This window comes from Stenella coeruleoalba (assembly GCF_951394435.1).
Source record: "Stenella coeruleoalba genome assembly, chromosome: 2".
NCBI classification, from domain to species: Eukaryota; Metazoa; Chordata; class Mammalia; order Artiodactyla; family Delphinidae; genus Stenella; species Stenella coeruleoalba.
This window is the reverse complement of record NC_137147.1, coordinates 49,845,944-50,134,301: the sequence shown is the minus strand read 5'-3', so window position 1 is coordinate 50,134,301 and position 288,358 is coordinate 49,845,944. Positions and strand designations below refer to the sequence as shown.

At 39.6% G+C, this 288,358-nt stretch overlaps 11 protein-coding genes and 1 pseudogene across 18 annotated transcripts; 6 read left to right on the top strand and 6 right to left on the bottom strand.

Annotated features, from left to right (window-relative positions):
- Positions 1-49,838: 49,838 nt before the first annotated feature.
- RPS29 (ribosomal protein S29) lies at positions 49,839-51,692 on the bottom strand. The gene is made up of 3 exons (XM_079913235.1): positions 51,536-51,692; positions 51,198-51,297; positions 49,839-49,940 (listed from the first exon to the last, which is right to left on the bottom strand). The coding sequence occupies exons 1-3, from the start codon at positions 51,595-51,597 to the stop codon at positions 49,932-49,934; spliced, it is 171 nt and encodes a 56-aa protein (XP_079769361.1). The 5' UTR covers positions 51,598-51,692; the 3' UTR covers positions 49,839-49,931.
- Positions 51,693-56,442: 4,750 nt separating this feature from the next.
- On the top strand, positions 56,443-57,029 carry LOC307182323 (PRELI domain containing protein 3B-like; annotated as a pseudogene). Its single transcript has one exon. The product of its transcript is annotated as a PRELI domain containing protein 3B-like (transcript).
- Positions 57,030-60,677: 3,648 nt separating this feature from the next.
- On the bottom strand, positions 60,678-61,345 carry LOC307182647 (small ubiquitin-related modifier 2-like). The gene has a single exon (XM_079914078.1). The coding sequence runs from the start codon at positions 61,163-61,165 to the stop codon at positions 60,878-60,880; it is 288 nt and encodes a 95-aa protein (XP_079770204.1). The 5' UTR covers positions 61,166-61,345; the 3' UTR covers positions 60,678-60,877.
- Positions 61,346-65,598: 4,253 nt separating this feature from the next.
- LRR1 (leucine rich repeat protein 1) lies at positions 65,599-78,365 on the top strand. Of its 2 annotated transcripts, none has more exons than XM_079913384.1 (4): positions 65,599-65,853; positions 69,218-69,319; positions 71,425-72,146; positions 77,830-78,365. In XM_079913384.1, the coding sequence occupies exons 1-4, from the start codon at positions 65,641-65,643 to the stop codon at positions 78,068-78,070; spliced, it is 1,278 nt and encodes a 425-aa protein (XP_079769510.1). In that variant the 5' UTR covers positions 65,599-65,640; the 3' UTR covers positions 78,071-78,365. The 2 variants fall into 2 exon arrangements, with proteins under 2 accessions (XP_079769510.1, XP_079769511.1); XM_079913385.1 differs by having other exon boundaries at positions 69,221-69,319; positions 77,830-78,363.
- Positions 78,366-80,272: 1,907 nt separating this feature from the next.
- On the bottom strand, positions 80,273-81,559 carry RPL36AL (ribosomal protein L36a like). The gene is made up of 2 exons (XM_079913834.1): positions 81,499-81,559; positions 80,273-80,731 (listed from the first exon to the last, which is right to left on the bottom strand). The coding sequence occupies exon 2, from the start codon at positions 80,698-80,700 to the stop codon at positions 80,380-80,382; it is 321 nt and encodes a 106-aa protein (XP_079769960.1). The 5' UTR covers positions 80,701-80,731; positions 81,499-81,559; the 3' UTR covers positions 80,273-80,379.
- A 104-nt stretch (positions 81,560-81,663) lies between these two features.
- Positions 81,664-84,398, top strand: MGAT2 (alpha-1,6-mannosyl-glycoprotein 2-beta-N-acetylglucosaminyltransferase). The gene has a single exon (XM_079913432.1). The coding sequence runs from the start codon at positions 82,185-82,187 to the stop codon at positions 83,523-83,525; it is 1,341 nt and encodes a 446-aa protein (XP_079769558.1). The 5' UTR covers positions 81,664-82,184; the 3' UTR covers positions 83,526-84,398.
- Positions 84,399-86,030: 1,632 nt separating this feature from the next.
- Positions 86,031-93,077, bottom strand: DNAAF2 (dynein axonemal assembly factor 2). The gene is made up of 3 exons (XM_079914285.1): positions 89,281-93,077; positions 87,345-87,488; positions 86,031-86,552 (listed from the first exon to the last, which is right to left on the bottom strand). The coding sequence occupies exons 1-3, from the start codon at positions 91,366-91,368 to the stop codon at positions 86,049-86,051; spliced, it is 2,736 nt and encodes a 911-aa protein (XP_079770411.1). The 5' UTR covers positions 91,369-93,077; the 3' UTR covers positions 86,031-86,048.
- A 4-nt stretch (positions 93,078-93,081) lies between these two features.
- Positions 93,082-119,611, bottom strand: POLE2 (DNA polymerase epsilon 2, accessory subunit; the record flags this gene model as incomplete). The annotated part of the gene is made up of 19 exons (XM_079913575.1): positions 93,082-93,310; positions 96,546-96,613; positions 98,627-98,803; positions 99,650-99,758; positions 101,450-101,527; positions 101,615-101,674; positions 102,391-102,445; positions 102,619-102,708; positions 103,257-103,429; positions 104,868-104,940; positions 105,696-105,880; positions 106,139-106,224; positions 106,826-106,909; positions 109,211-109,285; positions 113,244-113,337; positions 113,474-113,551; positions 115,363-115,438; positions 116,663-116,763; positions 119,544-119,611. 19 exons carry the CDS (start codon positions 119,609-119,611, stop codon positions 93,292-93,294), a joined length of 1,749 nt encoding a protein of 582 aa, XP_079769701.1. The 3' UTR covers positions 93,082-93,291.
- A 12,992-nt stretch (positions 119,612-132,603) lies between these two features.
- On the top strand, positions 132,604-180,356 carry KLHDC1 (kelch domain containing 1). 2 transcript variants are annotated; one of them, XM_079914976.1, is made up of 13 exons: positions 132,604-133,697; positions 144,904-144,974; positions 145,456-145,573; positions 146,013-146,131; positions 155,518-155,596; positions 157,236-157,319; positions 161,170-161,253; positions 161,729-161,787; positions 164,714-164,826; positions 166,565-166,637; positions 171,147-171,231; positions 172,908-172,960; positions 176,971-180,356. In XM_079914976.1, the coding sequence occupies exons 1-13, from the start codon at positions 133,602-133,604 to the stop codon at positions 177,155-177,157; spliced, it is 1,221 nt and encodes a 406-aa protein (XP_079771102.1). In that variant the 5' UTR covers positions 132,604-133,601; the 3' UTR covers positions 177,158-180,356. The 2 variants fall into 2 exon arrangements, with proteins under 2 accessions (XP_079771102.1, XP_079771103.1); XM_079914977.1 differs by having other exon boundaries at positions 133,611-136,222.
- A 3,295-nt stretch (positions 180,357-183,651) lies between these two features.
- On the top strand, positions 183,652-197,259 carry KLHDC2 (kelch domain containing 2). 2 transcript variants are annotated; one of them, XM_079913675.1, is made up of 13 exons: positions 183,656-184,286; positions 187,589-187,668; positions 189,380-189,497; positions 192,659-192,774; positions 193,074-193,155; positions 193,320-193,403; positions 193,924-194,004; positions 194,081-194,139; positions 194,558-194,667; positions 195,258-195,330; positions 196,437-196,524; positions 196,620-196,672; positions 196,912-197,259. In XM_079913675.1, the coding sequence occupies exons 1-13, from the start codon at positions 184,134-184,136 to the stop codon at positions 197,033-197,035; spliced, it is 1,221 nt and encodes a 406-aa protein (XP_079769801.1). In that variant the 5' UTR covers positions 183,656-184,133; the 3' UTR covers positions 197,036-197,259. The 2 variants fall into 2 exon arrangements, with proteins under 2 accessions (XP_079769802.1, XP_079769801.1); XM_079913676.1 differs by lacking the exons at positions 196,437-196,524; positions 196,620-196,672; positions 196,912-197,259 and adding an exon at positions 196,022-196,427 and having other exon boundaries at positions 183,652-184,286.
- Positions 197,260-197,374: 115 nt separating this feature from the next.
- On the bottom strand, positions 197,375-251,081 carry NEMF (nuclear export mediator factor). 4 transcript variants are annotated; one of them, XM_079913673.1, is made up of 33 exons: positions 250,511-251,081; positions 249,598-249,666; positions 249,379-249,481; positions 246,287-246,412; positions 236,465-236,613; positions 235,140-235,207; positions 234,085-234,171; positions 232,790-232,863; positions 231,846-231,916; positions 231,322-231,397; positions 230,872-230,934; positions 229,151-229,228; positions 228,859-229,067; positions 228,419-228,610; positions 227,982-228,045; positions 226,126-226,214; positions 220,905-221,008; positions 219,219-219,281; positions 213,970-214,082; positions 212,593-212,650; positions 212,069-212,127; positions 211,861-211,981; positions 210,444-210,720; positions 209,660-209,702; positions 209,467-209,516; positions 207,175-207,328; positions 201,984-202,061; positions 201,652-201,849; positions 200,034-200,066; positions 199,115-199,215; positions 198,973-199,016; positions 198,813-198,892; positions 197,375-198,559 (listed from the first exon to the last, which is right to left on the bottom strand). In XM_079913673.1, exons 1-33 carry the CDS (start codon positions 250,567-250,569, stop codon positions 198,482-198,484), a joined length of 3,231 nt encoding a protein of 1,076 aa, XP_079769799.1. In that variant the 5' UTR covers positions 250,570-251,081; the 3' UTR covers positions 197,375-198,481. The 4 variants fall into 4 exon arrangements, with proteins under 4 accessions (XP_079769799.1, XP_079769797.1, XP_079769798.1 ...); XM_079913671.1 differs by having other exon boundaries at positions 197,375-198,892; XM_079913672.1 differs by having other exon boundaries at positions 197,375-198,892; positions 234,091-234,171.
- A 27,157-nt stretch (positions 251,082-278,238) lies between these two features.
- Positions 278,239-283,177, top strand: ARF6 (ARF GTPase 6). The gene is made up of 2 exons (XM_079913486.1): positions 278,239-279,310; positions 279,409-283,177. Exon 2 carries the CDS (start codon positions 279,898-279,900, stop codon positions 280,423-280,425), a length of 528 nt encoding a protein of 175 aa, XP_079769612.1. The 5' UTR covers positions 278,239-279,310; positions 279,409-279,897; the 3' UTR covers positions 280,426-283,177.
- Positions 283,178-288,358: the final 5,181 nt, after the last annotated feature.

Genomic DNA, 288,358 nt, shown 5'->3' with positions numbered 1-288,358 from the left:
CCAGGCTGGAAATAAGCAAGAATTTGACAAAAGAAAACTAAGAAACACTAACTCAATCAGCAATGAAGACTCCTAGGTGGGATAAGAACCATATCCTACAGAAATTCTTGTACATGTACACGAGGATGCATATACAATGATATTAAATTCAGTACCGTTTGTAAAGGTTCGAAGTTTCAAAGTTCAAACAACTTTAGATAACCATCAATAAGAGAGTCATTTTTTTTAAATATGGTACACCCACATGCTGGGAAAACTAAGCAGCTGTTTAAAAACAAGGTGGAGTTGGGAATTCCCTGGCAGTCCAGTGGTTACGGCTCTGAGCTTCCACTGCAGGACTGCAGGGGGCACAGTTTGATCCCTGGTTCCTGGTTGAGGAACTAAGATCCCACATGCCGAGAAGTGCAGGGGTGGGATTAAAAAAATGAGGTGGAGTTAAGTGTCTGACATGGATGAAGTTCCAAAATTGACTGTGAAGTGATAAAACAAACCAGATTCCATTTAGATGAACAAATGTTGGTTAAAGTTTCCTCTTAAGAGAGTTAGTCAAACCCGTCTTCTGAACTTCACCTAGTCACTCCCAGAAGTCAGTCCCAGAAACGGGAGCCAGGGATGAGCAAAGCAGGGCCCTAAGCAGAGTGAGCTACAAAGGAGTCGGCTTGACCTTTGCCATGAACACATGAATACATATGCCATTGCATAAAAGGGGGAATATAAAATACATACCACATTGTTGAGGCTAGTTGAATAGTGGGGAGAACTAGGAATGGTGTTTGCAGAACAAGAGAACTTACATTTTGCTCTTTTTACTCCTGTATTACTCAATATTTTAAAATGAAAGTTCATTTATCTATTACTTGTATAACTCTTTAATAAAAAACAGAAAATCCGGGGCTTCCCTGGTGGTGCAGTGGTTGAGAGTCTGCCTGCCGATGCAGGGGACACGGGTTCGAGCCCCGGTCCGGGAAGATCTCACATGCCGCAGAGCGGCTAGGCCCGTGAGCCATGGCCGCTGAGCCTGCGTGTCCGGAGCCTGTGCTCAGAGGCCACAACAGTGAGAGGGCAGCGTACCGCAAAAAAAAAAAAAAAAAAAAAACAGAAAAGACTACATTTATGATGTTTTGTGCAACATGAAACCTCAGTGTTCCAGACTAGGAGAACTAGTCTCACTTCTGTCACAATTTTTGAATATCAAGTCCTTCATCAGAAACAGGAACAGGAGAGATTCTGTACCCAATTTATAGTACTGTTCTGAGGAAAAAATGAGATGAAGAAAATAAAAGTTCTTTGAGGACGTCCCTAGTGGTCCAGTGGTTAAGAATCTGCCTGCCAATGCAGGGGAAACGGGTTCAAGCCCTGGTCTGGGAAGATCCCACATGCCGCGGAGTAACCAAGGCTGTGCGCTACAACTACTGAAGCCCGCGCGCCTACAGCCCGTGCTCCACAACAAGAGAAGCCACCACAATGACAAGCCCGCGCACCACAACAAAGAGTAGGCCCCGCTCACCGCAACTAGAGAAAGCCCACGTGCAGCTACGAAGGCCCAGCGCAGCCAAAATAAATAAATAAATAAATAAGTTCTTTGGGGAAAAAAAAGGAACACCCTTGATAGATGTAAGATATCATTATTATACCCTAAAACTTTCCAGAATTCCTTTATTCATTCAATAAATCTTTTCTTTTTTAGGGAATGCCACTGTTCTATGCACTGGGGTAAGATTTCATCACTGCTCTCAAGGAGGAACTCAGAGGCCACAACCACAGGGCATGATGACAGGAAAACAATCAAAAGACGTGCACTCTTCCCTGAAAATTTTGTGATGGAAATCAACTATATTAAGGATTTTTACCTAGTCTAACCAGAGAGAGCGTCAACAAGACCACAAAAGGCTACCATGTTTATTGAGCCAAATTAAAAAATGGAAATTTTGGTAAGAACAGGCATAGCATCAAATATCAGCCTTTCTTAAGACAAAATTAAGTAAAGCTTGTCTGATTGCCATAAAATGGTTACAGAAGGATAGCTCTCTGATAAATGACACTTGGGACAGAATAAGTTATCATCTTGAGCTACCATCAAATTCACACTCTGTGGGTGAGTGGTAGTGGATTGGACACCTTCATTTTCTTAAAATTATTTGTTAAGTAACTGACATGATAATGAGGCAAAGTATGATCCAAAAACTACAGAACAAGATATCAAACTATGGAGAGATGATGGAGGAGGGGGGAACCTTTATTTTTTTACTAGACATACTTTCGTATATTAATGTTTATGAGCATTTAATTAAATAAAACTACAACAAAGAAAAACATGAGTTAAAATCAAGAAGATAGATAGATCTCCAATAGGTGACTTTTCCTAATTAACCTAAATCCCTAAACCTCAACCCAAGGACAAAACATTTTCTCTCTGGGCTTACAATCAACAACTCACCCGTAGCCAAGCAAAACAAATGTCTAAGACAGTATTGGTTAGTTTCCTCTTCAGAGAGCTAGTCAACCTGTCTTCTGAACTTCACCTAGTCCCAAAAATGGGAGTCAGGGATGAGCAAAGCAGGACCCCCAGACAGAAGGAGCCACAGAGGAGTCAGCTTGACCTCTGCCATCAGCAACCTTAACTTGCCACGGCCAGGCAGGTCAGGGGAGGGCTTAGAGTCCTTGAGTCCACAACAATCACAGACTGTGGGCAGGAGCAGTTTTAGAAAAGCCAAGCAGAGGAGAGTGAGGGCGGACCCCCCCTCCCCCGCATTCACTCCCGCCACCGCAAACATCACCAAAGAATGAAGGGGTGTATGATGATTTGTTTGTCCTTGCAACTGCCTCACATTTTCCCCCTGAAAGAGATGCATAATGGTTAAAAGCAAAGTGGGAAAGAATGGGAACAATCTGATAGAACACATACTTCTCTCCCTACTTTGTTTCATCTCTAGCCCCCAACTACTAGATGAGTGCTGGGACTGGGGAGTGAGGGGCAGCCCCATCTGCAGCTATTCTCAGCTGCCTAACCCACTGGCAATCCCAGCTGGGTATAATCCAAGTCACCTAGTTTATTTCTTCTCCCTCTTTGTCTATTCCACATTCTCCTGATTCATTACCCTAGTTTTTCTCCCATAATGTCCTTGCACTTAGAAGAAGTGTTGACGAATTTATGGTTGCCAAAGGGGATACTGTGGTGGGAGGGATAAATTAGGAGTTTGGGACTAATGTATACACACTGCTATTTGTAAAATAGATAAACAAAAGGGACCTACTTTATAGCACAGGGAACTATATTCCATATATTGTAATGACCTATAATGGAAAAGAATCTGAAAAAGTCTGAATCACTTTGCTATACACCTGAAACACAACATTGTAAATTAACCATACTTCAATTTTTTTAATGGTTTTAAAAAAAAGAAAAAGTGTTGGAGAAAGAAGACTTTGAGGAAAGAATGGTGGAGAGAAGAAGAGTCATGAGATTCACAGGGTTGAGGTTGGCCTCTTCCTATTTTCTGGTTTATTTCCCCACTTCAACAGACCTTACCTTGGGGTAAGTATCCCCTTACTCCCAATGTGAGGCTCACAGAATGCAGTGGGGAGGCGTGGGGGGCTGGTTAGGACATCTAGAATCAACCTTCTAAGCCACCTTCCTGGCAAGTGTGTGCCTTTTTGCTCCAGACTGGCTCACTATCTTCCCAACAAGTTCACTGCTTCAACAGTGGGACCAAGACAGGGCACTTTCTGACTGGATGGGGGCATGTGTTTGGGGAGAGAGGGTGTTGAGTGTAACCCTGGAACACTGAGGTCCTCACCTGTTTCAAAAACAATAAAATAGTGCTCCTTGAGACCACAACAACAAAGTAATTGGCACACCCAGAAAGAGAGGAAGCATTAAAATCCCTCTCAGCCTTGGGACTCAGCGATCAGAATCATAGAACCATAGATGAGAGAGCCAAAGAGGATCTCGAGGTCATTATTCAGTGCCCACCCTGCCCTGGGCACCCCCTTCACAGGTGAGGACACCAAGGCTTCCCACTGAGACCTTCAGAGTCCTGAAAACACTCATCTGCGCCAAAGCCAAACAAGCGAGTAGTTGCGTCCATCCATCGACGAGTCAATGATCCTTTACAGGCATCGGTGAAGTTTCCAGATCTAGTCCCTTGGAACCTTCAATACAGTGAATAAAACCGCGAGGCACTACATCACTTTGTTTATTGCTTTTTTCACAGCTCATACTGGCATTTGTTCCGCCCACGATTATTTAAGGCCTAACGTTCATGGAGCTGGAGTGTACAGTGAAAGAAATGGGGTTTCAGCTAATTAAGTGCTGGCGCAAAGCTGAGGTGTTCGAAAAATCTCAAAATCCATCTATTACCAGCCAGTCCCAGAGCCAAGAGCTGCTGCTGTTATATGACACAATAAAAGAGATGCTGTATGAATTTTAAATATTATATTGAACATAAGTAATTAGAATATCTAGCTATTTTCTAAGGCAGAAATATCTAGCAGCTACTGTGCAGAAAGCTTTGCAGATGTTCGCAAACTGCAGAAATGTCAATTTGCTTTTAAGTTCCTTTCAAGCAATATTTTACTCTAAAGAAGTAAACGTTTATAACTGTGAATAAATCGTTTGTGGTTTGGGCAAATGTTTAGGAATATTCAACAAACCATCCATATAAATATTCAGTTATGGAGATAATTTGATTTAAATAGATGGTATTTTCAATAAATAAACATTGTTCAACATGAATAAACATTTTAAACAACCAGCAAGCATCAAAACCCAGCTGATGTTTCATGCAAATCTTTGGAAAACATTTTATTTAGCAGTTCTTCTTAGATACACCACACATTGTCGATGATTCTTTCAGACTCATTATCTGGACCATTTGCATGAAAGCAGAACCTTCTCTTTTACAGCACCATCATTTTATTATGATCTTTTCTTCTTTGCAAAATCACCGTGTCACACAGCTGGTGTGTTGTGTGGTGTGGTGATGTCCAAGGTTATGAGCACGACCACAGGAACCAGAGTGAATTCAAACTCTCTCCTCCATTTACAACTCTGTGACCTTGAATGGTTTAATGTTGCTCACCCTCCGTATCATCTTTTTTTTTTTTTTTTTTTTTTGCGGTACGCGGTCCTCTCACTGTTGTGGCCTCTCCCGTTGCGGAGCACAGGCTCCGGACGCGCAGGCCCACCGGCCATGGCTCACGGGCCATGGCTCACGGGCCCAGCCGCTCCGCGGTATGTGGGATCCTCCTGAAGCGGGGCACGAACCCGTGTCCCCTGCATCGGCAGGCGGACTCCCAACCACTGCGCCACCAGGGAAGCCCCATACCATCATTTGTTAAATGGAAATAACACCCTCCTCAGAGGCATGAGGATTAAGTAAGTTCATATTAAGTAAAATGCCCAACAAACACTCTATAAATTTACATCCTATCACTTTATATGATTTTATAGAAATTGAATATTCCCTCTGGATCATTTAAAACAGACTGCGCGCCCATCATTTGAGCCTGCCACTACTTTCCTACGCTGCTGAGAATGCAGATCAGTGCAACATTCTTAGAGACCAATAGGGCAACAGCTATCGAAATTTGAAATACACATTTCCTTTGAGCCAGCAGCCCTGCTCCTGGAAATTTACGAGTCACTAGTTAATTAGCAAATGTATTACCAGGCGGATGTCCCAGGATGTTCACTGCTGCATTTTTGTAAGAACAAAATAAGGGAGCAACTGTAATGTCCATCAATAAATAAGTTACCAGGAATGCCCACTTATGTCACAATGAAAATTTTACCTTTGTACATTTGATTATTGGATTATCATTGTCTTTCCTCCTGTGAGGAGAGAACACTTGTTCTGCCTTTTAAAGTTTCCTTCCAGGGACTGCCCTGGCAGTCCAGTGGTTAAGACTCTGCACTTCCACTGCAGGGGGCATGGGTTCCATCCATGGTCAGGGAACTAAGATCCCACATGCCACCCAGTGCAGCCAAAAAACTAAAGTTTCCTTCCATAGGAGAGAGCCCCGTGAGTGATACACTGGTGACCTCTCTCTGTCCAGCTATGCACTCAACCCAAGGAGGTAGAGTAACACATGCGATTGGTAAACCTGGGGAGAATAACCAGACATGCTCTGCTCAGCATCCCCCTTTTACCACGTGGAACAGGAACTCTCTTCTGCTCCTTGCCAGTGTTGTACCAGACTGTCCTCCCAACACGGGAAGCCTACTCCAGACCAGACCTGCCTATGACTGGATGTGTACAGCTGGGTTTAGCATGGATTTTGCCAACCCCTATAATTTTTTTTTAATAAATTTATTTATTTATTTTTGGCTGCATTGGGTCTTCGTTGCTGCACGCACTTTCTCTAGTTGCAGCAAGCAGGGGCTACTCTTTGTTGCAGCACACGGACTTCTTATTGCAGTGGCCTCTCCCATTGCGGAGCATGGGTTCTAGGTGCACGGGCTCAGTAGTTGTGGCACATGGGCTTCAGTAGTTGTGGCGCACGAGCTTAGTTGCTCCGCGGCACGTGGGATCTTCCCGGGCCAGGGCTCGAACCCGTGTCCCCTGCATTGGCAGGCGGATTCTTGACCACTGCGCCACCAGGGAAGCCCCATGCTCTTCCCTCTAATCAGGAGGCCTCCCTGCCTCCCCAGTCACCAATTTTGCCATGACTCTGGACAAATCACATAACTGCTTGGAGCTTCAGTCTTCATACCTAGAAAGTGAAGATTAGATGATCCTTCAGGTCTCTTTGAGATATAAAAGTCATATCTTTCTATCTTATCCCATTCATTTGATGACTTCCAACAACGCTGCCAAAATCCATCAGCTCAGGTGAAGGCACTAACACAGGTGCCCTCGGGTTTTTACCTTACAACTGAGCCACTTAAGACGCAGCCTCTGGAAACACACTGAATCTAAAAGCGAAGCCTCCTACACTCAATAAATCCTTGTTGAACTTCAGCATGAGACCAGAGAGACAGGTATTGATGCTGGAGCTGTAAAGTACCCAAAAAAAGACAGATCTAGCCCATTATGTGCCCTCTTGTTCACATCTTCTCTTAGCTGTCACCCAGCCGGTCAGATAAATATATCTCTTTTTATCTTTCCAAATACATCAATCCCTTTCTTTCCTGAATCATTTTTGTTGCTTTTCTCAGAGCTTTCCCCATTCTGTCTCTGCCTTTCCAATACTTAATGTCAGGGCCATTCATAGGGTAGGAGGTAGGGGGACCACGGAAGCAATAGGGGGGGTGGGCCCATAGAGACAAGTAGCAGTCAGTGCGGTGGCAACACTCCCTGAGCATTCGCTGTGCCCTGAAGCCTGCAGGACACCCAGGAGTCAGATGGGCAGAGCTGGCAACTGCCGAAGAGATGGATTTGAGGGCCTGAAGTAAGGTCTCCTACTCGCAAAGAGCTAGCCCGGGTTCCAATCCCACCTTCATCACGAACTAAGTGTGTGTAACCTTGTACAAATTATTCCTTAACCATTCCACTCCTCAGTTTCCTTGTTTAAAGAGTAAGAATGATATACTAAGTGAAGTAAGTCAGACAGAGAAAGACAAATGTCATATGATATCACTTATATGCAGAATCTTAAAAATGATACAAATGAACTTATTTACGAAACAGAAACAGACTCACAGACTTAAGAGAACAAACTATGGTTACCAGCAGGGAAGGGTGGACTGGGGGGAGGGATAGACTGGGAATTTGGGATTGACATGTACACACTGCTATATTTAAAATAGATAAACAACAAAGACCTACTGTATAGCACAGGGAACTCTGCTCAATATTCTGTAATGACCTAAATGGGAAAAAAAACTGAAAAAGAATAGATATGTGTATATGTGTAACTGAATCACTTTGCTGTGCACCTGAAACTAACACAACATTGTTAATCAACTATACTCCAATACAAAATTTAAAAAAAAAATTTAAATAAGGATAATAATGTAATACACCCTACTTCACAAGGCTGTCGTGAGGCTTAAATGAAATTATACACATGAAATGCTTTGAACAGTACCTAGCATGTAGAAAGTGCTCAATAAATGTGAGCTGTTATCTATTATCTTCCATAGCGCCTGAAAGTCTACCACTAAAGACTTATTCTTTGGGATTAAGGAGGGAATCTGGCCTGGCTGCTAGTCCTATTCTTTTCATAGTCTCAGGTTAAGAAGTCCAGTTACACTCCTGCTTTATTCTGTGAGGAGTGAGACTCCTGCCTCGGGCCCCTGTCATTGTATCCCTGCCTTCGTAATCTATCCAATGTCCAATTCCTCTACCACCAACACCATATCTTTAGTCACCTTCTCATGACTAAACTCCAGCTCCTGAAATGCAGACCCACGGATAGAGCTCTGCCAGGTATGAAGTAGCCATTCAATTCATATCAGTTGATTGACTGACCAGCTACCTTCTGCTGGTCTCCTTGAAGCTGACCTGGAGTAGTGCCCTGTGTGCTCTCTCCACCTGCCCTCAGTTGTTGCTTGCTCACTCCCCACCCCAGAGCCCTCCTGCCATCCTCCATGAGCAGATTGGTCCAAAACGTCAGCCAACCACTACCCTTTTTCCATTTTCTTGGCTGATTAAACCAGATCATTACATCTCTGAGGGTTCTCCTCCAGAGCACAGTTCCACGATTGTCCTGCTCTAAAATGCCACCTCTCCCGGCTCAGACAACAAGGATCCACTGGGTCCACTTATCAACGTGTACCCAGCTTTCTCCACCCTCTGCACTACCTTCTGCAGAGCTCCGTCCCAGAGAGAGTCCCCCTCATTCCAGCCAGGACCTGGAATCCCAAACCAAGTCTCCTAGAATCACTGTCACGTGCAGGAGGAAAGTTAGGACTATGGGAAAGCAGGCCACCTAGAGCAAAAGGTTCAAGACGAGAAAGGAGGGTAAAATTAGGCTGGAAAAGTAGGATGGGGCCAAATCAAGGAGGGCCTTGAAAGGAGGCAGGCAAGTCTAAACTGGAGACTGGCACGATGCGAATGTGCTTCAGGAGGGGCCCAGGTACACTTGTGCTAGGATAAGAAAATTTGAAGGTGAGAGGACCAGGGAGGGGAACACAGATCCCTTTGAAAGGAAGCAGAAAGGTAGACCATTGTTCCAAGGGAAAGAAAACCACACACATAATTTGCATAATATTTGCATAATTTGCATAATATTTCAGAGGGTTGCAGACCTTTAAAGACCATCCACGGGGCTCTCTGGGACCTCCATGAACTCCAGGTTAAAATCTCTGGAATAGAATCTTACAGCCAATTAGATTCTGGCATACTCACTCAAACAGCAGTGTTTAAGGAAAAAAAAAAAATCTTAATTCCTGGTCAGAGAAAACAGGAACCTGGATAAGCATGGTACTAAAGGAAAGGACAACAGAGAGTGAATTCCAGCCCAGTTAAGAAGCGACAAAAATAGGGGGTTTTTTTTGTTTTTTAATTTTTAGATTTGGGAAATGAAGAAAAGGGAAGTTTGAACATTTCTAATCTATGTGATCAGGTGTATGATGGTACATCCAAACGAGAGAGGGTGTCAGTTTTTTGTTGATTTGACTTTTTCCATTGCGGGGGAGGGTAGTGACGTTTGATTTGTTCATTCAACACACGTTAATAAAGTGCCCAGGATGTGCTTGGCCCTGGGAACATCAAGAAGAAAAGGCAGAGCCCTGCTCTCATGGAGCTGACACTGCAATGGGAAGACGGGCCCAGAACAATGGCACCATGGAGGTTGCTGGAGGGCGGGGCAGCTTGCACAAAGTGAGGGGAGCATGTGGGGCCCACAGTCTGCTTGGGGAAATCAGGTGCTTGAGATGAAACTTGAAGAGAGCTTAGAGCTTTACCTAATTGAATGAGGGCTGGTATTAGCCCTAAAGTTTCAACAGGAAGAACTACACGTGACGCTTTCCCCAGACCCAACAGCCCGCATGTCCTTTCTTTTACCTTCTTGGCCAGGTGCTGCCTATAGGAGATAGGAGGAAAAGAGTCTGATTAAATATAAGATCACTTTGGCAGCTGAGGGGAGGAGGGGATAGCAGGAAAAGATCTGAGATACCAAGAGGGTGGGGGGAGGAACAGTAAGGAAGTTGTATTCCTGAACCTACATTCCAAGCTGATTCCTTCACTGATAAGATAGAGGAAAATAACAAAATCTGCAAGTCCGGACTAGCACAGCCATGCAGGCTCCAAATGGATCTACCTTTGGGGAATAGTAAAATCGCCTGCAGGGAGCTCAAGGAGCTGGAGCCTTTGAACCGGGTTTAACAGCAATGAAGCCAGATTTTCTTCTGTTCTGCGGCTGTGTTAGCCTCTGTGATCTCTGAATAAATCAAAGAATTTTTCCTCAAGAAGGAAGCCTTCCACGGCTGGTTTCTTGGGAGCCTTGAATGCTGTGCTTTGGCAGGTACGTGACAGCCCAGCAGGGAATCCTGGAGCTTTGAGCAGGCCTGACGGCCACTCACGAGGCAGGCCACAGAGCTTTAGAAATCTTCTAGATACGAATGAACTTAGTTACGAAACAGAAATGGACTCACAGACATAGAAAACAAATTTATGGTTATCAAACGGGATAGCAGAGGCCTGGGGAGGGAGGGATAAATTAGGAGTTTGGGATTAACATGTACACGCTACTATATATAAAAAAGATAAACAAAAAGGACCTACTGTATAGCAAGGGAACTATATTCAATATCTTGTAATAACCTGTCTATAATGGAAAAGAATCAGAAAAAGAATAGAAAAAAAAAATATATATATATACACACACACACACAAATCTCTTTCTAAAGGAGAAAGCAGAGGGGCCTAAACTTAGAGACGAGAGGCAATGGATCTGGACGGGAGGTGATAAGTCCCAGACATTTTTAGAAAATAGATAGACTGATTAATTGGGAGTGTAGAAGCAAAGTAAAAGAAGGAATTGAGAACGATGCCCAGATTTCTTACCCAGGGAACGCGGGCTTTGATAGTTCTCTTCACTGACATTAACGAGCGGTGGGCATTCCAGGGAGGTGAGGTGGGGATGGGGGTCGCTGGAAGGAGAGAGAATGAGCTCAGTTCTGTTTTGAAGTACTGTTGTTTGTGTACCTTGGGACGACATAACAAAAATACGCTGACTGTATAAGCCCAGAGTTCAGGAGAGTAGTTTAGTCTCGACACAGAGGGTTTGGGAATAACAGCACATAAGTGGTAAGCAAAATCATGAGCATAGATGAGACTGCCCAAAAAGAAGATATAGCATAAGGACACAGGAGGCTGAGAGGAGGCCCCTGGGGAAAACCAAAACTGAGGACTAACTGGAGGAGACTGAGTAAGAAGAAGACAGCTAGACTAACCAGGAGAATAGTGCCAAGAAAATTAAGGGAAGGATTTCAAGAATGGAGTGGTCCAAAAGGTCAAATGTCTCATAAAGGTCAAATAAAATGTCAACCAAAATGTGTCTATTGGATTTAACAACTGGGAAATCATTGGTAACCTTTTCAAGATGGGGGCGGAAAGCAGAGTACTGAGGATTGAAGAGTAATTGAAGGTGAGGCAGTGTAGACAGCCCCTTCATGAGACTTGACCGAGCAGGAAAGGAGAGAGATGGGGGTGGGGAGGGGAATATCTAGAAGTGGAGCTGGGTCATCAGCAGATGTTCTTTTGTTGTCAAAGTTCTCTAATGGGAAAGATTTGAAAGTGGTTTTATTCTGCAGGGAAGAGCAATGAAGATGAAGAGGACACAAATATGGAAAATAGAAGGTAAATTTGACAGATTGAAGTCTTGGAGGGGATCAGAGAAGTAGCACTTCAGCTCTCAGATGAGCCTTGGATAGGAGCAACTCATCAACAAAGCATGATGACGGGAGATAAACACTGTTCTCATGCAGAAAATGTGTACATGGGAGCAATTATCATCTGTCTTTTTCCTGGAACATATTAAATAAGACTGTCCACAGAAAATGAGGGAGTTGGAGTAGAGATGGGTGCCTAGGAAGAGTGGGAGAGGGTTGGAGGAAATGTTAAAGGATTGTACACTCCACTGACATTGGATGCTATAAACCTACATCTACACCAGTACCCATGTAGTGTGACCGTCTCCAGTATCTTTCAGAAACCCAAGTTCTGGAGAAGGAGCATCTCAGAAGTGAAAAAGATATGAGCTGGTGGTTTGCAGGCAAGATGTAGTAGATGGACATGGAGACAAAGGAAGCAAGGATGCCAGCAAGAGAGAGACTGAAGGATGAGACACACCATGGAATTTCATCAGGAAGGATAAAGAAATGAAACCATGAAGGGGCTAACAGCTTGGGAGAAGAGTTGGGGAGTAAGCGACTGGAGATTACACAAAGAGAGAAAGCAGGTGGGATTTCATGTCCACATTAAAGGAAACGTGAAAAGGTGGGTCTTATATTTAACGGTATGGGACATTACCAAAGTGTTGCAATTGTGATTATCCTACCTGGGGAAATGGAATAGAAGCAAAGGTCAAGGGTGTCTATGAACTGCAAATACTGCCTTTTTTTTTTTTTTTTGCAGTACGCGGGCCTCTCACTGTTGCGGCCTCTCCCGTCGCAGAGCACAGGCTCTGGACGCGCAGGCTCAGCGGCCATGGCTCACGGGCCCAGCCACTCCACAGCATGTGGGATCTTCCCGGACCGGGTCACCAGCCCGTGTCCCCTGCATCGGCAGGTGGACCCTCAACCACTGCGCCACCAGGGAAGCCCGCAAATACTGCTTTAAAAAAGTAAAAGCAACCTTGTATTCATCCAAAACTGCTAACTGCAAGAGATATGCCTGTTACTGGCACTGTTATATAAAAAGCTAGAGGCAGGAAGTGTGTCTGAAGTGACAATCTGGGGAAGACAGATCAATAAGAAGCAAAATCCTGCTTCAGACAAGAGTTGCAACCAAGACCTCTGAGAAAAATCGCAACTTTTGTCAGAGGTCTTGGTTGCAACTCTATAGCAAGACTGGTCAAGGACCATAGCTGCTGAGGTGTAGATCTAGCTTTTCTGGATAACGGGTTGAAACATTACGCAATTCATAATTTCCTCAGTAACAGGCCAAAGTCATGGCCCAAGAAGGGTGACCTCTCTTAACGCTGCGAGTGTAATCTACTTTGAGACCTCGCTCTCCTCCCTTCCTCCCCTTTCCCACCTGTGCCTCTCACTGACCAAAAGCAGCCAGAAGCCAAATAGAAAGGCCATCGAGGAAGGACACACCAGTCAGCCTCCCAGGACAGAGATAAGGAAGGAGAGGCGTGAAGAGTGGATCTGGCGAAGAAACGAAAAACATCCAGCGGATTTAACAAGGATTAGGAACAGCTGTGGTAATACCCCAGCATGTGTCTTTAGCTCAAAGACACTGGTTTAAAGAAATAGGTCTGGGGCTTCCCTGGTGGCGCAGTGGTTAAGAGTCCGCCTGCCGATGCAGGGAAAACGGGTTCGTGCCCCGGTCCCCGAAGATCCCACATGCCGCGGAGTGGCTGGGCCCGTGAGCCATGGCCACTGAGCCTGCGCATCCAGAGCCTGTGCTCCACAACCAGAGAGGCCACAACAGTGAGAGGCCAGCGTACCGCAAAATAAAAAAGAGAGAAAGAAATAGGTCTGACTTAGCACGCAGACTGGGACTAGACTGGAAGCCACAAACCAAACCCACAGGAAATTCAGCATGCAGACAGGTTTTGTTTGGCCAATAAAACATGTGTATATATGTTTTCAAATCAAAGAAAGCACATGGGGGCTTCCCTGGTGGCGCACTGGTTGAGAGCCCGCCTGCCGATGCAGGGTACGTGGGTTCGTGCCCCAGTCCGGGAAGATCCCACATGCCGCAGAGTGGCTGGGCCCATGAGCCATGGCCGATGAGCCTGCATGTCCAGAGCCTGTGCTCCGCAACAGGAGAGGCCACAACAGTGAGAGGCCTGCATACCAAAAAAAAGAAAGCACATGTTTCCAAGTGTTTTCAAATCAGGAGATAGCACATAGAAATATAATTTCTGGCTTTTCTTTAAAAATTGGAAGATCCAGCAACACCAGACCCATTTCCTAGAGGGCAACACTCAGCTGTGGAGCTAACTGCAGCCCCTTTAGACAGGGCATGCCTTGTCCAAATTTCCTCAGGCGTCACCACCTTCTCTGCCATGCCTAACACTGAGGTCAAAGGCAAGTTTTCAGCCTGGAGGTGTCAATCAGCATTAGGCTTGCAGGGGTGTCTTCTTTCTTTGTTTTAACTTTGCAATATTTTTTTCTTCCAGTTTTATTGATACAACTGACATACAAAAAGATAAAAATTAAACTTAAGAGGACTTCCCTGATAGTGCAGTGGTTAAAAATCCACCTGCCAACGCAGGGGACATAGAGCCCATGCTCAGCAACAAGAGAAGCCACCGCAATGAGCAGCCCGCGCACCACAACGAAGAGTAGCCCCCGCTCGCCGCAACTAGAGAAAGCCCGTGCGCAGAAACGAAGACCCAACGCAGCCAAAAATAAATAAATAAATTTAAACTTGAGATATAACTGACGCAGAGCACTGTGTAAGTTTAAGGTAAACAGGGGTGTTTACTTATAGTAGAAAAGCACTTTTCTGGATTTACAGGTATCCCCTGCTTTTAAAAAGTTCGCTTTTCACCAATTCACTTTATGAAAGACCTACATTAGTACCTGTTTTCACCAACCGAAAGAAATCAGAAAAGGATTTTCGCTTTTACAAAAGACAAAAAGCAAAAATAGTGTTCAGCGTTTGTTTTGCAGCAAGCTTTTACAGAGTCAGTGCGCAGCCCAAGCAGCAAGAACGGCCCCACCAAACTCCCTCCCCAGGAACTACGTTCAGTATCTCAGCACCAGGCCGCCATAGCTTTGAGCTGTGTCTGTAAGAATCTGTATTTTCTCTCCATTTATTTTGTGCATCCGTTAGCAAAATGTGTCCTAAGGTAATTGCTTCTTTACGTCTTTCAGCTTACAAAAGGTTTCATAGGAACTCTCTACTTTTGGATAGGGGGGAAAACCTGTAAAAGTAGGAAAACAAAAGATACACCAAGAGGGCAGAATTTTTCCTGAAAAATGGGAGAGAACACTTTCCTTATGGAAGGGAAGAGGGTTCCTACAGTGTCTTAATATGCATACAAAGCGTTCCTGCATCAAAAAAAACATAAATCAAGAGACCATTTTTCTTTCATCCTGCCCACTTCACTCAATTGTTACCTGCCTGGAACTCTGTAGGCAATGCAGCTTGAGATTCTGGACTAGAGCCATGCAGGTGGAAAGCAGAAAAATCATCTAAATTTCATGTCACTATCCCACAATATTCTTTATACTTATTGCTATTCCCTACCACTGATGTGCAATCTCCGAATATCTCTGAGCCAATAAGCTTCCCACCATCACCTCTGTCCGCCAAGTAACTTGGGGCATCTCGATCTCAAAGGTTTTGCAGCATTGCGAGGTGGGGACATCCTCTAGGCAGGTAGAAAAATGGTACCGGTGAGGTGAAGATAATGGTTGAAGATATGAGAGTAGATGAGTTCACTTAGTTAAAGCAGTGTGGAAAGAAAAGTGCAGAGGTCAAGATGTAAGAGGCACAAATAATTAAAAAGTGAGGAGAGGCAATTCAAGTAGAGGAAATTCAGTACAAGTAACTGGTTAACCAAGTGATGGAAGAGCTGAGAAGCTAAATGGGCAATGAGGCAACACAGAGATTAGCAATGCCACGAAGTTTTTGCCACCCCTGGGCCTGACGGAACAAAAGAAGGAGATGGTGATGCCAGAAACCTGGACTTCTGGTGGGAAGGAGAACAGTGGCGGAGGCTGCCTTCCCGAGCTGGGACTATAGGAAAAGGGCACAGTCCACCGAGCCGGAAATGACAGAGACTGAACCACTGCCCGAGAAACCACCTTAGCCTCCTGCCAGTTCCTTTCATGGACCAGATCTACTCAGAAAGGTAGGTTTGATACAGACAGAGCAGGGAAAGAGTAGAGAATGAATCTGGGAGCATCCACAAATAACTAGGTGGAAATCAGACTATGGAGGATTCAAAAGGAATTGAGGAATAAGAAACAGAAGCAGCAAATGTAGACCACACATTTGTCATTTGTGCTGTTTCAGTGTTAACTCTGTCCTGTTTGCATGCTTATATTCCTGAGATTTGGGGGAAACCAAATATTCCTAAAAGCTGACTTTAAAAGCTCCATTTCAAGTTCTTTTTCCCCAGATGGAATAGCTTTTCCTCAAGTTTCTCCTTCCTCCTTTTCTGCTGAAACTTATAACCTCTTTATTAACTTGTAATTCCTTTTCTTCAAGAACATCAATGAAGATAATAAATAATTGTATGATTCTCTCCAATAACATCCTGAGTTGCCTCCGTGTATAAGTTCTTTTTACACAATTTTTAACTCTTCTGCAATCAAGAATTCAGCAGCACCGGGACCTCCCTGGTGGTTCAGTGGTTAAGAATCCACCTTCCGAAGCAGGGAACATGGGTTCAATCCCTGGTCGGGGAACTAAGATGCCACATGCTGCAGGACAACTAAGCCCAGGTGCTGCTTTGAGAGCCGATGCGCTCTGGAGCCTGCGTGTCACAACTTAGACTCGGCGCAGCCATAAATAAATAAATAAATACTTAAAAAAAAAAAGAATTCAGCAGCAGGATGCTGTTCTCGTTATTACTTTGCAATTACAAAGCAGTAAATCCACTCGTCTGAGAGCCAGCCAGCCTGTGATTTAAAATAACATCTCAGAAGCTAGGGCCCCTCCCCTATTGGTGAGATGAGGTTTTCCATTTCAATCGTATGAATAGCTTATAGATACTCTATACCCATCAAGTTATATGTTCCTAAATCAGGTGATTACTGTTTTAATCATACGGTCAGTGAAACAAACTCTGGTTGATTTAAGAGAGCAAGACATTACAGGGAGACAGAACAAGACCAGGACCTAGAGCTTTTTAAAAAACCTAGATCTGACTTTCGATTTCCTCATCTGAAAATTTAGAATAATCATTGGCTCTCCAACTACCTCAGAGAGCTTTTGGAAAGTCAAATGAGATTAGTTGAGTATTCCTTATAAAGTGCAAAATAAAAATATATCCACAGAGCCAGAATGCCTGGGGTCCTAATACAATCCCACCACTTCCTGGTCATGTGAACTTGAGCAAATTATTCAACTTCTCTGGGCCTCAATTTTCTCATCTATAAAATGGAAAAAGTAGGAGGGCTCTCATCATGGCTTGTAACTAATGACTGGCTGAGGTGAGGGTACAGAAGCTCTGCTCCCTTCCTAACAATGAGACAAGGTACCGTTTACACTCCAGAGCCCCCAGGCATCAGTCTGAGACCACACTTCACCTGAAATCCCATTCTTGTGTAGCACTTTCTCTTTTCTTATTTCTGCTTCCCTCTCTCCCTTACCAGTTTTCCTTAGAACATGCTCTTAATAAATCTCATGCACACAAACTGCTTCTGTAGGCTCTGCTTTTATAGAACCCAGACTAAGTCAGTACTACTCACACAGCGTTGTTGATAATACAAGTAGAGCACTTGAAACAGTGCCTGGCATGTAGCAATTTCTCAATAAGACTGAGCAGAAAATGGGCCAGGAAACATGGTGATATGCTGATTGCAATAATGACGTTACAAAACCCCTGGCTTACAGTTAACATGTATGGAAATTAAAAGTCATCCCTCTTGCAACAATGCCATTTGCAGCAACATGGATGGACCTGGAGATTATCATAGTAAGTGAAGTAAGTCAGGAAGAGAAAGACAAATCATATAGGACAGACGTAGAGAACAGACTTGTGGCTGTGGGGCAGGGTGGGGAAGGGATGGATTGGGAGTTTGGAAAAGAATATATGAAAAAGAATATATATATGTACATATAATTGAATCGCTTTGCTGTACAGCTGAAATTAACACAGCATTATAAATCAACTATACTTCAATAAATTTTTTTTAAAGACACCCCTCTATCCTAACAACAAATAAAAAGCTGAACAAACTGAAAAAATCAACAATTCAACTAAGATATGTCAGGAGTGAGGTCGCAAGGTAACACCCCTAAAACTGGAGAGACAGACAGACAGATATAGAGGATTACACCCTATTGGAGCAGAAACCTCCATAGAAAGCAGTGCTGAGGTAAGAAAACCTGACCTGTAATTGACAAACTGCTGGAGGCTCAGTGTGGACAAATCTGAGAGAAAAACTCCAGGAGGACCCAGTCATGGTGGGGGTGGGTGCGAGGAGAGAGGGGAATCTTGTGAGTTTTACCTCCAGGAGCTCTACCAGGTTCTCACAGTGAAGACAGGGAAAAAAAAAAATCCCCTGGTGCGGGGGCTTCCCTGGTGGCGCAGTGGTTGGGAGGCTGCCTGCCGATGCAGAGAACACGGGTTCGTGAGCCGGTCCGGGAAGATCCCACATGCCGCGGAGCGGCTGGGCCCGTGAGCCATGGACGCTGAGCCTGCGCGTCCGGAGCCTGTGCTCCGCCACAGGAGAGGCCACAACAGTCAGAGGCCAGCGTACCGCAAAAAAAAAAAAAAAAAAAAAGTTAAAAAATCCCCTGGTGCTTCCTGCAAGGGGAGGGGAAAAGTAACCATTCTGAAATAACCAGAGCATCCTTATCTTCTTAACAGGGCCTGCCCTCAAGAGAGACTTTTACCAGATCCTAAATTACTGGGGTCTTATCAGAGCCTAACTAACCCAGCAGAAGGGAGATGCCCAACTCTAGTCCCCTCTGGCCATCCGGTCCCACCTAAGGTAGTGAGGGTGGAGGTACTTGTGAAGTTCACAGTCCTGAGGCACAGGCTCACTAAAAACTGATGCCTAGTCAGAGGACTATAGAACACTTCCTCTCTCCTCCCCTCACGCCTGACCAACACATCACTGAAGGACTACTTACTGGAGTTCCTTTTACCCAATACATCACATCCAACTTTCAACAAAAAATTACAAGGCATGGACCTAGAGATTGTCATACTGAGTGAAGTAAGTCAGAGAAAGAGAAATATCATATGATATCACATATGCGGAATTTTTAAAAAATGATACAAATGAACTTATTTACAAAACAGAAACAGACTCAGAGAACAAACTTATGGTTACCTGGGGGGAAGGGTAGGGGGAAAGGATAGTTAGGGAGCTTGGGATTGACCCAAAAAAATTGTATATCACTATATTGTACACCTGTGACATATAATATTGTACATCAACTGTACATCAATAAAAAAGAAAGAAAAAAGTTACAAGGCATACTAAAAGGCAAAAAACACAGTTTGAAGAGAGAAAGCAAGCATTAGAACCAAACTCAGATATGGCAAAGATGTTGGAATGATTAAGTGGGAACTTAAAACAGCTATGATTGGGAATTCCCTGGCGGTCCAGACTCGGCGCTTTCACTCCTGGGGCCCAGGTTCGATCCCTGGTCAGGGAAATAAGATCCTGCAAGCTGTGCGGCCCCTGGGGGAAAAAAAACCTATTAATATATCAAGGGCTCTAAAGGAGACTGAGTTTAATTTCTCTCTGATTGAGTGTGGACTGGACTTATTTGATCACATCTATTGAATAGATTAAAGCAAAAGTGATAGGATGTCTCTTCCAAGAGTAGGTTATACAAAGACTGGAGTTTCCATCTGGGGTGCTCTCACTCCCTCCCTCTTTGTCCTGGGTCCCTTACTATGGGGGAAGCCCTATGAAAAGGCTCACATGACAAGGAGCTGTAGCTCCTGCCGACAGCCCCAAGACACCTTGGAAGTGGACCCTCCAGCCCTTCGCATGGTTACAGCCCTGGCTGAACACTTAAGTGCAACCTCATGAGAGACCGCAAGCCAGTGTCTGGATTACTGACCCACAGAAACTGTGACCTAAGGAATGTTTGTTGTTTTTTTGTTTGTTTCTTTGTTTGCGGTACGCGGGCCTCTCACTGTTGTGGCCTCTCCCACTGCGGAGCACAGGCTCCGGACGCGCAGGCTCAGCGGCCATGGCTCACGGGTCCAGCCGCTCCGCGGCATGTGGGATCCTCCCAGAACGGGGCACGAACCCGTGTCCCCTGCATCGGCAGGCGGACTCCCAACCACTGCGCCACCAGGGAAGCCCATCTTTGTTGTTTTAAGCTGCCAAATGTAAGGCAATTTGTTACCCAACAATCGACAACAATGTGGAAAGATAATAAAATTCCAGATATCAATGGTTTGGTTTTAGAATAAGGGAGAAACCCCAAGACTATGAACGAAATGGGATGGACTGGAAATGGGGTTACCTGTGTGTATGCAGAGCATCAGACAACAAAACTGCGGAACTCAAATGTCACCATGCTGATATGGAAAAAGTCAAAATAAGTGTCATGAACTACAGCAAACTCAGTGGTGAAACCAGATCCCTAAGCTCACTGAGGTGGCTCTGTTCCTGAGCCAGCGTTGCCAGTAGAAACTCAGTCTCTTTAAAACAAAGTGCCATGATGAAGGAGAGAGTGAAAACAGAAAGGCCTCTCCTTGGGGAAAGAGAGCAAAGGCAAATAATCAGGCTTTTTTTTTTTTTTTTTTTAAAGAATCAAGAATGAATGCTTTACTCTTCTGCTAGAACAAGGGGTATCAGATAATTCAAACTCTTTGTATTCAGAGTTGCTTTTTCTGGTCACCTGAATATATATTAATAAGATGTTCCTGTGAATTCAGTCTTAACTGGAAGGATTTCAAAAAAACTTTCCAAAGTCATTATACATGAATAGAGTCTCCAGAAATTTTTCCACAGAGTTCAGCTTTTCCAAGGCAGCTCTGTAGCTTCTTTCCCAAAGTTTCCCTTACTTTGTGATGACCCTGCTTGTCCTCCTGACATAAGATGATGCTGAAGGCTAGCAGGGCTGATTTGAGTTCTGCTCTCAGCTCTAGCTAAGCAGTCAGAGGAGCTCAAATAAGACCTTTCTCTTTTGGGGCTTCCCTGGTAGCGCAGTGGTTAAGAATCCACCTGCCAATGCAGGGAACACGCGTTTGAGCCCTGGTCCGGGAAGTTCCCACACGACGTGGAGCAGCTAAGCCCGTCCGCCACAACTACTAAGCCTGCGCTCTAGAGCCTGCGAGCCACAACTACTGAAGCCTGCGCACCTAGAGCCCGTGCTCCACAACAAGAGAAGCCACCGCAATGAGAAGCCCGTGCACTTCAACGAAGGGTAGCCCCCGCTCACCGCAACTAGAGAAAGCCCGAGTGCAGCAACAAAGACCCAACACAGCCAAAAATAATAAACAAATAAATTTATTTTTAAAAAAACCTTTCCGTTTTGAAACTTACTTCCTTATTTGTCACTCAGTGTTGACAATGCCGTGCTTCACAGCACTAATGTCAAATAGATTACAGAGGAAAAAACACTTGGCAAACTGTAAAGTGCTGCACAAACAGAAAAGGGGAATTCCTTTCAGCAGCCACATTTCCCAAAGAAGACTATCTCTCAGCCACTGTCAACTCTTCAGTCATATCAGACCTTTTATTAGTAGAAAATGCTTCTCTCCAACATTTGCCGTCTCTGATTATAACGATAACAATATCCCCGTGCTTTCAACACACCGGCCCACCTCCTTTCCTCACCTGTGGCTTGCATTATTATTTCTGCCTTCTCTCGGGCTGCTCCCAGGGTTTCCTTTTATTCCCTCTCTGCCTCCTTTCACCTGGGAGATATTTCCCCCCAGTAAACGCTTCAAGCATGTTTTTGAGGAAACCACCATGGAGTCATTCTGTTTTCATTTTCCCGAGAATAGCTGCCTGCTGAGTGAGAACTCATCCTCCACCGGGCTGTGGCCCTACAAGTCGGCTCTGAATTGTCCGGGCCAGTGCAGTCCGGGACTACCCGTGGACCAGGGATATGGAAATTCTGAACAACACATTCTCCTTTTCCTAAGGCACCGACTTCCTCAGTTTTCTAAATCCAGGATGTTTGATCTCCTGCCAACCTGGCCTGCACCCCTTTTCCATGGAGGGACTGTTGGTGGTTCAGAACATGGACCTCAGAACCACTAGGGTCACCCGGGGTAAGTAACCCAACCTCTCTCATGAGAGCTTCATTTCTGTGTGCCTGCCAAGGTCACAGGTCAGCATGAAATGAGACCATGTTCAGAGTGTTTACAAGTGTGACAGGCACACAGCAGGGCTTCAAGAATGCAGACTGTTAAGCTACCATTGCTATTCTGCTATTCACGAGGTTTCAATGCCTCTTCCAAGCTATCCTAGCCTCTTGCCCCCAACAGCCCTTTCCTCTCCTCACCCCCACTTCCTTCCTTCCTGCTGATCCCAGTAGGACCCAGCAGGGCCTCCCTCCTCTGCAAAGTAACCCTGCTACACCGTCCTACGATGCTGTCTTCCTCATTGAGTGCCCACAGCCCTTGTCTCTGCCCCTCGTGGGGAGGTGGTCCTGTGCTTCCTTGTGCTGTTCATTACCTTTCTATGTGTGGTGTCATTTAACCCAAGCAGGCTTTATTTGCTGACACGGTGGATTGTTATAAATATTTTACCAGACCTCCAGCCAGGCCCAGTAATGGAGATGCTGAATTTTAAAACAAGGTAAGTAAATACCAATGAATAACACTGCAAAGGGAAAGGTTGGCCAAATTTAGGGTCCAACAGTGAGCCTAGTTTTCCTCACAGCCCCTTTTATACCTTCTAGAGCTGTTCTTATTAATAAAGGTATAGTTCCTACACAGATTTATCACTAAAATTATCAGTAATGGAAAAAACATAGATTTGTGTTCTGCAAAGGTGGTAAGAGGATTCTACAGTTAAAAAAAGTGATTAAAGTCATTAGATTCTAATTAAGGTAAGGTCAACTGGCTGGAAATTACAAAATGTACACCTGGGAGTCTCGATCTTTAAAAGCAGAGAAAGATTGGGGTAAAGTTAGTAAAGTTGTTGAAAAAGAGAGCTGTCTATAAACATCAAGGAGGGGTAGCCAGAAAGAGAGAGAGGCCCCACCATGTAATCTGTGCCCAAGACCCAGGAATGGATTTCCATCAGCCCTTACAATCTGGGGGCACCCTCTAGAAAGAAGACGCATCCCTCTGTCTCTCTTCCTGGTCCTGACCAAAGAGATTAATAAGGGGTGTTCTCAAAGTCAATACTAAAAGGAGACCAAGGGTGATTTCATGGGTCACCCAAGGAAATCTCTCCCCACTTGTTTGCTGATTCCCGAAAAGTCCTTTCTGCTGTAAGTAGAGATTGAGGTTGAATATGTGAACACTGTTGCACACATTGATGAATAATCCACAAATGCAAACAATGCTAAGCCATGCTTTCTGGGTTTTATTGAGAAGGAGGGAATCATAAAGGCCAGTGAGGAATGAGACCCCAAAAGTGAGTCAACTAGCTTTGAACTTCAAACAAAGCCAAAGAGAATTGGTGTACCAGCATCGTCTCCACCAGGTATACTGGTATGTTTGCAGGAAGTTTTGCTGGCTAAGATACTTTGTGACTCTAGTAAAGTTGTGGACCCATGTGGGCCAGCCCTGGAACTATGCCATCACCAAACAAGTACAGTGTTTAGCAGTAAAAATAAGTTTAAAGAGATTTCCTCCAATTCCTCAAATAGTATTGAAGAGGCGTGTTATGGACTGAATTGTATTTTGCCCACAAAATTCATCGGTTGAAGCCCTGACCCCCAATAGGACTGTATTTGGAGAAAGGGCCTTTAAGGAGGTAATTAAGGTTAAATGAGGTCGTAAGGGTGGGGCTCCAATCCAACAGGACTGGTGGCCTCATAAGAAGAAAAAGGGACCAGGAGTGCAGGCACACACAGAGAAAAGGACAGGTGAGGACACAACAGGGAGGCACTGTTTGCAAGTCAGGAGGAGACACCTCCCCGGAAAGCAACCCTGCTGGCTCCTTTCTTTAGGGATTCCAGCCTCCAGAACTGTGAAAAAATAAATTTTTCTTGTTGAAGCTTATAACCAGCACACACACACACACACACACACACACACACACACACACACACACACCTCCCCAGGGAGGTGGATAGAGAACCCAAGCTGACCCTTGCAGAATTCTTTTGATGGGCTCCAGGATGCAGGATGGAAAGTCCACAGATACGCTCACATTAGTAATTTTTATCCCATCCCAACACAGTCATTAAAATAGAAAGAAGATTTCTTCCTGGGGCATTCATACATACAGGTCAACAAACACTTATTATGCACCTACGATGACACACACTAGGACCTGGGATACAAAGATGGAAGATGTTTGCCTTCAAGGATCTCACAGCAGGCTCGCCAAGCACCGGAACTGAGGCCACTGGAACTGGCTGCTCCTTCCTGGTCACCCTCTGCCCACCCTGGCAGGGGGATGCAGACTGTGCCCCGGAACTCTGGTCTTACAGACCCCAGCTCTCTGGATGGATTGGGCCTGGGCAACCTTTCTATCTTGTCTACCCCTAAAATATTTTTACCTCTGGGAGTGTTTAGATTTGCCAATATTTCAAAGGCATCCCCTAGGCTCCTCATTTGCAGTTGTTTTTCTTTTCAGAAAACGGAATGGTGACTGGGAAGAGCCCAGTTCCAGGCCCCCCACTTCAAATCGAGGACACTGCCTGTCCCAGTCTCCACTGTAGATAAATGGAGACGACAATGCCTCAACATTCTGTGAGGATTTAAAGAAATGTGTATATTTAGTGCAAAGCTATATAAATAAAAGGCAGTGGTAATAATAACTGTCATGTATGAACTGTTTGCTATGCACCAGAGACTGAGGTCAATCCTCACAATAACCATAACAATAGCAACTCTGTGACGTGAGTTCTATTGTAATCTTCATTTTTACTAATAAGGAAAGTGAGACTTAATGAAGCTCTATATGTAGGCTAAGGTCACAGGGGTGATGACTGGAAGCTTGGTGACTGAAGAGTTCTAGGCATCCATTACCCTATTACATTCTCCCATGGTTGCAGAACTTTTAATCAATTGTCTTAGGTATTTAAGTCATTTGTAACTTAGCATCATAATTTAAAGGAGTTCATGCACACTTTCCAGGTGGGACCATGAGGAGGTGAAGCCTAAGTAACAGGATAACCATTAGAAGGGCTGGGAAGACAATCCTCACCCAGGCTTCTGCCAACTCCATGCTTCTAATACACCTCCCACCCTGCATCACTCTTTAGAGACTAATGCGTGAAGTTGGTTACAATAATTGAGTTTCTGGCATAAAGGATATTTTCCTGATTTTTTTAACCTTAAAAATTGTTCCTCTTACGAACTAGTGGTTACCAGTGGGGAGAGGGAAGAGGGGAGGGGCGATATAGGGATGGGGATTAAAAAGCACAAACTGTTACGTATAAAATAAGCTACAAGGATATACTGAACACAGGAAATATACCCAATATTTTATAATAACTATAAATGGAGTATAACCTTCAAAAATTGTGAATCACTATATTGCACACCTGTAACTTATATAATATTGTATAACAACTCTACTTCAATAAAAGAAAAAAATTGTTCCTCTTAAAAACAGAGTAGACTGGTGTTTACCAGGAAGTGGGAGTGGGAGAAATGGAGAGATATTGGCTAAAGGGTACAAACTCTCAGTTATAATATTAACAAGTTCTAGGGATGGTGATGCATGGATGGTACAGCATGGTGATCATACACTGAATGTTGCTAAGAAAGTAGACCTTAAGTGATCTCACCACCAAAAAACGGGGTAATTATGTGACCAGGTGTTTCTGACATGGAGGTGTTAGCTCATGCTATGGTGAATGGTAATCATTTTGTATTCATATCAATACAACAAACATATCAAACAAACATACACAATGTTCTATATCAATTATATCTCAATAAAGCTGGAAAAAAATTGTTCCTCTTAAACCATCACATTCAACTACCTCTTTTCTACCATTCAGAGAGGTAAACAGGAATTTCACTTTTTTAAAATTGAAGTCAGGGTTTAGCTTCTCTCTACAACTCCACATAAAGCCTTTTAACTGTGAGATTACTCTGCCATCTAGCTTCCTAAGTCTATACGGCTGTTCATGATACTCTCCTGGGGCGTATTAGGGCTAAACACTGCTTTGTTTTAAAATACATTGTTTTAGATCACTTAACAACTGTTCAGTCATCTCACACACACACACACACACACACACACACACACACACACACGGCAGTAACAGGAAGCATGTCTCCTCAACAGGAAGAAGTCCTTGTCAGAAAGATCAATCTACAATGTGGTGAGAGAGAACTGAGACACTTGAGATTTCTGCTTGGAAAAAAAAAAAATCAATGGAACAGCATTCCTTCTTTTCAAGCATCTAGAATGCAGATTTTAAGACTTAAAGTGAGTGAAGTTAACATGAAAGGCCAACATATAAAACACCAAGCATCCATCTGCTGACTAAATCTTATAAATTTAGTTGAAAAGAGAATGTGTTTTCTAATAGTCTGTGTATGTTCTATAACAGCATTTTCTATAAACTTGCTACCCATAAGCTACTATAGGGGAACAGAATTTGCCGCCCCAAAATGTGTCTCTTTGGAATATTTTAAGCTGGTTACTTTGTAAAAGACAGAAGACGTGGGAAAAACTCTGAAAACCAAGTAGGAGTTAATCTTTTGTAAGAAACATTTACATTTGCAAGGGAAATCTCCAGTTGTAAGGCTATCTCCCTCTCCGTATACCTAGTAGAGGAGTGCTGGGCTGCACCCCACAGGCCTGCAAGCCTTGTAGTTGCCCAGCCACAAGACCAAAGAAAGAGCCCAAAGGCAGCAGCAGAGACATCAGTGGTTTAGTAGATAGGGAATCTTACAAGTCTGAAGCCAAAGGTCCTGGAGCGACACTACTGCAGACAGAAGACAGGACATACCCAGCAATCTTCGCTACTGAGGGGCGAAGGAGGCTACCATTTATAGGGGATATTGACGTCAGGTTGGTTCATCAGTTACCAGGGAAACCGGTGGCTGGGGCAGGAGGCAACCACGGAGGCAGTTACTGATTAAGCTCTGTAATTAAGAGGATTGGATAGTCATGTGAATGAAGCAGGGACTGGTTGAACAGGAGCCGTACAGAGAGCAAGACAACAGCCACCTTGAGCGGCCTGACCATACACGGAGGATGGCCAAATCTCTAGAAATTCTTATCAATGGAGAACGCAGTAACTTCAATCTGCATCATAACTTACCCTTGTTTACTGTGCTTTTCCAGGGAACCTCTCGTAACTGACTGTCCCCACCCTCAACATCCTCCTTTGTCTTTAGCTGAGGAAGGTGTTTAAGGTGAGGGCTTCAGCCATTTTGATGAGTTACTCAGTTTTCCTGGGTCTCTCCCAGATATACATATTATTAAACTTTTGTTTGATTTCTCCTGTTAATCTGTCCCATGTCAATTTCAATTCTTACACCAGTCAGAAGATCCTGTAAGGGTAGAGGAAAAGTTCTTCCTCCCCAGGAAGTTGGCGACTCTGGCGTGATACAACTTTACTGGCTGGACACTACTTGCCCCAAAGCTGTCGCAGATCCAGAGACACCTGACAAAAGCCAGCAGAAGGTGAAAATTCTTACCATGTCTGTCAGCCTCCCAAATCTTTGCCTTAGGGTCTGTTGGAAATGAGAGTGGTAAGAGTTTTTCACTCTTCTAAAATTAGATTAGCAGAAGAAAATATTTGTAGGGCTAGTTCCTTGGACTCAGCAACTCTTGGTTTAAAATCTGGAAGAGTGCTCTTGGTTTGTTGTTCTTTTCGTCCCAGAGATGGTCACCGTTTTTCTTCATCTCTGTCTTTTGTGTCATTTGTCATAAGGAGGAAAACCGTTGATCTGATTAGGTTTTTCTTTTACCCCATTCTGTCTTGAGAGCTTGGCTTATTGACCAGAGAGAAAACTCTCTCTCATCTCTGCCATCCTGAAGGGGCACACAGATACCAGTATGCATTTGGCAGCCAGTTCAATGGACTGGAATTCCAACCATCTCTTCGTCTGGCGATGCCAGCTCTCAGGGAAGTTCGTTACAAGGGGATTCAGTCCATAAGCATCCTTTGTCATCTCAAACTTCATTGCTCTATTAGTGATACAACGAAAATTTTTACTTCTGTAACCAAACCAAACTTAGGTCCACTAGCCCACCACGTAGCAAAGCTAGTTAACTGACACCAGGTTGGGTGAAGTAAAGTACAGCATTTATTGCAGGGCCCAGAAAGGAGTACAAGCATCTCATGCCCAAAAGACCCAAACTCCCTGATGGGTTTCAGGGAAGGGTTTTTAAAGGCAACATTTGTAGGGAGTGCTGCAGGGTGCATGACTTTCTTCTGATTGGTTAGTGGTGAGGTAACAGGGTGATTTTCAGGAATCTTAATCATCTGGGGACTCCCTGTTTGTATGCTTTTGGTCAGCATGTTGTCACCATCCTCCATCTAGGTGGGGTCTTAGTTCCTGCAGAACAACTCAAAGATACATGTCAGATTGTTACATATATCCTTGAGCGGGAACTAGGATTCTGCTATATTGCTGAACTATTATCATTACTTTTCTTGCTTAACTGCTCTTCCTTTCTTTCTGCATTCCCTCACTTTCCTAATTAGTAACTACTTATGCCTGCTCTTTAGAACTCAGGGAAGGTCTAGAAGACTAAAGCCTTTTTCTACAAACAAAAAACATGGGACATGGAGAGGTTTTTGGATCTGGGAGGGCGCCGCAGGATCCTCCTCAGTTTCACTTTCTTAGCTAACTTTTGGGAGTGAACTATCTGGATCTTGTGAGGGCTACACCCTTTGCACTCTTCCTGTGGGGATGCCTCTTGCGTCTTACTGGTTTGAGTCCCTATTAAGATCCTACTAGTAGTCAATCTAGTAGCCAATCGTCAGACGATGGATCCTATAAATTGGAAAAACTTCTAAATTGGTAAAATTTTTAGAGAACTCTCATCATAAACAGCTGTTTTATTGGTACTTAGGGAAAGACCAAGTTAAAAGGTAAATACAAAGAAATATAACAGCTAACCCTAAGAAATCCCTTGGTTTAAAAAAAAAAAAGTTTGTGAAGGCTTATTGAATTTGCAGTCTCAGCCTCCCCTCATGGGTCTCACAGATGCTAATAAAAATATTAGGTTAATTAACAAGAGAACAGGAAGAAGCTGAGGGGAAAATCAAGCGACTCTTCCCAACAAGGTGGAAATTTTTTAAAAGGGTATTAAGATATAAGATCAGTAAAGCAAATATTAAAAGTGGTGGAATAAAGGGGAATCAGAAAGGGAAGAGGCACAGGACTCATTCAGGAGAGCAGGACTCAAGCAGGATAGCAATCTTTAGATGGTTATTAAGAAATGGAATAAATAAAATGGGCATTGATGGGATTAAAACAAAGGTTTTAATACAGCACTACCTAAGATTGGATGAGCCAAAGGTATGCCATTTTGTCCCCCAACATTAAAGGGCCCCAAACAATTCGACCCTATTTACCCTAGTTTGGAGAAATTTAAAAAGCTGAAGACAAAAATTACTCTAAGAAACCTGACCAGCAATTGCTTGGGACAACAGACCAATTAATCAGGTTAAAGATTGACAAAAGGGACTTCCCTGGTGGCGCAGTGGTTAAGAATCCTCCCGCCAATGCAGGGGACACAGGTTCGCACCCTGGCCCAGGAAGACCCCACATGCCGCGGAGCAACTAAGCCCGTGTGCCACAACTACTCAGCCTGTGCTCTAAAGCCTGTGAGCCACAACTACTGAGCCCACGTGCTGCAACTACTGAAGCCTAGGCTCCTAGAGCCCCTGCTCCCCAACAAGAGAAGCCACTGCAATGAGAAGCCCGCGCACCACAACAAAGAGGAGCCCCTGGGCTTCCCTGGTGGCGCGGTGGTTGAGAGTCTGCCTGCCGATGCAGGGGACACGGGTTTGTGCCCCGGTCCGGGAAGATCCCACATGCCGCGGAGCGGCTAGGCCTGTGAGCTATGGCCGCTGAGCCTGTGCGTCCGGAGCCTGTGCTCCACAACAGGAGAGGCCACAAACAGTGAGAGGCCCGCGTACCGCAAAAAAAAAAAAAAAAAAAAAAAGAGGAGCCCCTGCTCGCGGCAACTAGAGAAAGCCCGCGCACAGCAAAGAAGACACAACGCAGCCAATAAATATAAATAGATAAATAAATTTTAAAAGATGAAATAAAACAAAATAAAATTCACTAACACACACACAAAGATTGACAAAAGGGCCTGATCCCTTGGCTTGACCCCTCACTGGGGATCCACAGCCTTTTATACAGATATGGATAGAATGGCTTGGGGATTAAGAGGAAAAGTTTCTGGGACCCCTTGTAAGACTGAGACTTGTTGATGGGGTCCTAATGGAGGCTATGGTTAGAGGTATAAGAGTTCATGCAACTGAGGTGAAAGTTTATAAGAAAATTGGTGTGTTTGAATGGGCTTCATGTAAGGTGGTTGCATCTCTTTTGCCTGATTGTATTGCGGGAATAGACATTGTGTCTAGCTGGTATTGCCTGGTATTGTAAGACAGGGCATATAAATCCACCCTTCAGGCATTGTTAATTAAACATGCTAAAAGGAGCCAGTAGGGTCACCTGAACCCACAGAATGTGAGGTTGAAACTGGGGCCTGATATTCGGGGACTAATAGAAGCAATAATGGAAGGTTTTTGCCCCTAAGATAGATTGGTCTGGGGTTAATTTATGCATTCAGAAAGAGGCCCTTTGCCAAATTTTCATTTAGGAACTAGACTTACTATAACAATGCTTATGCTGTTTCCGAGAGTAAGTTATCTTTCATTAGAAGATGAAAGAGTGAGTGCATTTTACATTTAATTCTTTATAGCTAAAAGCACAAACTTAACTGGTCTCACTGGTCAGGTTTCCTTAGAAGGTAGTTTTGTGTGACTGACTAAGAATTGGCCAGAGTATTTTCAGGCTGGTATGATTTCTCTCTTTCTTTTAGAACTAAGTATTTTATCTTTAAATTGACACTTTTATTTATATATGCTAAAGTTGGAAAAACTAATCTATGTGTATGTAATGTTTATTTTTTACTTGAAAAAAGTTTGAAAGGATGAAGACCAAAGCCAATTTATTAGTGTTTTTGGTCACTAAAAAAAAAAAAAAAAAAAAAAGAGGGCCTTTGTTGAACACCTTGTGCAGGCTTTTGAAAGACATGATAGATTAAACCCTGAAGTTCTAGAACATAGAAATCTTTTTATTTCCATTTAACTTGGAAATCTCCCTGACATAAAGAAGCAAATTAAAGAACATGTAGTTGGACAGATCAGCCTGTTTATACCATTTAGGTGGCAACCCTAAGGAATTAAAAACAGCTGTCCTTGTTTTACTAATCTAGTCTTTATTGCACCAGAGGTATGTCTCCTAAACCAATTCAAAGCTCACCAACCCTTTCTACCACTCCCAACCTTCCCTATTTATCTTAAGATGCTTGTAAGTACCGAAAAAAAAAATCTGCCCTTACAGGAACAAAAGTCCTGGGAGGAACTTGAATTTCTTTCCCCATGCCTTTGAATGTTCTACCTAGTCTTCTCCAGGAACTCTTACCTACACAATCCCTTTAAAATGCAAATTTCAGAAAGATAACTTACCAAAAGGAAAAACACAAAAGGGGAAAAAGTCATTTGGAACTTGGCTTGTCAAGGACAAATATAAATCTCAAGTGTCTTCCCCACAAATAGTAATAAAAAGGGTGTTAGCTATCTGAACAGGTGACCTTGTTTTGTTCTATCTGCCAGAAACCCAATTTGAATCCAACCTCTTTTGTAACTGCTAGGTTTGGTGTTATTCGCAAAGTGTTAGAATGGGAGCTATGGTGTCTCTGTGTCTGTGTGTTTGTATGTGTCTATGTATTGTGTCTATATATTGCGTCCAACATATGTGTGTGTTGCGGATGTGTGGTATTGCTAAAATTAATTTGTAAAAGAGCTGTATCTAATTGGCTTAAATAAAATTAAGCACTTATATAAATTCTCAGTAATATAATAGAAACTGACCCAAATGAATTTCAGATTCACTTGATCTGAGAAAATGTATTAAACTAGTTTAAGTTTCTTGGCTTAATTAATACAGAGATGTCTTTAGAGTCATCAACATTAAGTGTAATACTTTTATTATACCTAAGTTTACTGGAAATCAAGTAAGTTCATGTTATCTCTGTTACAAAATTTTTCAGCAAGAAAAATAACTCTGTATGATGAAACTTTCATAAGTAAATAAATGTCAATGGGATAAGAGTTTTTGGGTGAACTCGTTAAGAGTAACTATGTTTTATGGTATGTCTACTTAAAATAGTTTCTCTCTTTTTGGTAACTTGAAACCTTAGACTTTTGCTAAGTTAAATGATGAAAATTTATTGAATGTTTAGATCATTTACAAATAAGATAAAATACTGAAACATTAATTGCTAAACAAGTTACCTACTTTTGACTTTTTATTAGAGAAAAGCTAACGATATTTAGGTTTATTAAATACCTGTCATGTACCACATTAAAAAAAATTATGCTATGAGGAAATGTATGTTTCTAGAAGTTATGTACCCATAAGTTTGACAACCAAAAAAAATACTGGTATAACAAAAAGTTCACAACTGGCTTCTTAGTTTTCACTAGAAATTAAGGTTTTTAAAGGTTAAGAATTCTAATTAACATATGTAACTAAAACTACTAAAATTAATAAGGAAAACATCTTTGTATGCAAGGAGATTTTTTTAAGGTACAAGAAATGGAAATGCATTTTGTTAAGGCAAAAGAAAGTAATTTTGTCCTAAAAAGAGGTTGGGGGTGAAGGGAGAGAGAGAGAGAGAACATGCATAGGACAAAATCTGAATGTAAAAGGGGAAGTTATATAAGGTTTGTAGAAAAGCAACACTGAGAAGAATTTTGTGTGTGGTCAGGACTGGCTGGGATTAGAATGAGTTTAATTGGTTGGATGAATCCTAATATTAAAAGTAAGCTGGGGCTTCCCTGGTGGCGCAGTGGTTGGGAGTCCGCCTGCCGATGCAGGGGACATGGGTTCCTGCCCCGGTCCGGGAAGATCCCACATGCCGCGGAGCGGCTGAGCCCGTGAGCCATGGCCGTTGAGCCTGCGCGTCCAGAGCCTGTGCTCCGCAACGGGAGAGGCCACAACAGTAAGAGGCCCGCGTACTGCAAAAAAAAAAAAAAAAAAAAAAAGTAAGCTGGTGCAAAATGAGAATTTAGTTAAGAGGACAGAGTTTTCTTGAAATATTGATCTGCTTTTGATAACAGATTGTAAAGTTTCTTTCCCTTTTAAATGTTTTATCTTTCTGCATTTGCCTTGGAAATCTTAGTAACACTTTGGTTAAGAGAATAAGTATTGTTTCACAGTGACCTATGATATTTGGTATGTTAAATTACATGGAAAGCATTGTCAAATGAATGATGATAAACTTTCTCAGATTATACTGTATGGGTAAATGTTATTAATAAAATGTTCTAGAAATTATATGAAATTCCTAAAATTTAGATATGTCCTGGTATAATATGTCATAATTCTAGTTATTATCTTAAAATGCTGTATGTTGCAGAAACAACCAAATTTCGTTATCAACTGCATTCTAATCAGATCTTTAACCATGCCATTTTAAGACTTCATCATTTATAAACAGTTATTGTTTTACTCTGATGCTTTTGCAAAAATGTTTCATCTTCAAGAAGATCCACAGAACTTTCTGACAAATATAGGCTTCTGATAACCTTTAGGGCATACCACCCAACTGGGTAAAATATTACAGAACTTTAATGGAAAATCTGACGGCTTCATAAAACTGCTAACAAAAGTTCAAGATCAACAAGAATTAATTATATGGGACTGAATAAACTGATGAAGATGATTATAATTTTATGACTTTTTGTTTGAAACATTGCTGATGTTTCCAGATTTAAGGAAAATTTTTTCTTCTCTCTTGCGCTAACTATAACTTAGAGCAATTTGGTAAAGTGTACCCTTGTGAACAAATATGAAACAATTATCTTTTTTCTCCCTACCTGATCCCTCCAAAATTCTTATTTTCATGGGAATATAGTTATTGGCATAAGTTCAATCAGAATCTATTCTCCTTATAAGAGCATACAATTGGAAACTATATTAGGTATTAGCTATAATACCAAGGCTTTGACTGGAATGTCATATTTGAGAGAGACATGTGTCAACTAAAAAAAGCATAACAAAAATTTGAGAATTATTTTTTATTCAAGGACATTACAGAGGACTATAGCCCAGGAAGGCAGCCCAGAGGCTTACCTCTGAGGAACAGTTCCAAAGAGGCAAGGGAGGAGCTAGGATATATAGGAGTTTACTTAACATCCCTTTGTTCTTTGTCTGCAGGGCAGTATAATTAAGACCTTAAACTTTGAGGTCAGACAGCCTAAATTCAAATCCCAACTCTACCTCTAAGCAATTGATCTAATGTCTGAGCCTCAAATTTCCTTATGTGTAAAGTGGAAAAATAAGCTATTCCCTCTCAGAGATTTTGTGAGGAGTTAAAAGTTTTTGGCAGAGACAAATGGATACTAAACCCTCAACAAATGATCATATTATTATTATCATCTAAATATATTTTATATAAAACATATAATATCTTACAATAATAAATAGGGTAAGAATTGAACCTGAAGACATTGTGCTCCAAGATACAAAAAAGAAAAAAAGCTGTCATTACATTTGAGACCCACACTGCCCCTCATTCAGAAGGTCTACTCCAAGGTCTAAGCATCACTTCTTATTGTTGCTATTCCCAAGAGCACTGAAACCTTACTGTCACCATAGAAAGAAAAAATTAAGAATACCAGAATTCCAGCTCCATTTCCCACCAAGAGACTGAATTCACAAGGACTACTGGCTCAGAGCTACTGGCTACCAGATCATCTCTGAAGGAACTATAAAGGGAAAAACATCAAAATACAGACAATATTTTGAGAAACCCTTGGGGAGATAGAGGGATGCCTTGAAATGGGGGTGGGGAGGTGGGCAGAGACAGCTTATACAAAGGGAGAAAGTAGTCCCATTCAGCTGTAAGAAGGATAAATAGAGAAAGAACTGTTGGAGTTTACAGAAGAAGGGAAAAAGAACTCTTCTACTCTCCTAGGTTCAATGGCAGGGACCTGCAATCAAACTGATAAAAGATGTATTAAGAAGAGGAAAAAAACAGGTTAATTATATACATACACCCAGGAGTTCATGAAGAAAAATGTGGCTCAAGGAAATGGCCAAAATTTGGGGGCTTATGTATTATCTTCAGCTGTTTTTGTTTTTGTTTGCTTGTTTTTTTGGCCGCACCGCATGGCTTGTGGGATTTTAGTTCCCCAACCAGGGATCGAACCCAGGCCCTTGGCAATGAGAGTGTGGAGTCTTAACCATTGGATTGCCAGGGAATTCCGAAAATGTATTTTTTGACTTGGAGGAAAGTTGGGGGGTAAATTATAGGATGGTGATCAGGAAATGTGTATTAAGTCAGGGTTTTCTCATACTCTTTGATTGGAAGAATTAATATTGTTTAAATGGGCACTCTACCAAAAGCAATCTACAGGTTTAATGTGATCCCTATCAAATTACCCATGACATTTTTCACAGAACTAGAATAAACAGTCCTAAAATTTATATGGAACAATAAAAGACCCAGAATTGCCAAATCCTGAGGAAAAAGAACAAAGCAGGAGGCATAACCCTCCCAGACTTCAGACAATACTACAAAGCTACAATAATCAAAATAGCATGGTACTGGCACAAAAACAGACACACAGCTCAATGGAACAGAATAGAGAGCCCAGAAATAAACCCACACACCTATGGTCAATTAATCTTCAACAAAGGAGGCAAGAATATACAATGGGAAAAAGACAGTCTTTTCAGCAAGTGGTGCTGGGAAAGTTGGAGAGCCACATGCAAATTAATGAAGTTAGTTAATGGCCCGGGAAGATCCCACATGCCGCAGAGCAACTAAGCCCGTGTGCCATAACCACCAAGCCTGCACTCTAGAGCCCGCGAGCCACAACTACTGAGCCCACGTGCCACATCTACTGAAGCCCATGTGCCTAGAGCCCCTGCTCCGCAACAATAGAAGCCACCGCAATGGGAAGCCCGCACACTGCATCAAAGAGCAGCCCCTGCTCGCCACAACTACAGAAAGCCGCGCACAGCAACAAAGAACCAAAGCAGCCAAAAATAAATAAATTAAATAAATAAATTTATAAAAATAAAGTAAAATATGACACAAATGAACTTATCTACAAAACAGCATGCACAAATATAAACTCAAAATGGGTTAAAGATTTAAATATAAGACATGACACCACAAAATTCCTAGAAGAGAACATAGGCAAAACATTCTCTGACATAAATTGTACCAATGTATTCTTAGGTCAGTCTCCCAAGGCAATAGAAATAAAAGCAAAAATAAACAAATCCCTAATCAAACTTGTAAGTTTTGCACAGCAAAGGAAACCATAAGCAAAATGAAAAGACAACCTATGGACTGGGAGAAAATATTTGCAAATGATACGACTGACAAGGGCTTAATTTCCAAAATATACAACAGCCCATACAACCCAATCGAAAAATGGGCAGAAGACCTAAATAGACATTTCTCCAAAAAAGACATACAGATGGCCAATAGGTACATGAAAAGATGCTCAACATCGCTAATTACCAGAGAAATGCAAATCAAAACTACAGTGAGGTACCACCTCACACCAGTCAGAATGGCCATCATTAAAATGTCTACAAATAATAAATGTTGGGGAGGGTGTGGAGAAAAGGGAACCCTCCTACACTGTTGGTGGGAATGTAAATTGGTGCAGCCACTATGAAAACACTATGGAGGTTCCTCAAAAAACTAAAAACAGAGTTGCTATATAATCCACCAATCCCACTCTTGGGCATATACCCAAAACTATAATTAAAAAAGATACATGCACCCCTATGTTCATAGCAGCACTATTTACAATAGCCAAGACATGGAAACAACCTAAATGTCCATTGACTGATGAATGGATAAAGAAGATATGGTACATATGTATATATATATATATATATATATATATATACACACACACACACACACACATATATATATACCATATATATACACACACACATATATATACCATACTTATGGTATCCATTATATCATACACACACACACACACTGGAATACTACTCAGCCATAAAAAAGAATAAAATAATGCAGTTTGCAGCAACATGGATGGACCTAGAGATTATCATCCTAAGCGAAGTCAGAAAGAGAAAGATAAATACCATATGATATCACATATATGTGGAATCTAAAATACAACACAAATGAACCTATCTACAAAACAGAAGCAGACTCACAGACATAAAGAACAGACTTGTGGTTGCCAAGGGGAGGGAGGAGGAGGGGAGGGAAGGATTGGGAGTTTGGGATTAGCAGATACAAACTAGTATATATCCGATGGATAGACAACAAGGTCCTATTGTATGGCACAGGGAACTATATTCAATATCCTGTGATGAACCATATGGAAAAGAATATGAAAAAGAATATATATATATATGGCTGAATCACTTTGCTGTACAGAAGAAATTAACACAACATTGTAAAGCAGCTATACTTCAATAAAATTTTTTAAAATATAAAGTAGATTAAATTCCTGAAAACATAAAAAAATTTAAAAGTAAAGTAAAGAGCTTCCCTGGTGGCACAGTGGTTAAGAATCCGCCTGTCAATGCAGGGGACACAGGTTCAAACCCTGGCCCGGGAAGATCCCACATGCCGCAGAGCAACTAAGCCCATGCGCCATAACTACCGAGCCCACGTGCCACATCTACTGAAGCCCGTGTGCCTAGAGCCCCTGCTCCACAACAATAGAAGCCACCACAATGGGAAGCCCGCACACTGCAACGAAGAGCAGCCCCAGCTCACCACAACTAGAGAAAGCCGCACACAGCAACAAAGAACCAAAGCAGCCAAAAATAAATAAATAAAATAAATTTATAAAAATAATAAAAATAAAGTAAAATATGACACAAATGAACTTATCTACAAAACAGAAACAGATTCACAGACATAGAGAAGAGGCTTGTGGTGGCCAAGGGGCGGTGGGGGAGAGGGGGGAAAGGATTGGGAGTTTGGGTTTAGCAGATGTAATTACATATAGAATGGATAAACAGCAAAGTACTACTGTGTAGCACAGGGAACTATATTCAATATCCTGTAATAAACCATAATGGAAAAAAAAAACCAAATCCAAGTGCTTTTCTTTTTATTTATTTATTTGACTGCATCAGGTCTTAGTTGCGGCATGCAAGATCTTTGCTGCAGTGCGCAGGCTCTTCACTGAGGCACACAGGCTTCTTTCTAGTTGTGGCGCGCGGGCTCCAGAGCGTGCACTTTCAGTTGTTGCGGCACATGGGCTTAGTTGCCCCGCTGTATGTGGGATCTTAGCTCCCTGGCCAGGGATTGAACCTGTGTCCCCTGCATTGGAAGGCAGATTCTTAACCACTGGACCACCATGGAAGTCTCAAAAAAACCAAGGGTTTTTAAGTAAGGTGTGTTATGCAGATTTAAGTCAATGCCTTGGCCATTGGTTAAGAGTTGTTAAGAGTCTTCCTCTTCCTTCCTAGTATGAGAAAGGGAGACACCTTTACAAATAGAAATTTCCTCTGTAAGTGTACATTTTCCTTACAAAAGGGAAACTTATGCTCTCTTTTCAGAGCTTCTCCTGTGTCTGCTGTTTCTCAAGGTAATCAGCTCAAAATAATCCTTATGCCAAAGAAGCATATTCTGGTCCCTTTTGAGTTCTATTCTTGCTTCCACACTCACCTCCGTGGAAACCTAGAGACCAGGATGCAGGTATCCTCAGAGTTAGAATCAGGTGGCACAGAAGTCCCACATATGGCAGGAGCTGAGAAAAATGGGTAGAGCCTCACCAGCTTTGGTGAGTCTGTATATGCATGTATATTACACCATACTACAATATGGTGGTGTGTTAGCCACTTAACTCTAGTATAAAGGTTAAATGACAAGAATATCAAAAATAACAATAGCTACAATAAGTTGCTAATGAATACGCAATAAAAATAAATTGTGAAATTAAAAACATAAAAGTGGGGAGAGTAAAAGGGTAGAGGTTTTATATGGGACTGTAGTTATCAGCTTAAGATAGACTGTTACATCTATAAGATATTTTGTGTAAGCCTCGCAGTAACCACAAAGCAAAAACCTATAATAGATGCATGAAAGATAAAGAGAAGGGAGGGACTTCCTTGGTGGCACAGTGGTTAAGAATCCGCCTGCCAATGCAGAGGACACAGGTTCGATCCCTGGTCTGGGAAGATCCTACATGCTGCAGAGCAACTAACCCCATGCACCACAACTACTGAGCCTGCGCTCTAGAGCCTGTGAGTCACAACTACTGAGCCCATGTGCCACAGTACTGAGCCTATGCTCTAGAGCCCACAAGTCACAACTACTGAGCCCACACACTGCAACTACTGAAGCCTGTGCACCTAAAGCCCATGCTCCACAACAAGAGAAGCCACCGCAATAAGAAGTCAGTGCACCGCAACGAAGAGTAGCCCCCACTCACCACAAATAGAGAAAGCCTGCACACAGCAACGAAGACCCAATGCAGCCCAAAAATATATATATAAAGAGAAGGGAATCAAAGCCTACCACTATGGAAAATCATCAATTCACAAAGGAACACAGTAAGAGAGGATGAAAGAAACAAGGGAGATACAAAACAGGCAGAAAACAATTAAGATGGCATTAGTAAGTTCTTATCTATCAATAAATAATGTAAATGAGTTAAATTCTCTTATCAAAAGGCACTGAGTGACTGGATGGAGCATAAAACAAGATGCAACTATATGTTGCCTACAGGTGACTCACTTCAGCTTTAAGGACACACAAAGGCTCAAAATGAAGAAATGGAAAAAGATATTCCATGCAAGTAGAAACTAAAATAGAACAGGGGTAGCTATACTTATATCATACAAAATTGACTTTAAGCCAAAAACAGTAACAAGAGACAGAGGTTTGGATTGTGGAGAGAGAGCTCTGTCAGCCCTCAGGTTCCCACAGGAGCTCTCCCTCCAGGCCATGAAGATGAACCAGCACTCTCTCTGCAGCTCTTCTTGTCTTTGTAAGCACCTGCCAGCAGCCAGTGGAATGAAACCAGAACCGCTTCTGAAGCCCCACTGCCTGCCTCCTGCATAAAGCCTCCCTTCTGGGACACTACAGTTCCCTGAAAATCAAGTGCATCCTCAATACCAGCTCCAGGCTCTGTGAGACCTTAGAGTATGTATGGCAGCTGCAGAGTGAAGAACTACTTCTTAGAGAAGTGCACCACCATCTGCAGTGGAAAGGAACCAGGACCTGGGGCCTGAGAGAGCCTGGCATCTGTGCTTCTCTGAGATGCTGAAGTCCAAGGAAGCCCCACCTAGGGATAGGCTATGGCTGCTTTCTGAAACAGCTCAGCCTCCTCCTCTGCTCTCTTTTCAACACTAGCCTCCTCAGAGGAACTCTGCCTCTGTCATTCTCCCCACGGGCTTACTTGTTTTAGCTCTGTCTTATCCAATAGACTCTAAGCATCATGACAGCAAGAACTGTGTACATTCATTTTTTTCATCAGTATATCCCTAGTACTTAGCACAGTTACTGGCACAAATGAGACAGTTCATAAATATTTGTGAAATGAATGAATGCATGAGCATATCTTCTCTTCACTGGACTACAGAGTTATAGATTTGAAGCCAGGACTCTCTAACCCTAGCACTCATCCTCACTGCATCCTCCACCCCACCATCACTAGGTTCTTTGGGGGAGGCAGCAGTGGAATTTTTGGCATCCAGTTCTGAGCATCAGTGGTGACAGGGGTTATTTTCACTAAAGAAGCTCTCCACCCCACAGTAATGTAAGACATTTTCTTGTCTGTAGGTTCAGACTCTCTGACCTTATATATAAATAAAATAATCTTTTAATTTAAAAAAGAGAAATACAGGGCTTCCCTGGTGGCGCAGTGGTTGAGAGTCTGCCTGCCGATGCAGGGGACACGGGTTCGTGCCCCGGTCCGGGAAGATCCCACATGAGTCCGGAGCCTGTGCTCCGCAATGGGAAAGGCCACAACAGTGAGAGGCCTGCATACCGCAAAAAAAAAAAATTAAAAAAAAAATAAAAATAAAAAAGAGAAATACAAAGGTCATTATACAATGATAAAGGAGTCAATTCATCAATTATAACAATATTAAATATATACACACCCAACACTGGAGCATCTAAATATATTAAGCAAATACTAACAGATCTGAAAGGAGAAATAGACAATACAATAATAGTAAGGGACTTCAGTACCCCACTTTCAACAATGGATAGATAATCCAGACAGAAAATCAACAAGGAAACATTAGACTTGAACCATACTGTAGACCAAATGGACCTAACGGATATATCCAGAACATTCCATTCAACAGAACATACATTCTTCTCAAACACACAGAACAATGAAAATAGGATGCTGTCTCCAGAAAAAGCATAACCTGTTCAGATGCACAAGGCACTCATTCCATAGTGCTTTGATAGTGTGCTCCCTAGAGCAGCAGTGCTCACAGAGCCAAAACACTCTTCAGGCCCCTGGAGCCATGGCCATTCCAACTCTGGGTGACTCTTCAATGGACCAACAGAAGCGAGATGTGTGTTCCTAGTGTGTCCAGCCTCCTCTTGAGTCCTCAGATGCCTAGGACTTGTATCAAGTCCCCAGTATTTAAGGCCCTGTACCATCCAAAACCATGCACAGTCAACTATCTATGCACTTTTACACGTTAAATCATTGGACACTTGCAATACTTCTTTAAAGTAAATATAATCATTATGTTTATTTTCTAGATGAAGTTATTGTCTTCTAGAATGACCCACATTTCACTGACATTTTATTATGAAAGCAACTGCCCCATTAGTGTGTTTAAATGTAAGAGTGGGAATCTTTCACTAGGACAGTAAGGATTATTTTGGGTGATTAGACAACAGTGTAAACCAGCTGTTCTCCTCATAAATATAAATCAAAGAAAGGGAAGTTGAACTTCCAAGACCAAGCAAGGAGAGATTTTGAGGTTTTTTTTCTTTTCTTTTCTTTTTTTTTTGTGGTACGCGGACCTCTCACTGTTGTGGCCTCTCCCACTGCGGAGCACAGGCTCCGGAGGCGCAGGCTCAGCGGCCATGGCTCACGGGCCCAGCCGCTCCACGGCACGTGGGATCTTCCCGGACCAGGGCACGAACCCGTGTCCCCTGCATCGGCAGGCGGACTCTCAACCACTGCGCCACCAGGGAAGCCCCTTGAGAATATTCTTGACAGGAGGTTGCCAAAGCTAGATAAGATGCTGATCTATCCTGCTTTACAGGCTCTCAAGAAATGAGCCTCACAAACTGTACCTCCCAACTCCTCTATCTCTCCACCTCTCTCCATCTCTGCCTCTCTCTCTCCCTCACCTCCTAGGAAGGCTCAGCTTCAGTTTTGCCCAAAGGCGGAAAAATTATATGACCTAGTAGTTCCAGGTAGGCCCAAGGATTCTTCTCTTGGCTCAGGCATCCAAATGGTACAATTAGGCCTCAAAACCTAGCATCCTGTTCAATTATAACAAGGCAGAGGCCACGCACTTAAGGGCCAATTTCTATCAAGAAGTTTTACAGACATTGTCTCATTTTCCCACATAGCATTGCACTAAAAAAGGTAAGAAGTATACAGTATCCTGCAGGTGGCCTGGGGACTCCCCAAGTGTGGCTAGCATCTGAAATGAGGGCAGCCTAGTTGTAGACTATGACTTTTAACTGGTGGGGTCTGTGCTAACTCCAGTAGTTAGTGCCAGAATTAAATTTCAGCACACCAGGTGGTAACAGAATACTCTCAAATTATTGTTTATTACTTTTATAAGCTTTTTTTCCACTGTTTAATTGGTATGTTTTTGTATTTGTGAAAATTACTTGAGTATCTTGTGGGGCAATGGAACACACCATAAATATTTTCTAATAAAACTAATGAAAAAATTTTTTCATTTAACAGCTTTTAACCTAGTGATAGGGTTTTCAGGAACAAATTTAAGTCATTAAAAAGGGATAAGGTTATTTAGAAAATCTATAATGAAGGACCCAAATGATTTGCTCCCTTGGTAATAAAGAAGCTAGGATACTCAGGAATCAGATAATAAAGATTCCTGTCCAAGGAGAAAACTTTAAAGGAAATTGTGTTTAAGGAGATTACCTACCCAAAAAGTTCCAAATAAGAATTCATTTTCACAAACCCTTTCCTTTCATGATTGACTGAATACATCATCTGTGCTAGATGTCCCCAGTTAATCTTTGTGAATGGTAATAGAAGTTAATTAGCATCAAAGGAAAAACAGATGCACATGTTATCAAAAATGGGATTTGTGGTTTGTGAAAAGAGAACGCAAAGTAAACCAGGCTCAGTCTATGAAATTCAACTAACTAGATTGCCAAGAAACAGGTTCCATTTCTTATTTTATGCTTTTATTGATTTGCCTGTGCTGCCATGAATGACATCACTCTGTCAACTAGTCCTTTATTATGTAATCTTTTTATTATTTAGGAAATAAAACAAAACCTCCTTTAGCATTAACATATTGGGGTATTATTCTTTATGGGCAACTGTTAACAGTTTTAGTAACCTACATATCTTTGGTTCCCTGGATAAAGGCTTATTGATTTTTCTAGCTCCTGCTATTAATTCTTGATGTTTGGCAGTGGAGGCTCAGCTAGTCTACACAGGGGAGCTGTTTACACAATCAGCATAATTATTATTGGGTTGTATAATGTGCATGAGGCTACTGGTACTTAACACCCTTTACAACTTTATTAAGCAAAGCTGTTTTTTCCTTTCATTGCTGCAACATCTAAAACTATAAACATACCTACAATGATCCTATTCTGAAACCTGGATTATACACAGCAAGAAGTTACAAAGCAGCTTCTGAACATGTACCTGTCCTAAAATGTGTTCAAAGAGACCACTGATATCCTGCATTACTGGCCTTGGAACCACTGTCATATATAAGCAGAAAGAAGGCATGATTTTTCTCTTCTCTCCCCCTCTCCAGGTACCTCTTCACTCTCCTCCCTTTCGTTAGGACCTTAGCAACTCTAGTCACAGTCCCTGTCAATAGAAATTCACTCCTCCCTTTCTTTTTGTTAACACTGTTATGTTCTAGGGTTAACTGAATTAGTAAAGGTTTTACAGTAATACAGCTGAGTGGCAGTCTGAGCAACAAAGTGAGTTGACCAAGGACATCAAAGCACTGGTCAGGAGTCACTCAGAAAAGCTCAAAAAAGGTCAACATCATCATCCCTTAGATTCCAGTCGAATCTCCTGGCTGAGCACCTAAGGGGGTATTTAAATTCTGCAAAATAGTTCAAGACAGTGCTTTAGGCTAGTCTTTACCATTGAAACAGAACTTTACAACTAATTTGTTATCTTTGCTATTGTTACTCCTCTTGCCTGCTAAGTTTGTCCTTTTGTTCTCCTAAGATCATTATTACTGAAACCTGTTCAAGGACAAGCACTGTGGCCAGGCTTAGATCACAAAAGGGTTTAAGCCAAAAATGGCTTCTCTTATGTCAAGAAAGCCATGATTGGTTCTCTTTCTCTGGGGATCCCCCTACCCTACCTGCTTACAAAATGAGTCCAGGAAAGTGACCAATGGCAGACATCCCAAGGTGAAGGGAATGTTGGTCATTTTCACCAAGAGCATAGCTTCTTGAAATGCATCCTTTGAACTCTTAGGATGGGGGTTCAGTTGAGGACCACGGCAGCCATTTCCAGAGCCAGAGATGTTTTAGTCCTTGCCCCAAGATCAGTGGTTCTGAAACAGTTCAGGCAGGTAGGGATCTCTTCGTAAACAAATAAAAAGGTGTTTAGGGGATAAGGGGACTAATAGGAACAATGTGGGGGCTTAGGGGGTGAAGGGAAATGGGGGCATTGTGGTTCTATAGGTCTTCAGTTCATCTGTCAGGGAATCCAGCATTTGTTTACAGGACTCAGAAGGTCAAGTCTGGAATCAGCTCAAGGGGGTGGTCACCATGACATACATAATAGGCTGAATTTAACTTGTTTGAATTATTTTCTCATTAACCAAATGACTTTAAATTTAAATTATATGATAATTAGCCCATCTAGAATAAACTTTTCACTTCCAATCTCAATTCTTTAAAGTTCTTATAGACAGAGGACACCTGGAACTAGCACAGCCAATAGTCTAATCTAGTCTAATCTTTGGCCCCTATATAGCTTTGATTGCTACACACATATATACTCAGCAATATCAAAAAACTGAGCCTTTAATTTTCTAGATTAACCCTTGAGAAACATCTAGCAGCTCAGCCTTATCTTCCTTTTTTTCCCTTTTTCAATTTTTGTGGATATTGAGGAAATTCAAACACCTTGTTTTACCCTTCTTAGTCACACCACTAGTAGGTGTGACTACCTCCTACCTTTTGCTCTGCCTACCCCAAAGCCCAATTCTCTAAGGCACCAATCATTAAAGATAGTTTTCAACAAGAACTATGTCTCAGACAGAGCAGGTTGATTTAAAATTGTCAGGGGCATTAGCCATGTAGATAGCTGTTGAAGGCCAGGGTCTCTGGTCTTTCTGAAATGGTAAAAGAGGGCTTATAAAAAGTGAAGAAGCACTGATGCCCAAACAAATTAAAGACACTATCAAATCTGTTCATTCATTCATTATATTTTTACCATGTGCCTGCCTTATGAAACATGCTATGCCAGGCACTGTCAGGATCTAGATGGAGTGGAATTCAGAGAACACCAGAGACGGCTCTTAAATCAGGTCCTATAAGGAACAGTTGAAATAATCAATAATGGTTAGCCTGAAATAAGAAGATTCCAGAAGAACATGAGAGTCCTCATGCCTAAATAATTAACCTTTTTTCTTGCAGTAAAGAGATTAGACTTGTTTTGTATAGGACCACATAGAATTAATATCAATGGATAGAAATCAGTGGAAGGAAATAGCAAGAACTTGCTATCAGAGCAATCTAAAAATAGAATGAGCTGTGTGGGGAAGAGCAGAAACCTAATTAGCAAAGTTGGTACCTGGGGCACTATACACTACATCACTGGATACCCCACCCCTAAACATATCTTAATCTGACTGCTTCAAAGCAAATCACCTGTAATTCTATTACCCAAAGGCAATCACTGATGACATACTGGCAGGTTTCCTTGTTTTTTCTGTGCACTTTAACATAGCGAAATTGTACCATATATACAATTTCCCATTTTTATTGAAAAGTATTTCTCTGGGCTATTTTGTAGACTACAAATATTTACCAAAGCTTTCTCTAATTGTTGTACATTTAGAATTTAATGGTAGGAGCAGGAGTTCTCAAGACGTCCTAACTGGTGGTTTGAATCTCACTTACTGTGCTTTCTTTGAAAAGTTATTCTTTGTGTCTCAGCTGCCTCATCTGTAAATGGGGATTATACCTCACAGAGTTGTCGTATTAAAGGAGCTAATTCAAGTAAAACACTGTAACAGGGAAGAGCCAAATCTGACATGTTGGATCTGTTTCTTTCACTTTAACCTTCGCTTTCCTTTGCTTTTGTTCACTAAAAGGATACTGTCTATACACAGTGGCCTGCCTTGGGGAACACTGCCCTCTGCCTGAATGTTAAAGCCAAAGTGCCTCTGTTCAGGGAAACATCCTAACCCTGTCCACCTGTGATGGCTGCAAGAAAGAAGAAATGAACACATCCTCTCCCCGGGGCTGGCCATTCTAGGGGACATTCGCAAATCTTATGGCCTTTTTACTTTACTTCCTCATCTCCTCCCCTCTATGTTCTATAAAAGAAACTGGCATCCAAACCCCAAAAAACTATAAGATGGTTTTTTGGAGACATTAGTCTGCCATCTTCTAGGTCTGCCGGCTTTCCAAAGAAAGTTATATTCCTTGCCTCAGCACTTGTCTCCCGATTTACTGGCCTGTCGTGCAGCGAGCAGAGCGAGCTTGGACTCGGTAATAGCACTAAGAAAGTGCCTGACATACAGCATTCACCCAAAAATTTTACCAATTATAGGTAAAACAAAAAGTCTGCAGAGAAAAATTGTGAACGACTTCAAAATGGACCAAAAGGTTACTGGCTACTTTTCATGAAACTTTAAAGCTCTGTCTAGTAGAATCTTGGGATGAGGAAACCTGAGCCTTTTGTTTGAGCTATTTTACAACTCTGCAAGTTATACATAAATGATACTTGTCCATGGACACGCAAATTCTGTCTGGTGGATAACTTGACCTCCCTCCCCTGTTGAAAATGCCAGTTTTACATTTATTTATAAATTCATTTCAATATCCTTGATTCACCTATTAAGTGTGATGCTTTGAATTCTCCCTTGAACTGGTAGAAAAATCTTACTGGTTTCATTAATGAGTTAAATAAAATCTCAACAGGTCTTTTAACAGGTCCCATTCAGCCCTAATTCAGTAAGTCAACCTAAGACTATATACTCTATGCTTCAAAGGTTGTTTAAACCTCTCTTATAAAATCTATCATATTTTGCCATCAACATTATTGAGCTTGGGCTTCCCTGGTGGTGCAGTGATTAAGAATCCACCTGCCAATGCAGGGGTCCAAGCCCTGGTCCTGGAAGATCCCACATGCCAATCAACTAAGCCCATGCGCCACTACTGAACCTGTGCTCTAGAGCCCGTGAGCCACAACTACTGAAGCCCGCACGCCTAGAGCCCGTGCTCTGCAACGAGAAGCCACCGCGAAGAGAAGCCCATGCACTGCAATGAAGAGCAGCCCCCGCGCGCCGCAGCTAGAGAAAGCCCATGCGCAGCAATGAAGACCCAACGCAGCCAAAACTAAAATAAATAAATTTATAAAAAACAAAACATTATTGAATTTTACTAGGGAATTTAATTCAACTCTTCAACAATTCAGGACCTACTATTAATATACAAGGTATCATGCTACATGCTGTGGTAAATATGAAAACAGTAGTGCTTGCCATCATGTAATTATCTTTGGGGACAAGAGGTACAGTATTCCAACCTTACAGTGTGTTGTGGGTATTAAGAACGTCTGGCACATACATTTTAAAATAGAATCTTTAGCAGTAAGTTATTCAACTACTAATAGGGAAGACCAGCTGTGCACACCAGCCTTCGTACCCACTACCACCACACACACACACAGAGCAGGGACTGGCTAGGGAATGTTCCCTTCCACACATTCCCTCAACCAATGCATAATTCTTACAGGTGCATTTACCCAGGACTATCCCATTAGAGCGTGTCCATTTCTTCCCCAAAACTCTCAAACACATACCAGACCTCATTTTCCTAAACCATTATGAATAAGCCTCTCTTTTTCACCTAAATACTTTTACAACTGCTCAGCTGGCACTGCTTCTCACCCACGCACTCTAACTACATCAGAAAACTCCCACATCCTCAATCTCCTCTACCAAAATTCTACCCACCTCCTCTTCCTGTTTAAAACCTAGCTGTTCCCTAAAGACACTTCCCCAGCAACACTATGTTAAAAAAACAAAAAAACAGAAACTTCATGGGAGGTCCACCATAGAATTATCATGTACTCCTGGGATTCAGGGTCAGTAGAGGTGAATTTACCATGAAGCTCTCGAGACCTAAGCTTCAATGTCCCTAGCTTTCATGAGCTCCCTTTAAGGTTCTTAAACTAGCAATGTGTTGCACTGTTTTTGAAAATTTCACAGCTAATTTAACCAGTCAAGATGCTTTTTTTTCCACTCCAGCTTCCATTGGCACACTTTCTCTCCTGTTGGATGACACTGTACCGACCAATTTTAAGAGGCAGTTACAGTTGAGCACATCCTGCTTGGCTTCTAGTATGCCACTTTTTGGTTCTCCTTCTGTCTACTTTGTTGAATCCTCATCTTCCCACCTGTCCCTGGAATAACCCAGAACAGTCTTCTCCATGTATTATTCAATCCTTAGACTTTAGGGCTTAGATCTCATCCAGTCACAAGGATGAGATCCACAAATAGCATCAATTATTCATACTGAGGACAACCAGTTGCATCTCCAGTCCCAAGCTCCTGTCAACTCCAGATAAATGCCTACTTCACAGCTCCACGTGAATGTCTAATAAGCATTTTGAATTTAATATGCTATAAGCTGAACTTTTTCTTCGCTAAAACAACTTCTCAGTCCTAGCTCAATAGTAACTCTACCCTTCCAGTTGCTCAGGCCAAAACCCTTGGAGTCATCCTTTGCTCTTCCACAACTAATCCATCAGCAAATCCAGTCTTTTTCCTCTTCAAGAGGTCACTGTGACTACTTCAACTACTCTTATCCTAGCCCAAACCAAGATCATTTGCCTAAAATATTCCAATAGACTCGTTTCCCTGTCTCTAACCCCTGCCCCACTAAAGATGTACTTTTGCTCACAAGACCCATTTTAATCACTCCCCACCCCACCCCTTCCACATACAAATAATTGAGAAATTTACAAGTTTTGCTAATTATACCAAAAGCTAGGACTGCCACCACCAGGTAAATGCTCAGAGCAGGTTTTAGTGCTAGCCTTCTTTCTCAAAATCAATTTTCTGTAGTTTTACTTTCACTGCCCAGCTCACTGTAGCCAGTCAACTACTCAAAAGACAATTTGTCTCAGGTTATATGCTGGATGCTCCTATATATAGTGGGCACTTCATGGAACAAAAGATGTTAAGTATAAAAATAAAACTGGGATTTACCAGAGTCCAGCAAGAATACTTTTATATAACTGAAGGAAAATAAGACACATATTTTGAAGACGAATCCACTGAAGATAATTTTTAAAAGATTTCTATGAACAATTGGCTATTACATTCACATGAAAAACATTCATAACTGAAGTTTTAAATTTTTTATTTTATATACAAAGAGTTAGTATTGTTTCTGAGGAAGGTAGATATGCGTGATGACCCATTCAAGAAGTTCACACTTAGTCCAACTGCAAAAAAAAAAAAGGCAGATAGGAAATGAATTAATGCATAACACTTTAAATACCCATTTCATTTCAGGAAAAAAAATGGCTCATTATAGAATGAGGTTTAAACTGGAAATCTGACCACCCCAACTAGTTATGGCTATCTAAAGAACTTAAATATTTACTGAACACCTACTACAAACTGCTCCAAAAATCTCAACAATTATATTTTAGACAGTGAGTTTTAATACTGGTATACCCACTTCTACCATCAAAGACATTTCCCGCTAGAAAAACACTACTACATAAAATGTCTACCAAAAGCTCAGGATGGTCATTAAGTAGGCAGCAAATTCTACCACTATTCTAAGGAGCCGTTCATAAATTAACTCACTTAATCTTAACCTCTGAAAAATGGGACACAAAATTACCGGGTTTGGGGCCATTCTCTGATCTACTACCTCCAACTAAGTTATCTGAACTTCCACAAAGTAATACTAAACATACTCTTAAGTATTTGGTCAAAGCCAAAAGTTTAAGATACTTTGTTCCTGTCACAGAAATCTCACATTAAACAACTTATATCCACTGTAACACGAAAACATAAGGACACCTAATTTTAAAAAATACGTTCTACTCGATATTTTTGAGCTCTAATTATGAATAAAAAGGTAGTGACTGTTCTTTTGTATCTCAAAGGGCCAATAAGGAATTAGTTTTCACTTCTAGCATTTAAGCGATTTTTAGGAGCCAAGAAAGCTTCATATATACATTAATTTCTACAACAACCCTGACATTTATTTTTCACAGGCAAATACTTAGCTTTGAGTGACTTGACCAAAGTCACACGACTAGGATTCAGATCTCTGAATCCTAAAAAGGTCTACCTGGCCCCAAACCTCAAGCTCATTCCACTGCACGGCCCTATCCAACATTTCAGGACAGCGGACAACATATGTATTCTGCTAAAATTAGCTAAATACGATTAGACATTTAGTATTTAATTGTTCCTGAAAAGTAATTTTATGCAACATTATACATAGCACCTAAAACTGTCAGAAGTGGGTAAAAAGGAATGAGAAAGTCTACTTTTAAGGCCTTCACCTCCACCTCCATTCTATTAACGTGACTGCCAAAACTCTCTCAACAGTGTCATACGCTACCAAGGAAGGGCCCTGCTAGCTACAAGCGGAAAGCGGCGTTGGTCAAATGCCCACACCACGAACTACCCGCTCGTCGGCCCCTCACGGACACAGGAGAGCACGGCGTCGACAGCCGTACCTTAATGAAGCCGATGTCTTTCGCGTACTGGCGGAAACACTGGCGGCACATATTGAGGCCGTATTTCCGGATCAGACCGTGCCGGTTTGAGCAGACGCGGCTGCAAGGAAAGAGATGACGTTACCCCAAGTCGCAGAAAGTAAAGTATTCGGCACTCGGGAGGCCACCACCCGCACTGCCTGCCGGTCTCCACGGACCCATCACAGGCCTGTAATGGCGGCAGACACAGCTACGATTCCGTCTCCCCACGCCGCGCCGCCCGCGGGCTCCTCCACAGTACATTTCAAGCAGCGTCGCGCCCCAGAGCAACCCTTCCCTGAAGCTACATTGTTTCTCACCAAGAACGAGAACCCTGGCCGAATTTTCTCGGATGGCTCCAGTAAAGCTGCTGGTGCCCCATGTTGCTTCCTTGGCTGCAACAAGGCAAAAGGAAAGACGGAACGCACGCAGGCGCTCTTCAAAATTTTCAGACAGCTTACCCAGAAGGCAGTGCTGACAAAGGACGCGTGCGCAGTGTGGCTACGCTGTTACGCTGGTGTGAAGAGGAAGCTTGGAAATAATCTAGGCGGGCACAGCTGATGACGTCACCACACCTCAGCCTCTAGTTTTCTCTTTCGCTGGTTTTCCCCGCCGGGCGCGGTGGCGCGTGCCTGTAGTCCCAGCTACTCGGGAGGCTGAGGCAGGAGGATCGCTTGAGTCCAGGAGTTCTGGGCTGTAGTGCGCTATGCCGATCGGGTGTCCGCACTAAGTTCGGCATCAATATGGTGACCTCCCGGGAGCGGGGGACCACCAGGTTGCCTAAGGAGGGGTGAACCGGCCCAGGTCGGAAACGGAGCAGGTCAAAACTCCCGTGCTGATCAGTAGTGGGATCGCGCCTGTGAATAGCCACTGCACTCCAGCCTGGGCAACATAGCGAGACCCCGTCTCTTTTGAACCCCCAGAAATGAGTTTTGAACCCTCTAGAAATAAATGATGTCACTATTATACCGTCTCTTCATCATCGTCTGAACCTTTTACATTGTTTTAATTAAAATTTTACACTTGGAAAAAGGATTTTTGCCTTAACTCAGTACTGACACCTACTGGGGTAAACTTATAAAATAACTTAAAATCAACTGTAATAACTAGGAGTCAACGGTAGGAGTTCCCGTTTTGTGAGACAAAATACATTTTCAAACTTTTTTAATTGGCACACTGCTCCTAGAAATACACCTACACCATTCCAGAAGAATGACACGACTTAGTGTGTTTAATTTAATATTTAAATGTAGTTAGTTAAGTTTAAAGTAAGAAGCAAGTAAATGCCCAATATATGTTGCTTTGACCAGATGATTTGGTAATAAAATAACTAGTGAAAACCAAATGCCATCTAATAATCTGAAAAATGTCCCTAAAATCCACATGGTTATTTATAATGTCTTTAGATAAACCTAAAATTGTACATGGCTCTGATATCAAAGCTTTAACTAGATCTATAAAATGTACCACAGGGTGCAATAATGCGGGAAACTTTACACAGGAACTCTTCTTTGTTGTTTTTTGTTTTTGATTGTTTTTGGTCGAAAACAAGATGATAAAGGAAGGAGTCAAGCCAGAGATTTAAAAACCAGATATGACTTGATCCTGCCCTCAAAACAAATAGAGTGAGGAAAATAGGATTATCTCAGAGCCCTTCTTTCCAGTTTCAACTTTTTTGTTTTCACTTTCAACTTTTACAACTCAATGATATGTATACAACTAAGTTAGTAGGACAATTGCATTAGATGATACATGTTGCTCATAGAACACAAAAGGAGCAAAGAAGAAAGAGATTCATTCCAGCCTGAGGTTCATTTGAGGGGCCTTTGAAGTAGACCTTAAGTGAAGAGTGGGGTTTTTACCGGCGGCACTTGATGGAAGAGAATGCATAGTGAGAGGAGGAGTTTGAGCCCAAGAATGGAGTTGGAAAAAGCTTGGAGAGGATGAACAATCTTGTGTAACTAGAGAGGAGGATGCACAAAAGACCTAGTGATAGATGACTGAAAGGGTATTTTAACTTAAAGCCTGATTGTGAAGGGTCCAATGTCAAGCTTCTACAGTTTGCCTGGAATTTATATCAGTCATAGATGTGTAGTTTCCAAAATCCATGTGCCTCTCCAAAGCTAATCAAACATTTCCCACCTATAGCCTTCTCAGACCTTTCCCAATTGGTCTCCGTAATTTTTAGAAGATTACAATGGTTCTGAGATCAATTCCATAAATATTTTCAATACTCTGATATATAATCCTCTGGGCCAAAAGAAGTGAACTCATTTAAAAGTGGGGGGAAGAAAAGACAAACAAGAAGCAATTAGTTACACTTGAACAGTAACAATCTCTTAAACTATCTTGATATTCAAGTAGTTCTTAATGTTTTTTCTGGTCTTGAAAGTTATTCTTCTTGATGGAGATATTACAAAACTGGAGTTGAGAAGCTGTACTTCCTGCTCAGTCTTAAGATAATGTAGCACCGTCTATCTCCACCGATGGTATTATCAATTTCTTTTTCAATAAAAAAGCTGAGCATACAGTTTTGGGCTTCCCTGGTGGCGCAGTGGTTGAGAGTCCGCCTGCCGATGCAGGGGACACGTGTTTGTGCCCCGGTCCGGGAAGATCCCACATGCCGCGGAGCGGCTGGGCCCGTGAGCCATGGCCGCTGAGCCTGTGCGTCCGGAGCCTGTGCTCCGCAACGGGAGAGGCCACAACAGTGAGAGGACCGCGAAAAAAAAAAAAAAAAAAAAGCTGAGCATACAGTTTTAAAAGTCCATTTTAACCCAATGTTTGTAAAGAGCTTTTAGCTTAATCCTATATTCTTCTTACAGATTCCTATTACTCTTCTGTATTTGGCTTTTAAATTCTTCTTTTAAAACATATTTCCCCCTAATATAATACATACTGAGTTCTCTTTCTTTCTTTCTTTTCCTTCTTTCTGTCTTTCTTTCTTTTTTTCCTTTCTTAAATACAATAAAATACAAAGGAGAAGAAATGTGCTATAATCTCCTAGCCCAGATAACCCCTATTAATATTTTCTTTTGGAAAAAAATAAAAGTAATACTTATAAGACTGACACATTCTAATGGGACAGAGTATAGATATTATTTTTGAATTTAAGCACATTGGAATGACTGCATGTTAAGACACCATTATTCAGATATCTCCTATTTTCTTCCTTAAGTTATTCTCACAATTATTTGTGATTCTACATCCATAATTTGTCATTTAAAGACATACATCTCCCTTGAGCTATCTTCAATTTCAGAACTTATACATATATATTCATTTCAACAGATGTTGATATTTTAATTAATTGTATACTCTAAAGCAAAACACAGATACATAAAGTATATTTTTTAACTGTTTATTTTATATTGGAGTACAGTTGATTAACGATGTTGTTATACATACAGAATTTTATTTATTTATTTATTTTTTTAGCAGTACACGGGCCTCTCACTGTTGTGGCCTCTCCCGTTGTGGGAAACAGGATCTGGACGCACAGGCTCAGCGGCTATAGCTCACAGGCTCAGCCGCTTCGCGGCATGTGGGATCTTCGCGGACCGGGGCACGAACCCGCGTCCCTTGCATCGGCAGGTGGACTCTCAACCACTGCGCCACCAGTGAAACCCGTAAAGTGTATTTTTAAAAGTAAGTTTTTATCCAACCCAGACCCCTATTTCTCCAGTCTCCCTGTCCAAACACACATGTTATCAGGATCTTTAAAGAAATAAGTGTAGCTATCTATCTACCTATCTACTCATCCACTCACAGAAGTATATGTGCATATCTATGCATGTATACATACATATGTATAAATGTGTCCATATACATATGTTTGTATTTATATATATTTACTACATTTATTTTCATTTATACAAACAGAATCATACCATACCCAATGGTATGATTCTGTTTGTACAGATAGATCATACAAATAGATCATAAAGCATCTTAGAAGAGTATAAATGCTATGGAGAAATATATAGCAAAAATAGGGAATGAAGTGAAATTGGAACATCTTTGAACATTCCTTTGCATACTTAAATTATATCTATATCTACATAGTATATCTATATTATAAAGTATGTCTGTAAAATAAAATTCTGGAAATGGGACTGTGAGGCAAAAGAATATGAACTTTTAAATTTTTGATAGAGATTACCAATATGCCATCTATAGAAATCATAACAATTCAACCAAATACCCATAGAAAATATCTGTTTTTCCACACTCCCCCAACAGTGTGAATTAGCAAACTTTTTTATATTTGTCCTTCTGATAGCCTAAAAATGGCAAGTGTTGTTTCAATTTGAATTTCGATGCTGCAGAACATGTTTTGCTATGTTTATAAGCCAGCCATGTATCTTTATCTGAGAACTTCTCCTTCCAGTCTACAACCCGCTTTGCTAATGTGCTGCTGGGCTGTAGTTTGTATATTTGTAAATATTTACATGGAAGAAAATTAGCCCTTTGACTTTTCATGTTGGTTGCAAAGTTATTCTAGTCACTACAACACCAGATTCTTATTTATTTCTATGTTTATGTTCCAGGTATTCTTCCATGCAAAAAGTTTTAAAGTTTATGTATGAAAATTTATCAAATTGTTAGGTCACTACTTTTAGGTTTTGTGTCAAAATTCTAAACACATTCTACTGTGTTTTCTTGTTGTACTGTTACATTTTTGGTTTTCATTTTAAATCTTGAATCCACCTAAAATTTATATCACCATCCCCCAGGAGTAAGGGAGAAATCCAGTTTCCCTCTCTCCCAAATGGCTAGCTACTCACTCTAACTCAAGAAATATTAACCAAATGCATAATCATCGGTAAGCTTACTCTATTCTGGTACAATGTAGGCTCTCATAAACATTTGTTGAATGAATATTTAGATAGTCATTTACTCATTCATTCTTTCTACAAATATGCATTGAGTACCTACTATATGTGAACACTATGCTAGATATTGCATGTAACAGTAGTGACTCAGAACCTGTCCAGGAAGCTTGTAGTCTAGCAGTAAATACAGGCATTAAATAAGTAATCATATAGCAATTATTTTGGACAAGATAACCTAAGATTCCTCTTGCTGTGAACACCCAAACTTGTTAGAAGAAATATGGTATGTTTTAAAATGCAGAGTTGGCGGCTGAGAGGCGGGGTGGGGGCAAGAGTGGCTTCTTTGCTTCATTGTGCCCTAGCGACACCCGGACACCGCGCGGGCCGCCGGCACCATGAAGATCTGGACGTCGGAGCACGTCTTTGACCACCCATGGGGAACTGTTACAACAGCTGCAATGCAGAAATACCCAAACCCTATGAATCCGAGTGTGTTTGGAGTCGATGCATTGGACAGACACATAGATCCCTCTGGAAAACTGCACAGCCATAGACTTCTCAGCACAGAGTGGGGACGGCCTTCATTGTGAAATCTCTTATTGTTACAGCAAGAACCAAAACATATATGCAAGAACATTCTGTAGTGGATCCCGTAGAGAAAACAAAGGAAATTAAATCTACTAATATTTCATCTACAAATATGGTTTCAGTAGATGAGAGACATATACAAACCACTGTCTCAAGACCCAGAAAAAACTGTTTTGACTCAAGAAGCCATAATTACCATGAAAGAAGTCAGTCTCAGCAGTTAACCTCGAAGGACTGATGGCAAGTACGATACCGTCAAATGCTAATAAAGGCCGAGAAGCAAATGGAGTGGGTAATACATAAATTAAATGCTGAAATTGAGGGATTGACGGCTTCGGCAAGAGGGAGCATAAGGACACCAACAGCGGCAGCAGCATTTGTGAAGAAATCATAATGAAAGTTGATAAACAACACCCAGTTCCCCAGGTCTCTACAAGCTGACAGTATATTTATTTGTTATTTTAAAAAAATACAGATCTTCCCTGGTGGCGCAGTGGTTGAGAATCCGCCTGCCAATGCAGAAGACACGGGTTCGAGCCCTAGTCCGGGAAGATTCCACATGCCACAGAACAACTAAGCCTGGGCGCCACATACTACTTGATCCTGTGCCCTAGGGCCCGCGAGCCACAGCTACTGAGCCCACGCGCCACAACTACTGAAGCCTGTGCGCCTAGAGCCTGGTGCTCTGCAACAAGAGAAGCCACCGCAATGAGAAGCTGGTCAATACAACTAGAGAAAGCTCGCGCACAGCAACGAAGACCCAACGCAACCAAAAATAAATAAATAAAATAAATTAATTTTTAAAAATAAATAAATAAAAATACAACTATATTTTCGGTAGAATTTTGTTTTTTGATAAGCTGAAGAAAGACTATTTGACTTGATCAAAGCCAAGAGCTGCAGTGTTTCTAAATAAAAGGGATCGGCTGAAATTAGTGTTGTCTGAAATGACTGCCTGATTTTGAGGATTCCAGTATTTATGTAACAATTTAACAATTTTTGAAAAGCACTTGAAAATTGATATTGGCTGATTAAACCTCCTTAAGGTAGAATTTTAAAGCTTTTCATGCATTGGAACTCTACCTAGTTTTGGACCAACCCCAGAACCAAGCAGAGCCACCTCTTACATACCCACGACTACCCTGCTGCAATAAACTTGTAGAACTTGCATGAGGGAACTCACTTTTAAAGGAGAAACTGTATAGTTTTAAAAAGACATTGATTGTATAAAATAATTTGCTCTGCTATAAACCACCATTAAAAATCACAATGTTTTAATTTGGTACTTAACATTTTTGGAGTAAAAACTATCACAAAAGTAATAAATGACGCCAACAAAAATATACTTTATTGTGTTAAAGAGTACTGTATTGGTTTGCCAAAGTTTTGTAACTTAGTAAAGGTATTACCTTCCTTGGATTTGTACTTTATGACTTAGTATGCTGTATCGTGGGCTGGTCATGTTAACTGAAAAAGTCATTGCCAGAATTTTGCAGCACTCTAAACTTAAACAGAAGAACAGCTGTTCACATCTTTTAGCATTTCACATTTGCCTAACTTATAAATTGCCATGTGTCAAAATCATGGTTCTGTAATTGCTAAAGCATGATATGCCAGGTTATTTGAATCTAATTACTTTTTGAAGTTAATTACGACCACAAAACATCTTTTTTTACATGAAGAGCTGTACATCATTTGAAATTACTCAAATGATGTCTTGCTCTGATGCATAAATTCCAGGGACTTAATGTTTTTAATAATACCGTGTCCCTGCAGGGGATGGGGGCCGTGGAGAAGAAAAAAGAATAATAGGGTGAAAAAAATCATTGACCTAAACTAACCAGTAGGTGAATTGCTTTGCAGCTTTTATTTATGGAAACCCTTGCTTTGGATGCCAGAGGGCAGCTGCAATGTGAAATCTAATCCAGTAAATGTATTTTGTTTTGTATTTTGTAGCAGGCAATTAATTATCCACCACTAAATAAATAAGAATATCTTTGATACTGGGAATTGTTGCATACAGAGTATTTTTGTTAAAAGGTGATGAGCTCTTGCCTTTATTTCACAGTACTTAAAGTGATAAACTTCTAGTCAGGTTTCCTATAAAAGAAACCAGTTAATATATGTACATAAACCACAAAAATAGTATAACAAACTATTTGAAAATTATTGTTTTTCGACTTAAAATATTGTTTAGCTTGAGACTTCTTAGGACGTTTGTAAAAGCAAGTTAAAGCCAATAAGATTTTTGATTTTTTTTGTAACCGGAGATGGTTTTTACAATTAAAATAACATTTCAACTAAACAAAACATTGCTAAATATTGATATTTAATAAGTTGCCTTGTATAATTTCTGAAAATTATACTTGTTCTGAAAAGTGTAAGAATACCCTAATGATAAAGATTTCTAAACAAAATTTTATCCTGTTTGATTTTTTTACTCTGATCTAATGACAAAATTCTATAAATTTTCATTTTCCAATGTAGTTACTTTTAGTGAAGTAGCTAGTAGTTAATGGCTTTTACCTGTTAAAATATAAATAACATAGCAAGCATCTGAGAGGACTAAACTGGAATAAAGTGTTCATGGGTTAGAATTAGACTCGGACTATGGAGTATATTATCCTATTTAATATTAAAGATGGATCTTATATGAATTAAGAAAAACTTTCCTGTTAATAAAAGCTTCCTTTTAACTAAAAATAAATAAATAAAATGCAGAGTTGAGCTCCAGGGAATCCCAAAGATCAGGAACGAAGAGGGAACTGAAAACCATAGAGACTCCTCTGGGGAGATTTGTCCATCTAGGTAATAGGACCTGGATTCTGAGGGGAAAAGAGACAAGGCTTTGGGTAACTGTATTTAATTAAATTGTGGAGTGGAAATCCATGAAGATTTTTGGGAAGAATTAAGCACAACATATGAGACTTAAGTTCCAGTACTATTTGTTCGAACAATGACTATCTATGAGGTCACAGGCAAATCCCTTTACTCTTTTCAGCTTCCATTCCCCTCTTATAAAATGAGAGAACTGAATTAGAATACCTGTAAATTATGTTTCAGCTCAACATTTTAGGATTCTGTGATGAGAGACACCTTTGAAAATTTAATTTGGCAACAGTGTGAATGGTGGATTATTGTATTAGCCTCGTAACTGGTATTGCTGCCTCTAGGCTTGCTTTAACTGCAAATTAATCCCTTCACTGACCACAGTAGCCTTTCTTAAACAGGTCTAAATTTTATCCCCTGCTTGAACATTTTCAATCGTGTTCCAGAATTTTCAGGATAATGTTAAAAAGCCTTAGTTTAACAAAAAAAAATTGTTTTCATCATCTGGCTGCTTTATACTCATCTAACGTTCTCATCTAACATTTCTCCCATTATAGTATAATTATTGGTTTATTTGTCTCTTCTAAACAATGTAAACTCATCTTTGCCTTTTTTTTTTTTGAACAAGAAGTTTATTTAAACCACAAGGCTCTTGACTTGAAGGGAAAATTGTCCAGGATTCATTTCTTTTAGAGTAATTTAAAGACATTGCCCTACTTGTAACAGCTACATACAAAAAAGTTATAAAATTGTCCTTGGTTTTACAATGATAAATGAAAAGCATTAAAATTCTCCCATCGAACAAGGTATGCAAGGATTTTTATGTTGTTCTTTTTTTGTTAAACAGTGAGAGCAAAATAACTTACTGAAATATAAAGGCAAGAACTGAATGAGCATGCCACTAATGGAGAAAAGGGGGTATTTTCATAGAACCAGTATTTTTCCCCAACCCATCTCCATTAGATGTCGGTCAAAACATACCATTGGCGGGCTTCGCGGGCTTCCCTGGTGGCGCAATGGTTGAGAGTCCGCCTGCCGATGCAGGGGACACGGGTTCATGCCCCAGTCCGGGAAGATCCCACATGCCGTGGAGCGGCTGGGCCCGTGAGCCATGGCCGCTGAGCCTGCGCTCCGCAACAGGAGAGGCCACAACAGTGAGAAGCCCGCGTACCGCAGAAAGAAAACAAAAACAAAACATACCATTGGCCATTTACTTAAAAAAAAAAAAGCACTATGCTTGTGCACGTACACCAGTTACTTTATTTACAATAAAGGAAGGGGGAAGGGGAAAATGAAAGAATAGAGAAAACTATACTGTGGTAGTCAGGATGTGGTGGAACCAAATTGCGGTTTTCTAATTGAGAATGTCTTCTTGGTCTGGAGGAACAGAATTCTGGAGTAAAGTTTCCCTTTTTAGTAGACACCTCCTGTCTGCTGCTGGAACACACCAATTGTATCTTCAGCCTCCATTTCCAACTGTGCAGGTGTGTCTGTTTCATTGATTGGCTGCCCATCAAATTGGAATCTGATCTGCCTCATTGACATACCCTGTCGTTCACAATAGGCTTTCAATAGTTTACTAAGTGGTGTATGACTCTTAATCTTAAACTGCACCACAGAACAGTCCTGCCCCGCCACCTTCAAATTAATATGATCATTGTTCTCAGTCTTGACTCCTTCCTTGGGCTTTTCATCAGCCATGGTGAGCGCCAGATTCTCCTCAGCTGCCGCTTCACTAAAGAGGTGTCAGGTCCGCATCAAAAGAGCACACAAGCAGCACCAGGAGTGACAGAAGAAGGAGGCGGCAGCGGTGGAGGAGGGAGAGCACCTTTGCCTTTTAAACATCTAGCACAGGTGCTGGCATACAGCAAGAACACCATAAATATTAAATGAATGAATAAGTGTACTGAAGTAAGAAGACGTGGTGGGTTTAGAAATAATTCTGACAATTGGCAGATGCCTTAAAGGTATGTGAGAATGTTTATTCCTTACCAACAATGAGTATAAATGTTTGTTTTAACAGTATAAATTTTTGTTTTAAATATTTGTTTAACTTATAGATCTTTGCAGATCTATAAGTAAATATGTTATCTCATTTTAATATACTATTCTCTGATTAATAATAAAGTATTTTTCTCTTTTTTAAAAAAAAGAAATAATTCTGGAGGGAAGTAATGCAGTTCTGAACTGACATGGCAATACTAAGAAGGGGCAGTTGGGTATTAATTAGGAAATCATAGTGGAAACACAACCTATAAAACATGATCAAAGAGTGTCAACAGGGAAAAGGGAAACCACACTCCATCTCAGATGGGACTTGAACCCACGATCCCTGACTTTAGGAGGGACCTCGAACCCACTGTCTTAATTGAAACCACTCACCTAGTATAGGACTTACTGAAGCTCAGGTTCTTTTGTCTCTTTGCAGAAAAGGCAAAGTGGCAGGTGAAGAGTGAGTTTATTAGCATACATAGGTCGCTTGTGAGAGATACAAACAGGCAGGCAAGGCAGCCCCAAGAACAAAGAGGGCTATATTTTTATAATCAAACAAAACCTGGGGAGGGGAGAAGACCACCTTCTTCCTCACTTTTTGGTAGATGTCAAGGTGATAGGGACAGAGTAAAGGAACAAAGTAGGTAATTAAATAGTTAATCCCACTAAGGGATTGTAAGTAGATAAAAAAGTATCAGAGACCCCTGTAAGTTAATGATTACTCAAGAAAGCAGGTTTGCTTAACCACAAAACCAAGCAGTCTTGCTTAGCAATAAAACCATGCAACAGGAGCATGAGACATGCCCCAAAACAATAAAACAATGGTGGTATGAGACCCACATCCTGTCCAGTGAGCTCAGTAAGTTATTGATTCCTAGGACATGCTCCTCTGGGCACATTAAAAACAAAAATATATGGGCTTCCCTGATGGCGCAGTGGCTGGGAGTCTGCCTGTGGGTGCAGGGGACGCGGGTTCGTGCCCCGGTCCGGGAAGATTCCACATGCCGCGGAGCAGCTGGGCCCGTGAGCCATGGCCGCTGAGCCTGCGCGTCCGGAGCATGTGCTCCGCAACGGGAGACGCCACAACAGCGAGAGGCCCACGTACCACAAAAAAAATAATAAAGAAAGAAAGAAAGGGTGACGTTATATTGAAACCTGAAATGATTTAACCATTTTTAGCATATGTTACTGCCTTTTTGCTTATTTCCATTGTGCCATGACAGTCCTGGCTTGACCATGTAGGGACAAGAAAAGTCCCCCAGCCGACATGGAGGAGGAACTGATGATGAAAGTGTGACCTCTACTCAGGAATGAGGAAGATGGTGGTCTTCCCCAAGCCCAACTCTTCCTTTGATTATAAAACCATAGCCCGCTAAGTTCTCAGGGTGCAGCACTCTCTCTCCCTCCTGCTTATAAGCCTCACAAGCATCCTATTCTAATAAATCACTTATCTATCACTTTGCCCCTCTCTGAATTCTTTCTTCCATGAGACAGAAAGAACTGGAGCTCCTCGGAGCCCCCTAGAGGTTTCAAAGGCTTACATCGTAAGTTCCTCCTTTGACCCTATATGGTCTAATTGGGATGGTCATGGAACTATTTAAGTCAAATATATATTAGCAAAACGGTGGTAATGTATACTAAAATATGGTCATTCATCTCAGGTTTTGGTATAATGTCCCCTTTCACCTAGTTTCTTTCCCCTTTCACCTATATTCCTGTCTTGGCTACATGCAGAAATGCAACCCTTTAAGGACCACTAACTCCCTGACTTTATGTTACAAGATTCAGACTCCATATCTATCGTCTTGTGTTTTAACTATCAGGGTTTGTGGCTTGAGTGTGCCTGGCACTTGGATGCATCTGGTCTTCCTTCAAGTTAAGAGTAGATTGTTGCTAGATAACTGGATTCTTTTCTTGAGTGGTCATTAGCTTACAATAGTCTCCCAAACTCCGTTAAAATTTCCTTTCTGTCTTTAATCCCCTGGTGAGATTTCTAACCTAACTAATTATCCTACTCTAACCCTATCAAAAGCAGCACTATAAAAGTCTAATTCTTAGGTGTATATTTGTTAACTATATAGCTTTATTTAGTTTTTTTTTTAATTTAATTTATTTATTTATGTCTGCATTGGGTCTTTGTCGCTGTGCGCGGGCTTTCTCCAGTTGCGGCGAGCCGGGGCTACTCTTCGTTGCGGTGCGCAGGCTTCTCATTATGGTGGCTTCTCTTGTTGCAGAGCATGGGCTCTAGGTGTGCGGGCTTCAGTAGTTGTGGAGTGCAAGCTCTAGAGCACAGGTTCAGTATTTGTGGCACACGGGCTCAGCAGCTCCTCGGCATGTGAGATCTTCCCTGACCAGGGTTCGAACCCCGTGTCCCCTGCATGGTCAGGCGGATTCTAAACCACTGCACCACCAGGGAAGCCCCAGCTTTATTTAGTCTAGATGAAATTTACCATTAAAAAAACCAGCTCCAAGATCTGGTCCCAACGTGCTAGGGCAGACAAGTCTACACTGTCCATAGATTGTGACCTCTCTCTTTAAGAACATGATGACATTTGATTTTACTAGCTTGAACCCAGCTGAGCTACAAACCTGAGTAAAGTTTACTGTGGGCACAAATTCAGGAAGTCAGAGATATTCAATTATCTGTTGAATGCCTGGTATGCACAGAAACCTGGAGAAACAAAATAAATGAAAAGTAATTTTAGGGAATTCCCTGGAGATCCAGTGGTTAGGACTCAGGTGCTCTCACTGCCAGGGGCAGGGGTTTGATCCCTGGTCGGGGAACTCCCACAAGCCATGCAGCATGGCCAAAAAATAAATAAAATAAAATTACAACAGTTTGTCCAACATTTAAAATGTTCCCAGCTCCCAACTTTTTCTACAGGTTCGGAGGTATATTTTAACATACTTGTTTACACAGGTGTTTTATTTTTTCATCTATGTTATTACCCACTCGAACAAAAAATAGGTAATTCCTATAAAGTCCAATTTCTTTGAAAATTCTAGGGTGTCGTTTTAGTTTAATCCTTTTTCTCTCTAGCCATAAGATTAACTGTTGGTAAATGCTGAGTAGTGCTTTCATGCTCTACAAGCAAGAACACTAAATAGGAAAAAAAGTAATTTTTTATTACCTTATCACCACTTTTCATGAACCAACTTTGTTTTTCAGAAGATAATCAACGGATAACCCTCTAGGTTCAAACTGTTGTACACAGAGACGCTCATTCAAGAATAAATCATTATATTGTCACGGTTGAAAAGTAGTTTTGGACGCCATTTCACACTTGCGAAAGTACATCTTAGACAAAATGGAATATTTAATACAAATCTGGGACCAGCGAGAGGCGAGCGCGCAAAATTTAAGTGGGCGAGACTACTACGACCCTAAGTGTGAGCGCCTCCCTCGCCCCACCCAGGGCCTGGCCCTTCTTTAATAAATGGAATAAGGAGTCCGAAGGGTATGCATCTGGGGTCTGGACGGTCTTTCCAAGCCTTAGATGCCAGCCACTCCATCCAACCCACTAGCGGTTGCAAAGTGGGAATTTGTTCAACAGGAATGGCCAAGTCAAATACTGTCATATCAAGTTCCCTTCTGACGTAGCAGGTGTAGCCTCCGGCGCACCAAAAACAAAACAAAACACCAGCCCATCAGCGCCGGGAAATGTCGCGCCCCAACTGGCACTAGGCAACTCGCAAAGGGCCGAAAGTTTGTAGGCAAAAAGGCTTCCCCGGTAACAGAGGAGCTGATGCCTTTCCTTAGGAAACTCAAGGACCCCACGTGTGCGTGCAGCGCATTAACGGTCAACAGCGGAAACTAGGACTCGGCCCCAAACTATAAGAGTTGCGTCCGTCAGCGCGCGCTCCCGGGAAAGGACGTGGCGCCCCCGCCGATCGCCGGTTTCGGGAGACGCGCGCCGCGTCCTCAGGTGGTAGGTGTCCGCCCTCCGCGGGCCGCAGCCACAGTGCGGACTTGACCCTGCAAGGGAGAGGGGACGCCGCCCGTTCCCGCAGGACTCGTGGAGCCGCTGTACAAAGAAACCGGAGACGTCGGCACCACGAGCAGGCAGGCAGATCCCCGAACAGCCGCGTGCTCTAGGACCCCGGCGGCGGCGCGGCGCGGCGCGGCGAGAAGGGGGAAGTTTCAAAGCCGAGAGGTGGCAGCTGGTTGCTGGAGCTACGGCGAGATGAAGTTGCACTGCGAGGTGGAGGTGATCAGTCGGCACTTGCCGGCCTTGGGACTGAGGAACAGGGGCAAGGGCGTCCGCGCGGTGTTGAGCCTCTGTCAGCAGGCGCCCAGGACTGAGCCGCGGCCCCGAGCGGGGGGCGAGCGGGGCGGCCGGCACCACGCTTGCCTGTTCATTTCCACTCTGAAGGACAAGCTCGGGACCCGCTATGAGGTGCGTGAAGCAGGCAGGTCAGGGGTGGCAGCCGGGCGCTCTTGCCCTAAGCGCCCGACTGTTCCCGAGGCTGGACTCCGTCTTAGGGGTTCCTGAGCGCCCGGCCCCGAACCCCATGACCACCCGGACCCCAGCGTCTCCCTACGGACCCCGAGGAGGAACGATTTTGAGAGTGCACGTCTTATTTTTCTTGCCCATTTCTGCGACTTTGTATTGACAGCCTTGCTGTTTAGTTGCAGATAGCAGCCCCGCCCCTTTAAAGCCTTGGAAATTTCGGCCTGCCGGATTAAACTATAAACGAAGCATCAGTCCAGTTTGGGGGAACTGTAAAATGACTACTCTTTGGTTCAGTAGATTCTGTTTCTCCACAGGCTTTTCGCTAGTTTTGTCTGTTTGTTGGTTTGTTTTGTTTGTTTTAAGGTTTTGTAGGGTGTTTCTAAGGTCGTTAGGCCAGATTAGTACAGTAGTAAAGCAGTAGTGCTTGGGTTGCATCTTGATATTTTTATTAAAGTTATTGGTTACTGCATCTCTCTCTCTTTTATTTCTCCTCAAATGTTTGATTTCCTAAGTCTTGATTTGTTAGGTCCAAGACTTTTTCGTATCTACCTAGCAGTAGTAAACCCTCCAGAAGAAGTTGGAAGTTGAAGTGGAATTTTTTGAAATAGAATTTTTAAAGTGCAAGTTTTATAAAATCCTTTTACGTTGATTACCAAGCACGTTATTTTGTGAAAATGACTGGAATAGTTTTGTGCCTACTATAATAAAATTGAGGGGACAATTCATCACCCACCATTGCATCTGACTCTTGACTGGACTTTATACAATTTCTGAGATTATTTCCCTTACAGTGTTTTACTCCTCAGTGAATACTCATAGTTGAGGAAAGGAGTTATTGCTGTTTCATTCAGAGCCACATAAATGTTTGATGTGAGTAGTTGAAAGTCTAAATAATTCCCCCCTTTCCATGAAATCAATTCGTATAATTTTTCGAATTAAAGGGACTTTAGAAATCACCCAAATTTTAAAAGTTAGAAAACTGTTAGGTGACAAAAGCAAACTCATAACCAGAATTGGGTCTCCCTTTTCTCCCTGTTGTCTTCCCTAAAACCTATCTTTTCATGCCCAGCTTAGGTACTGCCTATTTTCAGAGTCTGTTATGATCTCTCCTTTAAAACGTTTATTGCACTAATAGTCAGTAGCTGACCTAACCAAAATTTTATTGTAAACTGCTAGGTGAAGACTTACTGTGTGCAGGGTGCAGTGCTAGATACTGTGGGAAATAAACCTGATTTAGTCACTGTTTTTCCAAGACCAGAAAGGGAGAAACAGAAACCACCACTTATAAAGGTGGGCTATGATAAGTGCTGTAATAAAGGTAGAAGCAGAGTAGTATAATATCAAAAATGAGATCAATTCTGATTAAAGGTCTTGAGAAAGTTTTGTAGAAGAGGTGGTGCCACAGGGCTTGGGACATAGTAGGTGTCAAGTAAACATTTATTGGTTGAATTAAGGTGGTTTTGTCCTGGGCCTTGAAGAGTAGGTATTAGTGCTCAGTATGGAAGTATCTCGGGGCTCTTTCTTACAACCCTCTACCCTTCTGTCCTGACTTCAGCTGTCATCCATTTGACTGTGATTTCCAAATATGTTCTTTAGCTAGTCCTCTCCGTTAACTTCCAACTTGAGCCAGCTACCTACTGGAAATCTTCACTTGGATGTGTAGCAGTATTTCAAACTTAAAATATCCCCAGATTAATTTTCCTTGCCATCCCTAACCCTGCTTTTCCGACAGTCTTCTGCAACCCTTTAAGTAGTATTCTGCCCCATCCAGACACCTTAAAGCCTTTCCCTCCCCACATCCAATATATTATTGAATTCTTTCAATTCTACTTCCTAGGTAGCTTTCATATTTTCATACCTCCTTCCATCCCAGCTGTAATCTAAATCACCATTGTCCCTTGCCTCGCTAGTTTCTTAAAGGATCTTCCTACTTCTACCGTTGTCTTTTTCCATCCCATTCTCCCCGTCCCAAAGTTCATTCTTACACTGTAGTTAAAGGAAGCTTTTCCAAATGTAGACCTAATCATGTTCCTATCTTAAAGTCAGTCAGTGGATATCACTGTTCCTAGGATAAAATCCAAAATTCTTAATATGGTTTACAAAATCTTTCACCATCTAATCTCTGTTTACCTCTCTAGGCTCACCTGCCTCTTTTCACTGGATCTTTCAGGTGCACTGAACATCTTTCAGCTCCTCACAGCTACCAAGCTCTCTTACCTTGAAGGCTTTGAACACATTGTTCCATCTTCTTGGTATGCTACCTGCTGTGTCTTCCCCCAGTATCTTCAGTTGCCTAACATCTCTTAATCCTTCATTCTTACCTTTAAGGTCACTTTCATACCCCTTCGCTAATAAGGTCTTACAGCAGCCTGTACTTCCCTTCTTTTAATATTTGTTATGCTTGTAATTACTTGTTTAATAACTGTCTCTTATGAGATCGCCAACTTGATTAGTGTAATTACCATGCTGCTCTTACTTACCACTGTTGTCCCAAGCCCCCTGTCATAGTAGCTGGTACATAGTGGCTTCTCAATAAATAGTTGCTGCATTGAAGTCTGAAGCAGAAGCAACATTAGTCATTAAAAATTTTTGAGCAGCTGTTTTGTGTCAGTCACTTTTCTGGCTCCAGGGAAATAAAGGTGAACAAAGGAGACAAGATTCCTGCTTTCACTGAGTTTATATCTTGTGGGAGGCATGCCCACCCCAGACTAATGGGCTGAAGTTAAGAAGGCAAGTAGCTGCTATTGGCAATGGGAGAAAAGAAACATTCTCCTCAAACACAGGGGTTTCTGTTTTCGAAGAAGAAAGAGTTACTGCACAGGTAGAACAATTATGTCTTTTTTTGTGGCTGTATCGGGTCTTCGTTGCAGTGTGCACGCTTCTCATTGCGGTGGCTTCTCTTGTTGCGGAGCACGGGCTTTAGGTGCATGGGCTTCAGTAGCTGTGGCTCGCGGGCTCTAGAGCGCAGGCTCAGTAGTTGTGGCGCATGGGCTTAGTTGCTCTACGGCATGTGGGATCTTCCAGGACCAGGGCTCAAACCCGTGTCCCCTGCATTGGCAGGCGGATTCTTAACCACTGCACCACCAAGGAAGGCCCAGAACAATTATATCTTACCAGATGCTAGATAAGGAGTGTAAATACCCCAAAAACCACCCAAACAAAAACCTTTAAATCTTAAAACCACAGAACACCCAGACTTAAGAACTAAAGGCCAAACCAAACCTGGCAAAGTGACTGGCACATTCCAGTTGTAATAAATATTGAATAACAGTACCTGGTTTTGTCCTTTTTTCCCATTGGTTTTAAGCAGCTAAAGGAGAACATTGAGCAGTTCTTCACCAAATTTGTGGATGAGGGGAAAGCCACTGTTCGGTTAAAGGAGCCTCCCGTGGATATCTGTCTAAGTAAGGTATGGTATTAAAAACGTTAATGCTTAGACTGGTTGACTGTAAAGAGAATAGAGGCTCTTTTAGGATCCTGATACCCACATAGCTGAACAGAGACAGTCACTTGCTGGTATGTTTGAAGAAGTGACGGCAGTTTCCCTGGCATGCATGTATGGCCTCTAAAACGGCAGAGTCAGTCTCAGAAAAGTTGCCCAGGATGGGAAGGAAAACTGGGTTTGCTTCTGTGCCCAAGATGGCCTCAGGGTGTTCTTAGACAGAACTCTATAAGGCAGGTGGCACAGGTCTACGTTTTGCCAGCTGAATCACAGGTGATGAATCTAAATTTGGTGTTAAAAAAAAAGAATGAAATACAATTAGAAACACTTCAGGGGGTATTTTACTTACTATAATCACTTTTTAAAATACATAAACCATTAGAATAAAAAACTGTTTTCTTCTTTGCCTTACCTCACTTTTTCCTTTTCCCCCTTCCCAGAGGGTAGGAGCAGTGATCTGTTCAACCTTGCGGTATCCTTAACCCCAAGGCACGTGCTTTGTAAACATTAAAAGTTTAATAACTGTTTAAGGTATTTGTATTGAATGGAGGTGTTTTGTCCTACCTCCTCCTGTTCTTGTGGTTTTTCATTTTCTCTTATATTCAGCCTATCTTTCCACTAACTCCTTCTACCTAAAAACAAGCTGAGAGGTCTTACCAATTTAAAAAGTAGAATAGACAAATTTCTGGAAAATCAAGGCTAAATCTATTGGCTCCACTTTCTTGCTATCTCTTTTGACCTCTGCTTTCACTGGTTACTCACAAAACACTGCCTCAGAGATCAGAGATCTCCCTCCTATTTGCCAAATCACATTGCCGTTATTTCTTATCCTTTTTGAGCTCTGTAGAACTCAACACTGATGACCACTCTGGACCTACTGGCTGGACTACTTCACCCAGGTCACCAGACTTTCCTCACTCCACTTGACTGTGTATACTGCTGCCAAAATAGCTCTTGTCCTGTAATTCTCAACTCAAAATTCTTCAGTGATTTCCCACAGCCTGATCATTCTGTCCTCCTTACCTTGGCATCAAGCTGATCTGTAATCTATCCCCGTACTATATTTCTTCTCTTTTACTGCTCTACAAAGCTCCTACATTCCAACCAAATAGGATCATATACTTAGTTTCCCAAACTTGCTGAAAGTTCACTAGTCCTTCACATATAAACTTTATGAAACTTCTAAAGTGTCCTGCAAGTATTAGTTATTTTTATTGATGACTTAGTTCACATACCACTTTACTAGTGATTTCTATGTCCAGCTGGAAGCAGTCTCTTGCTTTTGATGTTTTCTAGTACTTTTGGCATTGAGTGCTATTTGGCCTTGCTTTTTTTTTTTTTTTTTTTTGCGGTACGCGGGCCTCTCACTGTTGTGGCCGCTCCCGCTGTGGAGCACAGGCTCCGGATGCACAGGCCCAGCGGCCATGGCTCACGGTCCCAGCCGCTCCACGGCATGCGGGATCCTCTTGGACCGGGGCACGAACCCGCGTCCCCTGCATCGGTAGGCGGACCCCCAACCACTGCGCCACCAGGGAAGCCCTGGCCTTGCTTTTGACAGGGCCGTTGCTTTTCACAATTCCTAGTGTTTGTGAATAACCCCCCCTAGGTGTTTTGCAGTGCACCGCACTACCTTATTCTATCTCAGAGGCACTGGAGATTTGGGTCAGTTCATCTTTTCTTTTTTTTTTGACTTTGGTTACTAAGTTTAAGTAACTTTTTTTGTGTTTTTTTTTTGGATTATAGTCGTTGGGTCAGTTCATCTTAAACCCAAATCTTAAGTGGAATCTTTTCATGCTTTCCTGTTTTATTTTATACTCTTATGGCTCCCCCTGTGAACAGTTTTATTTAGCGTATGTCTCTCAATATAATTTTTTCAAAAACGTTTAAAGTTTTTTGTATCTGTATTGAAATTTAGTGAAAATAGAATACTAAAAAAATTTGTACAGCCATTTTCAATAAATGATTGCATGATTTGCATATATAACTTTACAGACTTTGTTTAGGATAGATTAGCATGGATGCATTATCTAAAATGGAATTTATAATTGTACAACTTATTTTTATGTATTCAGGCCAATTCCAGCAGTCTAAAGGGTTTCCTTTCAGCTGTGAGACTGGCTCACAGAGGCTGTGATGTTGAGGCACCACTTTTAACCTTCACACCAGTGAAGACTTCAGAATTTGAAAAATTTAAAACTAAGATGGTTATCACATCCAAAAAGGACTATCCTCTAAGCAAGAACTTCCCCTATTCTCTGGAACATCTTCAGACTTCTTATTGTGGGCTTGCCCGGGTTGATATACGTATGCTTTCCTTAAAAAACCTTAGAAAATTAGACTTGAGTCACAACCATATAAAAAAGCTTCCAGCTACAATTGGAGACCTCATCCACCTTCAAGAACTTAACCTGAATGATAATCACTTGGAGTCATTTAGTGTAGCCTTGTGTCAGTCTACACTCCAGAAGTCACTTCGGAGTTTGGATCTCAGCAAGAACAAAATTAAGGCACTCCCTGTGCAGTTTTGCCAGCTCCAAGAGCTTACAGATTTAAAACTTGATGATAATGAATTGATTCGACTTCCTTTCAAGATGGGACAACTGACAAACCTGCGTTTTTTGTCAGCGGCTCGAAATAAGCTTCCGTTTTTGCCTAGTGAATTTAAAAATTTATCTCTTGAGTACTTGGATCTTTTTGGAAATATTTTTGAACAACCAGAAGTCCTTCCAGTTATAAAGCTGCAAATGCCATTAACTTTATTGGAATCTTCTGCGCGAACCGTACTATATAATAGGTAAGCCTTTAATAGCATCCTGGTATTCTCATCATCCTCAGAGTAACAAAGTCTTTAACATAGCTTATGACGCTGTGCACAATGACGCTTTGCTCCAGTGGCCGTCTTGCTGTTCCTTACCTCTGCTTAGAATGCTTTTCCTCCAGAAAGTCTCATAGCTTACTTTCTCACTTCAGTTCTCTGCGCAAGTGGCACCCCAGAAAGGTCTTTCCTGACTACTCTATCTAAAGTGTTATCCCCCACCCCCTTACATTGCTTGATTTTTTTGTCATAGGATTTATTACCTGGAATGATACATATTTTTTAACATTTGTTCGTTTTCTGTCAGATATTCTCACTAGAATGTAAGATCCATGAGGGCATGGACTTTGCCTTATTCTCCACTATTTCCCTTGGGTCTAAAATGTGATATCTATCCCCCATACCTGCAATATGTTAGGGAATGAATGAATGAAGAATGAGTGAGTGAGTGAGTTAGTGAATAAATCAATGAATGACATTGTTTCTCAGAGTCTGGTTCCCTGACCAGCAGCATCAGCATCACCTAGGAATTTGTTAGAGGTGCAAGTTCTTGAGCTTCACCTCACACTGGCTGAATCAGAAATTCTGAGGGTGGGGTCCGGCTCTCTGTGTTTTAACAAGTCCTCCAGGTATCTCTGATACAGTCTAAAAGTTTGAGAACTCCAATCGGACATAGTGGTAAAGTGTGGTCTTTGGAGTCAGACTTAGGTGTGATTTCTGGCTTCACCCCTTAGTGTGGCTTTAGCAAGTTATTTAACCTCTTTGATTGAATCTCATCTGTGGAGCAGGAACAATAATACCCACTTTACAGAGTTGTGAAGATAAATGATCTAATGTAATGGCAAAGCATTTGGCATATAGGAGGACTCAGTAGCTCCTGGTTCTCTTCCCTTGTCTTTGAACACTAACTGCAGTTGGTCATGAGACACCAAATTCCAGTTATTCATTTTATTCAGGCTTTCATATAGGAGTGGAGGCTAAGATGTGAACCAAATTACTATTGAGTGCTTATAAAATGGTAGGAGCACCATATTTTGAAGAAGAGATTCTTAACTTTTTTTTAGTGGGGAGAGACTCTTAAAAAAAGAAAAATGACAGAAGTTATGGGCCTAGAAAAATGCACACATGAATAAACACAGACTTTGGCGTACAACTTTATAATGCTCATAGACCCCACTGAAACCCAAGCCAGTCTTTCCTCATCACCATCCCTAGCTTAAGAGCTCTTATACTAAAGCAGTGGTTCTCAAATTTTACTTCACATTTAGAATCACCTGAGGAGCTTCAAAAAATTCTGATGGTTAGTCCGCACCCCAGACTTATTAAATCAGAATGTTTGGGAGGGGACTTCCCTGGTGGCGCAGTGGTTAAGAATCCGCCTGCCAATGCAGGGGACACGGGTTAGATCCCTGCTCCGGGAAGGTCCCACATGCCGTGGAGCAACTAAGCCTGTGTACCACAACTACTGAGCCTGCACTCTAGAGCCCGGGAGCCACAACTACTGAGCCCGTGTGCTGCAACTACTGAAGCCTGGGCGCCCTAGAGCCTGTGCTCTGCAACGAGAAGCCCGCGCACCGCCGTGAAGAGTAGCCCCCGCTCACCACAACTAGAGAAAGCCCACGTGCAGCAACGAAGACCCAACTCAGCCAAAAATAAATAAATAAAATATAAATAAATTTGAAAAAAAAAAAAAGAATGGGAGTAGGACCCAGTATTTTTCTAACTCCCCAGGTATTCTAATGCATGGCCAGCTAGGATTAAGAACCGCAGCTTGCTTTTCAAACTTTAAGTGCATTCACATCACCTGGGAGTCTTGTTTAGCAGCTTCTGTTTTAGAGGTCTGTAGTAGAGATCTCCTTTTTTTTAATTTATTTTTATTTTTAACATCTTTATTGGAGTAGAATTGCTTTACAGTGGTGTGTTAGTTTCTGCTTTATAACAAAGTGAATCAGTTATACATATACATATGTTCCCATATCTCTTCCCTCTTGCCATATCTCTTCTCTCTTCCCTATCTTCCCTCTTCCCATATCTCTTCCCTCCCACCCTCCCTATCCCACCCCTCTAGGTGGTCACAAAGCACCAAGCTGATCTCCCTGTGCTATGCGGCTGCTTCCCACTAGCTATCTGTTTTACGTTTGGTAGTGTATATATGTCCATGCCACTCTCTCACTTCGTCCCAGCTTACCCTTCCCCCTCCCCATATCCTCAAGTCCATGCTCTAGTAGGTCTGTGTCTTTATTCCCATCTTGCCCCTAGGTTCTTCATGACATTTTTTTTCTTAGATTCCATATATACGTGTTAGCATGCGGTATTTGTTTTTCTCCTTCTGACTGACTTCACTCTGTATGACAGACTCTAGGTCTATCCACCTCACTACAAATAACTCAATTTCGTTTCTTTTTATGGCTGAATAATATTCCATTGTATACGTGCCACATCTTCTTCATCCATTCATCTGTCGGTGGACACTTAGGTTGCTTCCATGTCCTGGCTATTGTAAATAGAGCTGCAGTGAACATTTTGGTACATGACTCTTTTTGAATTATGGTTTTCTCAGGGTATATGCCCAGTAGTGGGATTGCTGGGTCGTATGGTAGTTCTATTTGTAGTTTTTTAAGGAACCTCCATACTGTTCTCCATAGTGGCTGTATCAGTTTACATTCCCACCAACAGTGCAAGAGAGTTCCCTTTTCTCCACACCTTCTCCAGCATTTATCGTTTCTAGATTTTTTGATGATGGCCATTCTGACTGGTGTGAGATGATACCGCATTGTAGTTTTGATTTGCATTTCTCTAATGATTAATGATGTTGAGCATTCTTTCATGTGTTTGTTGACAATCTGTATATCTTCTTTGGAGAAATGTCTATTTAGGTCTTCTGCCCATTTTTGGATTGCCTACATTCCAGGCGAGGCTGCTAGTCCATGAACTACACTTTGAATACAAAGGCTCTAAAAGTAACTAAGGGCTCATTGTTTTAAGGCAGTGATCCTCAGAAGTTGAGAGTGCATCACAATCATGCTTATTGTAACACAGTACTTACTAAAGCAGATTGCTGGTCCCCACCCTCAGAGATTCTTACTCAGTAAATTTGGAGTGGGGATGAAACTGCATCTATAACAAGTTCCATGGGAATGTTGATGCTGCTGCTCAGGGGACCACACTTTGAGAAACACTGGTTTAAGGCATTGACTCTTAACTAGGATTTGAGAATTACCTATTAAATGACAATACATGTAAGTACCTAGAACAGTGTCTTGTTCATAATAGGTCCCAATAAATACTTATTGGATGTATAAATACAAGTAATTTGCTTCTCTGGCAATTAAAAACCAATGTTGTTATCATTAGTTGTGGAGGAGTTCCTAAATAATATAGATGAGAAATATATATCTAGATTTTCTGGTAATCTAGGTCCTAGATTCTACCTCAGACCAACTAGTTCAGAATCTCCAGAGATGGACCCCTATTGTATGTCATGTATTTTTTTAAATCTCCAGAAGTGATACTGATGATTCAGGTTAAGACCACTGATTTGTGAGAAACATGTGTCTTTTGGAAATGTACTTCTCCCGAGTTTCTTGTTCTGTTTTCTCTGAGACTTACATATGAAAAAAATATATATATTGTACTTATTCAAATTTGAAAATTATGTCCAAATGAGAAATACTATAAATGGTTACTGATGATTTGAAAAGATCATAACAGATGGCTGACTCTGATCTTTACTAAAGTATAATTTTGCATGTTTTGAGCTCCCTTGTTTTAAAAAGAATATAGATCCAAAGCCATGAGAACAGCATCTGTTATCTAGCTATTGATAAATTGTCCTAACTGGGACTTCCCTGGAGGCACAGTGGTTAAGAATCCGCCTGCCAATGCAGGGGACACGGGTTCAATCCCTGGTCTGGGAAGATCCCACGTGCCGCGGAGCAGCTGAAGCCGTGCGCCACAACTACTGAGCCTGCACTCTAGAGCCTGCGAGCCACAGCTACTGAAGCCCGCACACCTAGAGCCCACACACCAAGAGAAGCCACCGCAATGAGAAGGCCGCGCATTGCAACAAAGAGTAGCCCGCACTCATCTCAACTAGAGAAAGCCCTCGTGCAGCAACAAAGACCCAATGCAGCCAAAAATAACTAAATTTATTTTTAAAAAAATTGTCCTAACTACTGGTTATAAACATAAAGTTATAGTCTATTAGAAAAATATGTTGTAACTTAAATTATGTTGGATAGAAAGTACAGTTTTTAACTGTTTCCTGCTTCCTTAGACTATAACCAATAGCCTGGAATGTAAACATTGTTACTTACACAAGTAAGTAACTTGTGAAAAAAATTGTTACTTACACAAATAATAAATTCGTACATGTGAAAAAATTAAAAATTGCAAACAAGGCCAATACCAAATCCCTTAGGAAGAGTAGGCCACTATTTTTGATTTGATGTGTATCTTTTCAGACTTTTCTAATAGGGTTTTAAACTCCAGTTTAAATTATAATAGTAGGTTTTATTTATTTGTTGAAAAAGATCTGAACACCTATTATGTGCCAGCCTAGGTACTAGAGAAACAACAAAGAGAACAGTGTGGGGGAGACGCAAAGTGATGGCCGTATGGCTGTGTTTAGGGTGGAGTAGCGAGCTGGGAGGTGGGCAGGCAACCTCAAGAAACTGTCTCTTAGTGTCTTGTAGATGAGGGTTTTGAGTTTGACTTGATTTGATTTTTTTTTTTGACTTACTTGGATTTTAATTGTATTGGGCGCCATTGAAATTTTAAGCAAATTTTAAGTGAATGAATTTAAGCAAGGTTAAATTGCTTACTTGGCTACTAAAGTAAAACTAATGTCCCAAACAACATGTGTTTTAAATTTGTTTCACATAGTTTAAAATTCCCTTTTGAACATTTGATGCCTATGAGAGTATATGGATTGATTGATTGATTTTTAAATTAATTTATTTTTGGCTGCGTTGGGTCTTCGTTGCAGTGCGCGGGCTTCTCATTGGGGTAGCTTCTCGTTGCGGAGCATGGGCTCTAGGCACGCGGGCTTCAGTAGTTGTGGCTCGCGGGCTCTAGAGCACAGGCTCAGTAGTTGTGGCACACAGGCCTTAGTTGCTCGGCAGCATGTGGGATCTTCCCAGACCAGGGCTCGAACCCGTGTCCCCAGCATTGGCAGGCGGATTCTTAACCACTGTGCCACCAGGGAAGCCCCTATATGGATTTATTTAAATAAATGTTTCTTCACAGATAGAACGAGTAATTCTCTCATTATCATTTATAAGAATTGTATGACAGAGCCATACGTTTAAATTATGTTACACTGGTCATACAGTATAATTATATAAAGGACAGATGGCTCTTTCATTGTATTCAGTGGGTTATGCTAATTAAGTGGCAGTGCTAAAAGATACTTTATGGAGTGGTATAGATCCTCTTAGGTTTACAAAATATGTCATATGCTGTTACTTAGTATATTTTCCCCATTTGTACCAGTTAGGAAAATAAAACAATATATTGAGTTAATTAAGAGTAATTTTATTTTTTCATTGTTATAATTTCAGTGTCCAGTAATTCATGAAGTTTTGAAGTTTGAATCTAGTACATGAAGTTTTGAATCTAGTAACACATTAAAAACTATTTTTAAAATATTTTTTTCCAATAGGATTCCATATGGCTCTGATATCATTCCTTTCCATCTTTGCCAAGATTTGGATACTGCAAAAACGTGTGTTTGTGGAAGATTCTGTCTAAGTTGTTTTATTCAAGGAACTACTACCATGAACCTACACTCTGTTGCTCACACTGTGGTCTTAGTAGATAATATGGGTGGTACTGAAGCACCTGTTGTCTCTTACTTCTGTTCTCTAACCTGTTATGTAAATTCCTGTGATATGTTAATGTAATAAGTGATACCACAAAAAGAAATTTCATTTAGTTACAGGCCAATTTGGGACTCACTTATTGTTTACATGTCAAATTGGAGAAAGGGAAGCTTTTCTTGGGTTTTGTATACTTGCTTGAGGGGAAAAATGCGTTAGTGTAACATTTTCGATCATTTGGCTGTAATATCTTAATTTCATTAAAACCTAATTTTATTGTGGTGTTAACTTTTATCAGCTTATTGCACTTGTGTTATTTCAGCCTAGTGTTTCCAGAATGGGTTGTGGGGCTATTTTTTAATGTTAAAACAGATATTGATCCCAACCACTCTGGTCATAGAATTTTCTTATCAGTTTTCATCTTGCGTTTCAGTTAAAGAAATTGAATTTCTAGGACTTCCCTGGTGGTCCAGTGGCTAAGACTCTGCTCCCAGTGCAGGGGGCCCAGGTTCAATCCCGGGTCAGGGAACTAGATCCCATATGCCACAACTAAGACCCAGTGCAGCCAAATAAATAAATATCAAAAAAAAAAAATTGAGTTTCTGTATGCAGAAAATATACTTTGCACTAATATAGTCTAAACTGTAGTGAGAACTTGTTTGATATGAAACTACATATAAGTTTTTAAGCACTTTTGTGTTTTTCAGGTATATTATTCTAAATATATATGGAATTTTATATTCACCATACATAAAGTAGGAGTTGCTTTGGACAGACTTAAGCTTTTACAAGTTTTATAATATTAATTCCATAATCTTTGTTGTGATTTCTAAGATTTTTAATTTTTAGGGCTGGAATGAAGTTTTGGGGTTGGGTGGGAGTAGCAGAAAATTGCTACGTTTACTAAGTTCTGTATTATATGAGGGTGGTTCTTTTTGTTTTAGTCACTTAATATGTTTAAGTTTTTTAATTAAAAAACTGATAGCAATATATCAGCCACAATATACCAGCTAAAGGATGATTAGGATTTGAACTAGAGCAGAGGATATATAAAAGGAACCAACTTAAAAGAATCTTGGAAAATGGAAGCAGAACTGTTTCATTCTCCTCATTCCCACTGTCTTTCAAATCAGCCTCTCTCCTAGATCGCTGCAACAGTGTCAGAACTAGCCTCTGGGAACAAAGGAGGGGAAAGAGTGTAAGTATCTGGAGAAAAATCCTCTCTGTGAACCTAGATCGGGGATTTCCAGCCCAGGCTTTATACTGCCTTCTAAAAGTTAATTCACTTTTGCTCTTTAAAACTAAGAATTCTGTAATTAAGTATCTTAGGATTTTCTGAACTCATAAATTGGTGAGACATTGCCTGAAAATATTATAAAACTATATTAAAACGTGGTTCTTTAAAAAGTGAAGTTTTGTGGCATAGTTAAAATTTAGTGCATATCTGATTTTTACATGTTCCTGTAGAAAGACAATTATTTCTTCATCAATAAATGTAGATATAAAAGTCTGTTGGGGGGCTTCCCTGGTGGCGCAGTGGTTGAGTCCGCCTGCTGATGCAGGGGACATGGGTTCATGCCCTGGTCCGGAAGATCCCACATGCCGCAGAGCGGCTGGGCCCGTGAGCCATGGCCGCTGAGCCTTCGCGTCCGGAGCCTGTGCTCTGCAACGGGAGAGGCCGCAACAGTGAGAGGCCCGCTTACCGCAAAAAAAAAAAAAAAAGTCTGTGTTGGGAATAAGTGCCCACCATGTTATTCCTACACCCTAGCCCTTTGCATTCTTGCTCATCTACAAGCCATCCCCATTGTAAGCATCTTAGCCTAAAATTCATTTACAAAAAGCAGGGTCTTTATTTTTGGCCGCATTGGGTCTTTGTTACTGCACACGGCTTTCTTTAGTTGCGGTGAGCGGGAGCTACTCTTCCTTGCAGTGCACGGGCTTCTCACTGGATGGCTTCTCTTTTTGCAGAGCTCGGGCTCTAGGCGTGTGGGCTTCAGTAGTTGTGGCGCATGGGCTTAGTTAGTTGCTCTGCGGCATGTGGGATCTTCCCGGACCAGGGCTTGAACCTGTGTCCCCTGCATCAGCAGGTGGATTCTTAACCACTGCGCCACCAGGGAAGCCCACCTTCTTTTTCTATAAATACAAGATGCCAATTTTTGTGGAACTAAATTTAAATAATGAATTAGATAAGAGGATGAACCTTAGTTCACTTACAAATAGTTTACCATTATTTCTTTAATTTACAGCCAAATTAGGCCTGTGATTTTACTTATATTTTAAAAAATACAAAAGATTTGAGTAAGAATATCACTGTATTTATTCTCATACAGGCAATTCTTCTATAACTTAAACATTTTGCTCTCAAAAATAGAAGAACAAAAAATTCCCAAAGCTTAGAATTGGATCACTTGGCCCTTTCTCTTCTTATCTCCTCCGAGTTCAAAATGCTTGCATCTCTTAATGGCCAGCATCCTCTTGGACCTGCAGTTGGGCTCAACACATTCAAGCCTCAGTACGATCTTCTTTGTGGTTTTAGCCTTCTTCCGGAAAATTGGCTTTGTTTGCCCACCATAGCCACTCTGCTTCCGATCATAGCGCCTCTTTCCCTGGGCATACAGGGAATCTTTGCCCTTCTTATACTGGGTCACTTTGTGAGGCTGATGCTTTCCACACTTCTTACAGAAAGTCCTTCGGGTTTTAGGTACATTGACCATCTTTGCAGTAGAGGTGTCTTCACGATGAAAACTGTTGTAAAATATTTAAAATACGGCAGCAAACGTTAAACATTTTGAAAATTCAAGTGTTTTATAAATATTTATAGGAAGATAACATTACACAAGTCAGTAACGTATAACTGCACCAAGTATTCTTTTTCCGTATGAGTAAATGCACATGTACGTGCACAGCTTTTGGAAATCCTTAAATTATTGGAGCATTTATAGAATGAAACTCACTGAAAAACATCAAGAGCAGCAAACAGCAAGAGCAGCAACACAGGGACGCCCAGTACAGTTTCCCCCACAAAGTGGGTTCCTCTGGGGCTTAATTTACCGTGGCCCAACAACTAAAGCGTAGTGGTGTGATACCTGATTTTCTTCGGCAGAGAAAGAAGGCCGAGGCTAGAGTTTATTTTCGCCTCTCCGCGCACCCTCTCCTTCCATGTTCTAGCTCCCGGGCATGCCCGACTCGGGGCGCGGTGTAGAGCCACCTCCACGGCCCGCCCCGTCCCTTCTCCGAGAACCGCATCAGCCTGGTTTCACTTTTCCCTCCGAAGCATCGTCATCCTTTCCTCAGCAGCCCTGAAGGCTGACGTGTCCCTAATAAGTGCCTCCCGGCCCAGCAGCCGCCTTGCGAGAGCCCCTTTCCGGAAGGGAGAAGCCCGTTTTTGAAATCCACCAACCAAGGCGGCGGGCCTCGCCCTCCCTCTCCTACCAGGGCCCACACGGCCCAGCCCTGGATCCTGAGCGCTGGGGACTCCAGCCGGAATCGCCACCGCCCCGCACCCCGCTTACCTGGAAAACCCGCGTCCACGCTCCGGCCTCGTTCTGCTCACGCCTCACAGGAAAGGAAGGAACGCCCCGGATGTAGGAACTGAGCCTGAGCGACCGCGCTGCGGCCCAATAGGCAGCGGGCGGCGACGGCCGTGCGTCTCCAGACTCGACCGGGAAGCGCCAACCGACGGCCCGAGGGGCGGGGCGGAGGGGTGTGGGTCCGGGGACCGCGGCGTACGGCGGGCCGGTCGCTGGTTGTCAGGACAGTCACCGCCGGAGTGGGGCGAGGGTACGTCCCTTGGTCTGAGACGCCCGGGGCCGCGTAAAGATGAGAGCACAGAGGACGCAGGGCCGCTGGAAGCGCAGGTAACGGAGCCGGAGTGCGGTGGGGCCGCGACAGGCTTCTTCCGGGACCCGTGCTGGATGGAGAGGACCGAGGCGACGCCGTGCCGCGGCTCCTAGCGGCGGGGCCGGTGCCCGAGCTGCAGCTGCCAGGCGACGATGTGTGGAGCCCGGGCGGCGCGGGGGAGCTGAGAGCCTTCGGGCCCCAGGACCCCCGGGGCCCGGGATGAGTTAGCGAGGACAGCCGCGGGGGCCAGTTCCGACTGCTGCAGGCCACGGCCGCCGCCCGCCCGCCCCTTCCGCGCCGGAGCCTCTAGCTCCTTTCCGCGCCCGTCTGCCTGCCTGCGCTCCTGGCGCCGGAGACCATGAGGTTCCGTATCTACAAGCGGAAGGTGCTGATCTTGACGCTCGTGGTGGCCGCTTGCGGCTTCGTCCTCTGGAGCAGCAATGGGCGACAAAGGAAGAACGAGGCCCTCGCCCCGCCGCTGCTGGACGCCGAGCCCGCGCGGGGTGCAGGCGCCCGGGCCGGGGACCATCCCGCCGTGTCCGTGGGCATCCGCCGGGGCTCCAACGAGTCGGCGGCTCCGCTAGTCGCGGCGGCCCCGCACCCCGAGGTGGACAACCTGACGCTGCGGTACCGGTCCTTAGTGTACCAGCTGAACTTTGACCAGACGGTGAGGAATGTAGGTAAGGCCGGCTCCTGGGCCCCCCGAGAGCTGGTGCTGGTGGTCCAGGTGCACAACCGGCCTGAATACCTCAAACTGCTGCTGGACTCACTTCGAAAAGCCCAGGGAATCGACAACGTCTTCGTTATCTTTAGCCATGACTTTTGGTCGACCGAGATCAATCAGCTGATTGCTGGAGTGGATTTCTGTCCGGTTCTGCAGGTGTTCTTTCCTTTTAGTATTCAGTTGTACCCCAACGAGTTTCCGGGCACTGACCCCAGAGATTGCCCCAGAGACGTGGAGAAGAATGCAGCTTTGCAGATGGGATGCATTAATGCTGAATATCCCGACTCCTTCGGCCATTATAGAGAGGCCAAATTCTCCCAAACCAAACACCACTGGTGGTGGAAGCTGCATTTTGTATGGGAGAGGATCAAAGTCCTTCGAGACTATGCTGGCCTCATACTTTTCCTAGAAGAGGATCACTACTTAGCCCCTGACTTTTACCATGTCTTCAAAAAGATGTGGCAATTAAAGCAGCAAGAGTGTCCTGAGTGTGATGTTCTCTCCCTGGGGACCTATACTGCCATTCGCAGTTTCTATGGCGTTGCTGACAAGGTAGATGTGAAAACGTGGAAATCCACAGAGCACAATATGGGTCTGGCCTTGACCCGGGATGCCTATCAGAAGCTGATTGAGTGCACAGATACTTTCTGTACTTACGATGATTATAACTGGGACTGGACCCTTCAGTATTTGACTGTATCTTGCCTTCCAAAATTCTGGAAAGTGCTGGTTCCTCAAGTTCCTAGGATTTTTCATGCTGGAGACTGTGGTATGCACCACCAAAAAACCTGTAGACCATCCACCCAGAGTGCCCAAATTGAGTCACTCTTAAATAATAACAAACAGTACCTGTTTCCAGAAACTCTAACTATCAGTGAGAAGTTTATGGCAGCCCTTTCCCCACCTAGGAAAAATGGAGGGTGGGGAGATATTAGGGACCATGAACTCTGTAAAAGTTATAGAAGACTGCAATAAAAAAATCACAATTACAAAAGCAAAAGTAGTGACAGTCTTCTATTTTTGATATTTGTCCAAACAGAATATACAATTGAATAAAAGGGTTTAGGAACTGGTTTCTGCTTTAGTACAACAACAACAGAATTCTCGTAAAAGGTGTCCCAATATAGTAATCTTTTCCTTTTATGTCTGATTAAGATGTAAAACAAGTTTTCATTTTGAGAATTGCGTTTTAAAGCTCAATGTGTATCTGCTAAAGGTAATCATTATTGTTAATTGATAAGAAAGAAGAGGAGAAATTTTATTTAAATTGCATCTATTAATCTTTTTATCCGGAACTTTGTACACTTTTCCACGTTCAAGACTTCTTTTAAGTACAGCAGAATTTATTTAAAATTGTCATATTAGTAAAAAGTATTACAATCAAAGTGTTAAGAGTATTAATGGAACAAGCCCAGCTTCACTCTTGACACAGTTACTAGGAAGGGATTGTTTCACTGGTTTTATAACTGGAAAGTTATGTTAAACACCCTGTCAGAACAGAGTCATTTTCAGTATTAAAGATTCCTGTATTATTGTGTTAAGATTTGCCGTGCTTTGGAACCTTCATAGAACACACTTTCTTTTGGAATGTATTTGATTGATAAGAAAGTTTAAACACTGTTTTCACCTCAATGTAGAAATACAGTGGTTTTTTTTTTTCTTTTAGTGCTGCCAAAATAAAATACTCATTTTTGCATAAAAAGATTCCTGATCATTTTGCAGAATAAATTTTTACACCAAAATCCAGTAAAGACATTCTACAAGGTTTAAAGTTAGCATTACATATTATCTGTACATTGTATAACTGAGTTTGAAATAAAGAAAACCCAGCTCTTGACAGTGCATCCCTTTGGAAGAAACTGGCTTTCAAATTAGCCAGGCATAGATAATGAGCAATAAAAAGCTGCTGTGTAAGTGAAGTACAGCCAGAAATGATACAAAGTTCAGTCCTGCCAAAGTGAAACATGTTCTAGTGCCAGCTTTATTTTAACAGAAATCGTACTTTTTAAAAGGACAGACAGTAAATAATAGGAAGCAGGCTTAAAATTTACTCCATATTTAACATGAAAGTTTTCCTTAACAGTATATAATTGTATTCAATCATAGACTACTTTCTGTGTAGGTACTGCAATAGTCATTTTAATCTAAGAAAACTGTGTACCTAATGGACAGTCTCAAAACTATTATTCCATCAAATTAAGATTCCTATTATGGTTGAAAAATGTATATGGTCATCTACAATGGAGCAAATAGTTCTCTTGCTTTATGAGCTACCTTTATACTGCCCTCAGCCCTCTGGTTCCAGGTTTTACTGGGGTTATAAATGTAAATCAGAATAAACTGCTAGGCTTCGTACCAGTTTTTGGTGCTCTGACCTGACCTCCCTAGTTCAAAGGACTAAAGAAATTAGTTTCCGGGACTAAGGTAAGGCCAGAGGTTTGAATTAGTAGCTGTTTTTGGAACAGAAATAGATCAGCTCAAGGCCTTGGGGTCAGCGATTAGATCAACAAATATTTTCCTTTCTATATTGTCTTTCATGTTGTCCTAAAATTTTTTGTGAGGAAAAAAAATCTGTTGGGATTTTCTCCTGGCCTCAAATAAAAATACTATTCCACAAAATTCGTAACTTAGCCACTGTTGATAAATTATCTGCTGCCCTCTTTTAGGTGTTATAAAAGAAATTGATTAGAAAACACTAGCTCTTGTTGTTTTCATGTAATAATATAATGAAGACAATTTTCCTATTGGAGCAAATTCTTAGACAATTTGTCCTGTTCTAAAATTTGTAAATTAATTCTATAAAACCAAGGGATGTTTGAATAATTTCCAAAAAATTATTTTAAAATTTTGAATTTTCAAGGTCATTAACAAATAACCTGTTATTTATATATATATGTATACACACATATATATACATGGTGACATATATGAGAAGAGTAAAATACACAGTTGAAGCAAAAATACTAAATTTCAGTGTATTTGTATTGTTTGGATCATTTAATATTGGTTAGTAAAGTTCTTTCAGAATCTCTATGACAAGCATAAGTACATCCTATTTAGTGAGACAAATGCATAGTTTTGAGATTCTCCTCCCACCAACACATGCACTCTAGTGTGCTTCTAGTTAATTGCATTCTTTAGAAATACTCTTTGTGACAGACACAACTTTTAATGAGTATTTATTTTGAAATTTTATTAAAGTAATGGCAAACAAAAGCCAAAAACAGCACAGAAGTAAATATAAATAGGTTGTATTAAAACTAAATGTTTAACTATTAGAAAAAATATACATCAGAGGAATCACAAAACTTATTTCCATAATTAAGGAAGCTTTGTATAAACTCTACATGCAAAAAAATAAATAGCTTCAGTTTCCCCATGAGAATAAAAATTGCAAATTTTATACTTTCTTGAATACCTTTGGTTTTAAGATAGTAAACAGTCTATTTTTAGTCCATAAGTTTTTACTCAGCCTTTAAATTCTAAGATGATACAGAATTAATCCAAGTCATAAAGCAAAGAATTCTGAAAACTGAATGAGCAATGAGTCACATGATCTTTAATAATCTGCACACGACCATCTTGCATATTGGTTTCCTTTATGTTGTCAAAACCAGGTGTATTGTGAACTTCAGTTTTGTTCAGTAATGAAGATAGGTGATCTCCATCTAATTCTTTCTCTTCAGTTATTACTGGTTCTTTTAAATTATCTTTTTCATCATTTGAGTGAGCAGCACTTTTGTCTTTTATAAATTCAGGTTCCATTTTTGACTCAGGTTGCTGAGACTTTGCAAACGGCTTTTGAGAAACATCAAGGGCCCCTTGTTGCAAGCATGCAACTGAACCACAACTGTCTGTTTCTAGTACTTTGACTGCTACAGATGAACTGGAATCAGCTGAGGTAGTAGCATGCTGTAGACGTTCTTTTTCAGTTAGATGACTTCCTTCATTGACTCTTTCTTCCTTCTCATGAAGCTGCTCAGAGTTACTACATTCTTGCAACTATGTCAGGAGAAACAGCAAATTAATAATTCCTTGAAACAAATAGAAAAGTAAATTGTACCCGCTGGAAACTTTTTTAAGTTGTGAAGGAATAACCCAGTAGACTTACAGATAGGCCCTCTGGCTTCCCCCTCAAAGTCATTCTCCAAATGCTGCCAGTCATATTTTAATCATACAAACCTGGCATTGATTCTCTGATTAAATACTTTCATTGACCCTTCATCTCTTTCAGGATAAAATAATCCTGGCCTACAAACCTTTTAACATGGCCTATAAAACCCATTAGCAGTCATTCTTATAAGGGCATTCTTGAATTTCTTGAATTTTCTTGTATTTCTGTGATTCTTTAGAGCCTCTTTCCCCTGAATTCACATTACAAGTCAATTGTCCTAGTTACTCATTTGTGTCCAATACTGAAGACTATAAAAATAACCAAACTTAAGTTCAACTAGAAAGAACAAACTGGATGACATAGTTCCCATGGTTTGAGAGTCAAAAAAAAGCTGTTTGTCCCTGGACTAATACTTATAATTCCCAAATGTTAGTTTCTCTCCATTCCTCACTGAACAGTTATTTTGGGATTAAAGGAGATAACATAAGTGAAAATGAACTGCAGATGTTTAATAGTAAAATACATATAAAAAAGTCTTTATTCCTCTTAACATCACTCTTCCCAGCCATCATGTCCACTTAGTTTAAAGTTATCATATAAAGAAATCAAGAATTAAGTTATCTGTTAGGCTTCAACCTTGTCCCAAATCACGACTCTATAGAGCCCACCAAAATCCTTACCTTTGCATGTATTTCAATCTTACTATCAGTAACCTGAAGAACTTCAATTAATGGTGGGGTTAGGGGCATTGTCTGTTTGAATGGAGGGCTCAGGACCTCTTCAAGAAACTCATTAACGTTTTCTTCACTGACAAATAACCTTTCCTAAAATAAAAAGAGAAAAAAAAATTCTACCTTATTGGTCATACTTGACAGAGTTGTATCTAAAACCAGCTCATAAAAGTTCTCACACAGTTCAGAATTGCACTTTTAAAATGTTTATTTTAATGTTATTCCTATGCTGTTTTGGCAAAAGAAAACTGAGTATTGTACAGAGCAATAAGAACAGCAGGAGTACACACATATATAGGAAAAGACCCTAGAAGACAAGTCTTAGTTCCTTTTCTAGGTCTCTATTAAATCTGAGGTATGTTTTCCCTCCAAGTAATCTTACTTACAAATTATCTTCCTTTTTTTCCCCCTCTATTTTGTAAGAATAACATCACCTCTAGAGTTATAAATGCAGTCCAAGCTAGAAAATGCAATTTAATTTTAGAACACTTCCTAATGAGTCAGCAAAAGATACACAGACAGGATCTATTTAATTTTGTGTGACCAGTTTGCCTTTTAGTTTTTGGCTAGGTAAGAAAATACATTCTTTAGTATTCTCTCAAATGCTTGTCCATATAGTTTTTTTTTCCCACATTGTGAGTTATTTTCACATTTATTAAAACAATTACAGGAAAACGACTGCCCTTTCCTAAATTTCCCCTTCTGATGACATAAACAGATAGTCGATTTCATATTTTATATTCTCACAAAGTATTTTACCTAGCCCTGGCTATTTACTTTACCGTTTTTGGAGGTTTTCAAATTAACCACTTCTCACAGAAGATACACCTCATAAAATAAAAATTTAACTTATTAGCAAATTTCTAGAAAAATACAGGAAGAAGTAAAACTTCCTGGCAGGTTAAAGTCCAAGGCCCCAAACTTAATTTTTAATATATAATCTGTGCAACTAGTGTTGTGAATTTGGGAATTTAACCCTTGAATATCTTAAAAGAGCTAAAAAAAATTTACATGTAACATTGATACAAACCTCAATCAAAAATACCAATTAATTGTTCACTTATGAGTTTAAAAAGTTCTATAGAACGTCAAACTTTTTTTTTCCAGTATTTGCCAATAGTACTGGAATATTGAATCTCAAGATCCTCGGTAATCTGAAAGGTATAGTAGCAACTACAAAATGATATCCTAGGTAAACCTGATAATGCACAGCCCCAGTTTTTGCCCAAAAGAGATGTAGCTGATGTGATGTTGGTACCAACAAAGGCTTATATCACACTTCGTTAAATGCCAGCCATTGTGTCAAGTACTAGCAGGGAACAGATTAAAACAGATGCAAAAAGAGGTAACTTCAATGTAATATAACGCCCACCAGAAAACAACCCCACCAATATCAGCGACTGAAATTAAGCAGTACCATATGGCCGAGAGGGCAAGGGATTTAGATTCACACCTGCGAGTTGGTTTTCCTACAAAAGAACTGTGTGGCACAGGCTGAGTTACTTTTGCTCTCCGGAAGTAAACTATTTACTTTCTAAGTTTGGAAAAAGCTATTTACCAACTTAAAATATGGCCATAATAGAATGCCTCTTAAACCTATTTGTGTCACAACCCCTTTGAGAATATGACTAAAGTTACAGCCCTTCTCAAGGGCAACTGTGAAGATTTGAAACCCATCCACCAGAGAGGATGCGTTAAGTTTTTTTCGTTTGTTTCAATATGCGTTTAAGTGTACTTAACATCTTTCATCAAGTGCATCAATTTCAAGTCATCAGGAGAGAAGTTATAATGGAAAATCCTTTGTTTAGGATAAACTGAGAGTGTGCCTGTGATAGCAAGTGGAACAGAATATTTCAAATATTAGGACTCTAGAAAGAACTGTTACCTCCAAAGAATCGTTGTTTAAACCATAATACCACTCTCTCCACTGTCCATGGCACTCTGGAGATTTGGCCAGTCCTATCACTGCATTGTTTGAAGAAATGCTAACCACTGGTTCTTTGGTATTCAACTTATTCTCTGGAGTAAATTGCAAAACGAAGGAATAATAAACTAAGTCTTGGGTGGAGAAGGACAATTTGTACCAGAGGGGGGTCACTTCCCCTTGAAGACTTTGAGGCTGGATCCAAGGCACTTGAATGAGCAGAGTCAGGGATTCTTCATCCTGATTACACTGCAAAGGCGGGCACAGAGGTTCCCCGCGGTCGGTGCCGGGACCACTCATGGCTCGATCAGCTGGCTCCCTGCGGGTGCCTTCCCGGGCCTCCAGCGCCTCCACGCCGAGAGTTCGGCGCGCACTCACTTTTCCTGCAGAAGACCCCCTGTCAAGGTCCCCGGATGAAGTACTAGGAGCGCCTCCGCCACCGTCCCCAGGTGAGTTCCCAGCTCCGGGAGGCGGCTCCTCCCGGATGCCTGTTGTTGATCTCTCTTGCCCGCTGAAATCCCGCTCTTCGGGTGCTGAGACGTGCTCCTCCCCGGCGGCGTCCGGGGTGGTGATCCCGGCGTCTGCAGTCCAGCCTCGGTTGGGATCCGAGCCTTCGTCCGCCCCACCAACCCCCGCCGGGCCCGCCTGCCCCTGGTGAGCGGAAGCGCAGGGCGCGCAGTCAGTTCCGGGCCGGTCGGCGGCCTCTTCCGGGGTCGCGGCGGGCTCCGGGTGCGTGGTGGTCGGCGCCACAGGTAGCGTGACCACCAGCTGCCGCCGGGCCTTGTTGAATTGCGCCTTGCCGCAGCTGTCATCCACCGGGTACGGGAGCGAGAGCCGCAGCCGGTAGTCGGGTTTCCTCGAGTCGAGGCACAGCAGCTTTCCCGTCACCTCCAGCGCCGCCTGCTCAGCCGAGCGCAGCAGCGGCAGCTCGATGGTGACCACGAGCTCCTGGGGCACAGTACTGGGGGCCGAGTCCCGAGAGCAGCGGTAATCCTGGAGGTCCACGTGGTGGCGCTGCACCACGCTGTAGCTAGGCTCAGTGGGGGCGGGCTGCAGGACGGCCTCCGGATGGGAGGGCGCCTGGGGCCTGGGGATCGCAGCGCTCCCGGCGGCCTCCGGGTACCGATAGGGGTAGGGGAAATCGGGGAGAGGGCTCTCCGGCTCCCCCTCGGGCCGGGCCGGGGAGCCCCCCGGCAGGGGCGTGCGGAGCACGGCGGCCTCCGGGGTCCCCTTGTACTTGACCTTCAGGGTCTTGGCATTCCTGCGGTCCAACTTCACGCCGAACTGCTTCTCCACGGCCTCCAGGGCCGTGGCGTCCAGCATCTGGCGGAAGCGCTCATGGCGTCGGGCCAGCGCAAGAGCGTCTGGGTGGAAGACGACGTCGTAGACGGTGTAGCGCCTTCCGCGGCCCCCAGCGTACTCGCGGCCCGGCGCCAGGCTGTAGGGCAGAGACCACTGGCTGCCGGATGCCGCGGCCCCGGAGCCGGGCCGGCTGCTGGGCGCGCACACCAGCGCGTTGCTGCACACGTTCACGAAGCAGCGCCGGGTCCCATCCAGGCTGGTGCGCAACACGTGGCCCGGTTCCGGGTGCACGAACCGCACCTCCACCCCGCGCTCACGCTCCAGGGCCGTGATTTCCTCCTCGTAGCGCCGCCGGTTCTCGGGGTCCGTAAGCTCCTCGGCGTACTCGGAGAACATTCGCCGGAACTCCGGGTCCTGGAAGGCGGAGGTGAGCTGCTGGACCTCCTCTCCGCTCAGATCCAAGTCTTCCAGCGGCGAAGAGGTTGCCGCCTTGGCCATACTGCCCCTCGGCTCCTTGCCCAGGGGCCAAGGGAGATGAATCTGAGACCGAGTGGGAGGAACGCGTCGTAGAGTTGCTGGTCTGCGGTGAGTGAGGCGGCGGAGGTCTGTAACCGCCAGAGAATTGAGCCTCGGGCAGCGTGTGCTCGTTGCCATAGTGACACCACCAACTGCCGGGAGGAGGGGCAGGAATAGGGGTGACGGAAATATCAGAAATAGCCTTAGTTTCTTCAAACCAACATTATGCATTTTTTAGATTCCTGTGCCATGGTGCAGTTACCTCTGCAAAATAACCATCTGAATAATTGTCATAATTAACAGTATGATGTACGTTATCCATTGTTCACAACACTTCAAGGTAGACCTAATCCCCATTTCACAGATGAGAAGATAGGACCTGAGAATTTACCTGACGAAAGTTACAAAGCTAATACATTCACAAGCTGTGATTCTAACAACTTTATATGCTTTATTCACTTCGCTAAACCAGCATTTCAGTCTCCTAGATATTTCACCAATTTGCCCTGTTTACAACTCTCATTTGGTGCAAGAGATATTACGGGCAGGCTATTCATAGCCAATGATCAGTAAACATATGACTTCGTTAATAATAAAAATGCAAATATAAGATACTGCGTATCACCTATCAAAATGGAAAAGGCTTTTTTTAAAAACAATTACTGTATTTCCTTGGAGTGGTAGAATTATATTAATAAAACCTTTCTAGAGAGTAGTTTGGTAGCTGTATAAAAAGCCTTTAGAACATGCATACTTTTTTTGATCCAGCAATTCCAACTTTGAGAGCATGCTCAAGAAACATTGATTCTAAAAGTTTGGGAAGAAGCTAAGAATTCAACAGTGGGACTGGTTGAGCAGATTTTGGTACAGCCATGCAATGGGATTCTATGCAGCCATTCAAATAGATATTATAGAGTCAAATAGAATCCCTGACTCTATTTATTGATTGGGGTAGTTATTAATTGGTAGTTGTTAAATCCAGTGATCATTTTTCTGTTCTCATTTTGTTGAAACTCTCAGCAACATTTAACACAATGTTGGCATTACCTCAATGTTGAGACACCATCCAAGTTTCTCTCCTACCTCATCACCTGCACTGGCACTTCCTGGTTTCCCCACACTGAGACCAAGTGTTGGCTTTTCTCATAGCAGAGAAATCTCAACCTACTCCCGTCTTGTGTGATCTACGTGGCCCCTGAGGCATAATGTCACATGATGGTGCCTCATACTCAGATTTCTGCGGTGCGGTCAGCCGTGCTTCAGCTGATTAAACACCAGGTCGGGGAGCACACCACCTCTCTGTTCCCCAGAGTATTAGCCCTGGATAGCCTTGCAGTGCTGTTTCTCTGCTAGCCCATTTTTCAGACCTCTGCTTCCTTTTCATTTCCAGACAATGTCCACCTCCACCTGATTCTAGTTCCTGTCTTATTCTAATAATTATTGCCTGATTCTGGCAACTTACCAGCTCGTACATAGTTAACTGCTCTGCTTCATCTTACGTCACCTTGCTCTGCTTCATCTTACGTCAGGATATAGTAATATCCTGAAACAAAGATTTTCACTATCATTAGAATAGATTCTGTGACTTGAAATTTAAACAATTTGCAATTCTTGAATATACTATTAAGACTTATGGTGAACATTAGCGTGTAACTCGTACAGAAATAATGAAACTTAAATTTTTAAACACAAATGTATACTTGGATTATATATTTTTACACATTTTCATATTTTTCCTAAAAGATTATGCAGAAAATATTTTTCCTATAAAACTATAAAGTATACTATCATGTTTATTTTATTTTAAAAAATATTTATTTATTTGGCTGTGCCGGGTATTAGTTGCAGCATGTGGGATCTTCGTTACCGCGTGCAGGATCTCCACAGCGGTGTGCGTTTAGTTGCCGCGTGCAGGATCTAGTTCCCTGACCAGGGATTGAACCCGGGCCCCCTGCATTGGCAGCACGGAGTCTTCACCACTGGACCACCAGGGAAGTCCCCATCATGTTTACTTTAATATCAAAATTTCATAAAATAGAAATTTAAGCAGAACATCCTAAAGTTTACCATAATTTTATTGTAACAATATCAAAATTACATAAAATTAAGCAGAAAATTGATGAATTCTGTTTCTTCAGATGGTCTTTAAGGATCTCAAAACCCTTGGAGTTTGCTGAAAGAAGAAAATATTCATAAAATTAAACATTTTGGAAACCTAAGTTATTGTACATTTCTTAATATTTAGTTTTAGTTAATTTTAAAAATAGGTCAATACATGCATATTGTTCCAAATTCAAAAGGGGACACAGTGAAAAATAAGTCTGTCTCACACTCTATTTCTGCTCTCCAAAAGCAACAGTATATCCTTATAAAGATTGTCTAATCATATACAAGCATGTGTGTGGGGGTAAATGCTTTAAAAACACACAAGTGGTAGAATACAATGAACAATATTCTACCCCTTTTTTTCAATTAGTAATAAACACATATTTATAATTTTTAACTAATCCCTTCCTCTATGGCTTTGAAATTTAATATAAATTAGAAAAGTTCCGAATAACTTTTAAATAGATACACATTTAAGCTATTTGTTTTGCAATTTTATAAAAACTACAATAAAAACAGCTGTACCCAATTTTATGCATAAACCCAAGTATACCTGTAGGATAAATTCCTAGAAATGGAATTGCTGATATATGCAGTTGAGGTCTTAAGAAAAAGTTTTTACCATTTTTTTTTCTGACCAACTCTGTGTGAGAATGGGTGTTTCTCCCCTACATCACCAACATTGTGTTTTTAAATAAAACAACTGTATTTGAGAGCACATGTTGAAACAGGGTTAAACCTTATTTACTTTGGCTACATTTCTGTGGTTAACTCTACAATATGATTTCACAAATATTCTAAGAAAAAAATTCTTTTTAGGAGAAACTAAATAGCAGTAAAACCAAACTATTTCACTATATCATGAAAATTTTTTCTCTCAAAAAAGAAAAAACCAAAAAAACCACATCAACTTATTCGATCCAGCAATGAAAAACTTCTTCAAATTATCACTACTAAATTATAGTTTGGAAATTATGTCAAGGGTTTTCAGCATCTGACTCCACAGATGATAAAGGGACCAACTATTTCAACTCAACAGTGAATGTCAACAGCAAGTCAAGGACTGTTCTAGAAACTTTTAAGAGGGACAGGCACATAAGTGACTAAAACAATGTGTTAGAACTGTCATAGAAGTCTGTATACAGTGCTCAGAAGCACTGTACTTAGGTTAACAATTCTGCATGGCAATCAGGGAGCAGTACAAGAAATGTAACAAGTGTCTTGTGCTATCATAATAAATCGGTTTATTTCCTATTGTGGTTTATTTGTTTATCTCCCAACTCATTAAAAAAAGAATATTAACTGGTTTGCCAAGATAAATATAATAAAAAGATAAAAGTAAGGAAATCAGGAAATTCAGGTAAGAGAAAAATACAGATCAGAAAAGAAGAGGAAGCCAGAGCCACAGCCAACATTTATGCTAGTAATTCCTCTGCTGCTGTAGAGGTGGGCTGCATGTTTGGCTGTGCTTCCTGGCAGCTAACACAAAGGGAATCTATTAGTAGATTTACAGTCTCCCCAAGATGAAAATAAACAGTTGCTTGGGACAGACACAGATTTCTCTTGTCCTGAGATCTGTTGAAAGTGCCCACTATTGGTTTTCATAGCAGAATGTTTTAGATGTCTGTGAATTTATACCAAATCTCAGTTCAGTAAAAGTCAATCTAAAGACGGACAAAATAGGGAATTCCTTGGTGGTCCAGTGGTTAGGACTCTGCGCTTTCACTGCCGAGGGCCCGGGTTCAATCCCTGGTTGGGGAACTAAGATCCTACAAGCTGAATGACGTGGCCAAGAAAAAAATTTTAAAAAGGTGGACAAATATGCTCCAGAGGTGACCTAATCCTGGGGTCACAAAATCACTGTCAACAACAGCGAGTGGTTGAGACTGGTAAGAGCGTTGCCTTTACCTAAAGGCATTCCAAGTCAAAAGCAAATTTGTTTGAAGATTCATTGTGGGCTAGGTGAAGTCAAACACATGTTCAGCTTATGGAATAGAGGCTAGAATATCAGTGACCTCTTTTTTTTTTTTTGCGGTACGTGGGCCTCTCACTGTTGTGGCCTCTCCCGTTGCGGAGCACAGGCTCTGGATGCGCAGGCTCAGCGGCCATGGCTCACGGGCCCAGCCGCTCCGTGGCATGTGGGATCTTCCCGGACCGGGGCACGAACCCGCGTCCCCTGCATTGGCAGGCGGACTCTCAACCACTGTGCCACCAGGGAAGCGCCTCAGTGACTTTTATAAGGGTATCTGTCTGGTTATATTCCAAAAACTAAGCAGTGCCTGGAATACAGTAAGATTCAAATACACGTCAAATGCGTGAATCCAAGAATAAAATTTAGAATATCCCAAAGTGAACGGACTTTAATCCTCCATGAATACTGAGCAGCAAAAATAATGCAGAAATTTTTTTTCAAGAAATATATATAAGAAGCTGTTAATCATGGTTTCAGGGTTAGGAAACGGAGCTACTTTTTCCTTTTCAATTTTATACTTTTAAGCATTATTTGAAAATTTTATCATGTACTTGTGTTTTTATTTAAATAAAGATGTTAATTACAAAAAGTAAAAAGAAGACAATTGGGTTGGGTGTTCAAGATTATATTCTCTGAGAACCTGGAGGTATTTGGTTACTGTTCTTAACTGGAGGTGGGAAACAAAATATAATTAACCAAGAAATCACACGTTAGGATGCCTGAATCTAAGGGAAACTGTTAAAAATGCAGATTTCTGGGCCCTACAACTGGAGAGAGACATTTGATAAGTTTGGGGTGGGATCCTGGAACTTAACATTTTTAACAAGGACCCCAGAGGATTCTGATGCACGTGGTCTACAGGACACCCTCTGAAAATCACTACCTACCAGGTGATTATTCTTTTTCCCCCAAGACCTCCCCCCAACTCCAACCTCTCACCATCACCACACTCAACCCAGCTCCCCTGCAATTCTTTGCTGCCAATTTAAGGCAGATTACCTAGGTTTTGAGAACCAACCATGTGGACGGCAAGGCTTACCTCTTGGAATAATAACATCATCAGGAGGCTGCCTGTAAAAAAGCTAGCCCACCTCCACAGCCAGTCTGAGATTTCCCTCAGAAAACAGTTCTTGGTCTATTTCACACAAACTGCCATCAAGTACATACAATTCTGTGTCTCCCCGCATGAACGCAGTAAGTTCAGCCTAGAACATTTCCAGTGAGCTACTGTAGACTTTTAAAAACTTCAGCACACCTACAGAACATCTGAATTTTAGCAGTATTACACCAAGAGACAGCTGTTTCTTGCTGTTTCTGAGGGCACACTTACCTATCTTCTACTATCTTACTGGAAGGATAAAAAACTTTGAATGAAAATCCACTTCTTGGAAAAGAGCCCTTTGGAGAGAAAAATGCCCATAAGTGAACACTCAACTTTTAACAAAGAATCCCTATTTTTTAAATCAAACTCCTTGCTCCTAACTTAAAAATAAAGTTACAAGATGTGACTATGAAGTAATGAGACAAATTTTTGTATGCTCTTTACAGAGAAAAAATATTACTATAAAATATCTCCACTTGAAGCAAAAAGTCAAGTTGACTAGAACAGTTATGCTAACAAATGTGACTAGAAATGCTTAGGAGGGGTTCTACTTAGTATAAGGAATAAACAGTACTGGGTGATGCTAAATAAGCATATAAGACACTCGAACATCATGTTCGAGAAGCCTTTCCTGCCCCTCTCCCCAGTAAAAATCTGGGTTTGATGCCCTGCCATTGTGCCCCCAAAACAACTGAGCAGTAGTCACACATACAATTGTCTGTCCATTACTAAACTCTAAAGTTACTGAGCAGACTCTGTCTTTTCAGTCTTCGTGTCCCTGGAACTAGCTCAATGTCTGGCCCATTGCAGGCATTCATTAATGGGAATAAGTATCAAGAAAGGATGAAGCAATGTCAAAACCAAGTTTTGGGCTTGCCCAAAAGGTATAAATAAGGTTAAAAAGATATAATGATGGTGTAGGAACTGGTTGTTTACTCATTTACAGTATGAAAAAGTGGAAAAATTCAGAAATAAAGTGGTTTCAAATAGAGCGTTAACTATACGAGAATGCCCAGAGTTCAATTTAAATAAGGAAATAGCCTCATTGTGACAAGAATATTGAAATGTGAATAAAGATTCTACAAAAATTAGGGCCACAAATTTCAAACAATGAAACCAAATCAGCTGACTGTGCTCATCCTTAGAGCAGTAGTTCCCAACCAGGGACAATTTTTGTCTCCTAGGAGACATTTGGCAAGTATCTGAGGACATTTTTGATAGTTCCAACTGGGGGCTGCTACAGGCATCTAGTGGATGGAGGTCAGGGATGCTGCTAAACACCCTGCAATGCACAGGATGGTGCCCCCAAACAAAGAATTATCTGGTCCAAAATGTCAATAGTTCTGTGGTTGCAGAAGCCAGACAAAATAAATGTGTGTGTGAGAAAAGCAGTAAGGGATGATGTTTCTAGAAATGATCTAGATGAAATAAAAAAGTACTAAAGTTTTAAATTCACAAGAATCAAGGAAACATACAGGTTAAAAATCACTAGTGAAGGGCTTCCCTGGTGGCGCAGTGGTTGAGAGTCCGCCTGCCGATGCAGGGGACGCGGGTTCGTGCCCCAGTCCGGGAAGATCCCACATGCCACGGGCTGGGCCCGTGAGCCGTGGCCGCTGAGCCTGCGCCTCCGGAGCCTGTGCTCCGCAACGGGAGAGGCCACAACAGTGAGAGGCCCACGTACCGCAAAAAAAAAAAAAAAAAAAAAAAAAAAATCACTAGTGAAGATATTTGACATAAAAAGCAACATTATGCAGCATTTAGTCCCCAAGTTCAAAAAGTCAATCATACTTTTATAGAAATTCAGAAGCAACTTGAAGATTCTGAAGCAATTTCAAGGTTCTGCATAAAAATGAAATATTAAACTGTGTCCCAGTAGGAATTTCCACATTTATCAGTCTTAGATTTTTGGGACTTGGACAATTTCCAACAACAACAATAACAACAACAACAAAAAATCCTCCTCAAAGGACAAGTACCATTAACATGTTTAAAGGGAATGGAATACATGCTCTGAAAGTAATTTCCAGAAAGGAATTCCAAGGAATCTCAAGGCAAGTTACTTTGAAGGGGAAAATACTCATCTGGATTTATAAGCTTTGGTGCATTTTTAAGAAAAAAGTCACGTTACTTTATAGTCATACTCTTTTGAAAGTTTAAGAACTTTCTGTTTATACCAAATTAATTCAGTTGTTTCATTTATAGTATAGTTTTACTCCAACAGTAATTGATTAAACATATATTTTAAATTTAAAGAAGTAACAGTCTAATCTTGACAAATTATGACTACATAACGTTAACTACGTTCTTACAGGGTTTATGCAGAGGCATTCGGTATTGGTCAAAGTAAAAGGATCGTATTTGTCTGCGATGACAAGTAGGTCAGGCACAGGGTACACTCTCAGAGCATAGTCATACGCCCAATACACCGGGCAGACATAAAGAGGGAGAGGAGTCAGGTGTCCTTGGGATAAGATAGTCTTTACAAACTACAAAAGAATGACACAAAACAAACTTCAGTGCATTTGCAAAAGCTAAAAGAGCAACAAAGAATTTCAAATTAAATAGTAATTACCAAAGTGACTTAGAAAATTTGAGAAACAGTTGGGAAAACTGAATTACAAAACCTTGGGAAAACTGATATAAAATGAAATCAACTACCCTGTATTTTAGGAGAAATTTATGAGTTTTCATTCAACACCATAAAAGCTACTCCCCCAAATAGTCATTTTGGAGCAATTGTATTTTTAGCTGTATAATAAACTAATTTACTAATTTTGTTCGTCTAAAAATAATTCCACAGCTTGAGCAATGCCAAGAATATATACTTAGCCTACATACACTTTAAATGTTATAAAATACATACTAAAAATGCTCTGTATGATCTATTTCCATACTTCCAAATGAGGGTACATGTAACCAGTGATTGACAACTGGGAATCTTGAAGCTACAAGATAAACACTACACATCCTCCTGATGTGGGCAAATCATAGGAAATACTTAATAAACATGATAAACATAAACATTTTATTTAAACAAATGTATATATATTGAAGTACAATGTAAGATTTATGAGTTCTAAAGGCAAAACAGGAACCTCCAAAGAAATTTCCTGCTACTTCGGGGCTTTCTTCTGCCCATTAGGGGATACGTCAGTAAGAAAATTGAGAAACACTGATTTAGGAACAAAAATTACCTTACTGACAAAAGTGTGCTGAAATTATTTTGAACTATAAATAAAAACAACAAAAGGGCAAGTGATTAAGTGGCTTAACAAAATTTTATATAAATCCACGTGTAATTAAGACACCTTAATAAAGAAGACACAACTTACATGATTAGGAATATCCAAATTGCTACTGGGAAAACGGACACAGTTTCTGCACATTTTATTCACTAAGTCTTCACGAAAGACAATAATTTCTTGTGTACAATACTGAATTCTGAAATAAAAACAGTAGTTGAATGTGACTTCCTCAGAACAAAATATGAGGTAACTTTAAAGGCAAGATGTTTTATAGTACAAAGCCATTCCCACTTCCCATTGTTCACCACAGAAAAAATGCAACCAGAATCTATTCAACCATTCATTTGACAGTAATTTATTGAGCTCTTAATATGTGTCTGGCGCTATTCTAGGAATGAGAATAAACAACAGATACAATAATTACACAGTATGTTGGAAGATGATTAAGTGTATGGCAAAAAGAAAAAGGCTAACAGGAATCATTTAGGGGAAGGGAAAGTCTAGAAGGCTGGAGTAGTAAATAGGAGTATTGGAACAGGTAGGGCTCATAATGAAGTTTGATCTGAGCACAGACTTGAAGGAGGTGAGAGAGTCAAGCAGACATTCAGGGGAAGAACACTGTAGGCAGAGGGAACAGGCAGAGCAGAGGCCCTAAGATGAAACATGCCTGGCACATTTGAAGAACAAAAGGAGCTGGAGTGGCTGGAATAAATGAGGAGGAGAAGAAAGTCGGAGAGGAAATCACGGAGGAAACTGGGGACCAGATCATGCAGGCCATGACTACCATTGCAAAGGATATGGGCTGTTACGGAATAACATGAGGGGCCCATGTTTCTGAATCAGTAGGGTGGATGTGACATGCCTTACGGTTTAAAGGATCACTCTGACATTGTTAAGGACAGACTACAGAGGAGCAGGGGTAGAAGCTAGAGAACAATGAGGAGGCTGTTACAGTGATCAAGGCTAAAGAAGATGGTAGAGGGTTGTAGAGGGGGAGGTATAGAGAGGTGGCCAGATTCTGGATATATTTTGAAGTCCTTCTTCAAATTTTTGAAGGACTTCCTAAAAGCTTGCATGTGAGGAAGAATCCCAAAGGTTGGTCTGAACGACTGGAAGGATAAAGGCGTCAGGAACTACGATGAGGAAAGCTATGGAACAGGGTTGGGGACTGACGAGGGAAGAAGATCAGAAGTTCAATCTGAAGTTGTCTATTAGACATCCAAGGGGAGATGATGAGTACGCAGCCAGATACGTAAGTGTGGAATCTGGTAGAAGGTTTGAGCTGGAGACATCAATGTGGGAATTGTCAATACACAGAGGGTAATTAAAGCCCTTGGACTGGAAAGGTCACTGAAGGAGTGAATGTAGGTAGAAAAGAGAGGAGAAACAATGACTGAGGGCATTCCCTCAGTAAGAGCCTATGGTCACAGTGAGTAGCACATACAGTAAATGTGTAATCCTTTCAGTTTTCCATTGTAACTTTTCTTAAAGGATGTGTAATTGGAATATCTATTTTTAAATCTCCCTCCATTATTTAAGCTTCTAAATTCAGTGTTAGTGAATTATTTAAATACAGTTAAAACATTTTTAAAGTTTTGAGAAACCTAAAATAGAAAGAAATTTTTTCATTTTTATCCCATAACAATCAAAATTCAGAGACAAATTTTAAGAAACAGGTTAATTTTTTTCCCACTTTTTGTTTTTGTATTTTTTTGGCCACGCCACCTATGGCATGCGAGATCTTAGTTCCCCAACCAGGGATCGCACCCACGCCCCCTGCTGTGGAAGCACAGAGTCCTAGCCACTGGCCCACCAGGGAATTCCCAAGAAATAGGTTAATTGTTAAATGAAAGGAAAAAACCACAACACAAAAATACTAATATTTACCTGCAAGGATTAGTAGTAAAAACTGAAAATGGTACTCTTTGTCTGAATTCATTGGTGATGCTTTCAGCAAATGGTGGCCTATAAAAACAATTTATGTGATATAGTATACATTTTTAAATTTTACAGAATTTTCTTTACTGTTGCAAATATCTGAATAAAATTTACCTTGGTAAGATGGAACCAAATCCAGGATCCGCTGGTCCAGGTACAAACACAAATCGACTACTGTAGCAAAATTCAACATAATTCATTCTAAAAATATTGCACCACTATCCCATAGTCCAAAACCAAATTATTGCCTTTAATTAAATTACAAAGTTTTAAAAATTAAATTTCATGCATTTTAATAAGTGAACTACTAAAAGGCTCCAGACCAATACTGTCCAATAGATCTTTTTGCAATGATAGAAATGTTCTAGACCTGTACTGGCCAATTATTGAGTGCTTGAACTGTGGCCAGAGTGACTGAATTTTATTTTTATTTATTTTATTTTTTTATTTTTGGCCACGCCCTGCAGCTTATGGGATTGTTTTAGTTCCCCGACCAGGGATGGAACCCGGTCACTACACCCCACCCCCACTCGCCTGCAGTGAAAGCACTGAGTCCTAACCACTGGACTGCCAGGGAATTCCCTTAAATAGTTTAAATTTAAAGAGATGCACGTGGCCAGTGACTATCATATTGAAGAGTGTAGCTCTAGACCCTTAGAGTAATGTCACCAAGAAATTTGGAATATGGTGGAAATTATCACTCATCCTTTTAATACTTTTCATTATAAATCTCTACTAGAGTGTAACATACATTATCATGATAGAAGGTTAATTTTATCTCTTAACTGTACTAATTTTCTCAACTTTTTCTTCCATCCATTTCTTAACTTAGGATTCATTTTTTGTGTTTCTTAAATAACACTTTAAATAAAAAATATAGAAATCATTACCTTTGGTGAATATTTGGGTATTCACATATTATATCTGCCAAAGTCTTTAGGGAATCTAAAATTTTAAAGGGATATTGAATTTAATTTGCATATGATATACATAAATCAAATTTTATTTTATTAGCTAGAACTCTACATATTTTGAATGAAATTAACATATTATAGATTATTTCTTATCAATTTAGTTTATACAAATGTAGAAACACTTATTAAACAGATCCTCAATACCTTTCAAAGCTTGAACCTGATTTTTTCCATAGGGTACAGATGAAAAATTGCCACACAGAATAAAGCAGGTTGGAGGTGCTGGTGAATAACCTAAAAATGAAAGAAGAAATGAACATATGGAGTGTAGAAATCATATTAAAATCTTTTAACCATGAGTTTTTAAATAATAAAACCATACTATTTTAAAAATAATACCTTAATAACATTATTATAAAAAATAGTAATAATAGTGCCCATTTATTGAGCAATTATTTTGTGCCAGGCCCTGCAATGTCTTGATTAATCCTCACAACATCCCTGTAAACTGAGAGAGAGATTAAGTAACCTGCCCAAGGTATTAGGCTGCAGCTTAAACCCAGTTCTGTCAAATTCCAAAGCCTAAGCTGTCCTCCACTCTTGTACTATTCTTAGGACAAATTCTCATTTATCATGAATACACAGACAGACACACACACAGTTATTTTTCAAATGTAAAAATGTAAGTCTTTAAGATGAATTCATTTAAAATAGTTCACCACTGAATCAATGTCTTTTACAAACTAGACTACTCAAAAAGATATATATATTTTTTAAGAATTTAGTTTTAAGGCATGAATTATCATTAGAGTTCAAAAAAGAATAGAAAAAATGACACCTACCAGAAAACATGGTGTGAAGTTTTTCCAATACTTCTACTTGGTCCAACCAAACATCAGATATAAACACAAACATGGCATCTTTATTCTCATCCTCTAGTTGTTTTAGTTTTGCAGAAGTCTTCACAGATGTATTAGAAGGCCCTCCAAAAAAATTAATATTTCCATAGTATGCCCTAGGTAATTATAACACAATTATTACCTTCTATTCTATATTCTGTTGGAGATATTTTTCTGATATTCTACAAATTTAGCTTCTGTCTATCTAATGAGGTAATTGTCCCATCAGTGTAAATTGGACCATGAAAATGTATTATTTGGGGCTTCCCTGGTGGCGCAGTGGTTGAGAGTCCGCCTGCCGATGCAGGGGACATGGGTTCATGCCCCGGTCCAGGAAGATCCCACATGCCACAGAGCGGCTGGGTCCGTGAGCCATGGCCACTGAGCCTGCGCGTCCGGAGCCTGTGCTCCGCAACGGGAGAAGCCACAACAGTGAGAGGCCCGCGTACCGCAAAAAAACAGAACAAAACAAAACAAAACAAAAAAAAAGTGAGATGGCTTGATGAGGGCTTGTAGTCTCTGTGGCGTGAGCAGCACTTTCCCCCAGATTATGTACTTCAACAGGAAGAGAAGATGCACAGCAAAAGCTGCCTGCCAGTGGCTCCCAGCCAGCAAATGTGGCCTTGGCACCTGACTTATACAGGCATACTGGGCCTAAAATCTTAATCCTCATACTTCTTCTTGAAATCATCACCATCATCATGGAATCTCAAGATTTAATTCCCCCAGATGCTTACAGGCTCCAGGAAGGTAATACTAAATATCAAAGCAGCGGCCAGCTGAGGCTGACTAGGTGTGAGTGAGGGAGCACACACATAACCCTGCCCAAAGTGGGCAATCACTGCCGTATAGATGTTCCAGGTGAGAATTCAGGTACAAAGTATGGCTAGATCTGACTGTTCAAGAGAACTCAGAAATCTAGACCATTATGAGAAATCTCCTAATTTTTAAATATTGCAAACTAATTCAAAATGTGTTTTAACACCTCAAAGGGGAAAAAAGAAATTTCTATAGACTACATTCAACCCACAGGCCACCCGCTTCAACTTCTACACCATTATTCAGCCTCTGCTCAAATACCTTGAGTGACAGGGAACTCACTCCTCTCAGAGAAGGCCCTTTTGGAACCACTCTAATATTATAATGACTTTGCATATATTAAAGAACTATATAATCTGCCTCTTGTAACTTTCACTCAGTAAAATACAAAAATAAGAACTTTCTATTAACATGGGAATTATATTCTTCTAAGTGTTTTCCTATATCTTATCTCAGTTGAACTCCTCATCAATCCTACAGATAAATAAGACCGATAGACTGGAAGTCTTTCCATTAAAGCCAAAGTACAGAGATGCTATTGCAACCAATCTGGAGTCAACCCGAAGTTTTCAGTTTCATATAAAGCCCAGTCTTTAACTCTCATTTTCCATTGCTCATCGCCTTCTGACACAAAGCCTGAGGACTTGTAATAACTGAGATATGATATACTATCTTACATTCATTACTGCCAGTATTATAAAATTCCTATAGAGTTAAAGTCAAACATTTTTATACCTAGTAGTACTAGAGGGTTCAGTGGGTGGAAATCCAAAGGCATTGACATGAAACACCTGATCTTCAAACCAACCTGAAAAAAGATAAGTAACAAATCACTTTCATTTGTCCAATTCTCCTTGTTTGAAAGGACAAAACTACGGAACACAAAGCAGTAACGCTAGGCCATCATCTCATCCCCTGTCGACTAACAACAGAATTTATCAGTCCCACTGCGCTACAAAACAGCGTCAGGTTCAGAGACTGTCTCTTTTTTTTTTTGGCCACACCATGCGGCTTGCTGGATCTTAGTTCCCTGACCAAGGACTGAACCCGGGGCCATGGCAGTGAAACAGCGAAGTCCTAACCACTGGACCGTCAGGGAATTCCAGACAGTCTCAGTTCTATAAAACAAAAAATTCATGAAATACTAACAGATTTAGAAATAAAACTTTTCCCTTTTTTTATTTCACACTACATGTTAGAGTACAGACAGATAAGATACACAGATTTAAAAATGTCTCATTTTATGACTCTATGTACAATCTGTTTTTTCAACTTCATTGAGATATAATTCATATATCATACAACCCTTTAAGAGTGTATACTTCAGTGGTTTTTAGTATATTCACAAGTTGTACAACCATCACCACTAATTTCAGAATATTTTCATCACTCCAGAAACAAACCCCTCTCCCATGAGTCTGAGAGTTATTTAATGTTGTCAAAAGTATGCTCTCATAATCAGTGTTGTCCCGAGTTACATCATGTTAACGTATTTTAACCAACGTAGAAAGGGTTTTACGGTACAATGATGAGGGGGAGAGGGAAAAAAGTATACTGACTTACCCTCTGCTAAGACAAAGCATGACTCTGTGTATAAACCGCTGTGGAACTGGTACACAATAATTGAGGAAAATAATTCTACTTCTATGCTTGAGGTGGTGATAAAGTCAACATACATTTTGGGCTCAACAGGACTTCCAAATAATAAATTCAAACACTTCACATTTAAAACTCTGAATAGATCATAGCTTAAAAAACTTTAGGTTTAAATATCCCCATATCTGCTTCTAAGATCTAATACTGACAGTACAGACCATTCTTAGCATGTTATAAACTTCCTCAGTGATTTGTCTCGATTCTCCAAGTAAGGGGGAATTACAGGCTTTTTGTCTCTGGTTAGGATTATGTCTCCAGATTCCTACACCACCGTATGGAAGTTACACTAAGAACCCAAATAGGTAAATGTGAGAATAATATATGATCAATTTCCCCAACTCACATAACACAGATTTAAAAAAATAAAAGTGAAGGATATAGCTTTACTAAGATCCAGTTGTACTGTTCCTGTAGGATCTTCCAGAAAAAATTTTCCCTAAAAAAAATTAAAAGAAGTATGTCCACATTTATGTAAAGATGAATACTATGACAAAAGAATTAAAATACTGACAATTTTGACAACAGAATATAGTAGACAGTACAGTGGATTTTTAAAAAATCAGTAACTCCTAGTCTAGGCTTTTCCATTTACTAGTCTGGTGACCACAAACTAATCAATTAATTGAGACTCGGAGTCTTCATAGGTACCTAGACAATGACCACTGCCAACCAAGAGATGACAGGAGGGATACTCTCTGGCTGCCGTAAGAGGGGCCTCGGAGAGCCAACAACAGCTCCCAGGGAGCAGGCTATGGTCTGCAGCTTTGATTGTTTAGAAACCCAGTACTCTCTGTTCAACCAGAGGTCACTGGGGGACTAATTTCAGGCTATGCAAACTGGTGGCCTGTATAAGACACTCCTTCCTGATGTCTACTCAGGAAACCAAATGCAAAAGGAAAGGTTATTTGGTGACTGAGGTAGCCACTTTCAATGAAGAACACGCTCCCATGCCCTCTGTAAAAATCCTGTATGTAACTGACATTTCATTAATCTGAAGGCTGAAAATAAAAGTTGGATGCTTATCAAGTTCAACTTACCTCTTTTAACTGGGTTATCATTCCAAGAATAATCACATCTCCGATCTTGGTTGTACTGCCCAATAGGGTTTCTACTGTCTTAAGCTAAAGTAAAACAAAATAAATTCTTAAGGACTGAAAATATGTTCTTTTAAGGAACTAATCTTTTTACAAGTAAGTAAATTTTGAGTGCACATTTTAGTATTTTACAACTATTTTACAGTAGAAAATCAAATAAAATTTAGAAAATATAATTTTATCCTACAAAAGCTAAAATATTAACTGATGATGGCTTGGAAGAATTGTGCCTAAAGAAACACCATATCAACACAGGCCCCAACCAATGACTGAAGTTTCATACCGTATTATTTTGAATAATAATAAGTATATTTATCTTTAAAATGTAAAAAAAGAATATAAATTTTATTTATTTGGTCAGTACCTCTTCAGTACCTGAAAACTAGTGGGCTATTTAAAAAGTTATATTCTATTTTTATTTAGTATTTTGAAAGGCTGTCATTATTTACATTTCTCAATCTGATCCTTATTTTTTATCAGAAAGTTAAAGGTAGTAATAATTGGGGCATTATTTTTAAAAAATCCTTTCTGACCCTTTTCTATACATATAATCCTAAGTATATGTTAATACACACATATATAATTTATAAACACATAGCCATACAGTTTGTTTTATTGCAAAGATGAAATCATATTATTTGTATTATTCTTCAACTTAACTTTTTAAGTTTAATATATCTTAAACATTGTTCCATTTAACTATATATAGATACACTTCATTCTTTTTAATGGGTAGAGATATCCATAGTATATATACAACAATTTACCAAACAACTTAAAGGACATGATCACATCATCCCATAATAATCACTGTTAACATATGATATTGAAGTTCCTCTTTAAAAACATGAACCTCAAGCAACACAGGAATACAATGTTCATTTTAAACAGTTTTAAAAAATGAAATACTTAGGGATAAATCTGAAGAAAAGATATATAAGACATGTATTCTAAAAACTGGCTTAGGTAAAGCTTTCTTAGAAACAATACCAAAAATATGAGCCATAAAAGAAAAATTGATAAGTTGGACTTTAACAAAATTAAGAACTTACGTACTTCAAAAAGACTGTTAAGAGAATAAAAAGACAACTTACAGACTGGGAAAAATATTGCAATTTGCAATCAATCAATTAAAGCAACACAGGAGTAAAAGCTGTAACAAAGTATTCATGAGGACACCATATTTGCAGTTTGCAAAGGAAGAATGCCATATAGGGACTATAGATGGTGGATTAAATAGATAATATACCAGCAGGGATACAGAATTAAACAGCTTGGCAAGATAACAAGAACAATAAATTATTTAGCTAAGCCCTAAAGTTACTTTGGCAAAGAGGAGAGGTGAAATAATGCTCTGGGTTGTGGGTATCTGAGTTGCCATAGGAAACCTAATATATTCAAGAAAACACATCGACAGTCATTTGTAGAGAAATATAAATAATGTCAATTTCCAAAACTGAATACAATTTTTTTCTCCAACAAAAGTTAAAAGCAGAAACTATCAAACTCTATAAATGTTTTCTCCTTATGGCGCTGCCATCAAACATTAATTTAAGCATTATCTAGTATTATCATTTTAGTATCTATCAGACTGCTCATCACCATGAATTCTGGTCTAACATGGTAGAGGACTGAATGAACCTTAGCAGAGGCTGGGCCTCTTCAGAAGCTATTTGGAACACCACAGAAACGGTGGGTCCTAGCCAGAAGGAGCTAAGGACTATCCTCCAGCAGGGCTCTGTGTGCTGGAGGGGGAAAAAAGCCACAGATGGACTGACGGTGACCAGGTGTGTTGCTGGAACAAAAGTGATGGTGCTGTTTGGTAACCACTTTCTTAAGTATTACAGTGGAAAGAGCACACACAGCAGAAAACATTCTTCCTCTCCCCAGACAACCCTGTGACCTGTCTGTGCTCTCTCATGCATTCTATAAATGTGGTTTCCTTATTGCCTGCAGTAAAATTTTCACTCCAACTGATATAGCATGTCTGAGCTGAACAAGTGTATGGGGGTCACCAGAGGGCTGGGCTGGGCAAGGAGCAGGATTTCAGAGTATGAGTGAGGGCAGGAAGGGTAGTGCTGAGGGTTGGTCTGAAAGCCAGTGTATCCTCCAGCGAATGGACCAGGAGGACGAGGGTTCTGTCTTGGTGGCCAGAGACCCAGCACACAGGACATGGACTTTACCAACAGTGGGCATGCACAGGTCAGTTAGCTAGTTAAACTGTTATCAGTGGTTAATTTTCATGCCAACTTCAATAAGTTAGAATTAAGCAATAAATATTAAACTTGTATACATACACCCCCTAAATAACTAGGATATCGTTCTAACCTGGAATTTGCTTCCGCTTTCATCAGGGTGAGAACCTATCACTGGAGGAGTAAATAATTCATGTCTGTGGGTCCTCTAGAAAAAAGAAAGATTCACATGAATTACTGAGGCAAACATTTAAAACTAAGATTCATTAAAATAGTGCCCTGACAAAGCACTGTCCTAAAACTAACGTTACTATTATTTATTCTCAACAAATTTGAAAATCTACATAGTTTAATGTACAAATAGCTAGAAATGTAATTTGCTTAAAAAAATCATTTTAAGACTTTTTTTAAAAAAAAGGTCTATCGTGTACCTGGCAGTAGTGCACTCTGGGCTGAGGATATGAAGACAACAAACCAAGGTGTCAACCTCAGAGCACAGGGGTCAGTGAGAAGGAAGTGTCCACAGGTCACAATACAACAAAGGACCCTGTGAGAAGGGGCCATTTAACGAGATCCTAAATGATAAAAAAGACTTCGCTAGTAAGAAACAAAAGGAGGCTGAGACAAGACATTTCAGGCAGAGGAAGGGATGTGTCACAAGAAAGAGTCATTAAGAGTAAAGGAGGGGCTTCCCTGGTGGCGCAGTGGTTGAGAATCTGCCTGCCAATGCAGGGGACATGGGTTCGAGCTCTGGTCTGGGAAGATCCCACATGCTGCGGAGCAACTGGGCCCGTGAGCCACAATTACTGAGCCTGCGCGTCTGGAGCCTGTGCTCCGCAACAAGAGAGGCCACGATAGGGAGAGGCCCGCACACTGCGATGAAGAGTGGCCCCCACTTGCCACAACTAGAGAAAGCGCTTGCACAGAAACCAAGACCCAACACAGCCATAAATAAATAATTTAAAAAAAAAAAGGGTAAAGGAGTATTCAGGAAGTGATGTGAAGCTTAGTACAGGTGGATCATGTAGTGCACAAGGCAGCACGTGCGACAATGCAAGAGATGGGTTGGAGCCTCTATTTGGGAAAATGTCCCTCCCCCACTGTGGTCCACATAGTTTAGGTAGGGTTGGTGCCCTTCCCCCTCCAGACAGACCACCAAGGCCTAGCAGGTCTAAGTACTCCACCCCCTTGGCCAATGACTGTTTCAGAGTTGAGCAAGTGCTTGAAGCCTGGCCAATAGGAGACAGCTGCTAGAACTATTGGAAAAGAAGAACTCTCTAAGAGTTTCCAAGGCTACTAGTGAGTGGCCATCTCGGTCACCTCATAGGAAGAACTTGTTTGAAAGTAAGATCAATTTTTTAAAATTGCTGGGAGATGGAAAGAGGTAGATGCTTCATGACGTTGTGCAAGCACCTTGATCCAGCCATGCTTGACACAGCTGGACCTCCAGACTTCTCCACAAGCCAAGAAGTTCCTTTTTCTGTTTTAGCCGTCTGAGTTTTTGTAAACTCTAATAACAGAGTCCCAACAATACAGACTTTGTATACCAAACCAAGAAGTCTGTCTTATAGACAATGGAAAACAACAATTTTGAAGTAGGATGATAAAATCAGATTTGCTTTCAGGAAGATAATTGCAATAAAAATATGCATGGACTAAAATTCAACCCTTTTAATGAGGCTCGGGAGGGTTTAGTGATACCCCCAAATAATATCATAGGCTTTAACACCTAATTTTTAAAAAGAAAGTGGTATTTACTGAGCATCTTCTCTGTGAAAAGCACTATGCCAAAGGTGGCAGAGGAAATAAACAAGGAGTGTGCAGTCTGACAACAGGGACACACACCCCAAATGCAAGGCAGGGCCAACCCTAGTAAGTGTGGCAGGAGACCCACTGAGTAGTCAGTGGGTTGAAAGCAGGAAGAGGACTTCCCTGGTGGTCCAGTGGGTAAAACTCCACGCTCCCAATGCAGGGGGGGCCCGGGTTCGATCACTGGTTGGGGAACTAGATCCCACATGCACGCCACAACTAAGAAGTCCACATGCCGCAATGAAGATCCCGTGTGCCGCAACTAAGACCCGTTGCAACCAATATAAATAAATAAATAATTTAATTAATTAATTTAAAAAATTTAGAAAGCAGGAACAGACTGCATCCAACTGCAGATCAGGAAGGGCTTCAGAAAAGAGGAGGAATCTGAGAAGGCCCTTCCAGAATTAGGAGGGTTTCAAGAGCAGAGATAAGAGAGAAGAGCATCAAGAGAGTGAATAGTATAAGCAAAGTCACAGAAGAAGTGGAAGAAACAGACACAATATTTCCATGTTTCAGTTTTGGCTCCTCTACTTTTCAGAGGGAAAAGTACAGATTAGGCCAAAAACATGTGACAGGAAGATTTGTATTTTTAAAAAGTATTTATTTATTTGGCTGCTCTGGGTCTTAGTTGTGGCATGCAGAATCTTTAGTTGTGGCATCCATGATCTTTTAGTTGTGGCATCCATGATCTTTTAGTTGTGGCATGCGAACTCTTAGTTGCAGCATGTGGGATCTAGTTCCCGGACCAGGGATCAAACCCAGGCCCCCTGCATTTGGAGCGTGGAGTCTTAGCCACTGGACCACCAGGGAAGTCCCAGAAGATCTGTATTTAATCCAGTAGGTGGTAAACTTCCTTGAAAGATTTGTGAGCAAAATCATGGCGTGATCAGTGCTAAACTTCTGGAAGATTAACCTGGCAACATTATGTAGGCGATGGAGGCAGAAGAGAAAAGACATCCTCAGTGCTCATTCTCCTCAACCTTTGTTCAGTGCTTACTCCTGCTGACCACCCTGTCCTCACTGAAACCTCCCTGTGCTTCTGCTATATAACACCACCCTGGCCTAGCCCCCAAACTCTATCATTCCCTTTTCCATCATCTCTCAGGGGCTCATCCCTGCAGTCCCATCTATTACTCTAGGCAGATGCCTCCTAAATCTCTCTCTACCCAGATCTCTTTCTTTAGCTCCAGATGTACATCTCACCTGATATCCTACTGGCAACCTTAACTCAAATGTTTGAAACAGAACCTGCCATCGTCTTCCCCATTCTCTTTTTCCTATTTGTTTATATATTACCTAATTACCATTATTCTACCCGTCCACTCTCTCAGGCTCAAAACCCTAATCATCTTTCAGTCTTCACTCTCTCCCTTCTCTTTCATGTCCAATCAGTCACCATGAGCTATGGCTTCCACTGCCAGGACTGTCCCCTCTTTCTGCTCCCCTTACCTTCCTTCATTCAGGCTATCATTTATTCTAGGACTAATACCACAGACTCCTATAAGTCTTCTCTCATACTCTAATATATCCCAAAATCAGCTGAGAGAGAAAGTCCTCAGGGAACTGCTGTAAGTGAGTTGCTCTGGTATTTTAAGGCTCCTTGTACCAAGAGAACAGAGTCCAACTCTGAAGAGTGGCATCCAAGGCAATCCCATGACTTAGTTGCCACTTGACTTTCCAAACTTATCCTGTGCTACTCCTCTTCACAAGCCTTCCTCTCCACACAAAGAAGGCTGATTGCTCATCATTTCCTGCATGGAGTCCACTTTTTCCTCTTGCTCTGTCTTTGTTCACACTGTTCACCACCTTCTCCCCATTTCCACAAGATCAGAGCAATCAAGGCCCATGTCAAATGCCAACATTTCCTTGAAGCCTTCTCTGATTTTTCTATAGAAAGCATTCTCTTTGTATTACATTTCTTCCATAGCATGTATAAAATTCTACTTCATATTTTATTTGTGCAGATGTCTTTAACTTCATAGACTATAAGTTGCTTGAAAGTAGTATAGTACAGGAGGCAAAGGTTGGGCTCCAGAGTCAGACTGACTGGATACAAATCCTGTCCCTACTTACTAGATGTAACCTCTGGGCTAGTGACTAAACTTCTCCAGGTCTCAGTTTTCCCCATCTGTAAAATGGGAATAACAGCATTTATACATACATTGATGTTATGATGGTCAAATGAGGTAATCTCTGTAAAGTGATAAACAATGCCTAGCCTATCAAAAGCATTTAAAAAATGTTAGCTACTATTTTTATCATCATCATGATTGTTAAAGTACAAAAGTCCATCCTTTAATTATCCCTGAGTCTTACCTAAGCTGAAACAGTCTCTTTTTCCCCCTCCGACTTACCTGGTGCAAAATTGTGTATCGTTCACGAAACAGCTCTGCTTTATCTCTTGCTGTTCCAAATAAATTTGGTGCAGGGTGGTTGGTCATAAATAAACTAGGAAAAAAGGAATGCCTATTTATGACTATCATAATACACAAAGGTAGATGAAAAATGAAACAGGAGACTATATACCTTCCAAAAAAAAATGTACATTTGAAATTAGCTTAACATCAATAGATGGCATACTTACGGAAGAAATTTTTTTCTTTCTGAATTGTACACAAGGCGTGGGATATCAAATGCTCCTATGATATTGAAAATATGTTCTCTGAAAAACAACCCACAAAAACAGACCTGATTTACTAAAACATAAGTATTCCAAGTGAACATGAAAACTTGCATTATAACCTTATGTCATATACACATACTTTTCACAGATCGTGTACACAATTTCTTGTAGTGTCAAAAATAATATGGGGGTAAAGTTTTTAGCCTGTGCATTTTCCTCTCAGAGATGAGAAAGTACTGCCACTACTCTCAAGCTAACAAAAAATTTAATCAACTTCTAATTAAGAATGTTATCTGTTGAAAAAGAACATTTACATATAAAATAGTCACATCTTAAAGAAATCTCTCCTAATATGTACTATTTTTATAAGCTACAATATTATTAAAAGGTATTATTCATTAGAAGGTTTAATACCTTTTAATATTAATTATTAAAAGGTATTAAACAATTTTTTAATCCAAAATATCATGCAAAAGTGACCCAGGAAAAGATGTAAAACAGAAGAAGAACCCCCCAAATTCTGCCCATATCCTTGACACCTATAGTGTTAGAGAAGGATAATTCGTAAAATAATTTACCTTCAGATACTTTTAATATCATAATCATGTTTGAATGAGGTTAAAAAAATTCATAGCACTATTGCATAAATATTACAACCTAAAGAATCTTCCCTAAAATTATATCTATTTCCCAAAATGAAAACAGACAAAAAAATGTCATGCTAGTCTGTTGGTAGCACCTAGTACAGAGTAGCAGAGAACCAGTGAACTTGAAGTAAGCCTGCTTCTAGACACAGCTCCATGATTTTCTAATGGGTCAATCTTGGAAAGTTATTTAACTTACCGTGCTACTTATTCATCTATAAAAAGGAGAGCCTCTCCCTTGTGCTGTGATATAATGCCTTTCTGACAATTGGAGTTGCAAAGATCAATTACCATTCAGTCCCTACTCAACCTCTATATTGGCTGACTGTAGCATATGAATAGCTTGACAGAAACAACAGGTAACTTTAATGCCTATTTTAGGATTATAATCCTTACACTTCGATATAATCGTTTTGAATTTCTATTGATGGCTTTAGGAGCAAGTACTCCAGTATCTTAAACAATGAGTTGGCAAGGATAAAATTTAAATACCTCAATTTCTCTATTTTTTAGCAGCTCTAATAAGTTCTGACCGGAAAAAGATTAAAACTACTAACCAAAATGAGTAATGACTCCTTTCAATTATCTCCATTGCCCCAAATAGGAAAAAACTGTCAAAGTTAAGACTATCTCTATCCATTTTCCCAGATGTTTTCCTTTCAGTTAAACCCTGTGAATTTGGAAAGAAGTATCATATTCAAAGGAGGAAAGGAAAGAGGTTTATCTCAGGGAGATAAAACCCAGAAAAATTACTGCAACATAAATTCCTAAGCTCTAACAGCATGAGACAGGGTAAAAAGTCCTAAAGCTGAGGTTCTACCCCCCTTTGCCATTCACCATGTGACCCAAGTTAAGTCACTGAACTTTCAGGACTCGGTACTTTCCTAAGAAAAAAAGTAAATTATACCTCTGAATAATCAGTTCAATCCACCTGCAGCATATAGAATATTAAATCAAATCAATTGGGTAAGTGGCAAAAGTTTGTCATGGTACAAGCAACACCGAGATCTCAAATTCTAGGATAAAAATAGTAAAGATGAGTCATTTAATATTGAGGTTTATAATGTAAGCTATCACTTAAAAAAAAACAACTAAGAAATAACCACTGTAGAAAGGTGACCACTGAGTGTTTCCCCAAGAAAATAATTGAAAATAACCACTCAACAACACTTCCAACATGAGGAAAGGGTGAATTTTTCCACATACACAGCTTCATCTACTGACTGACTGCACTCCTGGACTGCTGCTTCCACTACGGACCGTTCAATCATGTTTGATGACACTGAAAAGAGAAGTTCAAAGTTAAATTTTAAAAACAGGCATAAAAATTAGTTCTTTCCACACACAGCTTTTTTCCTGAAAATAATCTGCAAACACTAACCCCAAGATGCTCATTACATAGATTTTAGGAGGAAAAAAGTGTTAGCACAAAAGCCGTATTTCAAATACCTTAATATTCCACACTCAAATACACTTACAATACCTTAATACACAGTCAAATGCCTTAATTTTCTAAATATTGTTAAATAATATACATTCAGGTATACAAATGCTTCTGTAAGCTCCTAGGTTTAATATGGTTACATTAGTATAACTTTGCATCACAACTGCTATGTTTCAGTAGGTATGATAGTAACAGTAATAACAATAACAGCCACCACTCATTAAGCCCTTAGTAAACGTGTGGCACCATGCTCAGTGGTTCACAAGCATTATTAGATAGATGTCTTATAAGACTGCTGTTCATAAGCCATGTCTTACAGATGGGGAAAGTGCAGCTCCAAGAGGTCAAATAACCAGATCACCAACATAACTGGAAGGAGTGGAGAGCAGTACAAACCCGAGCCTGATTCCAGACTGGGTGCCCTTAACCACTGTGGTATGTTCTCAGGCAAAATACCACGTACCATCTTAAATTAATGTATACTGATTTTCTAAATGTAATCATTTTCTAAATTTCCGACTGTAAGGAAATTTTTAAAGCAAAGGTATATTTAAAATTCTGCCTTTAGAAACAACGTATCAGAGCAAGCCACATCCACTTCTCTCCTTCAGTGCTCTAGAAACTGGACATTTTTTTCTAGAAGAGCACTTCTCTTTTGTAGGCCCATGCTTATGGTAAAAGGTTAAGTATTTAAAAAAAGGTCCCTTAAGAAAGGCTGAAGCAGGAAGGGAAAGTTATTCTTGCTTACTTTTTTTTTACCCTCGAACATTTAAGAGTACCTAACTTAAGTAAGACAAAGTAATAGGCAGAGAGAAAAAAGTGACCATAAAGGAATCAGAGGGGAATTCACAAAGGGGAAGAACTGTAAAAGAGTCTCTGGGAATGCCCCAAGGTTCCAACAGAACTAGAGGTTACTCCTTGGCAAGAAGTGCTACCAAGGGTATGTCTCATACCACCGGGACATTCAATACTGAATCCTCAACTTCAAATTAAATCTATAAATCTAACTGAGGATGTAGAACTATATGAACAATTTAAGAGCTGTCAGAAAATGTTACTTACAGGGCTGCTTTTCAACTGCATCAATGATCTTTTCCAGTGCATCTTCAAGCTCTACTTCGTTGATAGACTGAAGAGCTTCTGTGAGGTACTTAATAGCTTCACTGATAAGAGAGATTGGTAATTAAGGCTAAAAGTTTTATGCCAAAATCTAGCAAACACTCATCAATCTAGCATTGAAATTAAGATCCACTCACTCCTCCCTGCAAGCAGTACTCTCCTTTCCTGTGCTTTCTGAACAAATTCTTCCTCCTATCCCCTGCCAACGTAATTGTTCTTAAAGCCCCAAATCACATCCTTCTTCTAGGAAGCCTTCCTAGACCAGCTCTACCTGCTGCAATCTCCCCTTCCTTCTGAAATTGTTTAAAAAATCTCACTTATAGATACCTTAGATCTGCTGTATCACATTAGCCTTGTACTATTTATTACCTGACATTAATAAACTCAGTCTGCTTCAATGTTCTGAACATAACAGACACTTAAATACATATTTATTAATTTGATAATGCATTTGCTTAAGTTCCAGTAACTTCATCAGTTTTCAACTGTAAAATAAGAAAAAAATTAGGCTAGAAAAAACTTTGACATTCGAATATAGTCATAGAAGTAATAACACTCACTAAAATCACATGAATCCCTCTCACCCCTCAAAAATCAATAAAGCTGAAAAATTTTTTAAAAATCACACGAATTCCTGATTTAAATACCAATAATACTCAGAATGAACACTGTCTACTTAAACAATTTGCTAATTCCATGCCACTCTTTATTTTTAGACCACAGCTTTACACTTTGCATCAATATTATTGTTATAGTCATCGCACTAACTCTTCTATATCTTGGGTTGCTTATTGTTTCATGTGTGGGTGTCACATCCCTCCAATTTATTATAGATGATGCTCCTTGAGAAGGGGAACTGTGTCATCCTTTGGCAGAGTGCTAAGCACACTGAAGGTGGTCCACAAATACTTGCTGATTGAGTCCCTAAAATCACACACATATTAGGTGAATCTTGGGAGAGCTCTTAGCATAGACCAAAGTCATACAGGATCTGGCTTCCGCCAAATCTCACTAGTCTCACCCAGTGTCTCTGGCTTTCCTGGTGCTCTCCTGTCTCAGGGTCTTTATATGGTCATTTCCCCCACACTCTTCACCTAGTCAAGTCCTGCTCATTCAACTCAAACCATTCTTTTTTTTTTTCAACCATTCTTTAAGGAAGACTTCTTTGACTCTAGAACTGTTTATACACCTGGTTATACGCTATCATAGCACTTCCTTCCTCAGATCCTTTTCATAATTGAAATTAAATAATTGTGAATTATTTAATATCCATGGTAGACAGACTTCTAAGATGACCCCTAATAATCCACACCTCCTGGTATTCACATCCTTGTGCAATCGCCTCCCCTTGAGTGTGCGTTGGACCTAGTGACTTGCTTCTAACAATAGAATATAGCAAAAGCGATGGAATATTTTACTATATTGTAGTTTTAAAAATAAAAATTTTGAAGCGGCAAGATGTCACTTTCTTGCTTAGGTTACAAAAGACTGTGACTTCCATTTACTAGCAGACTCTCTTGCTAGCTTTGATGAAGTAAGCTGCCATGCTGGGCAGGCCCAACAGCCAGCAAGGACTGAAGCCCTCAGTCCAACAATCTTGGATGAACTGAATCCTGCCAATCACTGAATGAACTTGGAAGCAAATCCTGCCCAACTGACTCTGAGATGACCCCATCCGGACTGCAGCCTTGCGAGACACCCTGAAGCTAAGGACCCAGCTAAGCCTACCTGAATTCCTGACCCACAGAAAATGTGAGAATATAAGTGCCTGCTGTTTTAAACTTCTAAGTTTGGGGGTAATTCGTTATGCAGCAATAAATATTAATACACTCTCTGTCCCCCAACCTCCGCATTGTCTTACCCTCTCCTACTCCCTTGCCCCAGCAGTACTTTGCAGCTAACAGATTTCAGTGTATTTCTGACTGAATTAATGAATGACAGCTCAATATTAGGTCAAATTCTAAGTGAAAATAAAGAAAAATTAACTGATCAATTGGTCGTATTTTCAAAATGTGGGGAATCAACTGAACAAAATTTATTACTGTCTCCTAGAGCTTATCCACTCTTGCACTTGTTCACCACTAACCCAAAAGTAAGGTAAAAGTCCCATGAAGCTTATTACAAAAACAAACAAAAAAACCTCTACACACACAAGAGCAATCAAAACATGGTACAGAGAAGTGTATCCCGTCCAGCAGGTATTTACATATGTAAATACTGTATTCTTTATATATAAAAAAAGCAGATTTAATGAGAAAAATCTTGGAAAGGATCATTCTACAAGTCGCAGAAAACACGGATATGGCCAGAGAAGCACAGAAGTTCTAAAGGAAATCTAAACAAACAAACCAAAAAAACCCAGAAGACTTAAGAACATGCTTTAAATTACCCACTTCCTAACTCTCCAGGAATTCTCTCTCGGGAATAATACGTGATCCAAAATTGGGAAGGCTAGCAAGGCCCACAGGTTGTACAACATAACCTGACAGCTACCGACATGCAATGGGCTTTCCCAGGTCTCTCGTTCGCTGTCTACGTAACCACGTGAGCAGCGCTGTTAGGACTCCCAATTAGCGGAGGCAGAGACTAAGCTGGCTGAGGGGCGCCCAAACACAGTGGTAATACATCGCTGCTGCGACACCGACAGCCGCCTGTGCGGCTGTCTGGTACGTGCAGGAGGAGACCCTCATCCCTTCCGGGACTCCACGCGACTGTCGAGGAACTTAAGAAGGCATCGCCAGGTCCCCCTTGCTTCTTAGAACTCTTTCAAGGGCCGGCGGCCCGGCCCTCCCCTCCTGTCCCGCTCGGTGCCCAGCCAACTCACCCCCGGAGCAGCAAGCCGCGCAGCTTGAAGGCAGAAAGCGCCCTACTCCGCAGCCGCTCCGGCGCCATGTTCGCTTTTTGGCGCCACGGCTACGGCCCCGCCCCGTCCCTGTCCTGGTCCCGCCCCAGACGCGCCGGTTCTCTCTGCCACTGCTCCTCCTCCCTCAGTGCGCGGAGACTTCGGTGTCGCACGCCTGGAAAGCTGCAGTTCCGCACCCACTAGGCTGCAGAAGAAGACGACCCTGCACTGCTCTGTTGCTCGGAGACTGAAGAGCGAGGGCGTCTTTCCCTGGTGTCTGGTTGGGAATGTGCTTCCCTATCTCAAATGCTTCGTTGGGCCACTTAGTACTCCCATCGCTACCCTCCACCTTCCGTGACTCCGGTCGGGCTCCTCCCGGACCCCGGCGCCCTTATGCTTTGTGTCACCACAGGGTTTTCCCCGACATTCACTCGAAGCTGCTACACATCACCATCATTCTCACCCACCCCGCTTTTTATTTAAGTTGCGGGCTTCCTATGCACCATGTACTATCATAAGCGTTTTAACGTATTAATTGACGTATTGCTCCTAAAGCCTAATGAGTTGTGTGCTGTTTTTTCAACATCCTCATTTTACAGATTAGGAGAGTAAGACACAAAGATGGTAGATGGCTCACTCAAGATGAAACGTTCTGTAAGTAAGTGAGGGAGCCAGGATTTGAACTCGGTCTGATTGCAGCAAGTGAGCTGTTAATGTGCCAGCTTCAAAACGGTTGCTTCAGTGAGTTAAATAAAACCGTGGAGTGCTTATAAGTGAACGCTCCGTCTCATAAAACGTGAGGATGGTTTCTAAGAACGGATACACGGTGACCTCCAGGGTATCCAGATAACAACAAAAACAAAAAGCAAAATATGGTAAAGGAGGGAACATAAGAATATATATACATATTTGTTTACTTGAATTTGTATTTTAAAAAACCTCTTAAAGGTAACACTGGACACACCAAAAAATGATTAACCTTTACGGCTGGAAGGGATAAAGATGGAAGTGAGACCTTTCTTTGTAGTGAGACTTCTGTCAATCAATGTATATGTTTTTCATATTCAAAAACAGAAAAGAAAAAAGTAAACAAAACTGAAAGCAGACCAAAACCAATATACCTGTATATTGAATTGGTAACGTAACATCACAGAGAAAAGTGATTTTTTTTTATTAAAGGGGGGGATCTGTCCCCTTCTTTTTTTCTTAATTTATTTAATTTATTCATTTTTGGCTGTATTGGGTCTTTGTTGCTGTGCGCTGGTTTTCTCTAGTTGCGGCGAGCGGGGGCTACTCTTTGTTGTGGTGCGCGGGCTTCTCATTGCGGTGGCTTCTCTTGTTGCGGAGCACAGGCTTTAGGCGCGCGGGCTTCAGTAGTTGTGACTCGCGGGCTCTAGAGTTCAGGCTCAGTAGTTGTGGCGCACGGGCTTAGTTGCTCCACGGCATGTGGGATCTTCCCGGACCAGGGCTTGAACCCGTGTCCCCTTCATTGGCAGGCGGATTCTTAACCACTGCACCACCAGGGAAGCCCCAAAAAGTGATTTTTGAACACAGCTCTCTGTATATTTTCAGTGAAATACATTCCACTTACATTTTCAATCCCCTTTTCTCTTTCTTCTCCTGGGATCCCTATTATGTGTAGATTGGCACACTTTATATTATCCCATAGGTGTCTTATATTGCTTTCAATATTTTTTTTCATTTGGCTTTCTGTCTGCTGTTCTGATTGGGTGATTTCCATTATTCTGTCTTCCAGATCCCTTATCGTTCTTCTGCATTATTCATTCTGCTATTTATTGTCTTTAGTTCAGGTTTCATCTCAGCAAATGAATTTCCTAATTTTTCTTGCCTCCTCCTTATAGTTTCTAGTTCCTTTTTACAGTAATCTGCATTTCTGCTGATAAGCTTTCTTAATTCCTTCAGTATCTTCTTTACTTCCTTTTTGAACTCGGTGTCTATTAGACTGAAGAGGACTGTTTCATTGTTTGTTCCTTTAGGGGAATTCTCTGGACCTTTTAACTGGGAGTGGTTCCTCTGCTTCTTCATTTTACTTATATTTCTCTTACTCTGTGAATTTAGGAGAAACAATTATCTTCTGTAGTCTTGGAAGGCTATTTATATGCAGGAGCATCCTTGTATAGCTTGTATGGGTTTAATATTTTTGGCCCTAGGGCTGCTTTTAGTTTGGATGCTTTCCACCTCTTTCCTAAGTGTGTGCTGGCCATTATCCCCTTGATAGGGGGTGTGCAGGTATGGCAGCCGGCACAGGTTCCTGCGGGGGGGGGGGGGGGGGGGGCAGAGGCAGTGATTGTCGCCTGCTCCCAAAATATATTCCAATGACAAAAAACTGCAATGAAAATTTGAACTTTTATGTAAGAAAGGAGAGGAAATAAATATGGATAAATAAACAGTTGATTCTCATTATTCAAGGTGATTACGTTCTAGACAGTCACCACCAACACTGAATTAGCAAATAATCATTGCTCCTAGGGTAAGGGGTAAGGCTCCTCTGAGCCTCTGGTCACAGCATTTTCATCAACTTATCAGCACATAACCTTGCTTTATGTGTGTTTCTGTTTAAAGACATCTTTAATATATATTGTTGATTCATTAACATTGAACTCAGAGTCAGCAGCACTATAATTCATGCCTGAAGGAAGCTTATCTAACACATGTGTTTTCTTCCTAAGGCAAATGACAGCCTTCTTATGCCTTGGAACACTAGAAAGCACTTCATCACTATGCTTGGAGTCCATTTTAAACAGCAAAATCACCCAAGATTCTCTTGGAGGAAACCAGCTGCCCTCAAGCAGCTCTTGGAAAGGTCCATGTGTTAAGAAATCAAGGCCTCCTGCAACAGCCAGCACCAACTTGCCATCCACATGCCAGCAACTGTGAACAATTTCAGAAGCAGATCTTCCAGCCCTAGTGAAGCCTTCAGATGACTACAACTCTCTCCAGTTTCTTGACTGCAACCTCAGAGAGACGAGGCTGAATCACCCAGCCAGGCTGTTCCTAAATTCCCAACCTACAAAAACTGTGTGAGGTGATAAATGTTGGTGGTTTTTTTTGCGGTACGCGGGCCTCTCACTGCTGTGGCCTCTCCCGTTGCAGAGCACAGTCTCCGGACGCGCAGGCTCAGTGGCCATGGCTCACGGGCCCAGCCGCTCCGCGGCATGTGGGATCCTCCCGGACCGGGGCACGAACCCACGTCCCCTACATCGGCAGGCGGACTCTCAACCACTGCGCCACCAGGGAAACCCATGACCTGACCATTTCTATCGCTATGGCTAGGGGCCTTACTAGGTTATCAGCCTCTCTAGTAGCAGGGACTGACCTGCCAACGGGTCTCTTTGTCTCCAACCTTGCCATCGGAATAAGCTTTCTAAAACATAATTCTTATTATGTCACCTCCCTACTTAAAACGTTTCCAAATCTCATATTAGGATAAAGTGAACAAGCCATCTCTTTCTTCCTCTCTTGTTCCATCCGCCAGGAACACTCCCCTTCCTCTTCCCCTACATTTGCCTAAACAACTTCCATTCATCCTTCACTTCTTAGCTTAGACTTTACTTTCTCTTGGGAACCTTCCCTGACTCTCCCAGATCTGAGTTAGGGGCCCTCTTATGAAGCCCCAAGGTGCCCTGGACTTTTGCTATCATTACACTTACTGCAGAGCATGGTAGTTGTCTGTTTGCTGGTCTATAGCCCCAAACATACTTTAAGGTCCAGGAGGACAAGTAGGTCGTTTCAAAAATACAGTGCCAGTGTTACTAGTAACAAGCAAATGATACAGTGATAACTTTAAATATATGTATTTTTTTATTGAGGCATAATTTACATTGCACATACATAAAGAATACATATGAGTTTCAATAAATGTATAAACCTATGTAATTACCACCCTAATCATGATATAGAAAATTTCCATCACCCAGAATATTTCCTTGTACTCAATTACATAAATCCCCTCTCCCTACCCCAAACAACTACTCTTCTGCTTTCTATTACCATAAATTAATTTTGTATATCTTGAATTTCATATAAATGAAATTATATAGCAGGTATTCTTTTGTGTCTAGTTTCTTTTTCTTTTAATATTTATTTATTTGGTTGTGCTGGGTCTTAGTTTTGGTGGGCAGGCTCCTTAGTTGTGGCAGGGGGACTCCTTAGTTGTAGCATGTGAACTCTTAGTTGTGGCATGCATATGGGATCTAGTTCCCTGACCAGGGATCAAACCCGGGCCCCCTGCATTAGGAGTGTGGAGTCTTAACCACTGTGCCACCAGGGAAGTCCCTCATCTGGTTTCTTTTTTTTTCAACATTATGAAGAACGATTGTCAAATAAAAATTGTAAGTATTTAAGGTGCACATGTGATGTTTTGATATATGTTTACATTGTGAAATGATTACCACAATCAAGCTAATTAGCGTATTCATCACCTCACATAGTTACCATTTTGTGTGTGTGTGGTGAAAACACTTCAGATCTATTCTCTTAGAAAATTTCAAGTATACAATACATTATTATTAGCTATAGTCACTTGTAATACATTGCGTCTCTAGTATTTATTCATTCTATTACTGAAAGTTTGTACCCTTGACCAACATCTCCACATTTCTCCCAACCCTCAGCCACTGATAAGCACCATTCTACTCTCTGTTTCTATGAATTGGACATTTTTAGATCCCACATTTAAGTCAGATCATGCAGGGACTTCCCTGGTTGTCCAGCAGTTAAACCTCCACACTTCCACTGCAGAGGGTGTGGGTTCAATCCCTGGTCGGGGAACTAAGATCCTACATGCCATGCAGCATGTCCAATAAATAAATAAAATAAGTGAGATCATGCAACATGTGCCTTTCTCTATCTGGCTTATTTCAATTAGCATAATGTCCTTCAGGTTCATTCATGTTGACACAAGTGTCAGGAATTCCTTCTTTTTGAAGGCTGAATAATATTCCATTGTATATGTATACCACATTTTCTTTATCCATCCATCCACTGACAGTTTGTTTCCATGTATTAACTATTGTGAATAATCCTGCAATGAACATGGGAGTACAGATATCTCTTGGAGAGAGTGATTTTTTTCCTTTGGATATATACCCAGAAGTGGGATTGCTAGATTATATGGTAGTTCGATTTTTAATTTTTTAAAGAACATCTATATTGTTTTCCATAGTGGCTGCACCAGTTTACATTCCCACCAACAGTGTACAGCGTTCCCTTTTCTCCACATCCTTGCCAGCACTTATTATATTTGACTTTTTGACAACAGCCATCCTACTAGGTGTGACAAAATATCTCATTGTGGTTTTGATTTGCATTTCCCTGATGATTAGTGATGTACATGTCGGTATTATACATCATGTACCTGTTGGCCATTTGTGTGTCTTTTTAGGGAAAATGTCTGTTCAGGTCCTTTGCTCATTTTTTAATCTTTTCTTTTCTCTACTGAGTTTTATGAATTCCTTATATATTTAAGATATTAACCTTCACTGGATATATTATTGGGAAATATTTTCTACCATTCTGTAGGTTGCCTTTTCATTTTGTTGATTGTTTCCTTTGCTGTGCAGAAGCTTTTTAGTTTGAGGTAGTCCCATGTGCTTACTTTTGCTTCTGTGGCCTATGCTTTTGGTGTCATCTCCAAAAAAAATCACTGCCAAGACCAATGTCAAGGAGCTTTCCCCCTGTTTTCTTCTGGGAGTTTTAGGGCTTCAGGTCTTATGTTTAAGTCTTTAATGCATTTTGAGCTTATTTTTGCATGTGTTAAAAGGAATGCTACTCCTGGGGGACCGTCTTGGAGGGGAGAATGTAGAGAGGCATCAGCAGAATGTCCTGAGGCTACGGCCTAAGGAGAGAAGGCCAGCGGAAAGGTGATCAAGACTCTCTTCTTGACCAAACTCTAGTCAAGCTCCTCTGAGCCCTATTCTCAACTAAGCCTCAACCTTAACTTGTAAAATCTGCAGACTCTTGGCACAAATGATTTCGTCCAGACCCCGCGCCCCTGCCATACTAAGAGACTTGAACAAGCACCAGCATAGTTTCTAACAGCTCAAGGCCACACCCCTAGAATGACTCCAGTGCCCCTTAGAGTGCCTGCCTGCCTGAAAAAGCTCAAGGCTGCCAAGAGAATTTACTGTTTGTTCCGGCCCCAAACCTGGTGATAGGCAGATAGGCCCCGGAACCCTCCCTCCCACGCCCCCTTATAGCAGTTACTTTATTTTGTTTTTGTTTTTGCGGTAAGCGGGCTTCTCACTGCTGTGGCCTCTCCCGTTGCGGAGCACAGGCTCTAGACGCACAGGCTCAGTGGCCATGGCTCACGGGCCCAGCCGCTCCGCGGCATGTGGGATCCTCCCGGACCGGGGCACGAACCCGCGTCCCCTGCATCGGCAGGCGGACTCTCAACCACCGCACCACCAGGGAAGTCCAGCAGTTACTTTAGAAAGCTTGCAATTATACATCCTTTCTCTGCCTTTGAGGTGTAAATTTACCAAACAAAACTGTTTCTCCAAGCATCTGAGAGCTCTTTGAAATGCAAACATATAGGGAGATAATTCTTACTCTTGCTCCCCAGCCCTGTGGGAAGATATAGGCCTAATTTTAGTGGGTGCCTTGCCTTAACTTGCATCACTGCCTCTAGTCATAAAGATAGAAGAAGTTTGTTTCTTCTCTGGATATGCTCCAATTAACAAGCCCAGATGGCCTAGCCACAGGGATCAACCCTCTTCAGCGCCCCTCAGTGCCTTCCCTCGGTACACTGAAAGCTTTAAAATGTCTCCTGCCTTCAATTTCCACAAAGTTCAGTTCAGTTCACAGTGCATCCTCTTCCCCATGACAATAGTTTGTTACTGAACAAAATCTATCCTTGCTTTTTTAACTAGTGTCCGACCTGGTTTGTCTCTGACAAGGCCAAAATGGTGGCATGGCTGATGAGGTTTTAAGAATGAGGGTAATCATGTTCTGTTTGAAACTATTTTCTTTCTGTGATATAAACCCCTTCTCTGTCATCTTTTTACTTTTACCTTTTACTTCAGTGAAATTTAGTAGAAATACAAATGACCTTTAAGAGTGGGTTTTGGGGCTTCCCTGGTGGCGCAGTGGTTGAGAGTCTGCCTGCCAATACAGGGGACACGGGTTCGTGCCCTGGTCCAGGAGGATCCCACATGCCGCGGAGCAGCTAGGCCCGTGAGCCATGGCCGCTGAGCCTGTACGTCCGGAGCCTGTGCTCTGCAACGGGAGAGGCCACAACAGTGAGAGGCCCACGTACCACACACACACACAAAAAGAGTGGGTTTTGAAAGAAAATACAATGTGCTTCTATGTTTTTCATGTCTGGGGTGATGTGAAATAACATGCTTCATGGGGAGAAGATCCATAAACCTGTAAATGGAATTATTCCAGTAGCAGTAGGAGTTTAAAGCCAGAGGTGACTATGAGATTATAGCCCTAAGAATTCACAGAAGTCTTGGAGAGGGCTTTGGCATTCCACTGCAGGTGGAAAGGGAGTTTCTGGGACAAAGGACCACCAGGTTCCATTCGTTAATAACAACAATGAGAGCTGGTCTCAGCACCCCCAGAGCTAACGTGTCATTGCTAGGGACACAGGGTGCCATCTGGAGACGGACCCCACCTCACCCCTGGAAATGGAGGTCAAGGCCAGTGCTCAGGAGGGGTTATTACTACTGCTACTACCATTTATGAGCACCCACGTTACACCAGAGCTGTCCTATGGGCCATCTGCCTTTATGCCTTCAGTCCTGATCGCCTCCACGCCCCCACCGCCAATCCAAAGCAAAAGTTCTAATAATCAAGTTACATTATTTACTCCCCTGCTTAAGACCCTTTGGCCTTAGAGTTAAAATTCAGACTCTTTAACCTGACAAGGCTGCAAGATGGACTATTCCAGCTTTATCCTTGGCTGCTCCCTGCAAGCATTCTACACTCATAGGGAACTATTTATACAACTTGTATGAAAAACTTGTGTCTCCCTTTGTGTGCCCCCGCCGCCCAATAGATCGTGTATTTCCTTTCCGCTTTTCAGTTGTATTTTGTTCACGTTTCTACTATGCCACTTTTCATCCCACACTGCATGCATTTCTTTACATCTCTTTCCCTCTAACTGGACTTTGAAGTCCCTGTGGTAGAACTACGTCTTATTCATCTTAAAATTCATTTTGTTTATTCATTCAGTCAACAGATATTTATTATCTACATATTTAGTATTTCTTTGGTATCTACTACTACAAGGCTCTGAGGAATCAATCATACTTGATTCCTTCAGCGTTTGTGGTTAACAGGGCCTCAATACCAACTATCTACAGCAAGCAGGCACTTAATACATATATACCGAATAAATGAATAAATGAACTTGTTCTGAGTGGTGGGCAGCCACGTTCTCTTCAAAGGGTAACTCTGGACAAGTGCATTTTTAGACACTGGTATAATTATTTTCTTCCCTCCTGGCCCTAGTTTTACTTCAGTACATCATTTTATAGCAAGGGTTAACCAGCTTTTTCTGGAAGGGGCCGGACAGTAAATATTTTTGGCAGTGGGAGATTTCTGGTCTTTGTTGCAGCTACTCAGCTCTGTCTACTCAACTCTGTGGCTTACATCAGCGGCCATAGACAATACTTAAACGAATGAAGGTGGTTGTGTGGCAATAAAACTTTATGTACAGATGCTGAAATTTGGATTTCTATTATGTTCATGAGTAATATCATTCTTCTTTGAATTTTTTTCAACCATTCAAAAATGTTGAACTGTTCTTAGCTTGTGGGTGCTACAAAAGCAGGCAGCAGAAAGATTTGGCCTGCAGGGCCGTAGTTTGCTGGCATACGTTTTAGAAAATTCTTAATTGTGTATATATATATATATATATATATATATATATACATATATATATATATATATATATGTTGTAGTTTCTTATGTCAGGGCTGAAAGTAAGCTCATCACACGAGATGAATTGTGCAGAAACACAACAGTAGAGGGCTGCTGCTCTCTCAGGCAATAACAGCGCTGTCTCGTCCTGCTGTGGTGACTTTTATTTAAGCGTTATCTAAGTTTACATCTTAAGACTTGTTTTCTTAACATTCCAGAAATACCAAAGCAGCCAAATATGCTTTTGCTGATTATACAATAAACAATGGGCTTTCTTAAGAACATGCCGTGCTTCGTCCTTGAACCGCAAAAGCAGCACAAGGACGTTTCCTTGTGTTCCCATTATTCTGATTATACTGAGGACATTTCATGGATCAGTGCCCAAAGCACTCAGGACTGCTTGCAGTTCTGGCTTTCTCGCACGCACCCAGCTTGCCGGGGGGACTCATGGGTCACGTCTCCTTCCACGTCCTCAGATATTTCTCTACATTTCCCCCTTTTTGTTTTGCAGCTTGTGCAGCATCAAGGAGAACACGGCAGCTTGTTGCGATGTTACATGGCGGGTGGCTTGCAATCGTCGTCGGACTACAATTAAACATATGATTATTATTATAATAATCATTAACAATCCTGCGGTAGAACCAAATAAAGCATGTAATTTAGACATAGGATTTAAATTATTAAGTCCTTGAATAATTCCAGTCCATACTTTTTGCGAATTAAGTCGTTGTAATCTCTTCTGAAAAGTTTGTTGAATTTCCCCTTGTAAGTTCACAATTTCTTCTGTCAAATTTTTGTGATGTAATAGATGTTTTTTCATTTTTTCCCAGGGGAATGCAGACTGATTATACGGAACCGAAGTGACACAAAAGGCACTTTGATTCCAGTCACAACGTAGCTTCATTTGTCTTTGTAAATTCACAAGTTGGTCTCCCAACATAACCACAGCTTGTTGTAAGTCTGCTATTTCCGACTGTATTTCCGAATCAATTTGTCGTTGAGAGGACCAAAGCATTTCAGAATTTTTATGCCAATCAGTTATATAATCAACGGTCTGAATAGATTGTTCTAAAGCAACTCCAGCTACTGCAGCAGTAGCTGTTATGGATATAATACCTATGACAGCTGCAATCAACATTCCTACGAATCTTTTACTTCTTTTTAATGCATCAGCTAAATATTGCAAAACAGCCATAGGGAGAGATTCTTGCCATTCCCTTCCAAGATTAACAGGAAGCCAAAGACCTGTCTGAGCTCGTAAAATATACAGACTTTCAGTAGATATGTTAAAAGATATACTAGAGTTAATGCAGGTATACAGAGAGCAATTTTTACATATTATAATACCTAGAGTCTTATTCCATTCAGCTGGTCCTTTTAACAATATATAAGGTAATTTCACACAACCACGAGTATACCGAGTAACATTTTTATGAAAAGTCAAACTATAATGTCCAGATTTGTTAGCCATACGTCCTACCCAAGCATTAATCTTTTCCAAAGCTGCCATAAGCTTCCACAAATCCTTTTGGATAGGAAATCCAATTAAATGAGGACCAGGAGGAGAAAACCCTCCAGCATGCCATACTATGGTATCATTAATAGTATTGCTATTAATAGTGTTATTCGCTCTATGCCAGTGTAAATTCTTCAGACCCCTTTTTCCTCGGGCAGAGCCAAAAGGGTTCCAATCAATGACGCTTCCACCTTTTCTAAAGGCCAATATGAAGGCCATTCAGACTGTTTTATTATAGACACATCAGCTCCCGTATCAAAAAGGCCCGTAAATTTCACATTATTATTGAAGGTAATCGTTAATTGGGGACGTTGATCGTTGATAAAGGATTGCCAAAAAACATTTTTTCCCGTGCTGCCGAACCCCCCAGCACGCTTTACCGGGGCGGCTGCTTGTTTTATATATGGTAACAGTAACAATTGAGCAATTCTTTGTCCCTTATTAAATTCTATAGGTTTTGTAACAGAAATCATAATAGAAATTTCTCCATTATAATCCTCATCAATAACTCCAGTATGAACTGTTATACCCTGCAGAGTCAAACTACTTCGTCCTAATAATAGTCCCACGGTTCCTGCAGGTATAGGCCCATAAACTCCCGTAGCTAATTTATGAACTCCTCCTGCTGGCGTAAGGATACACTCTCGAGGAGCAATTAAGTCAACGGCAGCACTGCCGCTGGTAGCATGCATGAGATCAGTAACTAAGAGCTGATGTTGAGATTGTCCTGTAGTGTCTGATGAAAGCTGCCATTGCTTACAGGATACCGTTGAGAATTTACCGTCGCTTTTCCCATATTGTTGTTGCGGCCCCGGGTTGGGCCTAGCTTCCCGTTTCCCGAGACATTATCTCGTGGAGGCAAAAGATTTCCTAACTTATCCCTTTTGGAACGGCATTCATTAGTCCAGTGTTGTCCTTTACCACACCGGCGACATACCAGGTGGCTGTTCATTTTTAACCTGTTTTGATATTTGGCCTTGCCCTTTTCGACAATCTCGCCTCATATGTCCGTACTTTCCACAATTGTAACATTTAGTACGATTATCTTTCAATCCTCCAGTTATGGCAGCTGCAAGTAAATTGGCCTGATAAGTAGGAGATCCAATATCATGGCAAGCTTTTATATACTCTTCAAGTGGAGCGTTTACAGCTCGTAAAGGCCGCAATGCCTTCTGGCATTCAGGATTTGCATTCTCAAAGGCCAAGGATCGTAATAATAAATCTTGCACATCTATTTGTGCTACATCTCTTTGAATGGCTGCACGCAATCTAGACAAGAAATCAGTGTAAGGCTCACCAGGCCCTTGCATTAACTTAGTAAAAGATTGTGCTGTTTTTCCAGGGGGTTCCACTCGTAGCCATGCTCGCAAACAACACATACGGATTTGAATGATTCGTAAATCGTCAAATTGAGCTTGAGCTTGTAGATTACTAAATGCGCCTGCTCCTATTAATTCATCTAAAAGTGGCCCTGGAGGATTACGGGCCGCATTAGTCCTTGCCATGTTTCCAGCTTCTTTTTTCCACCAAGTCTTAAACTGCATATATTGTCCAGGTTCAAGAACAGTCTTGGCAAGCGCCTCCCAATCCTGAGGAATTAATATGTTTTCGGAAGCATACCCAGACAAAAGACCTTGAACATAATTAGAATGCATCCCATATGCATTAATGGTTTCTTTTAGCATTTAAAAAATTTTTAAATCATGAGGGTTATACTCAACGTTCATATATCCATTCGGAAATTGATTGTTAGCCGGCATAGCTTGTCTAACAATAGGGAAAGCAAAAAATGGTTCAGAATATTGCTTTTCTTCCTTATTCATCTCTTCTTCCAATAAAAGTTTATTAAATTCAGGTTTTAGAGGAAATCGAAACTGACAAGAGGCTCCAACAGGATAAGCTGCTAATTCTAAAGGAGGAGCCGAAGGAATAGTAGGACATGTCTCCTGATATGAAGGGGTGGTAGCATTGTTTTTATTTTCTTCCAATTTAGTCATCAAATCTTTCAAATTTGAAAGTATATCAGAAATCTCATTCTGTTGAGAAAGTGGCATCTCATTTTGTTTGCTAGCTTGCTCCCGATCTTTATCATCATCAGAAAAAGCCCCTTCATCACTGGAACCCGAAGAATCCTCTCCTGTCTCAGACATAAGAGGAGGAGGCGGCGGAAGGTCCTCTATAGGAGACTCACGGAACAGAGTACGAAAATCGGGAGCAGAATTCGAACGCTGAGGGCGCGCCCCATTTTCACTTTCAGTCTCAGATTGTAATGATTCCAGGGCAAGGGAAATTAGATTACAGAGAGACCAGACACGAACAGATATAGGGTCTCTATACTGATGAGCTCTTCTTAATGCTCGCATAACCTGTTTCCAAACTTTTAAATTCAACTGGTTATGACCAGTAGGTTGAAACCAGTAACAATGTTTACGAATCCCCGCAAACAATTCATCAAAAGATTCTTGTTTCACCTTCACTCCAGAACTCCGTAATAACTGTTTTAGGAGTCTAATGTATTGACATTCCACTGAGGGAGAATTCCCCATGACTCTACTCTTCCCGGAGGTTTCGCTTTTCTCTTTTAGCGTACAAAAATCCCCTTCGGTCCCGCGTGACCTCGATGCTTACCTTCAGGTCCCTGTTCGGGCGCCAAATGTTGTAGTTTCTTATGTCAGGGCTGAAAGTAAGCTCATCACACGAGATGAATTGTGCAGAAACACAACAGTAGAGGGCTGCTGCTCTCTCAGGCAATAACAGCGCTGTCTCGTCCTGCTGTGGTGACTTTTATTTAAGCATTATCTAAGTTTACATCTTAAGACTTGTTTTCTTAACATTCCAGAAATACCAAAGCAGCCAAATATGCTTTTGCTGATTATACAATAAACAATGGGCTTTCTTAAGAACATGCCGTGCTTCGTCCTTGAACCGCAAAAGCAGCACAAGGACGTTTCCTTGTGTTCCCATTATTCTGATTATACTGAAGACATTTCATGGATCAGTGCCCAAAGCACTCAGGACTGCTTGCAGTTCTGGCTTTTTCGCACGCACCCAGCTTGCCGGGGGGACTCATGGGTCACGTCTCCTTCCATGTCCTCAGTTATTTCTCTACATGTATATACATGTATATATACATATATATTTAAAGTCCTCTCTCTCTCTCTCTCTCTCTCTCTCTCTCTCTCTCTCTCTCTCTCTGGATAACTATCTCTGCTAGAGGTTGAATGGAAAAGGCAAACCCTCACAAAGCATTAATGTATTAACATATTGATTTAAGTCACAGCAGCATCAAGCCCATGGACCAGAAGTCCACTGAGCCACTGGATAAGGTACACAGGTTGTTCCGCCCACACAACACAATCGCAAGTGACACGAAATCAGCGGGTGGCAGGGTTGCGGAGAAGCCAAGGCACCTCCCTGCCCACTCAGACCTCAAGCATCCCTAACTGGCGACGCCGCCCCAGGCTCGGCTTCCCGGGCGGGCTTCGGCACAGCGCAGCCGCACTGGTGCCGCCTTCCCACCAATCTCGACCCTCGACGCGTTCCGTTCGTGCGTGGAGGAGCCGGGCGGGAGGAAAGGCCGCTCCGTGGGCAGGGGGCTGCATCGCGCAGAGCGGCTGGACCCAGCGACGGCGCGGATGGCCGACTCCCAGCTGTTCTGCGTGGCCGAGGAGCGCAGCGGCCACTGCGCAGTGGTGGACGGAAACTTCCTCTACGTGTGGGGGGGCTACGTGGTAAGGGGAAGAGGCGGGACGGGGCGGACTCGCGCCGGGAGCCCGCCCGGCTTCTCGGCCAGAGTGGCCGCCGAGCACCCGCCCACACCCGGCCCCTACGCGGGGGCCGGTCCGCGGACCAGGCCGGCGCGCCCGGTGCCCCCCGCGCCCCGCCCGGCCCTCCGCCATCGGCCGCTCTCCCGCCGCGCCAGGGCTTGACGCCGCGCCGCCGTTGCTTCCACTAGGAAACTAGCCTTCAAACCCCAGTCCGGGGCTCTTCCCACTCTCCAGTTCCCCCGGTCCTCGCAGCTGGCCGATAACCCGGCTTACCCAGCACTCAGTCGGTTACTGCGCGATTGATGATCATTTTTAACTGCTTGCGCAGACTCAAAAAAGCCCACCAAGGATGCCGTGCTATATTATTTTGTAAATATTTACTTATGCCCGCGGCGCGATCCGAAATATCGAAATCACTGAAGCATTTAAGTGTTTCTAAGTAATTTTTAGTGGCATTCCTTTACCAAGGGGTAATTACGAAATTTTTTCGAGTCTCAAAACAGACTTGTATTAGCAACAATATACTTAAGAGTATTATGCTTTAAAATTCTCACTACAGTGGAGGTTTGAATATGTGTATTTGTTTTGTCTCTATAATCGTAGGATAATAGAATCAAGGATTCTAGAGATGGAAAACAACCCCTTTAGTTTACAGATTAAAAAAAAAGAAAAGCGAGCCATCTGGAGTTCTACTGGATGTAGAACCTACATTTTTCTGACTGACTCGATGCTATTATGTGACAGATGTAACATGACTGAATCGCTCACTGAAATAAAGAACATACTGTATATGTTAAATGATTCTCAGATCCAAGTTGGTTTTTGTTGTTGTTTTGTTTGTGTGTTTATTTTTAATTTGATTCAGTATCAGGATGAGAAAATCAGAACTCATATTTGAGTGCCTACTATACGTGGCATGTGCTAGGAAATCTCATATCCCTAATCTCGTATAATCCTTACCGTATCTTGTAAGGTAAGTAATGTCCCCATTTTAAAAATAAGGAAGATGAATCAGTAAGAGTAAATAATTTGAATGACCGTTTGACCTCAAGGGCAGCAGATTCCAACATAGGTATATTGGATTTCCAAAGGCTATTTTTTCTATGATAAACATAAATTAGGTGACTATGCTCTCTTAAGGCCTAATATTTCCACCATTTGTTCTTGATGAAAAAGTAGTCTATACATAATGATGGTTTTTGCAGAAGAAATATTTTGATTGTTTTTGAGCTCTGCCACTTGAAGATGTACAGGTGTCAAACTTCATCTGCTATATTGGTTCTTACTATTGTAAAAGTTAAATGAAAAAAAAATCTCACTTAAAATAGTAATCTGTAATATCTTATATCTTGTGACAGTATAGATTTCTGTTAAGCCCATAACTGAAATGTCTGAATTTTTTATATCTCATTTTAATCTTGAAAATTGTGTAATTGATAAGATTTCAGGTCTTCAGGTGGCAGTCAGTGAATACAAATACTTCCTACTACTGATTGATCCAATGAGTAAATGCTGTATGCGCCACCCTGGAAAGTACCACACAGATTTAGATCAAGTCTACTACTTTTTAAATTCCAGGGATTGTCAGCGCTTAAAATATGTCTAAGGCATAAGCGGAAGGAAAGGGAGAGTAGGAGGCAGAAAAGAAGACATGGCATATTGTGAGAAAAAATAGAATCCTTCCCACAATTGTTTTATTCAGATCCTACTGAACAGCGAAAGGACCCTGGAATCTGGAGGTAATCCAGTAGTCAGCAGTTAAGAATAATGGTCAGATGATTCCAGATTGTATGTTCCAAGCACAATTTTCCTCCTCATTAACACAATGTGTGTTAAAATTGACAAATGTATATCCTAAAACTTGAATGGCCAATATATATCTGTCTAAATTACTTATTACTCTATCGTTGAGCATTTTCTAAAGGACTTTGTATCTGAAAACAGCCCTACCTCTAGAGGTAAGAGCAGCAAAGCTGAAAAAAGTAAGTAGTAAATTATAATTGGTGCCAGAATATTCTCTTGCTCCTAGTTCTTCCATATCCTTTCCACATTACTGAAATTCATACAAACTTTAGTATTGCAACTAGGAGCATTTAAAAGTTGTGAGTAGTTTTTTCCAAATTTTGGAGGAGAAGCACAGGGTTTTAGCATCCTTACAGATGATATGCTTTCTTCTTACTGTTTAATCGTATGAACAGTTTTATTTCCCTAACACAATTGATATTAATACATTTTGCCCTAAACTTTTCCTTATAGAAGCTAGCAGCTGAATCTGTTTAACTATATATTTCTGTTTTGAATAGGACTTAAAGGGAAGAAGAATCAATTTAGAAAATGTCTGAAAAGAATGAAGGTTTATACTACCAGATATTAAAACATATTATGATACTTTTAAATAAGTGGTCCTGATGCACGCTGAGAAAGCATGATGGAATGGAGAAGAAATAACATAAACAGCCAACCATATAAGAGTATTTTGTATATAAAAGGTAGCATTTCAATTCTGGAAAAATGATTGCTTATTCAATAAATGGTCCTGGGACAGCTGGAGGAAAATGATAGTGGAGTTTTAGGATTGACAAATGTAGAGAAGTTAAGCTATATGATACCAAAGAAAATATGTGACTTTTGTAAAATCTTTAGTTGGGAAAAGAAAAACTGAATTGGGAAAAAACTATAAGGGAAAAGGATTGGTAGACCAAAAATTTTTTTAATGTAAGTGAAAATTGTTTAATCATCTTAGAGCAGTCAAGATCAAAGTTTTAAAAAATTAAAATCTGTGCTTTTTAAACACCATAAAGTAAGAAGGCAAATGACAAACTGGGGGAGGTATTTGCAACATTTATGATAGACAAAGGTCCTGTAAAATTAAAAATGAATATTTCCCTTGAAAAATGAGCAATGGATATGCACAGCAGTTTACAAAAGGAGAAATCAAAATAGAATATGAATCAAAGAAACCCAGCTGAAAATAATGAATATTTTCTTTTCCAATTTGCAAATATTAAAAAGAATTTTTGAGAAGAGCATGGGGAAATGAATTACTCATGCACTGGTAACCTTTTCTGAAGAGAAATTTAGCAATGTGTATGAAAATCCTTAAGTGTGTATTTCTTTAACTTAATAGTTCGTTTTATATATTCATAGATGGTGACACAGACCATCCATATTATGTGGGAGACATTTATTCTTTTTAGATGCCCAGCATTTGAACCCCCTTCCTCTTGTAGTGTCCCCCGCTAAGCGAGTCTTGTTGGAGTATTTATTTTAGTTGTCTGAGTACCTCCTACCTGCCTTCATAGAATGTATATTCTATAAAGAAGGGGGTTTTGTTCCCTATTGTGTCTCCAGTGTCCAGAATTGGGCATAGCTCATGGTAGGTGCCCAATATAAAAGAACCTGAGTGCCAGGTAGTTTTCAGCTTCCCTTGCAGCTAGGTTGTGAGCAAGTAACTTGGATGCTGTTTGTTAGATGTATGTGTGCTAGATTTGGGCTCAGGAATAAACGTGTAAAAGTCAGGACCTGAAGAGGATTCTTAGCGAGCAGTAGAAGTTGTAGGAAGATAAGGTCCCTGGCAAAAGGCAGTGCGACAAGCCGCAGTGCGATGCTCACCACTGGCTGGGGCAGTTCGTGCATCAGACTGGTTTTCTGGAAGGGTTTCAGGCCTTGCTCCTCTCTACATAGATCAGAGGCTGGTTCTCCAGCTTCCCTGATGATTCCGTGAGCTACCTAATATTAATTTCTTAAAGTTTTATTCTTTAATTTAAAAATTTGAAACGTATGTACAAAAGAGTATGTAAAATAACTGTCGTGTTTAACTTCCAGATTAAAAAATCAGCTAGAATCAGTACCTTAGAAGCCTCCTGTTTATCCTTCACTGATTATATTTTTCCTCCCACCCTCACAGGGTACCACTATCTTGATTTCTTATTAATTACTATTTTCTTTATAGTTTTATCACACATGCATCTGTCTCTAAACAATATATTATTTGGTTTTTGAATCAGAGCATGTGTTTTCTTTCATGACTTAATTCTTTTAGTTAACATTATGTTTTTTAGATTCACACATTACTTGTATTCAGCTGGTGTGCACTTGCATGGCTGTACCTGTGTTTACTTGGTGTTTATTCTGTTTGGTTAGTTTCTGTGCTGCCCAGTTATTAAATATTTTGAAAATCATCCCTGGATGCATTCATCTGATGTGTGTCCTGTATAATATTCTATTGTGTGAATTTACGGCAATTTCCGTATCTGTTCCACTATGCATGAATATTTGAATGCTTCACGGTTTTCTTGGGTTGTAAGCAATGCTACATTGAGCATTCTTGGTAACATATCTCCTGTTATATACGCAGCAGAACATGTACACTCCCTAGGGCATATACCAAGGAATGGAATGCTGGGTTGCCTGGTGCACACATCTCCACATTTACTTGGGAATGTCAGTGTTGCCAAAATATTTGTCTCAATCTACACTACCACCAGCCCCCTCCTTGCTCCACATCCTTGACAACATTTGATGCCATCTGGCCTTAAAGTTTTTGCCAATCCAGTGAGTGTGACATGATATTTCATTGTGGTTTTTGTTTACTTTCCATGATTACAGTGGAATGTATTTTCATAGCCTTATGAACTATTTGTGTTTTCTCTTCTGTAAAAATGCTGGTTCCTGTCTTTTGCTTATTTGTCTATTGAGTTGTCTTTTACTGATTTATAGGAATACTTTAATTATATAGTTGTATGAGTTGAATATGCCTTCTTAGTTTGTAGCTTATCTTTGCACTTTCTTGATGATTATCCTTTGTTTAACAGAAGGTTTTAATTTTAATATAATTTCAGTCTTTTCCTTAACGCTTTGTGCTTTCTGCATCTTAAGAAATCTTTCCCATTATGGAGATCATAAAGTCTCCTGTATTGTCTTCTAAATGATTTTTGGTTTTGCCTTCCATGTTTAAATCTTTTTTTCTTAAATCTGAATTTTTTATTTGGTTGGTTTAAGGTAGGGATCCAATTTCATTATATTTTCAGTGTGGATAACCAGTTGTTCTTGTGTCGTATATTAAATAGTCCCCTCTTTCCCTACTAACATGCAAACTCAGTCTGTTACACATCAAGTTTCCATGTATGTGTGGTCTGTTTCTAAGTTCTTTATTCTGTGCAGTTTGTCTGTTTATTTATTCTTGTGGCAGAACCTCAGTATCTAAATTACAATGGCTTTACTAGAAGTCTAAATGTTGGGTGGTAAAAGCCCCATCCCCACCCTATCTTGTTCTTGTTCTTCAGGAATAGTTTGGTTATTTAGGGCCTTTTGTTCTTTTGTATGAATTTTCTTTACTATTTTTCAATAATAGTAAAATATATAAAACATTTAATTTGCCATTTTAACCAGGTGACTGTACAGTTCGGTGGCATTAATTACATTCACAATGTTGTGCAGTGTTACCACTATCTAGTTCCAAAACTCTTCATTACTCCAAACAGAAACTCTCCCTCCTTCCTTACCCCAGTCCCTGCTAACTTCTAATCATGCTGTCTTTATGTATTTGCATTTTCCTAGATATTTCATATAAATGGAATCATACAATATCTGTCTTTTTGAGTCTGGCTTATTTTATTTAGCATAATATTTTCAAGGTTCGCTGTGTTGCAGTATGTATCAGAACTTCCTTCCTTTTTACGGTGAATACGATTACACTGTATGCATAGACCACATTTTGTTTATCCGTTCATCTGTTGTTGGGACACTTGGGATGTTGCCACCTTTTGTGTATTGTGAATAGTCCTGATATGAATATTGGCATACAAGTATCTGAGCCCCTATTTTTTATTCTTTTGGGTACCTAGGAGTGGAATTCCTGGGTCAGATGGTTATTCTACATTCAACTTTTAGAACTGCTAAATTGTTTTCCACAGTGCTTCCTCATTTGTATAAACTTTAGAATCAGATTGTCAAATAAAGTACCATATTGAGTTTTTATGTTACTGTACTCAATCTTAGATCATTTGAGGGTGATAAACATGTTATGAAATTGAGACTTCAAATCCAGGTGTATAGTATGTCTCTCTATGCCGGACTTTTTGATGTCTTTCAATAGAGTTTTATAGTATCTTCATAGGGATCTTGTATATCTTTTGTTGGATTTATTCTTGGCTTCTTTGTATTTTTTATTGTTTTTTAAAAACTAAATTTCTTTAAAAAAAATTAAATTTCTTGATTGTTGCTGGTGTTTTGAAATGCAGTTGACTTGAATATTTTTGATTCTGGCAAGCTTTCTTATATTAATTTTCAAAATTCATCTGTTAATTATATTTTTATTTTCTATATAGAGTCATGTAATCTACAGATGATGACAGTTTTGTTTCTTGCATCCCAATCTTTATTCCTTTTTATTTCCTTTTCTTTACTACACTGGTGGACCTGAAGTACAGTGTTAAATAGAAGCCAATTTTTCTTGGTCCTAATCTCAGAGTGATTGTTTTCAACTATTAACCATTAAGTTTGATGATTGCTTTAGGGTTTTGCTTGTTTGTTTGTTTGTAGATGGCCTTTTTCAAATTAATGACATGCCCTTTTACCTGATTTTCAATTTATGAATGTTGAGTTTTCAAGAGTGATTTTTTTGCATCATACTGAGATAATTGTTTTTTCTTCTTTGATCTCTTAATATGATGACTTATACAAAAAATAAGTAATATTTGTAATATTAAACCAATGTTCCATTCCTTGGATTAAGTACAAGTTAGTGTAATATATTACCCTTTTTATACATCACTGGATCCTAGTTACTAATTACTTTTTTAGCAATTTTACATCTATGTTCAAAAGTGGATTGGGTAGTGTTCCTTCTTTTATATTCTGGAATAGATTTTTTGGAAGATTGAATTACTTGTTCTTTGAGTGTTTGTAAGAACTCATCTTTAAAGCCATCTGGGTTTGGTACTTTGTGGAGGAGGTTTTAAATCTCTGATTCAATCTATTTAAAGCTGTGGGATTATTCACATTTTCCATTTTTTCTTGAGTCAAGTTTCCTCACTCCCACCTCCAGCCCCAGGAGTCTATCCATTTCATTTAGGTTTTAAAATTTATTGGCATAAACTCAAGTTGTTCATAATACTATTTATTCTTTGTAGTAGCTATAGATTTGGCCCCTTTTTCATTCCTAGAATTGTCAAGCGGTACCTTCCTTTCCTCCCCGCCATCCACCTTGAATAGTCTTGCCACATGTTTATCAGCCTTCAGAAACACCAATTTTTGGTCTACTTGATCCTCTCTGTTGTGTTTTTGAATTTTTCATTAATATCTGCTCCTTCTTATTTCTTCCTACTTTCTATGGGTTTATTATGCTGTTATTTCTTGAATTTCTGACATTGGATGCTGAACTCATTCTTTTTGAGCCTTTTTAATTCTTTAATGTCAGTATATAAAGCTATACATTTTCTTCTAAGTACCTCTTTAGCTGTATTCCTCAAGTTTTGATAAGCAGTATTTTGTCATTTTAGTTCTAATATTTTATACTTTCCATCATTATTTATTATTTGACCCATAAGTTGTTTAGGAAAATAATTTAAATTTCTAACAATATGCTATTTTTATAGTTACCTTTCTGTTATTAATGTCTAACTTAATTGTGTTAATATTCGGAGAGTGTGGTCTCTACTTATCTAATACCAGTCCTTTGGAATATGTTGAGGCTTGCTTTAAGGACTAGCATGTAATCAGTTTTCATAAATATACTCTTTGTTCTCATTAAGAATATATATTCTAATTATATATGTGCATATACATGCATGTATATGTATATATATACACAAACACTTCACGGGAGTGTTTTATATGTGTGCATTTTATTAATCTTGCTAGTTGTGTTCAAATCTCCTGTATCCTTTTTTTATTATTTTACTTCCTGTTCTATCAATTACTGTAACAGGTATTAAAATTTAAAAACTCCCACTCTAACTGTAGATTTGTTAGTTTCCCCTTATGATCCTGTCAGATTTTACTTTGTATATATATCTTTAGGCTACCTTTTTGGGTGTATATGAATTCAGAATTGTTATAGCTTTCTGGTTAATAGAACATTTTATAATTTTGTAATGCTCCTCTATCTGTAGTAATGTTATTTGTCTTAAAATCTATTTTGCTGGTGTTAATATGGCTACACTAGTTTTCTTTTGGTTAGTATTTGCATGGCATATCTTCTGATGGAAACTTGGTGTATCTTTATATTTTAGATATGTCTTATAACCTGAACATAGCTGGATTTTATTTTTATCTAGTCTGACATATCTAGAGAGTTTAGCCTATTTCTACTGAAAGCAATTCTGATACACTTTTTTCATCAGATGTGTTTTATATTTGCCCCCCTTCATTTCTCCTCCTCCTCCTTCTTTAACTTTGTCATTTTGAAAATGTTTTGGGTTTTTTGTTATCTTTCCATTTTTTTCTCTTTGCTTGTAAAGAAATTAGGTGATTTATTTCTAGTCATCGTAGATACTCTATTTCAGCACGAATGCTTCACAAAGTTCCAAGTTAATAATTTTACTTCTTTCCACAGGGTTCAAATACTTCACAAGCTTTCAAATCTGAGCACCCTCTTCTCTAGTTAGTCCTATCCTGTTCCCCGCAGCCCCCGCCTTAAATTAGGCATCAGGAAAAGCTTAGCCTTTTTTATGTTTAACTCTACCCACACACTTTACCAGTATCTTGTCACACTATTGCTTGTTGCATTTCAGATGTTTAATTTTGATCATTTGTCTTTTGCCAGAAGTAAAACATCTATTAGAATTTCTTAAAGTGAGGGTCTGTTATTGGCCAGCTGTCTCAGTTTTTGTTTGAAAATGTCTTTATTTTACCTCGGTTCTTAAAAGATATTTTTACTGAGTATAGAATTCTAGGTGGACCGTTACTTTCATTAAGCACATTGGCTAATATGATTTATTCTTGAGTTGTTGCTAATGAGAAGTCAGTCATTAGTTGCCATTCATTTGGAGATGATCTTCTTTTCTCTGGCAGCTTTTAAGAGTGTATCTTTTTCTTTGATATACAGTTTTACTATGATGTATCTAGGTATGGATTTCTGTTTATTTACCCTGCTTGAAACTTGTTAGGACTTCCTAGATCTCAGGATTGATGACTTTCAACAATTTTGCAAAACTCTCAAGCTTTGTCTCTTCAAATATTGCCTCTTCCTCATTCTCTCTATTACATCCTAATGTAATTCTGATTAGACTTAGTTCTTCTCTCTCTTCCTCCATGTCTCTTCTTTTTTATATATTCCATCTCTCTGGGCTATGTTTCTGGATGAATCAGTTCACTAGTTCTCTTTTTTTAGGGTGACCTTGACAAAAGCAGTTTTAGTGGAATGAGTCTGGATTGATTAGTCTGGACTGATGAAATAATGAGAGGTGAAGCAATGAAGACTTCTACTATAGTTAACTCAGTATGGAAATTTTGTTGTGAAGGGAGCAGAGAAATAAGAGAAAGAGTTATGGGAGAGTTGGGTTTTTTGTTTTTTTTTTAAAGATGAGTTATACTAAGGCATGTTTAGGTATTGATAGGAGTGATCTGGTAGAGAAGGAAACTTGATGATGTAGAAGAGAAGGGATAATTTAGGAGTGAAATTGCTGAGAAAGTAAGAAGGAAACTGAAAGAAGACTGGAGCACAATGACTAAAGGCAAGAAGAACTTTGGAGGGATAGCAGGTACCATATAGCACAGAATCATAAGGATTTTAGACTATCCTGAGAGCAACAGGGAAGCATTGAAGGGACTTAAGCAGAATAGTAACAGGATCCATTTTCATACTATTTCTGTTGTAATGGTGTATGCGTGAGCCTTCTAGAGCCTGATGCCATTAAACTTTAGAATCAAGCAATTATAATCTCCCTTTCTTAACAGTTATTTACTTAGCCATGTAATATGGTTTCCTCAGTCAGACATGAGTGGAAATTTCCTTGGAATTAATATGATGGTTTTCTGCTGTGTGTGTGTGTGAGAGAGAGAGAGTGTGCATGTGAGACAGAGAGTGTGTTTGAGAGAGAGAGAGAGAGACAGAGGCGTAGACAGACCTGGTAGCCAAGATAGTATTTTAAAAATTTAACTAACATAGCAATGAGGAAATTAGCTAACTCTGTTTAGCATGTTAATAATTTATGCATCATATGGTCTTAGAAATTCTTAAACTGACATCTTTTACAACTAGCTATTTTTGAGTTACTTTATAGATTCTAAGTAATCATGATAGATTTATGTAAGGATTTGTTTTAAACCCTAAGTTTTAAAACTTAAAGAAAATTATTATTCTAATTTTTCTTTTCATCATAAATATCAGAATGTACTATTCTGTTTATGTTATCAGCTTCTTTAGAGATTATTCAGATTCTGAGTTGTCATTTTGACTAGCTAAATTTATCTTGATCCTTAGATTCTATATTTAATGAATATCTAACACGATGCTTGCACATAGTAGGCACTCAAAAAATATGTTTAGTGAATCAAGGTATGTGATACAGTGCTCTAAATTATACTTTAAGTTTCCTTTCTTAACTCCTTCCCTTCACCCGAAGTATATTGCCCTTTTTTGATACTCCTTTTCTTCCTGGCTTCACATTCTTCAGTATTCTGCTGTAATGTTATTGTTTTGCTATTTTCTCTTACTTGAAATTCCTTGTAAGGTTTAACTACCCTGAGTCTTTTCTTGAGACTCACGTACTTGCTATTTTGTATTCTAACCCTTATTGTTTGCCCACTTTCTCTTAGAAAATGTCTCCCTTCCCCTTCTCTCTCTTTTTTTTTTTTTTTTTTTTTTGCGGTACGCGGGCCTCTCACTGTTGTGGCCTCTCCCGTTGCGGAGCACAGGCTCTGGACGCGCAGGCTCAGCGGCCACGGCTCACGAGCCCAGCCGCTCCGCGGCATGTGGGATCTTCCCGGACCGGGGCACGAACCCGTGTCCCCTGCATCGGCAGGCGGACTCTCAACCACTGCGCCACCAGGGAAGCCCCTCCCCTTCTCTTTTGATCTATCTTTATTTCTGTTGAAAAAGTCATCTTTGAGGCTGTTATGGTTTTGTGTTTTGTACTATTTCCATTGCAGTTTTCCCATCCTGAGGAACTATTTAGCTGTTACTTTGTAATTAATAAACATAATTTTATGTATTCTGTGTTTTTAGTCTATTGAAGACAATGAAGTATATTTGCCTAATGATGAGATTTGGACCTATGAGATTGATAGTGGGTTGTGGTAAGTAACTTTAAATTGCAGAATGTCCAGTCTTAATATCTGTTATAACTGCTGTCATAGCCCACAGGGAGTCTGAGACTATACTTAGAACGTGCTGCAACATTATATTGTCTCCCTTTCCTTTTCTTTCAATGCTTTATTCTCTCTGGCTGTTTCTTTCCCCAACTTGCTTCCTCTCTCTCCATTCTTTGTCCTCTACTATTCCTCTCAAGACTAAGGCTGTTTCTGAAGACTTTGCTTTGTTCTACTAACTAATTCCCAATTCTGGTGACATGTGAAGATTTTGTAACTTTTTTTTCCCCAGTAGGTTGAAAAATCTTTACCATGGCTCTTCTTACAGGTTTTACAGTATTGGCTACCATTACATCTTAATTGTAATTGTCAGTGACAGTTTTCATTGAAAAAGTACTCATGGAATTCAAAGGGAATTTTAATTTGCTTTTCTGGAAAGTTATGGAATTCCACGTTATTCTTGCTGCAGGACGATGCACCTCATGGAAGGAGAACTCCCTACCTCCATGTCAGGAAGTTGCGGTGCTTGCCTTAATGGAAAGCTATACGTTTTTGGAGGATATGATGACAAAGGATACAGCAATCGAGTAATTTCTTTTTTCAATTCAGGAGCGCAGAAAAATGTAATGTTTAATGTGTCACTTCATCTCACAAGTTTACGAATGTATTTTACAAAGAAGACATATGTAGAAAAGCTTGAGCTTATGATGATAAGGTTTTAAAGATAGGGTGAAAATGCAGCATCGTGCTCCTCTCTTCTGCCATGTCTTTCTACTTCAGAATTAACTACGTACTTAGTTGATATTCATAGGGCAAGAGCATGATGGGAAAAGATCCATTTCAGTATTTTTCATATTATCATTTTTGCTTCTAAAACATAGTCCCATTTTCATTAACTCTACAATTCAAATTTTTACCTTTTAAAAATCAGAAAGTAATATTATTAATTTTGGATCACATATCCCTGTGACATATATTTAATTTTCCAATGTCTTGTCTGCTAATGGTGTTCTCCTCTTTTAAAAGCTTTATTTTGTTAATTTGCGAACAAGAGATGGAACCTATGTTTGGGAAAAAATCACCAACTTTGAAGGTCAACCACCCACACCACGTGATAAACTTTCCTGCTGGGTATATAAAGACAGGTAATGCAGCAAGGCCATCTCATTAACTGCACTCAAGTAAGGATTACAGCTTGTGACCAAAATAGAGAAAACTTGAAAGTCTGAAATTTTTTTCAAGATAGTTACAAACTTGTTTTGACACTGATGTTAAAGGCAGTTTTGAACCCTGGATAAGAGCCAGGTCATAAGAGTAAACATGGTGGAAGCAGCTATTTGGTTTTTAAAAATTTGTTACTTTAAAATTTTCTGAATCGTTAATACAGTTACATCGTTCAAAAATCAAAACCATATTAAAAAGGATACAATGAAAAGTCTGGCTCCCACTCCTGTCCCCATCCATCCTGTTCCCACCCTCCACATGCACAATTAGCTACTTTTATTAATATCTTTTGTATTTTTATAGCAGTGGTTCTCAAACTTGTCTGCCATGGAAATAATCTGGGGATCTTTTAAAAGCTCTGAAGCCCAGATGATACCCCAGAACTAATCAAATTACAATCACTGGGGGTATGATTTTTTTTAAGCTCCTCAGGTGATTCCAAGTGCAGGCAAGTTTGGGAACAACTGCGATCCCTGTGACTTTATGCAGATAGAAGCAAATGCATAGGTACGTGCTCTTCTCTTCCTCCTCCTTACACAAATATCGGTGTACTCCGTACACTATTCTGCACCCTGCTGCTTCCTTTTTTTTTTTTGAGGGGGCTATGCCACACGGCATATGGGAATTGTAGTTCCCCGACCAGGGATCTAACCCACACGCCCTGCATTGGAAGTGCGGTGTCTTAACCACTGGACTTCTTTTGGTCAACAGTATACCATGGGGAACTTTCATCTTTCTGTATCTCTAGTTAGAAAGCTTGATTTTGTTTTTACAGCTGCATAGTATTCTCCTGTGTGGATATACCAAGTTTATTTAACCTTTCCCATACAGATGGCACAACACTTAGATTAAATGAATATCTTTGTGTATATATACATATGATTGCAGATCTATTTGTTGGATAAAATTCCAGAATTTGATTTCTGGTCAAAGGGTAATACATTCGTAATTGTGATAAATGTTTATTTTGCTAGGGTTGCTGTAACAGAGTTCTATAAACTGAATAATTTAAACAACAGAAATGTATTGTCTCATAGTTCTGGAGGCTAGAAGTCTGAGATCAAGGTGTCAGCAGGGTTGGTTCATTCTCTTGGTTTTGAGAAAGAATCTGGTTGATGCTTGTCCCCAGCTTCTGGTGATTTGTTGGCAACCTCTGGTGTGTTGAAGCAACACTCTGATCTCTGCCTTCATAGTCACATAGCATTCTCTCTGTGTGCTTGTCTGTCTCCAAATTTTCCCTTTTTGTAAGAATACCAGTCATATTGGATTAGGACCTACCCTCATGACTTCATTTTAACTTGATTGCCTCTATAAGGACCCTGTCTCTAAATAAGGTCACATTCTTTTTTAATTATTCTTATGTTTTTATTTCTAGAAAATATAATTGTTTTGCCTTCTTAATTGCAGTAATTCCTACTCTGCTTTTGTCAATATTCAGTTTATTTTAAAAAATCTCTTTAAACTGCAGGGGACACTTACAATAATTAAGATGGAGGGTGTTAAGTTTTAAAAGACAATCAGTTTAAATAATACACATTTATATTTTGAATACAAAAGGCAGACATTAAAATTTGACAAAATATTTTATAATTCTCAAAAAGCATATCAGAATTCCACAGGGTAAGAAATAAGATTATCTTGGTCATGAAAAGGTACATAGATCAAAATACTCTCTAGAATATGAGAATTTGGAAAGGAAAATCTTAAACCTTTGAATTGTGGATTAATCAGATTTAAATAGAAACCAACTATGATTATGCTGTTGTTGATTTCTCTGATCCTACAAATTGATAACCATTAGTACTCTGCTTTGAGTAGCCAATAATGTCACATTCTAAATGCAGGGGATTAGGACTTCTATATATGAATTTTGTGGGGGACACAATTCAATCCATAACATTGGATTTTGCCAGCTTTTTCTCCAATAAAGTTGTGCTGTTTTGTGTTGTCAGTAATGGAGTGCCTCTTTGTCCACAGCCTTGCCAAGAATTTGCAGGCAAACTTAGATGTTTTGGGCCAAATTGATAGGTGAGATGTGATGCCTCAGTCTTATTTTAATTTTCATATATTTAAGGGCAATTTTTATTTCTTTTTCTCTGAACTGAAAAATAAATCCTTTGCTAATTATTTTTTATTTGATTGTTGGCATTTATAATCTTGACTTCTAGGAGTTATTTATTTATAAAGAGATTAGTGTTTGACTGTGACATATGAAAATATTTTTTCCAGGTTGTCATTTATCTTTTGACTTTGCATAAAGTGTGTTTTGCATGTATTAAACAGCTTCTTAAAGCTGTTATTTAGGTAAATTTATCAATAATTTCTTTTCTGGCTTCTTGACTTTGAGTCAATGCAAAGGTTTTTTCCACTCCAAGATCATAAACTAATTCTCACATATTTTCCTCTAGTACTTTTGTTATTTTTAAAAACATGGGAGGGATTCCCTGGAGGTCCAGTGGTTAGGACTCCACACTTTCACTGCTGAGGGCATGGGTTTGATCCCTGGTCGGGGAACTAAGATCCTGCAAACCGTGTGGCACAGCCAAAAAAAAAAGAACCAGTAAAAACCTGTGAATGGTATGAGATATGAATCCAAGTTTATCTTTTATTATTTAGTTTTTAAATTTTATAACTGGTAGTTTGTACCTCTTCATCCCTTCACTATTTCACCCATCCCCCACCCTTCCCCTCTAGCAACCACTAGTTCGTTCTCTGTATCTGTTTTTTCATATTTGTTCTTTGTTTTGATTTTTACATTCTACACATAAGTGAAAACATGCAGTATTTGTTTTTCTCTGATTTATTTCACTTAGCATAATATCCTCTGAGTCCATCCATGTTATCACAAATGGCAAAATTTCATTCCTTTTTATGGCTGAGTAATATTTCTTTGTGTGTGTGTGTGTGTGTGTGTGTGTGTGTGTACATACATACACACCACATCTTCTTTATCCATTCATCTGTTGATGGACACAGGTTGCTTCCATATCTTGGCTATTGTAAATAATGCTGCAGTGAACATTGGGTGTATATATCTTTTTGAATAAGTGTTTTCATTTTATTTGGTTAAATAGGAGTGGCATTGCTGGATAGTCTGGTAGTTCTATTTTTAATTTTTTGAGGAACCTCCATACTGTTTTCTATAGTGGTTGTATCAATTTACATTCCCACCAACAATGCATGAAGGTTTCCTTTTCTCCACATCTGTGCCAACACATGTTATTTCTTGTCCTTTTGATAATAGCCATTCTGACAGGTATAAGGTGACATCTCCTTGTGGTTTGGGTTTGCATTTCCCTGACAATTAGTGATACTGAGCATCTTTTCATGTGCCTGTTGGACATCTGTATGTGTTCTTTGGAAAAATGGCTATTTAGGTCTTTCCCCCATTTTTTAACTGGGTTGTTTTTTTTTAACTGATGCTGAGTTGTTTGAGTTCTTTATATATTTTATATATTAGTGCCTAGTGGACATATCTTCTCTCATTCAGTAGGTTGCCTTTTTGTTTTATTGATGGTTTCTTTTGCTGTGCAAAAGCTTTTTAGTTTGTTGTGGTCCCATTTGCTTATTTTTGCTTTTGTTGCCCTTGCCAGAGGAGACAGATCCAAAAAAATATTGCTAAGGCTGATTTCAAAGAGTGTACTGCCTAAGTTTTCTTCTAAGGGTTTTATAGTATCAAGTCTTATGCTTAAGTCTTTAATGCATTTTGAGTTTATTTTTGTATATAGTATGAGAAAATGGTCTACTTTCATTCTTTTATAAGTAGCTGTAAGTTTTCCCAACATCACTTATTGAAGAGACTGTCTTTTCTCTGTTGTATATTCTTATGTTGTAGATTAACTGAGCATACGTGCATGGGTTTACTTCTGGGTTCTCTATTCTGTTTCATTGATCTATGTGTCTATTTTTGTACCAGTACCTTACTGTTTTTATTACTGTAGCTTTGTAGTATAGTTTGAAACCAGGGACCATGATACATTTAGCTTTGTTCTTCTTTCTCAAGATTATTTTGGCTATTTGGAGTCTTTTATGGTTCCATAAAAATTTTAGGATTATTTGTTCTAGCTCTGTGAAAAAAATGCCATCAGTATTTTGATAAGGATTGCATTGAATCTGTAGATTGCTTTGGGTAGTATGAACATTTTAACAATATTAATTCTTCCAATCCATGAACATGAAATATCTTTCCACTTATTCATGTCATCATCAATATCTTTCATCAGTGCCTTATAGTTTTCAGAGTACAGGTCTTTCACCTTTTTGGTTAAATTTATTCCTAGGTATTTTATTCGTTTTGATGCAATTGTAAATGGAATTATTTTCTTGATTTCTGTCTCTGATAGTTCATTATTAGTGTATAGAAATGCAACCGATTTATGTCTATTAATTTTGTGTCCTGTAACTTTATTGAATTCATTTATTAGTTTTTATAGTTTTTTGGTGGACTCTTTAGAGTATTCTATATATACAATCATGTCATCTGCAAATAGTGACAGTTTTATTCCTTCCCTTCCAATTTGGATGCTTTTTATTTCTTTTTCTTCTCTGATTGCTGTGGCAAGGATTTCCAATATTATGTTAAGTAAAAAAGGGGGCATCCTTGTATTGTTCCTGATCTTAGAGGAAATGCTTTCAGCTTTTCACCATTGACTATGATGTTTGCTGTGTGTTTGTCAAAAATGGCCTTTATTGTTGATGTGTGCTCCTTCTCTACCCACTTTGTTGAGAGTTTTTGTCATGAATCGATGTTGGATTTTGTCAAATGCTTTTTCTGTAGCTATTGAGTTGATTGCGTGATTTTTATCCTTCATTTTGTTAATATGGTGTGTCATGTTGATTGATTTGTGGATACTGAACCATTCTTGCATTCCTGGGATAAATCCCACTTGATCATTGTGTATGATCCTTTTAACGTATTGTTGAATTCAGTTTGCTAGTGTTTTGTTGAAGATTTGTGTATCTATGTTCACCAGGGATATTAGCCTGTAAGTTTCTTTTTTTGTAGTGTCTTTTTCTGATTTTGGTATCAAGGTAATGCTGGCCTTGTAGAATGGGTTTGGAAACTTTCTCTCCTCTTCAATTTTTTTGGAATAGTTTGAGAAGGATAGGTGTTAAATCTTCTTTGAAGGTATGATAGAATTCATTTGTGAAGCCATCTGGTCCTGGACTTTTGTTTTTTGGGAGTATTTTTGATTACTGATCAATTTTACTGCTAGTAGTCAGTCTGTTCAGATTTTCTATTTCTTCCTCATTCAGTCTTGGGAGATTGTATGTTTGTAGGAGTTTATCCAGTTCTAGGTTGTTCATTTTTTTGGCTTATAATTGTTCATAGTAATCTCTTATGATTTGTATTTCTGTGGTATTGGTTGTAACTTCTCTTTTATTTCTGATTTTATTTATTTGGGTCTTCTCTCTTTCTTTATTGATGAGTCTGACTAAAAATTTTTCAATTTTGTGTATCTTTACAAAGAACCAGCTCTTATTTTCATTGATCTTTTCTATTTTTTAAATCTCTATTTTATTTATTTCTTTTCTGATCTTTGTTATTTCTTTCCTTCTGCTGACTTTGGGCCTTGTTTGTTCTTCTTTTTCTAATTCTTTTAGGTGGATCATATGGTAATTCTATGGTCAACATTTTTTTTAAGTTAATTTAATTTATTTTTTATTTATTTATTTTTGGCTGTGTTGGCTCTTCATTGCTGCGTGCGGGCTTTCTCTAGTTGTGGCGAACGGGGGCTACCCTTCGTTGTGGTGCATGGGGTGCTTGTTGTGGTGGCTTCTCTTGTTGTGGAGCACAGGCTCTAGGCGCATGGGCTTCAGTAGTTGTGGCTCATGGGCTCTAAAGCACAGGCTCAGTAGTTGTGGCGCACGGGCTTAGTTGCTCTGACGCATGTGGGATCTTCCTGGACCAGGGCTTGAGCCTGTGTCCCCTGCATTGGCAGGTGGATTCTTAACCGCTGCGCCACCAGGAAAGCCCCTACGTTCAACATTTTGAGGAGAACCAAACTGTTTTCCACAGTAACAATGCCATGTTATATTCCCACTATAAAGGTTCCAATTTTCTACATTCTCACCAACTCTTGCTATTTTCTTTTGTTTGTTTGTTTTATAATTGTCATTGTAATGGGTGTGAAGTGATATCCATTGTGTTTTTTTTTTTTTTTCCCACCACGAGGGAGTCCTTTAATAGAGACGGGCGGACAGGGGACACAGCTCGGCCCTGCACCTGCAGTGCGGCAGCTCCTCCCCCACCTGGCGTGGCCCCAGGGTGGACACGGGAGAGGTGTGGTTTTAAAAAACACAGCGAGACCAATTCTTCACTTTCACAGAGAAGGGGAACTTGGGGGAGCCGAGTCCGAGCCCCGCGTCCAGCAGGAGGGAGCTTGCTGCCCGCCCCCCATCTGCACACGGCCAGGGCAGGAGCCCCCGGCTGCAGAGACCCAGCCACCCTACATCTGTCAGCGTTTCTACGCTACGTACACTGTTGTGCTGTAGAGGCCCCAACCCCAGCGTCAGCCTGAAGCCTCAGGTGGGAGGAGGGACGCCCCCAGCCCCTGCCACCATTGTGGTTTTGATTTGTGTTTCCCCAGTGACTGATGATGTTGACCATCTTTTCCTGGGCTTGTTGGCCATTTGTATATCTTCTTTGGAGAAATATCTAGTCCTTTGCCCATTTTTAAAAAATTGGATTGTTTTATCTTTTTGTTATTGAGTTGTAGGAATTCTTTACATATTCTGGATAGTAAACCCTTATCAGATATATGCAGTTTTCTTGTTGTGTTTTTGTCTGGCTTCAGTTTCAGGATAATGCTGGCCTCATTGAATGAGTTAGGAAGTGTTCCCTCCTTCTCAGTATTTTTAAATGTTTGAGAAGGGTTGGTATTAATTCTTCTTGAAATATTTGATAGAATTCACCACTGAAGCTATCTGGTCCTGGGCTTTTCTTTGTTGGGAGGTTTTAGGATTACTGATTCAGTCTCTTTACTTACTATATGTTTATTCAGATTTTTTATTTCTTCATGAGCCCCTTTTGGAAGTATGTGTCTTTCCAGGAATTTTTCTATTTCATCTAGTTTATACAGTCTGTTGGTATGCAGTTTTTTGGTATTCTCTGATGATACTTTTTATTTCTGTCTGTTATTTTTGGCTGTGTTGGGTCTTTGTTGCTGCATGGGGGCTTTCTCTAGTTGAAACTAGTCTCTAGTTTCAGTGTCCCCCTGTCACTCCTAATTTTAGTAATTTGAGTTTTCTCTACTTTTGTTTTAGTCAACCTAGCTAAAGGTTTGTCAATTTTGTTGATATTTTCAAAGACCCAACTTTTGGTTTTGTTGTTTCTCTCTATTGTTTTTCTATTCACCATTTTGCTTATTTCCCCTTTAATTTTTATTATTTCCTTCTGTTATCTCTGGGTTTAGTTTGCTTCTCTTTCTAGTTCCTTGATATGTATGGTTATATTATTGATATGAGATCTTTCTTTTTAAATTTGTGGGCATTTATAGCTATAAGATTCCCTCTGAGCACCACCTTCACAGTATTCCATAAGTTTTGTTTTATTCTGTTTGCATTTTCAGTCATTTCAAGGTAATTTCTAATTTCCCTTGTGATGTTTTTCACTCATTGGGTTGACAGATTTTTTTCTTTCTTTCAGCACTTTAATGACTTTATTACATTGCCTTTGGGCCTCCATTTTTCTGGTGAGAAATTCACTTATTTGTATTTATCCAGCTTGGAGTGTGCTGAGCTTCTGGGGTTGGTGGATATATATCTTTCATCAGTTTTAGGAAGTTCTTATTAATTAACAAATATTTCTTCTACCCATTTATTTGTCTCTTTTCCTTCTGGGACTCCTATTATATGCACATTAGATCATATGATATTGTTATACAGAGCTTGGGCTCCCTTCCCCGCCCCCGACTCTTTCATTCTCTTTGTTTTAATTTGGATACTTTTTTTTACCAGTTGACTTATCTTCAAGTTCACTGATCTTTTCCATTGCTATGTCCAGTTTCCTGTTATGACTATGTAATGAATTTCTTTATTTCTGACATCTTATTTTCCAATTTTTTGCATTTTCATTTCACTCTTTTTCATGGTTCCATGTCTCTGCCAAAATTACCTAGTTCTTCCTGCACATTGTCCACCTTTTACAGACTGGTCTGTTACTATTTCTACCATAGTTATTTTAAAGGCCATGTCTAATAATTCTAATATCTGGGCCACCTTGGAGTCAGCTTATATTGACTCTTTCCTCTCCTGATCATAGGTCACTTTTTTTGCCTTTTCTTATACCTTGTAATTTCTTCATCATTTGACAGACATTCTGTATGAAAGAACAGTAAAGTTGGGAATAAACAATATTTCTTTCCAGAAAAGGACATGCCCTTTTTTTCCTTTTTCAGGTTGCTAGAGTGGGATTTAAGTCAGTCTAATCTATAGTTGATCTGTGTCTGGGCTTTGTTGCAGCTTTAGTTTGATTCAGTTTAACCACCAGCTTCAAATGTTCTCATGCAGGACCAAGACTTTCCTTTGCTACAGCCCCATGTTTGAGCACTAGAGAGTGTCTAGAGATTTTGAACAGTGCTTCACAGCTGAGTACCTACTTCTCAGAACTGTGGGAGATCTCTCCTTGTTTCATAGCCTACTTGTGTTGCTAGGGAGTTCTCTTTGCTCTCCAATCCCACTTTATACTTTCTGTACCTTGAGAGATCTCTTTCAGCACTGCCCCTCCCCCCCTGGCCTTTTGAGGGCAGCCACCCTGTATGCTATAACGGCTTGGCATGCCTCTGAGGTGTTTCTGTCAGATCTCCTGCCCAGATCCCAAACTTTAGAGTTGATAGCTCAGATTGCCTCAAGGAGAGTTGCTCAGCTCTTCTCTGCTTCCAGCTGTTGGTGACTGACCCTGAGCCCTGCCTGAAGACTATGTGAAAAAGTTGTTCAGTAGGTTCAAGCTCCCTCTGTGGCTGAGTTTCTTAAGATTCTAATTTGCTATGCCAGCCTACATGTGACTGTTAAAATTTTGGGTGGCTTCTTTTACAAACCCAATCTGTGCTGGATTCTTTCTCCTCCTGCTGTTACATCAGGTATGAAAGCAGCCATGGGCCTCTTCTCTCCTACTGAGAGCTTATCACTTTCTGGAATTAGTTCATTTAGGTCTCTTTGCTCCCATAGCTCTTTGATTTTTTTTTTTAACTATGGTTTTGTAGTTTATATGGCTTGTTTAGGTTGTGACGGAAATGATGTCTTCCAACTTTCTGTGAACAGACTGAAAGTAGAACTCCTAAAGTGTGTGCTTTGTTTTGTTTTTCAGATTAATATATTTTGGTGGCTATGGGTGTAGGAGACACAATGAACTCCAAGATTGTTTTGATGTTCATGATGCGTCTTGGGTAAGAGAGTAATCCCTGTTTACATTTTCCTCTAAGTTAGTGTCACGTTACAGTCTTCAGAAATAATGAAACCAGTTTTTCTCATTTTAATTTGCTGTAATTGATATTATGAAAAAAATTGTATTTTCTCTCTTTTGAATTTGGATTCAGTTGCAGGAAGTTCTCTCACCTAATTATATCAGCCTTCATGGCTACTGGCAGAGTAATGTCTTTTCTGATGCCATTAATCACTTATAGCTGCTTCTGTTAGAAAACTAGTGGCTTTAGCACAACTTGGAAACACTTTGTTCTTAGGTAACCGCAGTGGCTGTTGCTGACATACACCTCCTTTTAGGTACGTCCACCAGAACTATTCATAGCTCAGTCTGGCTTCTGTATGAGAGTGAGTAAGTTGGTAGTCATATTACTTTTTCTATTTATTCTTACTGGTTAGAGAATAAATTATTATTAAGGAAAGAAGTCATGACTTATAAAAATGAAATCTTTTAAAAGATAACTTTAAAAACCATTGATCTCACCACCAAGATACACAGTAACTCTTCAGTTTTACCTTCTAGTAGAATGTATTATTATTATACATTATTAATGTAAAGGTATATGTACAGTTCATGTATATCTCTTTGTATATAGGTATTTAAAAATTCTCCATAGTCTTTATTTAGACTATGTGTGAAATTAATACATGCTAATTAATAAAACTGAATGGTTTTTAAGTGTTAAAAATGGTTTACATGGTTTTTGAGTGTTTAAAATGAAATATCTTTAAAGTTTTGCTACTTACAGTATTACTGATAATTTTTAGTAATATAACTTCCCATTAATTATGTCTACTCATCAGTGAAATCTCTCATTTTTTTCTCCTCTAGTACAGTTAGGCTAATGATCATGTCCTAAAGTTTATGGTGTACAGGTAGATTTTTTCATTTAGATTCTAAACTAAGTAAATTATGTAGTTTATTTGGCTTGTTTGACAAGTCCTGACAAAAATAAATGATATATTCCTGACATATAACATAAAACTGGTACAGAGGTAAGCTAGAATAGTGGTAGAGGATTTCAGCAATGCAGAAGATGCTAAATACAGTCTAACTGCTAAATCTTTGCCTTGCCAATAGTTTCGTCTTCCTAGAAGACAAGAGAGTGAGCATAAGTTTGATGCATAAGAACAAGGTGCTTGGTTAACTAGAATTGATTGGAATTTTTTGGAAAAAGGAATCATTGTTCCCTAAAGTTTCTAACAGCAATGATTAGGAATTCTGAACCTGTACTTTAGGAAAAGAGATTTCCAAATGTAAATATCATTCTGTTCTCGGCAATTTTAAAAGAGCTATTCCTTTGAGAGAAGTGGAAGATTGTCAACAAGCAAAGTTATGACTCATGCAAGCAATACTACGAGAAGGAAAGTTGCCAGGTGATGCTGCTATGGCGTAGGGACCACACTTTGTGAGCCACTGGTATATGCGTTAGCTTTACGACTGTGGTTACACCGGTGTATGTGTTAGCTTTATGACTATGGTCACACTTAACTCTATTTCTGTAAAAGTGCCTATTATTTCACCAGTAAATATGCAGTGAAACTATAATACTAATCTAAAAATTATAAAAGCTTTTAAAAATATTTTTAAAATCTCTTTTTTAGGAAGAGCAGATATTCTGGGGATGGCATAATGATGTTCACATATTTGACACAAAGACACAGAGTTGGCTTCAACCAGAAATTAAAGTAAGTATTGTAAAAAGTCACCTTTATGTTTGTATACTCATTAATACTTTTAAAATCTATTTCTTTTACTGAGTTATTGGATTTCAGTAATTGAGTTTGTTATCATATACAAAGGGGTTCTCTTATGAGAACTGTTATTAGTACTTTTTTTAATCACATATTTTTCTCCAGGCTAACTAAGGTTTTCTAGAAAAATCTAAAGAGGCGCCGTCATCATTCTTTACCCACACGTGTAATGCCCTGATTTAATGAAGTCTCTTTTAAAAAGTCCTTGTGTAACAAAGTCCATGATTTTAAAAAGCCCATGTTTCATAAACCCTCGAAATCTTAATACTCTTTCATCTGCTAGTGAGCAAACACAAATTCACATTAGTTTACGCCATTAAAAAATTCTCACATAGCTGGGAAGTATATTTTGAAGTGGCTCACACAGTGGAAGAGCTACAGGGACCAGGACCTTAGGAACTGGAGCCAGTTATCCAACACCATCACAATATTTGCATCTCTCTGTTGGCTTCTCCCTGCTTCTCTGTGTGCTAGCTTTATTCTGTCTACTGCAGACTGTCCAGCTCATTTAGAAGGGAATATGGCCCTGGCTACACCAGCAGATCTTTCTATTGGTGCTGTATTCTGTCAATGTCTATATCTTTGTCCTAGAAAAGGACTCTGGCTCTACTTAGGCATGTTCCTACTCTATATGAGTCCCTGCTGCCAAGGGGATGACTGGCCAGGTCTGAGTCTCAGGTCTGTCCCTAGGGGAGCAAGGTATTGTGATTGGTCAGCTCAACGGAACTGTGCAGAATAGAATGCTGAACAGGCAAAACCAAATTTCTGTCCACTAACATGCACATATGACTAAATTTCCTTGCAGTTCAGCTTCTGTAGATGGTAGTGAGGGAGGTTCTGTGCAAAATAGCAGGTGTTACAAGGTTTGACTCTTCTCAGCATCCTCTTTTTCCAAGCAGTGCTTTTCAGGTTTTCAGTGCTCTTCTGTTCTCTTCTAAGTTTGGAACTGATCAACTATCAGTCGATCATATTTGTTGATTGAATTTTCCTGCAGTCAGCATTTTAATGTTAAGATTTATGTATTAATGAAATAAAAGCATCTTATCTCTGTTAAAATAATTTCGTATCAGCAAGCAGGTGGAGAGAAATATTATTGAGACTGGATCTACTGAAACGCATCCTGGATCTCTTTCAGGCCTCTTAACGCTCTGCTCCCTTAGAGAATAAGCAAGAGTCTGGAGCTACTGCAGGCATATTTTTAGAATGTACTCCTTGGGATAAGTGAACTGAGGTAGCTTATAATTAGTTCTTTGGACTTCAGGTCTTTCTGTTGTGACTCCTTCTCTCTCTCCTTACCTTAATCCGTACCCCTTCCCCACTTCTGCACCAACAGCCTAACGGGCACTGACACTCTTTCAGTTAGTGTTTAACAGTATTTTCACTGTGATTTCTCTGATTATTTCTTCAAATAAGTTCTTACATTGTTTATATTATATCTGAAGGTTTTTCTGATGTGGTTGCAGCTAGAATTTGTTCCCTTTATTTCTTAGAGACATTCTTAAATTAATTAATTGTTCCTAAATATCTGCAGCAAAAGGAAAGGTAACATGGTAGAGTGTTAGAGTTATTGCTCTTGAAGTTGAAGAAACTGGTTGAAAAGAACTGTGTACTTTTAGATAAGCCATATAATGTCATCTGCTAAATGGAAAGTTGACAGTGTTTTCCTACATGGGACTTATAACCCTATGAGAACAGTAGACTATAATAGTGGTCTTTGGGTTATTTTCAGTATTTCAAATGACCTAATAAGCACTGTGCATTATTTATGCAGTTAGCCACACAGGCTAATGCAAATGCCATTACTTTGTTTTTGTTTGGACTGGTATGAACTCAGTTTATTCAGAAGCTTTGGTTGGATATTAAATGTATTTCATAAATAAAAAAGGAGAAAGTCAATATTTATTTCATAATGAATGTGTATATAGTAGAAGAATTTTTCCAGAATTTCAGATCAGGGATGGGACAATAAAACTTTTGTTTTGTTGGAAGTATTGGGAACTGCAGCACAAATGGTTCTTTCTCATTTATGGTTCTCTCTCATTTATTTAAGTGTTATATAGGTAATATCTGAATTATTTCTTACCATTTTGACCTCATAATTATTCAAGTAAAAAATTCTAGGAGGTTATGATATTGGATGTAGTGCTTAAATTTCCTGTGCCCACATTTGGTAGCCAATGAGCTGAAAATGTTGGGTTCTTTCAGAACTTGGAATTAAATACATACACAGAAGTACCCACCATGAACACATGGAAATTGTGCAGAAAATTCTTCCTTCAAATCTTATTCATTAATCTACCCATTATACCCTCTCTTTTCCCACCAACCCCAAACTTCTCTGAAGAAAAGTTCTGCTATATTTATTCAAAGTAAAGTATAAAGAAGTATTATCAGTTAATGTGAAGAGTTTTAGTAAGAGATAAACACTGGCTTAAGCCAAGAATGAAGTTCTTATTGTGGAATTTGAAGCATCAAGAGTTTTGGGGGGCAGATTGATTTTTTTTTAAGTCTCTGAGATCATCACACAGTGTACTGCTCACTCGTATTAATATTAACTCTGTGTGTGTGTGTCTCTGTGTGTGTGTATGAGTGAGAGAGAGAGAGGGAGAGAAAAGAGAGAGGAAAAGGGAGGAAAAGAGGGGGTGGGATGGGCAAGGGAGAGAAAGAAAATGTTTTAAAATATTTATATATATATATATATATATATTTTTTTTTTTCCGGTGCGCGGGCCTCTCACTGCTGTGGCCTCTCCCGTTGCGGAGCACAGGCTCCGGAAGCACAGGCTCAGTGGCCATGGCTCACGGGCCCAGCCGCTCTGCGGCATGTGGGATCTTCCCAGACCGGGGCACGAACCTGTGTCCCCTGCATCGGCAGGCGGACTCTCAACCACTGCGCCACCAGGGACGCCCTAAATATTTATATTTTAAGCTAAAATTTATGTGAAAATTTTTTTCTTTTTTTTATACATTTATTTATTTATTTTGGCTGCGTTGGGTCTTCCTTGCTGTGTGCGGGTTTTCTCTAGTTGGGGTGAGCGGGGGCTACTATTCGTTGCAGTGCACGGGCTCCTCACTGTGGTCTTCTCATTGCGGTGGCTTCTCTTGTTGCGGAGCACGGGCTCTAGGCGCCCGGGCTCAGTAGTTGTGGCGCATGGGCTTAGTTGCTCCATGGCATGTGGGATTTTCCCGGACCAGGGCTTGAACCCATGTCCCCTGCACTGGCAGGCAGATTCCCAACCACTGCACCACCAGGGAAGTCCCTATGTGAAATCTTATTTTGCCAAATAGTGTCAGGCATTTAAGAAAAACACTTTAAAAAGTAAAGATCAGGGACTTCCCTGGTGGTCCAGTGGTTAAGAATCTGCCTTCTAATGAAGGGCACGTGGGTTCAATCCCTGGTTTGCTGTGGGGCAGCTAAGCCCTCACACCACAACTACTGAGCCCGCATGCCTCAACTAGAGAGCCCGTGTGCCACAATAAAAGATACTACATGCTGCAAATAAGACCCAACACAGTCAAAAAAAAAATTAATTAATTAAAAAAAATAAATCAGTCAATATTGTAAAAAAAAGTAAAAATCAGGGTGAATAAATGTAATTCCTTAAGAGTAGTATTTGTCTATAATTATTACTATTGAGAACGAGCTTTTGCATTAAGGTTTTGAATTAAGTTACATAGGTAATGGTAACTTAGCAGTCAAGTATTTCTCATACTGAGCATAGGAATGTGACTTCATTATAGATGTTTCAAGCCTTTGCTCTCCATTTTCTGATCTCTGCTTGCAGGGTGGTGTTCCACCGCAGCCACGAGCCGCGCATACGTGTGCAGTTCTCGGAAATAAGGGCTATATCTTTGGCGGACGAGTTTTGGTTAGTGTTTTTTATGAAAATGGTCTTTAATCTTTGATGCTTCTTACAAAAATTGATCCTTTGATTTTGTGGAATAGCTGAACATTCAAATAGTCTAGAGATTAAAATGTCATTCAATAATAACTTTTTAAAATCTTCTATTCCCTAAACGGACCATACATGAGTAATCACAGGTGATTATAAATCATATTTTAATGGGGGAGAATCCTTCACTTCAGTGATTTATCAGAAAAGTTTAATTTCTTATTATCTAAAGCTTGTTAGTTTAAACTCATTTTTCCCTTCCCCCTTTACACATTAATTTGGTAGCTCTATGCTAATTTTATTAATGCTTAGCATTGTTTCCCAATATATAAACTTCTGATGTTAAGTAAAATAGAGTTAATCCATTTTTAATCTGAATTTATTTTAAAACCAAAATTTTAGCCCATGAAATATGTAAAACACTGACCAATTTCATACACTTTTATTTTAGCAAACTAGGATGAATGATTTGCACTATCTAAACTTAGATACCTGGACCTGGTCTGGAAGGTAAGTTCGAAATTTAAGTATGTTTTAATCTGTAGGCATTTTTGTGTGTGGGGTGTGTGTGTGTGTGTGTATGTGTGTCTGCCTGCACAGACGTGTGCACACATGCATGGTATAACCCAAACTTGGATCTGTGAAACTGAACTGATATTTTCTTCCCCTTCAGATTTTTTGCTTAAGCAAGGAATATATAGATTTCAATATAGAGTTCGTTCTTTAACTGGAGTATATAAAACATGAGAACACTAGCAGTTGAAAATTGATTATGTAAAAGTACTGGTTTTATACTACATATTCTTGAGGACTGGTCAGTAGAACAAATGAAGTTTTAATGGGGTCATCACAGGTCAACAGATAACCGAGTGAGTCAAATTCTGATTTTATTGCTCATAATATATATTTAGCAATAGAATAAATATATTTAGCTATCAATTCAGCTGTTCATGTAATGATTTGGAATCAGACCTATATATTATGCCAAAGTATAAATACTATTAAAAATAAAACCTCAAAAGGGCTAGAAGAAAATATAGCAGATTATCTTTAAAATCTTGGCATGGAAAAAGCTTTTATAAAGATGATATAAACCCAAAATTCACAAAATTAAAAGACTGATTGATAAGACCATTTAAGAATTAAATATTTCTGTGTAGAAATATATACCACAAAAAGTTAAAAAGCAAATTGGAAAATGCAAACAAAAAACAAACTAGAAGTAATATTTACAGTATTTCTAACCAAAAGGGCTAAGATTCATAAGAACTCAGAAAATCAGTAAGAAAAAGACAAACAGGCCAATAAAAGTGAACAAAGAACATGAAATGAGCAAATTCATAGAAGAAATACAAATATGCAGAAATTATTTTTAAAAGATGTCCAACTTCATAAATTATTAAAGAAATTGAAATAAAAATAATAGTTTTCACTTACCAGATAAAAATAATTACAAATGATCAGTTTGTGCTAGGTTGTAACACAATTAGTGGGAGTTTAAATTGGTATAATTTTCTGGAAGGTAGTCTGGTAATATGTTTAAAATATAAAATGGAATTTCTACTTTGATCCAGAATTTCTCCTAAGACAAAAATTGGACAAGTGTTTATATGTGTGTGCATATATGTATGTGTGTGTGCACACACAACAAAGATGTTTATTGCAACATTATTTATAAAAGCAAAAACATGACATCAACCCTCATGTCCGTAAGTGGGGGTTGTTTAAATCATGGTGCATTTGCCCAATGAGCTGCTGTACTTCCATTACCAAAGGACAATATGCTTCATGGAAATATTCTGAAATATATTAGTTGAATGAAAAAAATTGAACAGAGTATATGATCCTATTTGGATATTTTTAATAAATGTCTTTATATGTGCATTAAAGTTAGGAGAGATATATACCAAATTATTAATGTTTCTTATTGCTGGAGGACAGGATTATAGGAGAACTGTCCCTTTTAAAAACTATTTTTGTGGTTGTTGAATGTGTTGTAACCCAAATGTTTTTTATAGTTAACAAAAACAGTAAAAATATTTCCATTTTGGAAAAAATAAATTACATCTTCTACCAACGGCCCATGTTATTCTGGAGCATTCCGGAATGTTGGAGAATGGTGTGACCTCACCTCCTAAATTAGTTAAAGTTTTGTGCTTATGGTTTTGTTTTGTTTTGTTTGGCTGCACCACGTGGCATGTGGGATCTTAGTTCCCCGACCAGGGATCAAACCCATGCCCACTGCAGTGGAAGCATGGAGTCTTAACCACTAGATGGCCAGAGAAGTCCCTGTGCTTATGTTTTTATTTCTGTTTTTATTTTAAGAATATTACAGTATTTGTTTGAAATCTTTAGAGGTTTATCCCGGATCTGGAGTGGCTTGCATACTTTTATTGTGAAGTTAGAGTAGCATTTTCGGGAAATTCTACAATAAATAGACCAAAGTAAACAGCAATAGCAACAACAAAATCCCATAATATCCTTAAGGAAGTCAGCTGAAAATACAAAATTAAATGTGAAACAACAGTAAAAAATGACAGACATGAAAATATTTCTGTTAAAAACCTGAGGAAGTCTTACTGATTAACTAACAGTGAAGCCAAATCCAGCCTCTGAACACTGACACAAAATTAAATCTCGGAGACAGAGTTTTGGGTGAAGTAATAAAGAATAGCTTTATTGCTTTGCTACGCAAAGGGAGCCACAGCAAGCTAATGCCCTCAGAACTGTGTGTCCCAGCCAGGGGGAGCCTGTGAGGAGTCTTATAGTCCAGGGGCGGGGTTGCTGATAAGGATCAGGGTATGTGCAGGGCCCACATTCCTTCAATCCAGAGGTCATCTGGCGTCAGATGGTGATGGGCAAACTGTGACCTTCTCTGGAATGAAACATGCTTCATCATGTAGTTAACATCTTGCATTTGGTGGAGGTTTCAGTTCAGCAGAAGAGCTCAAAGATATTATGTGTATCCCTTGAGGCAGAACCAGGACCCTGCCCAAAGGCTGCACTATTGTTTCTTGACTGCTCTTCCCTTCTGTCTGCATCCTCTCCCTTCCCTGATTAGCAGCTGTTTGAACCTACCCTTTGGAACTCAGGGAAGGGGACACGAAAAGGCTCTTGTGCCCAGGAGCCCCACCGGGTCCAACTTGGTTTCAGTAGGAATGATGCTCAGTATGCGTTGTGAATAACTAGGAATTGACTTTTTAATTTTCAGTCTGTGTTCTGGCCAAGTGGGATAGACATTAAATGGAAAGAAATTGTGTAAATTCTTCAAGAATTTAAGAATGTTTTAAAAATATTCTTGTAGGTAGGATTAGTAGAATCAAAATTTTTTATACTAGGGAGGGCAGTTTTTTCTTTTGAGATCTGAGATGATCAGAAAAATTTTGTTTTGACTATCACAGTACTTAGATTCTTCTATTTTTTTCCCTCACCACAGGATTCCAATTAATGGAGAAAACCCCAAACATCGGTCGTGGCATACTTTAACACCAATAGCTGATGATACGCTTTTCCTATTTGGTGGACTAAGTGCAGACAATATTCCATTAAGTAAGTTGATTAAAGTTTAACCTACAGTTAAAATTTTATTCTTTTTTTACCTGATTGTATTTGATACTTAAGGTATTTTTACTTTTCTGATTTTCTGGTTTACCTTTATCCCCAACTATGTGGTTGCATCATGAATTAGAAGTAGAAGGCCCCTTTCCTTCCGTACCCTTGCTTGTCTAAGTTCTCCTGTTTCCTAGTGTAGGGAAAGGAAAAGTGGTTGAACCTAGAGGAATTAAAGACCCTTTCAACTATAGTATTTCTGATTTTGTGTCTTCCTAATTTTTGATCCAGATGCTTATACTATAGGCTAGAATGGGGATTAGAAGAAGAACGTTTCCCAGGAAGCTCTAGAAATACAAGGTGGGAAGGCCAGTTGCTTCTCTTTTTGTTCCAGAACTATAAAGGAAAGTGCTTAGCTAGAGTTTTTAAACTCCTGTTACTGCTCATCCCAATGGCTGTGATTTTTGTAATACAGTTTTTCTTTCACTAGTATAATTGTGGCACCAAGAAAGACAAGTGACCAAGAATATCCACTTAGTTTGACAAGTGTCTTGTAATTTAACACAGAAGTTTTCTATAGCTAGAGACATTTTTCTTAAGAAACTTTATATACCATTAAAACCATTTATATAATTTTATATAGGATCGAAAAACAACTATTTGTTTTTCAACAAAAATTTATTGAGCATCAACTGTGTATCTGGCAGTCTTCTGGCCAAGAAATGCCAGATGCTGGCTGGAGGAACAGCAGTTCCTCTAGGGGATGTTAGTTACTGTAGATTATTATACTTCTCTAATTTGTGGGGTATTTAATTAAAAAGGATTTGGAATCTAATTTAAAAACTAACATCGGGCTTCCATGGTGGCGCAGTGGTTGAGAGTCCGCCTACCGATGCGGGGGACACGGGTTCGTGCCCCGGTCCAGGAAGATCCCACATGCCGCGGAGCAGCTGGGCCCGTGAGCCATGGCCGCTGAGCCTGAGCGTCTGGAGCCTGTGCTCCGCAACGGGAGAGGCCACAGCAGTGAGAGGCCCGCGTGCCGCAACAAAAAAAAAACGAAACAACTAACATCTATACATCTTAAATATATACAGTAGTGTATGTCAATTATATCTCAATAAAACTGGAAGAAAAAAAATCCTAAAATCTATCCATTTCACTAAGAGTTGTTTAATATCGTATCTTCATGAGCTCTACTGTTTCAAATTCCTATTTGCTTTTTTTCATCATTGAACTATGGAGAATTAAATGTCCTAGCTCCTAGTCTAGTCAGTTTCCTCCCTCAAAGATTCAGCTGAAGAAATGGTCATATGGGTATCAGATGATACCGAGAAATTACTTTTAGTTTTGTTGACTGTGACGGTGGCATTGTGGTTAAGTGATAATAACATGGTAGCTGTGTAAAAAATGTCCAATTTTTTTTAGTGTTGCTCACTGAAATATGTTTGGAGAAAATGATAAGAGCTAGGATTTGTTTTAGAAGAATTCAGCAACAAGAATAACAAAAAGAGATAAATGGAGCACATATGGTAAAATCTTAGTAGTTGTTGAATCTGGGTTATGTGAAGGTTCGTTGTCATGTTCACTTGACTTTTGTACATGTTTGAGAATTTTTATGATAAAATATGCACATGCACAAAAAATAGTCATATAAATGTAGCATGATAAATTTGGGGAAAAAATTAAAATTTTATCCCAAACACCTAATCTTAATTTCTGAACTGTCATAATATTGCAGGTGATGGTTGGATTCATAATGTCTTAACAAATTGTTGGAAACAGCTTACACATTTACCTAAAACAAAACCCAGGTAAGTCTAGAAGTTGACAAATAAGTAAAATAGTTAAGAATTTTAAAGTATTAAATGTAGCACTGAATTTATAGTGTTTGCCGTTAAAACCAGAAACCATCAGGAAGGATATCTTTCAAATAAGTGTGATGTTACCCAAATAATTTAACTATAATTCTAATCGTATCTGATTGTAGAAAGGAACTATTCAGTTTCTATCCGTATTTGTATATTTGAAAATTTTATTCTTTTAGGTAAATGTATAATCTTGCCTGATAAATGTGAAAAGGCTAAGAAATTGAAAGTATGATATAATGTTAATATTTTTAATAAGTAGACAAGAATGGGGTTGGCTTTAGTAGTAGTTATTTGGGTTTGGAAGAGATTTAGAGCAATTTAATGAGGAAATTTCTTTCATGTTGATCAAGTAGATGACAGATTATTATTTTTCTTTATTAACTGTATGATGTATTCATTAATGTAAATTTCTTAAAAAAGGAAGCAGTTGTTTGTGGTATATTATAGAGTAAAAAACTGTAGAAAAATATACTATTATTAGACTGCAAAGAAAATCACATTCGTACTGTATTTCTTTCTTATTTGATTGAATAGTACGATATATATTCATAGGAGATTCAAATTCAGTACCTTATAATCATTATGATTAGTAATTTTATTTTTTTTCATGCCATGTATTTCAGAATATTTTTTACTATAGATTATTTATATTAATGTGAAGTTAGTCAATGATATATTAATGCATAAGGCGATATGCATTTCAGACATTTAATAACAAGTAACTTACTTGAGAAAAAGGCCTGAAAATATTTATATGTAAATATATATACATATATCATTGTATATATCTATATTAATATGCACAATACATTTAGAGTTTATCATAACTACATGTGTATCATAACTACATTCTTATAGTTTCATGTATAAAAATTCAGTGGAATGTATTATTTTAGCAATTCTGGATCTTTTGAAATATATTGTTTAAAGAGTTTTATATTAAATTCAGGAGCCCAGTGTTCTAGTCCTTGCTCAGCTACCACTTAGCTTTTTGGCTTTGGGAAAGTCACTTAAAGAAACTGAGCATCAATTTCTTCATTGTGAAATGAGGGAGTTGGGCTAGATGAGCTCTTAGTTCTCTTCCAGTTGTTTGATTGTGTGAATGAATTAATTATAGACCAAAGTGGTGGTAAGAATATGTTTAATTTTCAATTGCTCCTATTTTATATTTCAATCCTTAATGAGTAATCAGAACCATAGAACTATTATCAGTAATATATAGTTAGAACTGAGCTATGTAAAGCGATTTCTTTGAATTCAGCTAATGTGTCATGTAAATCGTATGCTTTATTAGAATGTTTAGGTAATAAGTTTAGAGCAGCTGTGAGAGGACATAAGCTGTCTGTAAAAAAGAACATCAGGTTGCAAGCTAGATGTCACCAAAATCAAGGCAGGAAAGGCTTTCCAGTGTTCCTCGATGATGGAAGTCCAGGCCAGAGTTTTCCTAAGGCAGGTAAGACAGAGGCAGATGTATCTTCAGGTATGAGGTGAGGAGGAGAACAGGTGAGATACAGTTTAGTGTAAGGAGAACATATATATGTGTATATATACTAATTTTTTATGAAAGTAAGAATTTACTTAACATTTAAATGTATATTGTGAAAACTTTTCCAAGTTATAATTTGAAATGTAAGCTGCCCAATTCTCCTCTTGTAATTCTGTGGAAGGTTTCTTAACTTTGGTACTATTGACATTTTGGACCAAATTATTCTTTGCTGTTAGGGGTATCCTGTGCATGTGTAGAAGCATCTCTGGCCTTTACCCAGTAGATGCCTGTAGTACTGCGCCCACTCCCCCCACCCTCCCCCAATACACACCTGGAATTGTGACAATCAGAAATATCTCCAGATATTGTCAAATGTCCCCCTGGGGGCAAAATCATCCCTGGTTGAGAACCACCGTCCTACAGTGTAACACCCTCTTCTCCAGGTGTCATCTTAGAACTGTGCTTGGGTGAATAGCCATCTATGTAGCCATATCTGATCGCTTATATAGGTGGCTATCAGCAAGGTCCCTTTTTTGTGTGTCTGTAAAAGATGTCCCATAGGTGTTGATATATAGAGCCTTAGGCATTGTTGGATTCATGAGTATTTCCAAGGTTACACATGGCTTTCTGTCCTGGAAATTAAGCTATTCCTTCCTATGAGGGAATTTGTTATACTCGATCTCCTTCCCTCAGTCCCTCCTCCAATCCCCATCCCCAACCCCACAGCATAATCTGAGTGTTGCTGAAGATCTGTGTCAATTTATGTTCTAACATACAAGTTGGAGAATTGGGCAGAGTATTTCACAAACAAAATTTCTAATGACTCAGTCCTATTCTGGGTCCCAAGTGCATTTGTCCTTGAATGTGTCATGATTGTTTGAGAAAACTATTTAAACAAATTGTGCATAAGCCAATTGTTTGCATTTGTGGAAATTAAAAGGATAAATGTACTAAAAATAAGTTATGTGGTAATAAAAGACATGATAATATGTGATTGTTTGGGGCATCCGATGCTTCAGCAATTTGGTCTATTAAGAAAAGTGGGGGCTTCCCTGGTGGCGCAGTGGTTGAGAGTCCACCTGCCGATGCTGGGGACACGGGTTTGTGACCCGGTCCGGGAAGATCCCACATGCCGCGGAGCGGCTGGGCCCATGAGCCATGGCCGCTGGGCCTGAGTGTCCGGAGCCTGTGCTCCGCAACGGGAGAGGCCACAACAGTGAGAGGCCCGCGTACCAAAAAAAAAAAAAAAAAGAAAGAAAGAAAAGTGGGACTTCCCTGGTGGTCCAATGGTTAAGACTCCACACTCCCAATGCAGGGGGCACGGGTTTGGGGAACTACGATCCCACATGCTGCACACTGCGGCCAAAAAAAAAAAAAAGTAATCAAGTACTCTCAGAGGCAAAGCAATGATTCTGTAAAACTTATAATTTATTTTCTAAAATTGAGAAATTTATGTGTACTTTTTTCTCAGTTAGACCCACAGAAACATTAAATTTTATAAAACTGTAACATTATTTTTGGTAAATAATGTGAAATTAGAGATGGATATGAGCTATCAGACCATTTCCAAAACAGCATTAGATGCTCTGCTTCTTTATGAAATAATTTGTTTATTTAATCACTGAGTAAATTATGCTAGTATTTTGTGTTTGCTTTTGATAATCAGAAGTTTTTGAGCACCTGCTGGATGCAGAACACCCTATTAAGCATTTTTAAGAATATAAAATTAGATTACCCAAATTCCAGTGGTGTGCTGGTAAACAGTTAACAACCGCTCTCCAGGAAAAACAAAACCAAAAAAAAGAAAAGCCCTAGTTTGTAGCATTTGCTGATTTGCACCGTGGCCAATGTGATATCACTGAACATGGAGTTGATAGGCACAGTCGGCTTTACACCCCTGGGGCCATTTTTGACCTTAAGGACCTTATATATAGTCTCCGTAGGGAGTTAGGAGACAAATTACATCAAACAATTAAAGTAGTATATAGAGCAATTTGTCTTCAGATGTGAGTTAGGAGATTATAAAATAAGCACATAAATGTTGAAAGGTGCTGAACAGAGAGGGTAACAGAACCAATCTGGGTGGTATTTGGAACACTTCCTGGAGATTTTGAGCCTGTTTTTTTTTTTTTTTTTGAGCCTGTTTTTAAGGCTCTGAGAGAAAGACTTCTCATTTTAAGCCCAAGAAGCAGGGTGAACTAACAAAAGCCTAGAAAGTGGTACAAGCTTTTCTCTTAGGGAATAAATGGACTTGGCTGAAATAGAGGGTTCATTTGGGGAAAGGCAAGAATTAAAATTTGTGGGAAAAAAATAGCTATTGATCATAAATTTTTGGCTGAGAAAAGTGGCAGAGATGCTTCCTGATCAGGAAATGTCCATGGTTAAAAACAATAAATATTTGAAAAATATTATTTATCAGCTATAAGTAGCTGGAAGAGATTAGAGACAGAGAAATAAGGAACGTGTGTGGTATTCTGTACCCAGGGTGATAAGTAGTGCGACAATATTAATGTAAAGAGAATGACCAATTGGATTTGTCCGGTGGTGGGGACCAGAGAACAGGGAAGGAAGTCAAAATGATGAGAACAGCATCGTGGCAGATAGCAATAAGAAAACTGTTTCTGCAATAGGCTGATCAGTTCTTTTTAAAATTGTTTTATATCATGATAATATCTGTGAGATAAAGAGTTTAGAAAAAGGTCGGAGGATATAATAAGAAAGAGTTATAGGGAAGCCTCTCTTTCATTGAAACAATGTGATTTAATGAACCCTAGAATCTAATTCTCTAATAATTCTAGAGAAATCTTTAAAATCTAACCCCTTTGAGGTTATGACAAAGGCTCAAGTTCAGTCATACCCCTTTTGAAATAGATTAAATTTTAGAGTGTGCAATTTAAAATTGGTTTATATGTAATGTACAGTTTCTTCCTTGATAGTATTTCACTGTTCATAATTTTCAATCATAGGTTATGGCACACAGCCTGTTTGGGAAAAGAAAATGAAATAATGGTATTTGGTGGGAGCAAAGATGATTTACTTTCCTTGGATACAGTAAGAAAATTTCAATTCTAAATATTTCCTCTGAGTAATTGTGTTATTCAAACTAAATGGCTGTTCAAAAAGATTGTTGATACTCCCACGTTGCAAAATATGGAAGGGCATGAAATGTTACACTGTTGTACGATTAATCTTCAGAATGAGTGGCTTTTGTGAAGCATTGCAGGATATTTGGGGTTTACAAATCAAAATAGGTCTATTAACTTCATTAGTCAAATTATTAAGAAGAGCTTCTAAAGGATGAATCTTCATTTCTCTTTGACCCTGCCCGTAGTCCCGAGTGTTGATAATTTTATTGAATTAAAGTATTTGTATACAATATTTGGTACATATAAAGAATATATATAAAGTATATGTAAACTACTAAGTATAATAATAAGTACTTGTGAAATTTGCTACCTAACTTTATAACTAGAACATTATCAAGGCTAGCTTCTCCCTTCAAGAGGAAACTACTATAGAATGTTTAAAGTGTATTTTTTTTTAATTTTATGTGCCTTTTGCCACTGCTTCACCCCTGTTTTACATTTGAGTTTAACGCATTCTCATTTTAAAATCTGATAAAACTAAAGTGAAAGGAATAAACGAGTAGCATTTGGGAAGTATTGTTCTTCCACTCCTTGCACCTTGGGAAATTCAGAGAGATGGCCACACTTACATTCTGTACATGATGGGCCAGGAGCTCAGGATTGATCGCTCTGGTTTGCATAGGACACTTGGGAATGGCAGGCGCTGAGCCGTCAGGGATGGGCTGCAACGAGACAGAGCCCACCAGAGGGCCCCAGTGCCCTTTCACCTCTTCAGGCGTAGTTATCTCCAGAGTTGTTCCTATGGAGTGGTGAACCCTGAGATAAGGTGGCTTTTCTCCAGGGAATTTGGTTTATTTTGAGGTTCTGAGGTCTCCAACTTGAATGTTATGTGTAGTGAAAGTTTTAGAACTTTCTTTGGCTGAGAATTCAGTGCTTCAATAAAAGATTAAAACCACAACTTTACTTAAAAAGCAACTTTTGTGGTTTGTCTTCTCTTTCTTGGCACTAGAAAGCTTTATTTAGGATACAAAGTTTATCATTAAAATATGAATTCTGATTAAAATCATGATCATAAATTATGAAATTCTAAAGACCTATTTGAAAGTATTAGAAAAATTTTCTGCTGACTCCTCCACATTAACTTTTAGATGAGAGAGTCATTATTCCAAAAAATCTTCTGGATCTGTGATTTTCAAATTAGGAATTCCCAGAGAATCTTTCACCTGGAAAAGGGGGACAGAATAAAGAGATTTTAAAATGAGTCATTTGGAAGAAAAAAGTTCTGCTTAAAAACCAAAAAACTTGAAAACCACTACTGTTCTCATTTTGAAACCACTGTCTTAAAGGGAAAACATGTTTCTGATTTTAAAATTTTCATTTATATAGGCTGTGGTTAGGTAGACGTTTGGTCACTGAAAAAATGGTAACCATGTATCTAAAGTTTGTGTAGCTAGCAGGTATGTGTACATTTGTGTGTGTGTGTGTGTGTGTGTGTGTGTGTGTGTATGTGTGTGTGAATAGTTAGAGATTTATTTGCTGCTTTACATAATTTCTTTTACATTTATACAATAAAAATATCCAATTATTAATGTATTTTATTTTTATCAAAAGTCTTGATAACTCCTTTTTTGTGTTGACTAGGGTCATTGTAATGATTTATTGATCTTTCAAACACAGCCTTATTCACTACTCAGGTAAGAAAATTCATTACTTTAAAACATATATGTTATTAATGTATGATAATTTCTTTCTTCTTCCTTTTTGGGAAACGTTATAATATTTTTCAGGTAGATTATTACTTGAATTTATATTTACATCTTCCTAAGAGTATAATAAAATTTGTAATGATGAACCATATACCAATGTGATTTTTAAAAATTAAAATATAGAGTATAGTCACATTTTTGTTTTGTTTGTAAAACTGAATTTAGTTCATGTAGGAATGTTAAACATACTGTATTTCCTTGATTCTAGGCCTGACTTTTTTCATATTTTAACTTTTCTGAAATCAGAGTGTGTCTAGTAGTAGACACACATATATATGAATTTAGTTTAGTAGAAGTTCTTTTTTTAACCCCAAAGTTGTTATTAAATTGGTGGTATGACTTACAGTGTATTAGCTGATATGCTTTTAATTTAAAAGGAATATATACAAAGTTTAGTGGGTGGATTGTGGAGCAAGCCCCTATTTCTGCCTGTGAGAGTCAGGAGGAGGGATTTGAGTGAAGAAGTTGTCTAGTGAACACGTGTGGGTATTTTATGCAGCAGGGATAACAGGGGTGAAGGCATGGGACAGAGGGAGGGAGGGGAAGAGAGAGAGAGAGGAGCTCACATGCTCTGTGTCAAGGAGTGTGCTATAACTTCTAGACGTTCCACAGCTTAAACCACTTGAAAACCATAGCTCAAACTGGACATTCCTGAAGTTTTTCTTAGCCACTCCTTCTGTAACTGCTGTGGTTTCCAAACTTGTCTGGACATCAGAATCTCATGGGGAACTTCAAGAAATATTGATGCCTGTGTTCCAGCCCCACAGATTGTGATTTGATTGGTCTGGGGTACAGTCTGTACTTTGGGATTTTTTAAAGTACCGAAGGTAATTCCATTTTGCAAAGTTTAGAAATAACTGGTGGAATGATTTATCCTGCTTTGTATTGTTACTTAACTTTTGTTGTGAACATAACCACTTTCCTTAAGTAGATTACAAGTTCTTTATATGCAGGGATCAATAAATATAATATTTGGGTGCCTAGTATGGGAAGGCACTGTGCTGTGAAATGAAAAGCCATGACCTTTCCCTAAAATTGCTAAGAATATAGAAGGCAGGCTTTCAAACAACTATCGTAGAAAAATAAAATTGCTTTAAGAGGAACATGTACAAAGTTCATAAGAATACTGGAGAAGAAGGCCCTTGGTTAAGATAGCAAAGGTTAGGGAAGTCTTTGCAGAGGAAGAAGAGTCTGAGACAAGAATTTACTGTGAACAAGCAGTGCAAACGTGTTAGTGCAAGATATATATATCTTGCACTAACATGCTTTTATATATATATATATATATATATATATAGGCATGGTGTGTTCTGGAAACTGAATTCTTGAGTATTCCTGGGACATAAGTATGAGGTGAGGAATTGTAAGAAATGAGGCTGGATAAGAAATCAGGAACTGTATGTCATCTAGCACCTGTGTCTCTCATGCACAAGAGTTTACATTATCTTGTAGGAGGTCAGGAAGCATTGAAAAATTTGGAGCAGAGGAATAAGATGATCATATTATAAGTTATAAAATTTCTTTGGCAACAGCGTAGATGAGAAATTGGAGGGATAAGTGACTGCGTTAGGAAAGTTAGTAGAGACTGTTGCATTGATCAGGAACAAAGTGAGGGTCTGATTTAGAAAGTGGCAGTGGGGCTGGAGAAGGGAGGGAGGTAGAAATATTTAGCAGGCTGAATGGACTTGGTAGTTGAATGGATGCTAAGGGAAAGAAGAGGGAAGAATTAGTGATAGAGTATGGAGAAGGCATTGGGTTTGCAGGTGGGATGGGGTAGAAATGATGAACTTGGTTTTGGGCATGTTGAGCTTGAAGTGCTTATGGGACTTGCAACAGAGCGTTCCATTAAATAGTTACTAACTGAATAAATGGAGCAAGGTCCAGGCTAGACATAAAGATTTAAGAATCACTGGAGTGTGAATGGGTATGGGTTAGCTCTGCCCAGGAAGAGTTTTGAGAGAAAGGGTGAAGCCAACGGCTGAGCATTAAGAACTCATAACATTTGAAGAGAAGGTAGAGGACAAGGAGGCACAGGAGAGTGACCAGAGTTAGAGGTGAAGCAGGAGATAACGGGAGCACAAAAACTGAGCGAGGAGAGAACTGGAGATGGAGCATCTGCTTACTGTAAGGAGGTCGCGGAACATCTGGATTGACAAGTGCCGTGGAGTTTGGCAGCACTAAGAGGTTGGTAAGGTAAAGGGGGAAGCCAGGATGACTTCTGGGGACGAGCACCACGACCCGGGAAGGAGTGAGCATATTTGTTTCTGTGCTCAGGGAAGCAGCCATCGGGGACTAAGTTGTTGGAAACAGAATAAATGAATGGAGTAGGCTCTTGAGGAGGTCGATTTTAGCAAACAGGTAATAGAATTATCCCTTGACTGGAGGAAGGGATAATAATAATGGCGAAATAGATGAATTTCTTGGTTGGGGGCAGGGCACTGAGAAGGTTTTGGCTGATGGTGAGGTCGTCTGAGGAGGAGGAGAGGTAAGGATGTGAACTTAAGGAGGGCGATGAAGACGTGACATAGCCGCTGAGGTGACTGGGGGCGGAATGCTGCCAAGGGATGTGTAACATCGTAGTGCCGAGCACTCAGGAGAGCTCAGCGGAGATGGAACAAAATCGATATGCCGTGGGCCACGTCTGCAGAAATGTGGTTTTCTCCAGCCACACTAAGAAGCCAGGTTGCAAGCGCAGAAAGGAGATGGTTGAGTTTATCCGTGGTTGGAGTTTAACCAGGATGGCATAACAGAGGGACAGTGGAGAAGGAGATGAAAATTGCTGGCAGGAGATTGAAGTGCATGTGGACAGGAACGTGCACATGGATGCACTATGAAGTGCATGTGGACAGGCCGGATAGGAAAGAAAGTCACAACCAGAGGGGTCTTATTATTTGGAGAACCGGGAAGAGTCAAAGGAGTAAAGGGGTGTAAGAGTTAAAAAGATACAGGCTTATGGTCCAAGAGGAGGATATGGAAGTTTAAGATTTCAGAGGTGGAACTGTCCTGAGTAAGGTCATAAGAGTAAAAAGGGTTTTCCACACAGATGCTAAAATCAGTCAAGAGACAGGACTGTGATGAGTCCAGGGCCAGAATCCTCAGCGATGGGGGAGAATGAGCGGGAGGTTAATAGATGGCAACACCCGACGGCAAAATGATCGCAGCCTGGAAGCAGCAGTGAGGGGCGAAGAGAATACATACTAATACTGGCTCCTGACTGTGAAAACAGAGCTGAGGGGAAATTTGTCCTCTTTCCTCCAGAAGGCTGCGCACAAAGCAATTTTCTTAGATTTCACTTAAAGCAAAGACAGAAAGTCACAGGAAGCAGGGGTGTTTGTAGACACAGCTGGTGTTCCAAAAAGCAGAAAGGAGAGGTTTGGAAGGGGAGATAAGCAGTGATAGGGAAGATGAACCAGTATAGAAATGAGAGGAAGAGCAAAGACAGACTGCATGTGCCTGCCTTTGAGGCTGGGACTCAGGGTGGCTGTCCATCAGACCAGTGTAGTCGTTTCTGGAGGGGGTACGGGAAGGGCCGGGTCACAGGGTATAAAATGGACACCAGGTGCTGCATCTTGGGGTGATGGAAGAAGAAGACAGCTCGCAGAGAGGAGTAAATTGTTATTGGGCTGGAAGGATGTGTGAAAAGGGGTCTGCTTCAGACTAACCTGCTTCAGAATTAAGTCTGAATCTTTTTTATTTAAAGAACATTATGCATGGTAAGTTGTACCTGGATTTTGGTCAGATATGGTCCCCATGCTATAAAAATATACAATTACTGTGGTGCTGTGGAAAGAATATATATCCTGTCATGTTCCAAACAATACCAGGGGAGTACATAATCGTGTAAAATTTTTATAGTTTTATTTTGTATATTACTTACCTATAAATATTTTATAAGTTCAGGTTCAAAAACTAATAATTCTGTTATGTTTTGTTTACAGGTCATGCCTTGACTGCATTGGTAAAAATGCTATAATTTTAGAAAGTCAGATATCTTTATTACCTCCTAAACTTCTCCAACAAGTACTCAAAAAAATAACATTTTGGACTGCAGTTAATCACCGAGAAGAACAAAGAGCCCAAAAAGAAGAAACAGAAAATAAGTATCAGTGGATCAGTAGCAATTAAGTTGTTGTATACTCTATGTATTTAATATGTTTAAACATTTTAATCAGACTGTATATTTACCCCCCAGATTGGAGGCTTGATTTAGAAGATAAAATTTGAAACAAAAATTCTATGTTAAACTGATTGTATGGCATGAGATATATAGGAAGAAGATGTTAATGGCAGATTCATTTGTATTTATATTTGTAAATTAATGTAAATTAATTTCCTTATAAGCTGCAGAAAAAAAATCTACTTTCTGAAAGTAAGTATAATTGTAAGAGACTTTAACTCACTGTGTCTTCTTTACTGGAAAGATTATACAAATTTGAGGAGAATAAGAAATTACCCCAAGGACTTTAGAGATTCCCCAACCTAAAGATAGACAGATATATAAAAACACCTCATATCAACTTTCAGAAAGAATAGATTTTTCTCAAGTCACTTTAAAATTACATAAAGCTTCCTATTAAATGACTCGGTTATTTAAAGAACTTCTCCTTAAATAACTAATACAGCTGGCCAAAATGATAAAATAGGCAAGCACTGCTATGGGATTAAATATTGAACTCCTACCCTTTTAGCACTTATCTAGTAAAGTATTCTTCCTCACCTTTGAGTAGGGGAATAAATGTCTTCAATTGTTTTTCTGTTACCTCTGAGTTGTTAGTTTGTCCCATTTTATATGTATATAAAGACCATGTTTGAAAGTGTCTAAAGTGGAGATTTATTTGTCATACAAGCTTTGAAATATTGAGAGGCAGTATAGTTATTAACTTTAGAGACACCTGAAGATACATTTTGCCTTGGGGGAATACTTCTAAAGTAACTTTCAGTGAATTATGAAATGGGATGATAACCTAGTAATTTGCCTTTCTAGAAACCCCTCGTTTTGGCCCACACCATTCTACAGAGTTGGTGCTCAAGACCCAGGATATTCAAAATATGTTATCTTCCCATTTCTTTTCAGTATTAACTGCCTATAAAGAAATGGAACATGAATATTTATCTTTATGTTCTTTAAATAGTACTTTTGCCATGGTTAAGAAGTTGTTCACATATCACAGTTGTACCCATCCATTGAATTACTAATAACAAGGAATTACTAAGAATTTGGTATATAAAATTACTGTCTACCATACCACCATGCACGTTGACTCTGAAATTTAAAACGTTGGAGTAAATATATTTCTGTATTGAAGTGCATGTATAATTTATAATGAAAATTACAGTAGTTTATAGATCTCACTACATTGTAGAGATATATTTTATATATATGTACTGTCTTTTAGATGTGTAAAGCTTCTATTTATGTATTGAAATATTTTGTGTTTACATTTTATTTATTATACAAACTATATAGAATTACTATTTTCCTAGTTTTGTTAGTGTGAACCAGTCATTAGAATTGATTGTGCAAACAATATTTCAGTGTAAGTTTTCATTTTTTCTTACTATTTTCAGGCTGAATAACAGATTTATAATCTCATAGGTAATATGGGTCTTAGAAGTAATATTTTATTACTATGAACTTCAGTATTTGGCATTCTATAAGGAAAAAATATCAAAACATATTAGACAGTGATAGATGACACTGAGTGGGATGAATACTTTTTAAAATGGCTTCTGGGTTGTGTGAATGTCTTCTCTAGCCTCTTAGAGAAGCACTTCTGTTTTTAAATGGTTTACCTAAACACTAAAAGTTAGATTAACCCCCCTCAAAACACACACTCTTCATTTAGGCTTCAAGAGAATGAAAATCTACATATTATTTATGGCACACAAAACTGGTACTCTTCTTATTTGACTTAATATATTGTACTGCTTCAAAAAGTTATGTCCTGAGGTAGCCCCATAGTAGGAGTGGCAGGGAATTCTAATCTGATCTTCAATTTCCAAAACTTGGCTTACAGCAGGGCTTCCCTGCTATTAGGAGATGTGGAAACTCTGTGAGCTGGCAAAGCCAGTTTTGAAGATCCCTAGTCAAGCAGTATTCATTCCTCACTTCTTAGCACTTATGGTTTACTATCAACTTATGTGTTGTTGACCTGTGCGGTGTATAGGAACCCAAGGCAACATCAGCCTCATAACTTTCTCTCTTAACTCTCCCTTACGGGTTCTCTGCTTGAAAGATGACTCTAGAGGGTTGACTTTTTTTTTTTTTTTTTTTCCAGGTGGTTCACAAAATAGGTTTCCAGTCTGATTCTCAAGGAAAAAGAATTTCTGGCCATCTTTATTATGTGTATCAGGATATTCTTCCAGTTGTCAGGAAGGATTCTTTTGAGGTATTACCATTTTTAGAATGATATAGTAAATGGCATATCAGAGTTAGTGTACATTTTTTACAGATCGTATCTTTGCATAAGCACATTTAAAAAATTATTAGCCTTTTGATAGAAGCTTAAAAATATTCTTTAGAACTTCATACTGTCAGCCCAGGAACAAAGTGATGTTTTCACCAATACATTATTTATATGTATGTATGTGTGAGAGAGAAATAAAATAAACTCACTAAGATAGAATAATTTTCAGGGTAGTACATAGGGTCTGAAAAATTAAAATTTTGATTTCAGAACACTTCACAGGAAAAGAAACAGTTTTAAGAAACAAATAGTACCCCATTCCCACTTTTTTTTGGTGCCTGTTTTTTCATTGTATTAATGTGATTCTATTGGAATTTCCAATTTGATGAAGTTATCAAACGGTCCAGCATGTGGGTGCAGCAAGAACATTTTTTAAATCACCCAAGTAATGGACTGAATGTTTGTATCCCCACAAAATTCATATGTTGAAACCCTAATCCCCAATGTGATGGTTTTTGGAGGTGGTGTCTTTGGGAGGTAATTAGGTTTAGGTGAGGTCATGAGGGTGGGGACCCCATGATGGGATTAGTGTACTTATAAGAAGAAGAAGAGACCAGAGCTCTCCTTCTCTGTCCCTATCACATGAAGATGCAATGAGAAGGCAGCCGTCTGCAAGGCAGGAAGAGGGCCCTCATTAAGAACCAAGTCTGTCAGCACCTTGATCTTGGACTTCCCAGCCTCTAGAACTGTGAGAAATAAATGTCTGTTGTTTAAGCCATCCAGTCTATGGTATTTTGTTATAGCTGCCTGAGCTAAGACACATCTGAGGTCCACAGTTTACATTAGAGTTCAGTCTTGGTGGTGTACATTTTATGGGTTTAAACAAATGTGTAGTAACAGTCCCCAACCTTTTTGGCACCAGGGACCAGTTGGTTTCGTGGAAGCCAGTTTTTCCACAGATGTGGGGTGGTGGGGGATGGTTCAGGCAGTAATGTGAGCGATGGGGAGTGATGGGGGACAGCAGATGAAGCTTCGCTCGCTCACCAGCCACTCACCTCCTGCTGTGCGGACTGGTACCAGTCTGTGGCCCGGGGGTTGGGGACCCCTGCTTTATGGTATCATACAGACTAGTTGCACTGCCTAAAAATCCTATGTGCTCTGCCCATTCATTCCTCCCTCCCCCCTAAACCTGGCAACCACGGATATTTTATTGTCTTCATAGTTTTGTCTTTTCCATAATGTTATACAGTTAGAATTACACAGAACGTACCCTTTTCAGATTGGCTTATTTCATTAGTAATATGCATTTAAGTTTCCTCCATGTCTTTTCATGGCTTGAAAAGATGGCTTATTTCTTTTCAGCACTCAATAATATTCTATTGTCTCAATGTACCACAGTAATTTTTTACAATTTTCTATATAGACAATTGTGTGTCTGTGATTTGTCATGAACAAAAGCGGTTTTATTTCTTCCTTCCCAACCTTTTGTTTCCTCTTCTTGTCTTACTGCATTAGCTAGGTCATCCAGTAGGATGTTGAAAAGTTGTGGTGAGAGGGGATCCTTTCCTTGTTCCTGATCTTAGTAAGAAAGCCTCTAGTTTCTCATCATTAAGGATAATATATATTTTTTAATTTATTTATTTAATTAATTTATTTTTGGCTGTGTTGTGTCTTCATTGCTGCATGCAGGCTTTCTCTAGTTGCGGCGAGTGGGGGCTACTCTTAGTTACGGTGCGTGGGCTTCTCATTGTGTTGGCTTCTCTTGTTGCAGAGTGCAGGCTTCAGTAGTTGTGGCATGTGGGCTCAGTAGTTGTGGCTTGCAGGCTCTAGAGCGCAGGCTCAGTAGTTGTGGCACACGGGCTTAGTTGCCCCACGGCATGTGGGATCTTCCCGGACCAGGGCTTGAACCTGTGTCCCCTGCATTGGCAGGCAGATTCTTAACCACTGCACCACCAGGGAAGCCCAAGGATAATATTAACTGTAGGTTTTTTTGTAGATGTTCCTTATCAAGTTAAGGAAGTTCCTCTCTATTCCTAGTTTGCTGAGAGCTTTTTTTTTTGATATCATGAATAGGTGTTGGATATTGTTAAATGCTTTTTCTTCATCTATTAATGTAATCATGTGATTTTTCTTCTTTAGCTTGTTGATACGGTGGATTACATTGGTTGATTTTTTTAAATTAATTAATTAATTGATTTTTGGCTGCGTTGGGTCTTCGCTGCTGCGTGCGGGCTTTTCTGTAGTTGCAGTGAGCGGGGGCCACTCCTTGCCACGGTGCACAGGCTTCTCATTGCGGTGGCTTCTCTTGTTGTGGAGCACAGGCTCTAGGCATGCGAGCTTCAGTAGTTGGGGCACGTGGGCTCAGTAGTTGTGGCTCATGAGCTCTAGAACGCAGGCTCAGCAGTTGTGGCGCACAGGCTTAGCTGCTCTGTGACATGTGGGCTCCAACCCGTCTCCCCTGCATTGGCAGGCAGATTCCCAACCACTGTGCCACAAGGGAGGTCCCACACTGGTTGATTTTTGCATGTTGAATCAGCCTTGTATACCTGGGATAAGTCCCACTTGGTTGTGGTATATAATTCTTTTTTAATTTTTTGGATTTGATTTGCTAATATTTTGTTGAGGGTTTTGGCATATATGTTCATGAGAGATATTGGTCTGTTGTTTTCTTGTGATGTCTTTGTCTGGTTTTGGTATTAGGGTAATGCTGGTTTCAGAATGGGTTAGGAAGTATTCTCTCTGCTTCTGTCTTCTCAAAGAGATTGTAGATAATTTCTTCCTTAAATGTTTGTTAGAATTTATCCATGGACCCATCTGGGCCTGTGCTTTCTGTTTCGGAAGGCTATTATTGATTCAATTTCTTTAATAGATATAGGCCTGTTCAGATTATCTATTTCTTCTTATATGAGTATTGGCAGATTGTGTCTTTCAAGGAATCAGACCATTTCATCTAGTTTATCAATTATATAGGCATAGAGTTCTTCATAGTATTTATTATCTTTTTAATGTCCATGGGATCTATAGTGATGTCCCCTGTTTCATTTCTGATATTAGTAATTTGTGTCTTTTTTTCTTAGTTAGCCTGGCTAGAGGTTTATTGATTTCATTATCTATTCAAAGGACCAGCTTTTGGTTTTATTGCTTTTCTCTATTGATTTCCTGTTTTCAGTTTCATTGGTTTCTTTCTTTTCATCAATTTCATTATTTTTCTTCCTCTTATTTTGGATTTAATTCGTTCCTCTTTTTCTAGTTTCCTAAGATGTAAACTTAGGTGATTGATTTTAGATCTTTCTTCTTCTCTAATATATGCACTCACTGCTATAAATTTCTCAGTACTGTTTTTACCCACCCCGCAAATTTTGATAAGTTGTAAACACAGGGGCAGTGGCTAGGGAAGAAATTACATACTCCGAAAATTTTCGTAAGAAAAGCCTTTTGATGTTGTTGTTTGAAGTATTCCTTCTACATAATGGTCCCAGCGTGAAGATGGGGAAGGGAGAGGATAATGAAGCACACTCCTCTCACCAAATACATCCAAGTATAGAGGCACCATTAGATTGGGATTTAAGATGCAGTCTAGTCTAACCCCGTTTTACAGGTGAGAAATCAAATTTAGATTACAATGATTCTTAATTTTCTCTTGACCTAATTGAAAAGTATCATATTAAATGTAAGCTAAAACAGTATCTGTGTGAACAGGGTTCATTTTCCTCCCTGAAGGCTTGGGTGGTGAAGGTTTCTGAGGCACTTTTTGAGCACAGTTTTCCAAACTGTGTGGAGGATGCAGCAGTAAATTAAGATTTCAGCTGAACCAAAAGACCTTACAGAGAGGAGATGTCGTGAACCGCTCTGCAGGCACAGTCGGGGTGGCACGCAATCCCAGAGATGCCACGCGCACCGAGCGGCACCTCCGCCGGGAAGCCGCCCAGCAATAGGGCTGGGACCACCTGGGAGAGGAGAGGAGCCACTCCCACCCCTTGTCCTCGGGAGGACAGGGCTCTGACTCTGGAGACCCTGAGACCAGAAACTTACTAGTTAAGCAATTTGCTACCCCTTTCCCGGCTGTGAAACCTTTGAGAACATCCCTCAAACAAGGCCTTCTTGGAAGAAACATTTTTTGCGAGAATCTGGCTAATTCAGCCTATCCTTGTAGTGAAGGGAGGCGCGGAGTGTGCGTGGAAGTGCCTCCAGCTTCTGCGCCTAGACTTCGGCGGGCGAAGAAGAGGGCGGGGCGCCCCAGAACCGGACCGTCCGGGAGAAGGGGTTGGGATGACCCGGCGCTGGGGAAGCTAAGCGTCGGCCGCGCTTCCGGAACTGGGCGAGCGGCGTCAGCGGAACGGGCGGTTCCTGCCGCGGCGTAAACAAAGGCCGTCTGCGGCGAGAAGCAAGCTGGAGGTGGGGCGGAGGGGCTGGAAGCAGGTACCGGCCCGAGGCGGACCCCTGCCCGCCCTGCTCCCGGCTCTGCGTCCTCGCCGCCCCCCGCCCGCGACCCCCGCCAGCCGGCGAGAGGCCGTCCTCGGTGAGGCGGGCCGCGAGGACGCGAGCGCGGGCGGCGGGGAGCGGCCCTAACGCTGTGCCTTTCGCCACCGCCGCCTCGCCTCGCCTCGCGCCACCGTGCGTCTCCTTCCTTTTCCTTTGTCTTTTCCTCCGTCGCGGGTGCGGGAATTGTCGGTGAGCCGAAGTGCAGCCTCAAGATGGCCGATGGCTACGAGGACCTGCGGGAGGACGAGCTCCCGGGGCCGGCCTATGAGGGCTACGAGTCCGCGGAACTCGCCTGCCCCGCTGAACGCAGCGGCCACGTAGCCGTCAGCGACGGGCGCCACATGTTCGTCTGGGGCGGCTACAAGGTCAGTAGGTGGCCGGGCCGCGGCGGGTGTCGCTCGGCTGTTACTGGGTCGGGGGCGGTGGGCCGGCGGGAGGACCAGAGCGGCCGCCTCGATCGCCTCCCGCGCCCCAACGTCGCGACTCCGCCCGTTGGTCCCTTGTTCTCCGCGAGTGTGGGAATCTTCCCACGGGTCTCCCTACCGTCCCAAGCCTCCTGGTCTGTTGTCACGCCCGCCTTCTGCTTACAAAGCCCGCTCCCCGTCCCACGCTGCTCGTGGCCGCCCTGCGCGCTGTTTGACATCCGAGCGTCATCTGGGGAGGGCACGGCGGGCGGTGCAGGACGGCGAAATGTGTTTTATTTAAAAGGGTTGGGGGTGTATAAGAGGTAACGGTGTGTGAGATCACTCTTATCCTTTATCAGGTCTACCTAGGAGCACATTACCCTGTGGAGCCGGGCTCAGGTGGCCCACTGATACCGTGGCCCACTTATGGGGAGACGGCAGTGTAGGAAAATGCCTCGGAATTCCCAAAGGCCGCAGGAATCGTCTTATTGAACCTTCCCACCTGTTCAGGCGTCCCAGCTACATCCCATTGTTATTGGAACGCTTCAGGGCTATTTTCCTCTTGGTTTCAGCTGAGAAAGGATGTTTTTCACAAGAAATCCCTATTAAGAAAATTAATGGAAAAGCTCTAGAAATAACCGAAAAAATCAACAGGAACAACTTTAACTACAGAGTGCGGCTCTTTGGCCCCTACTCGTGAACAATCTGATTAGTTACCAGTTTAGAGCATTTACTTGCGTTTCTTCTTTTTTCCTCTGTCTGGAAATCCTACTCAAGTGTCTCCTATTTAAACCTTCTCACTAGTTCTGCCCTTTGCTTTTAGAGGTTCCCAGTAGCACTCCACATTCTAGAATCGTCTTATTTTCATTTGCTGGGGTGGTTCTGATCTCTTCCTACCGAAAATATTTTTAGTCTCTTTTGGTTTTAAAAATGATCTCCCCCCGTCCCCATTTGCTTGAAATCTAGTCTGCTACACCTGTACCTTCCATGACTTGGAAGCACTTCTTGATTCTGGTAGTAGATTTTAGCTTATGGTACAGTTGATCATAGTTGACCGTCTTTGAGATGACTCTCAAAAGATAGATGGGGGCTTCCCTGGTGGCGCAGTGGTTGCGAGTCCGCCTGCTGTTGCAGGGGACACGGGTTCGTGCCGCGGTCCGGGAAGATCCCACATGCTGCGGAGCGGCTGGGCCCGTGAGCCATGGCCGCTGAGCCTGCGCGTCCGGAGCCTGTGCTCCACAACCGGAGAGGCCCGCGTACCACAAAAAAAAAAGATAGATGGGATAAAGCTTTCCTAATTACTTCATTTGGTTCCTTTTTGCCAATCCTAATTAATCTGGAATGTTTTCCCCAGCCTCCAATGAATGTGTTCAGAGGAGAGTATTTGGTAGGAGGAAGGTGGCCAGTATGTGGTGACCTTAATTAAAACGTAAATAATTCCCTTGGAGAAAAGTAAACCTGTTAGTCTTCAGCCTAAACTACTTTATTTGTAATTCTATTTGTAAAACTCAGCAGTGTTGAGGGAATGGGACTTTTCACAAAGAAGGAAGGTGGGCAGAAGGAGGGTTGTCAGGGTGGAAGATTTCTGAAGCTGAGTTGTGGAGGGCCTGGATGCCTAGGGCTGAGGCCAGTGGAGAAGCATGATCAATGAAGTAAGTTGGTGGTTCCAAAACAGGCCATCCTCCCCATTTTGGTTAGAACCCTAAGAGTACCACAAACAGGAAGCCCTTGGAGATTGTTTTGATGGCAATAAACCTTAGCTTCCTACACAGAAGTCAGTTTTCCTCCTCCCACCAGCCTGATGTATTCCAGGTCAGCGGGCCTCTCACTGTTGTGGCCTCTCCCATCACAGAGCACAGGCTCCGGATGCACAGGCTCAGCGGCCATGGCTCACGGGCCCAGCCGCTCCGCGGCATGTAGGATTTTCCCGGACTGGGGCACGAACCCGTGTCCCCTGCATCGGCAGGCAGACTCTCAACCACTGTGCCACCAGGGAAGCCCTCAGCCTGCTGTTTTGCTTCCAGCCTTTCCTTTCCTAAGTGGTGGAGTGGAAAGAGAAATGTTTACATGGCCAGCTGTTCAATTCTCTGTAATACTCAAACTTGTAAGTCTCTGACACCCATTTCAGTGAACTGCAACAATTTACTGTATATCGACATTGTTCAGAAAGTGGCTCAGGCAGTGGCTGAAGTTGCAAATGCAGGGAATGGAGGCGGGAATCCTGGTTCCACTGTCCCTTGCTAAGCAGCCTTGGGCAAATCACCTTCCTCTTTGAAAAACCTGTGCCAGCTATTTCTTATGGTGGTTGTGAGGATTAAATAAAGCACTCCATGGACAGCACTTAGCTAGTTCTGGCATATGGTAAGCTCAGTCTGTTACCTGAAGGGAACTGGATCAGAACAAGAACAAAATTTTGCATGGGGACTTAATATTTTCAGTTCTGCCCTCTCTGCTTCTTGGTGGAGAATGGATGGGTGAAAGGGGAGAATGGCTAGAGAACTCTACATCACCTGTTAGTGATCAGGTACTTTTTTTTTTTTCTAATTTCTCTATTTTATTTATTTTTGGCTGCGTTGGGTCTTCGTTGCTGCGCGTGGGCTTTCTCTAGTTGCGGCGAGCGGGCACTACTCTTTGTTACGGTGCGCGGGCTTCTCTTGTTGCGGAGCACGGGCTTTAGGTACGCAGGCTTTAGTTGTGGCTCGCGGGCTCTAGAGCGCAGGCTCAGTAGTTGTGGCACACGGGCTTAGTTGCTCCACGGCATGTGGGATCTTCCTGGACCAGGGATCGAACCCGTGTCCCCTGCATTGGCAGGAGGACTCTTAAAACCACTGCGCCATGAGGGAAGCCCCAAGGATTAGGTACGTCGAAGGCAGACCTTTCTTTAGCGTGCTGACCATGGCACAGGTAATCTCTCATGAAGTCATGCAAGTGAGATTTGGTGCATGGACTATTCAGGATAAAGTGGCCTTAGAGATTACCTGGAGATCTCGTAACTTCCTGCACAATTACAACTGCTGTATCAAAAATTTGAATTGAGGGCTGTCTATATTAAGCATTACCTTGAGTATGTGGCATGGTGCAGGGAGGATTGTGCATTTGATAGAACTGTTATAACCTATTTAACTTTTCATAACTCTCAGTATCTCAAATAAGATATACAATATATATACAATATACAATATAAAATACACAATAGTGCCTCTTTAGAATACAAATTATTTTTTATATTTGCAATTTTTTTTTGTTTCTTTGTTTTTTCTTAGAGTAATCAAGTCAGAGGATTATATGACTTTTATCTGCCTAGAGAAGAACTCTGGATCTACAACATGGAGACTGGAAGATGGTAACTGGATATTATGAGGGGGACTAAAAAAATCCAAATAAGGTTGCAAACAAAAACATACTCTGTAAAACGCACACTAATGTATAAAAATGCTTTAATTAAAGATGCTAAGCTAGCTATATATTCTGAAAACAGTGTTCTGCTAGTTTAGCTTAGCTGCTAAGCTTAGATGCTTTTGCATCTCTTTAGTAGTTCAGTAATTACTAGATGCTTTTATGACCTTGAAGAAATTTCTGTTCAGAGCTGTGTCAAGTATTATAGTAATATTAAAGAGGTAGAGGCTTCAAATCCTGGAATGGAAATATAATAAAAGTTCCATATATTTTTTTTTCAAGATGTTGTCTTTGTTGTGTGCTATCTTGAATGAGAAAAGAATTTCCAGATTGTATCTGCTAGAAATAAAGGTAGTATTCTATTTCAATGAGCTCTAATATTAAAATTTCTATGCAAATCCCTTTGAAATAGTACATTTTGCCTAAAAAACAAAATTAACTTAAATTTGCATACAAACTATGGATATTCTGAAAGGACCTTTTGCCAGTTTCATACCAGTATTACTGGAGTATGTTCTTAGCAGAATTAATGTGATTCTCAAAATACTGGGTTGGCTGTGTTTAGGGATTTATAAAGTAGTTTTCTCCATGGTTTGGTTTGTGAAAACTTTGTGCATTACATACTTCAGCATATTAGAGATCTCAGAACTAGGAGAATAGTAGTTCCACTTGATTTAAAAGGTCAACTAAAAGTAAACCAGGATTATTTTTGCACATAGCCAGTCAGTGTTAATCTAGCTGTTTGATGATCTTTTTCTAGAGAATTGGACATTTATAATAGTATTCCTTTAATATGGAAATTCTAATATTTTCTTTTAACAATTCAGCCCCATAAGGAATTTTACAAATTAAGCCTATCAAAACAAAGCTTGGGAATTCCTTGACGGTCCAGTGGTTAGGACTCTACACTTCCACTGCAGGGGGCAAGGGTTCGATCCCTGGTTGGGGAATTAAAATCCTGTGTGTCACATGGCACAGCCAAAAACAAAAAACTTAAAGCTTAGTTAGCATAGATGAAGTGATATTCTGAGCAAAAGACCTTGAGTGTTGTATTAATATTCTGAATCTTAGGATTATTAGCTTTTTGATTCAGATTCACTTTTAGATTCAGAACGAGTTAAAACATGTAAAGAGCACTCAGAGGAGGGCCTGGCCTATAGTAGGCACTGCCTGAGTGTTGGGAGTATTACATAAGGTTTGAAACAGATTCGTTTGAATGGCTAAAAGGTAACTGAATTAAAAACACCTATTAATCTGTCAGGACTGACATACTGAAGTTTTTTTTCTTTTGGGTTCTTGGCCCACTCAAAAACAAAAAACCATCAAAAAACCATTAATGGCCAAGTAAGTAGAAAAGCAAACAATTTAGTTTGAGAAATGTAAGCTGGTTTGCTCCTAGAATAAAATGACACGTAGGCTTTTAGAACCTCCCATGCTGCCATGTGTAAGTACCTGCTGGCACAGCCTGTGGAATGGATGAAAGGGATGAGTTCATTCTTTTAACTAACTTTAGAGCTAGAAGAGACCCTCGACATAGCTACTCAGCCCGCTTATTTTATTTTTTCTTTTATTGTGGGAATAGAATTAGAAGAATGAATAGATTTTTGCATTTCTTCCTTTTTGGGAAATCTATTTACATTCAGTTTTTTCCCCCTTAGGAAAAAAATTAACACTGAGGGTGATGTTCCTCCTTCTATGTCAGGAAGCTGTGCTGTGTGTGTAGACAGGGTGCTGTACTTGTTTGGAGGACACCATTCAAGAGGCAATACGAATAAGGTTAGTGTTTCTAAGGATTATGGTTTAAGGCAACTTTGTTCTTTTTCAGACAACTTCAGATTTCTAAGGTTAGCCCATACTTATTCTTGTTCCAGTTAAAAAATACATGTACTTGATTATGGTATGAATGTGCATTTTAGTATTTTTGTCTACCAGCCGGTATTTACCTGGGCCTTCTGTAAAATCAGCTTTGGTTGGTAAGGTGTGTGCAGTAACTTCCTAGGTTGTTTTTCTTTGTGTTCTTTGCAGCTACTTATTCTTTCAGAACCCTGGAGTATTAGATGAATATTAGTAAACTAAATGAAAACAAGATGCAGTTAAGGGGGCGGGCAGGGTAAAATTTAACATGCCACAACTCAAAAAGCCATAAGGAGAAATTAACACTGACAGATTTTATATACTAACATTCCTATAACCTGGCACCATAAGATACTGTTGTTCAGACTTAGTCTACATCTTTACCGAATAGGAAAAAGGTATCAGTTTTTCTCTCAGGCCAGTAAGAGACAGATGCAGTCAGAAAGGTGCATGTGATATAGATAGACTCTTAAAAATTCATTTATTTGGCAACTTAGTAAGCACCTTAATGCTGAGCACTTGCTTAGACATTGGAGACAGAGATGAATGACACCGTCCCCGCCTCTAGGAGCTCACATTCTAGAAGGGACACATATAAGTAAACGATTTCAGTAGCATATCATAAAGAGAAACACAGAGTCGGCTCGTAGTAATGGCTCAGTAAAAATTGTTGAATCTGAAAAAGAATCCTTACCATTGTGTTTGGTAGGACAGAGGAACAGAAAAATGAAGAGTCTTCACCGAAGAGGTGATGCTTGAATAGAATCATACAATTGGAAGGGGTGGCCAAGATATAGGTGCCAAGATGCAGAGGTATAAGCAAATATCTTGTTCATGGACATGCCAAGTGATTTGCTGTACATGAGCATATGGCTGAAGGGGTTTCAAATTTCACACTGCACTTCTAGGAACTCTAGGGATTTCTTTGAGATGCCTTGGGACGTGTGTGAGAGGAGCATATGGTGTTGGGCAGGCTCCAGACTGCCCCTTCCTCCTCCATTTTAACAAGTGTAGCTCCACTTTAATTTAATTTAATTTATTTATTCATTCACAATTCACCTTGGGGTTCACTTTAATTGAATAGTGTTGCACGTTCTGTGGGTTTGGACAAATATAATGAGATATATCCATCATTATAATGTCATATGAAGTATTTCACTGCTCATAAAAATTTCTGTACTCCGTGTATTCATCTCTCCTCTCCCCCCAAACTCCTGGCAACCATCGATCTTTTTTTTTTCTTTTTTTTGCGGTACACGGGTCTCTCACTGTTGTGGCCTCTCCCCATTGTGGAGCACAGGCTCCGGACGCACAGGCTCAGCAGCCATGGCTCACGGGCCCAGCTGCTCCGCGGCATGTGGGATCCTCCCGGACCGGGGCACCCGTGTCCCCTGTGGCAGGCGGACTCTCAACCACTGTGCCACCAGGGAAGCCCCATCGATCTTTTTATTGTCTCCATAGTTTTGCCTTTTCCAGATGACATAATTGGAATCTATTTTTCTTTTTCCTTGAAAAGAGAGGTTCAAAGCCTTTATGTCTATAAGACCATTCATGGCCCATGCATGAGTGGACCTGACAGGCTCTTGGTGGCAAACTTCCCCACTAAATACTGTAGCTTTTCTTCCAATATTGAGCCCTGTCCCACTGGTCCTGCCTAGCAGCCACGTGGAGGTGCAGGGGGACATGTGTTGGATATTTGCTCATAGGAAGGCCACAAGTTTTGTGCCTCTTGTCACAATGAACCCAGATTCCTGTTGGGTATGTTGTAAACAGAGGAGCCATTTCTTCAGGCCCTTATTATTATTATTATTTGCGTTACGTGGGCCTTTCACTGTTGTGGCCTCTCCCGCTGCGGAGCACAGGGTCCGGACGCGCAGGCTCAGCGGCCGTGGCTCACGGGCCTAGCCGCTCTGCGGCATGTGGGATCTTCCCGGACTGGGGCACGAACCCGTGTCCCCTGCATTGGCAGGCGGACTCTCAACCACTGCACCATCAGGGAAGCCCTATTTTTTTTTAATAATTTATTTTATTTTTATTTTTGGCTCTGTTGGGCCTTCGTTGCTGCACGCGGGCTCTTTCTAGTTGTGGCGAGTGGGGGCCACCCTTTGTTGCAGTGTGTGGCCGCTGCGGACCACAGGCTCCAGGTGTACAGGCCTCAGCAGTTACAGCTTGCAGGCTCTAGAGCACAGGTTCAGTAGTTGTGGCGCACGGGCCCAGCCGCTCCGCGGCATGTGGGATCTTCCTGGACCAGGGCCCGAACCCGCATCCCCTGCATTGGCAGGCGGATTCCCAACCACTGTGCCACCAGGGAAGCGCCCTTATTTTTATATTTAGGCTTTTGCTTTAAGATTTTGTTTGAAGGGTTCCGTGCTTAAAAGGTTTTGTGAGGCCCTACTGTAGGCTGTAGTTGAGCCATGTATTTTTCAGGGCCAAGGGGGAGAATCTAAGTTTGACACAACATGAGGAAGCTTGGGAAAAAGAGAAGCTGTGGCTTTAGGGGAGTGGTCAGAGAAATGATAGTAGTAACTGACTAGAGTTGAGGAAAGGGAGCTTTAGGAGTCTAAGTAAAAAAAAAAAAAAAGTCAGATTTATTTAAATACCTGGATGTGAAAGATACATGAATACTTAATCTTTTAAGATTTATCCTTAGCTCCTAGAGTTAAGTAGGCACTTAAGACATGTTTGTTAAATTGAATTTGAAGATGAATTACTAAGTCTGATTTTTTGGTAATACCATCCTGATACCCGTAAATTAGATCAGTACAACTCAAAGTGCCTATCTAAGGCCAAGAATGTAAATCAACACACGTTCTATTCCTTCATCAAAAAAGTGTGGTATGGGAAAAAAATAAGCTGAACTAAACAGGGTACACAGTGACTTAGGTAATTTACATTCTGGCAAAAATTTCTTATCTAGACTCAGACCAGTTAACACTTTGCAGACAAGCAGCCAGTCTGCAGTACTACTTTTAGTAGTACTGAATTAGATGACAGTCTTATTAGCATGAACGCAATAAAATTAAATGCCAACGTTGAATTTCTTTTATGTAACCAAATCTAACTGAAATCATTGCTTCTGACAGTTCTACATGCTGGATTCAAGGTCTACAGACCGAGTATTACACTGGGAAAGAATTGACTGCCAAGGAATTCCTCCATCATCAAAGGACAAACTTGGTGTCTGGGTATATAAAAACAAGTGAGTTAGCAGCACTATAGGTTTGGGTTTTTATCTGGAAACTGCTTTGCCATCCACGTATCATTAACCAATAACCACTGTAACAGTAGAAAACGCCTTCGAGTGCCCATGAGGATTAAGTGAATTGATGGTAAAGCACCTAAGACATAAATGTTAGCCATATTAGCCATTATTATTTGAATAAGCAGTTTTATATACTCAAGTGTGCCTTCTCAACTCATGGATAAGACAAAATTTAAAAAATCTCTTGTATCCTGTGGATGTTTGACTTTTTAATGTCTTGGTTTTTTATCAAACAGGTTAATATTTTTTGGAGGGTATGGATATTTACCTGAAGATAAAGTATTGGGAACTTTTGAATTTGATGAAACATCGTTTTGGGTAAATGAAGTTTCTTATTTGCATATGGCCTGCTTAGTCTGTTGAAATAATACACTTTGTTTGCTATTAGCTTTGTTCATTTTGCTCTGTTAATAAACCAGACCAAGGCTATATGATTTTACGAACATTATTTGTAAAATAACTCAGATTCTTATTTTCTGTAGAATTCAAGTCATCCAAGAGGATGGAATGATCATGTACATATTTTAGACACTGAAACATTTGTCTGGAGCCAGCCTATAACTACTGTGAGTTACTGAAGAATAATGAATTATTAAAGCAAGTCTGCTTAGACGAGAAGGGGAGTTGGCAGGTGGTGTAAAATTGGCAGTTTGTTATTGTCCAAGGAGTTTAAAACTCAAAAAAGTTTAATGAATGTATAGACTAGCCCAGCATCTATTATCGAATAGCTGTTAAAGTGGTATTGTTTGTAATAAATGACCTAGTGTTGGATTGGAATTTAAGTTACTCAAATATTAGATTTCTTTTTCCTCTGACACAGATGTCATATAATATGCTAGCTTTTGTTTTAAAAGATAAAAGTAAAGCAAGCAAGCATTCTATTATATTAACTAGCCCCTTCAGTAATGTATTTCAGAAACTCCCAGTTTGCTAGTCAGCCTGCAGTACTGCTGTCTACTATAAGTTTGCACTTCAGCTTAAAAGCTCAAGTGTCTTGCACATTCTTATCCCACATCCAGAGTAGACTCTTTCTGGTATTTATAAAACATTCATTTATTTATTAAATTGCTTTTATGACCTTACTAGGGTAAAGCACCTTCACCTCGTGCTGCCCATGCCTGTGCAACTGTTGGAAACAAAGGCTTTGTGTTTGGAGGCAGATATCGAGTGAGTATATAAAACAGTTTCAATGATTTGCTTTTGAATTACTCAAAATGGTAACTAGTTAATTATCCTTTTCTAGGATGCTAGAATGAATGATCTTCACTGTCTTAATCTGGATACATGGGAGTGGAATGAATTGTAGGTATCATTTTAGATAATTATTTAGAAAAGTTTTTCAAAGAAATTTCAATGGATTTTTCCGTTACTCTATTATTAGTATATAATGTACTTGCTTACATTTTCTGTAACTATGAATTTAAGTAAACATAATCACTAAATCCTTAAAGAAGGAATTTTAAAATTTTCAGTTCCCATAAACTATGCCTGGCACATAGCATGTGCTCAGTGTTTATTGAAAAGAAAAGATCTAAAGTTGACTCTTCCTTCAAAGAAAGTAGTTCATTCTAAAGCATGTAGTTAATACCAAGAAGACTTTTTAAAGTCTCTTTTCAAAATTCCATATAAATTTTTAAAGAAAACTTCTTTAGTATTTCTCTGCATTAAATACAGTAGCGGCTTTTAAATGTAGATATTGTAACTTAGCTGTTATTTTCAGAATTCCACAAGGCATATGCCCAGTTGGCCGATCTTGGCACTCACTAACACCAGTTTCTTCAGATCATCTCTTTCTCTTTGGAGGATTTACCACTGATAAACAGCCACTAAGTAAGTACTTTAAAAACATTAAAAAGTTATTAAATATAATTCATAAGTAATATATGAATAGCTGAAAAAAATCAGTATTTTAAATTTAACAGAGGGCTATAGGGTTGGTTAGAAGGTTTGCTACTAATTTTGATCCTATAACATACCTATAGTTGTTTTCATGACACATCCATTGGTCCAGTAAAAAAATGACCTGGAACACTTTGCCCTGCTAAAGGGCTGTAACATGCAAAGGGCTTACTTGGTTAACTGCAGGGAAAAAAAGGAAATATACTTTCTGTATCTACTCAAAATCTGATTTATTACTGTTCTTACTAAAGCTATGCTCTTTATTTATTTATTTATTTATTTTGCTGTATGCGGGCCTCTCACTGTTGTGGCCTCTCCCGTTGCGGAGCACAGGCTCCAGATGCGCAGGCTCAGCGGCCATGGCTCACGGGCCCGGGGCACGAACCCATGTCCCCTGCATCGGCAGGCAGACTCTCAACCAGTGCGCCACCAGGGAAGCCCTAAAGCTATTGCTCTTTAAATATCAATGTCACGTTAACAGAATAACATACTTCATAGCTCTTTTTCTTTGCTTCAATCAGGTGATGCCTGGACTTACTGCATCAGTAAAAACGAATGGATACAGTTTAATCATCCCTATACTGAAAAACCAAGGTATGAACTATTTAAAAGCTAATTCTTACGCTGAATGAATGAGGTCCATAGAGATGTACAAGACTGGTAATGATTGAGGAAATCTGACTGGGCTGCATTCAGTTTATCATTCTTATTATAAGAACCCTAGCAGTCACTAAGGTTTAACATTGTAGCTTTTGGAAGAAGAGAAAACCAATGTTATCCTAGTATCAGTGCTTTCTATTTTATCATCTGTGTATGAAAAATAGGGCTGGATTTTGACTTTTGCTTCATCATAAAATTACTGACATTGTTAAAATTTATACTCAAGCTCTTTAGTCAGGTTGAGTTGAACCGTTTCTAGATTTTTCATTAAAAAAAACAAAAAGGAACTGGAAAGGAGAGAATTTCAAAACCCTAAAGAATGTTTATGGCAGTGGGGGGGAGGGGCTGGGAAGGGAGAATCAAGAACTTTCAATCAGATTTGCGGTTGTGCTGTATAACAAAGATCAAGAAGTCAGATCATCCAAAAAGAGCCTATTAAAACACTGATAGTTACTTTTCTTGTTAATCTCGAAAAGAATTGTTACAAAGACTGCTAAAGGAAATGATGCAAAGTTGGTGTTCAAAGCACATTTGGATAATGTCAGCCTGCATTTTTCCCCACACCTCTGACCTAAGTACAGTCATGCCGCTAAGACGTCATTTGGCACAAATATTCTTTCCACAGAATTATCAGGCCTGAAGATACTTTGTTCACTCAGGCAGAGTCAGCATCCCTCAGATGTTTTGTGTAAGGCCAACTGGTCCTGCCTATGAAAAGAGGAGAAGAAGCAGAGGGCATATACCACTAATCCCCCGTAAGACTTTTATTGCTAACAAAAACCTAGAGAACAGTTCAGTTCACATTCCTCATTGCATAAATTAGGAATGGACCAGAAAGATAAAACGGTAACATCCAGATAAAACAGACATTGATTTTTCCAGCTTCAGCTACGTTTCCGTGAGATAACTGCATCTCACCATTATGTTCTGAGCTGCACTAAAGATCTTTAGTCTTTATTTCATCATCTCTATTCTGTAGTATAAATGATCAGTTTGGTGTTCAGGGTGACTTCAAACTCAAGTTTTTGTTTTAAATGTAGATTATGGCATACAGCTTGTGCCAGTGATGAAGGAGAAGTCATTGTGTTTGGTGGGTGTGCCAATAACCTTCTTGTCCATCACAGGGCTGTAAGTACACTACCTTTTATTAAAGGACACTTCATAATATTGCTGAAGCTTTCTTGTGAAGTACTTTTAATATATTCTTCATGTCTGTTTTTTAGGCACACAGTAATGAAATACTTATATTTTCAGTTCAACCAAAATCTCTTGTAAGGTAAGTAACTTTTTACTTGGTACTTACTTTAAATTGTGTTTCTTAAACACTTTAAATTAGTGCTTTTGAAAAAACAGGTTTATGGATAATTTAAGGGCAATAGCAAGCCTTCACTGTTAAAACTATCCAGTTCCTATGAAAATCTTTAAAGTGCTTTTTCTTTTTTGGTAGTTCTTCAAGTGAATGTACTTCTAAACCATAAAGTGAAATTATTTTTCTCTTTCTTTGTCCACTTTCAGGCTAAGCTTAGAAGCAGTCATTTGCTTTAAAGAAATGTTAGCCAGCTCGTGGAACTGCCTTCCAAAACACTTACTTCACAGTGTTAATCAGAGGTTTGGTAGTAACAACACTTCTGGATCTTAAGGCTTCATAGACAGTGCCTCTGATCACTTGCATGGACAGCAATTCTGTAAACATCAGAGTGACATTGTTTATATAATTATGTGCATTGTTGTAGTTTGCAGCTTTTTAGTTTTAGTGTGCATGTGAATGGCCTAGAGAACCTATTTTTGTGTCTAAAGTTTACAATAAATGTATTTAACATCAGTAACTGTCTTCTATTAAAACAAAAGTAAATTAATACTTGGGCTTTTTACCCCAAGGAATGGTTATTATATTTCCTATTTGGTAACATCAGGATATATACCTATAGAAACATTATAGTAATTATCCTTACCACTATCAAAATGGTGAAGTTATTTTTTAAAGAAAGACATGAATATTTCAGATGTTTTTTTAATGGCACGAGTAGTCTATTATGTTGTATTTACAACACTAGGCTACATAAAGGTTTTTGTTTTTAACAAACAGTAACTTCAAAAGGAAAAATATTCTCGATAAGGTTAAGCAGGTAAAAGAAACCTTGGAAGGACCAACAGCTGTTTAGTACCCTTTGACCTTAATGCTTTGGAATAGGGGCTGGGGCAAGTGCTCATGTTGACTCTAGGCAGCTATTATCTAATTATTTTAAAGTAACAGTTTTGTAGCTCATAAGGAATGGAAGTAATGTATGACTTTATTCTCCATTCTGTTAGGAGACAGAAGAAAAAAGCTGGGTCAGGAGTCTTTAGTGGTAAGCCTAAAAGTGCACTTATGATATTATAGGTTAAGATGCTCTGTAACATGCTACTGATAATTACTAGAGGTGGAAAATAAAATGGTACAGAGCTGAATGAGATTACAAGGAGGAAATTAAGATGAAAAGTAAAGTAAAGGTGTATAAATGCATGGAAGTTATCAACACCAATTTCTTCTAGGTGTTATCTCTTAAGCTGAGTCACGGAAATGATTGATTAGTATTTAAAATCTGGTCTAATATGGGTAAAGGCAGAAGAAAGTCTACTCTTTCACTGCTTAGGGTTTTCAAGACTTAATCCTAAATGTTTAACCACCCCCAATCCCCACCACCACCAGGAAAAAAACTTGTGATTGGCCTGTAATAGATAGACGTTATATACAGTAAACTACCAAGTCAACAGTCTAAGCAGTTGAGCCACTTCACTATTCCATTTCTTTACAGCATGAAATGAATACTTAATAGTAACCTCCCAAATTTCAAGAAAATGTAGGAGGATAACTACAGATGTATACAATTAGCATTTAGCTGTCCACAGGTATTTTAGGAAATCCTATCATAGACACTGTTTCCTCTCTATAAAACTGGAAAAAAAAAATGTCCTTTTGGCGAATACAAGGCAACGTTTAGTTTATTTTTAAATGCGGAAGTCTTGTTACATGATGTTTTCATCTCTGAACTTCCAAAAGGCTATAAAATTGACTCTTCTCAAATATTTTAGGATTTCATTTCAGCTATTTTCTTTTTACATTCAGAAGATTGGGTGCAGACACTTTCACTTTGCCAGGAATGTTTCTTGATAAATCCGTGTCCTAAAAAAAAGAATTGCTGAGTATCTTCACAGTCATATTTTCTTTTATGACAATTATATGTCCTCTGCTGTCAAAAGAATGGCATTTCTAAAATTTTCACCCAATATGATTTTACTTATTTTATATTGCTTCTAGTAAGACCGCATTTTCTACCAAAATAATAGCTGCAGGTTCCATCTACTAACAAAGCAATAACTGCTAACATTTTTAATTGCAACACCAGTCTCCAGAAGTTTCTAGAGGAATACTTTACCTTTACACTGCGGAATAAGTCTTTTTCTCTTGCTGTTGCTTCCTTGGAATGCATGAAACTATTCAAGGCTGTTTTTGCAGCTGTAAATAGAAAATAGAAAAATCTACTTCTGTTCAGTCAAGAAATGTTTAAACATAATTCAAAAAAAGATTTTAAATACCTTTTCCCTTTTTCTGAACTCCAGGAGTAAGTTTCACTTTGTATCTTTAAAAAGGAATTGCATGTGTTACTAAATAGAGATTACAAAATGATTCATGAGTCAGTGCTGTGGCAGCAGTTTGAGTAAACGCATGATGACTTACTTATAGTTTGTCATGGTGTTGTATGGGGCACATATTGGAATGGCAAACAGGAGTACATCTTCAGGATGTGGCTGCCCCGTCAAAGAGTCAAACAGATTTTCCTAAAAAGGGAAAACGAAAACGATTATAAAAATAATTTATACCAGTCCTAAAAGAGGAAAACTCTAATAAGACACTGTCAGGATCAATATATTTTATCATTTTCTGATAAACAGTCTTACACCCTTTGGAGCAATAAAGCAGAGCTTAATGATGATTTTTTAAATGGCACCTATTGAAACATTTAAGAGAAAGGGAGAAAAAACTTGTTGGAGACATTTTTGGTTGTCACAACTGAAGCGATGTTGGGGGAGGAAATAGAGTACGACTGACATCTGCTAGTGGTTAGATGCCAGGGATGGGACAACTCCCTGCAACAAAGAATTACCTCCTCCAAAATGTTAATAGTGCCAAAGCTGGGAAACCCTGGGCTAGAACAGTCTTCTCTCATGCCTGTCCTTAAGGAGAAATTCTATGGCTTCTTAGAGTTCCCCTTTTGTGGACTGCGTTCAAGATTACCCATATTTATTTAACAACATGAGTAAATTTAGATTTAGGACAAAACACTTGGTACAGTTAGTGCTTACTATATGCCATGAACTTTTCTAAACATTTTATGTATATTAATTCTCAAAACAACTCTCTCAGTAGGGGCCATTATCCCCATTTTTCAGATGAGGAAACTGAGGCATAAAGAATGTTTCCAAGGTTGTAGTCATATGTAGTAAAGTTGGGATTCAAACCCAGAATGTGTGACTCCAGAGCTTGTAGTCTTTTCTTAGTGTTTTAAGTTTTAAATTAGTTAGAAGTTGTGTGTCAGGTATTCTGGGAACTGGACTGCAGTTAGTGTTGTAGTAGGAACCCCAATACAAAATCATACCTCATTTCCCTGTTGGTCCAGATCTTGCTCTTCCTGTTCAAAATATATAAAATTTTAAAAGTCAGTTATAACTTAAATTGAAATCCCAAACCATTAAAAACTATGAGGAGAAAGAAAAAGTGATAAATAAGACTGTGAGTAAATTAATATGTGTATCCAGAATAGCAGAAAGCAATGCCATTCAAAGAGAAAAAAGACTGTTTCCCTAAAGTTTCAAAAAAAAGACTTCCACAGAATATATGCTAAAGTATTGAATGCTATTAGGACAACTTAAAGTGACAAATAAGCTTGATAGGTTTGTCAGGGGGAAAGAAAATGGAGAATTCTGGTGAACAGAACTTTTATTTGCTAGTCTCTGTTCAACAGTTTTAGGATGAATTTTTCACATGTTACGATAAGCTTAATTTTATTTGCTTATTCACATTTAAAAAATCTATCTGAAGATAATCTATTGATGAAAGAACATTCATAATTAACACCTCTGAATATCTGAGTCTAGGATTTACAGAATAAATAGTATAAAAATTTGAGGACAAAAATGAGTTTTAATATTACTAAACAACACTGTTCAGGGAAAATAGAAAACAGTATCACTTAGGATCCCTGTAAGCATTACCTGCACTGAATAGAGCACACAGTTACAACCAAAGCTTTAACTGCCATAAATAAAAATACAAAGTGAAACAATTTTTTTTTACAAATTGATAAAACAATAAATCCTTTGTTCAGAATTTCAATAAGATGTATCTATTCATGCAAGAAGATATACGTAAGGGGGGCTTCCCTGGTGGCACAGTGGTTAAGAATCCGCCTGCCGATGCAGGGGACAAGGGTTCGAGCCCTGGTCCAGGAAGATCCCGCATGCCGCGGAGTAGCTGGGCCCGTCTGCCACAACTGCTGAGCCTGCACTCTGGAGCCTGCGCGCCGCAACTACAGATCCTGTGTGCCACAACTACTGAGGCCTGCGCACCTAGAGCCTGTGCTCTGCAACGGGAGAGGCCACCTCACTGAGGGGCCCGCACACCGCAGCGAAGAGTGGCCCCTGCTCGCCGCAGCTGGAGGGGGCCCGCATGCAGCAGCAAAGACCCAACGCAGCCAAAAATAAATAAATAAATAATAAAAAAATAGCTAATCAGGATTAAAAAAAAAGATACACATAAGGCTGGGCTTTTGTATTCAGTTGATAGACACAAGGCAACTATATTAACTGGAAAAATTGTTAACATCTCACACTGTGTAGCTAGGTTCAACATCATGTAAGATACTATAACATATTCTTATAGAAAAACCTAGAAAAGTGCAAATTCCTTTCCCACTCGTCATCAAGATAATCCTAATTGTCTGTTTTATTTTAACCAAGTTCCCACCAGAATCTAGCCTCTCCATAAAATTTTCTAATGGCTTATGATAAACTTTTTATGAGCTATCAACACTACCAATTTTATGCTTATATACTGCAATTTTAGTCTTTTAGGTTGTATTTCCAAGATGACTTTCCATTAAGAATAGCGTTACCACTCATCCTGGTTTTAGCACTGTAAATCCCATGTCCTGGGAACCATGGGATGGTTGGTCACCCTAATTAAGAAGCAAAAGCCCACATGTGTGGTAGCCTTACCTTGTCATCATGTGGATCATCTACAGCCAAGTCTTGTAACTCATGAGTTGTAACTTCAAGGGATGGAGTTTCTTTCTTTATGCTGTCTGAAACTCTTGGTCCGCCTTTAGGTTTCTGGGGCTGTTTCTTCACTGGTTCATCCTTTATTTTACCTTTCTTCCCCTTCTTCCCTTTTTCTTCTTTGTTTGAACCTGCAGACTTCAATTCATAGAGGGAAAAAAAGTTAATGTTGTCAGTATTTTAACAAAGTATTGAATGTAAAGCATATGATAGGCAGTGGTCTGGATGCCCTTGAAAAACAAAAGAAGAAAATGTTTTTAGATGTTATTTACCCCTAGCAATTTCATGATGAGCTCACGTTCTTCTTCATCTTGGTCCTTGTACTTTTCCTTCATTTTCTTCATTTTACTCTACAAAATAAAAAAAATTCAGCAGTAAAAAAAAATGTCAGCACATGTTTTGAAAGAGAAGGTGCTACTTTATTTGTGTCAAAATTGTTTATTGAGTAAGGCACCATTATAACAAACAATATGAAGTCTATAACGATGGATAAACCATAGTCCTCACCCTCAAACAATTTACCATCTGGTGGAAAAAGAAGATACACAGAAGAGTAAGGACAAATTAATGCAAAATATTCTAAATACAAACAAGTTTACTTTTAAGATAATTTAGAGAAAGGAGACATTTTTTTCACCTTGAGCAAGAATTTCAGGGAAGATATAAAGCAAAACTAAAAGATTCATAGTACCTGGGAACACATGAACAGCAAGATTATAAGGTAAAGACAGCAGAGTAGTAACAGCAAGTCATCGCACTTGGTTGGCATCAGGATACACATATAGAGGAAGAATAGGAAATAAGGCAGCAAAGCTTAGCTGGGTATTTAGAGGCTATCAATACTTCGAATTTTATCAGTTAAACTACTGATTCTTTACTCTGGGTACACATCCAACTCACCCGAGCAGTTTTTAAAACTACAGACATACAGGCTTCACCTTCAAAGACTTTTTATCTTGACTAGTCTTAGCTAGGGCCCAAATAACAAATTTTTAAAATTTTAAAGATTGCTTTAAACAAGACACACAAAACCCCACTAACTATAGAAGACTGATAAATCAGACTTCATTAAAATTAACAAATGATGCTCATCAAAAAACACTACTACAGGGACTTCCCTGGCCGTGCAGTGGTTGGGACTTCGCCTTCCAATGCAGGGAGTGTGGGTTCGATCCTTGGCAGGGAACTGAGATCCCACATGCCTCTGGGCCAAAAAAAAGACCAAAACATAAAACAGGAGCAATACTGTAACAAATTCAATAAAGACAAAAAAAAAAAAAGTCCACATCAAAAAAAAACCCCACTACTACAGAAATGAAAAAGCAAGTCTTGAAACATGAAAAGTAGTTGTAATACATATAACCAAGAAAAGACTTGTATTCAGGGTTTCAAAGAACTCCTATAAATCAATAAAAAAGCTGGACAACCCAACTTTTTAAAGCCAAATTAAGTTTCAGTATACACACACTTGAATGACTTAAAAAAACGCTAACAATACCAACTGTTAGTGATGACGTGAAGCAACTGGAACTCTGATACACTGCTTGATGTGAAATTGGTACAAGTACTCTGGAAAACTGTTTGGTAATATCTACTAAAGCCAAACACAATGCGTGCACTATAACCCAGCACTTCCACGCCTAGCTATACACAACAGAAATGCACACTTGAGAACCTAAAAGATACATGTCTTCGATTATCAACAATACAGCAGACAGAAATTGTGGCAGATCCATCAGTGGAATGCTATTTAGCAATGCAAATGAACTACTGTTACAACAACATGGATGAGTCATAAGGTTGAGTGAAAGATGCCAGACCAAAGAATATATACAGTATGATTGCTTTTTTACATAAAGTTCAAAAACAGGCAAAATAATCTACAGTGATTAAAGAATAATGTTTTTCTCTGGTGGGGATACTATTTATAGAAAGGGACAAGAGTGAGCCCTCTGGAGTAATATAAACATTCAAGTGTCTTATTCTGAGTGATGGTTTCACAGATATACGTGCATATAAAAACTGAGCTAAAAACAAGATTTGTGCATTTTACTATGTGTACATTACACCTCAAAAAACAAAAACCCCAAGAATAAAATAAACACTATTACCAATAAATTGAACCAAGAAATGGAAAACCCAATAAAAAGAACAGTTTCTTGGAAAATATAACTTAGGAAAGCCAACTTTGAAAAAACCAGAAAACCTGAATGATAATCACTAAAAAAATTTAGTTAGAACTTAAAACTCTACCCATATATCCCCAAATATCAGGCCCGGGTTTATAAGCAATTGCTAAAAATATTTCAAGGAACAATCTCCATTTTACACAAAGTACTAAAGAGCAGAAAAAGGGAAAAGTATCAAACTTGCTTTATGAAGCTGGTATCACCTAGATACCAAAAACAGGCAAGGACAGTATTAGGGGCCAGTTTAAGAGATTTTCTTAGGTAATTTACCACACTAACTCATGAAGGGAGAAAAATAATACATGCAGAAAAACCATTCAATAAAATTTAACTCATCATTATTAAAACTAGCCCTTTGTAAAGGGTATTTATCAACAACCCACAAGAAACATCCTACAATGTTAAAGATCACAGAAATAGTCCCTTTAATGTATAACAAAGAAGCACACTATTGTTACTTTTATGTAACACTGTAGTGATGTTTGAGCCAGTACAAGGTGAGAAAAATAACAATAGATGTTAGGATTAGAAGAGAAGAGCCATTATTTGTAGACAGTGACTGCCTGAATTTCATCTGTAGATGAAATATTAAATATTCAGTGAGACTGCCTAATACTAGATCTACACATGAAAACTGTCTTTCCATATACCAGTAACTAATAACCATGAAGTGGAAGTTTTAAAAATACACCATTTACTGGACTTCCTGGTGGCACAGTGGTTAAGAATCCACCTGCCAGTGCAGGGGACACGGGTTCGAGCCCTGGTCCGGGAAGATACCATGTGCCATGGAGCAACTAAGCCCGTGTGCCACAACTACTGAAGCCCACGTGCCTAGAGCCCGTGCTCTGCAACAAGAGAAGCCACCACAATGAGAAGCCTGTGCACCACAATGAAGAGCAACCCCCGTTTGCCGCAACTAGAGAAAGCCCGTGCACAGCAACGAAGACCCAACGCAGCCAAAAATAAATAAATAAAAAATGAAAATATACCACTTACAAAAAGTAAGACAATATAAGTAGGAGTAGATAGGATGTACAAGACTCTAAAAGGAAATATATCTTTATTGAAGAATATAAAATATTCTTATGTACTTATGGTCCACATTCACGAACAGTTAGACTCAATATGGTAAAGATGATAGTTCTCCACAAAACAATCTAAAAATTTAATGTATTTTAGTAAATATTCCATCAGGATTTGCCTTGGAACTTATCTGCAGAATATTTCGTTGTATAAATGCACCACGTTATTTTTTGTTATTTTATATTATTAGGCATTTAAGATTTTCAGATTTTTTGCAATTATAAACTTTGACTTATGAAAATTCCCTGGTGGTCCAATGGTTAGGACTGTGCGCTTTCACTGCCAAGGGCCCAGGTTTGACCCCTGGTGGGGAACAAAGATCCCACCAGCCGTGCGGTGTGGCCAAAAAAAAAAAAAAAAAAAAATCGATGAATATCCTTAGTGCATACATATGATTTTTTTAGGATAAATTTCTAAAAATAAGAATTGCTGAGTGAGTCAGAGGGCAAATGCATTGTTAAGGACTCTTTTTTAAAAAAACATTTATTTATTTACTTATGTGGCTGCTTTGGGTCTTAGTTGTGGCACGCAGGATCTTCACTGTGGTGTGCGGGGTCTTTCATTGCGGCACGCGGGCTCAGTAGTTGCAGTGCGCAGGCTTAGTTGCCCCATGGCATGTGGGATTGTAGTTCCCCAACCAGGAATCAAACCCACGTACCCTGCACTGGAAGGCAGATTCTTAACCACTGGACCACCAGGGAAGTACTGAATTGTTAGAGGACTCTTGCTGGAAATTCCCATGGTATATATTCAAACTTTTATTGAATGACTGAACACACATTATTAATTTGATGGGTGAAAAAATTCCCCTTGTTGACATAAGCATTTCTCTGATCCCTGCTTCCCCACTCCCATATGTGTCATTTGTCTTTCAATTTTATTGATGGTTCTTTTCTCCACCTGATATTTACTTCAATATTTTTAAAAACATGACTAGCCACTAATTTTTAATGTTTCATACCCTCCCAATCTGTAATAATACTTTATCAAATACTAAATTTTAAAATACACAGTTTACGGTTCTATGTGTAGATTTTATTCTGCCTCACTTTTCTATCTGGCTGTTCCTGTTAACACATACTGTTTTAATAATTCTAACAGTAAATGTTTTACTACCTAGTAGGGAAATCGTTCCTTGATCTTCTTTTTCAAGATGTTCTGGGACTTCCCTGGTGGTGCAGTGGTTAGGAGTCCGCCTGCCAACGCAGGGGATTCAGGTTCGAGCCCTGGTCCAGGAAGATCCCACATGCGGTGGAGCAGCTGAGCCAGTGAGCCACAACTACTGAAGCCCACACGCCTAGAGCCGGTGCTCCGCAACAAAGACAAGCCACTGCAATAAGAAGCCCCCGGACCGCAACGGAGAGTAGCCCCCGCTCACCACAACTAGAGAAAGCCCGCGCATAGCAATGAAGACCCAACAGAGCCGAAAATAAATAAATAAATAATTGTATTTAAAAAAAAAAAAAAGATTTTCTTAGCTATTCTCTGGTATTTACTCTTTCAAATGAACTTCAGAATTACTTTATCAAGTTAATTAAAATCTCGATTCTTTTTTGAATGACTTCATGTTGAATTTACATATTAATATGAATTGATTTCTTTCCTTCCATATGTATAGTATATCCTTTCACTTATATGAAGCCCACTGGAAAAAAACATAGGAAATTCTGACTACTATGGATGGAGGAAAGATAAAACATGATCTTTACTAAGATTTCAAAGGAATTTAATTTTCCTAAAGATATACCTATACATCAGCTCACAATCTCTTTACACTGCTACAACATTTTTTAAAGTACAGTCTATACCCACTACCTCTTCCTTCATTCCTTACCTTTATAAAATATGTAAGAACTGTAACCAAAATTGCATTAATAACTGAAAAAGAAACCACTGAGTTAAATTATCAATGGAGACCAGCATTGCCAGTTATTAGCTGAGTGTCTCTGGCAAATAAATCACAATCTCCTATTACTCTTCTACATAACATGAAAGCTTCTGTATAGATGATCTTAAAAGAACAGAACAGTGATCTCTATGCTCCCTAAACACTATCTTTTCAACTAATTTTCAAAAGAAGTCACACAGCATTATTCTTTTGTCTACATCTTGTTTCATTTAAACCTCACAACTTCATTTGTGAATCATGTAGTACTAACTTTAACAGCTCACCCCAAAGTTGTATTACCTTCTGTCCTCGTTTCATTGGCTGCACAGCCGGGACATTTCTGCTGGTGTTCTGAGGAGTTTCAATGTGTAGAGCATTTTCTTTCTCTTTGTCCTTTCCTTCTATCATTTCTAAATCCCCTGAGTCACTTGGAAGCTTTTTTTTCTTCATTTCCCTAAATATAAATGAAATGGAAACATCTAAGAATTTCATATTCTTAGTACCCTAAAAAAATTACATGGGGAGGGGAACATGTGCAATATATAAGAGATCAAGGCTTCTGCTTAACTTGTTATCACCAGGCTACAGTATACAAGAAGTGCAAGTCATCATACAAGGAAAAGCTGAAAATTTTTCTCTCATGCATTTATCATTCTTTCTGTCATCCAGGCTCAAAATACTGTCATCCTTGACTTATCCTGATTCAGTAGCCACGTTTAGTCCCTCAACACTTTGATGGCCAGGCACTGGGATTTTGTAGTCTTTGTATCAACATGGCCTTGGCAGACGTTAGGTATTCGATAAAACATTTGTGGATTGGTTAGCAGAATAAATGGATTTTAAAAATAAGCAGATTAAAGAGAAAAGGAAAATTCTATTACTGTGATATTTTTCATGTGCGATCTCTTCTATTCCCAATGCCACTGCCCTAAGGCCAGGTCCTTATCACTTGCCACCCAGACTTCCTCCATATTTCCCCCATAATCTGTTCTCCATGAACTTCTAGATTATTTTTCCATAACTGTTTACCTATGTCACACTTCCATTCAAAATCTTCCAAAAGTCCTCCTCACATCACTTTCAGGAGAAGTCCAAAACACTTAGCTTGTCATTCTAGGTTCTCCACTTTTGGTCCAATCTCACTTTGCCAATCTTATCTACCAGTTCACAAACATGAATATTCTGTTCCTTTCACCTCAATCTAACATTTCCCCAAAACACTTTGAATATTACATCCAAATACCCACCACCTCCTTCCCTTTGATCATACTAATTCTCCTTGCAGTCTCCAACCTTCTTAACTTCATTTACCTAAGATCCTACTATATCTTCAAGGTATAAACTTCTGATGGTATTTCCCAAAACAACTGAACTCAAAGTAAATTCTTACTCCTGAATTACTGTATCACTTTCAGATAACACTATTTATAGATTTATGGCTATTTCCTGAATCCAGGACTCAAAAGCTTCTTGATGGCATGAACTTTATATTTTACCTCTTTGTGTACTCAGTATCTAGCCTAATACCATGTATTCAGAGAGTTTTCTGTAATTGTTTATAATGATAATCTTTCTCAAAAGAGTTGATTATCCACTTCAATCTAGGGCCTCTTTCTGGAGTGCTTTACTAGTTGTAGTCTTTTTCACCCTACGTAGTTGTCTCAGTTGTCCCTTTCATTCTGCCTCTATCTTTTTCTTTTTCTGTTCACCTTCTGAGCCCTACTATATTAGAGAAAAAGAAAAGACAAGGAAGAAACCCCAAGTCTTCTTCTTACACAAAAATTTCCTAATTTCAGTACAGGAATGCCTCAGAGATATTGCAGATTCTGTTCCAGACCACTGCAATAAAGTGAATATCGCAGTAAAGTGAGTCATGAATTTTTTGGTTTCCCAGTGCATATAAAGTTATGCCTACACTCTACTGCAGTCTATTAAGTGTGCAAAGCAATATGTCTTAAAAAAAGCAATGTATATACCTTAATTTAAAAACACTTTATTGCTAAAAAATGCTTACCACCCTCCAAGTCTTCAGTGAGTCGTACTCTTTTTATAATAGTAATATCAAAGATCACTGATCACAGATCACCATAACAAATATAATAATAATGAAAGTTTGAAATATTGCAAGAATTCCAAAATATGACCCAGAGACATGAAGTGAACAAATGCTGTTGGAAAAATGGTGCCAACAGATTTGCTCCATCTGGGGTTGCCATAAACTTTCAATCTGTAAAAAACACAGTATCTGCAAAGCACAATAAAATGAGGTATGCCTGTATTCCTGTTTATTTCTGTCAATATTATCCTAGAATCAGCCTGTCTAATACACTGCAATTATTATTGTACATATTTATGTAATAAAAGGTCTGTCTTCTGTTACTTGACCTATCTCACTGATTACAGTAGCAGACTGGGGCCCTAAAACAGAAAAACCCGTTAGAGCAGAATATGAAACACTAAACAAAATTTATGCTAAGTCTTGATAATTTTAGTAAGGGAGATCTTTGTAACAGCCAAGTGATCTGTCATGACTGAATTGTTAATTAAAAAAAAAAAAGATGCTTTTCAGTTAAATAACACAAGTATATTTACCTTCTTTCCTTGGCTGACAAATGCCTCCGGCTCTGCAATTTACTGTCGCTCTATTAAAATTAAAACAAAAAACAAGCAAATACAAACAATAACATCGCCACTGTTAATTTTTCATAAAGCTAAAATTAAAAAGTAGAAAATTATTTGAGAAGGACATGATGTTCCTCATAAAACTGAAAAAAAAAACCTTTACCATATTAGAAGATTCCTCTTTTGAAGCCAATTTCTGGAGAGACCTATGGAAACAAACAGAAAGAGAAGTCCACTACCCTATAAAAGGCATTCATTTACAAAGTCCCAAAACATTCCCATACCATACTCTTAGTTAATTATCGGCAATCCTACAAATTTTCAAATTTGGCAAAATTAGAAAAAATATAATCAAACTGCTCATCTCCTCACTTTAAAATATATTCTTAAATAGCTGACATGTATTGGACCCTTACTATGTACCAGGCACTGCTAGATGCTTTACATTCATGTAACCTTCAAAACCCTATGAAGGGGGTACCATTCTCTTTTCACCAAGAAGAAAACTGAAGCTTAGACATAGAGTCACTTGCCCAAGGGCATACTCTAAGATTCAATACTGGTCTGACTCCTAAGCCTTTCCTAACTACTCCAATAATAAAGCTTTTATAGCTATGGTATTGTTTACCTGGTGATCAGTAAGACATTAAAGACTAACACATTTTTTTTTAATGTAACTGCTTTTATTATTAGCATTTATAACCATTTACTTGTTTCTATTTTGACTTGTTTGGCCACTTTTATATATATTGTGTTTTTCTACCCTGGGTCCTGGGAATTTCTTAAGAGAGATCTACCCCCCTATCAAATGGTGAAAAGATAGTAAGCTCGTAGGACAATGGAGGGTAAAAGCACTGAAGTCAATCTTGGTATTATTTGTATAAGGATTAACTCTTCATCACTCCCAACTTACAAAATAAAACTTAAAATTACAGTTTTTAAATTACCTTTGGGATTGAAGGTGGGACAAGTCAATGGAAGTATCAGGATAATGTAATGTCTCTTCCCCTTCATCCTTCATTTCACCAACAGGTTCCTGATGCTTTACCACCTCCTCAGATTCTCCTTCATCTTCAGAGCTTTCTTCCTGAATTAGTTCATTTAGCTCATCACCACCACTCTGAATAGTAATATCCCCTTGGTCAACCTGAGTCACAAGTTCCACTTCCACAGGAGTTTCATGTAATTCCTCTTTATCTTCTTCACTGCTACTGTCACCTCCATCTATTGAATTACCATAAGGAAAGTCAAGAGTGCTATCACCACAAGGTTAGATGATTTCCTTGAAAACTTCATAAAAATATTCAATTCACTCCCTCTTTCTCCAAAAGATCACCAGAAAAATGCCTGATCCTCCCCAAAGGTTACTCTGACTTAGACAAAGGGATACTCTGTATCAGGAATTGTTTGGAATAAATTATCTCCAAGATCCTTTACTACAATAAATTTCTTAGACATTGCGACCATTTCTACAATGAAAACTATCGCTTGTCTTTGTTAAGTATTTCCAAAAAGGAGGAAAATAGAAGTAGTTATATAAATTCTGCCACTTTTATTATAATTTGCACATGAGAACTGAAATGAGATAAAACAAGTTACATAACTGGCACACAGCAAGTGTTCACACTTTTGCAAAAGGAACACCATCTAGTAGTAATAATATGGTCTAGTTACCTCACGTATAGAATAAGATGCCACCAACCATCTGACAAGGATGGTTGTGAGAATTCAATAAAAAATAATGTAAATAAAGTATACATGTCATGAACATGGTGAAAATTCAAAAAAAACAGAATTATGTACAATAGCAGTTGTAAGTGAAACAATGAACTATTACTCCTAAAAAGGAATGACTCTAGGAGATGTAAAAATAACTTAGAGGGCATACATTCCCTAGTTCCTTTAGGTAGGTAGGTAAATTTATTTCAGCAACCACAGCTGCTCTCTACTTGAAGCAAACACATTATTAAATCAAGCTAAATTCTCGTAAGAAATTGTACTTGTTATAAACTCATCTTTGTATTGCTTCTAATTCCTAAACCCAAAAGTAAATGCTCACTTATATATACCCGAGTCTATCTCTGTTAAACACATTTATGTACTACTCATTAAATACTAGGGAAGTTTTATAATATAAACATATATTCAAGTATTAGTTATGGATCCAATTAAACACTTTATAATTCACTAGAATAAGTATATTTAACATTTCCAAAACCAAAATTCAATAAAGTTGACAGCAAGTTGGGGTTTTTTGGGAAATTTTAATTACCCCAAAAGAGACGATCTTCTAGGTAAGAATTTAGAAGCAAAACTAGACAACAGAAAACATTATAAGCTACTTTATTAAAATCTGTAAACTACCTAGTTGTTCCATTTCCTCTGATATGAGTTCACTTGTGCAAATCGCCAATGTCTCCATGTCTTCATCCTGCACTCTGACTTTTCGTTCACCCCGATGTCTCCAAATACAAGACTCATCTACCTATGGAAACAGTTCTTTTCACTGGTGGAACTTTAGGTTAAGACTAATGAAAATCAGAAAAAAAATAATGAAGAAGCTGAAGAGTACCTTAAAGAGGAAGCTAAACCCCATCATTAGATGTGAGGGAGGAAGGAAATTCTTTTTTCCTATGAAAGATAATGTACATAAATGTTTTAAAAATACTGTTTTCTCCATTTTATGCTTGTAAGATATCTGCCACAATGGTCACGTTTGTTCTGTCTTTTCTCTGTCATGAAGGAACATTTCCCATTTACAGAATCTGGCATTATATATAGGAATTAAGAAAGAAAAAATATGAATGCTTGCTCTCATCATCTGGGTTAGTCAGATCCTAAATAATCTATTTTTAGAAAAAAGGTCATGCTATACTTTCTTACCCTCATAAATGTAAACTATATGAAAGTACACTGTCATCAATAAAAATATATATGGAGATGACATGTCAAATGCTAAATTTGCCACACCACAGCAAAATTTTCCTTATTTAATAACAGACTTCATATATGAAGTTAGAATAATTAGTTTCTGTTCTGAGAATATTAGTAGATGGTCCTCAAACCTGTCTCCATAATCCACTGGCAAGTCATTACCTCTTATCATGAAGCTTCCTGTTGTCAAATATTCTCCAGTTGGTGCTGTTTTAGACACCTGAGGAACACAATAATACATTATACTCTTGTCTTAAGAAATATGTTTTTTAAATTTTCACCTGAGAAAGTAAAGCCATATTGAAGTAAAGAGTACTACGTCCTGAAAAGTTTATAATTTAGCAAAAATTCTTAACATTGAAGGGCTATCTCTTCAAAGATAGATATATCTTTGTCCGTAACAAAGAAAAGAAATAATGAAGGATACACTACATCAATCATTTTCAAATGCCATGGACTAGAGCCACAACTGTCCACATTTCCTCTAATGTGAGACATAATAAGAAGAACAAGGATAGTTTAATAAGCTCATCATAAAGGTATAAAACTATATTTACTATATTTATTACATTAAATCCTTTCCTGAGATACTTTTTTTTTTTTGGTAATGAAATAACCTTTCATCTTAGTAAATAAAGATAATAGCATATTTTTAAAAATATCTTCTAATTTGGCAAAATAGGAAGTGAGCAATATAACTCCACAATTTAAAAAAATTTTACACATCTGTGAAACACCCAAATCTGAGAGTATCTTTACTAGTAATAGTTATGTAAGGGATTAAAAGCACACTAAAAAAACCTATTCATAAAAGAATTAAAGCCACTTTTATAATACTACCAAGGCAGAAAATATAATCCCAGAAGTGATATTAATTTCCTAAGGACACAATATCACAATGTAGCAGAAAATAATAAATATAAACAGATATAAAATGAAACTAAATCTAAGGGAGGATAATAGTATTGAACTCTTTTTACCTTGCTGTATAGCTTTAAGACTTTGTAAAAGTTTATCATTATCAATTATAATTCTTGAGAATGTGAAATGAATAGCAGTGTGAAGTCATATATGGAATGAAGTATCATCAAAAAATAGCATTAACCACAAAGAAGGACAATTACTAAAACCAAGTTTATAGAAAAAACCACTGGATATACCTACTTTACAGGAAGGGCCAAAGAGAATTCAGAAAATTTCAACAAAGGCGAACAGGAGAAAGACTTTTTAGGTCAGTAGGCCAGTCATAACTGGAACAGTCTTTATCCCATATAATTACATGGATCACTCTCAAATCTTACCTTTCCAGAAAGGCCTTCCCTGACACTACATTCAAAATGGTAGCCTCTATCACTCTCTATCCCCTTACTCTGCTTTAAAAATAAACTTTGTTACCTGCCACTACACATCTATTTTTCAACACCAAAATGTCAACTTCATCACAAGGTACTCCGTCTGCCTCATTCAATTCTATATCCTCACAATTTGGAACACAGTTGCTCTTACTAAATTAAGAAAAAGGACCACAGCCCTTATTACCTGATGATGGTACACCCACCAAGCACTAGTGATAACTCGTGCATCCCAAGCAGCACTGTAGCAAAGTGCCATCGTGCCAGCTTCAGTCAAGGTCCGAGGGGGAATTGGTTCTCCTGTAATAACAATACTAGAACGCTTCAGTACCGAAGTACAGACTTTCTAGAGCAAGACATGGAAACCACATGCAGCATAACAGGTTCACTCCTCTTATATTTTAAACAATAATACCACACTTTCATTTCAGTATTACAAGAAGTTACTATTTTTATTAAAAATGTATTTAGGGCTCCCTGGTGGCGCAGTGGTTGAGAGTCCGCCTGCCGATGCAGGGGACACGGGTTCGTGCCCCGGTCCGGGAGGATCCCACGTGCCGCGGAGCGGCTGGGCCTGTGAGCCATGGCCGCTGAGCCTGCGCGTCCGGAGCCTGTGCTCCGCGGTGGGAGAAGCCCACGTACCGCAAAAAAAAAAAAAAAAAAAAAAAAAAAAAAAAAAAATGTATTTAACAGGGCTTCCCTGGTGGTGCAGTGGTTAAGAATCTGCCTGCCAATGCAGGGAACACGGGTTTGATCCCTGGTCTGGGAAGATCCCACATGCCACGGAGCAACTAAGCCCATGCGCCACAACTAATGAGCCTGCGCTCTAGAGCCTGCAAGCCACAACTACTGAGTCCGTGTGCCAGAACTACTGAATCCCACACGCCTAGAGCCCATGCTCCACAACAAGAGAGCCACCGCAATGAGAAGCCCGCGCACTGCAATGAAGAGTAGCCCCCGCTCGCTGCAACTAGAGAAAGCCCGCGCACAGCAACAAAGACCCAACGCAGCCAAAAATAAATAAATTAAAAAAAGTTTTTAAAAAATGTATTTACACAGCAGGTTTTTAAATGGTCTAAGTAAATAAAACAAGTCAGAGAAGAAATATCCTCACTTTTATCAGTAATTCTAACTTCATTCCAGAAAGGATAATTTAGAAAAATCTATTCAAAGGTTGAAGACTTCCAGAATTACTATATATTGCCTAATTTCTCAAAATGAAGAGCATATTAATACACCCCTACAGTAAGAATTCAAATATTTTAAAATTGGGATATAATTCACATACCATAAAATTCATTCTTTTAAAGTGTACAATTCAGTGGGTTTTAGTATAGTCATAAAGCTATGCAATCATTACCATTAATTTCAGAACACTTTCATCATCCCCAAAAGAAATCCTGTATCTATTAATAGTCACTTCATCTTCCCAGCCGCTGGCAATCACTAATCTACTTTCTGTCTCTACAGATTTGCCTATTTTGGAATTTCATATACATGGAATCATACATACCTGGCTTCTTTCACTTAGCATGTTTTCAAGGTTCATTCATGTGAGAGCATATGTCAGTACCTCATTTCTTCTTAAGTCTGAATAATATTCTATTATATGGATACACCACATTTTGTTTATTAATCAATGGATCGACATACAGGTTGTTTCCATTTCTTGGCTATTATAATGCTATTATGAATATCTGCAAATAAGTTTGGACATATGTTTTCAATTATCTTGGAATACCTAGGAGTGGAATTGCTGGGTCACATGGTAAAATCTATGTTTACCTTTTTCAGAAACTATGAAACTATTTCCTATAGCAGCTAGATCATTGTCCATTCCCACCTGCAGTGTATAAGGGTTCCAATCTCTCCACAACCTCAGTAACGTGTTACTGTTTTTTTGTTTCTTTTGGCCGCCCTGTGTGGCTTGTGGGATTTTAGTTCCCCGACCAGGGATTGAACCCAAGCCCTTGGCAGTGACAGTGTGGAGTCCTAACCACTGGACCACCAGGGAATTCCCACTGTCTGTTTTTTTATTTCAACTATTCTTGTGGGTGTTAAGTGGTATTTGTCTGTGGTTTTGATTTGCATTTCCCTAACAGGCAAATGATGCTGAGCATCTTATCATGTGCTTGTTGGCCTTTTGTATCTTTGGAGAAATGTCTATTTCACATTTTAAAAATTTTGTTCATTTTAAAATTGCCTTTCTATTTTAGAGTCAGAAGAGTTCTAGAGTTCTTTGGATATTGGTCCTTTATCACATAAACGACTTGCAAATATTTCCTCCCATTCTGTGGACTGTCTTTTCACTTTCTTGATAGAGTCCTCTGAATTAAAGTTTTAATTTTGCTTAAGTCTGATTTGTTTTTTCTTCGGTTGCTTATGCTTATGGTGTCATATCTAAAAAATGACTTCCTGATCCAAGATTATGAAGTTTTTTTTACACCTTATTTTCTTCTAACAGTCTTATAGTTTTAGCTCTTAAATTTAGGTCTGATGAAATCTTTTTTTTTTTCGGTACGTGGGCCTCTCACTGTTGTGGCCTCTCCCGTTGCGGAGCAGTCTCCAGACGCGCAGGCTCAGCGGCCATGGCTCACGGGCCCAGCCACTCCGCGGCACGTGGGATCTTCCCAGACCAGGGCACGAACCTGCGTCCCCTGCATTGGCAGGCGGACTGTCAACCACTGCACCACCAGGGAAGTCCCTGCTTTTAATTTTTATAAATGGTATGAAGCAGGGGTCTAACTTCATTCTTTGGCACATGGATATTAGTTGCATCAGCCCTATTTGTTGAAAAAATTATTCTATCCCCATTGAATGGCCTTGGCACCCTTGCTGAAAATCAACTGACCATAAACAAGGAGTCTCAATTCTCTTCATTAATCTATCAGTCCATCCTCACACCAATATCACACTCTCCTGATACCACACTGACTGTTGTTTTGTAGGAGGTTTTGAAATCAGGTAGTGTGAGTCCTCCAATTTTGTTCTCCGTTTTCAAGAATGATTTGGCTAATCTGGGTACTCTGCATTTCCACATGAATTTCAGTATGAGCTTTGTCCATCTCTGCAAAATCAGGCAGCTGGAATTTTGAGAGGAACTGCACATATCTGTAGATTAATGTGGGAAGTACTGCCATCAGGACAATATGACTTCTAATTCATAAACACTGGAAGTGTTCCCCTTTATTTAGGTCTTCTTTAATTTCTTTCAATGATGTTTTGTAGTTCAGTGTGTATGTCTTGCATTTCTTTTTGGTAAATTTATTACTAAATATTTTATTCTTTTGTAATGCTGTTATAAGTGGATGTTTTATTAATTTCCTTTTAATACTGCTTATTGCTAGTATATAAAAATATAACTGACTTTTATATATTGACCTTATATCCTAGACGTTGCTGAACTTATTAACTAATAATTTTTAGTAGATTGCTTAAGGTTTAAATATATAAGATTATGTCATTTGCAAACAGAGATAGTTTTATCTGTCCCTTACCAATTTGGATATTTTAAACTTTTTATTGCCTAATGGCCTACTTAGAACCTCCATACAATGTTGAGTAAAAGTGTGGCAAGAACAGATGTGCTTATCTTGTTCCTGATCTTGGGGGAAAAGCTGTCTTTCACCATTAAGCATGATTTTTAGCTGTGGATTTTTTCATAGATGTTCTTTACCAACTTGAGGAAGTTTCCATCTATTCTTAGTTTGTTGAGTGTTTTTATCACAAATGAGTACTGGATTATTACCAAAGGCTTTTTCTGCATCAATTGAGATCATCATGTGGTTTTTGTCCTTTATTTTATTAATACACTGTATTACATTAATTTTCATATGTTAAACCAACTTTGCATTCCTGGGAATAAGTCCCACTTTATCATGTGTATAATCCTTGTAATATGCTGCTGGATTCAGTTTCCTAATATTTTGTTGAGGACTTTTGTGTCTATATTCATAAATAATATTGGTCTGTAGTTTTCTTTCCTGTGATATCTTCATCTGGTTTTGTTATTAGGGTAATACCAGCCCTATAGAATGAGTTAGAAAGTTCCTCTCTCTTCTACCTTTTGGAAGTTTATGAAGGATTGATGTTCAGTCTTCTTTAAAAGTTCTGTAGACTTTAGGAATTTGAATCTTATTGTTTTGGTTAGTCTAGCTAAAGGTTTATCAGTTTTATCGATCTTTTCAAAGAACTAACTTTGGTTTTGTTGATTTTTCTCCACTGTCTTTCTATTCTGTTTTATTTCCACCCTAATCTTTACCATTTCCCTTCCTTTCCTTACTATGGGTTATCTGCTTTTCTTTTTCTACATCTTAATGTGTACAGTTTTGTTATTGATTTCAAATCATTCCTCTTTTTTATTATAGGTAGTACAGCTATAAATTTTTCTCTGAGCACTGCCTTAGGTGCATCTCATAAGTCTCAATAAATTTGTTTGCATTTCGTTCACCTCAAAGTATTTTCTAATACCCCCTGTGATTTCCTCTTTGATCCACTGGTTATTTTATGAGTGTGTTGTTTATTTCCACACATTTGTGAATTTTCTAAATTTTCTTCTATTAGTGGTTTCTAATTTCACTCCATTATGGTCGGAAAATTTACTTTATATGATTCATTAGTTTTAAATTAACTGAGACTTATTTTATAGACTATCAAATGGTCCACCCTGGAGAATGTTCCATGTGCACTTGAGAAGAATGAGTAATCTAGTGTTGTGAGGTAGAGTGTACTACAGATATGTGTAGAATCTAGGTAACTTGAGTGTTGTTCAACTCTTCTATTTCTTTGTTGATCTTATAGCTAGTTATTCTAGCCATGATTGAAAGTTAGGTATTGATATCTTGAACTACTATTATTAAATTGTTTATTTCTCCCTTCATGTATTCTATGGCTCTTTTGTTGGATGCATATACGTTTGTTTATTTATTATTTTATAAATTCATTTACTTATTTTTGGCTGTGTTGGGTCTTCGTTGCTGCACGCAGGCCTTCTCTAGTTGTGCAAGCAGGGGCTACTCTTCATCGTGGTGCGTGGGCTTCTCAGTCCAGTGGCTTCTCTTGTTGCAGAGCACAGGCTCTAGGCATGCGGGCTTCAGTAGTTGTGGCACATGGACTCAGTAGTTGTGGCTCGCAGGCTCTAGAGCACAGGCTCAGAAGTTGTGGTGCACGGGCTTAGCTGCTCTGCGGCATGTGGGATCTTCCTGGACCAGGGCTTGAACCTGTGTTCCCTGTACTGGCAGGCGGATTCTTAACCACTGCACCACCAGGGAAGTTACAGATGCATATGTGCTTATAACTGTTACACCTTATTGATGGATTGACACTTTTATCATTATGAAGTGTCCTTCTTTATCTGTATTAGTGATTTTTCTCTTATACTAAAAATATTTTAAACAAAAGAATTAAAGTTATGAATCATAGAAAGAAATATATTACCTGTTGGATTCTTAATTACACAGCTAGTTGCTCCATGAAGGTCAGCATGTACATAAATGTCCCCTTTAAAACAAATAAGAAACAATACTTTAAGTCCTGTTTCTTTGTTTTTAAGTTGAAATTGTTTATTTACTTATTTTTTAATGGGTTCAAAATCCAAAAGGTATCAAAAGACATATAAAGAAAAGTCTATCTCCCACCCCTGGGAGATTTCTCATAGGCCTCCTCAGAGGAAAACAATGCTAATAAGGCAGATTACAAAAATAGTCACAGTTCTTCTCCCTCCCTCTATCCACACCTCTTTGCTCTATGACCTTGAAGCTTCTCCCATCAAGAGGTGGAGTCCACTTCCCCATCCCTCAAATGTGGGCCGACCCCTTGACCTGCCTTGGCCAGCAGAATGTGGCAGATGTGACCAAATGCCAGTTCCCAGCCTAGGCCTTGAGAGGTGCTGTATGCTTCCTCTTTTTCTCTCAGAAATTTGCTGAGTTACCATATAAGCAAGCCCAGGCTAGCCTGACGATGGGTGAGAGACACATAGAGATGAGTCATCATAGCAAGTGCAAAGGTCCTGAGGACCATAGATGGTTGACAAATGTGACAAACAGCCAGGAAGCCAGACTGAAGGAAAGTAAGAAATGAGGCTAGAGAAGAAGTCAGGAGCCTTGTAAGCCACAATGAGGACTTCTAGTTTTATTCTGAAGTGTGTGATAGCAACAAATGAATAAATGAGCAAACAGATGAATGCAGGAATGAATGGTCAACTAGGGAAAAGTAAAGTGCATGGTTTCTAACAGAAAAAATGAGCAGCCATTGTTTACCATGGATAGTTCATCTGAGATTTGAAACTCAAAGAAGAGCAAAGCCCATACAGTTCCATGAAAGGCTCAGCTCACAATGCACAAAGTTAGAGAAGACAGAGACCAAGTCCTGGGTACCATGTAACCTAACCCTGTTGCTTTCTTTCCTGGCTCTGGATCCTCAAAGGACATCAGATTAGCTCTGATACTGATTATTGATTTCTGATACTCACACTGAGGGTTCAGCCACAGTGAAGTGGTGGTTATCAGCAAACAAAAAAAAATGAGAGGGGCTTCCCTGCTGGCGCAGTGGTTGAGAGTCCGCCTGCCGATGCAGGGGACGCGGGTTCATGCCCCGGTCCACGAAGACCCCACATGCCGCAGAGCGGCTGGGCCCGTGAGCCATGGTCGCTGAGACTGCGCGTCCGGAGCCTTTGCTCCGCAACGGGAGAGGCCACAACAGTGAGAGGCCCACGTACCGCAAAACAAAACAAAACAACAAAAAAAAAACGAGAGGCCTTACAACACAGCACTTAAGTCCTGCTTCTAAAAGTGAAAAACGGTTACAAACTTCAGCACTGAAAAATTAAGCTTTTAAAAATCTGATCTACAATGACTTTGGAGGATTGAAAGCTATTTTCTTAATGCAGTAGAAAATCAAAAATCTAATACTACAGATTAGCTCGGCATTACTACTTTAGGGATATTCACTTAAAATGTGAATCAAGTGTCAAAGCACATATTCAACAAACCATAAACCATGAAATTCTTTCTACCAATTAAATCTGTCAAACAAAGGAGTACAAGATAAAAATCTACACCTAATATTGAGATAACCAATCCAGTTACTTAAAAGAAAATTCTTCAGAATTTTAATCTTACCTACCTGGTGTCAAGTATCTTTTCACAATTATTTCATTCTGTTGCTGATCTCGTCCACCAATAATTAGATAGTTCTCTGAGCTAATGAACCAGAGGAATTTCTCAAACCTATCAAATTTTAAAGAAAAAAGTTAACATTTCTTTCCCTTCATAGTTGCCTGAATTCACACCCTTTTAACAAACAAAATAAAACAGAAAGCTCTCCTATCTGTGAAGGTTAAGACAACTTGATGGCTTAATTTCTTAAGACATCAAGCTGAATTTTACTGAAAACTTGCAATGCAAATTGCCCTAGGATATTCTTAAGACAGTCTCAGTAGAAAACAATTCAATTTTATGCTTAAAAAATATGTTCTCTCTTTATTTCCCTCCCATTTAGACAGCCTTCTTAAACTGACTTTATAACAATGAATTACAAAAAGCAAAAGCATAAAATGTCACATGGTCCCTAGGTTTAGTTTTCTTTCAGTGGGGCACTGGATAGGCTTTGGGACCACCGATGAGAAAGAAAAGCTGTTTTCCCATTCTGTCTTCAATTAATCAACTGAATGTTACATGTATGATATTCTTTACAGTTTAAAACCAAAAATTGCTGTCAGAAGTGTAAAATTATAACTTTTCTCAAGAAACAAATTAACTTGGGTTTTCATGATTAATACATACCACCACAATAAAAAGTAAAGAGTGTATATTTGTATGACATCTAGAAAATGAGATGCACATAAATATTTCCTATTTTACATATGACTCACAAGATAATTTTTTTATGATTTAACCTAGAATTTTAAAATTTCTGGTTAAAGATGATAGATTGAGCACAGGCATTAAATGAAACTTCCTCATAGCTCCCAAAATATAATAGCAAAAGGACTCTATTCCTATTTTCTAATCTGATTTTTTATTGAGTAATACATATACATGGTTCAAAAAATGTTTTAATTACATAAAAAAGTATAGTGAGAGATCCTACATCTCTTCAGTTCCCACAGCTACTACTAACCAATTGGCCATTAGCTTCCTGTACCCTCTCCAGAGTTTCTTTATACATACAAAAGCTAAAATAAAATCCTTATTCTAAACCTTTTCTCTTTTTCAGACACAACACACTGTTCTGCATATTTTTTTCTTTTTTCACTTAAAAATATATTTTCCTCATTGCTGAATGGATGTACTATACTGATTTAACCACTTCCCTATTGATGGTAAAGAGGTTTGCAAAAAGACATAAACCCAAAAGGACAAAAAGAATGTGAAAGATAAATCAAGGATGTATTTTGTAATCATCCAAGCAGAGGAATACATAACTAACTAACAGGCCAAAAAAAAAAAAAAAGCCAACTAATCAAAATAAAGCAACAAGGAAGACAAAAAAGAACACAGAACAAATAAGACACACTGAAAGCTAGCAGTAAGATGGTTAGATTTAAACCCAAATATATCAGAAATTATATTAAATATAAATGTAGTCAATTCTCCAGGTAAAATGCAAAGACTGTCAGACTGGGGAAAAAACAATGATATATACTCCTTTAAAATATAAGGATATAAAAAGGTTGAAATATAATGATGGAAAAAGATAATACCATGCAAATACTAACCAAAAAACAGTTTATACAGTTTTAACATCTCACACAGATGGAAAAAATAGATATAAAAGGACACTTCATTAAAATTAATAAAAGGCTCAATTCACTGAGATGATATAACAGTTCCATATTTGTATCACCTAATTACATAGCCTCACATATATAAAGCAAAAGTTCAGAAGTAAAAGGAGAAACAGATAATCCAAACCGTATGATATTTAACACACTTCTCTCAGTAACTGGGAAAACAAGCATTAAAAAGAGAATTATAAAGGTGCCAAAGATTCGAACAACATGATTGATAAACATGACCTGATATTTAGAGAAATGCACTCAGTAACTGTAGAAAAGCCACTATTTTCAACTATATATGAAACATTTATAAATAAAGCTGCCCATAAATAGACTGGGCCATAAAGTAAGTTTCAACAACAAACACCAAATGACTGAGATAATTCAGAATGTCACCTCTTTTACGCAAATAAAGCTAAAAATCAGTAAGAAAAAGTAACCAAAAACCCCCATGTGTTTGGACAGTAATACATATACTTCTAAATAATGCATGGGTGAAGAAATCACCATGGAAATTAGAATATATCTTGACATGAAAGATAATGAAAATCCTAAACAACAGAACTTTTTAGATACAGTTAAAGCCATGCTGAGGGAAATTCACTGCCTTACATATATTAGAAAAGAGGCCGGGGGAAAGGGGAAATCAATGAACTAAGCTTCTGTCTCAAGAAATCAGAAAGGAAAATGCAAATAAATCCCAAAGAAAAGTAGAAGGATGAAAATAATTATTAAAATAGAAGGCACATATATAATACTGGAGATCAATAGTCAAAAACTGGTTCTTTAATGATATTACTACTACTGAAAATCCTCTGGTCAGATTAATCAAGAAAGAGAGAAGGCACAAATAATTCTTGAATGAAAAGGGAGAAGTAATTAATGATTCTAGGGATGTTAAAAACTTAAGTGGAGGGACCTCCCTGGTGGTCTAGTGGTTAAGACTCCATGCTTCCACTGCAGAGGGAACGGGTTTGATCCCTGGTCAGGGAACTAAGATCCCACATGCCACGCGGCGTGGCCAAAAAAAAAAAAAAAGTTAAGTGGAATATTATAAACTTTTTGCCAATAAGTTTCAAACTTTGGACAAAATAGACAAAGTCTTAGAAAAACATTGCTAACCAAAACTAGAAAATCTGAGTAGTCCTTTTATCTACTAAAGAATTTGAATCTGTAATGAAAAACTTTCCCATAAAGAAAACTCCAGGTGACTTCCATCAACATTTAAGGACAATTGATAAAGGAACACTTTCCAGTTTGTTTTATGAGATAATATAACCTTGTACCAACAGTTAACAAAAACATTATGAGAAATGAAAATTACAGGTCAATCATATTCATCAATAGAGATGTTAGAGAGAGAAAGAAAAAAGCAACAAAATTTTGAAAGCTGGAAAATAAATGAACAAGTGAGCAGACTCAAGAAGCTGAATCCTGAGCTGACGGTGCAAAAAACCAAGAGACAAATCGACTTACACTGTATGACCCATAAAGAGCACAGGTACTGCTAGAAATAGGGTTTAAGATGAGGTTTAAAAACGGAAGAACTGCCTGAAAATCTTATCAAGAAGTAAGCACTTCCCTAGATCTTTCCAGCTCGGAACATGGTGGTAACTGCCCCTTCAACACTCTAACAGAAAGTCAGAAATTAATTCTTTAAAAGGGTACAAAGAGGATCTCTGGACTAGGGGAAACGTATCACAGTTGTAAGTAGGGGTAATATATGTAAAATAGGGCAATTAAGTAAATGTATGAAATACTGGATACTAAGACTCTCCAGCTTATTATTTCCACCAAGCTCCCAAAATGGTGATAGCCAGGTCTTCACTTTACAAATAGAAGAGAAAGAAGCTTTTGTGGGAAATGAGACCAGCCGAAAAGGCAAAAAGCTAAAGACTTCAAGAGTTCCACAGATGGCCCACACAGATCATTTTACAAGTCCAACAACCCACAAAGAACTTCCAATCACCATTTTAATGTTCTGCTATAAAAAGTGAGTAGACAGTCAAGGATCACCAGACGTACACAAGTGAACGCTGGAGACAAAACCAACAAATAGAAAAAAGAAACTTGGAGAAGACAGACCTGCAAGAAAAGGATACTAAATAAAATGTAATACATCAAAATTATTCTCAGTTATAAAGAAACTAGAGCAGTAAGTTTTTTGAAAGTAACATTCAAAAAACCAAAAACAGCTTAAAATTAAAACATGATAGGAAGAAATAAAAGATTAAAAAATTCAATGGAAGGATTGAAAGATAAAGTTGAGAAAATCTCAGAATATAGAACAAAAAGTTGAAAAACAGAAAATGCAATGCAATAGGACTGCTAAGGGGGGGAGGGGTCCCATAAGTAAAACATGAGACTTCTAGAAAGAAAGAAAAAGAAAACAAAACAAAAAAAGACAGAAGGTAGGCAATTTTCTAAGAAATAGTTCAAGAAAATTTCTCCAAACCACGTTTCCAATTTAAAAGGCCCACAAAGTATCCAGCGTAATGGATAAAAACATCATCACCAACCTATATTCCTGTGAAATTTTGGAAAACTGAGAGGAAGAAAAAAAAGATCTAGAAGCTTACAGAAAGGCAAAAACAAGTTTCCTATTAAAACAGCAACTATCAAAATGACAGAAAACTCAAGATCAAACCTGGAAGTTAATACAATGGACAATGCCTTTTTAAAAGTCTGAGGGAAACATATTTTCAAATTAGAATTCTATACCTATCCAAACTCTTATGAGTAAAATAATTTTTTTATACATTGGACACCTCAAAAACTTTAACTTCTACATACCCCTTTTCATGAAGCTTCTAGAGCACATAGTCCATAACCAAAGAAAAAGGAAGTCTGAGATTCAGGACAGAAGATACAACACAGAGAGAGGTTATAGAGAAGTTCCAGGATAATAAAAAAAAGGAGATCTTAAAATGCTTACAGTAACCAATCTAGAACAAAGTAGGTCAAAAAGCTCCAGGAAAGACTTCTGCAAGAAGATGATACTGATAAAATTCCAATATGTTTGAACACACTTGGAAGCAAATTTGGACATGGCTAATAACAAGAACAAAAATAAAAAGAAAGCAAATGAAACAATTATTAACTTCAGGGAAGATAAAATACTGAGCAGGAAAGGAAAACAGAATACTATATGATCCAGCTCTGATTACAACTTAAATATTCATAATAATGTTAACACAGACCATCACTCTTGACAAAATTATGCTGTAAGTATACTGAGAAGCCAGGTGATGTGTGTGTATGTAACGGAGCACAAATGGAAAGAATAAAATCTTCACTTTCCAAGGTGGGAAGTTATTAATAGAGCGTAAAACAGAAAAATTAAGAAGCAGCAATATATTACTAAGAGAAATGGAGGTATATATCAAAAGATTCAGCTAAAAGAGCTAAAAGTTTCCTTGGGAGATGAGGCAATAGGAGTAGGGATAAAAGTTTGCGGGGTTACTGGTTTTTTAACAAGCTTTGTAGAACTGCTTGATTTTCTAAATAATGTGCATGTATAATTTTGATAGAAAGAAAAAATGTATTTTAAAAAGGTAGAATACTTACCAATATATTTTTCTTGCTTTCTGAATAGAGGTAACTGTCTGGACTTCTTTTAAGGTTTGCTTTGTTTTCTTTTCTGCTGATTTGAACGCCTATTCATAAGAAAAGAGTTTTTAAGTAATCTGTTGAAAATTTACTTAAATAACACCAAGTAAATGACAGGGGAAGAAATGGGTTTTTAAATGTCACTATCTATACACACACACCATACACACATGAAAGTAATAAAATGGGGACTTTCCCGGTGGTGCAGTGGTTAAGAATCCGCCTGCCAATGCAGGGGACACGGGTTCGATCCCTGGTCCAGGAAGATCCCACATGCTGTGGAACCACTAAGCCTGTGCACCACAACTACTGAGCCTGTGGCTCTAGAGTCCGCAAGCCACAACTACTGAGACCACACAACTACTGAGGCCCGTGCGCCTAGAGCCCATGCTCCACAACAAGAGAAGCCACCACGATGAGAAGCCCACGCACCGCAACGAAGAGTAGCCCCCACTCGCCACAACTAGAGAAAGCACATCAATGACGACCCAACACAGCCATAAATAAATAAATTTATTTTTTAAAAAGTAATAAAATGAAGAAATTTTGGCCTTAAATATTAAAATGATTTGTATACAAGTATCTGCTCAAGACCTACAATGAAAAAGAGTTCATCTGTTTACCATATACTCAGTGCAACCATATAATAGGCTTTGGGCTAGATGTCAGAGACACACAATGAACAAGACAAAGTTTCTACTTCCTACCCCACTGGGGTCTAGGAGAAGAGACATATATAAAACACATAATTATTCAAATAAACATGGTAAATGTTTCAAAGGATGCTATGAGAGTATAACAAGGGAACCTAATTTATAACTGATTATGGTCAAAGAAGGTATTTCTGAGGAAATGGCATTTAGGCTGAAGCCTGAAGGATTAATGGAATTATCAAGGCAAAGAATACAAAGAGCACTGTAAGCAGAAGGAAAAGGCCAGCTTGACCAGCAAGTATGATCATAGGGTAAATGAGGTTGGAGAGGCAGATAGAGAGCTAAGTCATGAAGACCACTCATTTAACAGATATTAATGCGACTATGTTTCAGGCAATATTCTAGGGACTGGGACACAGCAATGAATAAAACAGATAAAGATCCTACTTTCATGTAATCTACATTCTAGAGGGAAGACAGATAAACATATGTTGGGATGGGTGTTTTTAAAAAAGAAAAACAAGAGTGAAAAGGGAGTGATTGAGGTAGTTTTATTTTCACTACGAGTGGTCAAGAAAGGCCGCCCTGATAGTCTTAAGTAGACACATGAATGATGAGGGGGATCAAACCATGAAAAATCTGAGGGGAGAACATTCTTGGCAGAAAGAGCAAGTGCAAAGGCCCTGAGAAGGCAGTATGGGCCACTGATGTAGGAATAGCTTAAGATCCCACTGTGGCTGGAAACAGTGTGTAACAAGGGGAGTGTGGGTGATGTGATCAGAGGGAAGCAGATAGGCCTCCCTACCTGATCCAGGCTTTAAGGTGTCTTGAGTAAGATGGGAAGAAACTGGAAGATGTTGAACAGAGAGAAATGACTTCATTTTTTTATTTAAAATGATTGACTGGATATGAGAAGAGTCCAGGATGACTCCAACATTTTTAACTTGAGCAAAAAAGGGATAATTACTGAGATAGAGACCTCGGGAAGAGAGGGTTAGGGGAGAAAATAAATACTGGAAATGCACACATTTACAGCAAAATTAAGTTTGAAAGGTATTTCTGAATTTGAAAACCTCATTTAAAGAGAAGAAATAATTAAGTCCATTAAATTAATAAAGCAGAGAAAAACAATTAACATTCATTCTAAGAAATATTAAGTACCTTCTCAGCAGCTTCAACAGTCTTCTGTGTTTTCTTAGCAGCATATCTCTTGTGATCATAATACCTAGAAAAATATATCTTTTAATTTTAAATAAAATCTTTATTCTTTAGTTTCCTATTTATGTTATTTCTAATTTTACAGACTCACAAATCATCAAGAACAACTTTAAATACTTTTAAAAAAGTATTTCACCTCGAAGAATATACAGTCAAAATAATGATAGTTCTTATCCTTAATACCCTAACAGATTTATTGCAGATAATATTATACCTAAAATTTATACTTATGGGAATTCCCTGGTGGTCCAGTGGTTAGGAGTCTGTGCTTCCAATGCAGGGGGCACGGGTTCAAATGCTGCTCAGGGAACTAAGACCCCACATGCCATGCAGCGTGGCAAATAAATAAAATAAAATAAATACTTAAATTTATGACTTACTTTTTGGCATTGGCATATGCTGACAAGCTGAGATCAACATCAACAAGCAATGGCCTATTTTTCTGAGGCTTCTGCAGTTGTTTATTCTTTTGCTTTTTCTTTTTTCCTTTTGGTGGTTCAGTTTCATTTTTCTCAGTACTGACGTCACCATCAACATCATCATCTTCCTCCTCTGATAACAAGTATGGATTTCTATTAAAAATATTCAATAGTATTTCACTAATGTCAATGACATCCCTTTTTTATTTTCAATTTTTTTCTCAAGGAAATTATAAATGGTTTACGGTACTTAAATAGCTGCATTATTTTAATGTAAATTAATTTTTTTCTGTATTTTCAAAGATAAATTTCCAAATAAAAAAAACTTCAATGAATACAGTGAAAAATTAAATAGCAAAGTAAAGACAAACACTAACTGCTTAACTAAGAATCAAACTTACCTTAGCAGCATTGTAACATGATTTGTTTGTAGTTTTAATTCTTTGATTGCATTTGCAACAGGGTCTCCTTGAGCTTGGGCTTCTTTCACAATTAACCCAATTTCTGTCCAGTCTATCTGGTTGGCTAAAGCACTTCGAACAACCTGAATGGCTCTGTCAACTATTTGTAGGTTCATTTCTATAAGCTCTCCTTTAAGTTTGTCTATTTCCTTATGAAATAAACCAAAAACATGTGTTACAATGCCAAAGTTACCATTTTTGAAAAAGTATCTGAAAAAGCTAAACATAATACCTGAGCCTGCTGAAGAGCTTCTAATCTGTTTTCATGATCCTTTCGGACATTATCTAATTTCTTCAATGCTTGTTTTTCCTTTTGTTAACAAAACAGAGTTTTTAAAAATTAGATTTCTTCTACCTTCTGTACCTTCTCTCTTTTACCTCCTGAAACTCACTATCCCACCCCTACTTCTGCCCCCTCAATGTTGTTACCTAACTAGCTAAAGTTCCCCATAGTCCATCTCCCCAGGTCTATCCTACCCCAAAGTGTTTCATGCTCCTAAATTACCTCTCCTGACCATCTACATCCCATTCCCTATACAGGAAGGTATTTTGATTACAGGTTACATTGTATGTAAGATATGCCCTACTGCCCTTGCATTATTCAAGCAGGCAGAATTCAAGACATTTTTCCCTATGACATTAAAGTTTGGGGGAGTGCATTTTTAGCATTAATTCCTAAAATAGCTTCCTTTTTTTTAATTGCTGCTTTTAATTTTCTCAGCCTTATTTCTAGTATTTTACAGAGTATTCTTCTTCCTAAATTAACAACACAAAGGCTCATGGTAGTTATGTGAACTTTTATACAGTCAGCCCTCCGTACCTGCAGATACAAAACCTGCAGATATGGGAGGCTAACTATATTCCCTGTACTACACCATTTTATATAAGGGACTTGAATATCCTTGGATTTTGGTACCCACAGGGGCTCCTGGAACAACCCACTGCAGACACCGAGGGATGGCTGTATAGCATTCTATCACACGGAACTTACATATTAAGGTTACTGATGTGGGGCTAATTTTGTAACACTAGTAATAGCATCACCAATTAGTGAATGTTTGCATGCTGGATGTAATGTTAAAAATATTTAAGTTATAAGAATGGTGACTATTAAAAGAACACACAGTGATTACTAAAATAATTCACGGGTATTTTGATGTACATGGGGTTCAATGTTACTCTTAAATATCTGTTTACTTACTAAAGTGCTGCCACCATGTGGCAATCACACTATGTAACTCATGTGACCCACTTGCTTTGAAATTCCGCTCTTGTTAATTTTTTTACAACCAAGGTGGGGAGGATACAGAGATTCACATAATTTCAAGTTTTTGCACACATATTTTAAGATTCGATGAATATTTCTGAAAAATCGAATCAAGCGTGACTTTGGCCATTTTCTAAAACTGTTCTGCAGTAAAAGCTCCCCAAACATGGTCAAATGAGCTGGGAAAACAAAACACAGCATATTAAACCCTCCTTGTGGAGTCATGATACATGCAAAGCATATTAAAGACCTAGTTCAAAAGCCCACTTTAAAAAAGAAAACAGTTTAATGATAAACAAATATATACTTATTTGTATAGAGAAAACTATTCCCTCTCCTTTGGCCTATTTAAAAATCTCCTCTTTGAAACACTATTCCCTTTACAGCAAAGTTTGAGAAGCTCTGGGTTGTTGTAATAAAGCAAATTATACCAGGGAATAAATAACAGGCCTCCTTCCCACTGTATTTTCTGGTTTAGAGAATACTTGATATTCTAATGGAGCAAATGAACGTATTTTTTTTTAAACACTGATAGTTCCCCTGGACCTTTATTAATATACCAAGAGATCAGGGCATTCCCAAACTACTTCTAAAAGGCTGCCCATTCCTGTATGAGAGCATCACCTACCCAGCAAACCACACTCAAGGCTAGCTGGTTTATATAAATGTTTTTAATAACACCATACCTGTTGTAAAGCTTTTAAATCTATTTTCTGACCTTCTATCTTGGAATAAAATTCATCTACGGCCTTATCAAAAGAAGAAAAAGACAATCAACTAGCTGGAAAAAAACCACACAAACACGGTCTCTGCTTCAACTTGCATACACAGAATTTTAGGGTCCATTTTGTTTCATAACACCACTCAAAGAACTTGAGTAGATTTCCAGTAAATGTATTATATAGCTAAGCAGTCAGGAATCAAATTAAGTTCAAATCTTTGGTCCTTCATCTTGAAATAAAGAAACAACAAACATTTCCACTAGTTTGTATCTGTGACTGCACTGGTTTTTAATGTCCAGATTCATAATGATTGTAAAGCAGAAATATTTTCAATTTCTCAATCAAAGCAAGTTGATATTAATTTAACAACTCACATCATGCTAACTGGTCAAAAAATAGAATCAGAAAACCCACCTTGTCAAACGATTCAAATTCTATATATGGACATTGTGAATGTTGAGAAAACAAGAAAGGATGAAATTCCTCATACCTGTAAAACATATTTACCAAGAACATCAATAGGGACTTCCCTGGTGGTGCAGTGGTTAAGAATCCGCCTGCCAATGCAGGGGACACGGGTTCGATCCCTGGTCCGGGAAGATCCCACATGCCACATAACAACTAAGGCTGTGCACCACAACTACTGAGCCTGCGCTCTGGAGCCTGCGAGACACAACTAATGAGCCCGTGTGCCACAACTACTGAAGCCCGCACGCCTAGAGCCCGTGCTCCGCAACAAGAGAAGCCACCGGAATGAGTAGCCCACACACCGCCACAAAGAGTAGCCCCCACTTGCCGCAACTAGAGAAAGCCCACGCACAGCAACAAAGACCCAATGCAGCCAAAAATAAACAAATCTATTTAAAAAAAAAGAAAAAGAAAAAGAAAGGAACATTAATAAACACCCAAAGCAAATCGATCCATGCCTACATACTTACGTGAATATGTCTTCGGTTGGTTTATCTACTTCTAGGCTTGGTTTTATTTCTCTTTTCTGAATGATATACCCCTACAAAAATCCAACATTAAAACTAATTTCCATTCATAATTAGCAGATTTACTTTGCTTGAATGATATTAATTTTATTAACTTACAAAATTATTCTAGTTATAAACAATCAGCATTTGTCTACTGATTGTATTTCTCAAAGTGATGTTTTTAAGACTCAGTAAGTACCATCAGAAAATACTGACTTATTCATATGAACAAGAAAAAAACAGGGAATAAAGAAAATGAAAACTAATGATTTGATAAAGTGGTGAGATTATACATGTGCATTTTGCTTTTTTCTTTCCATTTTTCAGATGTTCTACAACTTAAAAAAGCCAAAAGCACTTTACTTCCAGCAGAAAAATCTTTGGTTCACTTTGCCGGTAGGAAATTTTAATTCATTTTAGTAACTGGATGCAGGGTATATTTGGAGTGAATTTAGCTGTAATTAATCAGAACTTTTCCTGAACGTTTTTTGTAAGTAAAGTTATATACTTTGAATAGGGAAGAAAAACAAGATATGAGGTAACCCAGAGAATATTTAATAATTAAAAAGATGTTAATCAGTAAATTTTTGGAAAGTGCTGGCAAATTAAGATGTGCTTCTCTATCTTAAATCAACCTAAGAGGAAATATTTTCAAATTCCTCAACTTTTCAGGAGTGCCAATATTGCCTTGACCCAGTACTTTATAGAAGATTTAAGGAACAGAACAAAAATCAGAAACCAACAGCAATTAAAAAAAACTACCCTAGAATAAGCATATTACAGGTGTTAAATTTCCAAATTACAACAAAAAATTTACATATACTGATCCTTCAATGAACATTTAAATTCTATAAATCTAAATAAGTAAAACATCAACAATAAACAATAAGCATTTGTGGTGCTACCTTTCCACTGAAGTTGGATGTTGTTTTCATATACTCTTCTGCTTTCTGAAGACAAACAAGTACTTTTTCAATATCTAATAGGGGAATAAAAAAGGAAAAAAGGAGTGCCAATCAACTGTCCATAACTATTATTAAACATCTATGTAGAAAACAGAAAGTGCTTATGAAATAATACAAGTTGTTCAAGAAAATTAAATATAGTTATTTCATGTTTATAATCAGTTTATTAAATAAGAATATATTTTGGCCAGCTTGTTGTCCCAATAGCTTTTATTGAATCCATCTTTCCCCTCATGATATGAAAGCCACTTTGTTCATATGCTAAATTGCCACATATATTTGGGCTTGTTTCTGAATTCTTTATTCTGTGTATTCCTTCTCCCAAAACTTAACTTTTAATTACTATAGCTTCATAATACATTTTAATTTATGAAAAGATTATACTCCATCATTACTATTATTTTCCAGAGTTTTCCTGAACATTTTTGTATGCTTTTTACTGCACATATCAGATTCATTTAAAAAAGGAAGTGCAATAGCAAAAATAACAATACCACCTGTCGGCATTTCGAACAGGATTGCACTAAATTCATGTATTTCAGAAACTAAATCATTCACTTAAAACATTCAATTCGTATTTTTAAATGCACAAAAAAATTTTACATTTGTGCATTTGTGTATCATAAAAATGATCCCTAAACCTTAAGAAGTGATATAAATCCCAAAATATAAATATCAAGAATGATTTGTTTTCATTTTACATGAGAATCTGCAGATAAAAATTTGTCAAAGACCAAAGCTTCCATTTTCCTTATATTTCCTCCAATTTTTTATTATCCTAATCTAGAAGTTAATTTAGGTTCCCTTAAGTAGTTACAAAAGCCTAATTCATTATAAAGTCACACCACAGCACTTACAGAATTAAAATGTATAAATAATGCTACTTCTAGAAGCCCCTCAGGTTCTGAGTCTGAAGGTGAATAATTCAACTCCTTCAAGCCTTGTACCAGAGACTGTCTCAAGTGCAGTAACCCCTTCCAAAATTTAGGGGGAGGGAGGGAGAATATTCTAAAATCAGAAGGTAATAACGTAGAGAGATTAAACTGCATGTTACTACGGATAAAGCCATCACATTAGAGTAGGAAGTCAGGAATACCATATGGATAGAACACTAACAGGTCAAATGTTTTTAAGTCTAGAACTACCCACTCACTTACTACTTTTTCCAGAAATAATTTTCATAGGTTTAAAAAAATGAAATAAAAATGGGCAAAACTTGTAGCATGCACACATACCCTTACTTTCAAATTTTTCATCCAGTTTGACATTGCCAGAGAATCCATTTTCTATAAGACAGTGTTCAATGAGAGCTGGTCCACAGGCTATAAAAGCAGAGGATATTATTTGTAGTATTTTCCTATAAAATTTCACGTTCAAAATACTAATGTATATCCCAATATAAATGATCTACTCAATAACAGTAGCCAGTGAAAATAACAATTAGTTTACCTATTTTGAAATGTTATTAGAAATGACAGTTCAAGTATTTATAAAAATTTGAGACTACAATAAAATTGTAGAAGTCAATGCAAGTTATAGGAATTTAATGGAATATAGTCACGTATAAAAAGGATTATAAACCAGGAACGAAAGGCTGGTTTAGCATACAAAAACTGGTTGATGTAATACACCATATTAACAGAATAAAGAAATAGAAAAATCCAAACTTACAAATTTTACACATGCTATACTAACAGATGGAAAGTTTTAAAGATAACTTTTTTAATGCATTCTAAACAGTAACTCCTGTAGTAATCAATGGTACCTGCCTTCTCATATGTCCTCCCCAGATTCCTTAGTATAGGGATAAGTGATGATTTTCTCAAGTGTAAAAGTTGATTAGATTATCTTTACCCTGGTTATCAGCGGCACCTGGCAGACCTTGGAATGCCCTGAGACTCACCGATAAAAAACAAAAAGCGAAACAAAGAAAGCCCAACCAAGCTAAGTGACTATTAAATCAAAAAGACAGACACTGAAAAAAACAAAAAAAAAAGATTTCTTAGAAAACTATACCTGGCGCTCAAGTGCTAGATAACATAGTTTGTTTACATAACTGTATTGCTTTTAAATAAGATGTAACATAAAGGTCAAAGTTCATATGGTATAACAAATTTCTCTTTCCTTGAAAATAAACACTTATTTACTCAAAAGATCATTTTAAACTCCTTTCTACATTTATCAAGTTGTTCTAATTTTCTACTAGAACTAGATTTCAATGTGTTACATATATTTCTAAGAAACCATATTATCTTACAAACACTTCATTGCTCTATATAGGATTACTCACGAAGTAATGGGTTAAGAACTCTCTTCAGTAGTTCACCCTTAGGTGCACTGGCTATTATTTCAGTCAATCTGTGAAACAAAATTGACACACCCCTTACTATCTTATATTTAATAAACCCTACAGCCATATTCATGTTCACAGTACTTTCATATGCATCAATTTGCCTGATCTTCAAAATATCCTAAAATATAAGAGGAGCTAGTTCACTTTATAGGTTAAAAAAAAAAAGGATCATAAAAGTAATTTATCTAAGTTTAGTAGGTTCCTGAACAGCAGACTGGGACTTGAAACCAAGTTTTCCAAGGAACATCAATACTTTTTCAACGAAGTCATACTGCTTATCGTCAGCATGCCCATATATGACATGAAAGACACATTTTTATGCAACAGTTAAATGTAGTCTGTGGAGACTGGTGATATATGGGTTTTTAAAAAATATTTTATTGTAGTTGATTCACAATGTTGTGTTAGTTTCAGGTGTACAGCAAAGTGAATCAGTTATACATATATCAATACATATATCCACTCTTCTTTTTTTTTAGATTCTTTTCCCATATAGGCCATTACAGAGTATTGAGTAGAGTTCCCTGTGCTATATAGCATGTTCTTAACTAGTTATCTATTTTATATACAGTAGTGTGTATATGTCAATCCCAATCTCCCAAGTTATCCCTCCCTGGTGATATATCTTAACACCTGAACTGGCTTTACCTAATTAAACATCTAGAAAGAACTCAAGGATGCTGTGGGCCACAGTATTCCCCCCCAAGTCAGCATCAACCTCACCTGCAAACTTGTTAGAAATGTAAATTCCTGGGATCTACACCAGATCTACTTAAAACCTGGTGGGGGCAGGGGGATCTATATTTTACCAAGCCCTCTAGGTGATTCTGATGCATTCTAAACTTTGAAAACCACTGCTGTAGCCTATTAGCAAAGCCTTCCAGCCAGAAGAGTACTGTTATAGTCAGCACCTTATCGCATCATACTCCTATTTTTTAGCTAAACCAGAATTCCTATCTCCTTTTGCACTCTGCCAAGATATCCATTTGTCTTCTCACAGAACAGCTAATAAATTCCCCCACTTTACCAAGAAATCATAAACATCTGAAGTAACACCAAACTTAGATTAAAAAAAGTACATTTGCCACTCCCAAATAAGGCTTATTGCTTACGTTTAAGCGCACTTATGTAGTTCAAGCAGCCCAAATTTATTTTATGCAAGTAAAATATTTTCTTATGTGACAGTTCTTTCATATTCTGATATATGATCTATTTTACTATGTAATACAATATGAAATGAGTTAATAAAACAAACATGTTACCTTTCCAAGGTAAGCAAAGGTTCGGCAGCTCTAGCATGATCAACTGGATAGTGTTCACGAACAGCAAATTTAACATCATCTGACTCATCAGTTCGAAATCTTAGGATATTTAAAATTAGGTACTCATAATCTGTAAGAACAATGTTCCCCTGTAATAGAATAAAATATAATTTAATGCTTTTCCCAAATCATTCTTAAATCTTAAAAATTGAGAAAGAAAATGTAGTCTCTTAAAAACCCAATCAAGGCTATAGAAATGAGTTACAAACACAAAGCATTTGAGTTGCATCTAAACAGTGCCCCTTGCACTTGCCCAGCACAGACTATGAAATAAAATAAATCTAAACACCCCAAGTTTGAAACATAATGAAGGAATCAAGAGCAACTTTAAACTCACTGTCTGGTGGTTCTGCAGAGGTCACTATTAGAAGCAGAATAATCAATTAACACCTTGATGACCACCAACTGAACTTAATGTTGCACTTGGTTGAGGCAAATCTACAAACACTGTGGCTTATTAAGAAAAACAACATATATTTCAGAAGCCAAACACAGAGCTATTTATACTTTCACCTGCAATTTGTCTTTGAATAACAATTAGTTATATGGAAAAATCAATAAAGGCCGTTATACCCTTTGACCAAGGAATTCCACACTTGGTTATGTGGCCTAGTGTAATACCTCAATAAAACCAGAAGCTACATGCTTAAACTGCATCTTACTTACAATAGAAAAAAACTGCAAACAGCCTAAATGTAAAAATTGGAGATATTGATAAATAAATTATACCAATATGACAAAATATTTAAAAGCTGTTAACTTAAGAAGATTATGTAGGACTTACCTGGTGGTGCAGTGGTTAAGAATCTGCCTGCCAATGCAGGGGACACAGGTTCGAGCCCTGGTCCGGGAATATCCCACATGCCGCGAAGCAACTAAGCCCATGTGCCACAACTACACAACTAGAGCCCGCGCGCCTAGAGCCTGTGCTCCACAACAAGAGAAGCCACCAGAATTGAGAAGCCCGCATACCGCAATGAAGAGTAGCCCCCGCTCGATGCAACTAGAGAAAGCCTGTGCACAGCAACGAAGACCCAACACAACCAAAAATAAATAAATAAATAAATAAAATTGATTCTTTGAAAAAAGACTATGTAAAAAAAGTAGGAAAATGTTTATAATGTTAACTAAAAAACAGGAAGACCAAAAAATCCTGTATTCTGGGAAGTATAAGGCAAATGTATCCTGGGAAGTGGAAGGCAAACACAGGAAAAATTAAAATACTTATTAAAGAGTGAGGATTAAAAAGTCTTTTTAAAACTTAATATTGTTACATAATCTTTTCAATAAAAACCAGGGGAGAAACCTAATGAAAATAAAACTGCCCAAAAAACACAAACTTCCAAATTTATTATAGACAGTGAAGGTTGCTGTATAATTAAAATACAAAGAAGCATCCATGAAAATAAATGGTCACACATGCCTTAGCAAGTACTTAGAAGGTGGTCCCAGAAGACGGTGGGAACAGCCCCAATCTCATGAGGAATAACAGGTTGCAAGATAATGTTCACTAGATGGGGCCACCATTCACCTTGATCACAAATATACAGGCATACCTTGACGTTATTGCAGGTTTGGTTCCAGACCACCGAAATAAAGCAAATATTTCAATAAAGCAAGTCACACGAATTTTTTGGTTTCCCAGTGCATATAAAAGTTATGCTTACACTATATTGTAATGTTTAATAATATAATGTAAAATATAATGTATCATAACACAATGTATAATATAGTATATAAAGATAATATACTTTAAAAAACAAGGTACGTAATTAATTTAAAAATACTTTATTGTTAAGAACTGCTAACCATCATCTGAGCTTTCAGTGAGTTGTTCGTAGTAACATTAAAGATCACTGATCACAGATAACCATAAAAATATAATAGTAATGAAAAAGTTTCAAATATTGTGAGAATTTTAAAAATGTGACAGAGACATAAAGTGAGCAAATGCTGTTGGAAAAATGGCACTGACAGCAAAAAATTACTTGATGCAGGACTGCCACAAACCTTCCATTTGTAAAAAAACGCAGTATATGAGAAGCATAAAGCAAAGCTCAGTAAAATGAGGAATGCCTGTAGATAACCTGAAGTTACTAGGTGTTGAAAGAGCAGGACCTACTGCTAAATGTTCCAACTTCAAAGAAATCATGCATTTAGAAATTTAAACATTTAACTTAAAGAACAGAAATGTTAACTGGAGAAGGAAAGTAGGAGACTTGGATAGAAGTCCATATAGTGTCTGATTGGTTCATAAAGGTGTGACTTGAAAAACAGACCTGGCCATAGGACCTGGCACATATAAAGTGCTCAATAAATGTTTGTTGAATCAAACTGTTCAGTTATCAAGAACATCTGGAAGATTCCAGTAGGGCAGTTACTTCCCTCAGAGGGCTTTCTTTAAACCAAGGTTTCCCAAAAGTATTCTGTTAAGATGGTTTCCACTACTCCCATTAAAAAGAAAAAAATTCTGTGATCTAATAAGTTTTGGAAATTCTATGTAACATATCCTTCCCTAGGGGATGTACACATCACATGATCATATTAAAGGCACTGGTAAGTCCTAGAGTTAAAAAAAAAAATTTACCTTATTTATTCTCAAGGTTCTTCAAATTTTTATGACTAGGGGAACCATTTTTCTAGGCTATTATCATATGGAAGTGGTGTCGAGGAATTTACTTGGGGAAATACTGCACTTGTCTCTGATGTACTCAATAATCCATTTTCTAATCTTACTTTCTCCAGAGTCTTTCTTACTGGAAACTTCTTTTCACAAATTAATAAACTGACTTTCTTAAGTGAGTCTGAATAGTAACAGCCTCTTTACCCAAGGTCTGATCGACTCTAGATAAACCATACATCAAAATTCCAGACATGAAGGCTAGAAGCTCAGACCCTGGTATAGAGAGAGGAGAGAGCAATCTTCAAGATCTACTGTAAGAATCAACTAACATACTTCTCTTAAATACCACAGTGAGTACTGAAAATTCCTAAGCACATACTCTCATATATAAATCCTGAATATCTATTCCAAACTCATCACTAAGTGGACCTCTGGAACCTAGACAGTACACATGCCAATTGAGCAGAGCCTTCAAAACAGAAATACACTAAATGCAAGGGGGTATCCTGGATTGAATCCTGGAACAGAAAAAAGAACATGAGTAGAAAAACTGGTGAAACCCAAATAAAGTCTGTAGTTTGATTAGCAGTAATGTACCAATGTGAATTTCTCAGTTTTGACAAATGTACCATGGTTATATAAGATGTTAACATTAAGAGAAACTAAGTGAAGGGTATACCAGAATTTTCTTTATTATCTTTGCAACTTTTCTACAAATCTAGTATTACTATAAAATAAAAAAATTATTTAAATTTTTAAATGATAATAAAGACTTTTTTATTCTGTGGAAAGAAATTTTACATCATTTAAGTGCTAAGTTTAAATTGAAAAAGGAAAAAAAGAAAAAAAAGGAAAGGCCTATGTCTGATATATAACTTAAACTTCACATTGAGTTAAACCTAAGGCAGCCTGCAATTAGTTACATTCTAGAGATTTCTCCCCCCACCAATGAAAAAAACCTTCTCTTGTTTTTTAATTGGGGTGGGCGGGAGTGGGGGAAAGGGATCATAAATAGGACACCAAACATAACAGTGGTTACTTTGGGATGAGGAACTGGTTAGGCCAGGGGTGATAAGACCTTCAATTTTAATTCTACAAACTTTTCTATATACTGAGAATGTATTTGTGTACTACTTGTATAAACATTTTTAATTTAAATGGTAGTCTAGATAATTCTAACTATTGTCCTACTGAGAAAAAGAAAAACTGGACAAGATACAAAGCAAGTCTCTTACGAAACAAAAAATGCAAACAGGCAGTAAACATTTATAGGATCAAAATCTAGGAGAGGAAAACTCAGAAAGGTGAGCTCCACACTTAGAGCTCCTTCTTCCCTAGGATCATTTATCTAACAGTTAAGAATCAGCTGACAGGCTGAGAAGCTGAGCGTGAATTTTGATAGGCTCACAGGACAACTAAGGAGAATAAAAATTTGAGTTCAGGGTCCAAGTGAAAGGGGTAGGGGCTAAGGGGATTTATCCCTGATAAGTTCAGCTATGAATACTGACCCCAAAAGGCTGCATCCCAGGAGGAGTGAACCGGAAATTTTCCAGCTTTCCCACACCCAGCTCCTAATCAATTCAATTCTTGATTGGAGTAACGTAATATGGGATTACTTGTGTCCTTAGCAACCTGTCTAAAGCAAATATCCTCTCTAAAGGAAGATAACATCATTCCAGGTCTCACGATTTATCTATTACTTTTCCTACTCAATGCCTGGCACACAATAAAGTAACCAGGCATGGGAGGAGACAAGACAATGTAATTATAGTTAAAAGAATAACAGACTATAAAACAGACATCAGAGGAATCAGATAATAGAGCAATTACAAATGATTCCAAATGATTCTTGTCTGATAGCAATAAAATTAGTGGAAGATAGATCAAAAGAAAATATGACTGAATTTTCCCATACTGATGAAAAACACCAACTCACAGATTCTAGAAGCACAGAAGGTAATTACAAAGGAAAATCAACTAGACATATCATAGCAAACTACTGAAAATCAAAGACAAAGAGAAAAAAATTTAAAGCACCCAGATAAAAAGGAGAGATTACCTTCAAAGGAGCAACAGTATGACTGACACTGGTTTCAACAGAAACAGTGGTCACCAGAAAACAATATATTATTTTTATAACTGCCAAAAAGTTATTCAACTAATTAACGAGAGAACTAGATGACAAAACTGGTTCTAAGAGAAATGAAGTAAGTGGACTACTTAGAGTGGGTGAGAAAAGAATGATTGTGTAAGATTGCCAATTTAGGGCAATAAAACTGCAACCTCTGGGGCTATCTTTTCTCTGGACAGAGATAATTTGAATCTCTACTAGATGAAATTAATTTTCACTGCTATCAGGCAAGAATTATTTGCATTGCTATCAGTTTTCTATAAGTTAAAGTCCACCCTTAACGAGTTGTAAAAGAGCCTAATCAAGAGTAAATAGCAGGGTCTTCCCTGGTGGCGCAGTGGTTAAGAATCCGCCTGCCAATTCAGGGAACATGGATTCGATCCCTGGTCCGGGAAGATTCAACATGCCGTGGAGCAGCTAAGCCTGTGAGCCACAACTACTGAGCCCGCGTGCTGCAACTACTGAAGCCCTCACGCCTAGAGCCCACGCTCCGCAACAAGAGAAGCCATCACAATGAGAAGCCCGCCCACCGCAAGAAACAGCAGTCCCCACTTGCTGCAACTAGAGAAAAAAAAAACAAAAAACCACATCCCTAGAATCCCCAGGAGTGTCGGCTAGACAACGCTAGACAACACCTGGCAGGATACTAAATTGACATTTTGTCCTTTTTGTCTCTTTTCAAATTTTGGATAATTTTTAACAGTCTCCTCTCATGATTACAACATCTCAAATTATTTTTGATTACACATATACACAGAAAAAGCTACTTTGTTTCTTGGACTGATTTATTTACACAAGTGCTGCAAGAAATGTTAACTAACATATGTATAAATTATAGACAGCACATCTAGAGCCACATGGTATCAAGCAGTTACTGAAGCCTTCATAATCACTGCTGCCTGAAGAATTCATAAGATATTTGGAATTATATCTTCAATAGCCTCTATTATTCCAGAGACTTAAAAATTATTATTTGCTTCTAACTCAAAGCTATGGAAACCAAAAAAAGAAAAGAAAAAATCACTACTGGTTTTGTCTGTGGTGCACCTATAAATGTGAGTAAATTCTTCTCTACGAGAAGTCACGCAAATCTACAAGAAGTGACCTTCCTTACTTCCTGCAGGCTAGGATCCTATATGCCACAGATAAGGTATAAGACTAGGTTCTCAGGAGGGCTTTGTGGACACTGGCTTTACATATGAAGTATAACCTTTTTTCCTTAATGGTGAGCTTTTCACACCTAACTGAATGAGATTTATTCTCAAATGTGACACTCTAGGTTTGACCTTGGCTACACAATCAATTTGCCTAATTGTAACCTGGTAAAAAGGACACATTCTTATTGAACCTATGTAAATAGACACATTGTCTTGAGCAGTAAAACAATCTCAGTAAAAGGCAAGTGTTCCTAAATTCTAAGAGACCAAAGAGAGCAAACTACCATTTAAAGAATGTATCACTCCAACTAGCACTAGTATAGTTACTAAGTTACACGTCAGAAGGGCTTTATCATATAACTATCATAAAAATAATATCAACAACATTCTGAAAAAAATAACCACAATCAGATTCTCCCCAGTTTATTCAGTCCTGTGTAATCAATTCTGATTGTCCTAGATCATAGGTTAACACTCTATTTTCATGAAGGCATCTGCTTCTAGACTAAAAAGAATCTTAAAAATCCTAACTTGGCATCCCTGATACAGTCTGGCATCTGTCCAAGCAATATTAGCTCAGACAATATGAGTCTATTATTTAAGAGCAGGGATCAGCAAACTTTTCCCATAAAAGGCAAGATAATAAATATTTTAGGGTTTGTGGGCCACATATGGTTTCTGTTGCATATTCTTCTTTCTTTTTAAAGAGCTCTTTTAAAATGTATTGCAAAAACCATTCTTAAACTCACAGGCTTTACAAAAAGGGGCCACAGGCTGTAGTTTATCAACTCCTATTTAAGACTATCTGGTATGTCCTTTTCACCAAGGTTCTGAGACTGCCTTCTTTGTTAAAGACCCGATTTATAATGACAAAATTATGGAGATGGAACAAATTAGTAGTTGCCAGCGTGCAGGGATGGGAGGAAGAGGGGTGGGTGTTACTACAAAGGGGTACCACAAGCAAGGAAGATCTCTGTGGTAATGGAAGAATTCTGTATCTTGATTGCAGTGGTGGTTACTTGAATCTACAAACATGGTGAAATGCATTGAATTATATGCATACATTGTACCAATACTGATTTCTTGATTTTGTTATTGTAATATAATTATGTAACACGTAACAACTGAGGGGAACTGGGTGAAGGGTACACCAGACCTCTCTGTTCTATCTTTGCAACTTCCTGTGAATCTATAATCATTTCAAAATAAAAAAGGTTTTAAAAAGGTTATCATACAAATTTTTTTTTTAATTGACCACTACCTGAGACCACATACAAAAATCAATTCCAGGAGAGCAGCCACTGCAGCTGTAGCTGCTGCTGCCTGCAGGGGAGGGGGGGCAGAAAGATGGGTAAAGGAATTAGAGGCAAAGAGAAGTGCATCGACAATTAAAGACAAGTGCAAGGATCAGCAGGTGGTCTTGCTGTCCCGGTCCCACATCCAGGTAAATAACTAATACAAGTATGTCCACTTCTGATAGTTCACTAAAGTGCACGCTTATAATGTATGTGCCATATATCTAACAAAAACCTTAAAATGATTAAAAGCATGTGGTAAAAAACGTTGATAAGAAAGAAGAAAAAACGAACAGCTCAATATTATTTTTAAAAATTACACATTCTATTATTCGGGTCTCCCTTAATTATTTAACCAATCTCTTACTCATAGAAATTTAGCTTTGAATAATGGAGTCGCTTGGAGTCTAGCTAGAATTGAAAAATTCCACACATGAGGACAAACTAGGGACCGATTTCCACTTAAAAGCTGTGATAAGTCCAGCCCAAGTGACTCATGCAAGAAATAAATGGGAACATTTAAGAGATGACAGTCACAGAGAAATGGAGAAAAAGCAAAAAACAACAAACAACAAAAAAACAAAGACATTTAGCTTCTTTCCAAGTTTTAACTATTATAAACACTATAAAGACTATCCTTGGTATGGTCCTTCCTGAGCACTTGCCTCAAACGTTTCTTATGATAAATTGCTAGAAGTGGAATTCCTGCGTCAAAGGTTATGCACATAAACTTTAAAAATCATGTTATATACTATCAAACAATCTTCCAAAAATAATGTTCTAATCTACCCTTGCGGGCTTCCCTGGTGGCGCAGTGGTTGAGAGTCCGCCTGCCGATGCAGGGGACACGGGTTCGTGCCCCGGTCCGGGAAGATCTCACATGCCGCGGAGCGGCTGGGCCCGTGAGCCATGGCCGCTGAGGCTGCGCGTCCGCAGTGTGTGCTCCGCAACGGGAGAGGCCACAACAGTGAGAGGTCTGCGTACCGCAAAAAAGAAAAAGTAATAATCTACCCTTGCTCCCGTACATCCTTTTTCAAATTCTCTCCCTTATTTTTTTTTTTTTTTTGGCCACGCTGCACAGCTTGCAGTATCTCGGTTCCCTGACCGAGGACTGAACCCAGGTCACGGCAGTGAAAGCCCAGAATCCTAACCACTAGGTCACCAGGGAACTCCCTGTACATTCTTTTTTTTCTTTTCTTTTCTTTTTTTTTGTGGTACGCGGGCCTCTCACTGCTGTGGCCTCTCCCTTTGCGGAGCACAGGCTCCGGACGCGCAGGCTCAGCGGCCATGGCTCACGGGCCCAGCCGCTCTGCGGCATGTGGGATCTTCCCGGACCGGGGCATGAACCTGTGTCCCCTGCATCGGCAGGCGGACTCTCAACCACTGCGCCCCCAGGGAAGCCCTCCCTGTACATTCTTGATAATACTGGTTATTGTCAAACTTTCCAATCATTTATATATTGACAGAGAAAGAAAAAAAGGGGAGGAAAAAAACTATCATTTTTATCTTTCAGTAATCTGTTAATTTATAGAGTATTCATGCTTTCATAAGCCATTTGTATTATTTTTTGAATTGTGTAATCAAGCACTTTACCCATTTTTCCACTTGAATGGTTTGTGAAAACTACGTATTAGGATTATGAGCATTTTATTTACCACACAAGTTAAAATATTTTTCCCCAGTTTTTCACTTTTGATATATGTATCAACAGTTCATGGTGTTTTCTGCCTTACACAGTTAAATTGCCTTACACAGCTTTAAAATTAAGCAGTCATATCTATCAATATTTGTTTTCACTGTTAGGCTTAAAAGTCTTTTTCATCCCAAATTCATATATCTTAATCCATATTTTCACCTAGTACTTCTATGGTTTCACTCTTTATATTTAAATTTTTGATGCAAATGGAATTTATTTTGCGGTAGGTAGCTCATGAAACATTTCCAAGATAGAACAGGTAACTAAATGGAAGGATTAAGAGGCAAGAAGCAAGAATGGTGAGGCCATCAGTAGTCTTCCTCTTACGACTGATGACACTGAAAACATGGCAATGTCCCTGAGTCTCAACTGCGGTCTTATTTATGACAAAACTATTTGACAATTTGCTGGTTGTACCACTCTAGTCCTGAAATATAAAGTAGTAGATAATTTCTTCAGTTCTCGGATCTTCGTCTCCTACATTCAAATGCTATTTTATTATAGTTTTTGTTTTTGTTTTTTTTCTGGCCATGCCACATGGCATACAGGATCTTAGTTCCCAGACCAGGGATTAAACCTGCACCCCCTGCAGTGGAAGCACAGAGTCTTAACCACTGGACCACCAGGGAAGTCCCTCAAATGCTATTTTAAATGGCTACAGTCTGCCTAAATTCTGGCCTCCAGATAAAAAGGAAGATTAATGGAAAATTACATTTTACTCGTGTTGCACTTTATTATCCTAGTGTATCAATGGCCTTTGAGAAGAAAAAAATGTTCCCTGCCCATGTCTGACAGCACTATTACATGAATAATTAACAATATAATAATTCTCCTCACCCCATCCCCCAAATTTAACTTACCCTGTCATACAGCTCAATGATTAAGTGATAAGCAGCTTCGTCACTTCCAAATTGAAAATCCACAATTCTATCCACACCAAGCTGTTTTGCACTGACTAATCTCCGACTCTTCAAATGTTTTCGGCACTAGCAAGAAAGAGAAGAAAAAAGGCATTTATATAGTAAAAGTGAATTCCTAATCATTCAGTATTGGTTTATAATTAAGTTTCTTCTTTTCATTTCCATCAAGAATAACATCTTAAGACTAACAGATAAAACAGTATAGTCAAAATTAAAACTTACAGAGTCATTATCAGAGGAAACACATTTTATTTCAGACAACTCTGACTGCTAACTCTGAAACAGTATTTTATATCCAATTTTTAAGTAGACAGTAAGAGACCTATAGCGAAGTTTATGTTGTTGCTTTATACCACTGCTAAATAAATCCGTTCTTATTCTGAGGACCTCACACAAAGCTGTAACTTTTTTTTAAGCCTCTTTCTACTGAAATTTTTTAAGTATCCCAAATTTCCTTCTGTGTGTTTGTGTTCAAGATTAACTAGTGGTTTCCACTAATCTTTCACTTCAAATACAAATTCTGAACCAGGAGCTCAATGGAATTCTATAAATTAGTCCTCCAACTTACAACCAGTTGCCCTCTATTCCCACAAACTTTATTAATAAAACCCAAACAGAATTTTTCTGGTACTATCTCCAGGCTTTTGAACAACCTAGCTCAAATCCAAATGTAGTAACTCCTATCCTTTATCAAATCCCATTATTCTTATCCCTAGTCATAATGTTCTTGTTCTTATAAACAATTAAAATAAAATTAACATGTTAAACCCAAAGACAATTTACTTGGTAAATACCTACTGTTTTATATTACATGTACAAATATTTAAGTATGACATGGACCAAAAACAAGACTACTCTGTAGCTCCTAAAAAAAATTTTTACAATTGTTTCTAAATTTGAATTTGAAAGATCCCTTAGTCAAGACCAGAAAGAAAGAATGCTTTCTTTTCTTCAAGCCTCAAATCCAAAACAAATTTTACACAGAATTTAAACTAAAACCATCTTAAAAAAAAGGAGAAGAAGAATATACAGGGTCATTCTTCAAGTTAATGCCAATTTTTTCATAACTAAGAAGAGTTCTTCTCCAGATCTACTGTTCAAATTGACTAAAATTCTCATTTTATATATTCAGGCAGAATTATATACTCACATATATTCAGGCAGATGTAAGACTTTTCAACCTTCATAGAATAATCTCTCCCTCCTAAATTCAATAGTTCTCATTTAAAAGTGGCCTATATTAATTTTGATTTAAACAGTGACCTACATTCAGGGCTGTCTTTAAATCTCCAGGTGAAAATCATAATCAATTCCCCCAGTAATAGTTTGAGAAAAATAAAGTTAAAATGAAGATAAAAGGCATCCTTGAATGGAACAGAAGTCCACACCACGGAATGGTGAAAAAGGGAAAATTATCATGAGTATAGATGGACATATAATACATATGTAAAACTTGTTTTTTCTTTATTTCCCTACTAGAAGCTTGGTGAAAACAAGCTTCTGTCAGTGCCACAAAGCTACAGCTGGCATCCCCAAATGTGAGAATTAGGAACAATCACTGTGATTTACCACATACTAAACGTGACCCTGCCTGTGACATACAACAGTAGCAGCTCTTTTAGTTATTTATAAAGTACTTAACATTGTCTGCTCCACTGAAGAGAATTTTTATACACATTTAGATTTACATGCACACATAACTCATTAAATTCTAGGTTTTTTTTTTTTTTTTTTTTTGAGTGTCTGACCTCCTATTGATGTAGCCTCGTTTGGGGATGTTTATACAGTCCCAGTATCATATATCTTATTATCTGTTATATCATATGTAAAACTGAAACAATATTAGTTCTTCATATCCAAGTTATTAAACAACTTAAATGAAGTATGCATTATTCTTTGAAAAGTACTATACAAATATAAAGTGTCATTATTATTAAGGACAATCCCCAAAATAGAACCATTTGGGGTTACTATTAAGTAAATTAAACTTTTAAGAATTTGATAATTTTGTGACAGGCCTTGTGATTTGGGAAACACTTACCTAACGTGTAATCCAAAACAGATTCTAAGTTGCTGGGGATAAGGATCTTCTCTGTAAAGCCTCTAATGAAATAACACAATGCCAAAACAAATAAATTTCTGAAGGAAAGTGAGGAGGAGAGGAAGAAGGAAATTAATACATATGGAGCCCTATTATGTGTCAGGCATTGTGTTAGGTGCTTTACATGTAACTTCAATTAATCCTCACCAATAACCCCATGAGGGAGGCATTATCTACATTTCACATTTAAAGAAACAAGTTCCAAGAGATTAAGTAAAATTTCCAGGTTATAAAATTATTCAGCAGCAAAACCATTAATTCAAAGTTAGGTATATCTGACTCTAATGTCTTTCCTCTGCATCATGAGCTTTTCAGTATATCTCTTGTGTCAATAAGCGAAAGGGTAATACATCCACAAATGTGGGATCTCAGTTTTAATAGTAAAAACGAAAAGAAAAGTGAAAAGTAAAAAGATATGGTTGGTAGCATACTAATGTCACTGAGTATTCCAACAAAACACAGATTGGTAGCTGAAAAGTGAGCTGTGGAAGACAAGGCTAGGGAAGGAGGGAGGAGGGCAGATTACAGAAAGCCAAGAATGCTGGGGTATAGGATATGGATTCAGCAATTAGAGAATCATAAAAGGTGGGAAAACTAATGAAAATGATGCTTTAGAAAAACCAATGTCGGTCTAACACAGAATTGTTTTGATAGTGAGAAGAGTATCAGAGTTAAATAGCTATATGTCCAGCATTATAAAAGCTTGAGTAAGAACGGTAACTGTGGGAACATAAAGATGTGGCGCACAAAGTGGCATGAAGGGTAAAAGGGAGAAGTTAAACATCTCCTTTATTCAACCAGTATCTATCAACTACTCTATTTTATCTCTATTTTATTTATAACAGTGAAGAAAAACCCATTTATAATTTCAATTGTTAGTGACCAATCTCAGGGCCGTAAAATTTAGCTTCAAGTATAACTTAAAACTTACCTTCATGGCAAAACTAGACGGCATCATATTCTTAGGCCATTCAAATTCTGTCGTGTGAATTCGTATGCCAGATTCAAGTAAAAGTGTAGCTTTAACGTCTGGTCTGTAAAAGAAAAAAGTCAAAAAATTTTTAGGGGAGCATTAACTCAGGTTAAAAAAAACAAACAAGCTCATATTTAATTATACAAAAGATAAAACAAGCCTATAAAATGCTCTTACTTTTGAAGACGAATAAGATACGTCTTATTATCCACATCGTAAACATTGTTTACTCTCATTCCTAGCAAGCTGCAAAGAGAAAGGAAACATGTAACAAATCATACTACCATTTGAAACATAAAACTTCACACAATTTAAAGCTGTAGGCGAAAGCAGAGATGGCGAAAGGGGGGATCTTTGACTCTAAAGATACGGAGTCAACCAGTGTGCAGTCTGAAGGCCATCAGACATTGAGCCCAAACCTTGAGTGTAACTATTTAAGAACGAAAGTGGTCTATCAGCTCTAGAACACTATACTATGCCTTGAGTATTTTAAGTGATCCAATATATATTTTAGGAAATACAATAAAATCTAACCCACTTAATTATAAAAAAAATATGTAAACGACGCCCTGAGAAATATGACAAAGCTCACACAGCTGAATGACAGAAAGCAGATTAGAATGCAGACCTCAGGCCAAATCTGTTACCTCCGGCTAAAAAGGCGATGCTGCCTTTCTCTGCGGTGAGGAGGAGCGTCTAACAAACCAAGCCTCTGGTCTGGAAACCTCTGAAGCAAATGACTACACGCGTCCTCCACCCGGCGTCTCGTCTTTTACTAAACGTTTGCTGCCAGACCCGGGCGACTCAGGCCGACAGGCCGAGAGCCCCGCCAAAGCCGGACGCAAGACCTGGCGAGACTAGCAGCCCACGAGAGCGGGGAGTGGGGCACGCGACCGCCGGGGTCCCCCCGGTATCCTGAGAGCCACAGAAAGATGTCACGCGCTCGCCCACTCAGGCCTAGCCAGGTCCACAGAAGAACAGGACCGGGGGGACCCAGGGGAAACATAAGGCCGTTCTTGTTTCCACGGTGGACCCATGGCCTCTGCCTCCTGCACCACCCGCACGAGCCTGGTCACCCGTCATACAGTACCGGGCATTCAGCTCCGCGAGTACCGCGCGGAGGTCAACGGTGCTAAAACGGGTTTTCATGGCGAGGCTTGAGGGTCTCTACCGCAGTTTCCTCCGCCGCCGGCCTGACTCAACGCTGCTACTCTTATGCGCAGGCGCACTTGGCGGATCTACGGTCGCGCAGAAGACCCAATATTCCTTGAAGCGAACTGCTTTTCGTCACTTTTGTGCAGCGTTCGGCTGTCAAGTCCGTCGTCAGCTCCCTTTTCGTTGTACCAAAACAATTCGAAATAGATCCAAACTATTTTCTTGAAACTTCATTCCTTCCTGGAAAGCTTATGGACTAGGCCGGTTACTTTGCTCCCTTGCGTTTCGGGACTCAAGCCAGCCTCCACAGTGACCCCTGCGGGTCAAGACAATTTACAAGAAGCGCACTGGGAGGATTTCCCCGGGTGGGACTCAGCGTACAGGAGCAACGACCCCTTTCCCTGACGTGCACAGTGTTGAAATTTAACGAAGTGGACTATTTCATACACCCTACAGTTACCCTCAATGATCAAAGCAAATGAACCCTCAAAAAGGAGTTCCTATTCTGATGTCTTGCTCTCCGAAGAGCATTTTGTGGTGTATTGTGGGATTCTCATCCAATCTAGGTACTGGGATCCCCTGGGCTCAGCATAGTACCTGGCATACAATAGGGGCTCCATTAATGCTTGGCAACCTGAATATTCAATTGTTTCGCTAGGTAATGGTGAAGTAAGATTAAAAATAAAAATAAGACAATATTGCGCCGCCAAAGGAATTCACGATGCAGTGGGAAATCAGTCGTGCAAGAATGTAAACATGGTACTTTTTGTTGTGATATATACGTGGGAAGAAAGCCTATTTTAAGATAAGAACTCAAAAGAGACGGGGTCTCGCTATGTTGCCCAGGCTGGAGTGCAGTGGCTATTCACAGGCGCGATCCCACTACTGATCAGCACGGGAGTTTTGACCTGCTCCGTTTCCGACCTGGGCCGGTTCACCCCTCCTTAGGCAACCTGGTGGTCCCCCGCTCCCGGGAGGTCACCATATTGATGCCGAACTTAGTGCGGACACCCGATCGGCATAGCGCACTACAGCCCAGAACTCCTGGACTCAAGCGATCCTCCTGCCTCAGCCTCCCGAGTAGCTGGGACTACAGGCACGCGCCACCGCGCCCGGCAAGGAATGTGGACGTAGGAGGATTCTAAAGCCTATGGGCTACAAGTAGTGGCAAGCAGAATTCCCACCAGCAGATGGCGACTCTAAGTAAAAAGAGCTCGGTTGACATTTCAGAAGAAACAGAATTGTAGACGCTAAGGGGACTACTGTAGCAGGTACAGCGCAGAATTAATGCGACATATGGCACAGAAAATCATGCAGAATAGCTCAAAATATGGAATAAACCATTTGGAGGGTTTAGGGAAGACTGATAACCAAGTCGATTGTAGTGCAAACAGTAAAACCGAGAGGTTTAACTGTACATAAACAATGCTAAGGTTCTTATGTTGGCTCTGAAGGCATTACCCAAATAATGCCTAAATATTTTGCATAAAAGCAACCCATGTATAAACTCCACATTGAAAGGGACAACACTCAGATGCTTCTTTATAAACAAAAACTGAAATACTTCATATCAAAACTCCCACTTTAGGGCCCTAAACCCATGAGATAGGAGCAGGATACTAATTTAAGGTATACTTGAGACAGTCAGCCACTTGACTAACCCATTCATTGCTTCTGCTCTGTCAAGGAAAACGAGCATCATAAGTAAAATGCAAGAAAATACATAAAGGGGAGAAGGAGATGAAGATAAGTGTAAAAATGATAAAGAAACTGTATCATTTACTATTGAATTCTATCATTTCTGGGTTTTGGAATAATTTCTCTACTTTGAAAAAATTCTGAACCAGGGATACTTAAGGACTTGTGGGAAAAATAAGAGGCAACAGGAAATGGGAAAATCATCTTCCAATTTTCAAAGAGAGGATAAAGGTGAATATCTGAAATCCAAACAGGTGCTATTGGCATTTGTCCCAACCAAAAAGTTAGAGGTAATTATTAATGGATGCCTTATGGGCATCTAGGGCTGTGATTCCAAGTCTTAGTGTGATTCACTGATTACTATGGAGATAATCAAAGCAAATTCCTGGACACCACACCAGGAGATTTTGAATCATTCCTTAACTTTGGCTCAAGGTATCTGCATTTGTAAGTGCCAAGATGAAAGGCACCTGGAGCGCATACTTGGAAGTTTACTGATCTCTAGAAGATGAAGAGGTCAATGATGAAGGGTCAATCATTAGGAACCAATATAGTTTCATTCAGAATAAGATATAATTTATTAATTTTACTTTCCACTCGTAGAAATATTCGATACGTAGCGTCGGGGGGGAAATCTCCTCTTCTATCCATTTTGAGTTCTTGTGGCTGGACTAATAATAAAATTGACGCTAGACAAATTAACAGGGGGAAAAAACCCAAAATTTTAATTAATGCACATGGAGGTCTCTTAGAAATGGGACCTAAGAAGTGGCCAAAGCAGGCAGCTTTTATACTTTTTAGACAAATAAATTTATAAGGAATTGACAGGACAAGGAAACTTAGGTTTTGGGCGCTAATTAGTGAAGAATCTAAACAGAATATGGGAAGTAACAAGGTTCATTTATACAGACTTCTCAGCCTGAATTACCTATCTCTGGTGATAAAGGTATCCTTCTACTTTCAGATGCAGGGAATGTACCTTTCACATGAGAGATTATTTCCTGCTTTCAGGGAAAAGGAGGGTGAGAGTATCTCTCTTGTGTTGACCATTTCTTAAGTAACTGTAATTCAAAATAATCAATATGCCTTTGGGGCACATTTTGGGGCGGCCTACCCTGGCCCAGAGGACACTCCTTTCCCCACAACGGTGAGAAATAAATCTGTGAGGGGACCCTCAGCACCCTTGAAGAGCTCTGTGACCACGTTTCTCTGCAGGCCAGAACTTACAGTGGGAACTGCTGCCACTGAATTGGGAAGCCTGAATGCAAGGAGAGTAATTGGAGCCTGAGGGGCAGAGTCCAATGGCAGCACCCCATGTCCAGAGGCAAGCTGGGTGTGATTATCATAGTGGCCAGCAGAGTCAAAGCAGCAATCAGGGTAGTCTGACTCATGGAGACCGAGTGCTGTCTATTTGATCACGGTGTTCCTAGAAATGAAATGTACGGGCAGCTTACTAAATTCTTACTTGGTCTGTATAAGCAAAAGAGTAGTAGCTCAAGTGAACAAAAATGATAAAAACAGAGTCATAGTCTTTCCCTCAGTTCCCAGACTTGAGCCAGTTTACAGAACCAGGACCCCTTGTATGAAAGGAAATCTGGCTCCCCTTGAGGAAGGACACTGCCAAAAATGCATACTGTTAATCTTTCTCCCAGACTTCCCCAAAGGGATCTATGGCCTTTTACCAGGATAACTGTGCACTGGGGAAAAGGAAATGATCAGGCTTTTGGGGGATTACTGGACACTGGCTCTGAACTGACACTAATTCCAGGAGACTCAAAACATCGCTGTGGTCCAGTCAAGAGTAGGGGCTTATGGAGGTCAGGAGGTGGTCAATGGAGTTTCAGCTCTGATCTGTCTCACAGTGGGCCCAGTGGGTCCTCAAATGCATCATGTGGGTATTTCCCCAGTGCTGGAACTCATAAGTGGAATCCCCATAGTCAGCTACTAGCAGAATCCCCACACAGGTTTCCTGACCTGTAGAATGAGGGCAATTATGGGCGAAAGGCCAAGTGGAAGCCACTAAAACTGTCTCTATGTAGGGAATAGTAAACCAAAAGCAATACTGCATTCCTGGAAGGATTGAAGAGATTACTGCCACCATCAAGGACTTGAAAGATGCAGGGGTGGTGATCCCCACCACATACCATTCAACTCACCTATTTGGCCTGTGTAGAAGACAGATGGATCTTGGAGAATAACAGTGCATTGTTGTAAGGTTAACCTGGTGGTGACTCCAATAGGAGTTGCTATACCAGAGGTGGTTTCATTGCTTGAGCAAATTAACACATCCCCTGGTCCCTGCTATGCAGCTGTTGATCTGGCAATGTCTTTTTCTCCATCTCTATTAGAAAGACCACCAGAAGCAGTTTATTTTCAGCTGGCAAGGCCAGAAACACACCTTCACTGTCCTACTTCAGGAGTATCAACTCTCCATCCCTATATCATAATTCAGTTCACAGGGACCTTGATCATCTTTCCCTTCTACAAGATATCATACTGGTCCATTACACTGATGACACCATGCTGATTGGACCTAAGGAAAAGAAGTAGCAACTACTCTATACTTATTGGTAAGGTATTTGTGTGTCAGAAGGAGGAAATAAATCTGACAAAAATTCAGAGAACTGCCTCAGAGAAATTTCTAGGGATCCAGTGGTGTGGTATAAGTCAAGATATCCCTTGTAACGCGAAGTTTAAGTTGTTGCATCTGGCCCCTTTACAACCAAAAAAGTGGGACAACACCTAGTGGGCCTCTTTGGATTTTGGAGACAACATATTCCTCATTTGGGTGTATTACTTTGGCCCATTTACTGAGGGACACAAAGAGCTGCTAATTTTGAGTAGGGTCCATACCAGGAGAAGGCTCTGTAGCAGGTCCAGGCTGCCATGCCAGCTGCTCTACCACTTGGACCATATGATCCAGCAGATCCAATGGAGCTTGCAGTGGCAGTGGCAGACAGGGATACAGTCTGTAGCGTTTGGCCGGCTCCTATAGGTGAAGCACATTATAGGCCCTTAGAATTTTGGAACAAAGCCCTGCCATCCTCTGTGGATAACTGCTCTCCTTTTAAGAAACAGCGTTTGGCCTGCTACAGGGCCTTAGGAGAGACTGAATGCTTAACCACAGGCCACCAAAGTTATCATGCAACTTGAGCTGCCCACCATGAACTAAGTGTTACCTGACCACCACGCCATAAAGTTGAGGATGTACAATAGCCCTCCATCATCAAATGGAAGAGGTAGATATGAGATCAGACCCAAGCAGGTCCTGAAGGTACAAATAAGTTATATGAAGAAGTGGTCCAAATGCCCATGTTCCCCGCTCCTTCTATACCACCTTCTCCCTCCCAGCCTGCACCTATGGCCTCATGCGGAGTTCCCTACAATCAGTTGACAGAGGAAGAGAAGACTTGCGCCGGGTGTATGATATGCAGGCGCCACCCTAAAGTGGACAGCTGCAGCACTATTGCCCCTTTCTGGGACATCCTTGAAGGGATGTGGTGAAGGAAATCCTCCCAGTGGGCAGAACTTTGAGCAGTGTACCTGGTTGTTCATTTTGCTTGGAAGGAGAAATGACTAGCTATGCAATTATATACCAATTCATGGGCTGTGGCCAATTGTTTGGCTAGATGGTCAGGGACCTGGAAGGAACATAATTTGAAAATTGGTGATGATGAAGTCTGGGAGAGGTATGTGGATAGACTTATCAGAATGGGTGAAGAATGTGAAGGTATTTGTGTCCCATATGAATGCTCACCAAAGAGTGGTCTAAGCAGAGGAGGATTTTAATAATCAAGTGGATCAGATGACCAACTTATTCTGTGGATACTAATCAGCCTCCTTCCCCAGCCACCTGTGTCATCATCCAAAGGGCTCATGAACAAAGTGGCCACGGTGGCAGATGGAGCTTATGCACGGGCTCAGCAACATGGACTTCCACTCACCAAGGCAGACCTGGCTGCAGCCAACAGCAGAGACCAACACTGAGTCCTGGACGTGGCACCCTTCCCCAGGGTGGCAGGTTGATTACACTGGACCTCTTCCATCATGGAAGGGGCAAAGTTTTCCTGTTATTGGATTAGACATATATTTTGGGTGCAGATCTGCCTACCCTACATGCAATGCTTCTGCCAAAACTACCATCCATGGGCTTACAGAATGCCTTTTCCACCATCATGGTATTTCACACAGCATTGCTTCTAATCCAGGAACTCACTTCACAGCAAATGAAGTGTAGCAATGGGCCCGTGCTCATGGATTTCACTGGTTTTACCATTTTCTCCACCATCCTGAAGCAGCTGACTTGATAGAACGATAGCATGACCTTTCAAAGATTCAGTTACAACACAGCTGGGTGCCAGTACTTTGCAGGGCTGAGGCAAGGTTCTCCAGGAGGCTGTATATGCTCTGACTCAGTGTCCAATATACGGTGCTGTTTCGGCCATAGCCAATATTCATGAATCCAGGAAGAAAGGGCTGGAAGTGGGAGTGGCACCACTCACTATCACCCCTAGTAACTCTCTAGCCAAAAATTTGCTTCCTGTTCCTCATGGTCTTGAAATCTGCTGGCCTAGAGGTCTCAGTTCTAAGGGGAGAAATGCTTCCTCCAGGAGACACAATGATCATTCCATTGAACTAAAAGTTTAGACTACCGCCTAGTCACTTTGGGCTCTTCATGCCTCTGAATCAAAGGCAAAGAAGGGAGTTACTACATGGGCTGCAGTGATTTGTCCTGACTACTAAGGAGAAATCTGATTGCTACTCCACAATGAAGGAAGGAAGAGTGAACCAAGAATATGAAATCCCTTAGGGCATCTCTTACTGCTGAACTGAGGAGTGGGGAACGGTAACAGAAAATGAAAAGGCCACAGAGCTCTGGTACTGAAATTCTGCCGTTTTTGGTCTTCATTAAACATTTCCCTGCTTGCTATAGGTTTTTAAACCTAGATTCTAAAGTTCTGAAAAAGATGATTCTGACAGTTTTTGCCAGCTTATTCATTGCTTCTGAGAGGGACAGACAGAGCCTGGGAGTTCCCTACCGCACAATATTCCAGTCTGGCAAATTTTTACAAGTTTTTTTTATTCACCCATTTATTTATTCACTAGCCATAAATTAAGCTCCTGGCATTGTTTTATATTACGTATTTTAGTCTCATAAAGTCAGCATTAGGCATCAGTGTTATTTGGCTTTCTCAATAGAAGTTTGAGATCTAGAATAAGGGATGAGATATTCCAGTCCTATGCTTAGATGATAAACCAGAGATAGAATATTATGCTCTGTATTGGGGATCATACGTTCCAAGAAAGATACACAAACTGGACAAGCAGAAAGGTGAAATGAGATTGAAACCATGCAGTGTAAGAAATGGTTGAGGTGTTGATGGATAGAAATGTTTGATTTGTTATCTGTAACCCCTAGGGTTATAGTTACTACTAATGAGAGAAGATTTTAGGGAAGTAAGTTGTCTTAATACAATGAAGAACTTCCTAGAAGTCAACACTGTTCAAAGAAGGAATAGCTATTTAGAGATGCATACACAGGTGGTAAAAACATAAAGTATAACAAGATAATGTCACAAAGTTAGAATAGTGGTTATGTCCAAGAGGGAAGGGTATTTGGGTATGGGCTTCTAGGATGCTAGCAAGTTCTATTTCTGAATACCAGTTATATAGTTGGTCACTTTATAAACACTTTAAACTTTACATTACATTTGTGTCTTTATGTATGACATATCTCACAAAAGTTAAGGAAAAATAAAAAGGTAATGGATACATGTGACGGGGTTTTAAAATGGTCACAAATTCTTTTTTTTCTTTGGCCACGCAGCACTGCATCTTAGTTCCCCAACCAGGAATTGAAACCGTGCCCCCTGCAATGGAAGCACAGAGTCTTAACCACTGGACCACCAGGGAAGTCCTGGCCACAAATTCTTTCACACCCATAGAGTAGGTTCTGTTTTCTCCACACCTTTGAATCTAGGCTGGCCTGTGACTGCTTTAAGTAATAAAGCACAGCAGACAGAAGTGATACTATGCTATTTCTGTCTCTAGCCTTTAAGAGGACTGGTAGCTTCCAACTTCGTCTCTTGAAGCCCGAATCGCTATGTAAGAAATCTCACAACCTGCCACAGAGAGGCCTTCCGACTACTTGGAGAGGCAGATGGGCCTGACTGAATGCAGTTTTACAGACAAGCCTGCCAAGGTACCAGGCATGTGAATTAAGGCATCTTGGACCCTCCAGATTAGATCAGCCATCAGCTGAATACCACCAAGTGACCACAATCAATATCACCTGGAGCAGAAGAATAGTCCAGCAGAGCTTTGCCCAAATTCCTGACACTCAAAATAATGAGATATAAAATAGTTGTTATTTCAAGCAAGTAAGCTTTGGAGTAGTTTGTTGTTCACTGTCTTAGTTCCTTCAGCCTGCTATAACAAAAATACCATAGTCTGGGTGGCTTAAATGAGGAACACTTTATTCTTACAATCCTGGAGACTGGGAAGTCCACGATCAGGATGCCCACAGATGTGTGTCTGGTGAAGACCTGCTTCCTGGTTCATAGACAGCTGTCTTCTTGCTGTGACCTCACGTGGTGGAAGGGGCAAAGGTGCTCTCTAGGGTTTCTTTTATAAGGGCACTTAATCCCACTCATGAGGACTCCACCTTCATGACCTAATCACCTCCCAAAGATACCACATCCAAATACTATCACATTGAGGATTGGTTTCAACATATGGAATTTTGAGGGGGTGCAAATATTTGATCTACAGTATACCCTATAGATAACACAAACAATAGGCAAATTTAAGCAAAAAAAATGTTTTAAAAGAAAGTGTTCTAATATTAATAGTAAAGCAAAGTAAAGGACAAAATGCATTGTTTTGGAGAGACCAAGCATTATTTTTTAATCAGGGATGTGTGTATGCCAAAGATAAAAGAGTCCTAAACAGTAATGTCATTATTTCTATGTCTTTGGAATGGGTGAGATCCTTCAAAGCAAAACACCAAAAGCAGAAACCATAAAGGATACGGTTTAGTAAGTTTGAAAACATAAAACTTTAAAGTTGCTGTATGTCTAAAATATCCCACCATTAACAAAATTAAAGGCTTAAAAAAAAAGTATGGTCAGCTGCATGATATATTGAACTTCTTTCATGGATGTTGTAGGAAATTGTAAAGTATAACCAAGTATTGGGTGGATGGTTAAATTATGTATTCAGTAATGGTGTCGAGTAAATGCCAAACAAAGTGCATTTGTAACAGTGGCCTTCTGAAAACCATGCTTTAACCCAGGAGAGAGTTTTTGGTGTTGGCTATTTCAGGCATTCAGGCAGGCTAATGAATTAGGTATACTCTTCAGGGATCATGAGAACTTAAGTCACCTTAGGTGGTCCATTTTAAAATGACTGTTACCCCTCCCTCCCACTAGACCTGAAGTTCTACAAAGGCAATGGCTTGGACTATATTATTTCTGATTATCTAGTATCAACATAGGATCTCGTAAATATTTGGCACATAACTTTTTAAAAATGGATAGATGAATAAATGAATGGGTGGATGGATAGATGAATAGATGATGAATTGCTAAAATATTATGCTTTAAAGAAAGACACACACACACACACACACGAAAAAGATTGAGCCTGAAAACTTGCTGAACATGAAAAGTTCAAAAAAAAAAGTACAAGCATTTTAAAGAAGACAGTTACTGGAATGATTCCTTTCTGATCTCACAAGTTTTTTCAGGTACAGACTAACCTTGTAGATGTTTTCTATTGCTGCTGTAACAAATTACCACGAATTGAGTGGCTTAAGTGACACAAATGTATTATCTTACAACTCTGAAGGTCAGAAGTCCCAAATAGGTCAGCATGGATGCAGTGGTTCTGGAAGCTCTAGGGGAGAATCTGTTTCCTTGCCTTTTCCAGCTTCCAGAGGCTGTTCACATTCCTTGATTGGCAACCCTGCATGGCTCCAATCTCTGCTTCCAGGCCACATCTCCTTCTCTGACCCTCTTGCCTCCCTCCTATAAGGATCCTTGTAATTACATTGGGCCCAATGGGATAATCCAGGATAATCTCCCCATCTCAAGATTCTTAATTTACTCACATTTGTAAAATCCCTCTCACCTCCTAAGGTAACCTATCAACAGGTGCTAGGTATTAGGAAGTTCACTTCTTTGCAGGGGAGGGGCATTATCCTGCCTACCACACCTCAGTTCTGCAAAGCTGAGAAGTTCTCCCAGAGGGTGGAATACACCAAAGGTGGGTAGGAACCCCAGGGCTAACAAAGGTGGCTACTCAAATGCAGTCCTTACATCCACAGCTAAGTCATTCTGGGTCAAATTCAGGGATCTATTTAGTGAAAAACAAATGAGACATGTCAGAAGTATTTTGCTTCCCATTTTTTGGGTGAAGTTGGGTAAAGATTAAAAAAGTTAAAAAGCATCTCTATATATTAATATTTGGTGAAAATGCACTCATTTGGAGGTGACTTTTACATTCTTGAAAAATTTTCCTGAATAATTGGAAAAAGATTTATTCCACATAGTTGTAGAGGGCAGACCCAGAAGCAACCGGGGGGAAGAGGTCTGTGCAACTCAAGAAGGGCCTTTTCTAACAGTTATGTTTGTTCAAATGGAATGAGTCACCTAAAAAAAACTGAATACAATTAGTTTTTATGAAAAGCTTACTACATGGTCCCCTTTCCTCTTCATTTTAGAAGTTGTGAAAGTCTGTGTTCAGAGCCTTTAAATGCCCAATAGATTATCAGATTAATTTTAAGACTGATGTGGATGCTTGATCAATTTCCACTGCCCCTAAAATGCCTAAATTTAAAAAGGAATCCTCTAAGACAGCGGTCCCCAACCTTTCTGGCACCAGGGACAGGTTTCGAGGAAGATAATTTTTCCACGGACCGGGATGAGGGGGCGAGTGTGTGGCGGGATGGCTCAGGCGGTAATGCGAGTGATGGGGGGCGATGGGGGGCGGCAGATGAAGCTTCGCTCGCTCACCCGCCGCTCACCTCCTGCTGTGCGGCCGGGTTCCTAACAGGCTGCGGACCGCGGTCCGGGGGTTGGGGACCCCTGCTCTAAGACAATTCTTTCATAAAGATGAAATTACTACCGCAGACCACCAAAAACTTCAGGCAATTTTAGAGATTCTCTTCGTTCATACCTTATTTACTTATTTCTTTTAAAAGCGAGATAAAGATAACACTTGCCTTACATAGCTCAGTGGAGGGCTCTCAGGCGTTGCTCTCATCAACTGAGTTCCAGACCCAAGCCCACCCAATGCTCGAATTGCCTGCACTTCAATTCCACCTCTAACGTTAGCTGTTGGCAATCCGAGAACCAAGGGGAGCGACAGGCTGACGGCATTCTGCCACGCTGCCCCGTCACCTCGGCTTTCATAGGGACGCCTGGGCTCCTCTTGGATTGCTTTTTCCCCTACAAGGAGGGAGTATCCGGGTTCCCCGTCGGAAGGTCAGCCCTATCTGTAAATGGGCAGAATGTAAGGATTCGGATAAAAGCCAGATCTTCCGCCAGCAACAGTTAAAAGCAAAAACCTTGACAGGAGAGTGGTGAATGAAGGTGACCCTGTCAGGGAAGGTCCGGGTTAGGTAAGGGAAATGGCGGTAACAAAGTAGCAAACTGGACCGCCGTGGGAAGAACTTAGGAAATGTGGCCTCGGAGGTGAACTTTTTGCACTGATGCCGGGCAGCCATTTTCTCCAATAGGTTGTGAGAAAACGAGCATCCCCTGCTGGCTTCGAGGGTGATAACAGCTTTTCGCAAAGACGTTTTGACGATTCTCCAGTAGGGGTCAGCGATGAGGTGGCTACAAGTACCCGAGCATCCAACTTACCCGGTGAGCCTTAACTGTAAAGGAACGTAAAATAGGAGACAAGCGTAAAACAGTGGGAAGAGAGAGTCAGTAATAAAGACCAGTTATATCTCGTCAACTTTTAATGCACACATTAGTGAACTACTGAACTCGTAAAAAGTATGAATCTGGTAAAAGGCAAACATTTGTTATTTGTTTAGGGGAAATACACGGATTTAGAAGATATAGGTTTTCCTTAAATGAGGGAGGGGCAAACAAAAGAGACGGGGTCTCGCTATGTTGCCCAGGCTGGAGTGCAGTGGCTATTCACAGGCGCGATCCCACTACTGATCAGCACGGGAGTTTTGACCTGCTCCGTTTCCGACCTGGGCCGGTTCACCCCTCCTTAGGCAACCTGGTGGTCCCCCGCTCCCGGGAGGTCACCATATTGATGCCGAACTTAGTGCGGACACCCGATCGGCATAGCGCACTACAGCCCAGAACTCCTGGGCTCAAGCGATCCTCCTGCCTCAGCCTCCCGAGTAGCTGGGACTACAGGCACGCGCCACCGCGCCCGGCGACGAGATTTGCTGCAACGAGTTACTAGAGGTTGTGGCGCGGTGACGTCACCTGGGGCGGAGCGAGGCTGAGGCCGTAGCGGGATAAGACACGCCCAACGCAAGGTGGCCTCGAGGCTGATGAACACGTGATGTCATCGGGGCGGGATTGTCGTCCTGCCTTGGTGGTTTGCGAGTAAGGAACTAGCTACTTTCCCTGTTCCGGCCTCAGCTCCTGCTGTTTTGCTTGGAACATTGGTCGGTTTGCGCTTAATGCTCGTAGGCGTTGCGTCCGGACACGCAGCGAGCACAAAAGTAAAGGCAATACCTTGGTCCCTCAGCATTGCCTTTCTTCAGCAGGCCTTAAATACGTGCTGCATGTTGGGGGGACGTTATTCACGAGGGAACCGAATCATCTGTCCCTAAATCTCCCATTGTCCACAGCAAGCATTTAGGAGGTGCCTTCGCTGTACGAAGGAGTGTAACCCACAGTAGCGGAGGTTGGGGTCCGCAAAAGTGCTGGAGGCCAGCTCAGTTTTCACTGTTGGAACGAAGGGAACGTGCGGGAGCCGTCTGTTTTCGCTGTCCCCACGTGTTCGTTGCCCATGACTGTTGGGGGGAAAAAAAATCTAGTATCTGAATAGACTGTGCAAAAATTACGATTTGGCAGCCTGAAGTCTTTTTGAAACAAGACTAGGTTAGGAAGGCATAAAGGAGAAGAAGGAAAAATAATTTCCAGCCTTGATAGATTTGCAATCAGCTGACATTTTCTGTCTCCTACCGGCAATGTTTTTCCATCCCCCTTCTCTCTTAGAAACCGGTCCAAACTTCCCCCTCAACTTCCTCTCTTGCAGCAGATAACTCTGCTCCCTCCTTTATCTTGATAAATAAATTAAAGGTCATCAGAAAAAACTCAACTCCTTGTTACTCTGCCCTTCTCTAAAATTCATCTTTACATCTTCAAGGGAGGGCAACTCTTTGTTGTCTCTTCCTATCTTAGACCCAGTAGGTCGAAATTCCTCCATCAATCATTTCCACACTCATCTTCTCTTTCTCTCCCTCTCTCTCTTATATAAAGAGATTCTGAACTTTCTTTCAACTCTTCTTTGACCTTGTCTCTCTTTCCAAATAAAATGTTGTTTTCATAGCGGCACTTCCTGAAAGCATGTTCTACAATTACTACATTCACTTCCTAACATTCTATCTTCAGACCACAGCCTACCAACCCAATGAAATTGTTCTAAAGCTACCATATCTAAGTCTCCTAATTGGCAGTTCTAAGGGACTCTTTCAGACTTATGTGACATAATTTACCTCCCCCCACCCCCCCAACCCAACTGAACCACTTGTGACCACTACCTCCTCCCCGAAGGTTTCTTCTCCCTGGTTCTTGTTAACAGCCTCTGCTGGGTCCTCGAAAGCTCTGCTGATCTTTCTGCCCACTGTTTAAATATTGCTCTTTGTAGTTCCTTCGTAAACCTTCTGTGTAGTCTTGCCATGCTCTTCATGAGTGACCTCATCAATTCTCAAGGCTATCAAAACTGTAGCTCCAATGTGATGCTCTTTCCAGAGCTCCAGATCTTGTTTCAAGCTGCCTACTAGATGTCACGCTGAAATTATTCAAAACTTCAAATTCAACATGTGCAAACAAAACTGATCATCTTCTGATCCCTTCCTCCAAATGGTGTCTAACCGTTCCTGTATTCTCACTCTCCACCAGTACATTTAGTTGGTCACTTCAGAACTCTCTGAGTCATTCTTCACCACTGTTTGATTCATTTAACACCAGATATTTATTTCTTGTCTATCCAATGACGGGCAGTGTGCTAGGCGATGGAGATGTAGTGGTGAAGAAAAGGGACACAGTGGGGCGACAGAGAACAACATAGAAAAAAAAAGTAATTACAAGTTGTGTTAAGTGCCGAAGTGCTGAGATAAAAACAATAATGGCAGGAAAAAGGAAAGGGACCTACTTTAGAGAAAGCAGTCATGTAAGCAGATAGGGTAGGGGGTCCCTGGAGAAAGAGAGCCAGGCATGGCTTTCTTGACATAAGAGAAGCCATTTTTGATCTAAGCCATTTTGTGATCCAAGCCTGGCCACGATGCTTATCCTTGAACAGGTCTCTAATGAATGATCTTAAGGGAAAAAAAGAATGCAGGAACAAGTGACTGTTATCAGGCAAGAGAAGTAACAATAGCAAAGATAATATATGATTTATAAAGACTCCCAGTTCCGTTTCAGTGGTAAAGATTAGCCTGAAGTGCTCAACTACCAGATCAACTGGAACCTAAGGGATGATGATGTTGACCTTCTCAGACCCTCATTACTTCAATCAACTAAAGCTTAGACTCTCTCTACCTTTGCCTCAATTCTATGCTGAATCTCCTCTGCCCAAGCCCCTTCATGATTATGCATTTATCCTTAGCTTAAAATTTCCCCAATTTTGCAGTTCCAGGGGTGGGGACACACTGCTTTGGGAAAGATCCCTGCTGTTCTCCTTACTTTCTGCAGGTAATTAATTCTTCCTTCTCCCAATCTTTGGCTTGGTTGTGTGTTTTGGCTCAACACCCACCAAGAGGCCAACCGAGTTTTTGGGTAACGGCCAGATAAGCCTCCTTGAGGAGGCATCATTTAAACTGGGAGCTGAAGAATGGGGCATCAGTTAAGGTACTTCAATTGCAAGCAATAACGACTGTCTGGAAACTGAAGTAAGCAAACTCCTCTTAAGAAGGAATTAATTGGAAAGAAATGGGAGTGTGAAATAAAATTCATATTTTATGGCAAGACAAGAAAATTTTAAACATAAAAATTTCTTCTCTGCCCTTTGGCCTCTTCTCTCTCCCGCCACTGTGCATAGTGTACCTGCATCATGCATTGACCAAACCTTCCCCATTAGCAGGAATACCTGCCCAACCATAAACAGCAACATTCTCCTGGCATCAACAAGATGACTCCTTAAAAGATAACATTCCTTCCTGCTCTTGTAAGGGGTCACCTGACCTAACACGATGACATTTAGATCTGGATTATGTAAACTGTCAATAATACGTCATTTGATGTACAGCCTCTGTCTCAAAAAGAAACTTATATAACTGTGCTTTTACTTCTAATGGACAGAACAGTTCTCAGAGCTTTCTGACATGCTCTTCCTGGGTTATAATCCTCAAATTTGGCTTGATAAAACTTTCCAATTCTTTCTTAGCTCGACTGATTAATTTTTTGTTGACAAGAGAAATGTGGCAGACTGATAGTTGTCCCCCCAAATCGGTTTTTCCCTTTTACTAATAAATTTTTAGTTGGGCACATGAAGCCCAGGTTAAAGACCACATTTCCCAGTTTCTCTTTTTTTTTTTTTTTTGCGGTACGCGGGCCTCACTGTTGTGGCCTCTCCCGTCGCGGAGCACAGGCTCCGGAGGCGCAGGCCCAGCTGCTCCGCGGTATGTGGGATCTTCCCACACCGGGGCACGAACCCGTGTCCCCTGCATTGGCAGGCGGACTCTCAACCAGTGAGCCACCAGAGAAGCCCCCCAATTTCTCTTACAACCAAGTGTGGTCAAGTTCTCACCAACAGAATATGAGTGAAAGTAATATGTGCCCCTTCTGCCTCACTTGCTTAAAAGATAAATCAGTTGTCCTCCAGTTCTGCTCTTTTGCCCTTCCCCAGAGCTAGATGGTGCCAGTGCAAACCCCTGTCAGTGCCCAAGCTTTAACCATGCAAATGAGGAAAATATCCTAGGGTATGGTAGAGCATTAAGAGGAAAGAAACCAGGGTCCATGGATAACTTAATGGAGCTGAACCACCCTGCCAGCCTGGGCCACTTCTACCTCCAGACTGTTATATGAGAAAGAAGCTCCTGTAACCAAGCAAGACCCTATCGGGCCTTCCTAGGACAGACCCTCCCCCCACCCCCCCACCATATCCTCTGCCTGCCTCTTGTTTGTAGAAAAACTTTAGCCTCCTAGGCGATCCCCAAGGACCAAATAATAAATTTAATCAGAGAAGCAAGAAAATGCAAAAACAAAGGAAAACAGTCAAGCAGACAAAATAATAATAGTTTAGCTATTAAATAAAGTCAAGGACCTTTAGCTCCTCCTCAAGGGCTAGAGATAATATTCTGAGCCCTATCCTTTGAGCTGTTTTGCAGATACTGAAATCCCCACCAGGTGGAAGAAGTTAACTGTATGCTGCCCACAAGAACATAGACCCCAGATGGCTGGGATCAGAAGGCTAATGATGGTTGACTCCTGATTACCTCACCACCAACCAATCAGAAGAATGTCCAGGAGCTGATCACACACCCTGCAACACTCTTGCTCACCCTGTCTTTAAAAACCTTTCCTGAAAGCCACTGGAGAGTTTGGGTCTTTTGAGCATTAGCTACCTAGACTCTTTGCTTGGTGCCTGCAACAAACACCACACTTTCTTTCACCACAACCCAATGTCAATACATTGGCTTTGCTGCACTCGGTTGAGTGGACCCAAGTTTGGTTTGGTAATGCTGCTATTTCATTTAAATCACTATGTTTGGGGTCTCTATTATTGCAGCATACTCTGTACTCTGATTTAGGGAAGCTCACAGAGGAAAACCCTGGCTAACCAAAACTCAGAAAGGGCAGGAACTGAAAGATGTCCAGGCATCTCCAGGACACCCCAATGGGATGAATCAGCCTCATCCTCCTGTAAGGAGTCTGATTTTCTATTTTGAGTCCTGTATCCTCCTACAATCTCTTTTTATATTCATATCCATTTTTTCATTATAATTATGTTGTAAATAAAACTTTTATGTTCTGCTTTTCAAATCTGTCACTATACTTTTAGTGGCAGTATAAGTTTCTCAATTTGATGTAAAATTTATGATTTAAATTAAACCACTGTCAGTTACGCTAACCACCACTTCATCATTCTATATTTTTCACCTGTATTGTTTTATGAATTAGTGATGTGCATAATATCCAGTGCTAACTTAATTATGCACAAGCTTGAATCAGTGCTTGCTTCTTTTATGTTCTGTCACTTTTCTTCCAGCTTTATTGAGGTATGATTTTCAAATAAAATTGTAGATATTTAAAGTGTACAATGTAATGAATTGTGTATATTCTGAAAGGATTCCAGCCATCAAGTTAATTAACACATCCATCACCTCACATGTTTACTTTTTTTTTCTTTTGGTAAGAACATTTAAGTTGTACTCTCTTAGCAAATTTCAATTATACAACACAATGTTATCAACTATAATCACCATTTTATACTTTAGATCCTCCGACCTTATTCATCGCATAACTGAATGTTTGCACTTTTACCAACCTCTCCCTATTTCTGCCACTCACCTGCCCCTGGCAACCATTTTCTATTCTCTGTTTCTATGAGTTCAACTTTTTTTTTTTTAGTTCCACATATAAATGCGACCACACAGTATTTTTCTTTCTCTGGCTTATTTCACTTAGCATAATGCTCGCCAGGTTCATCCATGTCACAAATGACAGGATTTCCTTCTTTTTAAAGGCTGAATAATATTCCTGTGTGTGTGTGTGTGTGTGTGTGTGTGTGTGTGTTTTCTTGATCCATTCATCTGTTAGTGGACACTTCGGTTGTTTCCATACCTTGTTTATTGTGAATAATGCTGTAATGAACATGGGAGTACAGATGTCTCTTCCAGGTGATGATTTGTTTCCTTTGGCTATCCACCCTGAAGTGGAATTGCTGGATCGTGTGGTAATTCTACTCTGAATTTCTTGAGACACCTCCATACTGTTTTCCAGAGTAGCTGAACCAGTTTACATCCCCACCAACGGTGCACAAGGTTTCCCTTTTCTCCACATCCCGCCAGCTTTTATCTAGGTTTTTAACTTTTTGACAGTGCAGAAAGCAAGGTTATGGTCTGGCTGTCTGGGGTTTTGCTTTTTCAAAACATAACCCTAGTGACAGTTAATTTTGAGGCACTAAATGTTGGAATAGATTCTGCATTCATTCCAAATGGTATGTCTCAATCTGTCTACGGAACTCCACTCATGGAGCTCAAGGCATTTATAAATTAGTCCTTCGGGGTAACGTTAAACGAGAAAGAGCATGGGGTCTGACGCAGAGGCTTTCTGCCCCGGCGTGGGGAGAAGGCTTGTGGGCAAGCGGGGTCCGGGCTTGCAGCCTCAGCAACTATCAGGCAGGGCCGCACAGCCCGGAGACAACACCTGAGGAGGAGATCCGACGCGGCCGAAGAAAAGAAGGCGGAAAGACCACCAACCAACGAGAGGAAGAACGCGCCCAGGGGACTGCCGCCGCCGCGGACCCCCAGGCAAGCCCCTCCCACTACTGAGGAATGGGAGAGGAGCCTGGGCGGGAGAGCTCCTCGGAAGCGGGGAAGGCGGGGCCACCGGGAGAGGGAGAGGCGGGGCCACCAGGGGAGGAGAGGAGAAGCGACGGGGGCCTGGGGAAGGTGGGGACACCGGGGCGGCGGGTGGAGGGGAAGGGGGCGAGAGGCGGGGCCCCCAGGGGAAGGAGAGGCGGGGCTTTTCGAGGACCGAGAGGCCGGACCGGCAGGGCAAGAGAGGGGAACCGCCAGGGGGCGAGGCGGACAAGGTACCAACTGAGACGTCGGTCCCTTGGATCTCAGTCCAGTCCTGGGCTGCGTTCTCCCAAAGAAGGCTCCCGGGCCCCGCCCTGTGGCAGATTTGTTCGCGGCTCCTTACGGCCGCAGGATCCTTTGCTGCTGCGGGCAGGATTTTCATTACGATAGGTTATTTGCATATCACAGACATGCCCCTGTGGGCTGACCCTGATTCTATTACATTTAATAAACGAACCATGGATTAACGAGAATTAACGCTTTGACGTAATAAACATTTACGTCTTGGCCACACTCTGCTTGGAGGAAAAGCCTTTAATATAGTTAATACACAATATCTCACAATATCTATCGTCGACCCAGAAACTCATTTCTTGTGGCAGGTTTTCAAATATCAGAATAAATCCTGACAGTGGACACAGTTACTTATACGGCGTCACGCTGCTAGACCTATAAATATAAGTTAAACTTGTGGGGTCATTTTCCTCAATTTGAATATGTTTTCACTTTCATCCGACAGTTCTGCTGAAGTGTTTTAATGTTTAAGAACTTAGTAGAACTCCATTACAGCATGGCTATTTGTTACATTGATTCTGATCTGACGTGGAATAAATCACGTCCCCAAACCAAAACTTAATACATAAAACTCCCTATATTTAACAAACTTTATCGATTCTATCTCTTTACACCAGTGTGACAAAAGCTTTCTGCTGTATTTAATTTATTCGTTTTTAAAGTATTAGAATAAATTAGAATGTTTCATTTTCATCAGATAAAGTTTGAAAGAGTGCTTCCTTTGTTTGAGGACCCTGTAGACTTAGCCTAATGTCACTCCCTGCCAGAATAATTGGCAAATTGATTTGCTTTTTCTTAAATTTCAAGTCTCAAGGTTAATTATTTATCGAGGTTAATATATTTGAACAGCCTGGCTTTTGGTAGGAAAACAAATACTTTAAACTGCATACAGCTTATACTGACTAAGGTGAGAGAGGATCAAGATAACATTCTTTGTTTGAATCATTCATTCAGGCATCCAACAATTAACCATTGAGCACCTGCTATGTGCTAGGTGTACTGAAGTGTCAACTATTATTTTAATATCAGGGATAAAGGTTAGCTTTGAGAATAAAAGTGTAAACAGAGAATCAAGGAAGTTGCTTGACATGATACAAATAGTCTAAGATATAGGCTTTTGTCCATTCACCTTGGACCCTGAGGAAAGGTCATAATTTCTAAGAGAAGAATGATTGGAAAGGTTCTGATCTTGCATGACTGCTGGTCTCTGGGTATGACTAATATAAAAATCCTAAGGCTTTCCCTATGTAGAGGTGGTGAGGAGGGTAAGATCTTCCCCTTGAATCAGTGGAAGATCACTGAGGCCTTCTGAGGTTCAAATGGCAATGAACTTTCACTTTTATCTTGGAGGGGGAAATTTCAAACTTTCTGAGTGTGGTTTAGACAACTTCCTATTACTTGTTGAGATTTTATGATGTGATGGTTGAATATATAGCACCATGGTGCTTGCTAGGGGATGCTTTATAAATACATTATGTTATCACAAGTCACACTGTTAATAATTAAACCATATTGTGTTAATACCAAGTTTTTTGTGTATGGCAATTTATGATCAAAGTGATTCGTAGTTTCCGCAGGGGTTGCTTTTAGGGCTAATGTGCCCTGAAAGTAACCCTGTTTATACAGAATGTACTGAAGGCACAGGCTGCTTGTGCCTGTTCAAATGGACCCCCTTGTACAATGGCAGAGCTCTAATTCATTTTGTGGCCCAGCTCATTTCCCAAGGGGCCATGGCCTGGCATGTGGCAAGAAACGAAGAAAGACAAAACCACTACATATTAGTTGCAATATTCTGTAAAAGGAGACAACCTATAGTCACCATGTTGTATGGAGAAACAGTATTACATATTACAAAAGGGTATTTATATAATCAAAACAAATGTATACAAATGATGAGTTATTATTTATCATTATTAAAATGAATATTAGTGCTCTTGTACAGTAATATATAATATAAACTAGAAGAGTGATTTATCCTTTGTGATAAAAAATTTATTAAACTTGTAAGTCCCTTTATGCTTTCATTCATTCATTCTTTCCTCTGTCATTAATCATTAAGGAAATGCAATCAAAACCACAATGAGATACCACTTCACACCTACTAGGATCGTATAATTTTTAAAAAACTAGATAATAACGAGTGTTGGCAAGAATGTGGGGAGCTCTTGTACATTGCTGGTGGGAATGATGCTGTGAAAAATGGTTTGGCAGTTCTTCAAAAAGTTAAACATACAATTACTATATGGTCCAGTGATTCCACCCGTAGGTATATACCCAAAAGAATTGAAAACAAAAAGTCAGTTATGTGTATATGGACGTTTGTTGAAGCATTATTCACCACAGCCAAAAGGTGGAAACAACCCAAGTGTCCAAGAAAACTGGGCGGACAAAATATGGTATTATGGAAATATTACTCACCCATAAAGAGAAATAAAGTTCTGATACATGCTACACCATAAATGAACCTTGAAAATATTATGCTAAATAAAATATGCCAGGCACAAAAGGATGTATATTGTACTAGTCCACTTATATGAAATACCTAGAAAAGGCAAATACATAGAGACAGAAAGTAGAGAGAGGCTGAGGGGAGCAGAGAATGAAGGGTTATTGCTTAATGGATATAGAGTTTCTGTATTGGGGTGATGAAAAAGTTTGGGAAATAGCGCTATAAATTTCCCTTTCAGCACTGCTGTACCTGTGTCCTCCACATTTTTATACGTTGTATTTTCATTTTCATTCATTTCAATGTATTTTTTTCCCTAAAGACTTACTCTTTGACCCATGGATTATTCAAAAGTGTGCTGTTTAGTCTCCAAGGGTTTTGAGATTTTCCTGTTATCTTTCTATTATTAATTTCCAGTTTGATTTCATTGTGGATAGAGAATATACTCTGTATGATATACAGTTCTTTAAAATTTGTTTTATGACCCAGGATATGGCACTTGATAAGAGTGTGTATTCTGGGACTTCCCTTGTGGTCCAATAGTTAAGAATCCGCCTGCCAATGCAGGAGACACAGGTTTGATTCCTGGTCCAGGAAGATCCCGCATGCCGTGGAGCAACTAAGCCCGTGAGCCACAACTACTGAAGCCCGCGCACCTAGAGCCTGTGTTCCACAACAAGAGAAGCCACCACATTGAGAAGCTCATGCACCGCAACAAAGAGTAGCCCCTGCTCTCCACAACTAGAGAAAGCCCACGCACAGCAACAAAGACCCAACACAGCCAAAAATAAAAATATATAAATAATAAAAATAAATTAATTATAAAAAAATTTTTAAAAAGAGTGTGTATTCTGTAGTGTTAGGTGAAATGTTCTATAAATGTTGATTATCTTGTTGGTTGATGCCATTGTTGAGTTTTTCTATAAACTTGTCATTTTTCTGTCTAGTTTGTTCTATCAATTATTGCAAGAGAGGTACTGAAGTCTCCAACTATAATTGTGGATTCATCTATTTCTTCTTTCAGTTTTATCAATTTTGCTTCACACATTTATGTTCACTTATTATTGTTTATAATTGTTTCTAATGCTTCCTCAGCAGACATTTAGAACCAAATCAGACAGTGTGATAAATTTTTGCTGCAATCATCAAACATAATTTAGAAAACTCAAAGAAGAGAAGGAAAAACTATTGTATTTACCTATATTTTTACTTACAATGTTCTTTCTTTCTTCCTGATATTCCAAGATTCTTTTTTAAAAAATTCTTTCCTGGGCTTCCCTGGTGGCGCAGTGGTTGAGAGTCCGCCTGCCGATGCAGGGTACACGGGTTCGTGACCCGGTCTGGGAAAATCCCACATGCCGCGGAGCGGCTGGGCCCGTGAGCCATGGCCGCTGAGCCTGTGCGTCCGGATCCTGTGCTCCGCAACGGGAGAGGCCACAACAGTGAGAGGCCCATGTACTGCAAAAAAAAAAAAAAATAGAATATGGCTGTGACACAGTCCCTAGTTAGGAGGATATGGACCCACTGGGAAAAGACATACTGATATGGTCTTCCTTCAGATCTGATTTTAAATTCTTAGGAATAAGAATCTGATTAGCAAATTAGGATAATGAGTCTATCTGTGGTCCAGCTGGTATGGCCAGAGATGTATGTGTGGAAGGGTCACATGGAAAAACCAGTAGGACAGGAGTGTTCTTGTGGATGGGGATGGCCATTTCCAAAGACAGCCTAAAAGTGACCAATAAACTGGGTATCTTGTTCTATTCCTAGAATCTTTGATATACCGTTAACAATGTATCTATATTGAAATTGTTATAAAGTCCCAGGTTAACCTTCTTATATAACCAACATTACTACTGTGAAAGCAAGTTGAATTCATGACTTATGTTTCTTATAACGTTTAAAAGATATACTAAGCAGCAGAAAGACCCATTTTTACATTTGGAAATAAAGCTGAACATCAGAAACTGCTTCAAAGGCTCTAGAACTTTCCTTTTCCAGCATCAATCTAGTCAGTTTGGGAAGTCAGCACACAGGGTAGCAGGTTTTCCCATGGTGAAGAGAGCACAGGAACTGTCACCCTAGTTCACCTGAGAGAGTCACAGCACCATTGCCCCTAGTTTATTAAATTGTCATGTTACCCTTGAAGCCAGTCTTTAGCTCAGCAGACTTACGTTATTTAACTATTATTTGTGGACACATAATCCAGGAGGTGTCTTTCTAAGCCTTTTGGAATATAAATCTTTCTTGCTTAAAATGGAAACAAACTCATAAATTTTGCCCAGCTAAGCCATTGTTAAACTGGTTATAGTGTAACATTTACCTAGGATTTTACAACCATTTCCACACTCATAAATCTTGGTCATTGTGTTCAGAACTGTATATTAGAGTAGGAGCAACTACAGACAATAATATACTGATGGTCCAAAGGTACTGAATAGCAAAAACTGTTCCACTGTTTATTCTTGGTGCACATAAAAAAAACAAAAGTTTATGGAGGAGGAAATCTCATATAAATCTACCTGGTTATGCTTTTCTAAGGAATTCTTCCTTTCAACCCAAACCTGGGTTTTGGATTAGGTTACGGTATCAGTTTACAACATTGTCAAGTTCTGCTTTTCAATACAATCCTCTTCTTTTTTCCTTCCTTCCTCCCTTCCTTTTTTCTTTCTATCTTCCTTCCTTTCTTCTTCTTTCCTACTCACTTTTTCATTCATTCATTTATTCTCTCTTTGAAACAGCACTATGTGGCATTTAAAACCATTTAATTATTTGGTTTCTAATCTATAAACAGTTTTAAATTTACTGACTTACCAACTGTTTCTTGAGATTTGAAATACTGATTCTTTTCTCTGGATTCTGTAACATGGAAAGTTCTTCCACTTTTCTTTTACCACCAACCTAGCCATATGGAGCATCTCCTTGGGAAGCTGAATCTCTAACCAGCAAGTCAGAAACTAAGGCAGATCAAATGCAAAATCCCATGCTAGAGGCAAGGAGTATACACAGAGCTAAAACTGCATGATGCCTTAAAATTAGTAAATCTACTTGTTTAGTACCATTGTGATGCACTCACCAATTAGGGGTCACTGTTTTGCTTATATGCTGTTTTCTTCCTGTATCTCTAAGAATGAGGGAAAACAAAAACAGAAATGAAACAAGACAAAGCAAAAGACAAAACCTATAAATTAGGAAATTTAAAGCTGGAATGACTATAAAGACAGGACAAGGATTTTTAGCCCTCAGATCTTTGGTGTCCCTTGAATGTCTTCCTCAAGGGCACACTGTGCACCAACACACTGCTATATAGTATGTTATTGTACAATAACAACATAGCTGCATAACTGATAGCACAGGGCCCAACAAATGTTACTGCACACACCGCACGCACTGTTGTGTTATTACTTAATTACAAGGTTTGGAGTATTCAGTCAATTAAGCAGTCTAAACGATTTAGCCTCTCTGTTCTAAACAAGTGTCTTTTTCAGAGAATCAATATTGTAAACTAACTATCTGTCAGTTTAGGCCAAAGTAATAATCCTGCTTTAGCTTAAAAACACTCTTCTGATATTGAAAATTAAATTTCTGAGATTATATGCTTCTTCATAACAGGGGATGTTATGAATAGTTCCAGGATATGAAATGTTTCTCACTCCAACAATTTTACTGATTCAAATGGTTAATTTGAAAACAACACATTCATAAACTTCCATGAGAAGGAACATAATTTTAACAGATTAGAAATAATGATGATTCTATAATTTTACATGTATGACTCTATTTTCAAATGACCATCTAATGGGGAAATTACTAACACAATCAGATGTTCAATTCGTAAAATGTTGGTAAAAGATTTCATTTTGAATTCTTTAAATTAAAATGTGTATTATTCAGGGTTCTTATTCACAGTCAAGAAAAACTGACCCTGATTAACTTGAGCAGAAAATAATTTTATTGGAAATGTATCAAGAGGGCCCACAGAATTGTCAGGAAGGCTGTAGAGACAGGGTAGAAAAGGCACTGCTAGGACTATGTCATAGAATTGATGGCTTTAGACATGTCCTGCTAGTGTTTTCACTGTGACACTTGTTGTCATTGGCATTTCTGCCATTGGATATCTGCCACCATGCTGCTGGACTCAGTCACTCTGAACACTTGTCCCAGCAACTGTGGAATTTTGAATCTCTCAAAATTCAAAGCCTGGACTAGGACATTGATTACTTAATTGGTTGAACCCAGTTCACTTACCCAAACCCTAGCTACCAGGGAAATAGGAAAACGAATATCTATTTGCCCCCCTTCATCTTTCCTTCTACCTAAATTGTGATTCAGTCAAATAGAAGTGTTTGCATACTGGGCAGCCAAATGGGAAGTATCCACAGACAAGTTTTAGTCTAGACCTTATGACTTTGATCATCCTATGGTTGCCAAGTGTCTTGTCTTACTTTCTCTTCACTTAATGTCTTACTTTCTCTTCATTTAATGGTGTTGACTAGTTGATGGGGCTCTATTAATAATTCAATAAATTTAGCTATAATTATAGTATATTTTCAAAACACTTTTCTTTGCAAGAATTTAGAAATATTTATGCCTTTGTCTGACAGGTCTAATGCCTTGGTAACTTATAATGGATTATTGTGATTAAAGTTTTTGCACTATACTATGCAAAACTGTGTGTGTGTGGGTATACATCTTGGGGATGAGGAATAAGAAAATAAGTAAAGCTCAGAATTCATAGAAATTTTTGATGTGAAGGGAAGTTAGCAATTAGTTCAGTGCTTCTCAATCTTAGCTATATATTAGAATCACTCAGGGAGCCTTAAAAAAATACTGGGGGTAGAACCTTGATCACAGATATTTTGACTTAATTAACCTGGGGTGGGCTCAATAATTTATACAGTCTAAAAATGCCCCAGCTGATTTTAATGTGCAGCCAGAGCTGAAAACCATTGATCTAGTCCAGCTTCCAGAGTTCACACAATAGAGAAAAGAACACCAGACTTGGATCAAAGAAGTGTTAATTCAAATCTCCTCTGTACTGTTTATAGACCTTAAGAAAGTTGCTTACCCTCTCAGTGCCTCGGCTCCTTCAACTGAAAAGGAGAATAACATATACTGCCCTAATCAATTAAGAGAGATTTCTCTATTGCAGGAACAGAGAAATTGATGATCAATGAGGATGAACAAATTACCCAAGTTAAACCTAAGTCAAGAAGTATTGGGAGTGGGCTTCCCTGGTGGCGCAGTGGTTGAGACTCTGCCTGTCAATGCAGGGGACACGGGTTCGAGCCCTGGTCTGGGAAGATCCCACATGCCACGGAGCAACTGGGCCCGTGAGCCACAACTACTGAGCCTGCGCGTCTGGAGCCTGTGCTCCGCAACAAGAGAGGCCGCGACAGTGAGAGGCCTGCACACCACAATGAAGAGTGGCCCCTGCTTGCCACAACTAGAGAAAGCCCTCGCACAGAAACGAAGACCCAACACAGCCAAAAATAAATAAATAAATAAATTAAAAAAAAAAAAGAAGTATTGGGAGTAAGTTAAGGATGTAATTTAGCTTTTTCTATTCACTTGTGCCACCAGACTATGTTGCCCCAGTGTTTATTTTTATGGTCTGAAGCCATAACTATTAAACAATTTGCTAAAATATCAACTGTAATTAAAACTTTTGTTTTTAGTTCTATCTTTTCCATTTTTAATATTGCTGAAAATGAGATGAAGTCTTCTGAGCTTCCGAACAACTGTGTGAAGTACTCAGGGAGAGAGCATAATTTGGGGGTTAAGAGGATCAGCTGTAGATTCACCATTTAATCTCAACTCTGTGACTTTCAAAAAATTACTCAACCTCTTTGACCCTCAGTTTCCACTAACACTCAAAGCTACCTCACATGGTTGCTGCGCAGGTTAAAGTAAAATATTTAAAGTAATTTAGTACAGTGTTTATGACAACAATCAATAAATAGTGACTATTTTCATTCGAGATGATATTCTTCATCTCGTTCAACAGATAAAAAAATGAAGATTACAAAGACTGAAAGGATTCACAGCTATAAAACGGAGGGGTAACACTCTGAACCCCAATCTTCTGACTCCAAATCCTTCTGTCAGTTTTAAGATAGGGCATACGTATTAAGGCAGATGGTAAGTAAATTAAATCATTGCCAGAATATTAATAACTTAAGTAAATTTACTTCAGGCTGAAGTAAATTTAAGTAAATTTACTTCAGGCTGAAGCTTGTAAGGTTATCATTTAACCAATCTACCATTATCAAACTGTCTTACATTGTGACATAAAAAGTATGTTACCTTATGTTATTACAGCATCTTCTTAAAAAAACACACACACACTGTTTTCCTGTTTTTCCTCCCTTTGGTTTATTTACATTTCAAGCTTTCACTTTTTGAACTTTACGTCTAACTTTACGTCTAACTTTTTTGAACTTTACGTCTAACTTTACCACTAACCATTCGATACAAAAAGGTTGAAGTTTTCTACAAACATTATTTAACCATCAAATGGGGTTTGCGGACAGAAAGGTCAGTGTTACACTCAGTTTACACAGGAGGTAACTCAGTAAGGTTAAACGTCCAAATCCAGGCGACAGAAGTAGTCAGTCTTTCTGATTCTAAATCCTACGCTAAGATTATATCGTCGAGGCTTCTTAAAGTTAAGAATGAGTGGCTGGGTGAGAAGCTACTACTAATCACACTAAAAGGAGATGATACTTAAATATTAAAAATGACCACCTTCTAAAAAGTTGAAAAAGCGGCAAGGCACGGGAACTTTTGATAATACTGTAATTTTTAAGAAACGTGGACTGGTCCTGACGAGATGTGTAAGATAGGGCTCCAATGTCCAAAAGACGGGCTTCAGAGCAAACCCAAACCCAGTAAAAGCGCCGCACTGACTGGCAGATTCCACGCGAACCACTAGCCTCCCACGTGTCTTTCAGGAAACGCACAGAGCACGAGGGATAAAGGGAAGCCAAAAAAGGCTGGGGGAAAGGTAAAAACAGCGGCTAGGGCTTCCCTGTGAGACTGAGGGCACACGAAGGCTGGGGCGGGCTGGAGGGAAGTCGCGGAGCATCTGGCAGGCACCAGGGTCCGAGAACAGGCCTGGAAGCAGCACAGGGGAGGCGTTCGTCAGGGGAGCAGGCGGTCCGCGGGCCCCACACCGTGGAGCTCCGCAGTGGATCGGCTCTTCTGGTTTGAATGGGGGCGGAGGCGGAGACAGCGCGGAAGAGGAATGCAGAGAGTGGACAAGACGCTAGAACAGCGACAGGTGGCCGCGGGTGAGAGTCCGAGATTCGCGGGGGTGGGGGCTGGCCGCACCTGCGAGCCCTCTGAGCCGCCGTAGCCCCGCCCCTCCGCGCGTGGCGCCCCGACGCTTAGCGCGCGGGCTGCTCTCTTTACAGAGGTCGCTCTTGTCCGAACGGGCGGCCTCTGCTGCGCCTGCGTGGTCGGGAGGGGAAGTGAGGCGGTTTCCTCGGCGCCTTTTCCGGCGGCGGCGGCGGCAGAGCTGGGAGGAGGCGGTGGAGGCCGGAGGGAGCCCGCGCTCGGGGCGGCGGCTGGAGGTAACCTCCTGGGCTGAGCTGGCAAGGCGGGCCCCCTCGGTCTCCACTCTCCTCTGGGGCTCTAGCAGTAACTTCCTTCTCCCTGTCTCTGTCTGCAGGCAGCGCACCGAGTTCCCGCGAGGATCAATGACCTGACGGGGCGCCGGAGCCGCGCTGCCTCTCGGGTGGCCTGGGTCGCTGGTGAGCGTGGTGCTCGCGGACCGGGAGCCGGGCCGAAGGGCCGCAGTCTCCCGCGGCGGAGCGAGTAGAAGGCGGAGGAGCGGGAACCGCGGCGGCGCTCGCGCGGCGCCTGCGGGGGGAAGGGCAGTTCCGGGCCGGGCCGCGCCTCAGCAGGGCGGCGGCTCTCCCGGCGCAGACTCAGCGTCCCGGCGGCCGCGGCGACTGGAGGAATCAAGTTGTGCGGTGGGTGATGCCCGAGTGAGCGACGGGTCCGGGCCTCTTCCCCGAGGAGGCGACTCCCACGCAGGCCGCACGGGCGCCCTCGCGATTGGGAGGCTCCGTTTCGGTTTCGCGGCGGCGGCGGCGGCGTTGTTGGCGGAGGGGACCCGGGACACCTGAATGCCCCCGGCCCCGGCTCCTCCGACGCGATGGGGAAGGTGCTATCTAAGATCTTCGGAAACAAGGAAATGCGGATCCTCATGTTGGGCCTGGACGCAGCCGGCAAGACAACCATCCTGTACAAGTTGAAGCTGGGCCAGTCGGTGACCACCATCCCTACCGTGGGTTTCAACGTGGAGACCGTGACTTACAAAAACGTCAAGTTCAACGTGTGGGATGTGGGCGGCCAGGATAAGATCCGGCCGCTCTGGCGGCATTACTACACCGGGACCCAGGGTCTGATCTTCGTAGTGGACTGCGCCGACCGCGACCGCATCGACGAGGCCCGCCAGGAGCTGCACCGCATTATCAATGACCGGGAGATGAGGGACGCCATAATCCTCATCTTCGCCAACAAGCAGGACCTGCCCGATGCCATGAAACCCCACGAGATCCAGGAGAAACTGGGCCTGACCCGGATTCGGGACAGGAACTGGTATGTGCAGCCCTCCTGTGCCACCTCGGGGGACGGACTCTATGAGGGGCTCACATGGTTAACCTCTAACTACAAATCCTAATGAGCCTCTTCTCCGCCCATCCCCCGGAAGGAGAGAAATCAAAAACCCATTCATAGGATTATCGCCACCATCACCTCTTTCAGTTGCCACTTTCTCTTCTTTGAATTCGAACTCTGGAGTTACCGTTCTGCGGTTTGGGGGAGGGGGTTAGGGGTTTTCTTTTTTGTTTTGTTTTCTTTTTTTTTTCTTTGCTTTGCGTTAGGATGCTCTGATCTGACTTTTTTGACATGAACACAAAGTGCTAGATGCTCTTGTTGACTTCCAGCAAATGGGATGGGGGAAATATAGCAGTTCTTGGTAAATTCCTTTATAATAATGGTTTGATTTTTTTATTTCGAGAGAATCTTCTTTTCCAATGTATGCTTTTTTCCTTTTTGCCCAGTTTCCTTATCACTTGCTGTAGATGGCTTATTTTGCATTCATGCAGACTGTGTTGCAAGTCTGTTTCATCTAGTAAACTGAAAATTATTGCTTAATCAAACTGCCGTTTGTCTTTTATATTTAAGGCCTTTTTCCCCTCCCTTATGAGTTCTGACTTTAACTTAGTAAATTCAAATGTGACCTTTTATATCTAAGACCAGTATAGTAAACAGCCCACGGTGGCAAATAATGAGTAATATCATTGTAATATGTTCCAGTTGCACATCACTGTGTTAAACAGGTAATGTAAGAAGTTCTTTGAAATTTCAACTCTTAAGTTCTGAAACATACATCATGCATGAGTAAGGATAAAACTCAAGTTCCCCGTTACATAGCTAACTTACACTGCATAAAACTATGAAAATGTAACCTGTCAAGGACACAGATTTTTTTTTTCACTGCAAAGTTAGCAACTTTGCTGTGTTTTCCCTTTTTTAACTTTAAAAATAGACTTTTCCAGAAAATGGAGCAATAATGGTGTATGCCACACACAGATGAAATATTTGTAGATATTTTAAGTGACTTTTGGGCAAAACTGGAATATATACTTTTACCATGTTTCAAATGTCTAAGACCAATAGTTTTTAAATTACTAGAATGTTTATTCATGAATAAAGCATTTAACAGTTCAAATTACATGCACCTTTTACCTAGCTGGAAAAAAAAATTCGTGTTTCCACATTACAGCAATTGATTAAGCTGAAGATATAAGTCTTTTTTTTTAATAGATGAGTGATCCATATCTCCATTAATTAGAACACTGGAAAAGATGTTTTATGGAAAAGGTATTCTGTTTGATTAACTCATGCTAATAGTCAGATATCCTGTTGGTTCAATAATACACTATCTCCTTTGAGAAAGGAAATGTGATGAATGAATGATGTGTAGACTTGAGGAATGACAAAAGGGGAAGTAGGATGCAGAGGAAGAACCTACAGATGACAATGAATGTAAACTTACTTTTCTTCAAGGGTAAGCAGTGTGCTCACTGGTGATATCTAGATCCTAACAAAATTACTTGCTTAGCTGGTTAGGACCAGTAACTAGATTATTGAGACCACTATGATAATACTTTGAACCAAATGTTAATGCTTGATACAGAATTGTGTAGCAGCATCTGGTTCTTACATAGCCTTAAGGATTCATTTTAGAGATCCTCAAGGAATTAAACTTAGGGAATTCAGAAATGTAGACTGCAAAGGCAGTATACAGGAAAAGGTGGAGTGGGTTTTGTTTATGAGGGTGTCTGAAAACTAAAATTGAACGGGATATCATGGTATATGATTGGACAGTATTGGTCCTTCATGCTTTGGCCATATTGTATAATGGAGCTTTTACCAAAGATGTATGAGAAGTATAAGGCTATAGAAAGTTAACTCTTCAAAGTAAAACTCTTGACAAACATTTTACTTAAGGCAGATGAGAAGAGGTGCTATGTTGTAGGCTCCTAATGGTGCAGAGGGATTTTTGAATTCAAATGCAACTAAAGTATGAAGTTCTCAGTTTCACTTTAGTAGAAGTATCTCTAGAAATGAAGCTGACACACATCTAAGAACATTTTAGTTGCTTTTAAAATTCCCATAGCTCCATCATAAATTTAATTACTAGTGTTTTAAACGATTACATATTAAGGTACATAAACATGGGTTATATAAATATCAATGTTATAGTAACATCCTGAAGCGACAAGCACAAAGGTATAAATGCCTAAACTGGAGGAAACTTGAAACCCTCATGTTAATTCGTAAATGTAGTATTTCTAACTTGTGACAGACAGATTGGTAGGCAGCCATTTTTTGTTTGTCTTAAAATAACTGGGGGCATAGTTAAAATTTTATACATCAAGTGATTGCTATGGAATGTTGCAGGTGAGATGTGGTTATTTTTAGTTTATTTGAAATGTCTTAACTGAAGGTGGGGGGAGGAGGGAAAGCAAATATTTGAAATTTGGAAAACCTTAAACCTTTTGCTAAGAAATTGTAATTTTCACTTACATTTTCTTTAAGGATATAAAAGGTTGATAATTGATGTAGTTAAATTGAATCATAACCACTGATGATCATGGGGCAGGTAATTATAGCCTGCAAAAAAGTTACAATCTAAGAAGTTAAGAAATAAGATCCTGAAGTTTTTGTTTAATTGCATCAATTTCTGTATTTTATGTGAATTTATAAACTGAAGTAAGTTTTCAATGAGGTTAATCTTGTCTAATATAAGTAAATGAGTCTGTAGACTGTGATCTCCCCAAACTAAAAAGTACAGTACTTGGAATTGTGTTCTTTATGGTTGTAGTGTTGGTAAAGCACTAATATGCAGAAAATAAAGGAATTACACAGTGCAGTTTCTCACGTTACGTTACTCGTTTGAACTAGATTAAGTGGGACGTGTGGTGTGTTGGGCCATGTTATTCTCCAGGGATATATGGTATAAAGTAACTTAGTTTGGGAGTCACCTAGCTTTTATATGAAGAAAAAAGAGAATGTTTGGTTCTTATAATCCTGGCTATATAGGAGGTTTTGCCCTGATTTAGTTACACCAAATTTAATCTGATTTTATGATAACTTAGGACACAAAAGCAGTTGGAAATTTTTTAAAAATGAAAGTTCTATAGCAGTTTTTATTATGCTACTGCTTTTTCAGAAATCACAACCTTTGAGTTTTTAGGACAGAACTGTGTCTCTAAAGAATTGGCCTACGGAGTAGTCTTAACCCTTGACAATTGACTTTTGGATTTTAGAAAGTTTGTCTTTCAGAAACCAAGGTTGCTTGTCTGATAAGAATGGCAGAACTGTAGCCATTTAGAAAATAAAATAGTAGATGAAGAATAACTTGTTGGATAAAGGGGTTTTTAAACACAGTCCCTTTCCTTGTAGGCCTCCCTTCTTGTATTAGCAATTTTTGTAGTTTGATTTTAGAATATCTTAGTGTGATCTCTAGTGTGATTTAACTCCCACATTAATGTTGTTAATGGCTATCAAGTATCAATTTACCAGAGATAGCAGTAGAAGATATTTTACACTTTAGTGAGTTTCTATGTTTTAATATAATTTAGAAATATAGTAGCCATAATCTGAATGGTGGTGGAGCTTACTAAATTCCCAAAGTTATTTCCTCTATACCTTGCCAAATATATATGTGGATTATGATATAGCAGATCTTTCCTTATAGGTAAAAATTGTAAAACCACATATAGCAATTAAAAATAACTTGTCTAATCACTGAGCCTAATGTATTTGGAGTATAATATTCAATAGAATCTAGCCTTTTGCTTTGCTTATATTGAATGGTAAAAGACAAAGTAGGAAAGATTTGCAATTACAATATTAAGAAATTTATAAAACGGGAATGTTGGGAGATGGAGTGATAGAAGAGGCAAAGTAACTTTTCCCTCCCCACTTTGCTAAACTTGAAAGTTGCCAGACTAGATTAGTGAGTTGAATGGTCAGGGAATAAATACATACAGGTGAGGTCAAAGAGGCAGAACGGGTCTGTAGAGGGGTTTAGGACTAACAGTTGAAATTTGTTATTAAATAAGTCAAAGTAATAGTAAACTTCCAGGGAATTAGTCTAGAAATAACTTACTTTGTGGGACAGTAAGAAAATGGGTTTGAACTTTTTCCCCCTTTATTTAAAATGTTTTATGACTACTTGAAACAAAAAAGTATTTGTCAATCTTCTTGAATACCTTTCCACTTATCTTCATTTAGATATACAGTTGACCCTTGAATAACATGGGTTTGAACTATGTGGATATAAGTGGGTCCACTTATTCATGGATTTTCATTTTCCAATAGTAAACACTACAGTATTACACAGCCTGGGGTTGGCTGAATTAGTGGATACTGTACAACTACAAAGTTACATGAGGATTTGGATTTTCGATTTTGCAGAGGGTCAGCGCTCCTAACCTCGGAGTCGTTCAAGGATCAACTGTATTTCCTCTATGGTATTTGTTTCATAAGTGTGAGGGTAGGTTTATTTATTGAGAGCCTACTTGTGTGCCTGGCACTGTTCTAGGGACAGGAGATATATCAGTGAAAAAAAAAATCTGCCTTCATGGAACTTATATTGGTGTTGGGGGGTGGGAGTGAGAAATAAAAACATGTTAGGTGCTATACTATGTATTACATAGTATGTTATATATATAGGGAGACTGGTAGACATGTATTCGGAGAAGTCCTCATTGAGAAGGTAACATTTGAGCACACTTGAGGGAAGAAAAGTTAATATCAGTGGAATTGATATAGTAACGAAAAGATAATATGTATAGTGTGAAGCTGGGGTGGGGAAACTGGCCAAAGGCAAATCTGGCTACCATTTTTTTTTTTTTAAAGTCTTTATTGAATTTGTTACAATATTGCTTCTGTTTTATGTTTTGGTTTTTTGGTCCTGAAGCATGTGGGATGTGGGATCTTAGCTCCCCAACCAGGGATCGAACCTGCACCCCCTGCATTGGAAGGTGAAGTCTTAATCACTGGACCGCCAGGGAAGTCCCTACACTTGTTTTTATAGGGACTAAGCTAAGAATGGTTTTTTACATTTTAAAGGATTTTAAAAGACTGCTCAAAAAAACAACTGTGATTATGTGACAGAGACAGTATTTATCCTGAAAAGCCTGAAATATTTACTTATCTGGCCGTTGATTGAAAATGTTTCTTGACTCCAGATCTAAAGCCCAATTTTTATTTATTTATTTTGGCCACACCAGGCAGCTTGCGGGATCTTAGTCCTCCAACCAGGGATTGAACCCATGCCCTTGGCAGTGAAAGCGCAGAGACCTAACCACTGGACCTCCAGGGAATGCCTGCCACAGTCTTACCACGTTTGAACAGTTAGTGAGCTTTGAGACTTACATTTAAGTAGTCTAACCTGGATTTTTTTTCCCCTAGATAAGTTTAAATATGTGAAATCAGTAGTTTTTCAGTTATCAGTTTTAACATTCTTAAAATTTTTGTGAATAATTTCATTAAAAGTGTTTATTTTTATGGTGGTTTTACTGGTCTTTGGAAATAAGTTAAAACATGCTTTTCTGTTCAAAGTGCCCTTTCCTCCAGAGAACCTAGATTAGTTTGGAATAGTTTCAGGTAACATCATTGAATTGTGGCTTTTATTCAGTTGGTACTACTGTAATCAAGGCCTGAATCCAGTACTTTTTATTATGAAACTTTGTAAGATGAAGTGTTTATTGAATTGGAAATTTGGTTTATTGAACTGGATATTTGGTTTCTTCTTGTATTATTCCTCTAACCAGTATAAACTAGGAAAAATAACTTACTTCACACATGAATTACTTCTTGCGTAGAGAGTTGTCCTATACTACTTACATAGTAGGATTTGGGAATCCATAACTATCTTAAAAGAGAACCTAAAACATATTAGGAGTTATGGAAGTAAGTTTTATGGAGGACATTTACAAGTGAGCTTTAAAAAATAAAAATAATTCTTGTTCATAGAAAGATTTATGTGAAACTGATTATTCTGTTTCCAATTACATCTGAATAGACTGGCCTGAGAAGGTGATAGCATGAGAGGGCAAAAACCAAATTTGTTAAAGGAGTTATAGAAGCAAGGATCTGGACCTCTGAAGTTTATTCTAATATGGCAAACCAAAGTGCTTTCTCTCCATATCTTTTTATTTCTAGAAGTTAGTTTTGTGAACAAGTCCTAGGTTGGAGCTAGGTGAGCCTGAAGAGACCAAATTGGGAAACATTCTAAGAATAATAAGAATTAGCATTTTTTGAATGTTTGCCATGTGCCAGGCATTGTTCTAAGTATTTCATGCATATTTTCTTAATCCTCACAACGCCTTGGAAGAAAGGGCTCCCGTTTTATAGTTGAGAAAACTGAGACTTAGAGAGGTGTATGTTAATAAGTAGCAGAGCCAGACTTTGGACTCAGGTAGTCTGTACTATACTGGGACTGGGACCAAGGTGAACCATTGGTTAATAATGTACTTAAAATTTTGTGTGCTTTGTTTACAAAAGGCTTACTCTGAGTAATATCCCAAATTTTCTTATTCGATCATCAACAGATTTTGAGTCCCTGTATAATTTGAGTCTTTCTGTATAGTGGAGAACATGATATTATATTAGACTTCACTTGAGAAAATTTTTTTTTTCTATAAAAATGACATGTGACTACCTGATAGATTGTGAATTTTACAGATCATCATGAAAAATAGGAAAAGTTTTCACTGAGCTGATTATTTGTATGGTTATATATAGACTCCTTTTAAGAAAGTTTTAGAAAATTCAGAGTGCACAATTTATATTGTCTCAACCTGATAAATTCATAACTACAGACATTTCAGTTATTGTTTAATAAGTGAATTTTTTGCTTTTTAGATCTCATTACAGCTCACTGTTTTGTAAGTGACAGCAAGAGCCTAGAGTCCAGGGTTAGCGAGGGTGTTTTAATCATGTATTTCGTAATTTAAGCTGGGACTTAAGGATAAAAGTTGATAATTTTGGTAAAATGCAAAATGCCTTATTTAACAGTCCTATTTTATTTCTCAGTAATTTCTATATGAGGTGAAATTTAAGGCTAGGTAAGACATACATATGAAATGTTCAAAGTAAGTAATCAAGTCTATCAAATACTAGACTTAGAATAGAGATATATTGTAGACTGGAGTGGGCTGGAGAAGGCCAGTGGGAATTGAATTGGATGAACCTACAAAGTCAGAGGAATAATAGTATTACTACTTAACTGCATGCTCATTGCGTGCTAGGCACTGTTTTAAGTGCATGCATGCATTATCTCATTTAAAATGTGTGAGCAAGGGTAGTAATCTACATATAGTATTTGGGAGATAGAGAATAGACTTGTCTGACTAGGGTTGCCAGATTTAGCAAATAAAAATACAGAGCACCCAGTTAAATTTCAATTTCATGTAAACATTAACTTTTCAGGACAGGTATATCCCAAACAGTAGACTAAAATTGTTGTTTATCTGAAATTCCAATTCAACTGGGTGACCTATATTTTATCTGCCTTCCTATGTCTGACTGGAGTGGTAGGAGAGGAGGTAAGTTTCAAAATGGAAATTAAAAATGGAATTTTTAGAACGCCTCAAGAACTAGACCAAGTAGTTTGGATATTATTTTCTGTATCATGGAAGCCACTGAATTTTAAAAATATTTGTATAGCGGGAGGTAGTCACAGTGTTTAGGAATATTAATCTAGTAGTTTTGTACAGAATCATGTATCAGGGTCATGGATAGAGGTTGGAAGAAAGAAGACCTTTCAAGAGACTGTTAATTCAGTTGAGAGAACAAAGATCAAGTATAGCATTAAAGAAAATGAGAAAAAAATTAAAAAAATTTTTTTTTTTTGCTGCTTTGGGTCTTCATTGCTACACTTTCTCTAGTTGCGGCGAGCGAGGGCTACTTTTTGTTGTGGTGCACGGGCTTCATATCGGTTTCTCTTGTTGCGGAGCACAGGCTCTAGGAGTGGGGGCTTTAGTAGTTAACAGCACATGGGCTCAGTAGTTGTGGCGCACAGGCTTAGTTGC

Coding starts and splice junctions, on each gene's coding strand:
- KLHDC1 (XM_079914976.1), top strand. CDS start 133,602: ATGGCCGACTCCCAGCTGTTCTGCGTGGCCGAGGAGCGCAGCGGCCAC. Junction 157,320..161,169: donor GGCTTCAACCAGAAATTAAA/GTAAGTATTGTA, acceptor CTCTGCTTGCAG/GGTGGTGTTCCACCGCAGCC. Junction 171,232..172,907: donor ATTTACTTTCCTTGGATACA/GTAAGAAAATTT, acceptor TGTGTTGACTAG/GGTCATTGTAATGATTTATT.
- ARF6 (XM_079913486.1), top strand. CDS start 279,898: ATGGGGAAGGTGCTATCTAAGATCTTCGGAAACAAGGAAATGCGGATC.
- DNAAF2 (XM_079914285.1), bottom strand. CDS start 91,368: ATGCATAATGTTGGTTTGAAGAAACTAAGGCTATTTCTGATATTTCCG. Junction 87,489..89,280: donor TAAACAACGATTCTTTGGAG/GTAACAGTTCTT, acceptor TTTTTATTTTAG/GAAAGGTTATTTGTCAGTGA. Junction 86,553..87,344: donor AGATTGAAATACATGCAAAG/GTAAGGATTTTG, acceptor CTCCTGACATAG/TTGCAAGAATGTAGTAACTC.
- NEMF (XM_079913671.1), bottom strand. CDS start 250,569: ATGAAAACCCGTTTTAGCACCGTTGACCTCCGCGCGGTACTCGCGGAG. Junction 229,229..230,871: donor ATTTAAAAGCTTTACAACAG/GTATGGTGTTAT, acceptor TGTTAACAAAAG/GAAAAACAAGCATTGAAGAA. Junction 226,215..227,981: donor CTGTTGAAGCTGCTGAGAAG/GTACTTAATATT, acceptor TCTTATGAATAG/GCGTTCAAATCAGCAGAAAA.
- LRR1 (XM_079913384.1), top strand. CDS start 65,641: ATGAAGTTGCACTGCGAGGTGGAGGTGATCAGTCGGCACTTGCCGGCC. Junction 65,854..69,217: donor AGCTCGGGACCCGCTATGAG/GTGCGTGAAGCA, acceptor ATTGGTTTTAAG/CAGCTAAAGGAGAACATTGA. Junction 69,320..71,424: donor TGGATATCTGTCTAAGTAAG/GTATGGTATTAA, acceptor TTATGTATTCAG/GCCAATTCCAGCAGTCTAAA.
- KLHDC2 (XM_079913675.1), top strand. CDS start 184,134: ATGGCCGATGGCTACGAGGACCTGCGGGAGGACGAGCTCCCGGGGCCG. Junction 184,287..187,588: donor TCGTCTGGGGCGGCTACAAG/GTCAGTAGGTGG, acceptor GTTTTTTCTTAG/AGTAATCAAGTCAGAGGATT. Junction 189,498..192,658: donor CAAGAGGCAATACGAATAAG/GTTAGTGTTTCT, acceptor TGCTTCTGACAG/TTCTACATGCTGGATTCAAG.
- RPS29 (XM_079913235.1), bottom strand. CDS start 51,597: ATGGGGCACCAGCAGCTTTACTGGAGCCATCCGAGAAAATTCGGCCAG. Junction 51,298..51,535: donor GGCCAGGGTTCTCGTTCTTG/GTGAGAAACAAT, acceptor CTTTCCTTGCAG/CCGCGTCTGCTCAAACCGGC.
- LOC307182647 (XM_079914078.1), bottom strand. CDS start 61,165: ATGGCTGATGAAAAGCCCAAGGAAGGAGTCAAGACTGAGAACAATGAT.
- RPL36AL (XM_079913834.1), bottom strand. CDS start 80,700: ATGGTCAATGTACCTAAAACCCGAAGGACTTTCTGTAAGAAGTGTGGA.
- MGAT2 (XM_079913432.1), top strand. CDS start 82,185: ATGAGGTTCCGTATCTACAAGCGGAAGGTGCTGATCTTGACGCTCGTG.